Below are 288358 nucleotides of genomic sequence, written 5' to 3'. Positions count from 1 at the left end.
GAAGTCGTAGTTATGTTGTTTACCTATCCAACGAATTGTCACACGCTAAGATTCAATGCAAATCGGCCACATTATGGCCTTCCTACTAAAAAAGGGTCCAAAACGAGTAATGTCCCAAATTAACGAGGAAATTTTCTTAACCTCCATTTTGGCTGAATTTTTAAAAAATGCAAAAATATCCCATGGAAGTCGTAGCTATGTTGTTTACCTATCCAACGAATTGTCTCATGCTAAGATTCAATACAAACCGGCCACTTTATGGCCTTCCTAGTAAAAATGGGTCGAAAACGAGTAATGTCCTAAATTAACGAGGATATTTTCTTAACCCCCATTTTGGCTGAATTTTTAGAGAATGCAAAAATGTCCCATGGAAGTCGTAGTTATGTTGTTTACCTATCCAACGAATTGTCACACGCTAAGATTCAATGCAAATCGGCCACATTATGGCCTTCCTACTAAAAAAGGGTCCAAAACGAGTAATGTCCCAAATTAACAAGGAGATTTTCTTAACCTCCATTTTGGCTGAATTTTTAAAAAATGCAAAAATATCCCATGGAAGTCGTAGCTATGTTGTTTACCTATCCAACGAATTGTCCCATGCTAAGATTCAATACAAACCGGCTACTTTATGGCCTTCCTTATAAAAAAGGGTCGAGAACGAGTAATGTCCTAAATTAACGAGGGGATTTTCTTAACCTCCATTTTGGCTAAATTTTTAGAGAATGCAAAAATATCCCATGGAAGTCGTAGTTATGTTGTTTACCTATCGAACGAATTATCACACGCTAAGATTCAATGCAAATCGGCCACATTATGGCCTTCCTAGTAAAAAGTGTCGAAAACGAGTAATGTCCCAAATTAACGAGGAGATTTTCTTAACCTCCATTTTGGCTGAATTTTTAAAAAATGCAAAAATATCCCATGGAAGTCGTAGCTATGTTGTTTACCTATCCAACGAATTGTCCCATGCTAAGATTCAATACAAACCGGCCACTTTATGGCCTTCCTTATAAAAAAGGGTTGAAAACGAGTAATGTCCTAAATTAACGAGGGGATTTTCTTAGCCTCCATTTTGGCTAAATTTTTAGAGAATGCAAAAATATCCCATGGAAGTCGTGGTTATGTTGTTTACCTATCCAACGAATTATCACACGCTAAGATTCAATGCAAATCGGCCACATTATGGCCTTCCTACTAAAAAAGGGTCCAAAACGAGTAATGTCCCAAATTAACGAGGAGATTTTCTTAACCTCCATTTTGGCTGAATTTTTAGAAAATGCAAAAATGTCCCATGGAAGTCGTAGTAATGCTGTTTACCTATCCAACGAATTGTCACACGCTAAGATTCAATGCAAATCGGCCACATTATGGCCTTCCTAGTAAAAAAGGGTCGAAAACGAGTAATGTCCCAAATTAACGAGGAGATTTTCTTAACCTCCATTTTGGCTGAATTTTTAAAAAATGCAAAAATATCCCATGGAAGTCGTAGCTATGTTGTTTACCTATCCAACGAATTGTCCCATGCTAAGATTCAATACAAATCGGCCACTTTATGGCCTTCCTTATAAAAAAGGGTCGAAAACGAGTAATGTCCTAAATTAACAAGGGGATTTTCTTAACCTCCATTTTGGCTAAATTTTTAGAGAATGCAAAAATATCCCATGGAAGTCGTAGTTATGTTGTTTACCTATCCAACGAATTGTCACACGCTAAGATTCAATGCAAATCGGCCACATTATGGCCTTCCTACTAAAAAAGGGTCCAAAACGAGTAATGTCCCAAATTAACGAGGAAATTTTCTTAACCTCCATTTTGGCTGAATTTTTAAAAAATGCAAAAATATCCCATGGAAGTCGTAGCTATGTTGTTTACTTATCCAACGAATTGTCTCATGCTAAGATTCAATACAAACCGGCCACTTTATGGCCTTCCTAGTAAAAATGGGTCGAAAACGAGTAATGTCCTAAATTAACGAGGATATTTTCTTAACCCCCATTTTGTCTGAATTTTTAGAGAATGCAAAAATGTCCCATGGAAGTCGTAGTTATGTTGTTTACCTATCCAACGAATTGTCACACGCTAAGATTCAATGCAAATCGGCCACATTATGGCCTTCCTACTAAAAAAGGGTCCAAAACGAGTAATGTCCCAAATTAACAAGGAGATTTTCTTAACCTCCATTTTGGCTGAATTTTTAAAAAATGCAAAAATATCCCATGGAAGTCGTAGCTATGTTGTTTACCTATCCAACGAATTGTCCCATGCTAAGATTCAATACAAACCGGCCACTTTATGGCCTTCCTAGTAAAAATGGGTCGAAAACGAGTAATGTCCTAAATTAACGACGATATTTTCTTAACCCCCATTTTGGCTGAATTTTTAGAGAATGCAAAAATGTCCCATGGAAGTCGTAGTTATGTTGTTTACCTATCCAACGAATTGTCACACGCTAAGATTCAATGCAAATCGGCCACATTATGGCCTTCCTAGTAAAAAGTGTCGAAAACGAGTAATGTCCCAAATTAACGAGGAGATTTTCTTAACCTCCATTTTGGCTGAATTTTTAAAAAATGCAAAAATATCCCATGGAAGTCGTAGCTATGTTGTTTACCTATCCAACGAATTGTCCCATGCTAAGATTCAATACAAACCGGCTACTTTATGGCCTTCCTTATAAAAAAGGGTCGAAAACGAGTAATGTCCTAAATTAACGAGGGGATTTTCTTAACCTCCATTTTGGTTAAATTTTTAGAGAATGCAAAAATATCCCATGGAAGTCGTAGTTATGTTGTTTACCTATCCAACGAATTGTCACACGCTAAGATTCAATGCAAATCGGCCACATTATGGCCTTCCTAGTAAAAAAGGGTCGAAAACGAGTAATGTCCCAAGTTAACGAGGAGATTTTCTTAACCTCCATTTTGGCTGAATTTTTAAAAAATGCAAAAATATCCAATGGAAGTCGTAGCTATGTTGTTTACCTATCCAACGAATTGTCCCATGCTAAGATTCAATACAAATCGGCCACTTTATGGCCTTCCTTATAAAAAAGGGTCGAAAACGAGTAATGTCCTAAATTAACGAGGGGATTTTCTTAACCTCCATTTTGGCTAAATTTTTAGAGAATGCAAAAATATCCCATGGAAGTCGTAGTTATGTTGTTTACCTATCCAACGAATTGTCACACGCTAAGATTCAATGCAAATCGGCCACATTATGGCCTTCCTAGTAAAAAAGGGTCGAAAACGAGTAATGTCCCAAATTAACGAGGAGATTTTCTTAACCTCCATTTTGGCTGAATTTTTAAAAAATGCAAAAATATCCCATGGAAGTCGTAGCTATGTTGTTTACCTATCCAACGAATTGTCCCATGCTAAGATTCAATACAAATCGGCCACTTTATGGCCTTCCTTATAAAAAAGGGTCGAAAACGAGTAATGTCCTAAATTAACGAGGGGATTTTCTTAACCTCCATTTTGGCTAAATTTTTAGAGAATGCAAAAATATCCCATGGAAGTCGTAGTTATGTTGTTTACCTATCCAACGAATTTTCACACGCTAAGATTCAATGCAAATCGGCCACATTATGGCCTTCCTACTAAAAAAGGGTCCAAAACGAGTAATGTCCCAAATTAACGAGGAAATTTCTTAACCTCCATTTTGGCTGAATTTTTAAAAAATGCAAAAATATCCCATGAAAGTCGTAGCTATGTTGTTTACCTATCCAACGAATTGTCTCATGCTAAGATTCAATACAAACCGGCCACTTTATGGCCTTCCTAGTAAAAATGGGTCGAAAACGAGTAATGTCCTAAATTAACGAGGATATTTTCTTAACCCCCATTTTGGCTGAATTTTTAGAGAATGCAAAAATGTCCCATGGAAGTCGTAGTTATGTTGTTTACCTATCCAACGAATTGTCACACGCTAAGATTCAATACAAATCGGCCACATTATGGCCTTCCTACTAAAAAAGGGTCCAAAACGAGTAATGTCCCAAATTAACAAGGAGATTTTCTTAACCTCCATTTTGGCTGAATTTTTAAAAAATGCAAAAATATCCCATGGAAGTCGTAGCTATGTTGTTTACCTATCCAACGAATTGTCCCATGCTAAGATTCAATACAAACCGGCTACTTTATGGCCTTCCTTATAAAAAAGGGTCGAGAACGAGTAATGTCCTAAATTAACGAGGGGATTTTCTTAACCTCCATTTTGGCTAAATTTTTAGAGAATGCAAAAATATCCCATGGAAGTCGTAGTTATGTTGTTTACCTATCCAACGGATTGTCACACGCTAAGATTCAATGCAAATCGGCCACATTATGGCCTTCCTAGTAAAAAAGGGTCGAAAACGAGTAATGTCCCAAATTAACGAGGAGATTTTCTTAACCTCCATTTTGGCTGAATTTTTAAAAAATGCAAAAATATCCCATGGAAGTCGTAGCTATGTTGTTTACCTATCCAACGAATTGTCCCATGCTAAGATTCAATACAAACCGGCCACTTTATGGCCTTCCTTATAAAAAAGGGTTGAAAACGAGTAATGTCCTAAATTAACGAGGGGATTTTCTTAGCCTCCATTTTGGCTAAATTTTTAGAGAATGCAAAAATATCCCATGGAAGTCGTAGTTATGTTGTTTACCTATCCAACGAATTATCACACGCTAAGATTCAATGCAAATCGGCCACATTATGGCCTCTTCCTAGTAAAAAAGGGTCGAAAACGAGTAATGTCCCAAATTAACGAGGAGATTTTCTTAACCTCCATTTTGGCTGAATTTTTAAAAAATGCAAAAATATCCCATGGAAGTCGTAGCTATGTTGTTTACCTATCCAACGAATTGTCCCATGCTAAGATTCAATACAAATCGGCCACTTTATGGCCTTCCTTATAAAAAAGGGTCGAAAACGAGTAATGTCCTAAATTAACGAGGGGATTTTCTTAACCTCCATTTTGGCTAAATTTTTAGAGAATGCAAAAATATCCCATGGAAGTCGTAGTTATGTTGTTTACCTAGCCAACGAATTGTCACACGCTAAGATTCAATGCAAATCGGCCACATTATGGCCTTCCTACTAAAAAAGGGTCCAAAACGAGTAATGTCCCAAATTAACGAGGAGATTTTCTTAACCTCCATTTTGGCTGAATTTTTAGAGAATGCAAAAATATCCCATGGAAGTCGTAGTTATGTTGTTTACCTATCCAACGAATTATCACACGCTAAGATACAATGCAAATCGGCCACATTATGGCCTTCCTACTAAAAAAGGGTCCAAAACGAGTAATGTCCCAAATTAACGAGGAGATTTTCTTAACCTCCATTTTGGCTGAATTTTTAGAAAATGCAAAAATGTCCCATGGAAGTCGTAGTAATGCTGTTTACCTATCCAACGAATTGTCACACGCTAAGATTCAATGCAAATCGGCCACATTATGGCCTTCCTAGTAAAAAAGGGTCGAAAACGAGTAATGTCCCAAATTAACGAGGAGATTTTCTTAACCTCCATTTTGGCTGAATTTTTAAAAAATGCAAAAATATCCCATGGAAGTCGTAGCTATGTTGTTTACCTATCCAACGAATTGTCCCATGCTAAGATTCAATACAAACCGGCTACTTTATGGCCTTCCTTATAAAAAAGGGTCGAAAACGAGTAATGTCCTAAATTAACGAGGGGATTTTCTTAACCTCCATTTTGGCTAAATTTTTAGAGAATGCAAAAATATCCCATGGAAGTCGTAGTTATGTTGTTTACCTATCCAACGAATTGTCACACGCTAAGATTCAATGCAAATCGGCCACATTATGGCCTTCCTAGTAAAAAAGGGTCGAAAACGAGTAATGTCCCAAATTAACGAGGAGATTTTCTTAACCTCCATTTTGGCTGAATTTTTAAAAAATGCAAAAATATCCCATGGAAGTCGTAGCTATGTTGTTTACCTATCCAACGAATTGTCCCATGCTAAGATTCAATACAAACCGGCCACTTTATGGCCTTCCTTATAAAAAAGGGTTGAAAACGAGTAATGTCCTAAATTAACGAGGGGATTTTCTTAACCTCCATTTTGGCTAAATTTTTAGAGAATGCAAAAATATCCCATGGAAGTCGTAGTTATGTTGTTTACCTAGCCAACGAATTGTCACACGCTAAGATTCAATGCAAATCGGCCACATTATGGCCTTCCTACTAAAAAAGGGTCCAAAACGAGTAATGTCCCAAATTAACGAGGAGATTTTCTTAACCTCCATTTTGGCTGAATTTTTAGAGAATGCAAAAATATCCCATGGAAGTCGTAGTTATGTTGTTTACCTATCCAACGAATTATCACACGCTAAGATACAATGCAAATCGGCCACATTATGGCCTTCCTACTAAAAAAGGGTCCAAAACGAGTAATGTCCCAAATTAACGAGGAGATTTTCTTAACCTCCATTTTGGCTGAATTTTTAGAAAATGCAAAAATGTCCCATGGAAGTCGTAGTAATGCTGTTTACCTATCCAACGAATTGTCACACGCTAAGATTCAATGCAAATCGGCCACATTATGGCCTTCCTAGTAAAAAAGGGTCGAAAACGAGTAATGTCCCAAATTAACGAGGAGATTTTCTTAACCTCCATTTTGGCTGAATTTTTAAAAAATGCAAAAATATCCCATGGAAGTCGTAGCTATGTTGTTTACCTATCCAACGAATTGTCCCATGCTAAGATTCAATACAAATCGGCCACTTTATGGCCTTCCTTATAAAAAAGGGTCGAAAACGAGTAATGTCCTAAATTAACGAGGGGATTTTCTTAACCTCCATTTTGGCTAAATTTTTAGAGAATGCAAAAATATCCCATGGAAGTCGTAGTTATGTTGTTTACCTACCCAACGAATTGTCACACGCTAAGATTCAATGCAAATCGGCCACATTATGGCCTTCCTACTAAAAAAGGGTCCAAAACGAGTAATGTCCCAAATTAACGAGGAAATTTTCTTAACCTCCATTTTGGCTGAATTTTTAAAAAATGCAAAAATATCCCATCGAAGTCGTAGCTATGTTGTTTACCTATCCAACGAATTGTCTCATGCTAAGATTCAATACAAACCGGCCACTTTATGGCCTTCCTAGTAAAAATGGGTCGAAAACGAGTAATGTCCTAAATTAACGAGGATATTTTCTTAACCCCCATTTTGGCTGAATTTTTAGAGAATGCAAAAATGTCCCATGGAAGTCGTAGTTATGTTGTTTACCTATCCAACGAATTGTCACACGCTAAGATTCAATGCAAATCGGCCACATTATGGCCTTCCTACTAAAAAAGGGTCCAAAACGAGTAATGTCCCAAATTAACAAGGAGATTTTCTTAACCTCCATTTTGGCTGAATTTTTAAAAAATGCAAAAATATCCCATGGAAGTCGTAGCTATGTTGTTTACCTATCCAACGAATTGTCCCATGCTAAGATTCAATACAAACCGGCCACTTTATGGCCTTCCTTATAAAAAAGGGTTGAAAACGAGTAATGTCCTAAATTAACGAGGGGATTTTCTTAACCTCCATTTTGGCTAAATTTTTAGAGAATGCAAAAATATCCCATGGAAGTCGTAGTTATGTTGTTTACCTAGCCAACGAATTGTCACATGCTAAGATTCAATGCAAATCGGCCACATTATGGCCTTCCTACTAAAAAAGGGTCCAAAACGAGTAATGTCCCAAATTAACGAGGAGATTTTCTTAACCTCCATTTTGGCTGAATTTTTAGAGAATGCAAAAATATCCCATGGAAGTCGTAGTTATGTTGTTTACCTATCCAACGAATTATCACACGCTAAGATTCAATGCAAATCGGCCACATTATGGCCTTCCTACTAAAAAAGGGTCCAAAACGAGTAATGTCCCAAATTAATGAGGAGATTTTCTTAACCTCCATTTTGGCTGAATTTTTAGAAAATGCAAAAATGTCCCATGGAAGTCGTAGTAATGCTGTTTACCTATCCAACGAATTGTCACACGCTAAGATTCAATGCAAATCGGCTACATTATGGCCTTCCTAGTAAAAAAGGGTCGAAAACGAGTAATGTCCCAAATTAACGAGGAGATTTTCTTAACCTCCATTTTGGCTGAATTTTTAAAAAATGCAAAAATATCCCATGGAAGTCGTAGCTATGTTGTTTACCTATCCAACGAATTGTCCCATGCTAAGATTCAATACAAATCGGCCACTTTATGGCCTTCCTTATAAAAAAGGGTCGAAAACGAGTAATGTCCTAAATTAACGAGGGGATTTTCTTAACCTCCATTTTGGCTAAATTTTTAGAGAATGCAAAAATATCCCATGGAAGTCGTAGTTATGTTGTTTACCTACCCAACGAATTGTCACACGCTAAGATTCAATGCAAATCGGCCACATTATGGCCTTCCTACTAAAAAAGGGTCCAAAACGAGTAATGTCCCAAATTAACGAGGAAATTTTCTTAACCTCCATTTTGGCTGAATTTTTAAAAAATGCAAAAATATCCCATCGAAGTCGTAGCTATGTTGTTTACCTATCCAACGAATTGTCTCATGCTAAGATTCAATACAAACCGGCCACTTTATGGCCTTCCTAGTAAAAATGGGTCGAAAACGAGTAATGTCCTAAATTAACGAGGATATTTTCTTAACCCCCATTTTGGCTGAATTTTTAGAGAATGCAAAAATGTCCCATGGAAGTCGTAGTTATGTTGTTTACCTATCCAACGAATTGTCACACGCTAAGATTCAATGCAAATCGGCCACATTATGGCCTTCCTACTAAAAAAGGGTCCAAAACGAGTAATGTCCCAAATTAACAAGGAGATTTTCTTAACCTCCATTTTGGCTGAATTTTTAAAAAATGCAAAAATATCCCATGGAAGTCGTAGCTATGTTGTTTACCTATCCAACGAATTGTCCCATGCTAAGATTCAATACAAACCGGCCACTTTATGGCCTTCCTAGTAAAAATGGGTCGAAAACGGGTAATGTCCTAAATTAACGACGATATTTTCTTAACCCCCATTTTGGCTGAATTTTTAGAGAATGCAAAAATGTCCCATGGAAGTCGTAGTTATGTTGTTTACCTATCCAACGAATTGTCACACGCTAAGATTCAATGCAAATCGGCCACATTATGGCCTTCCTAGTAAAAAGTGTCGAAAACGAGTAATGTCCCAAATTAACGAGGAGATTTTCTTAACCTCCATTTTGGCTGAATTTTTAAAAAATGCAAAAATATCCCATGGAAGTCGTAGCTATGTTGTTTACCTATCCAACGAATTGTCCCATGCTAAGATTCAATACAAACCGGCTACTTTATGGCCTTCCTTATAAAAAAGGGTCGAAAACGAGTAATGTCCTAAATTAACGAGGGGATTTTCTTAACCTCCATTTTGGCTAAATTTTTAGAGAATGCAAAAATATCCCATGGAAGTCGTAGTTATGTTGTTTACCTATCCAACGAATTGTCACACGCTAAGATTCAATGCAAATCGGCCACATTATGGCCTTCCTAGTAAAAAAGGGTCGAAAACGAGTAATGTCCCAAATTAAGGAGGAGATTTTCTTAACCTCCATTTTGGCTGAATTTTTAAAAAATGCAAAAATATCCCATGGAAGTCGTAGCTATGTTGTTTACCTATCCAACGAATTGTCCCATGCTAAGATTCAATACAAACCGGCCACTTTATGGCCTTCCTTATAAAAAAGGGTTGAAAACGAGTAATGTCCTAAATTAACGAGGGGATTTTCTTAACCTCCATTTTGGCTAAATTTTTAGAGAATGCAAAAATATCCCATGGAAGTCGTAGTTATGTTGTTTACCTAGCCAACGAATTGTCACACGCTAAGATTCAATGCAAATCAGCCACATTATGGCCTTCCTACTAAAAAAGGGTCCAAAACGAGTAATGTCCCAAATTAACGAGGAGATTTTCTTAACCTCCATTTTGGCTGAATTTTTAGAGAATGCAAAAATGTCCCATGGAAGTCGTAGTTATGCTGTTTACCTATCCAACGAATTGTCACACGCTAAGATTCAATGCAAATCGGCCACATTATTGCCTTCCTAGTAAAAAAGGGTCGAAAACGAGTAATGTCCCAAATTAACGAGGAGATTTTCTTAACCTCCATTTTGGCTGAATTTTTAAAAAATGCAAAAATATCCCATGGAAGTCGTAGCTATGTTGTTTACCTATCCAACGAATTGTCCCATGCTAAGATTCAATACAAACCGGCCACTTTATGGCCTTCCTAGTAAAAATGGGTCGAAAACGGGTAATGTCCTAAATTAACGACGATATTTTCTTAACCCCCATTTTGGCTGAATTTTTAGAGAATGCAAAAATGTCCCATGGAAGTCGTAGTTATGTTGTTTACCTATCCAACGAATTGTCACACGCTAAGATTCAATGCAAATCGGCCACATTATGGCCTTCCTAGTAAAAAGTGTCGAAAACGAGTAATGTCCCAAATTAACGAGGAGATTTTCTTAACCTCCATTTTGGCTGAATTTTTAAAAAATGCAAAAATATCCCATGGAAGTCGTAGCTATGTTGTTTACCTATCCAACGAATTGTCCCATGCTAAGATTCAATACAAACCGGCTACTTTATGGCCTTCCTTATAAAAAAGGGTCGAAAACGAGTAATGTCCTAAATTAACGAGGGGATTTTCTTAACCTCCATTTTGGCTAAATTTTTAGAGAATGCAAAAATATCCCATGGAAGTCGTAGTTATGTTGTTTACCTATCCAACGAATTGTCACACGCTAAGATTCAATGCAAATCGGCCACATTATGGCCTTCCTAGTAAAAAAGGGTCGAAAACGAGTAATGTCCCAAATTAAGGAGGAGATTTTCTTAACCTCCATTTTGGCTGAATTTTTAAAAAATGCAAAAATATCCCATGGAAGTCGTAGCTATGTTGTTTACCTATCCAACGAATTGTCCCATGCTAAGATTCAATACAAACCGGCCACTTTTTGGCCTTCCTTATAAAAAAGGGTTGAAAACGAGTAATGTCCTAAATTAACGAGGGGATTTTCTTAACCTCCATTTTGGCTAAATTTTTAGAGAATGCAAAAATATCCCATGGAAGTCGTAGTTATGTTGTTTACCTAGCCAACGAATTGTCACACGCTAAGATTCAATGCAAATCAGCCACATTATGGCCTTCCTACTAAAAAAGGGTCCAAAACGAGTAATGTCCCAAATTAACGAGGAGATTTTCTTAACCTCCATTTTGGCTGAATTTTTAGAGAATGCAAAAATGTCCCATGGAAGTCGTAGTTATGCTGTTTACCTATCCAACGAATTGTCACACGCTAAGATTCAATGCAAATCGGCCACATTATTGCCTTCCTAGTAAAAAAGGGTCGAAAACGAGTAATGTCCCAAATTAACGAGGAGATTTTCTTAACCTCCATTTTGGCTGAATTTTTAAAAAATGCAAAAATATCCCATGGAAGTCGTAGCTATGTTGTTTACCTATCCAACGAATTGTCCCATGCTAAGATTCAATACAAACCGGCTACTTTATGGCCTTCCTTATAAAAAAGGGTCGAAAACGAGTAATGTCCTAAATTAACGAGGGGATTTTCTTAACCTCCATTTTGGCTAAATTTTTAGAGAATGCAAAAATATCCCATGGAAGTCGTAGTTATGTTGTTTACCTATCCAACGAATTGTCACACGCTAAGATTCAATGCAAATCGGCCACATTATGGCCTTCCTAGTAAAAAAGGGTCGAAAACGAGTAATGTCCCAAATTAACGAGGAGATTTTCTTAACCTCCATTTTGGCTGAATTTTTAAAAAATGCAAAAATATCCCATGGAAGTCGTAGCTATGTTGTTTACCTATCCAACGAATTGTCCCATGCTAAGATTCAATACAAACCGGCCACTTTATGGCCTTCCTTATAAAAAAGGGTTGAAAACGAGTAATTTCCTAAATTAACGAGGGGATTTTCTTAACCTCCATTTTGGCTAAATTTTTAGAGAATGCAAAAATATCCCATGGAAGTCGTAGTTATGTTGTTTACCTATCCAACAAATTGTCACACGCTAAGATTCAATGCAAATCGGCCACATTATGGCCTTCCTACTAAAAAAGGGTCCAAAACGAGTAATGTCCCAAATTAACGAGGAGATTTTCTTAACCTCCATGTTGGCTGAATTTTTAGAGAATGCAAAAATGTCCCATGGAAGTCGTAGTTATGCTGTTTACCTATCCAACGAATTGTCACACGCTAAGATTCAATGCAAATCGGCCACATTATGGCCTTCCTAGTAAAAAAGGGTCGAAAACGAGTAATGTCCCAAATTAACGAGGAGATTTTCTTAACCTCCATTTTGGCTGAATTTTTAAAAAATGCAAAAATAACCCATGGAAGTCGTAGCTATGTTGTTTACCTATCCAACGAATTGTCCCATGCTAAGATTCAATACAAACCGGCCACTTTATGGCCTTCCTTATAAAAAAGGGTCGAAAAAGAGTAATGTCCTAAATTAACGAGGGGATTTTCTTAACCTCCATTTTGGCTAAATTTTTAGAGAATGCAAAAATATCCCTTGGAAGTCGTAGTTATGTTGTTTACCTATCCAACGAATTGTCACACGCTAAGATTCAATGCAAATCGGCCACATTATGGCCTTCCTACTAAAAAAGGGTCCAAAACGAGTAATGTCCCAAATTAACGAGGAGATTTTCTAAACCTCCATTTTGGCTGAATTTTTAGAGAATGCAAAAATGTCCCATGGAAGTCGTAGTAATGTTGTTTACCTATCCAACGAATTGTCACACGCTAAGATTCAATGCAAATCGGCCACATTATGGCCTTCCTAGTAAAAAAGGGTCGAAAACGAGTAATGTCCCAAATTAACGAGGAGATTTTCTTAACCTCCATTTTGGCTGAATTTTTAAAAAATGCAAAAATATCCCATGGAAGTCGTAGCTATGTTGTTTACCTATCCAACGAATTGTCCCATGCTAAGATTCAATACAAACCGGCCACTTTATGGCCTTCCTTATAAAAAAGGGTCGAAAAAGAGTAATGTCCTAAATTAACGAGGGGATTTTCTTAACCTCCATTTTGGCTAAATTTTTAGAGAATGCAAAAATATCCCTTGGAAGTCGTAGTTATGTTGTTTACCTATCCAACGAATTGTCACACGCTAAGATTCAATGCAAATCGGCCACATTATGGCCTTCCTACTAAAAAAGGGTCCAAAACGAGTAATGTCCCAAATTAACGAGGAGATTTTCTAAACCTCCATTTTGGCTGAATTTTTAGAGAATGCAAAAATGTCCCATGGAAGTCGTAGTAATGTTGTTTACCTATCCAACGAATTGTCACACGCTAAGATTCAATGCAAATCGGCCACATTATGGCCTTCCTAGTAAAAAAGGGTCGAAAACGAGTAATGTCCCAAATTAACGAGGAGATTTTCTTAACCTCCATGTTGGCTGAATTTTTAGAGAATGCAAAAATGTCCCATGGAAGTCGTAGTTATGCTGTTTACCTATCCAACGAATTGTCACACGCTAAGATTCAATGCAAATCGGCCACATTATGGCCTTCCTAGTAAAAAAGGGTCGAAAACGAGTAATGTCCCAAATTAACGAGGAGATTTTCTTAACCTCCATTTTGGCTGAATTTTTAAAAAATGCAAAAATAACCCATGGAAGTCGTAGCTATGTTGTTTACCTATCCAACGAATTGTCCCATGCTAAGATTCAATACAAACCGGCCACTTTATGGCCTTCCTTATAAAAAAGGGTCGAAAAAGAGTAATGTCCTAAATTAACGAGGGGATTTTCTTAACCTCCATTTTGGCTAAATTTTTAGAGAATGCAAAAATATCCCTTGGAAGTCGTAGTTATGTTGTTTACCTATCCAACGAATTGTCACACGCTAAGATTCAATGCAAATCGGCCACATTATGGCCTTCCTACTAAAAAAGGGTCCAAAACGAGTAATGTCCCAAATTAACGAGGAGATTTTCTAAACCTCCATTTTGGCTGAATTTTTAGAGAATGCAAAAATGTCCCATGGAAGTCGTAGTAATGTTGTTTACCTATCCAACGAATTGTCACACGCTAAGATTCAATGCAAATCGGCCACATTATGGCCTTCCTAGTAAAAAAGGGTCGAAAACGAGTAATGTCCCAAATTAACGAGGAGATTTTCTTAACCTCCATTTTGGCTGAATTTTTAAAAAATGCAAAAATATCCCATGGAAGTCGTAGCTATGTTGTTTACCTATCCAACGAATTGTCCCATGCTAAGATTCAATACAAACCGGCCACTTTATGGCCTTCCTTATAAAAAAGGGTCGAAAAAGAGTAATGTCCTAAATTAACGAGGGGATTTTCTTAACCTCCATTTTGGCTAAATTTTTAGAGAATGCAAAAATATCCCTTGGAAGTCGTAGTTATGTTGTTTACCTATCCAACGAATTGTCACACGCTAAGATTCAATGCAAATCGGCCACATTATGGCCTTCCTACTAAAAAAGGGTCCAAAACGAGTAATGTCCCAAATTAACGAGGAGATTTTCTAAACCTCCATTTTGGCTGAATTTTTAGAGAATGCAAAAATGTCCCATGGAAGTCGTAGTAATGTTGTTTACCTATCCAACGAATTGTCACACGCTAAGATTCAATGCAAATCGGCCACATTATGGCCTTCCTAGTAAAAAAGGGTCGAAAACGAGTAATGTCCCAAATTAACGAGGAGATTTTCTTAACCTCCATTTTGGCTGAATTTTAAAAAAATGCAAAAATATCCCATGGAAGTCGTAGCTATGTTGTTTACCTATCCAACGAATTGTCCCATGCTAAGATTCAATACAAACCGGCCACTTTATGGCCTTCCTTATAAAAAAGGGTCGAAAACGAGTAATGTCCTAAATTAACGAGGGGATTTTCTTAACCTCCATTTTGGCTAAATTTTTAGAGAATGCAAAAATATCCCATGGAAGTCGTAGTTATGTTGTTTACCTATCCAACGAATTGTCACACGCTAAGATTCAATGCAAATCGGCCACATTATGGCCTTCCTACTAAAAAAGGGTCCAAAACGGGTAATGTCCCAAATTAACGAGGAAATTTTCTTAACCTCCATTTTGGCTGAATTTTTAGAGAATGCAAAAATATCCCATGGAAGTCGTAGTTATGTTGTTTACCTATCCAACGAATTGTCACATGCTAAGATTCAATGCAAATCGGCCACATTATGGCCTTCCTACTAAAAAAGGGTCCAAAACGAGTAATGTCCCAAATTAACGAGGAGATTTTCTTAACCTCCATTTTGGCTGAATTTTTAGAGAATGCAAAAATATCCCATGGAAGTCGTAGTTATGTTGTTTACCTATCCAACGAATTGTCACATGCTAAGATTCAATACAAATCGGCCACTTTAAGGCCTTCCTAGTAAAAATGGGTCGAAAACGAGTAATGTCCTAAATTAACGAGGAGATTTTCTTAACCTCCATTTTGGCCAAATTTTTAGAGAATGCAAAAATATCCCATGGAAGTCGTAGTTATGTTGTTTACCTATCCAACGAATTGTCACACGCTAAGATTCAATGCAAATCGGCCACATTATGGCTTTCCTAGTAAAAAAGGGTCGAAAACGAGTAATGTCCCAAATTAACAAGGAGATTTTCTTAACCTCCATTTTGGATGAATTTTTAAAAAATGCAAAAATATCCCATGGAAGTCGTAGCTATGTTGTTTACCTATCCAACGAATTGTCCCATGCTAAGATTCAATACAAACCGGCCACTTTTTGGCCTTCCTAGTAAAAATGGGTCGAAAACGAGTAATGCCCTAAATTAACGAGGATATTTTCTTAACCCCCATTTTGGCTGAATTTTTAGAGAATGCAAAAATGTCCCATGGAAGTCGTAGTTATGTTGTTTACCTATCCAACGAATTGTCACACGCTAAGATTCAATGCAAATCGGTAATTTTGCATTCTCTAAAAATTCAGCCAAAATGGGGGTTAAGAAAATATCCTCGTTAATTTAGGACATTACTCGTTTTCGACCCATTTTTACTAGGAAGGCCATAAAGTGGCCGGTTTGTATTGAATCTTAGCATGAGACAATTCGTTGGATAGGTAAACAACATAGCTACGACTTCCATGGGATATTTTTGCATTTTTTTAAAAATTCAGCCAAAATGGAGGTTAAGAAAATCTCCTCGTTAATTTGGGACATTACTCGTTTTCGACCCTTTTTTACTAGGAAGGCCATAATGTGGCTGATTTGCATTGAATCTTAGCGTGTGACAATTCGTTGGATAGGTAAACAACATAACTACAACTTCCATGGGATATTTTTGCATTCTCTAAAAATTCGGCCAAAATGGAGGTTAAGAAAATCTCCTCGTTAATTTAGGACATTACTCGTTTTCGACCCATTTTTACTAGGAAGGCCATAAAGTGACCGATTTGTATTGAATCTTAGCATGTGACAATTAGTTGGATAGGTAAACAACATAACTACGACTTCCATGGGATATTTTTGCATTCTCTAAAAATTTAGCCAAAATGGAGGTTAAGAAAATCCCCTCGTTAATTTAGGACATTACTCGTTTTCGACCCTTTTTTATAAGGAAGGCCATAAAGTGGCCGGTTTGTATTGAATCTTAGCATGGGACAATTCGTTGGATAGGTAAACAACATAGCTACGACTTCCATGGGATATTTTTGCATTTTTTAAAAATTCAGCCAAAATGGAGGTTAAGAAAATCTCCTCGTTAATTTGGGACATTACTCGTTTTCGACCCTTTTTTACTAGGAAGGCCAAAATGTGGCGGATTTGCATTGAATCTTAGCGTGTGACAATTCGTTGGATAGGTAAACAACATAACTACGACTTCCATGGGATATTTTTGCATTCTCTAAAAATTCGGCCAAAATGGAGGTTAAGAAAATCTCCTCGTTAATTTAGGACATTACTCGTTTTCGACCCATTTTTAGTAGGAAGGGCATAAAGTGGCCGATTTTTATTGAATCTTAGCATGTGACAATTCGTTGGATAGGTAAACAACATAACTACGACTTCCATGGGATATTTTTGCATTCTCTAAAAATTTAGCCAATATGGAGGTTAAGAAAATCCCCTCGTTAATTTAGGACATTACTCGTTTTCGACCCTTTTTTATAAGGAAGGCCATAAAGTGGCCGGTTTGTATTGAATCTTAGCATGGGACAATTCGTTGGATAGGTAAACAACATAGCTACGACTTCCATGGGATATTTTTGCATTTTTTAAAAATTCAGCCAAAATGGAGGTTAAGAAAATCTCCTTGTTAATTTGGGACATTACTCGTTTTCGACCCTTTTTTACTAGGAAGGCCATAATGTGGCCGATTTGCATTGAATCTTAGCGTGTGACAATTCGTTGGATAGGCAAACAACATAACTATGACTTCCAAGGGATATTTTTGCATTCTCTAAAAATTTGGCCAAAATGGAGGTTAAGAAAATCTCCTCATTAATTTAGGACATTACTCGTTTTCGACCCATTTTTACTAGGACGGCCTTAAAGTGGCCGATTTGTATTGAATCTTAGCATGTGACAATTCGTTGGATAGGTAAACAACATAACTACGACTTCCATGGGATATTTTTGCATTCTCTAAAAATACGGCCAAAATGGAGTTTAAGAAAATCTCCTCGTTAATTTAGGACATTACTCGTTTTCGACCCATTTTTACTAGGAAGGCCATAAAGTGGCCGGTTTGTATTGAATCTTAGCATGGGACAATTCGTTGGATAGGTAAACAACATAGCTACGACTTCCATGGGATATTTTTGCATTTTTTAAAAATTCAGCCAAAATGGAGGTTAAGAAAATCTCCTCGTTAATTTGGGACATTACTCGTTTTCGACCCTTTTTTACTAGGAAGGCCAAAATGTGGCGGATTTGCATTGAATCTTAGCGTGTGACAATTCGTTGGATAGGTAAACAACATAACTACGACTTCCATGGGATATTTTTGCATTCTCTAAAAATTCGGCCAAAATGGAGGTTAAGAAAATCTCCTCGTTAATTTAGGACATTACTCGTTTTCGACCCATTTTTAGTAGGAAGGGCATAAAGTGGCCGATTTTTATTGAATCTTAGCATGTGACAATTCGTTGGATAGGTAAACAACATAACTACGACTTCCATGGGATATTTTTGCATTCTCTAAAAATTTAGCCAATATGGAGGTTAAGAAAATCCCCTCGTTAATTTAGGACATTACTCGTTTTCGACCCTTTTTTATAAGGAAGGCCATAAAGTGGCCGGTTTGTATTGAATCTTAGCATGGGACAATTCGTTGGATAGGTAAACAACATAGCTACGACTTCCATGGGATATTTTTGCATTTTTTAAAAATTCAGCCAAAATGGAGGTTAAGAAAATCTCCTTGTTAATTTGGGACATTACTCGTTTTCGACCCTTTTTTACTAGGAAGGCCATAATGTGGCCGATTTGCATTGAATCTTAGCGTGTGACAATTCGTTGGATAGGCAAACAACATAACTATGACTTCCAAGGGATATTTTTGCATTCTCTAAAAATTTGGCCAAAATGGAGGTTAAGAAAATCTCCTCATTAATTTAGGACATTACTCGTTTTCGACCCATTTTTACTAGGACGGCCTTAAAGTGGCCGATTTGTATTGAATCTTAGCATGTGACAATTCGTTGGATAGGTAAACAACATAACTACGACTTCCATGGGATATTTTTGCATTCTCTAAAAATACGGCCAAAATGGAGTTTAAGAAAATCTCCTCGTTAATTTAGGACATTACTCGTTTTCGACCCATTTTTACTAGGAAGGCCATAAAGTGGCCGGTTTGTATTGAATCTTAGCATGGGACAATTCGTTGGATAGGTAAACAACATAGCTACGACTTCCATGGGATATTTTTGCATTTTTTAAAAATTCAGCCAAAATGGAGGTTAAGAAAATCTCCTCGTTAATTTGGGACATTACTCGTTTTCGACCCTTTTTTACTAGGAAGGCCGTAATGTGGCTGATTTGCACTGAATCTTAGCGTGTGACAATTCGTTGGATAGGTAAACAACATAACTACAACTTCCATGGGATATTTTTGCATTCTCTAAAAATTCGGCCAAAATGGAGGTTAAGAAAATCTCCTCGTTAATTTAGGACATTACTCGTTTTCGACCCATTTTTACTAGGAAGGCCATAAAGTGACCGATTTGTATTGAATCTTAGCATGTGACAATTAGTCGCATAGGTAAACAACATAACTACGACTTGCATGGGATATTTTTGCATTCTCTAAAAATTTAGCCAATATGGAGGTTAAGAAAATCCCCTCGTTAATTTAGGACATTACTCGTTTTCGACCCTTTTTTATAAGGAAGGCCATAAAGTGGCCGGTTTGTATTGAATCTTAGCATGGGACAATTCGTTGGATAGGTAAACAACATAGCTACGACTTCCATGGGATATTTTTGCATTTTTTAAAAATTCAGCCAAAATGGAGGTTAAGAAAATCTCCTCGTTAATTTGGGACATTACTCGTTTTCGACCCTTTTTTACTAGGAAGGCCAAAATGTGGCGGATTTGCATTGAATCTTAGCGTGTGACAATTCGTTGGATAGGTAAACAACATAACTACGACTTCCATGGGATATTTTTGCATTCTCTAAAAATTCGGCCAAAATGGAGGTTAAGAAAATCTCCTCGTTAATTTAGGACATTACTCGTTTTCGACCCATTTTTAGTAGGAAGGGCATAAAGTGGCCGATTTTTATTGAATCTTAGCATGTGACAATTCGTTGGATAGGTAAACAACATAACTACGACTTCCATGGGATATTTTTGCATTCTCTAAAAATTTAGCCAATATGGAGGTTAAGAAAATCCCCTCGTTAATTTAGGACATTACTCGTTTTCAACCCTTTTTTATAAGGAAGGCCATAAAGTGGCCGGTTTGTATTGAATCTTAGCATGGGACAATTCGTTGGATAGGTAAACAACATAGCTACGACTTCCATGGGATATTTTTGCATTTTTTAAAAATTCAGCCAAAATGGAGGTTAAGAAAATCTCCTCGTTAATTTGGGACATTACTCGTTTTCGACCCTTTTTTACTAGGAAGGCCGTAATGTGGCTGATTTGCATTGAATCTTAGCGTGTGACAATTCGTTGGATAGGTAAACAACATAACTACAACTTCCATGGGATATTTTTGCATTCTCTAAAAATTCGGCCAAAATGGAGGTTAAGAAAATCTCCTCGTTAATTTAGGACATTACTCGTTTTCGACCCATTTTTACTAGGAAGGCCATAAAGTGACCGATTTGTATTGAATCTTAGCATGTGACAATTAGTCGCATAGGTAAACAACATAACTACGACTTCCATGGGATATTTTTGCATTCTCTAAAAATTTAGCCAATATGGAGGTTAAGAAAATCCCCTCGTTAATTTAGGACATTACTCGTTTTCGACCCTTTTTTATAAGGAAGGCCATAAAGTGGCCGGTTTGTATTGAATCTTAGCATGGGACAATTCGTTGGATAGGTAAACAACATAGCTACGACTTCCATGGGATATTTTTGCATTTTTTAAAAATTCAGCCAAAATGGAGGTTAAGAAAATCTCCTCGTTAATTTGGGACATTACTCGTTTTCGACCCTTTTTTACTAGGAAGGCCAAAATGTGGCGGATTTGCATTGAATCTTAGCGTGTGACAATTCGTTGGATAGGTAAACAACATAACTACGACTTCCATGGGATAATTTTGCATTCTCTAAAAATTCGGCCAAAATGGAGGTTAAGAAAATCTCCTCGTTAATTTAGGACATTACTCGTTTTCGACCCATTTTTAGTAGGAAGGGCATAAAGTGGCCGATTTTTATTGAATCTTAGCATGTGACAATTCGTTGGATAGGTAAACAACATAACTACGACTTCCATGGGATATTTTTGCATTCTCTAAAAATTTAGCCAATATGGAGGTTAAGAAAATCCCCTCGTTAATTTAGGACATTACTCGTTTTCAACCCTTTTTTATAAGGAAGGCCATAAAGTGGCCGGTTTGTATTGAATCTTAGCATGGGACAATTCGTTGGATAGGTAAACAACATAGCTACGACTTCCATGGGATATTTTTGCATTTTTTAAAAATTCAGCCAAAATGGAGGTTAAGAAAATCTCCTTGTTAATTTGGGACATTACTCGTTTTCGACCCTTTTTTACTAGGAAGGCCATAATGTGGCCGATTTGCATTGAATCTTAGCGTGTGACAATTCGTTGGATAGGCAAACAACATAACTATGACTTCCAAGGGATATTTTTGCATTCTCTAAAAATTTGGCCAAAATGGAGGTTAAGAAAATCTCCTCATTAATTTAGGACATTACTCGTTTTCGACCCATTTTTACTAGGAAGGCCTTAAAGTGGCCGATTTTTATTGAATCTTAGCATGTGACAATTCGTTGGATAGGTAAACAACATAACTACGACTTCCATGGGATATTTTTGCATTCTCTAAAAATACGGCCAAAATGGAGTTTAAGAAAATCTCCTCGTTAATTTAGGACATTACTCGTTTTCGACCCATTTTTACTAGGAAGGCCATAAAGTGGCCGATTTGTATTGAATCTTAGCATGTGACAATTCGTTGGATAGGTAAACAACATAACTACGACTTCCATGGGATATTTTTGCATTCTCTAAAAATTTAGCCAATATGGAGGTTAAGAAAATCCCCTCGTTAATTTAGGACATTACTCGTTTTCGACCCTTTTTTATAAGGAAGGCCATAAAGTGGCCGGTTTGTATTGAATCTTAGCATGGGACAATTCGTTGGATAGGTAAACAACATAGCTAGGACTTCCATGGGATATTTTTGCATTTTTTAAAAATTCAGCCAAAATGGAGGTTAAGAAAATCTCCTCGTTAATTTCGGACATTACTCGTTTTCGACCCTTTTTTACTAGGAAGGCCATAATGTGGCTGATTTGCATTGAATCTTAGCGTGTGACAATTCGTTGGATAGGTAAACAACATAACTACAACTTCCATGGGATATTTTTGCATTCTCTAAAAATTCGGCCAAAATGGAGGTTAAGAAAATCTCCTCGTTAATTTAGGACATTACTCGTTTTCGACCCATTTTTACTAGGAAGGCCATAAAGTGACCGATTTGTATTGAATCTTAGCATGTGACAATTAGTCGCATAGGTAAACAACATAACTACGACTTCCATGGGATATTTTTGCATTCTCTAAAAATTTAGCCAATATGGAGGTTAAGAAAATCCCCTCGTTAATTTAGGACATTACTCGTTTTCGACCCTTTTTTATAAGGAAGGCCATAAAGTGGCCGGTTTGTATTGAATCTTAGCATGGGACAATTCGTTGGATAGGTAAACAACATAGCTACGACTTCCATGGGATATTTTTGCATTTTTTAAAAATTCAGCCAAAATGGAGGTTAAGAAAATCTCCTCGTTAATTTGGGACATTACTCGTTTTCGACCCTTTTTTACTAGGAAGGCCAAAATGTGGCGGATTTGCATTGAATCTTAGCGTGTGACAATTCGTTGGATAGGTAAACAACATAACTACGACTTCCATGGGATAATTTTGCATTCTCTAAAAATTCGGCCAAAATGGAGGTTAAGAAAATCTCCTCGTTAATTTAGGACATTACTCGTTTTCGACCCATTTTTAGTAGGAAGGGCATAAAGTGGCCGATTTTTATTGAATCTTAGCATGTGACAATTCGTTGGATAGGTAAACAACATAACTACGACTTCCATGGGATATTTTTGCATTCTCTAAAAATTTAGCCAATATGGAGGTTAAGAAAATCCCCTCGTTAATTTAGGACATTACTCGTTTTCAACCCTTTTTTATAAGGAAGGCCATAAAGTGGCCGGTTTGTATTGAATCTTAGCATGGGACAATTCGTTGGATAGGTAAACAACATAGCTACGACTTCCATGGGATATTTTTGCATTTTTTAAAAATTCAGCCAAAATGGAGGTTAAGAAAATCTCCTTGTTAATTTGGGACATTACTCGTTTTCGACCCTTTTTTACTAGGAAGGCCATAATGTGGCCGATTTGCATTGAATCTTAGCGTGTGACAATTCGTTGGATAGGCAAACAACATAACTATGACTTCCAAGGGATATTTTTGCATTCTCTAAAAATTTGGCCAAAATGGAGGTTAAGAAAATCTCCTCATTAATTTAGGACATTACTCGTTTTCGACCCATTTTTACTAGGAAGGCCTTAAAGTGGCCGATTTGTATTGAATCTTAGCATGTGACAATTCGTTGGATAGGTAAACAACATAACTACGACTTCCATGGGATATTTTTGCATTCTCTAAAAATACGGCCAAAATGGAGTTTAAGAAAATCTCCTCGTTAATTTAGGACATTACTCGTTTTCGACCCATTTTTACTAGGAAGGCCATAAAGTGGCCGATTTGTATTGAATCTTAGCATGTGACAATTCGTTGGATAGGTAAACAACATAACTACGACTTCCATGGGATATTTTTGCATTCTCTAAAAATTTAGCCAAAATGGAGGTTAAGAAAATCCCCTCGTTAATTTAGGACATTACTCGTTTTCGACCCTTTTTTATAAGGAAGGCCATAAAGTGGCCAGTTTGTATTGAATCTTAGCATGGGACAATTCGTTGGATAGGTAAACAACATAGCTAGGACTTCCATGGGATATTTTTGCATTTTTTAAAAATTCAGCCAAAATGGAGGTTAAGAAAATCTCCTCGTTAATTTCGGACATTACTCGTTTTCGACCCTTTTTTACTAGGAAGGCCATAATGTGGCTGATTTGCATTGAATCTTAGCGTGTGACAATTCGTTGGATAGGTAAACAACATAACTACAACTTCCATGGGATATTTTTGCATTCTCTAAAAATTCGGCCAAAATGGAGGTTAAGAAAATCTCCTCGTTAATTTAGGACATTACTCGTTTTCGACCCATTTTTACTAGGAAGGCCATAAAGTGACCGATTTGTATTGAATCTTAGCATGTGACAATTAGTTGGATAGGTAAACAACATAACTACGACTTCCATGGGATATTTTTGCATTCTCTAAAAATTTAGCCAATATGGAGGTTAAGAAAATCCCCTCGTTAATTTAGGACATTACTCGTTTTCGACCCTTTTTTATAAGGAAGGCCATAAAGTGGCCGGTTTGTATTGAATCTTAGCATGGGACAATTCGTTGGATAGGTAAACAACATAGCTACGACTTCCATGGGATATTTTTGCATTTTTTAAAAATTCAGCCAAAATGGAGGTTAAGAAAATCTCCTCGTTAATTTGGGACATTACTCGTTTTCGACCCTTTTTTACTAGGAAGGCCAAAATGTGGCTGATTTGCATTGAATCTTAGCGTGTGACAATTCGTTGGATAGGTAAACAACATAACTACGACTTCCATGGGATATTTTTGCATTCTCTAAAAATTCGGCCAAAATGGAGGTTAAGAAAATCTCCTCGTTAATTTAGGACATTACTCGTTTTCGACCCATTTTTACTAGGAAGGGCATAAAGTGGCCGATTTGTATTGAATCTTAGCATGTGACAATTCGTTGGATAGGTAAACAACATAACTACGACTTCCATGGGATATTTTTGCATTCTCTAAAAATTTAGCCAATATGGAGGTTAAGAAAATCCCCTCGTTAATTTAGGACATTACTCGTTTTCGACCCTTTTTTACTAGGAAGGCCAAAATGTGGCTGATTTGCATTGAATCTTAGCGTGTGACAATTCGTTGGATAGGTAAACAACATAACTACGACTTCCATGGGATATTTTTGCATTCTCTAAAAATTCGGCCAAAATGGAGGTTAAGAAAATCTCCTCGTTAATTTAGGATATTACTCGTTTTCGACCCATTTTTACTAGGAAGGCCATAAAGTGGCCGGTTTGTTTTGAATCTTAGCATGGGACAATTCGTTGGATAGGTAAACAACATAGCTACGACTTCCATGGGATATTTTTGCATTTTTTAAAAATTCAGCCAAAATGGAGGTTAAGAAAATCTCGTCATTAATTTAGGACATTACTCGTTTTCGACCCATTTTTACTAGGAAGGCCTTAAAGTGGCCGATTTGTATTGAATCTTAGCATGTGACAATTCGTTGGATAGGTAAACAACATAACTACGACTTCCATGGGATATTTTTGCATTCTCTAAAAATACGGCCAAAATGGAGTTTAAGAAAATCTCCTCGTTAATTTAGGACATTACTCGTTTTCGACCCATTTTTACTAGGAAGGCCATAAAGTGGCCGATTTGTATTGAATCTTAGCATGTGACAATTCGTTGGATAGGTAAACAACATAACTACGACTTCCATGGGATATTTTTGTATTCTCTAAAAATTTAGCCAATATGGAGGTTAAGAAAATCCCCTCGTTAATTTAGGACATTACTCGTTTTCGACCCTTTTTTATAAGGAAGGCCATAAAGTGGCCGGTTTCTATTGAATCTTAGCATGGGACAATTCGTTGGATAGGTGAACAACATAGCTACGACTTCCATGGGATATTTTTGCATTTTTTAAAAATTCAGCCAAAATGGAGGTTAAGAAAATCTCCTCGTTAATTTGGGACATTACTCGTTTTCGACCCTTTTTTACTAGGAAGGCCATAATGTGGCTGATTTGCATTGAATCTTAGCGTGTGACAATTCGTTGGATAGGTAAACAACATAACTACGACTTCCATGGGATATTTTTGCATTCTCTAAAAATTCGGCCAAAATGGAGGTTAAGAAAATCTCCTCGTTAATTTAGGACATTACTCATTTTCGACCCATTTTTACTAGGAAGGCCATAAAGTGGCCGATTTGTATTGAATCTTAGCATGTGACAATTCGTTGGATAGGTAAACAACATATCTACGACTTCCAGGAGATATTTTTGCATTCTCAAAAAATACGGCCAAAATAGAGGTTAAGAAAATCTCCTCGTTAATTTGGGACATTACTCGTTTTCGACCTTTTTTACTAGGAAGGCCATAATGTGGCCGATTTGCATTGAATCTTAGCGTGTGACAATTCGTTGGATAGGTAAACAACATAACTACGACTTCCATGGGATATTTTTGCATTCTCTAAAAATTCGGCCAAAATGGAGGTTAAGAAAATCTCCTCGTTAATTTAGGACATTACTCGTTTTCGACCCATTTTTACTAGGAAGGCCATAAAGTGGCCGATTTGTATTGAATCTTAGCATGTGACAATTCGTTGGATAGGTAAACAACATAACTACGACTTCCATGGGATATTTTTGCATTCTCTAAAAATTTAGCCAAAATGGAGGTTAAGAAAATCCTCTCGTTAATTTAGGACATTACTCGTTTTCGACCCTTTTTTATAAGGAAGGCCATAAAGTGGCCGGTTTGTATTGAATCTTAGCGTGGGACAATTCGTTGGATAGGTAAACAACATAGCTACGACTTCCATGGGATATTTTTGTATTCTCTAAAAATTTAGCCAACATGGAGGTTAAGAAAATCCCCTCGTTAATTTAGGACATTACTCGTTTTCGACCCTTTTTTATAAGGAAGGCCATAAAGTGGCCGGTTTCTATTGAATCTTAGCATGGGACAATTCGTTGGATAGGTGAACAACATAGCTACGACTTCCATGGGATATTTTTGCATTTTTTAAAAATTCAGCCAAAATGGAGGTTAAGAAAATCTCCTCGTTAATTTGGGACATTACTCGTTTTCGACCCTTTTTTACTAGGAAGGCCATAATGTGGCTGATTTGCATTGAATCTTAGCGTGTGACAATTCGTTGGATAGGTAAACAACATAACTACGACTTCCATGGGATATTTTTGCATTTTTTAAAAATTCAGCCAAAATGGAGGTTAAGAAAATCTCCTCGTTAATTTGGGACATTACTCGTTTTCGACCCTTTTTTACTAGGAAGGCCATAATGTGGCTGATTTGCATTGAATCTTAGCGTGTGACAATTCGTTGGATAGGTAAACAACATAACTACGACTTCCATGGGATATTTTTGCATTCTCTAAAAATACGGCCAAAATGGAGTTTAAGAAAATCTCCTCGTTAATTTAGGACATTACTCGTTTTCGACCCATTTTTACTTGGAAGGCCATAAAGTGGCCGATTTGTAATGAATCTTAGCATGTGACAATTCGTTGGATAGGTAAACAACATAACTACGACTTCCATGGGATATTTTTGTATTCTCTAAAAATTTAGCCAATATGGAGGTTAAGAAAATCCCCTCGTTAATTTAGGACATTACTCGTTTTCGACCCTTTTTTATAAGGAAGGCCATTAAGTGGCCGGTTTCTATTGAATCTTAGCATGGGACAATTCGTTGGATAGGTGAACAACATAGCTACGACTTCCATGGGATATTTTTGCATTTTTTAAAAATTCAGCCAAAATGGAGGTTAAGAAAATCTCCTCGTTAATTTGGGACATTACTCGTTTTCGACCCTTTTTTACTAGGAAGGCCATAATGTGGCTGATTTGCATTGAATCTTAGCGTGTGACAATTCGTTGGATAGGTAAACAACATAACTACGTCTTCCATGGGATATTTTTGCATTCTCTAAAAATTCGGCCAAAATGGAGGTTAAGAAAATCTCCTCGTTAATTTAGGACATTACTCATTTTCGACCCATTTTTACTAGGAAGGGCATAAAGTGGCCGATTTGTATTGAATCTTAGCATGTGACAATTCGTTGGATAGGTAAACAACATATCTACGACTTCCATGAGATATTTTTGCATTCTCAAAAAATACGGCCAAAATAGAGGTTAAGAAAATCTCCTCGTTAATTTGGGACATTACTCGTTTTCGACCTTTTTTACTAGGAAGGCCATAATGTGGCCGATTTGCATTGAATCTTAGCGTGTGACAATTCGTTGGATAGGTAAACAACATAACTACGACTTCCATGGGATATTTTTGCATTCTCTAAAAATTCGGCCAAAATGGAGGTTAAGAAAATCTCCTCGTTAATTTAGGACATTACTCGTTTTCGACCCATTTTTACTAGGAAGGCCATAAAGTGGCCGATTTGTATTGAATCTTAGCATGTGACAATTCGTTGGATAGGTAAACAACATAACTACGACTTCCATGGGATATTTTTGCATTCTCTAAAAATTTAGCCAAAATGGAGGTTAAGAAAATCCTCTCGTTAATTTAGGACATTACTCGTTTTCGACCCTTTTTTATAAGGAAGGCCATAAAGTGGCCGGTTTGTATTGAATCTTAGCGTGGGACAATTCGTTGGATAGGTAAACAACATAGCTACGACTTCCATGGGATATTTTTGTATTCTCTAAAAATTTAGCCAACATGGAGGTTAAGAAAATCCCCTCGTTAATTTAGGACATTACTCGTTTTCGACCCTTTTTTATAAGGAAGGCCATAAAGTGGCCGGTTTCTATTGAATCTTAGCATGGGACAATTCGTTGGATAGGTGAACAACATAGCTACGACTTCCATGGGATATTTTTGCATTTTTTAAAAATTCAGCCAAAATGGAGGTTAAGAAAATCTCCTCGTTAATTTGGGACATTACTCGTTTTCGACCCTTTTTTACTAGGAAGGCCATAATGTGGCTGATTTGCATTGAATCTTAGCGTGTGACAATTCGTTGGATAGGTAAACAACATAACTACGACTTCCATGGGATATTTTTGCATTTTTTAAAAATTCAGCCAAAATGGAGGTTAAGAAAATCTCCTCGTTAATTTGGGACATTACTCGTTTTCGACCCTTTTTTACTAGGAAGGCCATAATGTGGCTGATTTGCATTGAATCTTAGCGTGTGACAATTCGTTGGATAGGTAAACAACATAACTACGACTTCCATGGGATATTTTTGCATTCTCTAAAAATACGGCCAAAATGGAGTTTAAGAAAATCTCCTCGTTAATTTAGGACATTACTCGTTTTCGACCCATTTTTACTTGGAAGGCCATAAAGTGGCCGATTTGTAATGAATCTTAGCATGTGACAATTCGTTGGATAGGTAAACAACATAACTACGACTTCCATGGGATATTTTTGTATTCTCTAAAAATTTAGCCAATATGGAGGTTAAGAAAATCCCCTCGTTAATTTAGGACATTACTCGTTTTCGACCCTTTTTTATAAGGAAGGCCATTAAGTGGCCGGTTTCTATTGAATCTTAGCATGGGACAATTCGTTGGATAGGTGAACAACATAGCTACGACTTCCATGGGATATTTTTGCATTTTTTAAAAATTCAGCCAAAATGGAGGTTAAGAAAATCTCCTCGTTAATTTGGGACATTACTCGTTTTCGACCCTTTTTTACTAGGAAGGCCATAATGTGGCTGATTTGCATTGAATCTTAGCGTGTGACAATTCGTTGGATAGGTAAACAACATAACTACGTCTTCCATGGGATATTTTTGCATTCTCTAAAAATTCGGCCAAAATGGAGGTTAAGAAAATCTCCTCGTTAATTTAGGACATTACTCATTTTCGACCCATTTTTACTAGGAAGGGCATAAAGTGGCCGATTTGTATTGAATCTTAGCATGTGACAATTCGTTGGATAGGTAAACAACATATCTACGACTTCCATGAGATATTTTTGCATTCTCAAAAAATACGGCCAAAATAGAGGTTAAGAAAATCTCCTCGTTAATTTGGGACATTACTCGTTTTCGACCTTTTTTACTAGGAAGGCCATAATGTGGCCGATTTGCATTGAATCTTAGCGTGTGACAATTCGTTGGATAGGTAAACAACATAACTACGACTTCCATGGGATATTTTTGCATTCTCTAAAAATTCGGCCAAAATGGAGGTTAAGAAAATCTCCTCGTTAATTTAGGACATTACTCGTTTTCGACCCATTTTTACTAGGAAGGCCATAAAGTGGCCGATTTGTATTGAATCTTAGCATGTGACAATTCGTTGGATAGGTAAACAACATAACTACGACTTCCATGGGATATTTTTGCATTCTCTAAAAATTTAGCCAAAATTGAGGTTAAGAAAATCCTCTCGTTAATTTAGGACATTACTCGTTTTCGACCCTTTTTTATAAGGAAGGCCATAAAGTGGCCGATTTGTATTGAATCTTAGCATGGGACAATTCGTTGGATAGGTAAACAACATAGCTACGACTTCCATGGGGTATTTTTGTATTCTCTAAAAATTTAGCCAATATGGAGGTTAAGAAAATCCCCTCGTTAATTTAGGACATTACTCGTTTTCTACCCTTTTTTATAAGGAAGGCCATAAAGTGGCCGGTTTCTATTGAATCTTAGCATGGGACAATTCGTTGGATAGGTGAACAACATAGCTACGACTTCCATGGGATATTTTTGCATTTTTTAAAAATTCAGCCAAAATGGAGGTTAAGAAAATCTCCTCGTTAATTTGGGACATTACTCGTTTTCGACCCTTTTTTACTAGGAAGGCCATAATGTGGCTGATTTGCATTGAATCTTAGCGTGTAACAATTCGTTGGATAGGTAAACAACATAACTACGACTTCCATGGGATATTTTTGCATTTTTTAAAAAATTCAGCCAAAATGGAGGTTAAGAAAATCTCCTCGTTAATTTGGGACATTACTCGTTTTCGACCCTTTTTTACTAGGAAGGCCATAATGTGGCTGATTTGCATTGAATCTTAGAGTGTGACAATTCGTTGGATAGGTAAACAACATAACTACGACTTCCATGGGATATTTTTGCATTCTCTAAAAATACGGCCAAAATGGAGTTTAAGAAAATCTCCTCGTTAATTTAGGACATTACTCGTTTTCGACCCATTTTTACTAGGAAGGCCATAAAGTGGCCGATTTGTATTGAATCTTAGCATGTGACAATTCGTTGGATAGGTAAACAACATAACTACGACTTCCATGGGATATTTTTGTATTCTCTAAAAATTTAGCCAATATGGAGGTTAAGAAAATCCCCTCGTTAATTTAGGACATTACTCGTTTTCGACCCTTTTTTATAAGGAAGGCCATAAAGTGGCCGGTTTCTATTGAATCTTAGCATGGGACAATTCGTTGGATAGGTGAACAACATAGCTACGACTTCCATGAGATATTTTTGCATTTTTTAAAAATTCAGCCAAAATGGAGGTTAAGAAAATCTCCTCGTTAATTTGGGACATTACTCGTTTTCGACCCTTTTTTACTAGGAAGGCCATAATGTGGCCGATTTGCATTGAATCTTAGCGTGTGACAATTCGTTGGATAGGTAAACAACATAACTACGACTTCCATGGGATATTTTTGCATTCTCTAAAAATTCGGCCAAAATGGAGGTTAAGAAAATCTCCTCGTTAATTTAGGACATTACTCATTTTCGACCCATTTTTACTAGGAAGGCCATAAAGTGGCCGATTTGTATTGAATCTTAGCATGTGACAATTCGTTGGATAGGTAAACAACATATCTACGACTTCCATGGGATATTTTTGCATTCTCAAAAAATACGGCCAAAATAGAGGTTAAGAAAATCTCCTCGTTAATTTGGGACATTACTCGTTTTCGACCTTTTTTACTAGGAAGGCCATAATGTGGCCGATTTGCATTGAATCTTAGCGTGTGACAATTCGTTGGATAGGTAAACAACATAACTACGACTTCCATGGGATATTTTTGCATTCTCTAAAAATTCGGCCAAAATGGAGGTTAAGAAAATCTCCTCATTAATTTAGGACATTACTCGTTTTCGACCCATTTTTACTAGGAAGGCCATAAAGTGGCCGATTTGTATTGAATCTTAGCATGTGACAATTCGTTGGATAGGTAAACAACATAACTACGACTTCCATGGGATATTTTTGCATTCTCTAAAAATTTAGCCAAAATGGAGGTTAAGAAAATCCTCTCGTTAATTTAGGACATTACTCGTTTTCGACCCTTTTTTATAAGGAAGGCCATAAAGTGGCCGGTTTGTATTGAATCTTAGCATGGGACAATTCGTTGGATAGGTAAACAACATAGCTACGACTTCCATGGGATATTTTTGCATTTTTTAAAAATTCAGCCAAAATGGAGGTTAAGAAAATCCCCTCGTTAATTTAGGACATTACTCGTTTTCGACCCTTTTTTATAAGGAAGGCCATAAAGTGGCCGGTTTGTATTGAATCTTAGCATGGGACAATTCGTTGGATAGGTAAACAACATAGCTACGACTTCCATGGGATATTTTTGCATTTTTTAAAAATTCAGCCAAAATGGAGGTTAAGAAAATCTCCTTGTTAATTTGGGACATTACTCGTTTTCGACCCTTTTTTACTAGGAAGGCCATAATGTGGCCGATTTGCATTGAATCTTAGCGTGTGACAATTCGTTAGATAGGTAAACAACATAACTACGACTTCCATGGGATATTTTTGCATTCTCTAAAAATTTGGCCAAAATGGAGGTTAAGAAAATCTCCTCGTTAATTTAGGACATTACTCGTTTTCGACCCATTTTTACTAGGAAGGCCATAAAGTGGCCGATTTGTATTGAATCTTAGCATGTGACAATTCGTTGGATAGGTAAACAACATAACTACGACTTCCATGGGATATTTTTGCATTCTCTAAAAATTTAGCCAAAATGGAGGTTAAGAAAATCCTCTCGTTAATTTAGGACATTACTCGTTTTCGACCCTTTTTTATAAGGAAGGCCATAAAGTGGCCGGTTTGTATTGAATCTTAGCGTGGGACAATTCGTTGGATAGGTAAACAACATAGCTACGACTTCCATGGGATATTTTTGTATTCTCTAAAAATTTAGCCAACATGGAGGTTAAGAAAATCCCCTCGTTAATTTAGGACATTACTCGTTTTCGACCCTTTTTTATAAGGAAGGCCATAAAGTGGCCGGTTTCTATTGAATCTTAGCATGGGACAATTCGTTGGATAGGTGAACAACATAGCTACGACTTCCATGGGATATTTTTGCATTTTTTAAAAATTCAGCCAAAATGGAGGTTAAGAAAATCTCCTCGTTAATTTGGGACATTACTCGTTTTCGACCCTTTTTTACTAGGAAGGCCATAATGTGGCTGATTTGCATTGAATCTTAGCGTGTGACAATTCGTTGGATAGGTAAACAACATAACTACGACTTCCATGGGATATTTTTGCATTTTTTAAAAATTCAGCCAAAATGGAGGTTAAGAAAATCCTCTCGTTAATTTAGGACATTACTCGTTTTCGACCCTTTTTTATAAGGAAGGCCATAAAGTGGCCGGTTTGTATTGAATCTTAGCATGGGACAATTCGTTGGATAGGTAAACAACATAGCTACGACTTCCATGGGATATTTTTGCATTTTTTAAAAATTCAGCCAAAATGGAGGTTAAGAAAATCCCCTCGTTAATTTAGGACATTACTCGTTTTCGACCCTTTTTTATAAGGAAGGCCATAAAGTGGCCGGTTTGTATTGAATCTTAGCATGGGACAATTCGTTGGATAGGTAAACAACATAGCTACGACTTCCATGGGATATTTTTGCATTTTTTAAAAATTCAGCCAAAATGGAGGTTAAGAAAATCTCCTTGTTAATTTGGGACATTACTCGTTTTCGACCCTTTTTTACTAGGAAGGCCATAATGTGGCCGATTTGCATTGAATCTTAGCGTGTGACAATTCGTTAGATAGGTAAACAACATAACTACGACTTCCATGGGATATTTTTGCATTCTCTAAAAATTTGGCCAAAATGGAGGTTAAGAAAATCTCCTCGTTAATTTAGGACATTACTCGTTTTCGACCCATTTTTACTAGGAAGGCCATAAAGTGGCCGATTTGTATTGAATCTTAGCATGTGACAATTCGTTGGATAGGTAAACAACATAACTACGACTTCCATGGGATATTTTTGCATTCTCTAAAAATTTAGCCAAAATGGAGGTTAAGAAAATCCTCTCGTTAATTTAGGACATTACTCGTTTTCGACCCTTTTTTATAAGGAAGGCCATAAAGTGGCCGGTTTGTATTGAATCTTAGCGTGGGACAATTCGTTGGATAGGTAAACAACATAGCTACGACTTCCATGGGATATTTTTGTATTCTCTAAAAATTTAGCCAACATGGAGGTTAAGAAAATCCCCTCGTTAATTTAGGACATTACTCGTTTTCGACCCTTTTTTATAAGGAAGGCCATAAAGTGGCCGGTTTCTATTGAATCTTAGCATGGGACAATTCGTTGGATAGGTGAACAACATAGCTACGACTTCCATGGGATATTTTTGCATTTTTTAAAAATTCAGCCAAAATGGAGGTTAAGAAAATCTCCTCGTTAATTTGGGACATTACTCGTTTTCGACCCTTTTTTACTAGGAAGTCCATAATGTGGCTGATTTGCATTGAATCTTAGCGTGTGACAATTCGTTGGATAGGTAAACAACATAACTACGACTTCCATGGGATATTTTTGCATTTTTTAAAAATTCAGCCAAAATGGAGGTTAAGAAAATCCTCTCGTTAATTTAGGACATTACTCGTTTTCGACCCTTTTTTATAAGGAAGGCCATAAAGTGGCCGGTTTGTATTGAATCTTAGCATGGGACAATTCGTTGGATAGGTAAACAACATAGCTACGACTTCCATGGGATATTTTTGCATTTTTTAAAAATTCAGCCAAAATGGAGGTTAAGAAAATCCCCTCGTTAATTTAGGACATTACTCGTTTTCGACCCTTTTTTATAAGGAAGGCCATAAAGTGGCCGGTTTGTATTGAATCTTAGCATGGGACAATTCGTTGGATAGGTAAACAACATAGCTACGACTTCCATGGGATATTTTTGCATTTTTTAAAAATTCAGCCAAAATGGAGGTTAAGAAAATCTCCTTGTTAATTTGGGACATTACTCGTTTTCGACCCTTTTTTACTAGGAAGGCCATAATGTGGCCGATTTGCATTGAATCTTAGCGTGTGACAATTCGTTAGATAGGTAAACAACATAACTACGACTTCCATGGGATATTTTTGCATTCTCTAAAAATTTGGCCAAAATGGAGGTTAAGAAAATCTCCTCGTTAATTTAGGACATTACTCGTTTTCGACCCATTTTTACTAGGAAGGCCATAAAGTGGCCGATTTGTATTGAATCTTAGCATGTGACAATTCGTTGGATAGGTAAACAACATAACTACGACTTCCATGGGATATTTTTGCATTCTCTAAAAATTTAGCCAAAATGGAGGTTAAGAAAATCCTCTCGTTAATTTAGGACATTACTCGTTTTCGACCCTTTTTTATAAGGAAGGCCATAAAGTGGCCGGTTTGTATTGAATCTTAGCGTGGGACAATTCGTTGGATAGGTAAACAACATAGCTACGACTTCCATGGGATATTTTTGTATTCTCTAAAAATTTAGCCAACATGGAGGTTAAGAAAATCCCCTCGTTAATTTAGGACATTACTCGTTTTCGACCCTTTTTTATAAGGAAGGCCATAAAGTGGCCGGTTTCTATTGAATCTTAGCATGGGACAATTCGTTGGATAGGTGAACAACATAGCTACGACTTCCATGGGATATTTTTGCATTTTTTAAAAATTCAGCCAAAATGGAGGTTAAGAAAATCTCCTCGTTAATTTGGGACATTACTCGTTTTCGACCCTTTTTTACTAGGAAGGCCATAATGTGGCTGATTTGCATTGAATCTTAGCGTGTGACAATTCGTTGGATAGGTAAACAACATAACTACGACTTCCATGGGATATTTTTGCATTTTTTAAAAATTCAGCCAAAATGGAGGTTAAGAAAATCTCCTCGTTAATTTGGGACATTACTCGTTTTCGACCCTTTTTTACTAGGAAGGCCATAATGTGGCTGATTTGCATTGAATCTTAGCGTGTGACAATTCGTTGGATAGGTAAACAACATAACTACGACTTCCATGGGATATTTTTGCATTCTCTAAAAATACGGCCAAAATGGAGTTTAAGAAAATCTCCTCGTTAATTTAGGAGATTACTCGTTTTCGACCCATTTTTACTAGGAAGGCCATAAAGTGGCCGATTTGTAATGAATCTTAGCATGTGACAATTCGTTGGATAGGTAAACAACATAACTACGACTTCCATGGGATATTTTTGTATTCTCTAAAAATTTAGCCAATATGGAGGTTAAGAAAATCCCCTCGTTAATTTAGGACATTACTCGTTTTCGACCCTTTTTTATAAGGAAGGCCATTAAGTGGCCGGTTTCTATTGAATCTTAGCATGGGACAATTCGTTGGATAGGTGAACAACATAGCTACGACTTCCATGGGATATTTTTGCATTTTTTAAAAATTCAGCCAAAATGGAGGTTAAGAAAATCTCCTCGTTAATTTGGGACATTACTCGTTTTCGACCCTTTTTTACTAGGAAGGCCATAATGTGGCTGATTTGCATTGAATCTTAGCGTGTGACAATTCGTTGGATAGGTAAACAACATAACTACGTCTTCCATGGGATATTTTTGCATTCTCTAAAAATTCGGCCAAAATGGAGGTTAAGAAAATCTCCTCGTTAATTTAGGACATTACTCATTTTCGACCCATTTTTACTAGGAAGGGCATAAAGTGGCCGATTTGTATTGAATCTTAGCATGTGACAATTCGTTGGATAGGTAAACAACATATCTACGACTTCCATGAGATATTTTTGCATTCTCAAAAAATACGGCCAAAATAGAGGTTAAGAAAATCTCCTCGTTAATTTGGGACATTACTCGTTTTCGACCTTTTTTACTAGGAAGGCCATAATGTGGCCGATTTGCATTGAATCTTAGCGTGTGACAATTCGTTGGATAGGTAAACAACATAACTACGACTTCCATGGGATATTTTTGCATTCTCTAAAAATTCGGCCAAAATGGAGGTTAAGAAAATCTCCTCGTTAATTTAGGACATTACTCGTTTTCGACCCATTTTTACTAGGAAGGCCATAAAGTGGCCGATTTGTATTGAATCTTAGCATGTGACAATTCGTTGGATAGGTAAACAACATAACTACGACTTCCATGGGATATTTTTGCATTCTCTAAAAATTTAGCCAAAATGGAGGTTAAGAAAATCCTCTCGTTAATTTAGGACATTACTCGTTTTCGACCCTTTTTTATAAGGAAGGCCATAAAGTGGCCGGTTTGTATTGAATCTTAGCATGGGACAATTCGTTGGATAGGTAAACAACATAGCTACGACTTCCATGGGGTATTTTTGTATTCTCTAAAAATTTAGCCAATATGGAGGTTAAGAAAATCCCCTCGTTAATTTAGGACATTACTCGTTTTCGACCCTTTTTTATAAGGAAGGCCATAAAGTGGCCGGTTTCTATTGAATCTTAGCATGGGACAATTCGTTGGATAGGTGAACAACATAGCTACGACTTCCATGGGATATTTTTGCATTTTTTAAAAATTCAGCCAAAATGGAGGTTAAGAAAATCTCCTCGTTAATTTGGGACATTACTCGTTTTCGACCCTTTTTTACTAGGAAGGCCATAATGTGGCTGATTTGCATTGAATCTTAGCGTGTGACAATTCGTTGGATAGGTAAACAACATAACTACGACTTCCATGGGATATTTTTGCATTTTTTAAAAATTCAGCCAAAATGGAGGTTAAGAAAATCTCCTCGTTAATTTGGGACATTACTCGTTTTCGACCCTTTTTTACTAGGAAGGCCATAATGTGGCTGATTTGCATTGAATCTTAGAGTGTGACAATTCGTTGGATAGGTAAACAACATAACCACGACTTCCATGGGATATTTTTGCATTCTCTAAAAATACGGCCAAAATGGAGTTTAAGAAAATCTCCTCGTTAATTTAGGACATTACTCGTTTTCGACCCATTTTTACTAGGAAGGCCATAAAGTGGCCGATTTGTATTGAATCTTAGCATGTGACAATTCGTTGGATAGGTAAACAACATAACTACGACTTCCATGGGATATTTTTGTATTCTCTAAAAATTTAGCCAATATGGAGGTTAAGAAAATCCCCTCGTTAATTTAGGACATTACTCGTTTTCGACCCTTTTTTACTAGGAAGGCCATAATGTGGCTGATTTGCATTGAATCTTAGAGTGTGACAATTCGTTGGATAGGTAAACAACATAACTACGACTTCCATGGGATATTTTTGCATTCTCTAAAAATACGGCCAAAATGGAGTTTAAGAAAATCTCCTCGTTAATTTAGGACATTACTCGTTTTCGACCCATTTTTACTAGGAAGGCCATAAAGTGGCCGATTTGTATTGAATCTTAGCATGTGACAATTCGTTGGATAGGTAAACAACATAACTACGACTTCCATGGGATATTTTTGTATTCTCTAAAAATTTAGCCAATATGGAGGTTAAGAAAATCCCCTCGTTAATTTAGGACATTACTCGTTTTCGACCCTTTTTTATAAGGAAGGCCATAAAGTGGCCGGTTTCTATTGAATCTTAGCATGGGACAATTCGTTGGATAGGTGAACAACATAGCTACGACTTCCATGGGATATTTTTGCATTTTTTAAAAATTCAGCCAAAATGGAGGTTAAGAAAATCTCCTCGTTAATTTGGGACATTACTCGTTTTCGACCCTTTTTTACTAGGAAGGCCATAATGTGGCCGATTTAAATTGAATCTTAGCGTGTGACAATTCGTTGGATAGGTAAACAACATAACTACGACTTCCATGGGATATTTTTGCATTCTCTAAAAATTCGGCCAAAATGGAGGTTAAGAAAATCTCCTCGTTAATTTAGGACATTACTCATTTTCGACCCATTTTTACTAGGAAGGCCATAAAGTGGCCGATTTGTATTGAATCTTAGCATGTGACAATTCGTTGGATAGGTAAACAACATATCTACGACTTCCATGGGATATTTTTGCATTCTCAAAAAATACGGCCAAAATAGAGGTTAAGAAAATCTCCTCGTTAATTTGGGACATTACTCGTTTTCGACCTTTTTTACTAGGAAGGCCATAATGTGGCCGATTTGCATTGAATCTTAGCGTGTGACAATTCGTTGGATAGGTAAACAACATAACTACGACTTCCATGGGATATTTTTGCATTCTCTAAAAATTCGGCCAAAATGGAGGTTAAGAAAATCTCCTCATTAATTTAGGACATTACTCGTTTTCGACCAATTTTTACTAGGAAGGCCATAAAGTGGCCGATTTGTATTGAATCTTAGCATGTGACAATTCGTTGGATAGGTAAACAACATAACTACGACTTCCATGGGATATTTTTGCATTCTCTAAAAATTTAGCCAAAATGGAGGTTAAGAAAATCCTCTCGTTAATTTAGGACATTACTCGTTTTCGACCCTTTTTTATAAGGAAGGCCATAAAGTGGCCGGTTTGTATTGAATCTTAGCATGGGACAATTCGTTGGATAGGTAAACAACATAGCTACGACTTCCATGGGATATTTTTGCATTTTTTAAAAATTCAGCCAAAATGGAGGTTAAGAAAATCCCCTCGTTAATTTAGGACATTACTCGTTTTCGACCCTTTTTTATAAGGAAGGCCATAAAGTGGCCGGTTTGTATTGATTCTTAGCATGGGACAATTCGTTGGATAGGTAAACAACATAGCTACGACTTCCATGGGATATTTTTGCATTTTTTAAAAATTCAGCCAAAATGGAGGTTAAGAAAATCTCCTTGTTAATTTGGGACATTACTCGTTTTCGACCCTTTTTTACTAGGAAGGCCATAATGTGGCCGATTTGCATTGAATCTTAGCGTGTGACAATTCGTTAGATAGGTAAACAACATAACTACGACTTCCATGGGATATTTTTGCATTCTCTAAAAATTTGGCCAAAATGGAGGTTAAGAAAATCTCCTCGTTAATTTAGGACATTACTCGTTTTCGACCCATTTTTACTAGGAAGGCCATAAAGTGGCCGATTTGTATTGAATCTTAGCATGTGACAATTCGTTGGATAGGTAAACAACATAACTACGACTTCCATGGGATATTTTTGCATTCTCTAAAAATTTAGCCAAAATGGAGGTTAAGAAAATCCTCTCGTTAATTTAGGACATTACTCGTTTTCGACCCTTTTTTATAAGGAAGGCCATAAAGTGGCCGGTTTGTATTGAATCTTAGCATGGGACAATTTGTTGGATAGGTAAACAACATAGCTACGACTTCCATGGGATATTTTTGTATTCTCTAAAAATTTAGCCAATATGGAGGTTAAGAAAATCCCCTCGTTAATTTAGGACATTACTCGTTTTCGACCCTTTTTTATAAGGAAGGCCATAAAGTGGCCGGTTTCTATTGAATCTTAGCATGGGACAATTCGTTGGATAGGTGAACAACATAGCTACGACTTCCATGGGATATTTTTGCATTTTTTAAAAATTCAGCCAAAATGGAGGTTAAGAAAATCTCCTCGTTAATTTGGGACATTACTCGTTTTCGACCCTTTTTTACTAGGAAGGCCATAATGTGGCTGATTTGCATTGAATCTTAGCGTGTGACAATTCGTTGGATAGGTAAACAACATAACTACGACTTCCATGGGATATTTTTGCATTTTTTAAAAATTCAGCCAAAATGGAGGTTAAGAAAATCCCCTCGTTAATTTAGGACATTACTCGTTTTCGACCCTTTTTTATAAGGAAGGCCATAAAGTGGCCGGTTTGTATTGAATCTTAGCATGGGACAATTTGTTGGATAGGTAAACAACATAGCTACGACTTCCATGGGATATTTTTGTATTCTCTAAAAATTTAGCCAATATGGAGGTTAAGAAAATCCCCTCGTTAATTTAGGACATTACTCGTTTTCGACCCTTTTTTATAAGGAAGGCCATAAAGTGGCCGGTTTCTATTGAATCTTAGCATGGGACAATTCGTTGGATAGGTGAACAACATAGCTACGACTTCCATGGGATATTTTTGCATTTTTTAAAAATTCAGCCAAAATGGAGGTTAAGAAAATCTCCTCGTTAATTTGGGACATTACTCGTTTTCGACCCTTTTTTATAAGGAAGGCCATAAAGTGGCCGGTTTCTATTGAATCTTAGCATGGGACAATTCGTTGGATAGGTGAACAACATAGCTACGACTTCCATGGGATATTTTTGCATTTTTTAAAAATTCAGCCAAAATGGAGGTTAAGAAAATCTCCTCGTTAATTTGGGACATTACTCGTTTTCGACCCTTTTTTACTAGGAAGGCCATAATGTGGCCGATTTAAATTGAATCTTAGCGTGTGACAATTCGTTGGATAGGTAAACAACATAACTACGACTTCCATGGGATATTTTTGCATTCTCTAAAAATTCGGCCAAAATGGAGGTTAAGAAAATCTCCTCGTTAATTTAGGACATTACTCATTTTCGACCCATTTTTACTAGGAAGGCCATAAAGTGGCCGATTTGTATTGAATCTTAGCATGTGACAATTCGTTGGATAGGTAAACAACATATCTACGACTTCCATGGGATATTTTTGCATTCTCAAAAAATACGGCCAAAATAGAGGTTAAGAAAATCTCCTCGTTAATTTGGGACATTACTCGTTTTCGACCTTTTTTACTAGGAAGGCCATAATGTGGCCGATTTGCATTGAATCTTAGCGTGTGACAATTCGTTGGATAGGTAAACAACATAACTACGACTTCCATGGGATATTTTTGCATTCTCTAAAAATTCGGCCAAAATGGAGGTTAAGAAAATCTCCTCATTAATTTAGGACATTACTCGTTTTCGACCCATTTTTACTAGGAAGGCCATAAAGTGGCCGATTTGTATTGAATCTTAGCATGTGACAATTCGTTGGATAGGTAAACAACATAACTACGACTTCCATGGGATATTTTTGCATTCTCTAAAAATTTAGCCAAAATGGAGGTTAAGAAAATCCTCTCGTTAATTTAGGACATTACTCGTTTTCGACCCTTTTTTATAAGGAAGGCCATAAAGTGGCCGGTTTGTATTGAATCTTAGCATGGGACAATTCGTTGGATAGGTAAACAACATAGCTACGACTTCCATGGGATATTTTTGCATTTTTTAAAAATTCAGCCAAAATGGAGGTTAAGAAAATCCCCTCGTTAATTTAGGACATTACTCGTTTTCGACCCTTTTTTATAAGGAAGGCCATAAAGTGGCCGGTTTGTATTGATTCTTAGCATGGGACAATTCGTTGGATAGGTAAACAACATAGCTACGACTTCCATGGGATATTTTTGCATTTTTTAAAAATTCAGCCAAAATGGAGGTTAAGAAAATCTCCTTGTTAATTTGGGACATTACTCGTTTTCGACCCTTTTTTACTAGGAAGGCCATAATGTGGCCGATTTGCATTGAATCTTAGCGTGTGACAATTCGTTAGATAGGTAAACAACATAACTACGACTTCCATGGGATATTTTTGCATTCTCTAAAAATTTGGCCAAAATGGAGGTTAAGAAAATCTCCTCGTTAATTTAGGACATTACTCGTTTTCGACCCATTTTTACTAGGAAGGCCATAAAGTGGCCGATTTGTATTGAATCTTAGCATGTGACAATTCGTTGGATAGGTAAACAACATAACTACGACTTCCATGGGATATTTTTGCATTCTCTAAAAATTTAGCCAAAATGGAGGTTAAGAAAATCCTCTCGTTAATTTAGGACATTACTCGTTTTCGACCCTTTTTTATAAGGAAGGCCATAAAGTGGCCGGTTTGTATTGAATCTTAGCATGGGACAATTTGTTGGATAGGTAAACAACATAGCTACGACTTCCATGGGATATTTTTGTATTCTCTAAAAATTTAGCCAATATGGAGGTTAAGAAAATCCCCTCGTTAATTTAGGACATTACTCGTTTTCGACCCTTTTTTATAAGGAAGGCCATAAAGTGGCCGGTTTCTATTGAATCTTAGCATGGGACAATTCGTTGGATAGGTGAACAACATAGCTACGACTTCCATGGGATATTTTTGCATTTTTTAAAAATTCAGCCAAAATGGAGGTTAAGAAAATCTCCTCGTTAATTTGGGACATTACTCGTTTTCGACCCTTTTTTACTAGGAAGGCCATAATGTGGCTGATTTGCATTGAATCTTAGCGTGTGACAATTCGTTGGATAGGTAAACAACATAACTACGACTTCCATGGGATATTTTTGCATTTTTTAAAAATTCAGCCAAAATGGAGGTTAAGAAAATCCCCTCGTTAATTTAGGACATTACTCGTTTTCGACCCTTTTTTATAAGGAAGGCCATAAAGTGGCCGGTTTGTATTGAATCTTAGCATGGGACAATTTGTTGGATAGGTAAACAACATAGCTACGACTTCCATGGGATATTTTTGTATTCTCTAAAAATTTAGCCAATATGGAGGTTAAGAAAATCCCCTCGTTAATTTAGGACATTACTCGTTTTCGACCCTTTTTTATAAGGAAGGCCATAAAGTGGCCGGTTTCTATTGAATCTTAGCATGGGACAATTCGTTGGATAGGTGAACAACATAGCTACGACTTCCATGGGATATTTTTGCATTTTTTAAAAATTCAGCCAAAATGGAGGTTAAGAAAATCTCCTCGTTAATTTGGGACATTACTCGTTTTCGACCCTTTTTTACTAGGAAGGCCATAATGTGGCTGATTTGCATTGAATCTTAGCGTGTGACAATTCGTTGGATAGGTAAACAACATAACTACGACTTCCATGGGATATTTTTGCATTTTTTAAAAATACGGCCAAAATGGAGTTTAAGAAAATCTCCTCGTTAATTTAGAACATTACTCGTTTTCGACCCATTTTTACTAGGAAGGCCATAAAGTGGCCGATTTGTATTGAATCTTAGCATGTGACAATTCGTTGGATAGGTAAACAACATAACTACGACTTCCATGGGATATTTTTGTATTCTCTAAAAATTTAGCCAATATGGAGGTTAAGAAAATCCCCTCGTTAATTTAGGACATTACTCGTTTTCGACCCTTTTTTATAAGGAAGGCCATAAAGTGGCCGGTTTCTATTGAATCTTAGCATGGGACAATTCGTTGGATAGGTGAACAACATAGCTACGACTTCCATGGGATATTTTTGCATTTTTTAAAAATTCAGCCAAAATGGAGGTTAAGAAAATCTCCTCGTTAATTTGGGACATTACTCGTTTTCGACCCTTTTTTACTAGGAAGGCCATAATGTGGCTGATTTGCATTGAATCTTAGCGTGTGACAATTCGTTGGATAGGTAAACAACATAACTACGACTTCCATGGGATATTTTTGCATTCTCTAAAAATTCGGCCAAAATGGAGGTTAAGAAAATCTCCTCGTTAATTTAGGACATTACTCATTTTCGACCCATTTTTACTAGGAAGGCCATAAAGTGGCCGATTTGTATTGAATCTTAGCATGTGACAATTCGTTGGATAGGTAAACAACATATCTACGACTTCCATGGGATATTTTTGCATTCTCAAAAAATACGGCCAAAATAGAGGTTAAGAAAATCTCCTCGTTAATTTGGGACATTACTCGTTTTCGACCTTTTTTACTAGGAAGGCCATAATGTGGCCGGTTTGCATTGAATCTTAGCGTGTGACAATTCGTTGGATAGGTAAACAACATAACTACGACTTCCATGGGATATTTTTGCATTCTCTAAAAATTCGGCCAAAATGGAGGTTAAGAAAATCTCCTCATTAATTTAGGACATTACTCGTTTTCGACCCATTTTTACTAGGAAGGCCATAAAGTGGCCGATTTGTATTGAATCTTAGCATGTGACAATTCGTTGGATAGGTAAACAACATAACTACGACTTCCATGGGATATTTTTGCATTTTTTAAAAATTCAGCCAAAATGGAGGTTAAGAAAATCTCCTCGTTAATTTGGGACATTACTCGTTTTCGACCCTTTTTTACTAGGAAGGCCATAATGTGGCTGATTTGCATTGAATCTTAGCGTGTGACAATTCGTTGGATAGGTAAACAACATAACTACGACTTCCATGGGATATTTTTGCATTTTTTAAAAATTCAGCCAAAATGGAGGTTAAGAAAATCTCCTCGTTAATTTGGGACATTACTCGTTTTCGACCCTTTTTTACTAGGAAGGCCATAATGTGGCTGATTTGCATTGAATCTTAGCGTGTGACAATTCGTTGGATAGGTAAACAACATAACTACGACTTCCATGGGATATTTTTGCATTCTCCAAAAATACGGCCAAAATGGAGTTTAAGAAAATCTCCTCGTTAATTTAGAACATTACTCGTTTTCGACCCATTTTTACTAGGAAGGCCATAAAGTGGCCGATTTGTATTGAATCTTAGCATGTGACAATTCGTTGGATAGGTAAACAACATAACTACGACTTCCATGGGATATTTTTGTATTCTCTAAAAATTTAGCCAATATGGAGGTTAAGAAAATCCCCTCGTTAATTTAGGACATTACTCGTTTTCGACCCTTTTTTATAAGGAAGGCCATAAATTGGCCGGTTTCTATTGAATCTTAGCATGGGACAATTCGTTGGATAGGTGAACAACATAGCTACGACTTCCATGGGATATTTTTGCATTTTTTAAAAATTCAGCCAAAATGGAGGTTAAGAAAATCTCCTCGTTAATTTGGGACATTACTCGTTTTCGACCCTTTTTTACTAGGAAGGCCATAATGTGGCTGATTTGCATTGAATCTTAGCGTGTGACAATTCGTTGGATAGGTAAACAACATAACTACGACTTCCATGGGATATTTTTGCATTCTCTAAAAATTCGGCCAAAATGGAGGTTAAGAAAATCTCCTCGTTAATTTAGGACATTACTCATTTTCGACCCATTTTTACTAGGAAGGCCATAAAGTGGCCGATTTGTATTGAATCTTAGCATGTGACAATTCGTTGGATAGGTAAACAACATATCTACGACTTCCATGGGATATTTTTGCATTCTCAAAAAATACGGCCAAAATAGAGGTTAAGAAAATCTCCTCGTTAATTTGGGACATTACTCGTTTTCGACCTTTTTTACTAGGAAGGCCATAATGTGGCCGGTTTGCATTGAATCTTAGCGTGTGACAATTCGTTGGATAGGTAAACAACATAACTACGACTTCCATGGGATATTTTTGCATTCTCTAAAAATTCGGCCAAAATGGAGGTTAAGAAAATCTCCTCATTAATTTAGGACATTACTCGTTTTCGACCCATTTTTACTAGGAAGGCCATAAAGTGGCCGATTTGTATTGAATCTTAGCATGTGACAATTCGTTGGATAGGTAAACAACATAACTACGACTTCCATGGGATATTTTTGCATTCTCTAAAAATTTAGCCAAAATGGAGGTTAAGAAAATCCTCTCGTTAATTTAGGACATTACTCGTTTTCGACCCTTTTTTATAAGGAAGGCCATAAAGTGGCCGGTTTGTATTGAATCTTAGCATGGGACAATTCGTTGGATAGGTAAACAACATAGCTACGACTTCCATGGGATATTTTTGCATTTTTTAAAAATTCAGCCAAAATGGAGGTTAAGAAAATCCCCTCGTTAATTTAGGACATTACTCGTTTTCGACCCTTTTTTATAAGGAAGGCCATAAAGTGGCCGGTTTGTATTGAATCTTAGCATGGGACAATTTGTTGGATAGGTAAACAACATAGCTACGACTTCCATGGGATATTTTTGCATTTTTTAAAAATTCAGCCAAAATGGAGGTTAAGAAAATCTCCTTGTTAATTTGGGACATTACTCGTTTTCGACCCTTTTTTACTAGGAAGGCCATAATGTGGCCGATTTGCATTGAATCTTAGCGTGTGACAATTCGTTAGATAGGTAAACAACATAACTACGACTTCCATGGGATATTTTTGCATTCTCTAAAAATTTGGCCAAAATGGAGGTTAAGAAAATCTCCTCGTTAATTTAGGACATTACTCGTTTTCGACCCATTTTTACTAGGAAGGCCATAAAGTGGCCGATTTGTATTGAATCTTAGCATGTGACAATTCGTTGGATAGGTAAACAACATAACTACGACTTCCATGGGATATTTTTGCATTCTCTAAAAATTTAGCCAAAATGGAGGTTAAGAAAATCCTCTCGTTAATTTAGGACATTACTCGTTTTCGACCCTTTTTTATAAGGAAGGCCATAAAGTGGCCGGTTTGTATTGAATCTTAGCATGGGACAATTTGTTGGATAGGTAAACAACATAGCTACGACTTCCATGGGATATTTTTGTATTCTCTAAAAATTTAGCCAATATGGAGGTTAAGAAAATCCCCTCGTTAATTTAGGACATTACTCGTTTTCGACCCTTTTTTATAAGGAAGGCCATAAAGTGGCCGGTTTCTATTGAATCTTAGCATGGGACAATTCGTTGGATAGGTGAACAACATAGCTACGACTTCCATGGGATATTTTTGCATTTTTTAAAAATTCAGCCAAAATGGAGGTTAAGAAAATCTCCTCGTTAATTTGGGACATTACTCGTTTTCGACCCTTTTTTACTAGGAAGGCCATAATGTGGCTGATTTGCATTGAATCTTAGCGTGTGACAATTCGTTGGATAGGTAAACAACATAACTACGACTTCCATGGGATATTTTTGCATTCTCTAAAAATTCGGCCAAAATGGAGGTTAAGAAAATCTCCTCGTTAATTTAGGACATTACTCATTTTCGACCCATTTTTACTAGGAAGGCCATAAAGTGGCCGATTTGTATTGAATCTTAGCATGTGACAATTCGTTGGATAGGTAAACAACATATCTACGACTTCCATGGGATATTTTTGCATTCTCAAAAAATACGGCCAAAATAGAGGTTAAGAAAATCTCCTCGTTAATTTGGGACATTACTCGTTTTCGACCTTTTTTACTAGGAAGGCCATAATGTGGCCGGTTTGCATTGAATCTTAGCGTGTGACAATTCGTTGGATAGGTAAACAACATAACTACGACTTCCATGGGATATTTTTGCATTCTCTAAAAATTCGGCCAAAATGGAGGTTAAGAAAATCTCCTCATTAATTTAGGACATTACTCGTTTTCGACCCATTTTTACTAGGAAGGCCATAAAGTGGCCGATTTGTATTGAATCTTAGCATGTGACAATTCGTTGGATAGGTAAACAACATAACTACGACTTCCATGGGATATTTTTGCATTCTCTAAAAATTTAGCCAAAATGGAGGTTAAGAAAATCCTCTCGTTAATTTAGGACATTACTCGTTTTCGACCCTTTTTTATAAGGAAGGCCATAAAGTGGCCGGTTTGTATTGAATCTTAGCATGGGACAATTCGTTGGATAGGTAAACAACATAGCTACGACTTCCATGGGATATTTTTGCATTTTTTAAAAATTCAGCCAAAATGGAGGTTAAGAAAATCCCCTCGTTAATTTAGGACATTACTCGTTTTCGACCCTTTTTTATAAGGAAGGCCATAAAGTGGCCGGTTTGTATTGAATCTTAGCATGGGACAATTTGTTGGATAGGTAAACAACATAGCTACGACTTCCATGGGATATTTTTGCATTTTTTAAAAATTCAGCCAAAATGGAGGTTAAGAAAATCTCCTTGTTAATTTGGGACATTACTCGTTTTCGACCCTTTTTTACTAGGAAGGCCATAATGTGGCCGATTTGCATTGAATCTTAGCGTGTGACAATTCGTTAGATAGGTAAACAACATAACTACGACTTCCATGGGATATTTTTGCATTCTCTAAAAATTTGGCCAAAATGGAGGTTAAGAAAATCTCCTCGTTAATTTAGGACATTACTCGTTTTCGACCCATTTTTACTAGGAAGGCCATAAAGTGGCCGATTTGTATTGAATCTTAGCATGTGACAATTCGTTGGATAGGTAAACAACATAACTACGACTTCCATGGGATATTTTTGCATTCTCTAAAAATTTAGCCAAAATGGAGGTTAAGAAAATCCTCTCGTTAATTTAGGACATTACTCGTTTTCGACCCTTTTTTATAAGGAAGGCCATAAAGTGGCCGGTTTGTATTGAATCTTAGCATGGGACAATTTGTTGGATAGGTAAACAACATAGCTACGACTTCCATGGGATATTTTTGTATTCTCTAAAAATTTAGCCAATATGGAGGTTAAGAAAATCCCCTCGTTAATTTAGGACATTACTCGTTTTCGACCCTTTTTTATAAGGAAGGCCATAAAGTGGCCGGTTTCTATTGAATCTTAGCATGGGACAATTCGTTGGATAGGTGAACAACATAGCTACGACTTCCATGGGATATTTTTGCATTTTTTAAAAATTCAGCCAAAATGGAGGTTAAGAAAATCTCCTCGTTAATTTGGGACATTACTCGTTTTCGACCCTTTTTTACTAGGAAGGCCATAATGTGGCTGATTTGCATTGAATCTTAGCGTGTGACAATTCGTTGGATAGGTAAACAACATAACTACGACTTCCATGGGATATTTTTGCATTTTTTAAAAATTCAGCCAAAATGGAGGTTAAGAAAATCTCCTCGTTAATTTGGGACATTACTCGTTTTCGACCCTTTTTTACTAGGAAGGCCATAATGTGGCTGATTTGCATTGAATCTTAGAGTGTGACAATTCGTTGGATAGGTAAACAACATAACTACGACTTCCATGGGATATTTTTGCATTCTCTAAAAATACGGCCAAAATGGAGTTTAAGAAAATCTCCTCGTTAATTTAGGACATTACTCGTTTTCGACCCATTTTTACTAGGAAGGCCATAAAATGGCCGATTTGTATTGAATCTTAGCATGTGACAATTCGTTGGATAGGTAAACAACATAACTACGACTTCCATGGGATATTTTTGCATTCTCTAAAAATTTAGCCAAAATGGAGGTTAAGAAAATCCCCTCGTTAATTTAGGACATTACTCGTTTTCGACCCTTTTTTATAAGGAAGGCCATAAAGTGGCCGGTTTGTATTGAATCTTAGCATGGGACAATTTGTTGGATAGGTAAACAACATAGCTACGACTTCCATGGGATATTTTTGTATTCTCTAAAAATTTAGCCAATATGGAGGTTAAGAAAATCCCCTCGTTAATTTAGGACATTACTCGTTTTCGACCCTTTTTTATAAGGAAGGCCATAAAGTGGCCGGTTTCTATTGAATCTTAGCATGGGACAATTCGTTGGATAGGTGAACAACATAGCTACGACTTCCATGGGATATTTTTGCATTTTTTAAAAATTCAGCCAAAATGGAGGTTAAGAAAATCTCCTCGTTAATTTGGGACATTACTCGTTTTCGACCCTTTTTTACTAGGAAGGCCATAATGTGGCTGATTTGCATTGAATCTTAGCGTGTGACAATTCGTTGGATAGGTAAACAACATAACTACGACTTCCATGGGATATTTTTGCATTTTTTAAAAATTCAGCCAAAATGGAGGTTAAGAAAATCTCCTCGTTAATTTGGGACATTACTCGTTTTCGACCCTTTTTTACTAGGAAGGCCATAATGTGGCTGATTTGCATTGAATCTTAGAGTGTGACAATTCGTTGGATAGGTAAACAACATAACTACGACTTCCATGGGATATTTTTGCATTCTCTAAAAATACGGCCAAAATGGAGTTTAAGAAAATCTCCTCGTTAATTTAGGACATTACTCGTTTTCGACCCATTTTTACTAGGAAGGCCATAAAGTGGCCGATTTGTATTGAATCTTAGCATGTGACAATTCGTTGGATAGGTAAACAACATAACTACGACTTCCATGGGATATTTTTGTATTCTCTAAAAATTTAGCCAATATGGAGGTTAAGAAAATCCCCTCGTTAATTTAGGACATTACTCGTTTTCGACCCTTTTTTATAAGGAAGGCCATAAAGTGGCCGGTTTCTATTGAATCTTAGCATGGGACAATTCGTTGGATAGGTGAACAACATAGCTACGACTTCCATGGGATATTTTTGCATTTTTTAAAAATTCAGCCAAAATGGAGGTTAAGAAAATCTCCTCGTTAATTTGGGACATTACTCGTTTTCGACCCTTTTTTACTAGGAAGGCCATAATGTGGCCGATTTGCATTGAATCTTAGCGTGTGACAATTCGTTGGATAGGTAAACAACATAACTACGACTTCCATGGGATATTTTTGCATTCTCTAAAAATTCGGCCAAAATGGAGGTTAAGAAAATCTCCTCGTTAATTTGGGACATTACTCGTTTTCGACCCATTTTTACTAGGAAGGCCATAAAGTGGCCGATTTGTATTGAATCTTGGCATGTGACAATTCGTTGGATAGGTAAACAACATATCTACGACTTCCATGGGATATTTTTGCATTCTCAAAAAATACGGCCAAAATAGAGGTTAAGAAAATCTCCTCGTTAATTTGGGACATTACTCGTTTTCGACCTTTTTTACTAGGAAGGCCATAATGTGGCCGATTTGCATTGAATCTTAGCGTGTGACAATTCGTTGGATAGGTAAACAACATAACTACGACTTCCATGGGATATTTTTGCATTCTCTAAAAATTCGGCCAAAATGGAGGTTAAGAAAATCTCCTCATTAATTTAGGACATTACTCGTTTTCGACCCATTTTTACTAGGAAGGCCATAAAGTGGCCGATTTGTATTGAATCTTAGCATGTGACAATTCGTTGGATAGGTAAACAACATAACTACAACTTCCATGGGATATTTTTGCATTCTCTAAAAATTTAGCCAAAATGGAGGTTAAGAAAATCCTCTCGTTAATTTAGGACTTTACTCGTTTTCGACCCTTTTTTATAAGGAAGGCCATAAAGTGGCCGGTTTGTATTGAATCTTAGCATGGGACAATTCGTTGGATAGGTAAACAACATAGCTACGACTTCCATGGGATATTTTTGCATTTTTTAAAAATTCAGCCAAAATGGAGGTTAAGAAAATCCCCTCGTTAATTTAGGACATTACTCGTTTTCGACCCTTTTTTATAAGGAAGGCCATAAAGTGGCCGGTTTGTATTGAATCTTAGCATGGGACAATTCGTTGGATAGGTAAACAACATAGCTACGACTTCCATGGGATATTTTTGCATTTTTTAAAAATTCAGCCAAAATGGAGGTTAAGAAAATCTCCTTGTTAATTTGGGACATTACTCGTTTTCGACCCTTTTTTACTAGGAAGGCCATAATGTGGCCGATTTGCATTGAATCTTAGCGTGTGACAATTCGTTAGATAGGTAAACAACATAACTACGACTTCCATGGGATATTTTTGCATTCTCTAAAAATTTGGCCAAAATGGAGGTTAAGAAAATCTCCTCGTTAATTTAGGACATTACTCGTTTTCGACCCATTTTTACTAGGAAGGCCATAAAGTGGCCGATTTGTATTGAATCTTAGCATGTGACAATTCGTTGGATAGGTAAACAACATAACTACGACTTCCATGGGATATTTTTGCATTCTCTAAAAATTTAGCCAAAATGGAGGTTAAGAAAATCCTCTCGTTAATTTAGGACATTACTCGTTTTCGACCCTTTTTTATAAGGAAGGCCATAAAGTGGCCGGTTTGTATTGAATCTTAGCATGGGACAATTTGTTGGATAGGTAAACAACATAGCTACGACTTCCATGGGATATTTTTGTATTCTCTAAAAATTTAGCCAATTTGGAGGTTAAGAAAATCCCCTCGTTAATTTAGGACATTACTCGTTTTCGACCCTTTTTTATAAGGAAGGCCATAAAGTGGCCGGTTTCTATTGAATCTTAGCATGGGACAATTCGTTGGATAGGTGAACAACATAGCTACGACTTCCATGGGATATTTTTGCATTTTTTAAAAATTCAGCCAAAATGGAGGTTAAGAAAATCTCCTCGTTAATTTGGGACATTACTCGTTTTCGACCCTTTTTTACTAGGAAGGCCATAATGTGGCTGATTTGCATTGAATCTTAGCGTGTGACAATTCGTTGGATAGGTAAACAACATAACTACGACTTCCATGGGATATTTTTGCATTTTTTAAAAATTCAGCCAAAATGGAGGTTAAGAAAATCTCCTCGTTAATTTGGGACATTACTCGTTTTCGACCCTTTTTTACTAGGAAGGCCATAATGTGGCTGATTTGCATTGAATCTTAGCGTGTGACAATTCGTTGGATAGGTAAACAACATAACTACGACTTCCATGGGATATTTTTGCATTCTCCAAAAATACGGCCAAAATGGAGTTTAAGAAAATCTCCTCGTTAATTTAGAACATTACTCGTTTTCGACCCATTTTTACTAGGAAGGCCATAAAGTGGCCGATTTGTATTGAATCTTAGCATGTGACAATTCGTTGGATAGGTAAACAACATAACTACGACTTCCATGGGATATTTTTGTATTCTCTAAAAATTTAGCCAATATGGAGGTTAAGAAAATCCCCTCGTTAATTTAGGACATTACTCGTTTTCGACCCTTTTTTATAAGGAAGGCCATAAAGTGGCCGGTTTCTATTGAATCTTAGCATGGGACAATTCGTTGGATAGGTGAACAACATAGCTACGACTTCCATGGGATATTTTTGCATTTTTTAAAAATTCAGCCAAAATGGAGGTTAAGAAAATCTCCTCGTTAATTTGGGACATTACTCGTTTTCGACCCTTTTTTACTAGGAAGGCCATAATGTGGCTGATTTGCATTGAATCTTAGCGTGTGACAATTCGTTGGATAGGTAAACAACATAACTACGACTTCCATGGGATATTTTTGCATTTTTTAAAAATTCAGCCAAAATGGAGGTTAAGAAAATCCTCTCGTTAATTTAGGACATTACTCGTTTTCGACCCTTTTTTATAAGGAAGGCCATAAAGTGGCCGGTTTGTATTGAATCTTAGCATGGGACAACTCGTTGGATAGGTAAACAACATAGCTACGACTTCCATGGGATATTTTTGCATTTTTTAAAAATTCAGCCAAAATGGAGGTTAAGAAAATCCCCTCGTTAATTTAGGACATTACTCGTTTTCGACCCTTTTTTATAAGGAAGGCCATAAAGTGGCCGGTTTGTATTGAATCTTAGCATGGGACAATTTGTTGGATAGGTAAACAACATAGCTACGACTTCCATGGGATATTTTTGCATTTTTTAAAAATTCAGCCAAAATGGAGGTTAAGAAAATCTCCTTGTTAATTTGGGACATTACTCGTTTTCGACCCTTTTTTACTAGGAAGGCCATAATGTGGCCGATTTGCATTGAATCTTAGCGTGTGACAATTCGTTAGATAGGTAAACAACATAACTACGACTTCCATGGGATATTTTTGCATTCTCTAAAAATTTGGCCAAAATGGAGGTTAAGAAAATCTCCTCGTTAATTTAGGACATTACTCGTTTTCGACCCATTTTTACTAGGAAGGCCATAAAGTGGCCGATTTGTATTGAATCTTAGCATGTGACAATTCGTTGGATAGGTAAACAACATAACTACGACTTCCATGGGATATTTTTGCATTCTCTAAAAATTTAGCCAAAATGGAGGTTAAGAAAATCCTCTCGTTAATTTAGGACATTACTCGTTTTCGACCCTTTTTTATAAGGAAGGCCATAAAGTGGCCGGTTTGTATTGAATCTTAGCATGGGACAATTTGTTGGATAGGTAAACAACATAGCTACGACTTCCATGGGATATTTTTGTATTCTCTAAAAATTTAGCCAATATGGAGGTTAAGAAAATCCCCTCGTTAATTTAGGACATTACTCGTTTTCGACCCTTTTTTATAAGGAAAGCCATAAAGTGGCCGGTTTCTATTGAATCTTAGCATGGGACAATTCGTTGGATAGGTGAACAACATGGCTACGACTTCCATGGGATATTTTTGCATTTTTTAAAAATTCAGCCAAAATGGAGGTTAAGAAAATCTCCTCGTTAATTTGGGACATTACTCGTTTTCGACCCTTTTTTACTAGGAAGGCCATAATGTGGCTAATTTGCATTGAATCTTAGCGTGTGACAATTCGTTGGATAGGTAAACAACATAACTACGACTTCCATGGGATATTTTTGCATTTTTTAAAAATTCAGCCAAAATGGAGGTTAAGAAAATCTCCTCGTTAATTTGGGACATTACTCGTTTTCGACCCTTTTTTACTAGGAAGGCCATAATGTGGCTGATTTGCATTGAATCTTAGCGTGTGACAATTCGTTGGATAGGTAAACAACATAACTACGACTTCCATGGGATATTTTTGCATTCTCCAAAAATACGGCCAAAATGGAGTTTAAGAAAATCTCCTCGTTAATTTAGAACATTACTCGTTTTCGACCCATTTTTACTAGGAAGGCCATAAAGTGGCCGATTTGTATTGAATCTTAGCATGTGACAATTCGTTGGATAGGTAAACAACATAACTACGACTTCCATGGGATATTTTTGTATTCTCTAAAAATTTAGCCAATATGGAGGTTAAGAAAATCCCCTCGTTAATTTAGGACATTACTCGTTTTCGACCCTTTTTTATAAGGAAGGCCATAAAGTAGCCGGTTTCTATTGAATCTTAGCATGGGACAATTCGTTGGATAGGTGAACAACATAGCTACGACTTCCATGGGATATTTTTTCATTTTTTAAAAATTCAGCCAAAATGGAGGTTAAGAAAATCTCCTCGTTAATTTGGGACATTACTCGTTTTCGACCCTTTTTTACTAGGAAGGCCATAATGTGGCTGATTTGCATTGAATCTTAGCGTGTGACAATTCGTTGGATAGGTAAACAACATAACTACGACTTCCATGGGATATTTTTGCATTCTCTAAAAATTCGGCCAAAATGGAGGTTAAGAAAATCTCCTCGTTAATTTAGGACATTACTCATTTTCGACCCATTTTTACTAGGAAGGCCATAAAGTGGCCGATTTGTATTGAATCTTAGCATGTGACAATTCGTTGGATAGGTAAACAACATATCTACGACTTCCATGGGATATTTTTGCATTCTCAAAAAATACGGCCAAAATAGAGGTTAAGAAAATCTCCTCGTTAATTTGGGACATTACTCGTTTTCGACCTTTTTTACTAGGAAGGCCATAATGTGGCCGGTTTGCATTGAATCTTAGCGTGTGACAATTCGTTGGATAGGTAAACAACATAACTACGACTTCCATGGGATATTTTTGCATTCTCTAAAAATTCGGCCAAAATGGAGGTTAAGAAAATCTCCTCATTAATTTAGGACATTACTCGTTTTCGACCCATTTTTACTAGGAAGGCCATAAAGTGGCCGATTTGTATTGAATCTTAGCATGTGACAATTCGTTGGATAGGTAAACAACATAACTACGACTTCCATGGGATATTTTTGCATTCTCTAAAAATTTAGCCAAAATGGAGGTTAAGAAAATCCTCTCGTTAATTTAGGACATTACTCGTTTTCGACCCTTTTTTATAAGGAAGGCCATAAAGTGGCCGGTTTGTATTGAATCTTAGCATGGGACAATTCGTTGGATAGGTAAACAACATAGCTACGACTTCCATGGGATATTTTTGCATTTTTTAAAAATTCAGCCAAAATGGAGGTTAAGAAAATCCCCTCGTTAATTTAGGACATTACTCGTTTTCGACCCTTTTTTATAAGGAAGGCCATAAAGTGGCCGGTTTGTATTGAATCTTAGCATGGGACAATTTGTTGGATAGGTAAACAACATAGCTACGACTTCCATGGGATATTTTTGCATTTTTTAAAAATTCAGCCAAAATGGAGGTTAAGAAAATCTCCTTGTTAATTTGGGACATTACTCGTTTTCGACCCTTTTTTACTAGGAAGGCCATAATGTGGCCGATTTGCATTGAATCTTAGCGTGTGACAATTCGTTAGATAGGTAAACAACATAACTACGACTTCCATGGGATATTTTTGCATTCTCTAAAAATTTGGCCAAAATGGAGGTTAAGAAAATCTCCTCGTTAATTTAGGACATTACTCGTTTTCGACCCATTTTTACTAGGAAGGCCATAAAGTGGCCGATTTGTATTGAATCTTAGCATGTGACAATTCGTTGGATAGGTAAACAACATAACTACGACTTCCATGGGATATTTTTGCATTCTCTAAAAATTTAGCCAAAATGGAGGTTAAGAAAATCCTCTCGTTAATTTAGGACATTACTCGTTTTCGACCCTTTTTTATAAGGAAGGCCATAAAGTGGCCGGTTTGTATTGAATCTTAGCATGGGACAATTCGTTGGATAGGTAAACAACATAGCTACGACTTCCATGGGATATTTTTGCATTTTTTAAAAATTCAGCCAAAATGGAGGTTAAGAAAATCCCCTCGTTAATTTAGGACATTACTCGTTTTCGACCCTTTTTTATAAGGAAGGCCATAAAGTGGCCGGTTTGTATTGAATCTTAGCATGGGACAATTCGTTGGATAGGTAAACAACATAGCTACGACTTCCATGGGATATTTTTGCATTTTTTAAAAATTCAGCCAAAATGGAGGTTAAGAAAATCTCCTTGTTAATTTGGGACATTACTCGTTTTCGACCCTTTTTTACTAGGAAGGCCATAATGTGGCCGATTTGCATTGAATCTTAGCGTGTGACAATTCGTTAGATAGGTAAACAACATAACTACGACTTCCATGGGATATTTTTGCATTCTCTAAAAATTTGGCCAAAATGGAGGTTAAGAAAATCTCCTCGTTAATTTAGGACATTACTCGTTTTCGACCCATTTTTACTAGGAAGGCCTTAAAGTGGCCGATTTGTATTGAATCTTAGCATGTGACAATTCGTTGGATAGGTAAACAACATAACTACGACTTCCATGGGATATTTTTGCATTCTCTAAAAATACGGCCAAAATGGAGTTTAAGAAAATCTCCTCGTTAATTTGGGACATTACTCGTTTTCGACCTTTTTTACTAGGAAGGCCATAATGTGGCCGATTTGCATTGAATCTTAGCGTGTGACAATTCGTTGGATAGGTAAACAACATAACTACGACTTCCATGGGATATTTTTGCATTCTTTAAAAATTCGGCCAAAATGGAGGTTAAGAAAATCTCCTCGTTAATTTAGGACATTACTCGTTTTCGACCCATTTTTACTAGGAAGGCCATAAAATGGCCGATTTGTATTGAATCTTAGCATGTGACAATTCGTTGGATAGGTAAACAACATAACTACGACTTCCATGGGATATTTTTGCATTCTCTAAAAATTTAGCCAAAATGGAGGTTAAGAAAATCCCCTCGTTAATTTAGGACATTACTCGTTCTCGACCCTTTCTTATAAGGAAGGCCATAAAGTGGCCGATTTGTATTGAATCTTAGCATGTGACAATTCGTTGGATAGGTAAACAACATAACTACGACTTCCATGGGATATTTTTGCTTTCTCTAAAAATTCAGCCAAAATGGAGGTTAAGAAAATCTCCTCGTTAATTTGGGACATTACTCGTTTTCGACCTTTTTTACTAGGAAGGCAATAATGTGGCCGATTTGCATTGAATCTTAGCGTGTGACAATTCGTTGGATAGGTAAACAACATAACTACGACTTCCATGGGATATTTTTGCATTCTTTAAAAATTCAGCCAAAATGGAGGTTAAGAAAATCTCCTCGTTAATTTGGGACATTACTCGTTTTCGACCTTTTTTACTAGGAAGGCCATAATGTGGCCGATTTGCATTGAATCTTAGCGTGTGACAATTCGTTAGATAGGTAAACAACATAACTACGACTTCCATGGGATATTTTTGCATTCTCTAAAAATTTGGCCAAAATGGAGGTTAAGAAAATCTCCTCGTTAATTTAGGACATTACTCGTTTTCGACCCATTTTTACTAGGAAGGCCATAAAGTGGCCGATTTGTATTGAATCTTAGCATGTGTCAATTCGTTGGATAGGTAAACAACATAACTACGACTTCCATGGGATATTTTTGCATTTTCTAAAAATTTAGCCAAAATGGAGGTTAAGAAAATCCTCTCGTTAATTTAGGACATTACTCGTTTTCGACCCTTTTTTATAAGGAAGGCCATAAAGTGGACGGTTTGTATTGAATCTTAGCATGGGACAATTTGTTGGATAGGTAAACAACATAGCTACGACTTCCATGGGATATTTTTGTATTCTCTAAAAATTTAGCCAATATGGAGGTTAAGAAAATCCCCTCGTTAATTTAGGACATTACTCGTTTTCGACCCTTTTTTATAAGGAAGGCCATAAAGTGGCCGGTTTCTATTGAATCTTAGCATGGGACAATTCGTTGGATAGGTGAACAACATAGCTACGACTTCCATGGGATATTTTTGCATTTTTTAAAAATTCAGCCAAAATGGAGGTTAAGAAAATCTCCTCGTTAATTTGGGACATTACTCGTTTTCGACCCTTTTTTACTAGGAAGGCAATAATGTGGCCGATTTGCATTGAATCTTAGCGTGTGACAATTCGTTGGATAGGTAAACAACATAACTACGACTTCCATGGGATATTTTTGCATTCTTTAAAAATTCAGCCAAAATGGAGGTTAAGAAAATCTCCTCGTTAATTTGGGACATTACTCGTTTTCGACCTTTTTTACTAGGAAGGCCATAATGTGGCCGATTTGCATTGAATCTTAGCGTGTGACAATTCGTTAGATAGGTAAACAACATAACTACGACTTCCATGGGATATTTTTGCATTCTCTAAAAATTTGGCCAAAATGGAGGTTAAGAAAATCTCCTCGTTAATTTAGGACATTACTCGTTTTCGACCCATTTTTACTAGGAAGGCCATAAAGTGGCCGATTTGTATTGAATCTTAGCATGTGTCAATTCGTTGGATAGGTAAACAACATAACTACGACTTCCATGGGATATTTTTGCATTTTCTAAAAATTTAGCCAAAATGGAGGTTAAGAAAATCCTCTCGTTAATTTAGGACATTACTCGTTTTCGACCCTTTTTTATAAGGAAGGCCATAAAGTGGACGGTTTGTATTGAATCTTAGCATGGGACAATTTGTTGGATAGGTAAACAACATAGCTACGACTTCCATGGGATATTTTTGTATTCTCTAAAAATTTAGCCAATATGGAGGTTAAGAAAATCCCCTCGTTAATTTAGGACATTACTCGTTTTCGACCCTTTTTTATAAGGAAGGCCATAAAGTGGCCGGTTTCTATTGAATCTTAGCATGGGACAATTCGTTGGATAGGTGAACAACATAGCTACGACTTCCATGGGATATTTTTGCATTTTTTAAAAATTCAGCCAAAATGGAGGTTAAGAAAATCTCCTCGTTAATTTGGGACATTACTCGTTTTCGACCCTTTTTTACTAGGAAGGCCATAATGTGGCTGATTTGCATTGAATCTTAGCGTGTGACAATTCGTTGGATAGGTAAACAACATAACTACGACTTCCATGGGATATTTTTGCATTTTTTAAAAATTCAGCCAAAATGGAGGTTAAGAAAATCTCCTCGTTAATTTGGGACATTACTCGTTTTCGACCCTTTTTTACTAGGAAGGCCATAATGTGGCTGATTTGCATTGAATCTTAGCGTGTGACAATTCGTTGGATAGGTAAACAACATAACTACGACTTCCATGGGATATTTTTGCATTCTCCAAAAATACGGCCAAAATGGAGTTTAAGAAAATCTCCTCGTTAATTTAGAACATTACTCGTTTTCGACCCATTTTTACTAGGAAGGCCATAAAGTGGCCGATTTGTATTGAATCTTAGCATGTGACAATTCGTTGGATAGGTAAACAACATAACTACGACTTCCATGGGATATTTTTGTATTCTCTAAAAATTTAGCCAATATGGAGGTTAAGAAAATCCCCTCGTTAATTTAGGACATTACTCGTTTTCGACCCTTTTTTATAAGGAAGGCCATAAAGTGGCCGGTTTCTATTGAATCTTAGCATGGGACAATTCGTTGGATAGGTGAACAACATAGCTACGACTTCCATGGGATATTTTTGCATTCTCAAAAAATACGGCCAAAATAGAGGTTAAGAAAATCTCCTCGTTAATTTGGGACATTACTCGTTTTCGACCTTTTTTACTAGGAAGGCCATAATGTGGCCGGTTTGCATTGAATCTTAGCGTGTGACAATTCGTTGGATAGGTAAACAACATAACTACGACTTCCATGGGATATTTTTGCATTCTCTAAAAATTCGGCCAAAATGGAGGTTAAGAAAATCTCCTCATTAATTTAGGACATTACTCGTTTTCGACCCATTTTTACTAGGAAGGCCATAAAGTGGCCGATTTGTATTGAATCTTAGCATGTGACAATTCGTTGGATAGGTAAACAACATAACTACGACTTCCATGGGATATTTTTGCATTCTCTAAAAATTTAGCCGAAATGGAGGTTAAGAAAATCCTCTCGTTAATTTAGGACATTACTCGTTTTCGACCCTTTTTTATAAGGAAGGCCATAAAGTGGCCGGTTTGTATTGAATCTTAGCATGGGACAATTCGTTGGATAGGTAAACAACATAGCTACGACTTCCATGGGATATTTTTGCATTTTTTTAAAATTCAGCCAAAATGGAGGTTAAGAAAATCCCCTCGTTAATTTAGGACATTACTCGTTTTCGACCCTTTTTTATAAGGAAGGCCATAAAGTGGCCGGTTTGTATTGAATCTTAGCATGGGACAATTCGTTGGATAGGTAAACAACATAGCTACGACTTCCATGGGATATTTTTGCATTTTTTAAAAATTCAGCCAAAATGGAGGTTAAGAAAATCTCCTTGTTAATTTGGGACATTACTCGTTTTCGACCCTTTTTTACTAGGAAGGCCATAATGTGGCCGATTTGCATTGAATCTTAGCGTGTGACAATTCGTTAGATAGGTAAACAACATAACTACGACTTCCATGGGATATTTTTGCATTCTCTAAAAATTTGGCCAAAATGGAGGTTAAGAAAATCTCCTCGTTAATTTAGGACATTACTCGTTTTCGACCCATTTTTACTAGGAAGGCAATAAAGTGGCCGATTTGTATTGAATCTTAGCATGTGACAATTCGTTGGATAGGTAAACAACATAACTACGACTTCCATGGGATATTTTTGCATTCTCTAAAAATTTAGCCAAAATGGAGGTTAAGAAAATCCTCTCGTTAATTTAGGACATTACTCGTTTTCGACCCTTTTTTATAAGGAAGGCCATAAAGTGGCCGGTTTGTATTGAATCTTAGCATGGGACAATTCGTTGGATAGGTAAACAACATAGCTACGACTTCCATGGGATATTTTTGCATTTTTTAAAAATTCAGCCAAAATGGAGGTTAAGAAAATCCCCTCGTTAATTTAGGACATTACTCGTTTTCGACCCTTTTTTATAAGGAAGGCCATAAAGTGGCCGGTTTGTATTGAATCTTAGCATGGGACAATTCGTTGGATAGGTAAACAACATAGCTACGACTTCCATGGGATATTTTTGCATTTTTTAAAAATTCAGCCAAAATGGAGGTTAAGAAAATCTCCTTGTTAATTTGGGACATTACTCGTTTTCGACCCTTTTTTACTAGAAAGGCCATAATGTGGCCGATTTGCATTGAATCTTAGCGTGTGACAATTCGTTAGATAGGTAAACAACATAACTACGACTTCCATGGGATATTTTTGCATTCTCTAAAAATTTGGCCAAAATGGAGGTTAAGAAAATCTCCTCGTTAATTTAGGACATTACTCGTTTTCGACCCATTTTTACTAGGAAGGCCTTAAAGTGGCCGATTTGTATTGAATCTTAGCATGTGACAATTCGTTGGATAGGTAAACAACATAACTACGACTTCCATGGGATATTTTTGCATTCTCTAAAAATACGGCCAAAATGGAGTTTAAGAAAATCTCCTCGTTAATTTGGGACATTACTCGTTTTCGACCTTTTTTACTAGGAAGGCCATAATGTGGCCGATTTGCATTGAATCTTAGCGTGTGACAATTCGTTGGATAGGTAAACAACATAACTACGACTTCCATGGGATATTTTTGCATTCTTTAAAAATTCGGCCAAAATGGAGGTTAAGAAAATCTCCTCGTTAATTTAGGACATTACTCGTTTTCGACCCATTTTTACTAGGAAGGCCATAAAATGGCCGATTTGTATTGAATCTTAGCATGTGACAATTCGTTGGATAGGTAAACAACATAACTACGACTTCCATGCGATATTTTTGCATTCTCTAAAAATTTAGCCAAAATGGAGGTTAAGAAAATCCCCTCGTTAATTTAGGACATTACTCGTTCTCGACCCTTTTTTATAAGGAAGGCCATAAAGTGGCCGATTTGTATTGAATCTTAGCATGTGACAATTCGTTGGATAGGTAAACAACATAACTACGACTTCCATGGGATATTTTTGCATTCTCTAAAAATTAAGCCAAAATGGAGGTTAAGAAAATATCCTCGATAATTTGGGACATTACTCGTTTTCGACCTTTTTTACTAGGAAGGCCATAATGTGGCCGATTTGCATTGAATCTTAGCGTGTGACAATTCGTTGGATAGGTAAACAACATAACTACGACTTCCATGGGATATTTTTGCATTCTTTAAAAATTCAGCCAAAATGGAGGTTAAGAAAATCTCCTCGTTAATTTGGGACATTACTCGTTTTCGACCTTTTTTACTAGGAAGGCCATAATGTGGCCGATTTGCATTGAATCTTAGCGTGTGACAATTCGTTGGATAGGTAAACAACATAACTACGACTTCCATGGGATATTTTTGCATTCTCTAAAAATTCGGCCAAAATGGAGGTTAAGAAAATCTCCTCGTTAATTTAGGACATTACTCGTTTTCGACCCATTTTTACTAGGAAGGCCATGAAGTGGCCGATTTTTATTGAATCTTAGCATGTGACAATTCGTTGGATAGGTAAACAACATAACTACGACTTCCATGGGATATTTTTGCATTCTCTAAAAATTTCGCCAAAATGGAGGTTAAGAAAATCCCCTCGTTAATTTAGGACATTACTCGTTTTCGACCCTTTTTTATAAGGAAGGCCATAAAGTGGCCGGTTTGTATTGAATCTTAGCGTGGGACAATTCGTTGGATAGGTAAACAACATAGCTACGACTTCCATGGGATATTTTTGCATTTTTTAAAAATTCAGCCAAAATGGAGATTAAGAAAATCTCCTTGTTAATTTGGGACATTACTCGTTTTCGACCCTTTTTTACTAGGAAGGCCATAATGTGGCCGATTTGCATTGAATCTTAGCGTGTGACAATTCGTTGGATAGGTAAACAACATAACTATGACTTCCATGGGATATTTTTGCATTCTCTAAAAATTTGGCCAAAATGGAGGTTAAGAAAATCTCCTCGTTAATTTAGGACATTACTCGTTTTCGACCCATTTTTACTAGGAAGGCGATAATGTGGCCGATTTGTATTGAATCTTAGCATGTGACAATTCGTTGGATAGGTAAACAACATAACTACGACTTCCATGGGATATTTTTGCATTCTCTAAAAATTTAGCCAAAATGGAGGTTAAGAAAATCCCCTCGTTAATTTAGGACATTACTCGTTTTCGACCCTTTTTTATGAGGAAGGCCATAAAGTGGCCGGTTTGTATTGAATCTTAGCATGGGACAATTCGTTGGATAGGTAAACAACATACCTACGACTTCCATGGGATATTTTTGCATTTTTTAAAAATTCAGCCAAAATGGAGGTTAAGAAAATCTCCTCGTTAATTTGGGACATTACTCGTTTTCGACCCTTTTTTACTAGGAAGGCCATAATGTGGCTGATTTTTGCATTGAATCTTAGCGTGTGACAATTCGTTGGATAGGTAAACAACATAACTACGACTTCCAAGGGATATTTTTGCATTCTCTAAAAATTCGGCCAAAATGGAGGTTAAGAAAATCTCCTCGTTAATTTAGGACATTACTCGTTTTCGACCCATTTTTACTAGGAAGGCCATAAAGTAGCCGATTTGTATTGAATCTTAGCATGTGACAATTCGTTGGATAGGTAAACAACATAACTACGACTTCCATGGGATATTTTTGCATTCTCAAAAAATACCGCCAAAATAGAGGTTAAGAAAATCTCCTCGTTAATTTGGGACATTACTCGTTTTCGACCTTTTTTACTAGGTAGGCCATAATGTGGCCGATTTGCATTGAATCTTAGCGTGTGACAATTCGTTGGATAGGTAAACAACATAACTACGACTTCCATGGGATATTTTTGCATTCTCTAAAAATTTAGCCAAAATGGAGGTTAAGAAAATCCCCTCGTTAATTTAGGACATTACTCGTTTTCGACCCTTTTTTATAAGGAAGGCCATAAAGTGGCCGGTTTGTATTGAATCTTAGCATGGGACAATTCGTTGGATAGGTAAACAACATAGCTACGACTTCCATGGGATATTTTTGCATTTTTTAAAAATTCAGCCAAAATGGAGGTTAAGAAAATCTCCTTGTTAATTTGGGACATTACTCGTTTTCGACCCTTTTTTACTAGGAAGGCCATAATGTGGCCGATTTGCATTGAATCTTAGCGTGCGACAATTCGTTGGATAGGTAAACAACATAACTACGACTTCCATGGGATATTTTTGCATTCTCTAAAAATTTTGCCAAAATGGAGGTTAAGAAAATCTCCTCGTTAATTTAGGACATTACTCGTTTTCGACCCATTTTTACTAGGAAGGCCTTAAAGTGGCCGATTTGTATTGAATCTTAGCATGTGACAATTCGTTGGATAGGTAAACAACATAGCTACAACTTCCATGGGATATTTTTGCATTTTTTAAAAATTCAGCCAAAATGGAGGTTAAGAAAATCTCCTTGTTAATTTGGGACATTACTCGTTTTCGACCCTTTTTTACTAGGAAGGCCATAATGTGGCCGATTTGCATTGAATCTTAGCGTGTGACAATTCGTTGGATAGGTAAACAACATAACTACGACTTCCATGGGATATTTTTGCATTCTTTAAAAATTCAGCCAAAATGGAGGTTAAGAAAATCTCCTCGTTAATTTGGGACATTACTCGTTTTCGACCCATTTTTACTAGGAAGGCCATAAAATGGCCGATTTGTATTGAATCTTAGCATGTGACAATTCGTTGGATAGGTAAACAACATAACTACGACTTCCATGGGATATTTTTGCATTCTCTAAAAATTTAGCCAAAATGGAGGTTAAGAAAATCCCCTCGTTAATTTAGGACATTACTCGTTCTCGACCCTTTTTTATAAGGAAGGCCATAAAGTGGCCGATTTGTATTGAATCTTAGCATGTGACAATTCGTTGGATAGGTAAACAACATAACTACGACTTCCATGGGATATTTTTGCATTCTCTAAAAATTCAGCCAAAATGGAGGTTAAGAAAATCTCCTCGTTAATTTGGGACATTACTCGTTTTCGACCTTTTTTACTAGGAAGGCCATAATGTGGCCGATTTGCATTGAATCTTAGCGTGCGACAATTCGTTGGATAGGTAAACAACATAACTACGACTTCCATGGGATATTTTTGCATTCTCTAAAAATTTTGCCAAAATGGAGGTTAAGAAAATCTCCTCGTTAATTTAGGACATTACTCGTTTTCGACCCATTTTTACTAGGAAGGCCTTAAAGTGGCCGATTTGTATTGAATCTTAGCATGTGACAATTCGTTGGATAGGTAAACAACATAACTACGACTTCCATGGGATATTTTTGCATTCTCTAAAAATTTAGCCAAAATGGAGGTTAAGAAAATCCCCTCGTTAATTTAGGACATTACTCGTTTTCGACCCTTTTTTATGAGGAAGGCCATAAAGTGGCCGGTTTGTATTGAATCTTAGCATGGGACAATTCGTTGGATAGGTAAACAACATACCTACGACTTCCATGGGATATTTTTGCATTTTTTAAAAATTCAGCCAAAATGGAGGTTAAGAAAATCTCCTCGTTAATTTGGGACATTACTCGTTTTCGACCCTTTTTTACTAGGAAGGCCATAATGTGGCTGATTTTTGCATTGAATCTTAGCGTGTGACAATTCGTTGGATAGGTAAACAACATAACTACGACTTCCAAGGGATATTTTTGCATTCTCTAAAAATTCGGCCAAAATGGAGGTTAAGAAAATCTCCTCGTTAATTTAGGACATTACTCGTTTTCGACCCATTTTTACTAGGAAGGCCATAAAGTAGCCGATTTGTATTGAATCTTAGCATGTGACAATTCGTTGGATAGGTAAACAACATAACTACGACTTCCATGGGATATTTTTGCATTCTCAAAAAATACCGCCAAAATAGAGGTTAAGAAAATCTCCTCGTTAATTTGGGACATTACTCGTTTTCGACCTTTTTTACTAGGTAGGCCATAATGTGGCCGATTTGCATTGAATCTTAGCGTGTGACAATTCGTTGGATAGGTAAACAACATAACTACGACTTCCATGGGATATTTTTGCATTCTCTAAAAATTTAGCCAAAATGGAGGTTAAGAAAATCCCCTCGTTAATTTAGGACATTACTCGTTTTCGACCCTTTTTTATAAGGAAGGCCATAAAGTGGCCGGTTTGTATTGAATCTTAGCATGGGACAATTCGTTGGATAGGTAAACAACATAGCTACGACTTCCATGGGATATTTTTGCATTTTTTAAAAATTCAGCCAAAATGGAGGTTAAGAAAATCTCCTTGTTAATTTGGGACATTACTCGTTTTCGACCCTTTTTTACTAGGAAGGCCATAATGTGGCCGATTTGCATTGAATCTTAGCGTGCGACAATTCGTTGGATAGGTAAACAACATAACTACGACTTCCATGGGATATTTTTGCATTCTCTAAAAATTTTGCCAAAATGGAGGTTAAGAAAATCTCCTCGTTAATTTAGGACATTACTCGTTTTCGACCCATTTTTACTAGGAAGGCCTTAAAGTGGCCGATTTGTATTGAATCTTAGCATGTGACAATTCGTTGGATAGGTAAACAACATAGCTACAACTTCCATGGGATATTTTTGCATTTTTTAAAAATTCAGCCAAAATGGAGGTTAAGAAAATCTCCTTGTTAATTTGGGACATTACTCGTTTTCGACCCTTTTTTACTAGGAAGGCCATAATGTGGCCGATTTGCATTGAATCTTAGCGTGTGACAATTCGTTGGATAGGTAAACAACATAACTACGACTTCCATGGGATATTTTTGCATTCTTTAAAAATTCAGCCAAAATGGAGGTTAAGAAAATCTCCTCGTTAATTTGGGACATTACTCGTTTTCGACCCATTTTTACTAGGAAGGCCATAAAATGGCCGATTTGTATTGAATCTTAGCATGTGACAATTCGTTGGATAGGTAAACAACATAACTACGACTTCCATGGGATATTTTTGCATTCTCTAAAAATTTAGCCAAAATGGAGGTTAAGAAAATCCCCTCGTTAATTTAGGACATTACTCGTTCTCGACCCTTTTTTATAAGGAAGGCCATAAAGTGGCCGATTTGTATTGAATCTTAGCATGTGACAATTCGTTGGATAGGTAAACAACATAACTACGACTTCCATGGGATATTTTTGCATTCTCTAAAAATTCAGCCAAAATGGAGGTTAAGAAAATCTCCTCGTTAATTTGGGACATTACTCGTTTTCGACCTTTTTTACTAGGAAGGCCATAATGTGGCCGATTTGCATTGAATCTTAGCGTGTGACAATTCGTTGGATAGGTAAACAACATAACTACGACTTCCATGGGATATTTTTGCATTCTTTAAAAATTCAGCCAAAATGGAGGTTAAGAAAATCTCCTCGTTAATTTGGGACATTACTCGTTTTCGACCTTTTTTACTAGGAAGGCCATAATGTGGCCGATTTGCATTGAATCTTAGCGTGCGACAATTCGTTGGATAGGTAAACAACATAACTACGACTTCCATGGGATATTTTTGCATTCTCTAAAAATTTTGCCAAAATGGAGGTTAAGAAAATCTCCTCGTTAATTTAGGACATTACTCGTTTTCGACCCATTTTTACTAGGAAGGCCTTAAAGTGGCCGATTTGTATTGAATCTTAGCATGTGACAATTCGTTGGATAGGTAAACAACATAGCTACAACTTCCATGGGATATTTTTGCATTTTTTAAAAATTCAGCCAAAATGGAGGTTAAGAAAATCTCCTTGTTAATTTGGGACATTACTCGTTTTCGACCCTTTTTTACTAGGAAGGCCATAATGTGGCCGATTTGCATTGAATCTTAGCGTGTGACAATTCGTTGGATAGGTAAAAAACATAACTATGACTTCCATGGGATATTTTTGCATTCTCTAAAAATTTGGCCAAAATGGAGGTTAAGAAAATCTCCTCGTTAATTTAGGACATTACTCGTTTTCGACCCATTTTTACTAGGAAGGCCATAATGTGGCCGATTTGTATTGAATCTTAGCATGTGACAATTCGTTGGATAGGTAAACAACATAACTACGACTTCCATGGGATATTTTTGCATTCTCTAAAAATTTAGCCAAAATGGAGGTTAAGAAAATCCCCTCGTTAATTTAGGACATTACTCGTTTTCGACCGTTTTTTATAAGGAAGGCCATAAAGTGGCCGGTTTGTATTGAATCTTAGCATGGGACAATTCGTTGGATAGGTAAAATACATACCTACGACTTCCATGGGATATTTTTGCATTTTTTAAAAATTCAGCCAAAATGGAGGTTAAGAAAATCTCCTCGTTAATTTGGGACATTACTCGTTTTCGACCCTTTTTTACTAGGAAGGCCATAATGTGGCTGATTTTTGCATTGAATCTTAGTGTGTGACAATTCGTTGGATAGGTAAACAACATAACTACGACTTCCATGGGATATTTTTGCATTCTCAAAAAATACGGCCAAAATAGAGGTTAAGAAAATCTCCTCGTTAATTTGGGACATTACTCGTTTTCGACCTTTTTTACTAGGTAGGCCATAATGTGGCCGATTTGCATTGAATCTTAGCGTGTGACAATTCGTTGGATAGGTAAACAACATAACTACGACTTCCATGGGATATTTTTGCATTCTCTAAAAATTTAGCCAAAATGGAGGTTAAGAAAATCCCCTCGTTAATTTAGGACATTACTCGTTTTCGACCCTTTTTTATAAGGAAGGCCATAAAGTGGCCGGTTTGTATTGAATCTTAGCATGGGACAATTCGTTGGATAGGTAAACAACATAGCTACGACTTCCATGGGATATTTTTGCATTTTTTAAAAATTCAGCCAAAATGGAGGTTAAGAAAATCTCCTTGTTAATTTGGGACATTACTCGTTTTCGACCCTTTTTTACTAGGAAGGCCATAATGTGGCCGATTTGCATTGAATCTTAGCGTGTGACAATTCGTTAGATAGGTAAACAACATAACTACGACTTCCATGGGATATTTTTGCATTCTCTAAAAATTTGGCCAAAATGGAGGTTAAGAAAATCTCCTCGTTAATTTAGGACATTACTCGTTTTCGACCCATTTTTACTAGGAAGGCCTTAAAGTGGCCGATTTGTATTGAATCTTAGCATGTGACAATTCGTTGGATAGGTAAACAACATAACTACGACTTCCATGGGATATTTTTGCATTCTCTAAAAATACGGCCAAAATGGAGTTTAAAAAAATCTCCTCGTTAATTTGGGACATTACTCGTTTTCGACCTTTTTTACTAGGAAGGCCATAATGTGGCCGATTTGCATTGAATCTTAGCGTGTGACAATTCGTTGGATAGGTAAACAACATAACTACGACTTCCATGGGATATTTTTGCATTCTTTAAAAATTCGGCCAAAATGGAGGTTAAGAAAATCTCCTCGTTAATTTAGGACATTACTCGTTTTCGACCCATTTTTACTAGGAAGGCCATAAAATGGCCGATTTGTATTGAATCTTAGCATGTGACAATTCGTTGGATAGGTAAACAACATAACTACGACTTCCATGGGATATTTTTGCATTCTCTAAAAATTTAGCCAAAATGGAGGTTAGGAAAATCCCCTCGTTAATTTAGGACATTACTCGTTCTCGACCCTTTTTTATAAGGAAGGCCATAAAGTGGCCGATTTGTATTGAATCTTAGCATGTGACAATTCGTTGGATAGGTAAACAACATAACTACGACTTCCATGGGATATTTTTGCATTCTCTAAAAATTCAGCCAAAATGGAGGTTAAGAAAATCTCCTCGTTAATTTGGGACATTACTCGTTTTCGACCTTTTTTACTAGGAAGGCCATAATGTGGCCGATTTGCATTGAATCTTAGCGTGTGACAATTCGTTGGATAGGTAAACAACATAACTACGACTTCCATGGGATATTTTTGCATTCTTTAAAAATTCAGCCAAAATGGAGGTTAAGAAAATCTCCTTGTTAATTTGGGACATTACTCGTTTTCGACCCTTTTTTACTAGGAAGGCCATAATGTGGCCGATTTGCATTGAATCTTAGCGTGTGACAATTCGTTAGATAGGTAAACAACATAACTACGACTTCCATGGGATATTTTTGCATTCTCTAAAAATTTGGCCAAAATGGAGGTTAAGAAAATCTCCTCGTTAATTTAGGACATTACTCGTTTTCGACCCATTTTTACTAGGAAGGCCTTAAAGTGGCCGATTTGTATTGAATCTTAGCATGTGACAATTCGTTGGATAGGTAAACAACATAACTACGACTTCCATGGGATATTTTTGCATTCTCTAAAAATTTAGCCAAAATGGAGGTTAAGAAAATCCCCTCGTTAATTTAGGACATTACTCGTTTTCGACCGTTTTTTATAAGGAAGGCCATAAAGTGGCCGGTTTGTATTGAATCTTAGCATGGGACAATTCGTTGGATAGGTAAAATACATACCTACGACTTCCATGGGATATTTTTGCATTTTTTAAAAATTCAGCCAAAATGGAGGTTAAGAAAATCTCCTCGTTAATTTGGGACATTACTCGTTTTCGACCCTTTTTTACTAGGAAGGCCATAATGTGGCTGATTTTTGCATTGAATCTTAGTGTGTGACAATTCGTTGGATAGGTAAACAACATAACTACGACTTCCATGGGATATTTTTGCATTCTCAAAAAATACGGCCAAAATAGAGGTTAAGAAAATCTCCTCGTTAATTTGGGACATTACTCGTTTTCGACCTTTTTTACTAGGTAGGCCATAATGTGGCCGATTTGCATTGAATCTTAGCGTGTGACAATTCGTTGGATAGGTAAACAACATAACTACGACTTCCATGGGATATTTTTGCATTCTTTAAAAATTCAGCCAAAATGGAGGTTAAGAAAATCTCCTCGTTAATTTGGGACATTACTCGTTTTCGACCTTTTTTACTAGGAAGGCCATAATGTGGCCGATTTGCATTGAATCTTAGCGTGCGACAATTCGTTGGATAGGTAAACAACATAACTACGACTTCCATGGGATATTTTTGCATTCTCTAAAAATTTTGCCAAAATGGAGGTTAAGAAAATCTCCTCGTTAATTTAGGACATTACTCGTTTTCGACCCATTTTTACTAGGAAGGCCTTAAAGTGGCCGATTTGTATTGAATCTTAGCATGTGACAATTCGTTGGATAGGTAAACAACATAGCTACAACTTCCATGGGATATTTTTGCATTTTTTAAAAATTCAGCCAAAATGGAGGTTAAGAAAATCTCCTTGTTAATTTGGGACATTACTCGTTTTCGACCCTTTTTTACTAGGAAGGCCATAATGTGGCCGATTTGCATTGAATCTTAGCGTGTGACAATTCGTTGGATAGGTAAAAAACATAACTATGACTTCCATGGGATATTTTTGCATTCTCTAAAAATTTGGCCAAAATGGAGGTTAAGAAAATCTCCTCGTTAATTTAGGACATTACTCGTTTTCGACCCATTTTTACTAGGAAGGCCATAATGTGGCCGATTTGTATTGAATCTTAGCATGTGACAATTCGTTGGATAGGTAAACAACATAACTACGACTTCCATGGGATATTTTTGCATTCTCTAAAAATTTAGCCAAAATGGAGGTTAAGAAAATCCCCTCGTTAATTTAGGACATTACTCGTTTTCGACCGTTTTTTATAAGGAAGGCCATAAAGTGGCCGGTTTGTATTGAATCTTAGCATGGGACAATTCGTTGGATAGGTAAAATACATACCTACGACTTCCATGGGATATTTTTGCATTTTTTAAAAATTCAGCCAAAATGGAGGTTAAGAAAATCTCCTCGTTAATTTGGGACATTACTCGTTTTCGACCCTTTTTTACTAGGAAGGCCATAATGTGGCTGATTTTTGCATTGAATCTTAGTGTGTGACAATTCGTTGGATAGGTAAACAACATAACTACGACTTCCATGGGATATTTTTGCATTCTCAAAAAATACGGCCAAAATAGAGGTTAAGAAAATCTCCTCGTTAATTTGGGACATTACTCGTTTTCGACCTTTTTTACTAGGTAGGCCATAATGTGGCCGATTTGCATTGAATCTTAGCGTGTGACAATTCGTTGGATAGGTAAACAACATAACTACGACTTCCATGGGATATTTTTGCATTCTCTAAAAATTTAGCCAAAATGGAGGTTAAGAAAATCCCCTCGTTAATTTAGGACATTACTCGTTTTCGACCCTTTTTTATAAGGAAGGCCATAAAGTGGCCGGTTTGTATTGAATCTTAGCATGGGACAATTCGTTGGATAGGTAAACAACATAGCTACGACTTCCATGGGATATTTTTGCATTTTTTAAAAATTCAGCCAAAATGGAGGTTAAGAAAATCTCCTTGTTAATTTGGGACATTACTCGTTTTCGACCCTTTTTTACTAGGAAGGCCATAATGTGGCCGATTTGCATTGAATCTTAGCGTGTGACAATTCGTTAGATAGGTAAACAACATAACTACGACTTCCATGGGATATTTTTGCATTCTCTAAAAATTTGGCCAAAATGGAGGTTAAGAAAATCTCCTCGTTAATTTAGGACATTACTCGTTTTCGACCCATTTTTACTAGGAAGGCCTTAAAGTGGCCGATTTGTATTGAATCTTAGCATGTGACAATTCGTTGGATAGGTAAACAACATAACTACGACTTCCATGGGATATTTTTGCATTCTCTAAAAATACGGCCAAAATGGAGTTTAAAAAAATCTCCTCGTTAATTTGGGACATTACTCGTTTTCGACCTTTTTTACTAGGAAGGCCATAATGTGGCCGATTTGCATTGAATCTTAGCGTGTGACAATTCGTTGGATAGGTAAACAACATAACTACGACTTCCATGGGATATTTTTGCATTCTTTAAAAATTCGGCCAAAATGGAGGTTAAGAAAATCTCCTCGTTAATTTAGGACATTACTCGTTTTCGACCCATTTTTACTAGGAAGGCCATAAAATGGCCGATTTGTATTGAATCTTAGCATGTGACAATTCGTTGGATAGGTAAACAACATAACTACGACTTCCATGGGATATTTTTGCATTCTCTAAAAATTTAGCCAAAATGGAGGTTAGGAAAATCCCCTCGTTAATTTAGGACATTACTCGTTCTCGACCCTTTTTTATAAGGAAGGCCATAAAGTGGCCGATTTGTATTGAATCTTAGCATGTGACAATTCGTTGGATAGGTAAACAACATAACTACGACTTCCATGGGATATTTTTGCATTCTCTAAAAATTCAGCCAAAATGGAGGTTAAGAAAATCTCCTCGTTAATTTGGGACATTACTCGTTTTCGACCTTTTTTACTAGGAAGGCCATAATGTGGCCGATTTGCATTGAATCTTAGCGTGTGACAATTCGTTGGATAGGTAAACAACATAACTACGACTTCCATGGGATATTTTTGCATTCTTTAAAAATTCAGCCAAAATGGAGGTTAAGAAAATCTCCTTGTTAATTTGGGACATTACTCGTTTTCGACCCTTTTTTACTAGGAAGGCCATAATGTGGCCGATTTGCATTGAATCTTAGCGTGTGACAATTCGTTAGATAGGTAAACAACATAACTACGACTTCCATGGGATATTTTTGCATTCTCTAAAAATTTGGCCAAAATGGAGGTTAAGAAAATCTCCTCGTTAATTTAGGACATTACTCGTTTTCGACCCATTTTTACTAGGAAGGCCTTAAAGTGGCCGATTTGTATTGAATCTTAGCATGTGACAATTCGTTGGATAGGTAAACAACATAACTACGACTTCCATGGGATATTTTTGCATTCTCTAAAAATTTAGCCAAAATGGAGGTTAAGAAAATCCCCTCGTTAATTTAGGACATTACTCGTTTTCGACCGTTTTTTATAAGGAAGGCCATAAAGTGGCCGGTTTGTATTGAATCTTAGCATGGGACAATTCGTTGGATAGGTAAAATACATACCTACGACTTCCATGGGATATTTTTGCATTTTTTAAAAATTCAGCCAAAATGGAGGTTAAGAAAATCTCCTCGTTAATTTGGGACATTACTCGTTTTCGACCCTTTTTTACTAGGAAGGCCATAATGTGGCTGATTTTTGCATTGAATCTTAGTGTGTGACAATTCGTTGGATAGGTAAACAACATAACTACGACTTCCATGGGATATTTTTGCATTCTCAAAAAATACGGCCAAAATAGAGGTTAAGAAAATCTCCTCGTTAATTTGGGACATTACTCGTTTTCGACCTTTTTTACTAGGTAGGCCATAATGTGGCCGATTTGCATTGAATCTTAGCGTGTGACAATTCGTTGGATAGGTAAACAACATAACTACGACTTCCATGGGATATTTTTGCATTCTCTAAAAATTTAGCCAAAATGGAGGTTAAGAAAATCCCCTCGTTAATTTAGGACATTACTCGTTTTCGACCCTTTTTTATAAGGAAGGCCATAAAGTGGCCGGTTTGTATTGAATCTTAGCATGGGACAATTCGTTGGATAGGTAAACAACATAGCTACGACTTCCATGGGATATTTTTGCATTTTTTAAAAATTCAGCCAAAATGGAGGTTAAGAAAATCTCCTTGTTAATTTGGGACATTACTCGTTTTCGACCCTTTTTTACTAGGAAGGCCATAATGTGGCCGATTTGCATTGAATCTTAGCGTGTGACAATTCGTTAGATAGGTAAACAACATAACTACGACTTCCATGGGATATTTTTGCATTCTCTAAAAATTTGGCCAAAATGGAGGTTAAGAAAATCTCCTCGTTAATTTAGGACATTACTCGTTTTCGACCCATTTTTACTAGGAAGGCCTTAAAGTGGCCGATTTGTATTGAATCTTAGCATGTGACAATTCGTTGGATAGGTAAACAACATAACTACGACTTCCATGGGATATTTTTGCATTCTCTAAAAATACGGCCAAAATGGAGTTTAAAAAAATCTCCTCGTTAATTTGGGACATTACTCGTTTTCGACCTTTTTTACTAGGAAGGCCATAATGTGGCCGATTTGCATTGAATCTTAGCGTGTGACAATTCGTTGGATAGGTAAACAACATAACTACGACTTCCATGGGATATTTTTGCATTCTTTAAAAATTCGGCCAAAATGGAGGTTAAGAAAATCTCCTCGTTAATTTAGGACATTACTCGTTTTCGACCCATTTTTACTAGGAAGGCCATAAAATGGCCGATTTGTATTGAATCTTAGCATGTGACAATTCGTTGGATAGGTAAACAACATAACTACGACTTCCATGGGATATTTTTGCATTCTCTAAAAATTTAGCCAAAATGGAGGTTAAGAAAATCCCCTCGTTAATTTAGGACATTACTCGTTCTCGACCCTTTTTTATAAGGAAGGCCATAAAGTGGCCGATTTGTATTGAATCTTAGCATGTGACAATTCGTTGGATAGGTAAACAACATAACTACGACTTCCATGGGATATTTTTGCATTCTCTAAAAATTCAGCCAAAATGGAGGTTAAGAAAATCTCCTCGTTAATTTGGGACATTACTCGTTTTCGACCTTTTTTACTAGGAAGGCCATAATGTGGCCGATTTGCATTGAATCTTAGCGTGTGACAATTCGTTGGATAGGTAAACAACATAACTACGACTTCCATGGGATATTTTTGCATTCTTTAAAAATTCAGCCAAAATGGAGGTTAAGAAAATCTCCTCGTTAATTTGGGACATTACTCGTTTTCGACCTTTTTTACTAGGAAGGCCATAATGTGGCCGATTTGCATTGAATGTTAGCGTGTGACAATTCGTTGGATAGGTAAACAACATAACTACGACTTCCATGGGATATTTTTGCATTCTCTAAAAATTCGGCCAAAATGGAGGTTAAGAAAATCTCCTCGTTAATTTAGGACATTACTCGTTTTCGACCCATTTTTACTAGGAAGGCCATAAAGTAGCCGATTTGTATTGAATCTTAGCATGTGACAATTCGTTGGATAGGTAAACAACATAACTACGACTTCCATGGGATATTTTTGCATTCTCAAAAAATACGGCCAAAATAGAGGTTAAGAAAATCTCCTCGTTAATTTGGGACATTACTCGTTTTCGACCTTTTTTACTAGGTAGGTCATAATGTGGCCGATTTGCATTGAATCTTAGCGTGTGACAATTCGTTGGATAGGTAAACAACATAACTACGACTTCCATGGGATATTCTTGCATTCTCTAAAAATTTTGCCAAAATGGAGGTTAAGAAAATCTCCTCGTTAATTTAGGACATTACTCGTTTTCGACCCTTTTTTATAAGGAAGGCCATAAAGTGGCCGGTTTGTATTGAATCTTAGCGTGGGACAATTCGTTGGATAGGTAAACAACATAGCTACGACTTCCATGGGATATTTTTGCATTTTTTAAAAATTCAGCCAAAATGGAGATTAAGAAAATCTCCTTGTTAATTTGGGACATTACTCGTTTTCGACCCTTTTTTACTAGGAAGGCCATAATGTGGCCGATTTGCATTGAATCTTAGCGTGTGACAATTCGTTGGATAGGTAAACAACATAACTATGACTTCCATGGGATATTTTTGCATTCTCTAAAAATTTGGCCAAAATGGAGGTTAAGAAAATCTCCTCGTTAATTTAGGACATTACTCGTTTTCGACCCATTTTTACTAGGAAGGCGATAATGTGGCCGATTTGTATTGAATCTTAGCATGTGACAATTCGTTGGATAGGTAAACAACATAACTACGACTTCCATGGGATATTTTTGCATTCTCTAAAAATTTAGCCAAAATGGAGGTTAAGAAAATCCCCTCGTTAATTTAGGACATTACTCGTTTTCGACCCTTTTTTATAAGGAAGGCCATAAAGTGGCCGGTTTGTATTGAATCTTAGCATGGGACAATTCGTTGGATAGGTAAACAACATACCTACGACTTCCATGGGATATTTTTGCATTTTTTAAAAATTCAGCCAAAATGGAGGTTAAGAAAATCTCCTCGTTAATTTGGGACATTACTCGTTTTCGACCCTTTTTTACTAGGAAGGCCATAATGTGGCTGATTTTTGCATTGAATCTTAGCGTGTGACAATTCGTTGGATAGGTAAACAACATAACTACGACTTCCAAGGGATATTTTTGCATTCTCTAAAAATTCGGCCAAAATGGAGGTTAAGAAAATCTCCTCGTTAATTTAGGACATTACTCGTTTTCGACCCATTTTTACTAGGAAGGCCATAAAGTAGCCGATTTGTATTGAATCTTAGCATGTGACAATTCGTTGGATAGGTAAACAACATAACTACGACTTCCATGGGATATTTTTGCATTCTCAAAAAATACGGCCAAAATAGAGGTTAAGAAAATCTCCTCGTTAATTTGGGACATTACTCGTTTTCGACCTTTTTTACTAGGTAGGTCATAATGTGGCCGATTTGCATTGAATCTTAGCGTGTGACAATTCGTTGGATAGGTAAACAACATAACTACGACTTCCATGGGATATTCTTGCATTCTCTAAAAATTTTGCCAAAATGGAGGTTAAGAAAATCTCCTCGTTAATTTAGGACATTACTCGTTTTCGACCCTTTTTTATAAGGAAGGCCATAAAGTGGCCGGATTGTATTGAATCTTAGCATGGGACAATTCGTTGGATAGGTAAACAACATAGCTACGACTTCCATGGGATATTTTTGCATTTTTTAAAAATTCAGCCAAAATGGAGGTTAAGAAAATCTCCTCGTTAATTTAGGACATTACTCGTTTTCGACCCATTTTTACTAGGAAGGCGATAATGTGCCCGATTTGTATTGAATCTTAGCATGTGACAATTCGTTGGATAGGTAAACAACATAACTACGACTTCCATGGGATATTTTTGCATTCTCTAAAAATTTAGCCAAAATGGAGGTTAAGAAAATCCCCTCGTTAATTTAGGACATTACTCGTTTTCGACCCTTTTTTATAAGGAAGGCCATAAAGTGGCCGGTTTGTATTGAATCTTAGCATGGGACAATTCGTTGGATAGGTAAACAACATACCTACGACTTCCATGGGATATTTTTGCATTTTTTAAAAATTCAGCCAAAATGGAGGTTAAGAAAATCTCCTCGTTAATTTGGGACATTACTCGTTTTCGACCCTTTTTTACTAGGAAGGCCATAATGTGGCTGATTTTTGCATTGAATCTTAGCGTGTGACAATTCGTTGGATAGGTAAACAACATAACTACGACTTCCAAGGGATATTTTTGCATTCTCTAAAAATTCGGCCAAAATGGAGGTTAAGAAAATCTCCTCGTTAATTTAGGACATTACTCGTTTTCGACCCATTTTTACTAGGAAGGCCATAAAGTAGCCGATTTGTATTGAATCTTAGCATGTGACAATTCGTTGGATAGGTAAACAACATAACTACGACTTCCATGGGATATTTTTGCATTCTCAAAAAATACGGCCAAAATAGAGGTTAAGAAAATCTCCTCGTTAATTTGGGACATTACTCGTTTTCGACCTTTTTTACTAGGTAGGTCATAATGTGGCCGATTTGCATTGAATCTTAGCGTGTGACAATTCGTTGGATAGGTAAACAACATAACTACGACTTCCATGGGATATTCTTGCATTCTCTAAAAATTTTGCCAAAATGGAGGTTAAGAAAATCTCCTCGTTAATTTAGGACATTACTCGTTTTCGACCCTTTTTTATAAGGAAGGCCATAAAGTGGCCGGATTGTATTGAATCTTAGCATGGGACAATTCGTTGGATAGGTAAACAACATAGCTACGACTTCCATGGGATATTTTTGCATTTTTTAAAAATTCAGCCAAAATGGAGGTTAAGAAAATCTCCTTGTTAATTTGGGACATTACTCGTTTTCGACCCTTTTTTACTAGGAAGGCCATAATGTGGCCGATTTGCATTGAATCTTAGCGTGTGACAATTCGTTGGATAGGTAAACAACATAACTATGACTTCCATGGGATATTTTTGCATTCTCTAAAAATTTGGCCAAAATGGAGGTTAAGAAAATCTCCTCGTTAATTTAGGACATTACTCGTTTTCGACCCATTTTTACTAGGAAGGCCATAATGTGGCCGATTTGTATTGAATCTTAGCATGTGACAATTCGTTGGATAGGTAAACAACATAACTACGACTTCCATGGGATATTCTTGCATTCTCTAAAAATTTTGCCAAAATGGAGGTTAAGAAAATCTCCTCGTTAATTTAGGACATTACTCGTTTTCGACCCTTTTTTATAAGGAAGGCCATAAAGTGGCCGGATTGTATTGAATCTTAGCATGGGACAATTCGTTGGATAGGTAAACAACATAGCTACGACTTCCATGGGATATTTTTGCATTTTTTAAAAATTCAGCCATAATGGAGGTTAAGAAAATCTCCTCGTTAATTTAGGACATTACTCGTTTTCGACCCATTTTTACTAGGAAGGCGATAATGTGGCCGATTTGTATTGAATCTTAGCATGTGACAATTCGTTGGATAGGTAAACAACATAACTACGACTTCCATGGGATATTTTTGCATTCTCTAAAAATTTAGCCAAAATGGAGGTTAAGAAAATCCCCTCGTTAATTTAGGACATTACTCGTTTTCGACCCTTTTTTATAAGGAAGGCCATAAAGTGGCCGGTTTGTATTGAATCTTAGCATGGGACAATTCGTTGGATAGGTAAACAACATACCTACGACTTCCATGGGATATTTTTGCATTTTTTAAAAATTCAGCCAAAATGGAGGTTAAGAAAATCTCCTCGTTAATTTGGGACATTACTCGTTTTCGACCTTTTTTACTAGGTAGGTCATAATGTGGCCGATTTGCATTGAATCTTAGCGTGTGACAATTCGTTGGATAGGTAAACAACATAACTACGACTTCCATGGGATATTCTTGCATTCTCTAAAAATTTTGCCAAAATGGAGGTTAAGAAAATCTCCTCGTTAATTTAGGACATTACTCGTTTTCGACCCTTTTTTATAAGGAAGGCCATAAAGTGGCCGGATTGTATTGAATCTTAGCATGGGACAATTCGTTGGATAGGTAAACAACATAGCTACGACTTCCATGGGATATTTTTGCATTTTTTAAAAATTCAGCCAAAATGGAGGTTAAGAAAATCTCCTTGTTAATTTGGGACATTACTCGTTTTCGACCCTTTTTTACTAGGAAGGCCATAATGTGGCCGATTTGCATTGAATCTTAGCGTGTGACAATTCGTTGGATAGGTAAACAACATAACTATGACTTCCATGGGATATTTTTGAATTCTCAAAAAATACGGCCAAAATAGAGGTTAAGAAAATCTCCTCGTTAATTTGGGACATTACTCGTTTTCGACCTTTTTTACTAGGTAGGTCATAATGTGGCCGATTTGCATTGAATCTTAGCGTGTGACAATTCGTTGGATAGGTAAACAACATAACTACGACTTCCATGGGATATTCTTGCATTCTCTAAAAATTTTGCCAAAATGGAGGTTAAGAAAATCTCCTCGTTAATTTAGGACATTACTCGTTTTCGACCCTTTTTTATAAGGAAGGCCATAAAGTGGCCGGATTGTATTGAATCTTAGCATGGGACAATTCGTTGGATAGGTAAACAACATAGCTACGACTTCCATGGGATATTTTTGCATTTTTTAAAAATTCAGCCAAAATGGAGGTTAAGAAAATCTCCTTGTTAATTTGGGACATTACTCGTTTTCGACCCTTTTTTACTAGGAAGGCCATAATGTGGCCGATTTGCATTGAATCTTAGTGTGTGACAATTCGTTGGATAGGTAAACAACATAACTATGACTTCCATGGGATATTTTTGCATTCTCTAAAAATTTGGCCAAAATGGAGGTTAAGAAAATCTCCTCGTTAATTTAGGACATTACTCGTTTTCGACCCATTTTTACTAGGAAGGCCATAATGTGGCCGATTTGTATTGAATCTTAGCATGTGACAATTCGTTGGATAGGTAAACAACATAACTACGACTTCCATGGGATATTCTTGCATTCTCTAAAAATTTTGCCAAAATGGAGGTTAAGAAAATCTCCTCGTTAATTTAGGACATTACTCGTTTTCGACCCTTTTTTATAAGGAAGGCCATAAAGTGGCCGGATTGTATTGAATCTTAGCATGGGACAATTCGTTGGATAGGTAAACAACATAGCTACGACTTCCATGGGATATTTTTGCATTTTTTAAAAATTCAGCCAAAATGGAGGTTAAGAAAATCTCCTCGTTAATTTAGGACATTACTCGTTTTCGACCCATTTTTACTAGGAAGGCGATAATGTGGCCGATTTGTATTGAATCTTAGCATGTGACAATTCGTTGGATAGGTAAACAACATAACTACGACTTCCATGGGATATTTTTGCATTCTCTAAAAATTTAGCCAAAATGGAGGTTAAGAAAATCCCCTCGTTAATTTAGGACATTACTCGTTTTCGACCCTTTTTTATAAGGAAGGCCATAAAGTGGCCGGTTTGTATTGAATCTTAGCATGGGACAATTCGTTGGATAGGTAAACAACATACCTACGACTTCCATGGGATATTTTTGCATTTTTTAAAAATTCAGCCAAAATGGAGGTTAAGAAAATCTCCTCGTTAATTTGGGACATTACTCGTTTTCGACCCTTTTTTACTAGGAAGGCCATAATGTGGCTGATTTTTGCATTGAATCTTAGCGTGTGACAATTCGTTGGATAGGTAAACAACATAACTATGACTTCCATGGGATATTTTTGCATTCTCTAAAAATTTGGCCAAAATGGAGGTTAAGAAAATCTCCTCGTTAATTTAGGACATTACTCGTTTTCGACCCATTTTTACTAGGAAGGCCATAATGTGGCCGATTTGTATTGAATCTTAGCATGTGACAATTCGTTGGATAGGTAAACAACATAACTACGACTTCCATGGGATATTCTTGCATTCTCTAAAAATTTTGCCAAAATGGAGGTTAAGAAAATCTCCTCGTTAATTTAGGACATTACTCGTTTTCGACCCTTTTTTATAAGGAAGGCCATAAAGTGGCCGGATTGTATTGAATCTTAGCATGGGACAATTCGTTGGATAGGTAAACAACATAGCTACGACTTCCATGGGATATTTTTGCATTTTTTAAAAATTCAGCCAAAATGGAGGTTAAGAAAATCTCCTCGTTAATTTAGGACATTACTCGTTTTCGACCCATTTTTACTAGGAAGGCGATAATGTGGCCGATTTGTATTGAATCTTAGCATGTGACAATTCGTTGGATAGGTAAACAACATAACTACGACTTCCATGGGATATTTTTGCATTCTCTAAAAATTTAGCCAAAATGGAGGTTAAGAAAATCCCCTCGTTAATTTAGGACATTACTCGTTTTCGACCCTTTTTTATAAGGAAGGCCATAAAGTGGCCGGTTTGTATTGAATCTTAGCATGGGACAATTCGTTGGATAGGTAAACAACATACCTACGACTTCCATGGGATATTTTTGCATTTTTTAAAAATTCAGCCAAAATGGAGGTTAAGAAAATCTCCTCGTTAATTTGGGACATTACTCGTTTTCGACCCTTTTTTACTAGGAAGGCCATAATGTGGCTGATTTTTGCATTGAATCTTAGCGTGTGACAATTCGTTGGATAGGTAAACAACATAACTACGACTTCCAAGGGATATTTTTGCATTCTCTAAAAATTCGGCCAAAATGGAGGTTAAGAAAATCTCCTCGTTAATTTAGGACATTACTCGTTTTCGACCCATTTTTACTAGGAAGGCCATAAAGTAGCCGATTTGTATTGAATCTTAGCATGTGACAATTCGTTGGATAGGTAAACAACATAACTACGACTTCCATGGGATATTTTTGCATTCTCAAAAAATACGGCCAAAATAGAGGTTAAGAAAATCTCCTCGTTAATTTGGGACATTACTCGTTTTCGACCTTTTTTACTAGGTAGGTCATAATGTGGCCGATTTGCATTGAATCTTAGCGTGTGACAATTCGTTGGATAGGTAAACAACATAACTACGACTTCCATGGGATATTCTTGCATTCTCTAAAAATTTTGCCAAAATGGAGGTTAAGAAAATCTCCTCGTTAATTTAGGACATTACTCGTTTTCGACCCTTTTTTATAAGGAAGGCCATAAAGTGGCCGGATTGTATTGAATCTTAGCATGGGACAATTCGTTGGATAGGTAAACAACATAGCTACGACTTCCATGGGATATTTTTGCATTTTTTAAAAATTCAGCCAAAATGGAGGTTAAGAAAATCTCCTTGTTAATTTGGGACATTACTCGTTTTCGACCCTTTTTTACTAGGAAGGCCATAATGTGGCCGATTTGCATTGAATCTTAGCGTGTGACAATTCGTTGGATAGGTAAACAACATAACTATGACTTCCATGGGATATTTTTGCATTCTCAAAAAATACGGCCAAAATAGAGGTTAAGAAAATCTCCTCGTTAATTTGGGACATTACTCGTTTTCGACCTTTTTTACTAGGTAGGTCATAATGTGGCCGATTTGCATTGAATCTTAGCGTGTGACAATTCGTTGGATAGGTAAACAACATAACTACGACTTCCATGGGATATTCTTGCATTCTCTAAAAATTTTGCCAAAATGGAGGTTAAGAAAATCTCCTCGTTAATTTAGGACATTACTCGTTTTCGACCCTTTTTTATAAGGAAGGCCATAAAGTGGCCGGATTGTATTGAATCTTAGCATGGGACAATTCGTTGGATAGGTAAACAACATAGCTACGACTTCCATGGGATATTTTTGCATTTTTTAAAAATTCAGCCAAAATGGAGGTTAAGAAAATCTCCTTGTTAATTTGGGACAATACTCGTTTTCGACCCTTTTTTACTAGGAAGGCCATAATGTGGCCGATTTGCATTGAATCTTAGCGTGTGACAATTCGTTGGATAGGTAAACAACATAACTATGACTTCCATGGGATATTTTTGCATTCTCTAAAAATTTGGCCAAAATGGAGGTTAAGAAAATCTCCTCGTTAATTTAGGACATTACTCGTTTTCGACCCATTTTTACTAGGAAGGCCATAATGTGGCCGATTTGTATTGAATCTTAGCATGTGACAATTCGTTGGATAGGTAAACAACATAACTACGACTTCCATGGGATATTCTTGCATTCTCTAAAAATTTTGCCAAAATGGAGGTTAAGAAAATCTCCTCGTTAATTTAGGACATTACTCGTTTTCGACCCTTTTTTATAAGGAAGGCCATAAAGTGGCCGGATTGTATTGAATCTTAGCATGGGACAATTCGTTGGATAGGTAAACAACATAGCTACGACTTCCATGGGATATTTTTGCATTTTTTAAAAATTCAGCCAAAATGGAGGTTAAGAAAATCTCCTCGTTAATTTAGGACATTACTCGTTTTCGACCCATTTTTACTAGGAAGGCGATAATGTGGCCGATTTGTATTGAATCTTAGCATGTGACAATTCGTTGGATAGGTAAACAACATAACTACGACTTCCATGGGATATTTTTGCATTCTCTAAAAATTTAGCCAAAATGGAGGTTAAGAAAATCCCCTCGTTAATTTAGGACATTACTCGTTTTCGACCCTTTTTTATAAGGAAGGCCATAAAGTGGCCGGTTTGTATTGAATCTTAGCATGGGACAATTCGTTGGCTAGGTAAACAACATACCTACGACTTCCATGGGATATTTTTGCATTTTTTAAAAATTCAGCCAAAATGGAGGTTAAGAAAATCTCCTCGTTAATTTGGGACATTACTCGTTTTCGACCCTTTTTTACTAGGAAGGCCATAATGTGGCTGATTTTTGCATTGAATCTTAGCGTGTGACAATTCGTTGGATAGGTAAACAACATAACTACGACTTCCAAGGGATATTTTTGCATTCTCTAAAAATTCGGCCAAAATGGAGGTTAAGAAAATCTCCTCGTTAATTTAGGACATTACTCGTTTTCGACCCATTTTTACTAGGAAGGCCATAAAGTAGCCGATTTGTATTGAATCTTAGCATGTGACAATTCGTTGGATAGGTAAACAACATAACTACGACTTCCATGGGATATTTTTGCATTCTCAAAAAATACGGCCAAAATAGAGGTTAAGAAAATCTCCTCGTTAATTTGGGACATTACTCGTTTTCGACCTTTTTTACTAGGTAGGTCATAATGTGGCCGATTTGCATTGAATCTTAGCGTGTGACAATTCGTTGGATAGGTAAACAACATAACTACGACTTCCATGGGATATTCTTGCATTCTCTAAAAATTTTGCCAAAATGGAGGTTAAGAAAATCTCCTCGTTAATTTAGGACATTACTCGTTTTCGACCCTTTTTTATAAGGAAGGCCATAAAGTGGCCGGATTGTATTGAATCTTAGCATGGGACAATTCGTTGGATAGGTAAACAACATAGCTACGACTTCCATGGGATATTTTTGCATTTTTTAAAAATTCAGCCAAAATGGAGGTTAAGAAAATCTCCTTGTTAATTTGGGACATTACTCGTTTTCGACCCTTTTTTACTAGGAAGGCCATAATGTGGCCGATTTGCATTGAATCTTAGCGTGTGACAATTCGTTGGATAGGTAAACAACATAACTATGACTTCCATGGGATATTTTTGCATTCTCTAAAAATTTGGCCAAAATGGAGGTTAAGAAAATCTCCTCGTTAATTTAGGACATTACTCGTTTTCGACCCATTTTTACTAGGAAGGCCATAATGTGGCCGATTTGTATTGAATCTTAGCATGTGACAATTCGTTGGATAGGTAAACAACATAACTACGACTTCCATGGGATATTTTTGCATTCTCTAAAAATTTAGCCAAAATGGAGGTTAAGAAAATCCCCTCGTTAATTTAGGACATTACTCGTTTTCGACCCTTTTTTATAAGGAAGGCCATAAAGTGGCCGGTTTGTATTGAATCTTAGCATGGGACAATTCGTTGGATAGGTAAAATACATACCTACGACTTCCATGGGATATTTTTGCATTTTTTAAAAATTCAGCCAAAATGGAGGTTAAGAAAATCTCCTCGTTAATTTGGGACATTACTCGTTTTCGACCCTTTTTTACTAGGAAGGCCATAATGTGGCTGATTTTTGCATTGAATCTTAGCGTGTGACAATTCGTTGGATAGGTAAACAACATAACTACGACTTCCATGGGATATTTTTGCATTCTCAAAAAATACGGCCAAAATAGAGGTTAAGAAAATCTCCTCGTTAATTTGGGACATTACTCGTTTTCGACCTTTTTTACTAGGTAGGCCATAATGTGGCCGATTTGCATTGAATCTTAGCGTGTGACAATTCGTTGGATAGGTAAACAACATAACTACGACTTCCATGGGATATTTTTGCATTCTCTAAAAATTTAGCCAAAATGGAGGTTAAGAAAATCCCCTCGTTAATTTAGGACATTACTCGTTTTCGACCCTTTTTTATAAGGAAGGCCATAAAGTGGCCGGTTTGTATTGAATCTTAGCATGGGACAATTCGTTGGATAGGTAAACAACATAGCTACGACTTCCATGGGATATTTTTGCATTTTTTAAAAATTCAGCCAAAATGGAGGTTAAGAAAATCTCCTTGTTAATTTGGGACATTACTCGTTTTCGACCCTTTTTTACTAGGAAGGCCATAATGTGGCCGATTTGCATTGAATCTTAGCGTGTGACAATTCGTTGGATAGGTAAACAACATAACTACGACTTCCATAGGATATTTTTGCATTCTTTAAAAATTCGGCCAAAATGGAGGTTAAGAAAATCTCCTCGTTAATTTAGGACATTACTCGTTTTCGACCCATTTTTACTAGGAAGGCCATAAAGTGGCCGATTTGTATTGAATCTTAGCATGTGACAATTCGTTGGATAGGTAAACAACATAACTACGACTTCCATGGGATATTTTTGCATTCTCTAAAAATTTAGCCAAAATGGAGGTTAAGAAAATCCCCTCGTTAATTTAGGACATTACTCGTTCTCGACCCTTTTTTATAAGGAAGGCCATAAAGTGGCCGGTTTGTATTGAATCTTAGCATTGGACAATTCGTTGGATAGGTAAACAACATAGCTACGACTTCCATGGGATATTTTTGCATTTTTTAAAAATTCAGCCAAAATGGAGGTTAAGAAAATCTCCTTGTTAATTTGGGACATTACTCGTTTTCGACCCTTTTTTACTAGTAAGGCCATAATGTGGCCGATTTGCATTGAATCTTAGCGTGTGACAATTCGTTGGATAGGTAAACAACATAACTACGACTTCCATGGGATATTTTTGCATTCTCTAAAAATTTAGCCAAAATGGAGGTTAAGAAAATCCCCTCGTTAATTTAGGACATTACTCGTTTTCGACCCTTTTTTATAAGGAAGGCCATAAAGTGGCCGGTTTGTATTGAATCTTAGCATGGGACAATTCGTTGGATAGGTAAACAACATAGCTACGACTTCCATGGGATATTTTTGCATTTTTTAAAAATTCAGCCAAAATGGAGGTTAAGAAAATCTCCTTGTTAATTTGGGACATTACTCGTTTTCGACCCTTTTTTACTAGGAAGGCCATAATGTGGCCGATTTGCATTGAATCTTAGCGTGTGACAATTCGTTGGATAGGTAAACAACATAACTACGACTTCCATGGGATATTTTTGCATTCTCTAAAAATTTGGCCAAAATGGAGGTTAAGAAAATCTCCTCGTTAATTTAGGACATTACTCGTTTTCGACCCATTTTTACTAGGAAGGCCATAATGTGGCCGATTTGTATTGAATCTTAGCATGTGACAATTCGTTGGATAGGTAAACAACATAACTACGACTTCCATGGGATATTTTTGCATTCTCTAAAAATTTAGCCAAAATGGAGGTTAAGAAAATCCCCTCGTTAATTTAGGACATTACTCGTTTTCGACCCTTTTTTATAAGGAAGGCCATAAAGTGGCCGGTTTGTATTGAATCTTAGCATGGGACAATTCGTTGGATAGGTAAAATACATACCTACGACTTCCATGGGATATTTTTGCATTTTTTAAAAATTCAGCCAAAATGGAGGTTAAGAAAATCTCCTCGTTAATTTGGGACATTACTCGTTTTCGACCCTTTTTTACTAGGAAGGCCATAATGTGGCTGATTTTTGCATTGAATCTTAGCGTGTGACAATTCGTTGGATAGGTAAACAACATAACTACGACTTCCATGGGATATTTTTGCATTCTCAAAAAATACGGCCAAAATAGAGGTTAAGAAAATCTCCTCGTTAATTTGGGACATTACTCGTTTTCGACCTTTTTTACTAGGTAGGCCATAATGTGGCCGATTTGCATTGAATCTTAGCGTGTGACAATTCGTTGGATAGGTAAACAACATAACTACGACTTCCATGGGATATTTTTGCATTCTCTAAAAATTTAGCCAAAATGGAGGTTAAGAAAATCCCCTCGTTAATTTAGGACATTACTCGTTTTCGACCCTTTTTTATAAGGAAGGCCATAAAGTGGCCGGTTTGTATTGAATCTTAGCATGGGACAATTCGTTGGATAGGTAAAATACATACCTACGACTTCCATGGGATATTTTTGCATTTTTTAAAAATTCAGCCAAAATGGAGGTTAAGAAAATCTCCTCGTTAATTTGGGACATTACTCGTTTTCGACCCTTTTTTACTAGGAAGGCCATAATGTGGCTGATTTTTGCATTGAATCTTAGCGTGTGACAATTCGTTGGATAGGTAAACAACATAACTACGACTTCCATGGGATATTTTTGCATTCTCAAAAAATACGGCCAAAATAGAGGTTAAGAAAATCTCCTCGTTAATTTGGGACATTACTCGTTTTCGACCTTTTTTACTAGGTAGGCCATAATGTGGCCGATTTGCATTGAATCTTAGCGTGTGACAATTCGTTGGATAGGTAAACAACATAACTACGACTTCCATGGGATATTTTTGCATTCTCTAAAAATTTAGCCAAAATGGAGGTTAAGAAAATCCCCTCGTTAATTTAGGACATTACTCGTTTTCGACCCTTTTTTATAAGGAAGGCCATAAAGTGGCCGGTTTGTATTGAATCTTAGCATGGGACAATTCGTTGGATAGGTAAACAACATAGCTACGACTTCCATGGGATATTTTTGCATTTTTTAAAAATTCAGCCAAAATGGAGGTTAAGAAAATCTCCTTGTTAATTTGGGACATTACTCGTTTTCGACCCTTTTTTACTAGGAAGGCCATAATGTGGCCGATTTGCATTGAATCTTAGCGTGTGACAATTCGTTGGATAGGTAAACAACATAACTACGACTTCCATGGGATATTTTTGCATTCTCTAAAAATTTGGCCAAAATGGAGGTTAAGAAAATCTCCTCGTTAATTTAGGACATTACTCGTTTTCGACCCATTTTTACTAGGAAGGCCATAATGTGGCCGATTTGTATTGAATCTTAGCATGTGACAATTCGTTGGATAGGTAAACAACATAACTACGACTTCCATGGGATATTTTTGCATTCTCTAAAAATTTAGCCAAAATGGAGGTTAAGAAAATCCCCTCGTTAATTTAGGACATTACTCGTTTTCGACCCTTTTTTATAAGGAAGGCCATAAAGTGGCCGGTTTGTATTGAATCTTAGCATGGGACAATTCGTTGGATAGGTAAAATACATACCTACGACTTCCATGGGATATTTTTGCATTTTTTAAAAATTCAGCCAAAATGGAGGTTAAGAAAATCTCCTCGTTAATTTGGGACATTACTCGTTTTCGACCCTTTTTTACTAGGAAGGCCATAATGTGGCTGATTTTTGCATTGAATCTTAGCGTGTGACAATTCGTTGGATAGGTAAACAACATAACTACGACTTCCATGGGATATTTTTGCATTCTCAAAAAATACGGCCAAAATAGAGGTTAAGAAAATCTCCTCGTTAATTTGGGACATTACTCGTTTTCGACCTTTTTTACTAGGTAGGCCATAATGTGGCCGATTTGCATTGAATCTTAGCATGGGACAATTCGTTGGATAGGTAAACAACATAACTACGACTTCCATAGGATATTTTTGCATTCTTTAAAAATTCGGCCAAAATGGAGGTTAAGAAAATCTCCTCGTTAATTTAGGACATTACTCGTTTTCGACCCATTTTTACTAGGAAGGCCATAAAGTGGCCGATTTGTATTGAATCTTAGCATGTGACAATTCGTTGGATAGGTAAACAACATAACTACGACTTCCATGGGATATTTTTGCATTCTCTAAAAATTTAGCCAAAATGGAGGTTAAGAAAATCCCCTCGTTAATTTAGGACATTACTCGTTCTCGACCCTTTTTTATAAGGAAGGCCATAAAGTGGCCGGTTTGTATTGAATCTTAGCATTGGACAATTCGTTGGATAGGTAAACAACATAGCTACGACTTCCATGGGATATTTTTGCATTTTTTAAAAATTCAGCCAAAATGGAGGTTAAGAAAATCTCCTTGTTAATTTGGGACATTACTCGTTTTCGACCCTTTTTTACTAGTAAGGCCATAATGTGGCCGATTTGCATTGAATCTTAGCGTGTGACAATTCGTTGGATAGGTAAACAACATAACTACGACTTCCATGGGATATTTTTGCATTCTCTAAAAATTTAGCCAAAATGGAGGTTAAGAAAATCCCCTCGTTAATTTAGGACATTACTCGTTTTCGACCCTTTTTTATAAGGAAGGCCATAAAGTGGCCGGTTTGTATTGAATCTTAGCATGGGACAATTCGTTGGATAGGTAAACAACATAGCTACGACTTCCATGGGATATTTTTGCATTTTTTAAAAATTCAGCCAAAATGGAGGTTAAGAAAATCTCCTTGTTAATTTGGGACATTACTCGTTTTCGACCCTTTTTTACTAGGAAGGCCATAATGTGGCCGATTTGCATTGAATCTTAGCGTGTGACAATTCGTTGGATAGGTAAACAACATAACTACGACTTCCATAGGATATTTTTGCATTCTTTAAAAATTCGGCCAAAATGGAGGTTAAGAAAATCTCCTCGTTAATTTAGGACATTACTCGTTTTCGACCCATTTTTACTAGGAAGGCCATAAAGTGGCCGATTTGTATTGAATCTTAGCATGTGACAATTCGTTGGATAGGTAAACAACATAACTACGACTTCCATGGGATATTTTTGCATTCTCTAAAAATTTAGCCAAAATGGAGGTTAAGAAAATCCCCTCGTTAATTTAGGACATTACTCGTTCTCGACCCTTTTTTATAAGGAAGGCCATAAAGTGGCCGGTTTGTATTGAATCTTAGCATTGGACAATTCGTTGGATAGGTAAACAACATAGCTACGACTTCCATGGGATATTTTTGCATTTTTTAAAAATTCAGCCAAAATGGAGGTTAAGAAAATCTCCTTGTTAATTTGGGACATTACTCGTTTTCGACCCTTTTTTACTAGGAAGGCCATAATGTGGCCGATTTGCATTGAATCTTAGCGTGTGACAATTCGTTGGATAGGTAAACAACATAACTACGACTTCCATGGGATATTTTTGCATTCTCAAAAAATACGGCCAAAATAGAGGTTAAGAAAATCTCCTCGTTAATTTGGGACATTACTCGTTTTCGACCTTTTTTACTAGGTAGGCCATAATGTGGCCGATTTGCATTGAATCTTAGCGTGTGACAATTCGTTGGATAGGTAAACAACATAACTACGACTTCCATGGGATATTTTTGCATTCTCTAAAAATTTAGCCAAAATGGAGGTTAAGAAAATCTCCTCGTTAATTTGGGACATTACTCGTTTTCGACCCTTTTTTACTAGGAAGGCCATAATGTGGCTGATTTTTGCATTGAATCTTAGCGTGTGACAATTCGTTGGATAGGTAAACAACATAACTACGACTTCCATGGGATATTTTTGCATTCTCAAAAAATACGGCCAAAATAGAGGTTAAGAAAATCTCCTCGTTAATTTGGGACATTACTCGTTTTCGACCTTTTTTACTAGGTAGGCCATAATGTGGCCGATTTGCATTGAATCTTAGCGTGTGACAATTCGTTGGATAGGTAAACAACATAACTACGACTTCCATGGGATATTTTTGCATTCTCTAAAAATTTAGCCAAAATGGAGGTTAAGAAAATCCCCTCGTTAATTTAGGACATTACTCGTTTTCGACCCTTTTTTATAAGGAAGGCCATAAAGTGGCCGGTTTGTATTGAATCTTAGCATGGGACAATTCGTTGGATAGGTAAAATACATACCTACGACTTCCATGGGATATTTTTGCATTTTTTAAAAATTCAGCCAAAATGGAGGTTAAGAAAATCTCCTCGTTAATTTGGGACATTACTCGTTTTCGACCCTTTTTTACTAGGAAGGCCATAATGTGGCTGATTTTTGCATTGAATCTTAGCGTGTGACAATTCGTTGGATAGGTAAACAACATAACTACGACTTCCATGGGATATTTTTGCATTCTCAAAAAATACGGCCAAAATAGAGGTTAAGAAAATCTCCTCGTTAATTTGGGACATTACTCGTTTTCGACCTTTTTTACTAGGTAGGCCATAATGTGGCCGATTTGCATTGAATCTTAGCGTGTGACAATTCGTTGGATAGGTAAACAACATAACTACGACTTCCATGGGATATTTTTGCATTCTCTAAAAATTTAGCCAAAATGGAGGTTAAGAAAATCCCCTCGTTAATTTAGGACATTACTCGTTTTCGACCCTTTTTTATAAGGAAGGCCATAAAGTGGCCGGTTTGTATTGAATCTTAGCATGGGACAATTCGTTGGATAGGTAAACAACATAGCTACGACTTCCATGGGATATTTTTGCATTTTTTAAAAATTCAGCCAAAATGGAGGTTAAGAAAATCTCCTTGTTAATTTGGGACATTACTCGTTTTCGACCCTTTTTTACTAGGAAGGCCATAATGTGGCCGATTTGCATTGAATCTTAGCGTGTGACAATTCGTTGGATAGGTAAACAACATAACTACGACTTCCATGGGATATTTTTGCATTCTCTAAAAATTTGGCCAAAATGGAGGTTAAGAAAATCTCCTCGTTAATTTAGGACATTACTCGTTTTCGACCCATTTTTACTAGGAAGGCCATAATGTGGCCGATTTGTATTGAATCTTAGCATGTGACAATTCGTTGGATAGGTAAACAACATAACTACGACTTCCATGGGATATTTTTGCATTCTCTAAAAATTTAGCCAAAATGGAGGTTAAGAAAATCCCCTCGTTAATTTAGGACATTACTCGTTTTCGACCCTTTTTTATAAGGAAGGCCATAAAGTGGCCGGTTTGTATTGAATCTTAGCATGGGACAATTCGTTGGATAGGTAAAATACATACCTACGACTTCCATGGGATATTTTTGCATTTTTTAAAAATTCAGCCAAAATGGAGGTTAAGAAAATCTCCTCGTTAATTTGGGACATTACTCGTTTTCGACCCTTTTTTACTAGGAAGGCCATAATGTGGCTGATTTTTGCATTGAATCTTAGCGTGTGACAATTCGTTGGATAGGTAAACAACATAACTACGACTTCCATGGGATATTTTTGCATTCTCAAAAAATACGGCCAAAATAGAGGTTAAGAAAATCTCCTCGTTAATTTGGGACATTACTCGTTTTCGACCTTTTTTACTAGGTAGGCCATAATGTGGCCGATTTGCATTGAATCTTAGCGTGTGACAATTCGTTGGATAGGTAAACAACATAACTACGACTTCCATGGGATATTTTTGCATTCTCTAAAAATTTAGCCAAAATGGAGGTTAAGAAAATCCCCTCGTTAATTTAGGACATTACTCGTTTTCGACCCTTTTTTATAAGGAAGGCCATAAAGTGGCCGGTTTGTATTGAATCTTAGCATGGGACAATTCGTTGGATAGGTAAAATACATACCTACGACTTCCATGGGATATTTTTGCATTTTTTAAAAATTCAGCCAAAATGGAGGTTAAGAAAATCTCCTCGTTAATTTGGGACATTACTCGTTTTCGACCCTTTTTTACTAGGAAGGCCATAATGTGGCTGATTTTTGCATTGAATCTTAGCGTGTGACAATTCGTTGGATAGGTAAACAACATAACTACGACTTCCATGGGATATTTTTGCATTCTCAAAAAATACGGCCAAAATAGAGGTTAAGAAAATCTCCTCGTTAATTTGGGACATTACTCGTTTTCGACCTTTTTTACTAGGTAGGCCATAATGTGGCCGATTTGCATTGAATCTTAGCGTGTGACAATTCGTTGGATAGGTAAACAACATAACTACGACTTCCATGGGATATTTTTGCATTCTCTAAAAATTTAGCCAAAATGGAGGTTAAGAAAATCCCCTCGTTAATTTAGGACATTACTCGTTTTCGACCCTTTTTTATAAGGAAGGCCATAAAGTGGCCGGTTTGTATTGAATCTTAGCATGGGACAATTCGTTGGATAGGTAAACAACATAGCTACGACTTCCATGGGATATTTTTGCATTTTTTAAAAATTCAGCCAAAATGGAGGTTAAGAAAATCTCCTTGTTAATTTGGGACATTACTCGTTTTCGACCCTTTTTTACTAGGAAGGCCATAATGTGGCCGATTTGCATTGAATCTTAGCGTGTGACAATTCGTTGGATAGGTAAACAACATAACTACGACTTCCATAGGATATTTTTGCATTCTTTAAAAATTCGGCCAAAATGGAGGTTAAGAAAATCTCCTCGTTAATTTAGGACATTACTCGTTTTCGACCCATTTTTACTAGGAAGGCCATAAAGTGGCCGATTTGTATTGAATCTTAGCATGTGACAATTCGTTGGATAGGTAAACAACATAACTACGACTTCCATGGGATATTTTTGCATTCTCTAAAAATTTAGCCAAAATGGAGGTTAAGAAAATCCCCTCGTTAATTTAGGACATTACTCGTTCTCGACCCTTTTTTATAAGGAAGGCCATAAAGTGGCCGGTTTGTATTGAATCTTAGCATTGGACAATTCGTTGGATAGGTAAACAACATAGCTACGACTTCCATGGGATATTTTTGCATTTTTTAAAAATTCAGCCAAAATGGAGGTTAAGAAAATCTCCTTGTTAATTTGGGACATTACTCGTTTTCGACCCTTTTTTACTAGTAAGGCCATAATGTGGCCGATTTGCATTGAATCTTAGCGTGTGACAATTCGTTGGATAGGTAAACAACATAACTACGACTTCCATGGGATATTTTTGCATTCTCTAAAAATTTAGCCAAAATGGAGGTTAAGAAAATCCCCTCGTTAATTTAGGACATTACTCGTTTTCGACCCTTTTTTATAAGGAAGGCCATAAAGTGGCCGGTTTGTATTGAATCTTAGCATGGGACAATTCGTTGGATAGGTAAACAACATAGCTACGACTTCCATGGGATATTTTTGCATTTTTTAAAAATTCAGCCAAAATGGAGGTTAAGAAAATCTCCTTGTTAATTTGGGACATTACTCGTTTTCGACCCTTTTTTACTAGGAAGGCCATAATGTGGCCGATTTGCATTGAATCTTAGCGTGTGACAATTCGTTGGATAGGTAAACAACATAACTACGACTTCCATGGGATATTTTTGCATTCTCTAAAAATTTGGCCAAAATGGAGGTTAAGAAAATCTCCTCGTTAATTTAGGACATTACTCGTTTTCGACCCATTTTTACTAGGAAGGCCATAATGTGGCCGATTTGTATTGAATCTTAGCATGTGACAATTCGTTGGATAGGTAAACAACATAACTACGACTTCCATGGGATATTTTTGCATTCTCTAAAAATTTAGCCAAAATGGAGGTTAAGAAAATCCCCTCGTTAATTTAGGACATTACTCGTTTTCGACCCTTTTTTATAAGGAAGGCCATAAAGTGGCCGGTTTGTATTGAATCTTAGCATGGGACAATTCGTTGGATAGGTAAAATACATACCTACGACTTCCATGGGATATTTTTGCATTTTTTAAAAATTCAGCCAAAATGGAGGTTAAGAAAATCTCCTCGTTAATTTGGGACATTACTCGTTTTCGACCCTTTTTTACTAGGAAGGCCATAATGTGGCTGATTTTTGCATTGAATCTTAGCGTGTGACAATTCGTTGGATAGGTAAACAACATAACTACGACTTCCATGGGATATTTTTGCATTCTCAAAAAATACGGCCAAAATAGAGGTTAAGAAAATCTCCTCGTTAATTTGGGACATTACTCGTTTTCGACCTTTTTTACTAGGTAGGCCATAATGTGGCCGATTTGCATTGAATCTTAGCGTGTGACAATTCGTTGGATAGGTAAACAACATAACTACGACTTCCATGGGATATTTTTGCATTCTCTAAAAATTTAGCCAAAATGGAGGTTAAGAAAATCCCCTCGTTAATTTAGGACATTACTCGTTTTCGACCCTTTTTTATAAGGAAGGCCATAAAGTGGCCGGTTTGTATTGAATCTTAGCATGGGACAATTCGTTGGATAGGTAAACAACATAGCTACGACTTCCATGGGATATTTTTGCATTTTTTAAAAATTCAGCCAAAATGGAGGTTAAGAAAATCTCCTTGTTAATTTGGGACATTACTCGTTTTCGACCCTTTTTTACTAGGAAGGCCATAATGTGGCCGATTTGCATTGAATCTTAGCGTGTGACAATTCGTTGGATAGGTAAACAACATAACTACGACTTCCATAGGATATTTTTGCATTCTTTAAAAATTCGGCCAAAATGGAGGTTAAGAAAATCTCCTCGTTAATTTAGGACATTACTCGTTTTCGACCCATTTTTACTAGGAAGGCCATAAAGTGGCCGATTTGTATTGAATCTTAGCATGTGACAATTCGTTGGATAGGTAAACAACATAACTACGACTTCCATGGGATATTTTTGCATTCTCTAAAAATTTAGCCAAAATGGAGGTTAAGAAAATCCCCTCGTTAATTTAGGACATTACTCGTTCTCGACCCTTTTTTATAAGGAAGGCCATAAAGTGGCCGGTTTGTATTGAATCTTAGCATTGGACAATTCGTTGGATAGGTAAACAACATAGCTACGACTTCCATGGGATATTTTTGCATTTTTTAAAAATTCAGCCAAAATGGAGGTTAAGAAAATCTCCTTGTTAATTTGGGACATTACTCGTTTTCGACCCTTTTTTACTAGTAAGGCCATAATGTGGCCGATTTGCATTGAATCTTAGCGTGTGACAATTCGTTGGATAGGTAAACAACATAACTACGACTTCCATGGGATATTTTTGCATTCTCTAAAAATTTAGCCAAAATGGAGGTTAAGAAAATCCCCTCGTTAATTTAGGACATTACTCGTTTTCGACCCTTTTTTATAAGGAAGGCCATAAAGTGGCCGGTTTGTATTGAATCTTAGCATGGGACAATTCGTTGGATAGGTAAACAACATAGCTACGACTTCCATGGGATATTTTTGCATTTTTTAAAAATTCAGCCAAAATGGAGGTTAAGAAAATCTCCTTGTTAATTTGGGACATTACTCGTTTTCGACCCTTTTTTACTAGGAAGGCCATAATGTGGCCGATTTGCATTGAATCTTAGCGTGTGACAATTCGTTGGATAGGTAAACAACATAACTACGACTTCCATGGGATATTTTTGCATTCTCTAAAAATTTGGCCAAAATGGAGGTTAAGAAAATCTCCTCGTTAATTTAGGACATTACTCGTTTTCGACCCATTTTTACTAGGAAGGCCATAATGTGGCCGATTTGTATTGAATCTTAGCATGTGACAATTCGTTGGATAGGTAAACAACATAACTACGACTTCCATGGGATATTTTTGCATTCTCTAAAAATTTAGCCAAAATGGAGGTTAAGAAAATCCCCTCGTTAATTTAGGACATTACTCGTTTTCGACCCTTTTTTATAAGGAAGGCCATAAAGTGGCCGGTTTGTATTGAATCTTAGCATGGGACAATTCGTTGGATAGGTAAAATACATACCTACGACTTCCATGGGATATTTTTGCATTTTTTAAAAATTCAGCCAAAATGGAGGTTAAGAAAATCTCCTCGTTAATTTGGGACATTACTCGTTTTCGACCCTTTTTTACTAGGAAGGCCATAATGTGGCTGATTTTTGCATTGAATCTTAGCGTGTGACAATTCGTTGGATAGGTAAACAACATAACTACGACTTCCATGGGATATTTTTGCATTCTCAAAAAATACGGCCAAAATAGAGGTTAAGAAAATCTCCTCGTTAATTTGGGACATTACTCGTTTTCGACCTTTTTTACTAGGTAGGCCATAATGTGGCCGATTTGCATTGAATCTTAGCGTGTGACAATTCGTTGGATAGGTAAACAACATAACTACGACTTCCATGGGATATTTTTGCATTCTCTAAAAATTTAGCCAAAATGGAGGTTAAGAAAATCCCCTCGTTAATTTAGGACATTACTCGTTTTCGACCCTTTTTTATAAGGAAGGCCATAAAGTGGCCGGTTTGTATTGAATCTTAGCATGGGACAATTCGTTGGATAGGTAAACAACATAGCTACGACTTCCATGGGATATTTTTGCATTTTTTAAAAATTCAGCCAAAATGGAGGTTAAGAAAATCTCCTTGTTAATTTGGGACATTACTCGTTTTCGACCCTTTTTTACTAGGAAGGCCATAATGTGGCCGATTTGCATTGAATCTTAGCGTGTGACAATTCGTTGGATAGGTAAACAACATAACTACGACTTCCATAGGATATTTTTGCATTCTTTAAAAATTCGGCCAAAATGGAGGTTAAGAAAATCTCCTCGTTAATTTAGGACATTACTCGTTTTCGACCCATTTTTACTAGGAAGGCCATAAAGTGGCCGATTTGTATTGAATCTTAGCATGTGACAATTCGTTGGATAGGTAAACAACATAACTACGACTTCCATGGGATATTTTTGCATTCTCTAAAAATTTAGCCAAAATGGAGGTTAAGAAAATCCCCTCGTTAATTTAGGACATTACTCGTTCTCGACCCTTTTTTATAAGGAAGGCCATAAAGTGGCCGGTTTGTATTGAATCTTAGCATTGGACAATTCGTTGGATAGGTAAACAACATAGCTACGACTTCCATGGGATATTTTTGCATTTTTTAAAAATTCAGCCAAAATGGAGGTTAAGAAAATCTCCTTGTTAATTTGGGACATTACTCGTTTTCGACCCTTTTTTACTAGTAAGGCCATAATGTGGCCGATTTGCATTGAATCTTAGCGTGTGACAATTCGTTGGATAGGTAAACAACATAACTACGACTTCCATGGGATATTTTTGCATTCTCTAAAAATTTAGCCAAAATGGAGGTTAAGAAAATCCCCTCGTTAATTTAGGACATTACTCGTTTTCGACCCTTTTTTATAAGGAAGGCCATAAAGTGGCCGGTTTGTATTGAATCTTAGCATGGGACAATTCGTTGGATAGGTAAACAACATAGCTACGACTTCCATGGGATATTTTTGCATTTTTTAAAAATTCAGCCAAAATGGAGGTTAAGAAAATCTCCTTGTTAATTTGGGACATTACTCGTTTTCGACCCTTTTTTACTAGGAAGGCCATAATGTGGCCGATTTGCATTGAATCTTAGCGTGTGACAATTCGTTGGATAGGTAAACAACATAACTACGACTTCCATGTAATATTTTTGCATTCTCTAAAAATTCAGCCAAAATGGAGGTTAAGAAAATCTCCTCGTTAATTTGGGATATTACTCGTTTTCGACCTTTTTTACTAGAAAGGCCATAATGTGGCCGATTTGCATTGAATCTTAGCGTGTGACAATTCGTTGGATAGGTAAACAACATAACTACGACTTCCATGGGATATTTTTGCATTCTCTAAAAATTTGGCCGAAATGGAGGTTAAGAAAATCTCCTCGTTAATTTAGGACATTACTCGTTTTCGACCCATTTTTACTAGGAAGGCCATAAAGTGGCCGATTTGTATTGAATCTTAGCATGTGACAATTCGTTGGATAGGTAAACAACATAGCTACGACTTCCATGGGATATTTTTGCATTTTTTAAAAATTCAGCCAAAATGGAGGTTAAGAAAATCTCCTTGTTAATTTGGGACATTACTCGTTTTCGACCCTTTTTTACTAGGAAGGCCATAATGTGGCCGATTTGCATTGAATCTTAGCGTGTGACAATTCGTTGGATAGGTAAACAACATAACTAGGACTTCCATGGGATATTTTTGCATTCTCTAAAAATTTGGCCAAAATGGAGGTTAAGAAAATCCCCTCGTTAATTTAGGACATTACTCGTTTTCGACCCTTTTTTATAAGGAAGGCCATAAAGTGGCCGGTTTGTATTGAATCTTAGCATTGGACAATTCGTTGGATAGGTAAACAACATACCTACGACTTCCATGGGATATTTTTGCATTTTTTAAAAATTCAGCCAAAATGGAGGTTAAGAAAATCTCCTCGTTAATTTGGGACATTACTCGTTTTCGACCTTTTTTACTAGGTAGGCCATAATGTGGCCGATTTGCATTGAATCTTAGCGTGTGACAATTCGTTGGATAGGTAAACAACATAACTACGACTTCCATGGGATATTTTTGCATTCTCTAAAAATTTAGCCAAAATGGAGGTTAAGAAAATCCCCTCGTTAATTTAGGACATTACTCGTTTTCGACCCTTTTTTATAAGGAAGGCCATAAAGTGGCCGGTTTGTATTGAATCTTAGCATGGGACAATTCGTTGGATAGGTAAACAACATAGCTACGACTTCCATGGGATATTTTTGCATTTTTTAAAAATTCAGCCAAAATGGAGGTTAAGAAAATCTCCTTGTTAATTTGGGACATTACTCGTTTTCGACCCTTTTTTACTAGGAAGGCCATAATGTGGCCGATTTGCATTGAATCTTAGCGTGTGACAATTCGTTGGATAGGTAAACAACATAACTACGACTTCCATGGGATATTTTTGCATTCTTTAAAAATTCGGCCAAAATGGAGGTTAAGAAAATCTCCTCGTTAATTTAGGACATTACTCGTTTTCGACCCATTTTTACTAGGAAGGCCATAAAGTGGCCGATTTGTATTGAATCTTAGCATGTGACAATTCGTTGGACAGTTAAACAACATAACTACGACTTCCATGGGATATTTTTGCATTCTCTAAAAATTTAGCCAATATGGAGGTTAAGAAAATCCCCTCGTTAATTTAGGACATTACTCGTTCTCGACCCTTTTTTATAAGGAAGGCCATAAAGTGGCCGATTTGTATTGAATCTTAGCATGTGACAATTCGTTGGATAGGTAAACAACATAACTACGACTTCCACAGGATATTTTTGCATTCTCTAAAAATTCAGCCAAAATGGAGGTTAAGAAAATCTCCTCGTTAATTTGGGACATTACTCGTTTTCGACCTTTTTTACTAGGAAGGCCATAATGTGGCCGATTTGCATTGAATCTTAGCGTGTGACAATTCGTTGGATAGGTAAACAACATAACTACGACTTCCATGTAATATTTTTGCATTCTCTAAAAATTCAGCCAAAATGGAGGTTAAGAAAATCTCCTCGTTAATTTGGGATATTACTCGTTTTCGACCTTTTTTACTAGAAAGGCCATAATGTGGCCGATTTGCATTGAATCTTAGCGTGTGACAATTCGTTGGATAGGTAAACAACATAACTACGACTTCCATGGGATATTTTTGCATTCTCTAAAAATTTGGCCGAAATGGAGGTTAAGAAAATCTCCTCGTTAATTTAGGACATTACTCGTTTTCGACCCATTTTTACTAGGAAGGCCATAAAGTGGCCGATTTGTATTGAATCTTAGCATGTGACAATTCGTTGGATAGGTAAACAACATAGCTACGACTTCCATGGGATATTTTTGCATTTTTTAAAAATTCAGCCAAAATGGAGGTTAAGAAAATCTCCTTGTTAATTTGGGACATTACTCGTTTTCGACCCTTTTTTACTAGGAAGGCCATAATGTGGCCGATTTGCATTGAATCTTAGCGTGTGACAATTCGTTGGATAGGTAAACAACATAACTAGGACTTCCATGGGATATTTTTGCATTCTCTAAAAATTTGGCCAAAATGGAGGTTAAGAAAATCCCCTCGTTAATTTAGGACATTACTCGTTTTCGACCCTTTTTTATAAGGAAGGCCATAAAGTGGCCGGTTTGTATTGAATCTTAGCATTGGACAATTCGTTGGATAGGTAAACAACATACCTACGACTTCCATGGGATATTTTTGCATTTTTTAAAAATTCAGCCAAAATGGAGGTTAAGAAAATCTCCTCGTTAATTTGGGACATTACTCGTTTTCGACCCTTTTTTACTAGGAAGGCCATAATGTGGCTGATTTGCATTGAATCTTAGCGTGTGACAATTCGTTGGATAGGTAAACAACATAACTACGACTTCCATGGGATATTTTTGCATTTTTTAAAAATTCAGCCAAAATGGAGGTTAAGAAAATCTCCTTGTTAATTTGGGACATTACTCGTTTTCGACCCTTTTTTACTAGAAAGGCCATAATGTGGCCGATTTGCATTGAATCTTAGCGTGTGACAATTCGTTGGATAGGTAAACAACATAACTATGACTTCCATGGGATATTTTTGCATTCTCTAAAAATTTGGCCAAAATGGAGGTTAAGAAAATCTCCTCGTTAATTTAGGACATTACTCGTTTCGACCCATTTTTACTAGGAAGGCCATAATGTGGCCGATTTGTATTGAATCTTAGCATGTGACAATTCGTTGGATAGGTAAACAACATAACTACGACTTCCATGGGATATTTTTGCATTTTTTAAAAATTCAGCCAAAATGGAGGTTAAGAAAATCTCCTCGTTAATTAGGGACATTACTCGTTTTCGACCCTTTTTTACTAGGAAGGCCATAATGTGGCTGATTTTTGCATTGAATCTTAGCGTGTGACAATTCGTTGGATAGGTAAACAACATAACTACGACTTCCATGGGATATTTTTGCATTCTCTAAAAATTCGGCCAAAATGGAGGTTAAGAAAATCTCCTCGTTAATTTAGGACATTACTCGTTTTTGACCCATTTTTACTAGGAAGGCCATAAAGTGGCCGATTTGTATTGAATCTTAGCATGTGACAATTCGTTGGATAGGTAAACAACATAACTACGACTTCCATGGGATATTTTTGCATTCTCAAAAAATACGGCCAAAATAGAGGTTAAGAAAATCTCCTTGTTAATTTGGGACATTACTCGTTTTCGACCTTTTTTACTAGGTAGGCCATAATGTGGCCGATTTGCATTGAATCTTAGCGTGTGACAATTCGTTGGATAGGTAAACAACATAACTACGACTTCCATGGGATATTTTTGCATTCTCTAAAAATTTAGCCAAAATGAAGAAAATCCCCTCGTTAATTTAGGACATTACTCGTTTTCGACCCTTTTTTATAAGGAAGGCCATAAAGTGGCCGGTTTGTATTGAATCTTAGCATGGGACAATTCGTTGGATAGGTAAACAACATAGCTACGACTTCCATGGGATATTTTTGCATTTTTTTAAAAATTCAGCCAAAATGGAGGTTAAGAAAATCTCCTTGTTAATTTGGGACATTACTCGTTTTCGACCCTTTTTTACTAGGAAGGCCATAATGTGGCCGATTTGCATTGAATCTTAGCGTGTGACAATTCGTTGGATAGGTAAACAACATAACTACGACTTCCATGAGATATTTTTGCATTCTTTAAAAATTCGGCCAAAATGGAGGTTAAGAAAATCTCCTCGTTAATTTAGGACATTACTCGTTTTCGACCCATTTTTACTAGGAAGGCCATAAAGTGGCCGATTTGTATTGAATCTTAGCATGTGACAATTCGTTGGATAGGTAAACAACATAACTACGACTTCCATGGGATATTTTTGCATTCTCTAAAAATTTAGCCAAAATGGAGGTTAAGAAAATCCCCTCGTTAATTTAGGACATTACTCGTTCTCGACCCTTTTTTATAAGGAAGGCCATAAAGTGGCCGATTTGTATTGAATCTTAGCATGTGACAATTCGTTGGATAGGTAAACAACATAACTACGACTTCCACGGGATATTTTTGCATTCTCTAAAAATTCAGCCAAAATGGAGGTTAAGAAAATCTCCTCGTTAATTTGGGACATTACTCGTTTTCGACCTTTTTTACTAGGAAGGCCATAATGTGGCCGATTTGCATTGAATCTTAGCGTGTGACAATTCGTTGGATAGGTAAACAACATAACTACGACTTCCATGTAATATTTTTGCATTCTCTAAAAATTCAGCCAAAATGGAGGTTAAGAAAATCTCCTCGTTAATTTGGGATATTACTCGTTTTCGACCTTTTTTACTAGGAAGGCCATAATGTGGCCGATTTGCATTGAATCTTAGCGTGTGACAATTCGTTGGATAGATAAACAACATAACTACGACTTCAATGGGATATTTTTGCATTCTCTAAAAATTCGGCCAAAATGGAGGTTAAGAAATTCTCCTCGTTAATTTAGGACATTACTCGTTTTCGACCCATTTTTACTAGGAAGGCCATAAAGTGGCCGATTTGTATTGAATCTTAGCATGTGACAATTCGTTGGATAGGTAAACAACATAGCTACGACTTCCATGGGATATTTTTGCATTTTTTAAAAATTCAGCCAAAATGGAGGTTAAGAAAATCTCCTTGTTAATTTGGGACATTACTCGTTTTCGACCCTTTTTTACTAGGAAGGCCATAATGTGGCTGATTTGCATTGAATCTTAGCGTGTGACAATTCGTTGGATAGGTAAACAACATAACTACGACTTCCATGTAATATTTTTGCATTCTCTAAAAATTCAGCCAAAATGGAGGTTAAGAAAATCTCCTCGTTAATTTGGGACATTACTCGTTTTCGACCCTTTTTTACTAGGAAGGCCATAATGTGGCTGATTTGCATTGAATCTTAGCGTGTGACAATTCGTTGGATAGGTAAACAACATAACTACGACTTCCATGGGATATTTTTGCATTTTTTAAAAATTCAGCCAAAATGGAGGTTAAGAAAATCTCCTTGTTAATTTGGGACATTACTCGTTTTCGACCCTTTTTTACTAGAAAGGCCATAATGTGGCCGATTTGCATTGAATCTTAGCGTGTGACAATTCGTTGGATAGGTAAACAACATAACTATGATTTCCATGGGATATTTTTGCATTCTCTAAAAATTTGGCCAAAATGGAGGTTAAGAAAATCTCCTCGTTAATTTAGGACATTACTCGTTTTCGACCCATTTTTACTAGGAAGGCCATAATGTGGCCGATTTGTATTGAATCTTAGCATGTGACAATTCGTTGGATAGGTAAACAACATAACTACGACTTCCACGGGATATTTTTGCATTCTCTAAAAATTCAGCCAAAATGGAGGTTAAGAAAATCTCCTCGTTAATTTGGGACATTACTCGTTTTCGACCTTTTTTACTAGGAAGGCCATAATGTGGCCGATTTGCATTGAATCTTAGCGTGTGACAATTCGTTGGATAGGTAAACAACATAACTACGACTTCCATGTAATATTTTTGCATTCTCTAAAAATTCAGCCAAAATGAAGGTTAAGAAAATCTCCTCGTTAATTTGGGATATTACTCGTTTTCGACCTTTTTTACTAGGAAGGCCATAATGTGGCCGATTTGCATTGAATCTTAGCGTGTGACAATTCGTTGGATAGATAAACAACATAACTACGACTTCAATGGGATATTTTTGCATTCTCTTAAAATTCGGCCAAAATGGAGGTTAAGAAAATCTCCTCGTTAATTTAGGACATTACTCGTTTTCGACCCATTTTTACTAGGAAGGCCATAATGTGGCCGATTTGTATTGAATCTTAGCATGTGACAATTCGTTGGATAGGTAAACAACATAACTACGACTTCCATGGGATATTTTTGCATTTTTTAAAAATTCAGCCAAAATGGAGGTTAAGAAAATCTCCTCGTTAATTTGGGACATTACTCGTTTTCGACCCTTTTTTACTAGGAAGGCCATAATGTGGCTGATTTTTGCATTGAATCTTAGCGTGTGACAATTCGTTGGATAGGTAAACAACATAACTACGACTTCCATGGGATATTTTTGCATTCTCTAAAAATTCGGCCAAAATGGAGGTTAAGAAAATCTCCTCGTTAATTTAGGACATTACTCGTTTTCGACCCATTTTTACTAGGAAGGCCATAAAGTGGCCGATTTGTATTGAATCTTAGCATGTGACAATTCGTTGGATAGGTAAACAACATAACTACGACTTCCATTGGATATTTTTGCATTCTCAAAAAATACGGCCAAAATAGAGGTTATGAAAATCTCCTCGTTAATTTGGGACATTACTCGTTTTCGACCTTTTTTACTAGGTAGGCCATAATGTGGCCGATTTGCATTGAATCTTAGCGTGTGACAATTCGTTGGATAGGTAAACAACATAACTACGACTTCCATGGGATATTTTTGCATTCTCTAAAAATTTAGCCAAAATGAAGAAAATCCCCTCGTTAATTTAGGACATTACTCGTTTTCGACCCTTTTTTATAAGGAAGGCCATAAAGTGGCCGGTTTGTATTGAATCTTAGCATGGGACAATTCGTTGGATAGGTAAACAACATAGCTACGACTTCCATGGGATATTTTTGCATTTTTTAAAAATTCAGCCAAAATGGAGGTTAAGAAAATCTCCTTGTTAATTTGGGACATTACTCGTTTTCGACCCTTTTTTACTAGGAAGGCCATAATGTGGCCGATTTGCATTGAATCTTAGCGTGTGACAATTCGTTGGATAGGTAAACAACATAACTACGACTTCCATGGGATATTTTTGCATTCTTTAAAAATTCGGCCAAAATGGAGGTTAAGAAAATCTCCTCGTTAATTTAGGACATTACTCGTTTTCGACCCATTTTTACTAGGAAGGCCATAAAGTGGCCGATTTGTATTGAATCTTAGCATGTGACAATTCGTTGGATAGGTAAACAACATAACTACGACTTCCATGGGATATTTTTGCATTCTCTAAAAATTTAGCCAAAATGGAGGTTAAGAAAATCCCCTCGTTAATTTAGGACATTACTCGTTCTCGACCCTTTTTTATAAGGAAGGCCATAAAGTGGCCGATTTGTATTGAATCTTAGCATGTGACAATTCGCTGGATAGGTAAACAACATAACTACGACTTCCACGGGATATTTTTGCATTCTCTTAAAATTCAGCCAAAATGGAGGTTAAGAAAATCTCCTCGTTAATTTGGGACATTACTCGTTATCGACCGTTTTTACTAGGAAGGCCATAATGTGGCCGATTTGCATTGAATCTTAGCGTGTGACAATTCGTTGGATAGGTAAACAACATAGCTACGACTTCCATGTAATATTTTTGCATTCTCTAAAAATTCAGCCAAAATGGAGGTTAAGAAAATCTCCTCGTTAATTTGGGATATTACTCGTTTTCGACCTTTTTTACTAGGAAGGCCATAATGTGGCCGATTTGCATTGAATCTTAGCGTGTGACAATTCGTTGGATAGGTAAACAACATAACTACGACTTCAATGGGATATTTTTGCATTCTCTAAAAATTCGGCCAAAATGGAGGTTAAGAAAATCTCCTCGTTAATTTAGGACATTACTCGTTTTCGACCCATTTTTACTAGGAAGGCCATAAAGTGGCCGATTTGTATTGAATCTTAGCATATGACAATTCGTTGGATAGGTAAACAACATAGCTACGACTTCCATGGGATATTTTTGCATTTTTTAAAAATTCAGCCAAAATGGAGGTTAAGAAAATCTCCTTGTTAATTTGGGACATTACTCGTTTTCGACCCTTTTTTACTAGGAAGGCCATAATGTGGCTGATTTGCATTGAATCTTAGCGTGTGACAATTCGTTGGATAGGTAAACAACATAACTACGACTTCCATGTAATATTTTTGCATTCTCTAAAAATTCAGCCAAAATGGAGGTTAAGAAAATCTCCTCGTTAATTTGGGACATTACTCGTTTTCGACCCTTTTTTACTAGGAAGGCCATAATGTGGCTGATTTGCATTGAATCTTAGCGTGTGACAATTCGAGGGATAGGTAAACAACATAACTACGACTTCCATGGGATATTTTTGCATTTTTTAAAAATTCAGCCAAAATGGAGGTTAAGAAAATCTCCTCGTTAATTTGGGACATTACTCGTTTTCGACCCTTTTTTACTAGGAAGACATAATGTGGCTGATTTGCATTGAATCTTAGCGTGTGACAATTCGTTGGATAGGTAAACAACATAACTATGACTTCCATGGGATATTTTTGCATTCTCTAAAAATTTGGCCAAAATGGAGGTTAAGAAAATCTCCTCGTTAATTTAGGACATTACTCGTTTTCGACCCATTTTTACTAGGAAGGCCATAAAGTGGCCGATTTGTATTGAATCTTAGCATGTGACAATTCGTTGGATAGGTAAACAACATAGCTACGACTTCCATGGGATATTTTTGCATTTTTTAAAAATTCAGCCAAAATGGAGGTTAAGAAAATCTCCTTGTTAATTTGGGACATTACTCGTTTTCGACCCTTTTTTACTAGGAAGGCCATAATGTGGCTGATTTGCATTGAATCTTAGCGTGTGACAATTCGTTGGATAGGTAAACAACATAACTACGACTTCCATGTAATATTTTTGCATTCTCTAAAAATTCAGCCAAAATGGAGGTTAAGAAAATCTCCTCGTTAATTTGGGACATTACTCGTTTTCGACCCTTTTTTACTAGGAAGGCCATAATGTGGCTGATTTGCATTGAATCTTAGCGTGTGACAATTCGTTGGATAGGTAAACAACATAACTACGACTTCCATGGGATATTTTTGCATTTTTTAAAAATTCAGCCAAAATGGAGGTTAAGAAAATCTCCTCGTTAATTTGGGACATTACTCGTTTTTGACCCTTTTTTACTAGGAAGGCCATAATGTGGCTGATTTGCATTGAATCTTAGCGTGTGACAATTCGTTGGATAGGTAAACAACATAACTACGACTTCCATGGGATATTTTTGCATTTTTTAAAAATTCAGCCAAAATGGAGGTTAAGAAAATCTCCTTGTTAATTTGGGACATTACTCGTTTTCGACCCTTTTTTACTAGGAAGGCCATAATGTGGCCGATTTGCATTGAATCTTAGCGTGTGACAATTCGTTGGATAGGTAAACAACATAACTATGACTTCCATGGGATATTTTTGCATTCTCTAAAAATTTGGCCAAAATGGAGGTTAAGAAAATCTCCTCGTTAATTTAGGACATTACTCGTTTTCGACCCATTTTTACTAGGAAGGCCATAATGTGGCCGATTTGTATTGAATCTTAGCATGTGACAATTCGTTGGATAGGTAAACAACATAACTACGACTTCCATGGGATATTTTTGCATTCTCTAAAAATTTAGCCAAAATGGAGGTTAAGAAAATCCCCTCGTTAATTTAGGACATTACTCGTTTTCGACGCTTTTTTATAAGGAAGGCCATAAAGTGGCCGGTTTGTATTGAATCTTAGCATGGGACAATTCGTTGGATAGGTAAACAACATACCTACGACTTCCATGGGATATTTTTGCATTTTTTAAAAATTCAGCCAAAATGGAGGTTAAGAAAATCTCCTCGTTAATTTGGGACATTACTCGTTTTCGACCCTTTTTTACTAGGAAGGCCATAATGTGGCTGATTTTTGCATTGAATCTTAGCGTGTGACAATTCGTTGGATAGGTAAACAACATAACTACGACTTCCATAGGATATTTTTGCATTCTCTAAAAATTCGGCCAAAATGGAGGTTAAGAAAATCTCCTCGTTAATTTAGGACATTACTCGTTTTCGACCCATTTTTACTAGGAAGGCCATAAAGTGGCCGATTTGTATTGAATCTTAGCATGTGACAATTCGTTGGATAGGTAAACAACATAACTACGACTTCCATGGGATATTTTTGCATTCTCTAAAAATTTAGCCAAAATGGAGGTTAAGAAAATCCCCTCGTTAATTTAGGACATTACTCGTTTTCGACGCTTTTTTATAAGGAAGGCCATAAAGTGGCCGGTTTGTATTGAATCTTAGCATGGGACAATTCGTTGGATAGGTAAACAACATACCTACGACTTCCATGGGATATTTTTGCATTTTTTAAAAATTCAGCCAAAATGGAGGTTAAGAAAATCTCCTCGTTAATTTGGGACATTACTCGTTTTCGACCCTTTTTTACTAGGAAGGCCATAATGTGGCTGATTTTTGCATTGAATCTTAGCGTGTGACAATTCGTTGGATAGGTAAACAACATAACTACGACTTCCATGGGATATTTTTGCATTCTCTAAAAATTCGGCCAAAATGGAGGTTAAGAAAATCTCCTCGTTAATTTAGGACATTACTCGTTTTCGACCCATTTTTACTAGGAAGGCCATAAAGTGGCCGGTTTGTATTGAATCTTAGCGTGGGACAATTCGTTGTATAGGTAAACAACATAACTACGACTTCCATGGGATATTTTTGCATTTTTTAAAAATTCAGCCAAAATGGAGGTTAAGAAAATCTCCTTGTTAATTTGGGACATTACTCGTTTTCGACCCTTTTTTACTAGGAAGGCCATAATGTGGCCGATTTGCATTGAATCTTAGCGTGTGACAATTCGTTGGATAGGTAAACAACATAACTATGACTTCCATGGGATATTTTTGCATTCTCTAAAAATTCAGCCAAAATGGAGGTTAAGAAAATCTCCTCGTTAATTTGGGACATTACTCGTTTTCGACCTTTTTTACTAGGAAGGCCATAATGTGGCCGATTTGCATTGAATCTTAGCGTGTGACAATTCGTTGGATAGGTAAACAACATAACTACGACTTCCATGTAATATTTTTGCATTTTTTAAAAATTCAGCCAAAATGGAGGTTAAGAAAATCTCCTTGTTAATTTGGGACATTACTCGTTTTCGACCCTTTTTTACTAGGAAGGCCATAATGTGGCCGATTTGCATTGAATCTTAGCGTGTGACAATTCGTTGGATAGGTAAACAACATAACTATGACTTCCATGGGATATTTTTGCATTCTCTAAAAATTTGGCCAAAATGGAGGTTAAGAAAATCTCCTCGTTAATTTAGGACATTACTCGTTTTCGACCCATTTTTACTAGGAAGGCCATAATGTGGCCGATTTGTATTGAATCTTAGCATGTGACAATTCGTTGGATAGGTAAACAACATAACTACGACTTCCATGGGATATTTTTGCATTCTCTAAAAATTTAGCCAAAATGGAGGTTAAGAAAATCCCCTCGTTAATTTAGGACATTACTCGTTTTCGACGCTTTTTTATAAGGAAGGCCATAAAGTGGCCGGTTTGTATTGAATCTTAGCATGGGACAATTCGTTGGATAGGTAAACAACATACCTACGACTTCCATGGGATATTTTTGCATTTTTTAAAAATTCAGCCAAAATGGAGGTTAAGAAAATCTCCTCGTTAATTTGGGACATTACTCGTTTTCGACCCTTTTTTACTAGGAAGGCCATAATGTGGCTGATTTTTGCATTGAATCTTAGCGTGTGACAATTCGTTGGATAGGTAAACAACATAACTACGACTTCCATAGGATATTTTTGCATTCTCTAAAAATTCGGCCAAAATGGAGGTTAAGAAAATCTCCTCGTTAATTTAGGACATTACTCGTTTTCGACCCATTTTTACTAGGAAGGCCATAAAGTGGCCGATTTGTATTGAATCTTAGCATGTGACAATTCGTTGGATAGGTAAACAACATAACTACGACTTCCATGGGATATTTTTGCATTCTCTAAAAATTTAGCCAAAATGGAGGTTAAGAAAATCCCCTCGTTAATTTAGGACATTACTCGTTTTCGACGCTTTTTTATAAGGAAGGCCATAAAGTGGCCGGTTTGTATTGAATCTTAGCATGGGACAATTCGTTGGATAGGTAAACAACATACCTACGACTTCCATGGGATATTTTTGCATTTTTTAAAAATTCAGCCAAAATGGAGGTTAAGAAAATCTCCTCGTTAATTTGGGACATTACTCGTTTTCGACCCTTTTTTACTAGGAAGGCCATAATGTGGCTGATTTTTGCATTGAATCTTAGCGTGTGACAATTCGTTGGATAGGTAAACAACATAACTACGACTTCCATGGGATATTTTTGCATTCTCTAAAAATTCGGCCAAAATGGAGGTTAAGAAAATCTCCTCGTTAATTTAGGACATTACTCGTTTTCGACCCATTTTTACTAGGAAGGCCATAAAGTGGCCGGTTTGTATTGAATCTTAGCGTGGGACAATTCGTTGTATAGGTAAACAACATAACTACGACTTCCATGGGATATTTTTGCATTTTTTAAAAATTCAGCCAAAATGGAGGTTAAGAAAATCTCCTTGTTAATTTGGGACATTACTCGTTTTCGACCCTTTTTTACTAGGAAGGCCATAATGTGGCCGATTTGCATTGAATCTTAGCGTGTGACAATTCGTTGGATAGGTAAACAACATAACTATGACTTCCATGGGATATTTTTGCATTCTCTAAAAATTCAGCCAAAATGGAGGTTAAGAAAATCTCCTCGTTAATTTGGGACATTACTCGTTTTCGACCTTTTTTACTAGGAAGGCCATAATGTGGCCGATTTGCATTGAATCTTAGCGTGTGACAATTCGTTGGATAGGTAAACAACATAACTACGACTTCCATGTAATATTTTTGCATTCTCTAAAAATTCAGCCAAAATGGAGGTTAAGAAAATCTCCTCGTTAATTTGGGATATTACTCGTTTTCGACCTTTTTTACTAGGAAGGCCATAAAGTGGCCGATTTGTATTGAATCTTAGCATGTGACAATTCGTTGGATAGGTAAACAACATAGCTACGACTTCCATGGGATATTTTTGCATTTTTTAAAAATTCAGCCAAAATGGAGGTTAAGAAAATCTCCTTGTTAATTTGGGACATTACTCGTTTTCGACCCTTTTTTACTAGGAAGGCCATAATGTGGCTGATTTGCATTGAATCTTAGCGTGTGACAATTCGTTGGATAGGTAAACAACATAACTACGACTTCCATGTAATATTTTTGCATTCACTAAAAATTCAGCCAAAATGGAGGTTAAGAAAATCTCCTCGTTAATTTGGGACATTACTCGTTTTCGACCCTTTTTTACTAGGAAGGCCATAATGTGGCTGATTTGCATTGAATCTTAGCGTGTGACAATTCGTTGGATAGGTAAACAACATAACTACGACTTCCATGGGATATTTTTGCATTTTTTAAAAATTCAGCCAAAATGGAGGTTAAGAAAATCTCCTTGTTAATTTGGGACATTACTCGTTTTCGACCCTTTTTTACTAGGAAGGCCATAATGTGGCCGATTTGCATTGAATCTTAGCGTGTGACAATTCGTTGGATAGGTAAACAACATAACTATGACTTCCATGGGATATTTTTGCATTCTCTAAAAATTCAGCCAAAATGGAGGTTAAGAAAATCTCCTCGTTAATTTGGGACATTACTCGTTTTCGACCTTTTTTACTAGGAAGGCCATAATGTGGCCGATTTGCATTGAATCTTAGCGTGTGACAATTCGTTGGATAGGTAAACAACATAGCTACGACTTCCATGGGATATTTTTGCATTTTTTAAAAATTCAGCCAAAATGGAGGTTAAGAAAATCTCCTTGTTAATTTGGGACATTACTCGTTTTCGACCCTTTTTTACTAGGAAGGCCATAATGTGGCTGATTTGCATTGAATCTTAGCGTGTGACAATTCGTTGGATAGGTAAACAACATAACTACGACTTCCATGTAATATTTTTGCATTCTCTAAAAATTCAGCCAAAATGGAGGTTAAGAAAATCTCCTCGTTAATTTGGGACATTACTCGTTTTCGACCCTTTTTTACTAGGAAGGCCATAATGTGGCTGATTTGTATTGAATCTTAGCGTGTGACAATTCGTTGGATAGGTAAACAACATAGCTACGACTTCCATGGGATATTTTTGCATTTTTTAAAAATTCAGCCAAAATGGAGGTTAAGAAAATCTCCTTGTTAATTTGGGACATTACTCGTTTTCGACCCTTTTTTACTAGGAAGGCCATAATGTGGCTGATTTGCATTGAATCTTAGCGTGTGACAATTCGTTGGATAGGTAAACAACATAACTACGACTTCCATGTAATATTTTTGCATTCTCTAAAAATTCAGCCAAAATGGAGGTTAAGAAAATCTCCTCGTTAATTTGGGATATTACTCGTTTTCGACCTTTTTTACTAGGAAGGCCATAAAGTGGCCGATTTGTATTGAATCTTAGCATGTGACAATTCGTTGGATAGGTAAACAACATAGCTACGACTTCCATGGGATATTTTTGCATTTTTTAAAAATTCAGCCAAAATGGAGGTTAAGAAAATCTCCTTGTTAATTTGGGACATTACTCGTTTTCGACCCTTTTTTACTAGGAAGGCCATAATGTGGCTGATTTGCATTGAATCTTAGCGTGTGACAATTCGTTGGATAGGTAAACAACATAACTACGACTTCCATGTCATATTTTTGCATTCTCTAAAAATTCAGCCAAAATGGAGGTTAAGAAAATCTCCTCGTTAATTTGGGACATTACTCGTTTTCGACCCTTTTTTACTAGGAAGGCCATAATGTGGCTGATTTGCATTGAATCTTAGCGTGTGACAATTCGTTGGATAGGTAAACAACATAACTACGACTTCCATGGGATATTTTTGCATTTTTTAAAAATTCAGCCAAAATGGAGGTTAAGAAAATCTCCTTGTTAATTTGGGACATTACTCGTTTTCGACCCTTTTTTACTAGGAAGGCCATAATGTGGCCGATTTGCATTGAATCTTAGCGTGTGACAATTCGTTGGATAGGTAAACAACATAACTATGACTTCCATGGGATATTTTTGCATTCTCTAAAAATTCAGCCAAAATGGAGGTTAAGAAAATCTCCTCGTTAATTTGGGACATTACTCGTTTTCGACCTTTTTTACTAGGAAGGCCATAATGTGGCCGATTTGCATTGAATCTTAGCGTGTGACAATTCGTTGGATAGGTAAACAACATAACTACGACTTCCATGTAATATTTTTGCATTCTCTAAAAATTCAGCCAAAATGGAGGTTAAGAAAATCTCCTCGTTAATTTGGGATATTACTCGTTTTCGACCTTTTTTACTAGGAAGGCCATAATGTGGCCGATTTGCATTGAATCTTAGCGTGTGACAATTCGTTGGATAGGTAAACAACATAACTACGACTTCAATGGGAGATTTTTGCATTCTCTAAAAATTCGGCCAAAATGGAGGTTAAGAAAATCTCCTCGTTAATTTAGGACATTACTCGTTTTCGACCCATTTTTACTAGGAAGGCCATAAAGTGGCTGATTTGCATTGAATCTTAGCGTGTGACAATTCGTTGGATAGGTAAACAACATAACTACGACTTCCATGGGATATTTTTGCATTTTTTAAAAATTCAGCCAAAATGGAGGTTAAGAAAATCTCCTTGTTAATTTGGGACATTACTCGTTTTCGACCCTTTTTTACTAGGAAGGCCATAATGTGGCCGATTTGCATTGAATCTTAGCGTGTGACAATTCGTTGGATAGGTAAACAACATAACTATGACTTCCATGGGATATTTTTGCATTCTCTAAAAATTCAGCCAAAATGGAGGTTAAGAAAATCTCCTCGTTAATTTGGGACATTACTCGTTTTCGACCTTTTTTACTAGGAAGGCCATAATGTGGCCGATTTGCATTGAATCTTAGCGTGTGACAATTCGTTGGATAGGTAAACAACATAACTACGACTTCCATGGGATATTTTTGCATTCTTTAAAAATTCAGCCAAAATGGAGGTTAAGAAAATCTCCTCGTTAATTTGGGACATTACTCGTTTTCGACCCTTTTTTACTAGGAAGGCCATAATGTGGCTGATTTGCATTGAATCTTAGCGTGTGACAATTCGTTGGATAGGTAAACAACATAACTACGACTTCCATGGGAGATTTTTGCATTCTCTAAAAATTCGGCCAAAATGGAGGTTAAGAAAATCTCCTCGTTAATTTAGGACATTACTCGTTTTCGACCCATTTTTACTAGGAAGGCCATAATGTGGCCGATTTGCATTGAATCTTAGCGTGTGACAATTCGTTGGATAGGTAAACAACATAACTACGACTTCCATGGGATATTTTTGCATTCTTTAAAAATTCAGCCAAAATGGAGGTTAAGAAAATCTCCTCGTTAATTTGGGATATTACTCGTTTTCGACCTTTTTTACTAGGAAGGCCATAATGTGGCCGATTTGCATTGAATCTTAGCGTGTGACAATTCGTTGGATAGGTAAACAACATAACTACGACTTCAATGGGAGATTTTTGCATTCTCTAAAAATTCGGCCAAAATGGAGGTTAAGAAAATCTCCTCGTTAATTTAGGACATTACTCGTTTTCGACCCATTTTTACTAGGAAGGCCATAAAGTGGCTGATTTGCATTGAATCTTAGCGTGTGACAATTCGTTGGATAGGTAAACAACATAACTACGACTTCCATGGGATATTTTTGCATTTTTTAAAAATTCAGCCAAAATGGAGGTTAAGAAAATCTCCTTGTTAATTTGGGACATTACTCGTTTTCGACCCTTTTTTACTAGGAAGGCCATAATGTGGCCGATTTGCGTTGAATCTTAGCGTGTGACAATTCGTTGGATAGGTAAACAACATAACTATGACTTCCATGGGATATTTTTGCATTCTCTAAAAATTCAGCCAAAATGGAGGTTAAGAAAATCTCCTCGTTAATTTGGGACATTACTCGTTTTCGACCTTTTTTACTAGGAAGGCCATAATGTGGCCGATTTGCATTGAATCTTAGCGTGTGACAATTCGTTGGATAGGTAAACAACATAACTACGACTTCCATGGGATATTTTTGCATTCTTTAAAAATTCGGCCAAAATGGAGGTTAAGAAAATCTCCTTGTTAATTTGGGACATTACTCGTTTTCGACCCTTTTTTACTAGGAAGGCCATAATGTGGCCGATTTGCATTGAATCTTAGCGTGTGACAATTCGTTGGATAGGTAAACAACATAACTATGACTTCCATGGGATATTTTTGCATTCTCTAAAAATTCAGCCAAAATGGAGGTTAAGAAAATCTCCTCGTTAATTTGGGACATTACTCGTGTTCGACCTTTTTTACTAGGAAGGCCATAATGTGGCCGATTTGCATTGAATCTTAGCGTGTGACAATTCGTTGGATAGGTAAACAACATAACTACGACTTCCATGGGATATTTTTGCATTCTCTAAAAATTTAGCCAAAATGGAGGTTAAGAAAATCCCCTCGTTAATTTAGGACATTACTCGTTTTCGACGCTTTTTTATAAGGAAGGCCATAAAGTGGCCGGTTTGTATTGAATCTTAGCATGGGACAATTCGTTGGATAGGTAAACAACATACCTACGACTTCCATGGGATATTTTTGCATTTTTTAAAAATTCAGCCAAAATGGAGGTTAAGAAAATCTCCTCGTTAATTTGGGACATTACTCGTTTTCGACCCTTTTTTACTAGGAAGGCCATAATGTGGCTGATTTTTGCATTGAATCTTAGCGTGTGACAATTCGTTGGATAGGTAAACAACATAACTACGACTTCCATGGGATATTTTTGCATTCTCTAAAAATTCGGCCAAAATGGAGGTTAAGAAAATCTCCTCGTTAATTTAGGACATTACTCGTTTTCGACCCATTTTTACTAGGAAGGCCATAAAGTGGCCGATTTGTATTGAATCTTAGCATGTGACAATTCGTTGGATAGGTAAACAACATAACTACGACTTCCATGGGATATTTTTGCATTCTCAAAAAATACGGCCAAAATAGAGGTTAAGAAAATCCCCTCGTTAATTTGGGACATTACTCGTTTTCGACCCTTTTTTATAAGGAAGGCCATAAAGTGGCCGGTTTGTATTGAATCTTAGCGTGGGACAATTCGTTGTATAGGTAAACAACATAGCTACGACTTCCATGGGATATTTTTGCATTTTTTAAAAATTCAGCCAAAATGGAGGTTAAGAAAATCTCCTTGTTAATTTGGGACATTACTCGTTTTCGACCCTTTTTTACTAGGAAGGCCATAATGTGGCTGATTTGCATTGAATCTTAGCGTGTGACAATTCGTTGGATAGGTAAACAACATAACTACGACTTCCATGTAATATTTTTGCATTCTCTAAAAATTCAGCCAAAATGGAGGTTAAGAAAATCTCCTCGTTAATTTGGGACATTACTCGTTTTCGACCCTTTTTTACTAGGAAGGCCATAATGTGGCTGATTTGCATTGAATCTTAGCGTGTGACAATTCGTTGGATAGGTAAACAACATAACTACGACTTCCATGGGATATTTTTGCATTTTTTAAAAATTCAGCCAAAATGGAGGTTAAGAAAATCTCCTCGTTAATTTGGGACATTACTCGTTTTCGACCCTTTTTTACTAGGAAGGCCATAATGTGGCTGATTTGCATTGAATCTTAGCGTGTGACAATTCGTTGGATAGGTAAACAACATAACTACGACTTCCATGGGATATTTTTGCATTTTTTAAAAATTCAGCCAAAATGGAGGTTAAGAAAATCTCCTTGTTAATTTGGGACATTACTCGTTTTCGACCCTTTTTTACTAGGAAGGCCATAATGTGGCCGATTTGCATTGAATCTTAGCGTGTGACAATTCGTTGGATAGGTAAACAACATAACTATGACTTCCATGGGATATTTTTGCATTCTCTAAAAATTCAGCCAAAATGGAGGTTAAGAAAATCTCCTCGTTAATTTGGGACATTACTCGTTTTCGACCTTTTTTACTAGGAAGGCCATAATGTGGCCGATTTGCATTGAATCTTAGCGTGTGACAATTCGTTGGATAGGTAAACAACATAACTACGACTTCCATGTAATATTTTTGCATTCTCTAAAAATTCAGCCAAAATGGAGGTTAAGAAAATCTCCTCGTTAATTTGGGATATTACTCGTTTTCGACCTTTTTTACTAGGAAGGCCATAATGTGGCCGATTTGCATTGAATCTTAGCGTGTGACAATTCGTTGGATAGGTAAACAACATAACTACGACTTCAATGGGAGATTTTTGCATTCTCTAAAAATTCGGCCAAAATGGAGGTTAAGAAAATCTCCTCGTTAATTTAGGACATTACTCGTTTTCGACCCATTTTTACTAGGAAGGCCATAAAGTGGCTGATTTGCATTGAATCTTAGCGTGTGACAATTCGTTGGATAGGTAAACAACATAACTACGACTTCCATGGGATATTTTTGCATTTTTTAAAAATTCAGCCAAAATGGAGGTTAAGAAAATCTCCTTGTTAATTTGGGACATTACTCGTTTTCGACCCTTTTTTACTAGGAAGGCCATAATGTGGCCGATTTGCATTGAATCTTAGCGTGTGACAATTCGTTGGATAGGTAAACAACATAACTATGACTTCCATGGGATATTTTTGCATTCTCTAAAAATTCAGCCAAAATGGAGGTTAAGAAAATCTCCTCGTTAATTTGGGACATTACTCGTTTTCGACCTTTTTTACTAGGAAGGCCATAATGTGGCCGATTTGCATTGAATCTTAGCGTGTGACAATTCGTTGGATAGGTAAACAACATAACTACGACTTCCATGTAATATTTTTGCATTCTCTAAAAATTCAGCCAAAATGGAGGTTAAGAAAATCTCCTCGTTAATTTGGGATATTACTCGTTTTCGACCTTTTTTACTAGGAAGGCCATAATGTGGCCGATTTGCATTGAATCTTAGCGTGTGACAATTCGTTGGATAGGTAAACAACATAACTACGACTTCAATGGGAGATTTTTGCATTCTCTAAAAATTCGGCCAAAATGGAGGTTAAGAAAATCTCCTCGTTAATTTAGGACATTACTCGTTTTCGACCCATTTTTACTAGGAAGGCCATAAAGTGGCTGATTTGCATTGAATCTTAGCGTGTGACAATTCGTTGGATAGGTAAACAACATAACTACGACTTCCATGGGATATTTTTGCATTTTTTAAAAATTCAGCCAAAATGGAGGTTAAGAAAATCTCCTTGTTAATTTGGGACATTACTCGTTTTCGACCCTTTTTTACTAGGAAGGCCATAATGTGGCCGATTTGCATTGAATCTTAGCGTGTGACAATTCGTTGGATAGGTAAACAACATAACTATGACTTCCATGGGATATTTTTGCATTCTCTAAAAATTCAGCCAAAATGGAGGTTAAGAAAATCTCCTCGTTAATTTGGGACATTACTCGTTTTCGACCTTTTTTACTAGGAAGGCCATAATGTGGCCGATTTGCATTGAATCTTAGCGTGTGACAATTCGTTGGATAGGTAAACAACATAACTACGACTTCCATGTAATATTTTTGCATTCTCTAAAAATTCAGCCAAAATGGAGGTTAAGAAAATCTCCTCGTTAATTTGGGATATTACTCGTTTTCGACCTTTTTTACTAGGAAGGCCATAATGTGGCCGATTTGCATTGAATCTTAGCGTGTGACAATTCGTTGGATAGGTAAACAACATAACTACGACTTCAATGGGAGATTTTTGCATTCTCTAAAAATTCGGCCAAAATGGAGGTTAAGAAAATCTCCTCGTTAATTTAGGACATTACTCGTTTTCGAACCATTTTTACTAGGAAGGCCATAAAGTGGCCGATTTGTATTGAATCTTAGCATGTGACAATTCGTTGGATAGGTAAACAACATAGCTACGACTTCCATGGGATATTTTTGCATTTTTTAAAAATTCAGCCAAAATGGAGGTTAAGAAAATCTCCTTGTTAATTTGGGACATTACTCGTTTTCGACCCTTTTTTACTAGGAAGGCCATAATGTGGCTGATTTGCATTGAATCTTAGCGTGTGACAATTCGTTGGATAGGTAAACAACATAACTACGACTTCCATGTAATATTTTTGCATTCTCTAAAAATTCAGCCAAAATGGAGGTTAAGAAAATCTCCTCGTTAATTTGGGACATTACTCGTTTTCGACCCTTTTTTACTAGGAAGGCCATAATGTGGCTGATTTGCATTGAATCTTAGCGTGTGACAATTCGTTGGATAGGTAAACAACATAACTACGACTTCCATGGGATATTTTTGCATTTTTTAAAAATTCAGCCAAAATGGAGGTTAAGAAAATCTCCTCGTTAATTTGGGACATTACTCGTTTTCGACCCTTTTTTACTAGGAAGGCCATAATGTGGCTGATTTGCATTGAATCTTAGCGTGTGACAATTCGTTGGATAGGTAAACAACATAACTACGACTTCCATGGGATATTTTTGCATTTTTTAAAAATTCAGCCAAAATGGAGGTTAAGAAAATCTCCTTGTTAATTTGGGACATTACTCGTTTTCGACCCTTTTTTACTAGGAAGGCCATAATGTGCCCGATTTGCATTGAATCTTAGCGTGTGACAATTCGTTGGATAGGTAAACAACATAACTATGACTTCCATGGGATATTTTTGCATTCTCTAAAAATTCAGCCAAAATGGAGGTTAAGAAAATCTCCTCGTTAATTTGGGACATTACTCGTTTTCGACCTTTTTTACTAGGAAGGCCATAATGTGGCCGATTTGCATTGAATCTTAGCGTGTGACAATTCGTTGGATAGGTAAACAACATAACTACGACTTCCATGTAATATTTTTGCATTCTCTAAAAATTCAGCCAAAATGGAGGTTAAGAAAATCTCCTCGTTAATTTGGGATATTACTCGTTTTCGACCTTTTTTACTAGGAAGGCCATAATGTGGCCGATTTGCATTGAATCTTAGCGTGTGACAATTCGTTGGATAGGTAAACAACATAACTACGACTTCAATGGGAGATTTTTGCATTCTCTAAAAATTCGGCCAAAATGGAGGTTAAGAAAATCTCCTCGTTAATTTAGGACATTACTCGTTTTCGACCCATTTTTACTAGGAAGGCCATAAAGTGGCCGATTTGTATTGAATCTTAGCATGTGACAATTCGTTGGATAGGTAAACAACATAGCTACGACTTCCATGGGATATTTTTGCATTTTTTAAAAATTCAGCCAAAATGGAGGTTAAGAAAATCTCCTTGTTAATTTGGGACATTACTCGTTTTCGACCCTTTTTTACTAGGAAGGCCATAATGTGGCTGATTTGCATTGAATCTTAGCGTGTGACAATTCGTTGGATAGGTAAACAACATAACTACGACTTCCATGTAATATTTTTGCATTCTCTAAAAATTCAGCCAAAATGGAGGTTAAGAAAATCTCCTCGTTAATTTGGGACATTACTCGTTTTCGACCCTTTTTTACTAGGAAGGCCATAATGTGGCTGATTTGCATTGAATCTTAGCGTGTGACAATTCGTTGGATAGGTAAACAACATAACTACGACTTCCATGGGATATTTTTGCATTTTTTAAAAATTCAGCCAAAATGGAGGTTAAGAAAATCTCCTTGTTAATTTGGGACATTACTCGTTTTCGACCCTTTTTTACTAGGAAGGCCATAATGTGGCCGATTTGCATTGAATCTTAGCGTGTGACAATTCGTTGGATAGGTAAACAACATAACTATGACTTCCATGGGATATTTTTGCATTCTCTAAAAATTCAGCCAAAATGGAGGTTAAGAAAATCTCCTCGTTAATTTGGGACATTACTCGTTTTCGACCTTTTTTACTAGGAAGGCCATAATGTGGCCGATTTGCATTGAATCTTAGCGTGTGACAATTCGTTGGATAGGTAAACAACATAACTACGACTTCCATGTAATATTTTTGCATTCTCTAAAAATTCAGCCAAAATGGAGGTTAAGAAAATCTCCTCGTTAATTTGGGATATTACTCGTTTTCGACCTTTTTTACTAGGAAGGCCATAATGTGGCCGATTTGCATTGAATCTTAGCGTGTGACAATTCGTTGGATAGGTAAACAACATAACTACGACTTCAATGGGAGATTTTTGCATTCTCTAAAAATTCGGCCAAAATGGAGGTTAAGAAAATCTCCTCGTTAATTTAGGACATTACTCGTTTTCGACCCATTTTTACTAGGAAGGCCATAAAGTGGCCGATTTGTATTGAATCTTAGCATGTGACAATTCGTTGGATAGGTAAACAACATAGCTACGACTTCCATGGGATATTTTTGCATTTTTTAAAAATTCAGCCAAAATGGAGGTTAAGAAAATCTCCTTGTTAATTTGGGACATTACTCGTTTTCGACCCTTTTTTACTAGGAAGGCCATAATGTGGCTGATTTGCATTGAATCTTAGCGTGTGACAATTCGTTGGATAGGTAAACAACATAACTACGACTTCCATGTAATATTTTTGCATTCTCTAAAAATTCAGCCAAAATGGAGGTTAAGAAAATCTCCTCGTTAATTTGGGACATTACTCGTTTTCGACCCTTTTTTACTAGGAAGGCCATAATGTGGCTGATTTGCATTGAATCTTAGCGTGTGACAATTCGTTGGATAGGTAAACAACATAACTACGACTTCCATGGGATATTTTTGCATTTTTTAAAAATTCAGCCAAAATGTAGGTTAAGAAAATCTCCTTGTTAATTTGGGACATTACTCGTTTTCGACCCTTTTTTACTAGGAAGGCCATAATGTGGCCGATTTGCATTGAATCTTAGCGTGTGACAATTCGTTGGATAGGTAAACAACATAACTATGACTTCCATGGGATATTTTTGCATTCTCTAAAAATTCAGCCAAAATGGAGGTTAAGAAAATCTCCTCGTTAATTTGGGACATTACTCGTTTTCGACCTTTTTTACTAGGAAGGCCATAATGTGGCCGATTTGCATTGAATCTTAGCGTGTGACAATTCGTTGGATAGGTAAACAACATAACTACGACTTCCATGTAATATTTTTGCATTCTCTAAAAATTCAGCCAAAATGGAGGTTAAGAAAATCTCCTCGTTAATTTGGGATATTACTCGTTTTCGACCTTTTTTACTAGGAAGGCCATAATGTGGCCGATTTGCATTGAATCTTAGCGTGTGACAATTCGTTGGATAGGTAAACAACATAACTACGACTTCCATGTAATATTTTTGCATTCTCTAAAAATTCAGCCAAAATGGAGGTTAAGAAAATCTCCTCGTTAATTTGGGATATTACTCGTTTTCGACCTTTTTTACTAGGAAGGCCATAATGTGGCCGATTTGCATTGAATCTTAGCGTGTGACAATTCGTTGGATAGGTAAACAACATAACTACGACTTCAATGGGAGATTTTTGCATTCTCTAAAAATTCGGCCAAAATGGAGGTTAAGAAAATCTCCTCGTTAATTTAGGACATTACTCGTTTTCGACCCATTTTTACTAGGAAGGCCATAAAGTGGCCGATTTGTATTGAATCTTAGCATGTGACAATTCGTTGGATAGGTAAACAACATAGCTACGACTTCCATGGGATATTTTTGCATTTTTTAAAAATTCAGCCAAAATGGAGGTTAAGAAAATCTCCTTGTTAATTTGGGACATTACTCGTTTTCGACCCTTTTTTACTAGGAAGGCCATAATGTGGCTGATTTGCATTGAATCTTAGCGTGTGACAATTCGTTGGATAGGTAAACAACATAACTACGACTTCCATGTAATATTTTTGCATTCTCTAAAAATTCAGCCAAAATGGAGGTTAAGAAAATCTCCTCGTTAATTTGGGACATTACTCGTTTTCGACCCTTTTTTACTAGGAAGGCCATAATGTGGCTGATTTGCATTGAATCTTAGCGTGTGACAATTCGTTGGATAGGTAAACAACATAACTACGACTTCCATGGGATATTTTTGCATTTTTTAAAAATTCAGCCAAAATGGAGGTTAAGAAAATCTCCTTGTTAATTTGGGACATTACTCGTTTTCGACCCTTTTTTACTAGGAAGGCCATAATGTGGCCGATTTGCATTGAATCTTAGCGTGTGACAATTCGTTGGATAGGTAAACAACATAACTATGACTTCCATGGGATATTTTTGCATTCTCTAAAAATTTGGCCAAAATGGAGGTTAAGAAAATCTCCTCGTTAATTTAGGACATTACTCGTTTTCGACCCATTTTTACTAGGAAGGCCATAATGTGGCCGATTTGTATTGAATCTTAGCATGTGACAATTCGTTGGATAGGTAAACAACATAACTACGACTTCCATGGGATATTTTTGCATTCTCAAAAAATACGGCCAAAATAGAGGTTAAGAAAATCCCCTCGTTAATTTGGGACATTACTCGTTTTCGACCCTTTTTTATAAGGAAGGCCATAAAGTGGCCGGTTTGTATTGAATCTTAGCGTGGGACAATTCGTTGTATAGGTAAACAACATAACTACGACTTCCATGGGATATTTTTGCATTTTTTAAAAATTCAGCCAAAATGGAGGTTAAGAAAATCTCCTTGTTAATTTGGGACATTACTCGTTTTCGACCCTTTTTTACTAGGAAGGCCATAATGTGGCCGATTTGCATTGAATCTTAGCGTGTGACAATTCGTTGGATAGGTAAACAACATAACTACGACTTCCATGGGATATTTTTGCATTCTTTAAAAATTCGGCCAAAATGGAGGTTAAGAAAATCTCCTCGTTAATTTAGGACATTACTCGTTTTCGACCCATTTTTACTAGGAAGGCCATAAAGTGGCCGATTTGTATTGAATCTTAGCATGTGACAATTCGTTGGATAGGTAAACAACATAACTACGACTTCCATGGGATATTTTTGCATTCTCCAAAAATTTAGCCAAAATGGAGGTTAAGAAAATCCCCTCGTTAATTTAGGACATTACTCGTTCTCGACCCTTTTTTATAAGGAAGGCCATAAAGTGGCCGATTTGTATTGAATCTTAGCATGTGACAATTCGTTGGATAGGTAAACAACATAACTACGACTTCCACGGGATATTTTTGCATTCTCTAAAAATTCAGCCAAAATGGAGGTTAAGAAAATCTCCTTGTTAATTTGGGACATTACTCGTTTTCGACCCTTTTTTACTAGGAAGGCCATAATGTGGCTGATTTGCATTGAATCTTAGCGTGTGACAATTCGTTGGATAGGTAAACAACATAACTACGACTTCCATGGGATATTTTTGCATTTTTTAAAAATTCAGCCAAAATGGAGGTTAAGAAAATCTCCTCGTTAATTTGGGACATTACTCGTTTTCGACCCTTTTTTACTAGGAAGGCCATAATGTGGCTGATTTGCATTGAATCTTAGCGTGTGACAATTCGTTGGATAGGTAAACAACATAACTACGACTTCCATGGGATATTTTTGCATTTTTTAAAAATTCAGCCAAAATGGAGGTTAAGAAAATCTCCTTGTTAATTTGGGACATTACTCGTTTTCGACCCTTTTTTACTAGGAAGGCCATAATGTGGCCGATTTGCATTGAATCTTAGCGTGTGACAATTCGTTGGATAGGTAAACAACATAACTATGACTTCCATGGGATATTTTTGCATTCTCTAAAAATTTGGCCAAAATGGAGGTTAAGAAAATCTCCTCGTTAATTTAGGACATTACTCGTTTTCGACCCATTTTTACTAGGAAGGCCATAAAGTGGCCGATTTGTATTGAATCTTAGCATGTGACAATTCGTTGGATAGGTAAACAACATAACTACGACTTCCATGGGATATTTTTGCATTCTCCAAAAATTTAGCCAAAATGGAGGTTAAGAAAATCCCCTCGTTAATTTAGGACATTACTCGTTCTCGACCCTTTTTTATAAGGAAGGCCATAAAGTGGCCGATTTGTATTGAATCTTAGCATGTGACAATTCGTTGGATAGGTAAACAACATAACTACGACTTCCACGGGATATTTTTGCATTCTCTAAAAATTCAGCCAAAATGGAGGTTAAGAAAATCTCCTCGTTAATTTGGGACATTACTCGTTTTCGACCTATTTTACTAGGAAGGCCATAATGTGGCCGATTTGCATTGAATCTTAGCGTGTGACAATTCGTTGGATAGGTAAACAACATAACTACGACTTCCATGTAATATTTTTGCATTCTCTAAAAATTCAGCCAAAATGGAGGTTAAGAAAATCTCCTCGTTAATTTGGGATATTACTCGTTTTCGACCTTTTTTACTAGGAAGGCCATAATGTGGCCGATTTGCATTGAATCTTAGCGTGTGACAATTCGTTGGATAGGTAAACAACATAACTACGACTTCCATGTAATATTTTTGCATTCTCTAAAAATTCAGCCAAAATGGAGGTTAAGAAAATCTCCTCGTTAATTTGGGACATTACTCGTTTTCGACCCTTTTTTACTAGGAAGGCCATAATGTGGCTGATTTGCATTGAATCTTAGCGTGTGACAATTCGTTGGATAGGTAAACAACATAACTACGACTTCCATGTAATATTTTTGCATTCTCTAAAAATTCAGCCAAAATGGAGGTTAAGAAAATCTCCTCGTTAATTTGGGACATTACTCGTTTTCGACCCTTTTTTACTAGGAAGGCCATAATGTGGCTGATTTGCATTGAATCTTAGCGTGTGACAATTCGTTGGATAGGTAAACAACATAACTACGACTTCCATGGGATATTTTTGCATTTTTTAAAAATTCAGCCAAAATGGAGGTTAAGAAAATCTCCTCGTTAATTTGGGACATTACTCGTTTTCGACCCTTTTTTACTAGGAAGGCCATAATGTGGCTGATTTGCATTGAATCTTAGCGTGTGACAATTCGTTGGATAGGTAAACAACATAACTACGACTTCCATGGGATATTTTTGCATTTTTTAAAAATTCAGCCAAAATGGAGGTTAAGAAAATCTCCTTGTTAATTTGGGACATTACTCGTTTTCGACCCTTTTTTACTAGGAAGGCCATAATGTGGCCGATTTGCATTGAATCTTAGCGTGTGACAATTCGTTGGATAGGTAAACAACATAACTATGACTTCCATGGGATATTTTTGCATTCTCTAAAAATTTGGCCAAAATGGAGGTTAAGAAAATCTCCTCGTTAATTTAGGACATTACTCGTTTTCGACCCATTTTTACTAGGAAGGCCATAATGTGGCCGATTTGTATTGAATCTTAGCATGTGACAATTCGTTGGATAGGTAAACAACATAACTACGACTTCCATGGGATATTTTTGCATTCTCTAAAAATTTAGCCAAAATGGAGGTTAAGAAAATCTCCTCGTTAATTTAGGACATTACTCGTTTTCGACCCATTTTTACTAGGAAGGCCTTAAAGTGGCCGATTTGTATTGAATCTTAGCATGTGACAATTCGTTGGATAGGTAAACAACATAACTACGACTTCCATGGGATATTTTTGTATTCTCTAAAAATTCAGCCTAAATGGAGGTTAAGAAAATCTCCTCGTTAATTTGGGACATTACTCGTTTTGGACCCTTTTTTAGTAGGAAGGCCATAATGTGGCCGATTTGCATTGAATCTTAGCGTGTGACAATTCGTTGGATAGGTTAGCAACATAACTACGACTTCCATGGGATATTTTTGCATTCTCTAAAAATTCGGCCAAAATGGAGGTTAAGAAAATCTCCTCGTTAATTTAGGACATTACTCGTTTTCGACCCATTTTTACTAGGAAGGCCTTAAAGTGGCCGATTTGTATTGAATCTTAGCATGTGACAATTCGTTGGATAGGTAAACAACATAACTACGACTTCCATGTAATATTTTTGCATTCTCTAAAAATTCAGCCAAAATGGAGGTTAAGAAAATCTCCTCGTTAATTTGGGACATTACTCGTTTTCGACCCTTTTTTACTAGGAAGGCCATAATGTGGCTGATTTGCATTGAATCTTAGCGTGTGACAATTCGTTGGATAGGTAAACAACATAACTACGACTTCCATGGGATATTTTTGCATTTTTTAAAAATTCAGCCAAAATGGAGGTTAAGAAAATCTCCTCGTTAATTTGGGACATTACTCGTTTTCGACCCTTTTTTACTAGGAAGGCCATAATGTGGCTGATTTGCATTGAATCTTAGCGTGTGACAATTCGTTGGATAGGTAAACAACATAACTACGACTTCCATGGGATATTTTTGCATTTTTTAAAAATTCAGCCAAAATGGAGGTTAAGAAAATCTCCTTGTTAATTTGGGACATTACTCGTTTTCGACCCTTTTTTACTAGGAAGGCCATAATGTGGCTGATTTGCATTGAATCTTAGCGTGTGACAATTCGTTGGATAGGTAAACAACATAACTATGACTTCCATGGGATATTTTTGCATTCTCTAAAAATTTGGCCAAAATGGAGGTTAAGAAAATCTCCTCGTTAATTTAGGACATTACTCGTTTTCGACCCATTTTTACTAGGAAGGCCATAATGTGGCCGATTTGTATTGAATCTTAGCATGTGACAATTCGTTGGATAGGTAAACAACATAACTACGACTTCCATGGTATATTTTTGCATTCTCTAAAAATTTAGCCAAAATGGAGGTTAAGAAAATCTCCTCGTTAATTTAGGACATTACTCGTTTTCGACCCATTTTTACTAGGAAGGCCTTAAAGTGGCCGATTTGTATTGAATCTTAGCATGTGACAATTCGTTGGATAGGTAAACAACATAACTACGACTTCCATGGGATATTTTTGTATTCTCTAAAAATTCAGCCTAAATGGAGGTTAAGAAAATCTCCTCGTTAATTTGGGACATTACTCGTTTTGGACCCTTTTTTAGTAGGAAGGCCATAATGTGGCCGATTTGCATTGAATCTTAGCGTGTGACAATTCGTTGGATAGGTTAGCAACATAACTACGACTTCCATGGGATATTTTTGCATTCTCTAAAAATTCGGCCAAAATGGAGGTTAAGAAAATCTCATCGTTAATTTAGGACATTACTCGTTTTCGACCCTTTTTTATAAGGAAGGCCATAAAGTGGCCGGTTTGTATTGAATCTTAGCATGGGACAATTCGTTGGATAGGTAAACAACATAGCTACGACTTCCATGGGATATTTTTGCATTTTTTAAAAATTCAGCCAAAATGGAGGTTAAGAAAATCTCCTTGTTAATTTGGGACATTACTCGTTTTCGACCCTTATTTACTAGGAAGGCCATAATGTGGCCGATTTGCATTGAATCTTAGCGTGTGACAATTCGTTGGATAGGTAAACAACATAACTACGACTTCCATGGGATATTTTTGCATTCTCTAAAAATTTGGCCAAAATGGAGGTTAAGAAAATCTCCTCGTTAATTTAGGACATTACTCGTTTTCGACCCATTTTTACTAGGAAGGCCTTAAAGTGGCCGATTTGTATTGAATCTTAGCATGTGACAATTCGTTGGATAGGTAAACAACATAACTACGACTTCCATGGGATATTTTTGTATTCTCTAAAAATTCAGCCTAAATGGAGGTTAAGAAAATCTCCTCGTTAATTTGGGACATTACTCGTTTTGGACCCTTTTTTAGTAGGAAGGCCATAATGTGGCCGATTTGCATTGAATCTTAGCGTGTGACAATTCGTTGGATAGGTTAGCAACATAACTACGACTTCCATGGGATATTTTTGCATTCTCTAAAAATTCGGCCAAAATGGAGGTTAAGAAAATCTCATCGTTAATTTAGGACATTACTCGTTTTCGACCCTTTTTTATAAGGAAGGCCATAAAGTGGCCGGTTTGTATTGAATCTTAGCATGGGACAATTCGTTGGATAGGTAAACAACATAGCTACGACTTCCATGGGATATTTTTGCATTTTTTAAAAATTCAGCCAAAATGGAGGTTAAGAAAATCTCCTTGTTAATTTGGGACATTACTCGTTTTCGACCCTTTTTTACTAGGAAGGCCATAATGTGGCTGATTTGCATTGAATCTTAGCGTGTGACAATTCGTTGGATAGGTAAACAACATAACTACGACTTCCATATAATATTTTTGCATTCTCTAAAAATTCAGCCAAAATGGAGGTTAAGAAAATCTCCTCGTTAATTTGGGACATTACTCGTTTTCGACCCTTTTTTACTAGGAAGGCCATAATGTGGCTGATTTGCATTGAATCTTAGCGTGTGACAATTCGTTGGATAGGTAAACAACATAACTACGACTTCCATGGGATATTTTTGCATTTTTTAAAAATTCAGCCAAAATGGAGGTTAAGAAAATCTCCTCGTTAATTTGGGACATTACTCGTTTTCGACCCTTTTTTACTAGGAAGGCCATAATGTGGCTGATTTGCATTGAATCTTAGCGTGTGACAATTCGTTGGATAGGTAAACAACATAACTACGACTTCCATGGGATATTTTTGCATTTTTTAAAAATTCAGCCAAAATGGAGGTTAAGAAAATCTCCTTGTTAATTTGGGACATTACTCGTTTTCGACCCTTTTTTACTAGGAAGGCCATAATGTGGCCGATTTGCATTGAATCTTAGCGTGTGACAATTCGTTGGATAGGTAAACAACATAACTATGACTTCCATGGGATATTTTTGCATTCTCTAAAAATTTAGCCAAAATGGAGGTTAAGAAAATCTCCTCGTTAATTTAGGACATTACTCGTTTTCGACCCATTTTTACTAGGAAGGCCATAAAGTGGCCGATTTGTATTGAATCTTAGCATGTGACAATTCGTTGGATAGGTAAACAACATAACTACGACTTCCATGGGATATTTTTGCATTCTCCAAAAATTTAGCCAAAATGGAGGTTAAGAAAATCCCCTCGTTAATTTAGGACATTACTCGTTCTCGACCCTTTTTTATAAGGAAGGCCATAAAGTGGCCGATTTGTATTGAATCTTAGCATGTGACAATTCGTTGGATAGGTAAACAACATAACTACGACTTCCACGAGATATTTTTGCATTCTCTAAAAATTCAGCCAAAATGGAGGTTAAGAAAATCTCCTCGTTAATTTGGGACATTACTCGTTTTCGACCTATTTTACTAGGAAGGCCATAATGTGGCCGATTTGCATTGAATCTTAGCGTGTGACAATTCGTTGGATAGGTAAACAACATAACTACGACTTCCATGTAATATTTTTGCATTCTCTAAAAATTCAGCCAAAATGGAGGTTAAGAAAATCTCCTCGTTAATTTGGGATATTACTCGTTTTCGACCTTTTTTACTAGGAAGGCCATAATGTGGCCGATTTGCATTGAATCTTAGCGTGTGACAATTCGTTGGATAGGTAAACAACATAACTACGACTTCAATGGGATATTTTTGCATTCTCTAAAAATTCGGCCAAAATGGAGGTTAAGAAAATCTCCTCGTTAATTTAGGACATTACTCGTTTTCGACCCATTTTTACTAGGAAGGCCATAAAGTGGCCGATTTGTATTGAATCTTAGCATGTGACAATTCGTTGGATAGGTAAACAACATAGCTACGACTTCCATGGGATATTTTTGCATTTTTTAAAAATTCAGCCAAAATGGAGGTTAAGAAAATCTCCTTGTTAATTTGGGACATTACTCGTTTTCGACCCTTTTTTACTAGGAAGGCCATAATGTGGCTGATTTGCATTGAATCTTAGCGTGTGACAATTCGTTGGATAGGTAAACAACATAACTACGACTTCCATGTAATATTTTTGCATTCTCTAAAAATTCAGCCAAAATGGAGGTTAAGAAAATCTCCTCGTTAATTTGGGACATTACTCGTTTTCGACCCTTTTTTACTAGGAAGGCCATAATGTGGCTGATTTGCATTGAATCTTAGCGTGTGACAATTCGTTGGATAGGTAAACAACATAACTACGACTTCCATGGGATATTTTTGCATTTTTTAAAAATTCAGCCAAAATGGAGGTTAAGAAAATCTCCTCGTTAATTTGGGACATTACTCGTTTTCGACCCTTTTTTACTAGGAAGGCCATAATGTGGCTGATTTGCATTGAATCTTAGCGTGTGACAATTCGTTGGATAGGTAAACAACATAACTACGACTTCCATGGGATATTTTTGCATTTTTTAAAAATTCAGCCAAAATGGAGGTTAAGAAAATCTCCTTGTTAATTTGGGACATTACTCGTTTTCGACCCTTTTTTACTAGGAAGGCCATAATGTGGCCGATTTGCATTGAATCTTAGCGTGTGACAATTCGTTGGATAGGTAAACAACATAACTATGACTTCCATGGGATATTTTTGCATTCTCTAAAAATTTGGCCAAAATGGAGGTTAAGAAAATCTCCTCGTTAATTTAGGACATTACTCGTTTTCGACCCATTTTTACTAGGAAGGCCATAATGTGGCCGATTTGTATTGAATCTTAGCATGTGACAATTCGTTGGATAGGTAAACAACATAACTACGACTTCCATGGGATATTTTTGCATTCTCTAAAAATTTAGCCAAAATGGAGGTTAAGAAAATCTCCTCGTTAATTTAGGACATTACTCGTTTTCGACCCATTTTTACTAGGAAGGCCTTAAAGTGGCCGATTTGTATTGAATCTTAGCATGTGACAATTCGTTGGATAGGTAAACAACATAACTACGACTTCCATGGGATATTTTTGTATTCTCTAAAAATTCAGCCTAAATGGAGGTTAAGAAAATCTCCTCGTTAATTTGGGACATTACTCGTTTTGGACCCTTTTTTAGTAGGAAGGCCATAATGTGGCCGATTTGCATTGAATCTTAGCGTGTGACAATTCGTTGGATAGGTTAGCAACATAACTACGACTTCCATGGGATATTTTTGCATTCTCTAAAAATTCGGCCAAAATGGAGGTTAAGAAAATCTCATCGTTAATTTAGGACATTACTCGTTTTCGACCCTTTTTTATAAGGAAGGCCATAAAGTGGCCGGTTTGTATTGAATCTTAGCATGGGACAATTCGTTGGATAGGTAAACAACATAGCTACGACTTCCATGGGATATTTTTGCATTTTTTAAAAATTCAGCCAAAATGGAGGTTAAGAAAATCTCCTTGTTAATTTGGGACATTACTCGTTTTCGACCCTTATTTACTAGGAAGGCCATAATGTGGCCGATTTGCATTGAATCTTAGCGTGTGACAATTCGTTGGATAGGTAAACAACATAACTACGACTTCCATGGGATATTTTTGCATTCTCTAAAAATTTGGCCAAAATGGAGGTTAAGAAAATCTCCTCGTTAATTTAGGACATTACTCGTTTTCGACCCATTTTTACTAGGAAGGCCTTAAAGTGGCCGATTTGTATTGAATCTTAGCATGTGACAATTCGTTGGATAGGTAAACAACATAACTACGACTTCCATGGGATATTTTTGTATTCTCTAAAAATTCAGCCTAAATGGAGGTTAAGAAAATCTCCTCGTTAATTTGGGACATTACTCGTTTTGGACCCTTTTTTAGTAGGAAGGCCATAATGTGGCCGATTTGCATTGAATCTTAGCGTGTGACAATTCGTTGGATAGGTTAGCAACATAACTACGACTTCCATGGGATATTTTTGCATTCTCTAAAAATTCGGCCAAAATGGAGGTTAAGAAAATCTCATCGTTAATTTAGGACATTACTCGTTTTCGACCCTTTTTTATAAGGAAGGCCATAAAGTGGCCGGTTTGTATTGAATCTTAGCATGGGACAATTCGTTGGATAGGTAAACAACATAGCTACGACTTCCATGGGATATTTTTGCATTTTTTAAAAATTCAGCCAAAATGGAGGTTAAGAAAATCTCCTTGTTAATTTGGGACATTACTCGTTTTCGACCCTTTTTTACTAGGAAGGCCATAATGTGGCTGATTTGCATTGAATCTTAGCGTGTGACAATTCGTTGGATAGGTAAACAACATAACTACGACTTCCATGTAATATTTTTGCATTCTCTAAAAATTCAGCCAAAATGGAGGTTAAGAAAATCTCCTCGTTAATTTGGGACATTACTCGTTTTGGACCCTTTTTTACTAGGAAGGCCATAATGTGGCTGATTTGCATTGAATCTTAGCGTGTGACAATTCGTTGGATAGGTAAACAACATAACTACGACTTCCATGTAATATTTTTGCATTCTCTAAAAATTCAGCCAAAATGGAGGTTAAGAAAATCTCCTCGTTAATTTGGGACATTACTCGTTTTCGACCCTTTTTTACTAGGAAGGCCATAATGTGGCTGATTTGCATTGAATCTTAGCGTGTGACAATTCGTTGGATAGGTAAACAACATAACTACGACTTCCATAGGATATTTTTGCATTTTTTAAAAATTCAGCCAAAATGGAGGTTAAGAAAATCTCCTCGTTAATTTGGGACATTACTCGTTTTCGACCCTTTTTTACTAGGAAGGCCTTAAAGTGGCCGATTTGTATTGAATCTTAGCATGTGACAATTCGTTGGATAGGTAAACAACATAACTACGACTTCCATGGGATATTTTTGTATTCTCTAAAAATTCAGCCTAAATGGAGGTTAAGAAAATCTCCTCGTTAATTTGGGACATTACTCGTTTTCGACCCTTTTTTAGTAGGAAGGCCATAATGTGGCCGATTTGCATTGAATCTTAGCGTGTGACAATTCGTTGGATAGGTTAGCAACATAACTACGACTTCCATGGGATATTTTTGCATTCTCTAAAAATTCGGCCAAAATGGAGGTTAAGAAAATCTCATCGTTAATTTAGGACATTACTCGTTTTCGACCCTTTTTTATAAGGAAGGCCATAAAGTGGCCGGTTTGTATTGAATCTTAGCATGGGACAATTCGTTGGATAGGTAAACAACATAGCTACGACTTCCATGGGATATTTTTGCATTTTTTAAAAATTCAGCCAAAATGGAGGTTAAGAAAATCTCCTTGTTAATTTGGGACATTACTCGTTTTCGACCCTTATTTACTAGGAAGGCCATAATGTGGCCGATTTGCATTGAATCTTAGCGTGTGACAATTCGTTGGATAGGTAAACAACATAACTACGACTTCCATGGGATATTTTTGCATTCTCTAAAAATTTGGCCAAAATGGAGGTTAAGAAAATCTCCTCGTTAATTTAGGACATTACTCGTTTTCGACCCATTTTTACTAGGAAGGCCTTAAAGTGGCCGATTTGTATTGAATCTTAGCATGTGACAATTCGTTGGATAGGTAAACAACATAACTACGACTTCCATGGGATATTTTTGTATTCTCTAAAAATTCAGCCTAAATGGAGGTTAAGAAAATCTCCTCGTTAATTTGGGACATTACTCGTTTTGGACCCTTTTTTAGTAGGAAGGCCATAATGTGGCCGATTTGCATTGAATCTTAGCGTGTGACAATTCGTTGGATAGGTAAACAACATAACTATGACTTCCATGGGATATTTTTGCATTCTCTAAAAATTTGGCCAAAATGGAGGTTAAGAAAATCTCCTCGTTAATTTAGGACATTACTCGTTTTCGACCCATTTTTACTAGGAAGGCCATAATGTGGCCGATTTGTATTGAATCTTAGCATGTGACAATTCGTTGGATAGGTAAACAACATAACTACGACTTCCATGGGATATTTTTGCATTCTCTAAAAATTTAGCCAAAATGGAGGTTAAGAAAATCTCCTCGTTAATTTAGGACATTACTCGTTTTCGACCCATTTTTACTAGGAAGGCCTTAAAGTGGCCGATTTGTATTGAATCTTAGCATGTGACAATTCGTTGGATAGGTAAACAACATAACTACGACTTCCATGGGATATTTTTGTATTCTCTAAAAATTCAGCCTAAATGGAGGTTAAGAAAATCTCCTCGTTAATTTGGGACATTACTCGTTTTGGACCCTTTTTTAGTAGGAAGTGTTATACCCTAATTTTGGACCTAAAAATACTAATCAATCTCTCCTTTCTTGCATTTCAAGTCATTTGAACTGTCTTTGATCAATTGCATCTTTCTCTGCATTTTTATTTCAATTTTATTTGCAAAATTTACATACAAGGGCATTTTAGTCATTTCCTATGTCAAATGTCTCTCAATCTTTCAAAATTTTGTTTGAGTCCTTTCAAGTAGTTTGAATAAGTCCTTGTTTCATTCCATGTCAAAACCCTTTCCAAAAATTGCATTTGAAGTCATTTTAAGTCAGTTTTGCCCCTAGGGGCATTTTAGTCTTTTCATGTGTTAAAGTTCTGTTTAAACCCTTAAATTTGTCTCTGAGTCTGTTAATTTTGCTTGTATAAGTCTTTGCTTTAAAACCCCTGTTAAAAAATCCATTTTAAAATTCGCATCTGAGTCATTTTCAGTCGTTTTAGCCCTAGGGGCATTTTGGTCATTTCACACGAAATTTCGGCAGAGAGGTACTTTAAAGTACCTCATTTAGGCCATTGGTTCGTTTTAGTCCGTTTTGTCAATTTTAATTGTTTCACTTTACGTTATTTTCCAATTACCAATTTTAATTCATTTTATTTTTATTTTTAGTCCTAAAATTCCTAAAAATTGTATTTTAGTCCTTTTGTCCAAGTCATCAGGTCTGTACACGTGTCAGTTTCTCATTTGTCCATCTGTCCAAAAGTTTGTTACAAGGTCCAGCGCCACATGGCAGTTTGTTATTGGTCCAGGCAGTTACACAGTCAGCTATAAAAGCCAACTCACTGGTCAAAGGTCAAATGCACCAATCACTTTCTGCACAGTCATCACAAACAGATTCCTCTCTCTCTCTCTCCACATTTTCAGATCAAAGTACCAAATTCTTGATGAACTTGATGAATGTTCATCAAGAACACCAAGAACAAACCCTAACAAACTTTTCCAGAATCAAAATCATCAACACATAATCATCATCACCAAAATCATCAACACGTGATCATCATCACAAAGACCGAACCAAAATTCCAATATCCAGTCCACAAAAACACCGAAATCGAATCAAGATTCTAGCGTCGAATTCACCAGAACACGCATTCGAATCAACTCAGCACGAAATCAAGCAAGAATTCACAACCGCATTCAACAGTAACAGAAAGAAAGGGAACGAAGAAAGGATAGGATTATCGCAAGCTAAAAAGCCAAGTCCAAGTGCGTGAATCAACAACGTCAACAACAGAGGTAATTGTTCGTATCCTTTCGTCTTCTCCTTCCCTTTAATGTTCAGATGCAAAAAGGTCCGAATCTAAACTCTTAGATCTACTCCGATCCAAAGGTTTTCTTTAAAAACTAAGCTCAAATTCGAATTAAGAAGAAGAAAATACATTTAAATCCGTTTTCATTCATTGGATCGGAGCAAGATCGAGCTCCGACGCGGTGGTGCCGCCACCGGCCACCGCGTCGGAAGAAGGTTGAAGATGATCGGAATCTTCGTGTTCAGGTCGGAGAAGAAGGTCTAGTGCAGAGCTTCTCTCTCTAAACTCAGTTTAGAGAGAGAAAGTGGTGTGTGTTGTGATTTTTTCCCTTTGTTTTTCGCTTATATATGCCATGCCTGATTGCACGCGCGCGCGTGCACTGCTTTACCATGCTCCCCTGCGCCCTTAACACTTGGATCTAGGGTTTGAGAGGGACTGGATCAATCTGACGGCCGTAAAGCAGTTGGATCGTCCAGATCCAACTCAGACTTTGGATTTGGGCCTAAGTTTGTTGTGATGTTCGTTTTTTCTCCCTTTTTGCTATATGCACACTGAATCTTGCTGTTTACACCACAGTCTTTCTAAAAATCCTTCAAAAAATTCCCAAAATTTTTGTTCAATATTTTCTTGACTATTTTCATTAAATTTTGATATGTCTTACATGTTAATCTTGATGAAAATACATGAAAATAATTCTTTGTTAATTCATTTCTTTTTTTTTATTTTCTTTGAAAAACTTTGTTAAAAACTTGTAAAAACCTCGTGATTTCTTTTACACTTGTTTTGGGTGATTAAGACTTGTTTCTTGTGACCTTTTGCATGTTGAAAATTGTTAGGAAAAGTACATGTGAAGTTGTGAGTGATTTGTGTTGTTTTATATCATATTTTGTGAAGTTTTTTGCACATTTTAATTCCAATATCTTGGCCCGTGCTAATTGGTACTTGAAGAGTATTTTTGAGGCATGATTTGTTGTTGATCCGGAATATTTGGTGCTGTTTATAGTGTATGATGTTACTTTCTTGTGTTGTGAATGGTTTGGATATTACTATGTGCAAAATTAGTGCAAAATAGGTCTAAAGTATGCCAAAATTTTGGAAGCTTGATGTGGCCTTGTAATTTTCATGTCATATGCTGAAATAAAACCCTTTGGAAACTTGCAAAAGACATGAAAATTATAGGTCATGATCTTGCTTTCATATCATGGTAAATTTTAGGCATGTCTTTGCCACCCTTTAATGCTAATTCTCATTGTGTTGCCTAATATTTTCTTGCCTATCTCTTCTATCATTTTGTGCCTTATATTACTAATCATTTTATTCATTGTTTCATAAGCATTTCATCCACCATCTTATCTCCTTAGTCTTTATTTCCTTACACTTTAAGTTTCACCAAAATTAGAATGTAAAGTTTAGGAATTTTTGTAATATTTTACTTCATGCAATTTTTAGTTTCTTGGCAAAGAGGCCATAGAATGTATCTAGGGTATGATGTAAAGGACAATGGACTCTAATAATGTACACCGACACAAGCACCGACACATGCACACACATCACTATAATATAGCTAGAATATGCATGTTTAGATGTATGGTTAGGATTGTATGTTTAGATGAATGCCTAGGGCTTTAAACTTAGAAAAAACCAATTTTCCAAACAAATGTGAACAACTTCACTCAAAGCTTTTCCAAATAAACCTTGGGATCCAACATCCCATTGTATTTTCTTTTCCATTTTCTTAATCAAATTTCAATGAACTCTAATCCTACTTTGACCATATTTTGCAATTCACTAATTCAACCTCACTATTTTCCAATCTCATGCCCTTTGAGGCCTCTTTCTATTCTTTCAAAATCCATTTTCAAACTTAAAATCAATCAACAAAAACAAAAACATTTTGAGAGAGAACTACGGTGGATTTGATCCCTTAATCGGGTACGTAGGCAAGGAACAAAATTCCTTCAATTCAACTAAAATAAAAAATTCAAACACTTTCTTCTCCCTCCAATTCTTCACTTAGCAAATTTTAGGTGTAAATAATATTTTCAAATAGCATTTAAAAATAAAAGCGCGCGCGTAGAAATTAAAGACGGTTCCTATAGGTTACTATAGTCGTTATGGGTGCCTAACACCTTCCCGTAGAGAAAACAACTCCCGGACCTCGATTCTCAAGGGTTTTGCTTACTTTTTCCCTTCCCAAGAAAAAATAAGATATCACCGGTTAAAAGGTTCAAACGTAATCAATGTTTGACACCCGAAAACCAAGATAAACAGCTGGCGACTTCACTGGGGAGATTCGAGAGTTACGCCTAGTCTTTATTTCCACGCTTGCGCTTGTATTTTTACTTGCTTCTTTTACTTGCTTTCCTATGTGAATAAATGTTTAATTTCTTGCAAACGTGTGGGGTGAGAATATCAAAAGTCCTGCACCCGGGCTGAGTGAACTTAGGATTTAGGAGGGATATAATCGACAATTCATTCCGGGGGTTGCCTCGTGTTTTGGATTATGCGATCAATCCCACATAGCTGAGGCATTTTGGGGGTGATGTTGTCGGCGCGAGTTGTCGCGTTTAGGCACTTTGCTTCTAATTGTTCTATGACGCTATGAACCGTAGATAACCAAACCCATCCATGGCCATTTTCTAGGATGTAGTGCGGAGGCTAAACCGGGTGTTGTCTCGAGTTTTAGTCGTCACGCGATACTACACTCAAGTTAGACCTTCCACGTATAATCATGGAGCGAGTGTTTGTCTCGTGACACCGTGAGATACGTCGGAGAGGTTGCAACTTGGGAACCTTTTTAGAACCCGGTTACTATTACCCTAAAACCCTAGTTTTCACCGGACACCGTGTCCACCCATGACTCCTCGACTTTGAACTTCAAACCCACCATGTTTTCTCCGAACTTGAACATAATCATGCATTCATGCATACATGCATACATGCATAAACTTTTTGTCATGCATTGTTATCGAAGGGCTTAGACAAATTGAATTTGTAAACATTGTAGGAATGAAGATGACTAAATCCTACAAGTTCAAGGAAGTGGATTTGGCTAGTTTGAGGGATTTGGCACTCAAGATTGAGGATCCGACTGGTTTCCGACGCCGTTACGGGGCTTTACTTCCTATTCTCCATACTAATGTGGATGAGAAGCTTGTGCACACTCTAGTGCAATTCTATGATCCGGGGTATCGGTGCTTTACTTTCCCAGACTTTCAGTTGGTGCCTACTCTAGAGGCTTATTCTTCCTTGATGGGTTTATCTATTGCTAAGGGGATACCTTTCTCAGGACCTGAAAATCCTCCTCCTCCATTGGTTATTGCTAAAGATCTCTATCTCAAGACCACCGATGTCTCCAAGAATCTTGTCACTAAGGCACACATCCGAGGGTTCACTTCAGAGTATCTTCTTGGGAAGGCCAACCTCAATACCACTTGTCAGGACACTCTTGAGGCTATTCTTGCACTTCTCATCTATGGGCTTATTCTCTTTCCGAATCTTGATGGCTTCGTGGACATGAATGCTATTATGATCTTCCACTCCAAGAATCCGGTTCCTACTTTGCTAGCCGACACATACCATGCTATTCACGACCGTTCCAGCAAAGGTCGTGGATACATTCTTTGTTGTGTGCCTCTCCTCTATAGGTGGTTTATTTCGCACCTTCCGCAGTCTTTCCACGACAATCCGAGGAATTGGTCTATTTCACAAAGGATTATGGCTCTCACTCCTAATGAAGTGGTTTGGCTCACTCCCGCTTCTAGAGTCAAGGAAATCATCTTTGGTGGTGGAAAGTTTCTTAATGTACCTCTTCTTGGTACCCGGGGTGGAATCAACTACAACCCGGAGCTTGCTTTGTGACAATTTGGTTTTCCGATGAAAGATAAGCCCATCAATCTTGCTACAGCTCCCTACTTCTTTCACTACTCCAATGCCCCCACGGGAATTAGAGAAGATTTCATGCAAGCTTGGACCAAGCTTCGGAAGAAAGAGGTGAAGCATATGGGTGTGAGGTCCGGTATCGCTCATGAGGCCTATACACAGTGGGTGATAAACCGCGCTGAGGAGGCTGGTACGCCTTACCCCTCTATGAGATATGTGTCTGCAACTATTCCTACCATGCCTTTGCCTCTACTCCCACCTACCCAGGAGATGTATCAGGAGCACCTAGCTATGGAGAGTCGGGAGAAGCATCAGTGGAGGGCTAGATACTATGAGGCTGAGAACTTGATCATGACTTTGGATGGAAAGGGTGAGCAGCAGACTCATGAGGTCTTGACACTGAAGAAAGAGTTAGCTAAGGCTAAAAGAGAGATTGAAGAGAAAGATAGGATGCTTATGAGGGACTCCAAGAGGGCTAGGGGCGCCCGTGACTTCTATGCACGATACTGCAGCTACGAGTCTGAGTCTGAGGATGATGCTTCCACTTCCTATGCTTGAGGATTTCCATTTCCTGTTGTTATTTCCTTTTGTTTATGTTAAAATTGTCTTGTAAAACTACATGTTGTTGTTTGTTTCCCGTTTATGTTAATTGTTGTTTAGTAATGTTTACGAGTTCATAATTTGTCTAGAACCCTTCGATAACCTAAAAAGAGTCTTTTTTTGCATATACATCAGCACATTTCATGCATCATATGCATTCATTGACCACAAAAAACTTCTCTCGTGCTCATTGCCTCCTGGTTTTGTCCGCCGCAGTCTGAAAAGTGGCTCGTGTTCGCAAAGTCTACCAACCAGATAGAATTCATCAGACAAGATTTCACAAGAGAAGGATAATGGCTAACTTTGAAGAAGAAAATGCTCAGCTCCGTGCCGAATTGGCTGCTATGAAAGAAGACTTGGCTAAGGCTCATGACGCTATGTCCGCTATGATGGCTGCACAGGAACAACCAGCCACTTCTGTTCCAGTTACTGCTGAGGTGATTCCCTCTATCCCACTGTCTACTGTGGCTACTGATGCTCGTTTTGTTATGCCCAACGGCCGTCCTTATGGCCTCTCAGCTTACTACTCTCCTAATACTGCCGCTGGTGTCTCTGGTTTTGCTGGTCAAGGACAGATTCCTGTGTCTACTGCTATGCCTCAGGTGACTACCGTTGTTACCGACCCTATTGTACACACTGTGCAACAGGTAATTGATGTTGATACTCCGCATGGACAAGATCCCGCAATAGAAGCTATGAGGAAACAGTTGAGGGAGTTGGCTGGAGAACTCCGTGAGGTCAAGGCTAGCCGGGGAAACAATGGTGCTCCTACTAAAGCTCGCGATCTATGCTTGGTATCCCGATTTGAGGTTCCTAAGAAATTCAAAGAGCCAGAATTTGACAAGTACAATGGGACTTCTTGCCCACATAACCATGTTATCCGGTATGTCCGAAAGATGGCTAACTACGCCGACAATGATGCACTGATGATCCACTGCTTCCAGAGTAGCTTGACAGATGATGCAGCAGATTGGTACACTAGTCTGAGCAAAGATAACATCCATACCTTTGAGGAACTCGCTGCTGCTTTCGAAGGTCAATATGAGTTCAACACCCGTCTGAGGCCAAACAGGGACTCTCTCAAAGCCCTGTCTCAGAAATCAGAAGAAACCTTCCGTGAATACGCTCAAAGGTAGAGAGGGGCAGCTGCCCGTGTCTCTCCTCGACTTGATGAGGAAGAGTTAACACAGACATTCCTGAAGACTCTGAAGAAGGAATATAAGGAGAGAATGATAGTCTCTGCTCCTAACAACTTCTCTGATATGGTTACAATGGGAACCCATCTAGAAGAGGCTGTCCGAGATGGTATTATTGTCCTTGAGAAGGGCGAATCTTCAAACAGTGCACCAAAGAAGTACGGTAACGGACATCACAAGAGGAAAGAATCTGACGTAGGGATGGTGTCTGGTAACCCATCTGTAGCTGCTACACAATTACCCCTGCCTTATCACTACATGCAATACTCTCAACATCCTTTCTTCCCACCATTCTATCAGCAATATCCTCTACCACCGGGTCAACCACCAATGCCCGTCAATGCTATCCCCCAGCAAGTACAACAACAGCCTCCTGCTCAACAGCAACGACAGCAACAACAGGGTCCCCGACCCAAACCTTCTTTTCCAACAATACCAATGCTTTATGGTGAGCTGCTCCCAACTCTACTTGCTAAGGGACACTGCGTCACTAGACCAGGCAGGCCTCCGCCTAATCCATTGCCTCCCAGGTTCCGTCAGGACCTAACATGTGAATTCCATCAGGGTGCTCAAGGCCATGATGTCGAAGGTTGCTTTGCTCTGAAATATATTGTGAAAGATCTGATAGAAAAGGGACGGTTGACTTTTGAGAACAGTGTTCCTCATGTCCTTGACAATCCGCTTCCGAACCATGCTGCTGTCAATATGATTGAGGCTTTTGAAAGGATTCCCGTTCCTCAAGAGGATCCCATGTTGGATGTCCGCAATGTCGTTACTCCCTTGGTGCCATTACATGTCAAGCTTTGCCAGGCTTCTCTGTTCAAACATGATCATGATTCTTGTTCAGAATGTCTGCAGAATCCTATGGGCTGTTGTGTTGTGCAAAATGATATCCAGAGCCTGATGGATGACAAGTACTTGATTGCCAGTGATGTATGTGTGATTGTGCCAGTATTCCATGACTCTCCTGTTGAAAGTGCATCTCAGGTAAAGAATGTTGAGCCTTTGGTGATCAGGCTACCTGGTCCGGTATCTTATACCTCTACCAAAGCAATTCCCTACAAATACAATGCAACCACGATTGAGAACGGAGTGGAGGTGCCTCTCGTATCCCCAGCTACAGTTGATAATGTTGCTAGTGAAGTTACAACTCTGAGAAGTGGAAAAGTCCGTCCACCCTTGTTTCAACAGAAGGTGGTGACACCTATTGCCACGGTAACTCCACCAGTTGCTCCCCCTGTTGACAAGAACACCGGCCCAGCAGGCCAATCTATTGAAGAGTCCAATCTGGACGAAATCCTGAGGCTTATCAAGAAAAGTGACTATAAGATTGTTGACCAGCTGCTACAAACCCCATCAAAGATATCCATTTTGTCTCTGCTCATGAGCTCTGAGGCTCATAGGAAAGTGTTAATGAAGATACTCGAGCAAGCTTATGTTGACCACGAGGTCTCTGTGGATCAGTTTGATGGGATAGTGAGTAATATTACTGCCTGCAACAACTTGGGGTTCGGTGACGATGAGCTCCCCGAAGCAGGGAAACGCCACAACTTGGCTCTACATATTTCAGTACATTGTGGATCTGACCTGATATCCAACGTATTGGTAGACACTGGATCGTCTCTGAATGTAATGCCCGAATCCACGCTAAGGCAATTAAGCCATCATGGAATTTCTCTGAGGGGTAGCAGTTATCTGGTTAAAGCTTTTGATGGATCCCGCAAGGATGTTCTCGGGGAAGTGGACTTGCCAATTACCGTTGGACCTGAGACATTCCAAATAACCTTCCAAGTCATGGATATCAATGCCTCTTACAGCTGTCTCCTCGGAAGACCATGGATCCACGACGCTGGGGCAGTCACATCCACTTTGCATCAGAAGCTCAAGTTCATGAGAAACGGTAAGGTTGTCACCGTATATGGTGAGGAGGCATTTCTGGTTAGCCAAATATCATCGTTCTCTTGTGTTGAAGCAGGGTCCGCAGAAGGGACGTCATTCCAAGGCTTGACTGTTGAGGGTGCAGAGCCCCGGAGGGCTGGCGCTAGCATGGCTTCACTGAAAGACGCCCAGAAGGCTGTTCGAGCAGGGCAAGCTGCTGGCTGGGGCAAAGTGATTCAGATCTTGGAAAACAAGCGTAAAGAGGGCCTTGGATTCTCTCCAACATCTGCTGTTTCAAAGGGAACTTTCTACAGTGCTGGGTTCATCAATGCTATTACCGAAGATGCTGCTGAAAGAAACCATGTGCCTACATTTGTTGTACCAGGAGGCACTGTGAGAAATTGGGAAGCCATTGATGTTCCTTTAGTCATGCATGCTTCCATGTAATGTGTCTTGTTGCTCATGTTTTCTTTGTTTTCAAAATAACAATCCTTTCGCTCTGCCCAAGGCGAAAGTGATATCATTGTAAGGGCATGTTTGTTTCGGCATTGCCGTCATCAATAAAAATTGTCGTCTTTCTCACGACTCTTTGTTTTTTACTTTTTAGTGCCTTTTTCTTGGAAATAATGGTAATGCCAGAAAAAACCAAAACATTTGTTATTTTCTTATTAATTTCAAAAATCTGCATGAAAAACTTTTTCTAAAATCATCCCAATCATATTATGCAGATTGAACCATAATAAACCCGTTGAACACAGTGACCCTATGGTTCCTCCAAATTTTGAATTCCCTGTATATGAAGCTGAAGATGAGGATGATGATAAGGAAGAGATACCGTATGAGATCACTCGACTGCTTGAGCAAGAAAGAAGAGCCATTCAGCCTCACCAGGAAGAGATTGAGCTTATCAACCTGGGTACTGAAGAAAACAAGCGAGAGATCAAGATTGGTGCTGCACTTGAGCCAGAAGTGAAAAGGAAGATCATTCAGCTTCTCCATGATTATCCAGATGTCTTTGCATGGTCCTATGAAGATATGCCGGGTCTAGATCCCAAGATTGTGGAACATCGGATACCGACAAGACCTGAATGTCCTCCTGTCAAACAGAAATTGAGAAGGTCTCGTCCAGACATGGCTCTTAAGATCAAGGCTGAGGTACAGAAGCAAATTGATGCGGGTTTCCTCATGACAGCTGAATATCCTGAGTGGATTGCCAACATCGTACCAGTACCTAAGAAAGATGGGAAAGTTCGAATGTGTGTTGATTACAGAGATCTGAATAAAGCTAGTCCAAAAGATAACTTCCCATTGCCTCATATTGATGTGCTTGTTGACAGTACTGCTCAATCTAAAGTGTTCTCTTTCATGGATGGTTTCTCTGGCTATAATCAGATACGAATGTCTCCTGAAGATAGAGAAAAGACGTCCTTCATCACTCCGTGGGGAACGTTCTGTTATAAAGTAATGCCGTTTGGCTTGATAAATGCTGGTGCTACCTATCAAAGAGGTATGACAACTCTGTTTCATGATATGATTCACAAAGAAATTGAAGTATATGTTGATGATATGATTGTGAAGTCAAGTGATGAAGAGCAGCATGTTGTGTATTTGAAAAAGATGTTTGAAAGACTGAGAAAGTACAAGCTGCGGTTGAATCCTAATAAGTGCACATTTGGTGTAAGATCTGGAAAGTTGCTAGGCTTCATTGTCAGTCAAAGAGGCATTGAAGTCGATCCTGACAAAGTCCGAGCCATCAGGGAAATGCCGGCCCCTCAAACTGAGAAGCAAGTCAGAGGTTTCCTCGGACGCCTGAACTATATTTCAAGATTCATATCTCACATGACTACTACCTGTGGACCAATTTTCAAATTGCTCAGAAAGAATCAGCCTGTTGTATGGAATGATGAATGTCAGGAAGCTTTTGATAGCATTAAAGAATACCTGTTGGAGCCACCTATCCTTGTCCCGCCAGTGGAAGGAAGGCCTTTGATTATGTATCTGTCAGTGTTAGACGATTCAGTGGGCTGTGTTCTCGGTCAACAAGATGAGACTGGTAAGAAAGAGCATGCTATCTACTATCTGAGCAAGAAGTTCACCGACTGTGAGACTCGGTATACGATGCTTGAAAAGACTTGTTGTGCTTTAGCCTGGGCTGCCAAACGCCTGCGTCATTATATGGTGAATCATACAACTTGGTTGATATCCCGAATGGATCCAATCAAGTACATCTTTGAAAAGCCCGCTGTTACTGGAAAGATTGCACGTTGGCAAATGTTGTTGTCTGAATATGATATTGTATACAAAGCTCAGAAAGCAATCAAAGGAAGCGTCCTTGCTGAGCATCTTGCTTGCCAACCTCTTGATGATTACCAGCCAATTAAGTTTGATTTCCCTGATGAAGAGATTATGTATCTGAAAGCAAAAGACTGTGAAGAACCACTGATCAATGAAGGGCCGGATCCCAATAGCAAGTGGGGATTGGTGTTTGATAGTGCTGTTAATGCTTATGGTAAAGGAATTGGAGCCATCATTGTGACTCCGCAGGGGCACCACATTCCTTTCACCGCTCGAATAACTTTTGAATGCACGAATAACATAGCTGAGTATGAAGCATGCATCTTGGGCATTGAAGAAGCCCTTGACCTGAGAATCAAACACCTTGACATCTATGGAGATTCCGCACTTGTTATTAATCAGATAAAGGGTGAATGGGAGACTCATCATGAGAAGCTGATCCCGTACCGTGACTATGCAAGACGTCTGTTGACATACTTTACCAAGGTTGAGCTGCACCACATCCCTCGGGATGAAAATCAAATGGCTGACGCTCTTGCTACTCTGTCTTCCATGTTTCGGGTGAACCATTGGAATGATGTGCCTGTAATCAAAGTGCAGCGTCTTGATAGACCCGCTCATGTGTTTACCATTGAGAATATGCCAGATCAAGATAATGAAGATGTGAATGATAAAAAGCCTTGGTACTACAACATCAAGCAATTCTTGCAGAATCGTGAATATCCACCTGGTGCTTCCAACAGGGATAAAAAGACTTTGAGACGATGGGCTAGTAGATTCTTTCTGGACGGAGAAATCCTATACAAGAGGAACTATGATATGGTCTTGTTGAGATGTGTTGACAAACAAGAAGCTGAGAAGTTGATGCATGATGTACATGATGGTACCTTTGGGACCCATGCTTCGGGTCACACCATGTCAAGAAAGCTGTTAAGAGCCGGCTATTACTGGATCACTATGGAACGTGACTGCAACAGACATGCCAAAAGATGCCACAAATGTCAAGTTTATGCTGACAAGATTCATGTGCCTCCACATGCTCTCAATGTTATCTCTTCCCCATGGCCTTTCTCTATGTGGGGCATTGACATGATCGGAAGAATCGAACCAAAAGCTTCCAATGGACATCGTTTCATTCTAGTGGCAATTGACTATTTCACCAAGTGGGTTGAAGCTGCTTCCTATGCAAATGTGACCAAACAAGTGGTTGTCAAGTTTATCAAGAATAACATCATCTGTCGATATGGTGTCCCCAACAAAATTATCACTGACAATGGTTCCAATCTGAACAATAGCATGATGCAGGCTTTATGTGAAGAATTCAAAATTGAACATCACAACTCTTCTCCTTATAGACCTCAGATGAATGGTGCAGTTGAGGCCGCTAACAAGAACATCAAGAAGATTGTTCAGAAGATGGTCACTACTTACAAAGACTGGCATGAAATGCTACCTTTTGCCCTGCATGGTTACCGTACTACAGTGCGTAGTTCAACCGGGGCAACTCCTTTCTCTCTTGTGTATGGCATGGAAGCAGTTCTCCCTCTGGAAGTGGAGATTCCATCTCTTCGAGTGATCATGGAAGCGAAATTAACTGAGGCTGAATGGTGTCAAAGTCGTTACGATCAATTGAATCTGATTGAAGAGAAACGTATGGATGCTATGACTCATGGACAGTTGTATCAAGTGCGAATGAAGAATGCTTTTGACAAGAAAGTCCGACCTCGAGAATTCAAGGAAGGCGAACTTGTATTGAAAAGAGGAATAAGTCAGCAACCCGACCCAAGGGGCAAGTGGACACCTAACTATGAAGGTCCTTATGTCGTCAAGAAGGCTTTCTCTGGTGGTGCTTTGATTCTTACACACATGGATGGTGTTGAGCTTCCAAATCCTGTTAATGCCGATATAGTCAAGAAATACTTTGTCTAAAAAGAAAAGAACAGCGTGGTAGGTCGAAAACCCGAAAGGGCGGCCTAGGCAAAAATGCGCTTCCCGGTGGATCGAAAACCCGAAAGGGCGATCCAGGCAAAAGTTAGGGACAAAAAAAATGAATATGAAAAAGCTCGCTGAGATTGTACGCAACTCAGGCAAGAATGAGCGCCTCGATGAGCCGAAAACCCGAAAGGGCGGTTCATGCAAAAATGAGGTTGATAAAAGACAAGTAACTATATCTGGCAAATCACCATCACCCCTTGGGGCATCTGCAACTGTCAACGATCGTCTTCATCAGAGGCTTCTGTACTTGCGAATTCAAAATTTCTATGAAATGTAGTGGTCATCGTGTTCAATGTATCACCAACCAATAAAATTACCATTTTCCAAGCTTTGTAAATCCGTGAAGTCATGCCTTTGGCTGACTCTCACTCTTCTACATCAATTTGAACCTGTGCTATTGTTTGAAACTCTGTTTTTCTTGCTACTTTCAATGCTATATACAAATGTTTTCTTTCTATTTTGATAATGTTAATGTCTGAAACAAACATTTTTGAAAATTAAAAAATCTTTTTCTGCCTATTTTGAAAGCAAACCTGAGCAACAGGGTACATTTCAATGAAATATGCATGAATGAATGAGTGTCAATGTCCATTTCAATACATGTTACAAGCAGGTTACTCCCCAAGATGATCTGTGGTCAGTGGCAAGAATGAAAAAACAGAATGAAAGTGAAAAAAAAGTGAAAAATGAAAATAAAGAGCTCGCTAAGTTGAAAACCCGAAAGGGCGGCTTAGACAAAATGAGCACCCCGCTGATTGACAACCTATGAAGGCAAATCAGGCAAAAATGGGGCAATGAAAAGAATTTATTCCCCGGTGAATCGAAAACCCGAAAGGGCGGTTCAGGCAAAAGTGGGGTTTGAAAATGAAAGAATGAAATATTGAAAAGCATTGACCACAGATGCGAACATCCAATGTTTACCCAGCACTGACACGCCTAGCAACGGCGACCTGTATCCAAGGACTTTCCAAGGGTCCTCCTTTACAAGTTTTATCGCCCTCAGCCCTGGTTTCGATACGTCTCCCAACGACGGTCTCTCCAAAGAGGTTTTTCCCCTGTGAATATGTTGCAGCACGAGCCACTACGTGCCCAATCTTCCAATGTCTTGTCTGTCTCTGTGAAACTTTCCCTGTCAAACTACAAACCAATCATGCATTTCAAGCATTCATACATGCATAATCATGCATTTTATGTGCTCATACATCCAATAACCTTGTTATACCATACATACATGTAGCATATCCAACTTTCAACTGTCAAATCCAATCCAAATTTCAACTGTCAAGCTCAATTTTCAATTTCAATTTCAATCTCAATTTCAACTGTCAACTGTCAAAATTCAATTTCAATTTCAATTCCAATTCCAATGACAAGTTCAATTCAATTCCAACTGTCAAATTCGATGCAATCTCAACCTTCCAATCTCAATTCCAAACCATGTCAAATGTCGAATTCGAAGCAATCTCAACTCCAATAACAATGTCAATGTTGACAGCCAATGACAATGTCAATGTCAATCTCCAATTTCAATGTTGACATCCAATGACAATGTCAATGTCAATCTCCAATTCCAATGTTGACATCCAATGACAATGTCAATGTCAATCTCCAATTCCAATGTTGACATCCAGTGACAGTGTCAATGTCAATCTCCAATTCCAATTCCAATGCTAATCTCTAATTCCAATTCCAATGCCAATTTCCAATTCCAATGTCAATTTCCAATTTCAATCCAATCCCAATGTCAAAATTCCAATTTCAATCCAATTCCAATGTCAAATTCCAATGACAATGCCAAATTTCCAATCTCCAATTCCAATTCCAATTCCAATGACAATATCCAATGTCAAATGTCAATGTCAAATGTCAATGTCAAATGTCAATTGCAACTTTCCAATATCCAATGTCAAATGTCAAATGTCAATGTCAATGTCAATGTCAAATGTCAATGTCAAATATCCAATGCCAATGTCAATGTCAATGTCAATGTCAATTTCAATTGCCAAGCCAATGTCAATGTCAATGTCAATGTCAATACCGATGTCAATTTTCAACTCAAATCAATGTCAATTTACTCTTGGGCCAACAAAAATGGTCATGTCTACTTTCAAATCAAGTCAATGACAATTTACCCTCAATTGGTATCTTGTTAAACCAGACTTTCAATTTGTACCTTGTTACTGGTCAAGCGCCAGGTTCGATCCAAAAAAAGAACCACTTGTACCTGCTTATATACCTATGCTTCCGGACAAACGGCAAGTTCGATAGAACAGTTTGTACCCAGCTTATGCTTTGTTATTGGTCAAACGGCAAGTTCGATAGAACAGTTTGTACCCAGCTCATGCTTTGTTATTAGTCAGACGGCAAGTTCAATCTGAAGAACAGTTTGTACCCGGCTTATGCTTTGTTATCGGTCAAACGACAAGTTCGATCTAAGAGAACAGTCTGCACCTTCCCACATGACGTGGTGATAATCCAACAAGCAAGTTCGATCCAAAGAAACAGCTTGTATCAACCCTTTTGTCTATAGTTCCAACCAAACAGCCAGTTCAATCCAAAGAACAGTTTGTGTCTGCCTATCTGTTTGTATCTTTAACCAAGTATCAAGTTCGATCCAAAGAACCACTTGTATCTGCCTATATGTCTATGTCTCCGGTCAAGTGCCAAGTTCAATCCCAAGAACAGCTTGCACCTATCTCTTGTTTTGTATTTCTTGGTCAAGTGACTAGTTCGACCCAAAGAACAGCTTGTACCTCACTTTCTATCCCTGGTTTGTCTACCCTGCCAGTGTCTATCTGAATCCCCAGTAACATGACAGGTTCCATAGACTCCAGTTGTTCGTCTTGCATTCATAATCAAATATTGCATAGCATTCATAACTTTGAAAATCTGAAAACGTATTTTTATGTCCAAAGGCAGTGCAAATGTTAATATTTAAGTATCTTCGTCCCGTCAACTCTAAGACTTCGTCTCTTGACTCTCCGGACAAAGAAACTTAAATAGGGGCAGCTGTTATACCCTAATTTTGGACCTAAAAATACTAATCAATCTCTCCTTTCTTGCATTTCAAGTCATTTGAACTGTCTTTGATCAATTGCATCTTTCTCTGCATTTTTATTTCAATTTTATTTGCAAAATTTACATACAAGGGCATTTTAGTCATTTCCTATGTCAAATGTCTCTCAATCTTTCAAAATTTTGTTTGAGTCCTTTCAAGTAGTTTGAATAAGTCCTTGTTTCATTCCATGTCAAAACCCTTTCCAAAAATTGCATTTGAAGTCATTTTAAGTCAGTTTTGCCCCTAGGGGCATTTTAGTCTTTTCATGTGTTAAAGTTCTGTTTAAACCCTTAAATTTGTCTCTGAGTCTGTTAATTTTGCTTGTATAAGTCTTTGCTTTAAAACCCCTGTTAAAAAATCCATTTTAAAATTCGCATCTGAGTCATTTTCAGTCGTTTTAGCCCTAGGGGCATTTTGGTCATTTCACACGAAATTTCGGCAGAGAGGTACTTTAAAGTACCTCATTTAGGCCATTGGTTCGTTTTAGTCCGTTTTGTCAATTTTAATTGTTTCACTTTACGTTATTTTCCAATTACCAATTTTAATTCATTTTATTTTTATTTTTAGTCCTAAAAATTGTATTTTAGTCCTTTTGTCCAAGTCATCAGGTCTGTACACGTGTCAGTTTCTCATTTGTCCATCTGTCCAAAAGTTTGTTACAAGGTCCAGCGCCACATGGCAGTTTGTTATTGGTCCAGGCAGTTACACAGTCAGCTATAAAAGCCAACTCACTGGTCAAAGGTCAAATGCACCAATCACTTTCTGCACAGTCATCACAAACAGATTCCTCTCTCTCTCTCTCCACATTTTCAGATCAAAGTACCAAATTCTTGATGAACTTGATGAATGTTCATCAAGAACACCAAGAACAAACCCTAACAAACTTTTCCAGAATCAAAATCATCAACACATAATCATCATCACCAAAATCATCAACACGTGATCATCATCACAAAGACCGAACCAAAATTCCAATATCCAGTCCACAAAAACACCGAAATCGAATCAAGATTCTAGCGTCGAATTCACCAGAACACGCATTCGAATCAACTCAGCACGAAATCAAGCAAGAATTCACAACCGCATTCAACAGTAACAGAAAGAAAGGGAACGAAGAAAGGATAGGATTATCGCAAGCTAAAAAGCCAAGTCCAAGTGCGTGAATCAACAACGTCAACAACAGAGGTAATTGTTCGTATCCTTTCGTCTTCTCCTTCCCTTTAATGTTCAGATGCAAAAAGGTCCGAATCTAAACTCTTAGATCTACTCCGATCCAAAGGTTTTCTTTAAAAACTAAGCTCAAATTCGAATTAAGAAGAAGAAAATACATTTAAATCCGTTTTCATTCTTTGGATCGGAGCAAGATCGAGCTCCGACGCGGTGGTGCCACCACCGGCCACCGCGTCGGAAGAAGGTTGAAGATGATCGGAATCTTCGTGTTCAGGTCGGAGAAGAAGGTCTAGTGCAGAGCTTCTCTCTCTAAACTCAGTTTAGAGAGAGAAAGTGGTGTGTGTTGTGATTTTTTCCCTTTGTTTTTCGCTTATATATGCCATGCCTGATTGCACGCGCGCGCGTGCACTGCTTTACCATGCTCCCCTGCGCCCTTAACACTTGGATCTAGGGTTTGAGAGAGACTGGATCAATCTGACGGCCGTAAAGCAGTTGGATCGTCCAGATCCAACTCAGACTTTGGATTTGGGCCTAAGTTTGTTGTGATGTTCGTTTTTTCTCCCTTTTTGCTATATGCACACTGAATCTTGCTGTTTACACCACAATCTTTCTAAAAATCCTTCAAAAAATTCCCAAAATTTTTGTTCAATATTTTCTTGACTATTTTCATTAAATTTTGATATGTCTTACATGTTAATCTTGATGAAAATACATGAAAATAATTCTTTGTTAATTCATTTCTTTTTTTTTATTTTCTTTGAAAAACTTTGTTAAAAACTTGTAAAAACCTCGTGATTTCTTTTACACTTGTTTTGGGTGATTAAGACTTGTTTCTTGTGACCTTTTGCATGTTGAAAATTGTTAGGAAAAGTACATGTGAAGTTGTGAGTGATTTGTGTTGTTTTATATCATATTTTGTGAAGTTTTTTGCACATTTTAATTCCAATATCTTGGCCCGTGCTAATTGGTACTTGAAGAGTATTTTTGAGGCATGCTTTGTTGTTGATCCGGAATATTTGGTGCTGTTTATAGTGTATGATGTTACTTTCTTGTGTTGTGAATGGTTTGGATATTACTATGTGCAAAATTAGTGCAAAATAGGTCTAAAGTATGCCAAAATTTTGGAAGCTTGATGTGGCCTTGTAATTTTCATGTCATATGCTGAAATAAAACCCTTTGGAAACTTGCAAAAGACATGAAAATTATAGGTCATGATCTTGCTTTCATATCATGGTAAATTTTAGGCATGTCTTTGCCACCCTTTAATGCTAATTCTCATTGTGTTGCCTAATATTTTCTTGCCTATCTCTTCTATCATTTTGTGCCTTATATTACTAATCATTTTATTCATTGTTTCATAAGCATTTCATCCACCATCTTATCTCCTTAGTCTTTATTTCCTTACACTTTAAGTTTCACCAAAATTAGAATGTAAAGTTTAGGAATTTTTGTAATATTTTACTTCATGCAATTTTTAGTTTCTTGGCAAAGAGGCCATAGAATGTATCTAGGGTATGATGTAAAGGACAATGGACTCTAATAATGTACACCGACACAAGCACCGACACATGCACACACATCACTATAATATAGCTAGAATATGCATGTTTAGATGTATGGTTAGGATTGTATGTTTAGATGAATGCCTAGGGCTTTAAACTTAGAAAAAACCAATTTTCCAAACAAATGTGAACAACTTCACTCAAAGCTTTTCCAAATAAACCTTGGGATCCAACATCCCATTGTATTTTCTTTTCCATTTTCTTAATCAAATTTCAATGAACTCTAATCCTACTTTGACCATATTTTGCAATTCACTAATTCAACCTCACTATTTTCCAATCTCATGCCCTTTGAGGCCTCTTTCTATTCTTTCAAAATCCATTTTCAAACTTAAAATCAATCAACAAAAACAAAAACATTTTGAGAGAGAACTACGGTGGATTTGATCCCTTAATCGGGTACGTAGGCAAGGAACAAAATTCCTTCAATTCAACTAAAATAAAAAATTCAAACACTTTCTTCTCCCTCCAATTCTTCACTTAGCAAATTTTAGGTGTAAATAATATTTTCAAATAGCATTTAAAAATAAAAGCGCGCGCGTAGAAATTAAAGACGGTTCCTATAGGTTACTATAGTCGTTATGGGTGCCTAACACCTTCCCGTAGCGAAAACAACTCCCGGACCTCGATTCTCAAGGGTTTTGCTTACTTTTTCCCTTCCCAAGAAAAAATAAGATATCACCGGTTAAAAGGTTCAAACGTAATCAATGTTTGACACCCGAAAACCAAGATAAAACAGGAAGGCCATAATGTGGCCGATTTGCATTGAATCTTAGCGTGTGACAATTCGTTGGATAGGTTAGCAACATAACTACGACTTCCATGGGATATTTTTGCATTCTCTAAAAATTCGGCCAAAATGGAGGTTAAGAAAATCTCATCGTTAATTTAGGACATTACTCGTTTTCGACCCTTTTTTATAAGGAAGGCCATAAAGTGGCCGGTTTGTATTGAATCTTAGCATGGGACAATTCGTTGGATAGGTAAAAAACATAGCTACGACTTCCATGGGATATTTTTGCATTTTTTAAAAATTCAGCCAAAATGGAGGTTAAGAAAATCTCCTTGTTAATTTGGGACATTACTCGTTTTCGACCCTTATTTACTAGGAAGGCCATAATGTGGCCGATTTGCATTGAATCTTAGCGTGTGACCATTCGTTGGATAGGTAAACAACATAACTACGACTTCCATGGGATATTTTTGCATTCTCTAAAAATTTGGCCAAAATGGAGGTTAAGAAAATCTCCTCGTTAATTTAGGACATTACTCGTTTTCGACCCATTTTTACTAGGAAGGCCATAAAGTGGCCGATTTGTATTGAATCTTAGCATGTGACAATTCGTTGGATAGGTAAACAACATAACTACGACTTCCATGGGATATTTTTGTATTCTCTAAAAATTCAGCCTAAATGGAGGTTAAGAAAATCTCCTCGTTAATTTGGGACATTACTCGTTTTGGACCCTTTTTTAGTAGGAAGGCCATAATGTGGCCAATTTGCATTGAATCTTAGCGTGTGACAATTCGTTGGATAGGTTAGCAACATAACTACGACTTCCATGGGATATTTTTGCATTCTCTAAAAATTCGGCCAAAATGGAGGTTAAGAAAATCTCATCGTTAATTTAGGACATTACTCGTTTTCGACCCTTTTTTATAAGGAAGGCCATAAAGTGGCCGGTTTGTATTGAATCTTAGCATGGGACAATTCGTTGTATAGGTAAACAACATAGCTACGACTTCCATGGGATATTTTTGCATTTTTTAAAAATTCAGCCAAAATGGAGGTTAAGAAAATCTCCTTGTTAATTTGGGACATTACTCGTTTTCGACCCTTATTTACTAGGAAGGCCATAATGTGGCCGATTTGCATTGAATCTTAGCGTGTGACAATTCGTTGGATAGGTAAACAACATAACTACGACTTCCATGGGATATTTTTGCATTCTCTAAAAATTTGGCCAAAATGGAGGTTAAGAAAATCTCCTCGTTAATTTAGGACATTACTCGTTTTCGACCCATTTTTACTAGGAAGGCCATAAAGTGGCCGATTTGTATTGAATCTTAGCATGTGACAATTCGTTGGATAGGTAAACAACATAACTACGACTTCCATGGGATATTTTTGTATTCTCTAAAAATTCAGCCTAAATGGAGGTTAAGAAAATCTCCTCGTTAATTTGGGACATTACTCGTTTTGGACCCTTTTTTAGTAGGAAGGCCATAATGTGGCCGATTTGCATTGAATCTTAGCGTGTGACAATTCGTTGGATAGGTTAGCAACATATCTACGACTTCCATGGGATATTTTTGCATTCTCTAAAAATTCGGCCAAAATGGAGGTTAAGAAAATCTCATCGTTAATTTAGGACATTACTCGTTTTCGACCCTTTTTTATAAGGAAGGCCATAAAGTGGCCGGTTTGTATTGAATCTTAGCATGGGACAATTCGTTGGATAGGTAAACAACATAGCTACGACTTCCATGGGATATTTTTGCATTTTTTAAAAATTCAGCCAAAATGGAGGTTAAGAAAATCTCCTTGTTAATTTGGGACATTACTCGTTTTCGACCCTTATTTACTAGGAAGGCCATAATGTGGCCGATTTGCATTGAATCTTAGCGTGTGACAATTCGTTGGATAGGTAAACAACATAACTACGACTTCCATGGGATATTTTTGCATTCTCTAAAAATTTAGCCAAAATGGAGGTTAAGAAAATCCCCTCGTTAATTTAGGACATTACTCGTTTTCGACCCTTTTTTATAAGGAAGGCCATAAAGTGGCCGGTTTGTATTGAATCTTAGCATGGGACAATTCGTTGGATAGGTAAACAACATAGCTACGACTTCCATGGGATATTTTTGCATTTTTTAAAAATTCAGCCAAAATGGAGGTTAAGAAAATCTCCTCGTTAATTTGGGACATTACTCGTTTTTGACCCTTTTTTACTAGGAAGGCCATAATGTGGCCGATTTGCATTGAATCTTAGTGTGTGACAATTCGTTGGATAGGTAAACAACATAACTACGACTTCCATGGGACATTTTTGCATTCTCTAAAAATTCAGCCAAAATGGGGGTTAAGAAAATATCCTCGTTAATTTGGGACATTACTCGTTTTCGACCCTTTTTTAGTAGGAAGGCCATAATGTGGCCGATTTGTATTGAATCTTAGCGTGTGACAATTTGTTGGATAGGTAAACAACATAACTACGACTTCCATGGGATATTTTTGCATTCTCTAAAAATTCGGCCAAAATGGAGGTTAAGAAAATCTCCTCGTTAATTTAGGACATTACTCGTTTTCGACCCATTTTTACTATGAAGGCCTTAAAGTGGCCGATTTGTATTGAATCTTAGCATGTGACAATTCGTTGGATAGGTAAACAACATAACTACGACTTCCATGGGATATTTTTGTATTCTCTAAAAATTCAGCCAAAATGGAGGTTAAAAAAATCTCCTTGTTAATTTGGGACATTACTCGTTTTCGACCCTTATTTACTAGGAAGGCCATAATGTGGCCGATTTGCATTGAACCTTAGCGTGTGACAATTCGTTGGATAGGTAAACAACATAACTACGACTTCCATGGGATATTTTTGCATTCTCTAAAAATTTGGCCAAAATGGAGGTTAAGAAAATCTCCTTGTTAATTTGGGACATTACTCGTTTTCGACCCTTATTTACTAGGAAGGCCATAATGTGGCCGATTTGCATTGAACCTTAGCGTGTGACAATTCGTTGGATAGGTAAACAACATAACTACGACTTCCATGGGATATTTTTGCATTCTCTAAAAATTTGGCCAAAATGGAGGTTAAGAAAATCTCCTCGTTAATTTAGGACATTACTCGTTTTCGACCCATTTTTACTAGGAAGGCCTTAAAGTGGCCGATTTGTATTGAATCTTAGCATGTGACAATTCGTTGGATAGGTAAACAACATAACTACGACTTCCATGGGATATTTTTGTATTCTCTAAAAATTCAGCCAAAATGGAGGTTAAGAAAATCTCCTCGTTAATTTGGGACATTACTCGTTTTGGACCCTTTTTTAGTAGGAAGGCCATAATGTGGCCGATTTGCATTGAATCTTAGCGTGTGACAATTCGTTGGATATGTAAACAACATAACTACGACTTCCATGGGATATTTTTGCATTCTCCAAAAATTCGACCAAAATGGAGGTTAAGAAAATCTCATCGTTAATTTAGGACATTACTCGTTTTCGACCCATTTTTACTAGGAAGGCCATAAAGTGGCCGATTTGTATTGAATCTTAGCATGTGACAATTCGTTGGATAGGTAAACAACATCACTACGACTTCCATGGGATATTTTTGCATTCTCTAAAAATTTGGCCAAAATGGAGGTTAAGAAAATCTCCTTGTTAATTTAGGACATAACTCGTTTTCGACCCTTATTTACTAGGAAGGCCATAACGTGGCCGATTTCCATTGAACCTTAGCGTGTGACAATTCATTGGATAGGTAAACAACATAACTACGACTTCCATGGGATATTTTTGCATTCTCTAAAAATTTGGCCAAAATGGAGGTTAAGAAAATCTCCTCGTTAATTTAGGACATTACTCGTTTTCGACCCATTTTTACTAGGAACGCCTTAAAGTGGCCGATTTGTATTGAATCTTAGCATGTGACAATTCGTTGGATAGGTAAACAACATAACTACGACTTCCATGGGATATTTTTGTATTCTCTAAAAATTCAGCCAAAATGGAGGTTAAGAAAATCTCCTCGTTAATTTGGGACATTACTCGTTTTGGACCCTTATTTACTAGGAAGGCCATAATGTGGCCGATTTGCATTGAACCTTAGCGTGTGACAATTCGTTGGATAGGTAAACAACATAACTACGACTTCCATGGGATATTTTTGCATTCTCTAAAAATTTAGCCAAAATGGAGGTTAAGAAAATCCCCTCGTTAATTTAGGACATTACTCGTTTTCGACCCTTTTTTATAAGGAAGGCCATAAAGTGGCCGGTTTGTATTGAATCTTAGCATGGGACAATTCGTTGGATAGGTAAACAACATAGCTACGACTTCCATGGGATATTTTTGCATTTTTTAAAAATTCAGCCAAAATGGAGGTTAAGAAAATCTCCTCGTTAATTTGGGACATTACTCGTTTTTGACCCTTTTTTACTAGGAAGGCCATAATGTGGCCGATTTGCATTGAATCTTAGTGTGTGACATTTCGTTGGATAGGTAAACAACATAACTACGACTTCCATGGGACATTTTTTGCATTCTCTAAAAATTCAGCCAAAATGGGGGTTAAGAAAATATCCTCGTTAATTTGGGACATTACTCGTTTTCGACCCTTTTTTAGTAGGAAGGCCATAATGTGGCCGATTTGTATTGAATCTTAGCGTGTGACAATTTGTTGGATAGGTAAACAACATAACTACGACTTCCATGGGATATTTTTGCATTCTCTAAAAATTCGGCAAAAATGGAGGTTAAGAAAATCTCCTCGTTAATTTAGGACATTACTCGTTTTCGACCCATTTTTACTATGAAGGCCTTAAAGTGGCCGATTTGTATTGAATCTTAGCATGTGACAATTCGTTGGATAGGTAAACAACATAACTACGACTTCCATGGGATATTTTTGCATTCTCTAAAAATTCAGCCAAAATGGAGGTTAAGAAAATCCCCTCGTTAATTTAGGACATTACTCGTTTTCGACCCTTTTTTATAAGGAAGGCCATAAAGTGGCCGGTTTGTATTGAATCTTAGCATGGGACAATTCGTTGGATAGGTAAACAACATAGCTACGACTTCCATGGGATATTTTTGCATTTTTTAAAAATTCAGCCAAAATGGAGGTTAAGAAAATCTCCTTGTTAATTTGGGACATTACTCGTTTTCGACCCTTATTTACTAGGAAGGCCATAATGTGGCCGATTTGCATTGAATCTTAGCGTGTGACAATTCGTTGGATAGGTAAACAACATAACTACGACTTCCATGGGATATTTTTGCATTCTCTTAAAATTTGGCCAAAATGGAGGTTAAGAAAATCTCCTCGTTAATTTAGGACATTACTCGTTTTCGACCCATTTTTACTAGGAAGGCCTTAAAGTGGCCGATTTGTATTGAATCTTAGCATGTGACAATTCGTTGGATAGGTAAACAACATAACTACGACTTCCATGGGATATTTTTGTATTCTCTAAAAATTCAGCCAAAATGGAGGTTAAGAAAATCTCCTCGTTAATTTGGGACATTACTCGTTTTGGACCCTTATTTACTAGGAAGGCCATAATGTGGCCGATTTGCATTGAACCTTAGCGTGTGACAATTCGTTGGATAGGTAAACAACATAACTACGACTTCCATGGGATATTTTTGCATTCTCTAAAAATTTAGCCAAAATGGAGGTTAAGAAAATCCCCTCGTTAATTTAGGACATTACTCGTTTTCGACCCTTTTTTATAAGGAAGGCCATAAAGTGGCCGGTTTGTATTGAATCTTAGCATGGGACAATTCGTTGGATAGGTAAACAACATAGCTACGACTTCCATGGGATATTTTTGCATTTTTTAAAAATTCAGCCAAAATGGAGGTTAAGAAAATCTCCTCGTTAATTTGGGACATTACTCGTTTTTGACCCTTTTTTACTAGGAAGGCCATAATGTGGCCGATTTGCATTGAATCTTAGTGTGTGACAATTCGTTGGATAGGTAAACAACATAACTACGACTTCCATGGGACATTTTTGCATTCTCTAAAAATTCAGCCAAAATGGGGGTTAAGAAAATATCCTCGTTAATTTGGGACATTACTCGTTTTCGACCCTTTTTTAGTAGGAAGGCCATAATGTGGCCGATTTGTATTGAATCTTAGCGTGTGACAATTTGTTGGATAGGTAAACAACATAACTACGACTTCCATGGGATATTTTTGCATTCTCTAAAAATTCGGCCAAAATGGAGGTTAAGAAAATCTCCTCGTTAATTTAGGACATTACTCGTTTTCGACCCATTTTTACTATGAAGGCCTTAAAGTGGCCGATTTGTATTGAATCTTAGCATGTGACAATTCGTTGGATAGGTAAACAACATAACTACGACTTCCATGGGATATTTTTGCATTCTCTAAAAATTCAGCCAAAATGGAGGTTAAGAAAATCCCCTCGTTAATTTAGGACATTACTCGTTTTCGACCCTTTTTTATAAGGAAGGCCATAAAGTGGCCGGTTTGTATTGAATCTTAGCATGGGACAATTCGTTGGATAGGTAAACAACATAGCTACGATTTCCATGGGATATTTTTGCATTTTTTAAAAATTCAGCCAAAATGGAGGTTAAGAAAATCTCCTTGTTAATTTGGGACATTACTCGTTTTCGACCCTTATTTACTAGGAAGGCCATAATGTGGCCGATTTGCATTGAATCTTAGCGTGTGACAATTCGTTGGATAGGTAAACAACATAACTACGACTTCCATGGGATATTTTTGCATTCTCTAAAAATTTGGCCAAAATGGAGGTTAAGAAAATCTCCTCGTTAATTTAGGACATCACTCGTTTTCGACCCATTTTTACTAGGAAGGCCTTAAAGTGGCCGATTTGCATTGAATCTTAGCGTGTGACAATTCGTTGGATAGGTAAACAACATAACTACGACTTCCATGGGATATTTTTGCATTCTCTAAAAATTCGGCCAAAATGGAGGTTAAGAAAATCTCATCGTTAATTTAGGACATTACTCGTTTTCGACCCATTTTTACTAGGAAGGCCATAAAGTGGCCGATTTGTATTGAATCTTAGCATGTGACAATTCGTTGGATAGGTAAACAACATAACTACGACTTCCATGGGATATTTTTGCATTCTCTAAAAATTTAGCCAAAATGGAGGTTAAGAAAATCCCCTCGTTAATTTAGGACATTACTCGTTTTCGACCCTTTTTTATAAGGAAGGCCATAAAGTGGCCGGTTTGTATTGAATCTTAGCATGGGACAATTCGTTGGATAGGTAAACAACATAGCTACGACTTCCATGGGATATTTTTGCATTTTTTAAAAATTCAGCCAAAATGGAGGTTAAGAAAATCTCCTCGTTAATTTGGGACATTACTCGTTTTTGACCCTTTTTTACTAGGAAGGCCATAATGTGGCCGATTTGCATTGAATCTTAGTGTGTGACATTTCGTTGGATAGGTAAACAACATAACTACGACTTCCATGGGACATTTTTTGCATTCTCTAAAAATTCAGCCAAAATGGGGGTTAAGAAAATATCCTCGTTAATTTGGGACATTACTCGTTTTCGACCCTTTTTTAGTAGGAAGGCCATAATGTGGCCGATTTGTATTGAATCTTAGCGTGTGACAATTTGTTGGATAGGTAAACAACATAACTACGACTTCCATGGGATATTTTTGCATTCTCTAAAAATTCGGCAAAAATGGAGGTTAAGAAAATCTCCTCGTTAATTTAGGACATTACTCGTTTTCGACCCATTTTTACTATGAAGGCCTTAAAGTGGCCGATTTGTATTGAATCTTAGCATGTGACAATTCGTTGGATAGGTAAACAACATAACTACGACTTCCATGGGATATTTTTGCATTCTCTAAAAATTCAGCCAAAATGGAGGTTAAGAAAATCCCCTCGTTAATTTAGGACATTACTCGTTTTCGACCCTTTTTTATAAGGAAGGCCATAAAGTGGCCGGTTTGTATTGAATCTTAGCATGGGACAATTCGTTGGATAGGTAAACAACATAGCTACGACTTCCATGGGATATTTTTGCATTTTTTAAAAATTCAGCCAAAATGGAGGTTAAGAAAATCTCCTTGTTAATTTGGGACATTACTCGTTTTCGACCCTTATTTACTAGGAAGGCCATAATGTGGCCGATTTGCATTGAATCTTAGCGTGTGACAATTCGTTGGATAGGTAAACAACATAACTACGACTTCCATGGGATATTTTTGCATTCTCTTAAAATTTGGCCAAAATGGAGGTTAAGAAAATCTCCTCGTTAATTTAGGACATTACTCGTTTTCGACCCATTTTTACTAGGAAGGCCTTAAAGTGGCCGATTTGTATTGAATCTTAGCATGTGACAATTCGTTGGATAGGTAAACAACATAACTACGACTTCCATGGGATATTTTTGTATTCTCTAAAAATTCAGCCAAAATGGAGGTTAAGAAAATCTCCTCGTTAATTTGGGACATTACTCGTTTTGGACCCTTATTTACTAGGAAGGCCATAATGTGGCCGATTTGCATTGAACCTTAGCGTGTGACAATTCGTTGGATAGGTAAACAACATAACTACGACTTCCATGGGATATTTTTGCATTCTCTAAAAATTTAGCCAAAATGGAGGTTAAGAAAATCCCCTCGTTAATTTAGGACATTACTCGTTTTCGACCCTTTTTTATAAGGAAGGCCATAAAGTGGCCGGTTTGTATTGAATCTTAGCATGGGACAATTCGTTGGATAGGTAAACAACATAGCTACGACTTCCATGGGATATTTTTGCATTTTTTAAAAATTCAGCCAAAATGGAGGTTAAGAAAATCTCCTCGTTAATTTGGGACATTACTCGTTTTTGACCCTTTTTTACTAGGAAGGCCATAATGTGGCCGATTTGCATTGAATCTTAGTGTGTGACAATTCGTTGGATAGGTAAACAACATAACTACGACTTCCATGGGACATTTTTGCATTCTCTAAAAATTCAGCCAAAATGGGGGTTAAGAAAATATCCTCGTTAATTTGGGACATTACTCGTTTTCGACCCTTTTTTAGTAGGAAGGCCATAATGTGGCCGATTTGTATTGAATCTTAGCGTGTGACAATTTGTTGGATAGGTAAACAACATAACTACGACTTCCATGGGATATTTTTGCATTCTCTAAAAATTCGGCCAAAATGGAGGTTAAGAAAATCTCCTCGTTAATTTAGGACATTACTCGTTTTCGACCCATTTTTACTATGAAGGCCTTAAAGTGGCCGATTTGTATTGAATCTTAGCATGTGACAATTCGTTGGATAGGTAAACAACATAACTACGACTTCCATGGGATATTTTTGCATTCTCTAAAAATTCAGCCAAAATGGAGGTTAAGAAAATCCCCTCGTTAATTTAGGACATTACTCGTTTTCGACCCTTTTTTATAAGGAAGGCCATAAAGTGGCCGGTTTGTATTGAATCTTAGCATGGGACAATTCGTTGGATAGGTAAACAACATAGCTACGATTTCCATGGGATATTTTTGCATTTTTTAAAAATTCAGCCAAAATGGAGGTTAAGAAAATCTCCTTGTTAATTTGGGACATTACTCGTTTTCGACCCTTATTTACTAGGAAGGCCATAATGTGGCCGATTTGCATTGAATCTTAGCGTGTGACAATTCGTTGGATAGGTAAACAACATAACTACGACTTCCATGGGATATTTTTGCATTCTCTAAAAATTTGGCCAAAATGGAGGTTAAGAAAATCTCCTCGTTAATTTAGGACATCACTCGTTTTCGACCCATTTTTACTAGGAAGGCCTTAAAGTGGCCGATTTGCATTGAATCTTAGCGTGTGACAATTCGTTGGATAGGTAAACAACATAACTACGACTTCCATGGGATATTTTTGCATTCTCTAAAAATTCGGCCAAAATGGAGGTTAAGAAAATCTCATCGTTAATTTAGGACATTACTCGTTTTCGACCCATTTTTACTAGGAAGGCCATAAAGTGGCCGATTTGTATTGAATCTTAGCATGTGACAATTCGTTGGATAGGTAAACAACATAACTACGACTTCCATGGGATATTTTTGCATTCTCTAAAAATTTAGCCAAAATGGAGGTTAAGAAAATCCCCTCGTTAATTTAGGACATTACTCGTTTTCGACCCTTTTTTATAAGGAAGGCCATAAAGTGGCCGGTTTGTATTGAATCTTAGCATGGGACAATTCGTTGGATAGGTAAACAACATAGCTACGACTTCCATGGGATATTTTTGCATTTTTTAAAAATTCAGCCAAAATGGAGGTTAAGAAAATCTCCTCGTTAATTTGGGACATTACTCGTTTTTGACCCTTTTTTACTAGGAAGGCCATAATGTGGCCGATTTGCATTGAATCTTAGTGTGTGACAATTCGTTGGATAGGTAAACAACATAACTACGACTTCCATGGGACATTTTTGCATTCTCTAAAAATTCAGCCAAAATGGGGGTTAAGAAAATATCCTCGTTAATTTGGGACATTACTCGTTTTCGACCCTTTTTTAGTAGGAAGGCCATAATGTGGCCGATTTGTATTGAATCTTAGCGTGTGACAATTTGTTGGATAGGTAAACAACATAACTACGACTTCCATGGGATATTTTTGCATTCTCTAAACATTCGGCCAAAATGGAGGTTAAGAAAATCTCCTCGTTAATTTAGGACATTACTCGTTTTCGACCCATTTTTACTATGAAGGCCTTAAAGTGGCCGATTTGTATTGAATCTTAGCATGTGACAATTTGTTGGATAGGTAAACAACATAACTACGACTTCCACGGGATATTTTTGCATTCTCTAAAAATTCAGCCAAAATGGAGGTTAAGAAAATCCCCTCGTTAATTTAGGACATTACTCGTTTTCGACCCTTTTTTATAAGGAAGGCCATAAAGTGGCCGGTTTGTATTGAATCTTAGCGTGTGACAATTCGTTGGATAGGTAAACAACATAACTACGACTTCCATGGGATATTTTTGCATTCTCTAAAAATTCGGCCAAAATGGAGGTTAAGAAAATCTCATCGTTAATTTAGGACATTACTCGTTTTCGACCCATTTTTACTAGGAAGGCCATAAAGTGGCCGATTTGTATTGAATCTTAGCATGTGACAATTCGTTGGATAGGTAAACAACATAACTACGACTTCCATGGGATATTTTTGCATTCTCTAAAAATTTAGCCAAAATGGAGGTTAAGAAAATCCCCTCGTTAATTTAGGACATTACTCGTTTTCGACCCTTTTTTATAAGGAAGGCCATAAAGTGGCCGGTTTGTATTGAATCTTAGCATGGGACAATTCGTTGGATAGGTAAACAACATAGCTACGACTTCCATGGGATATTTTTGCATTTTTTAAAAATTCAGCCAAAATGGAGGTTAAGAAAATCTCCTCGTTAATTTGGGACATTACTCGTTTTTGACCCTTTTTTACTAGGAAGGCCATAATGTGGCCGATTTGCATTGAATCTTAGTGTGTGACATTTCGTTGGATAGGTAAACAACATAACTACGACTTCCATGGGACATTTTTTGCATTCTCTAAAAATTCAGCCAAAATGGGGGTTAAGAAAATATCCTCGTTAATTTGGGACATTACTCGTTTTCGACCCTTTTTTAGTAGGAAGGCCATAATGTGGCCGATTTGTATTGAATCTTAGCGTGTGACAATTTGTTGGATAGGTAAACAACATAACTACGACTTCCATGGGATATTTTTGCATTCTCTAAAAATTCGGCAAAAATGGAGGTTAAGAAAATCTCCTCGTTAATTTAGGACATTACTCGTTTTCGACCCATTTTTACTATGAAGGCCTTAAAGTGGCCGATTTGTATTGAATCTTAGCATGTGACAATTCGTTGGATAGGTAAACAACATAACTACGACTTCCATGGGATATTTTTGCATTCTCTAAAAATTCAGCCAAAATGGAGGTTAAGAAAATCCCCTCGTTAATTTAGGACATTACTCGTTTTCGACCCTTTTTTATAAGGAAGGCCATAAAGTGGCCGGTTTGTATTGAATCTTAGCATGGGACAATTCGTTGGATAGGTAAACAACATAGCTACGACTTCCATGGGATATTTTTGCATTTTTTAAAAATTCAGCCAAAATGGAGGTTAAGAAAATCTCCTTGTTAATTTGGGACATTACTCGTTTTCGACCCTTATTTACTAGGAAGGCCATAATGTGGCCGATTTGCATTGAATCTTAGCGTGTGACAATTCGTTGGATAGGTAAACAACATAACTACGACTTCCATGGGATATTTTTGCATTCTCTTAAAATTTGGCCAAAATGGAGGTTAAGAAAATCTCCTCGTTAATTTAGGACATTACTCGTTTTCGACCCATTTTTACTAGGAAGGCCTTAAAGTGGCCGATTTGTATTGAATCTTAGCATGTGACAATTCGTTGGATAGGTAAACAACATAACTACGACTTCCATGGGATATTTTTGTATTCTCTAAAAATTCAGCCAAAATGGAGGTTAAGAAAATCTCCTCGTTAATTTGGGACATTACTCGTTTTGGACCCTTATTTACTAGGAAGGCCATAATGTGGCCGATTTGCATTGAACCTTAGCGTGTGACAATTCGTTGGATAGGTAAACAACATAACTACGACTTCCATGGGATATTTTTGCATTCTCTAAAAATTTAGCCAAAATGGAGGTTAAGAAAATCCCCTCGTTAATTTAGGACATTACTCGTTTTCGACCCTTTTTTATAAGGAAGGCCATAAAGTGGCCGGTTTGTATTGAATCTTAGCATGGGACAATTCGTTGGATAGGTAAACAACATAGCTACGACTTCCATGGGATATTTTTGCATTTTTTAAAAATTCAGCCAAAATGGAGGTTAAGAAAATCTCCTCGTTAATTTGGGACATTACTCGTTTTTGACCCTTTTTTACTAGGAAGGCCATAATGTGGCCGATTTGCATTGAATCTTAGTGTGTGACAATTCGTTGGATAGGTAAACAACATAACTACGACTTCCATGGGACATTTTTGCATTCTCTAAAAATTCAGCCAAAATGGGGGTTAAGAAAATATCCTCGTTAATTTGGGACATTACTCGTTTTCGACCCTTTTTTAGTAGGAAGGCCATAATGTGGCCGATTTGTATTGAATCTTAGCGTGTGACAATTTGTTGGATAGGTAAACAACATAACTACGACTTCCATGGGATATTTTTGCATTCTCTAAAAATTCGGCCAAAATGGAGGTTAAGAAAATCTCCTCGTTAATTTAGGACATTACTCGTTTTCGACCCATTTTTACTATGAAGGCCTTAAAGTGGCCGATTTGTATTGAATCTTAGCATGTGACAATTCGTTGGATAGGTAAACAACATAACTACGACTTCCATGGGATATTTTTGCATTCTCTAAAAATTCAGCCAAAATGGAGGTTAAGAAAATCCCCTCGTTAATTTAGGACATTACTCGTTTTCGACCCTTTTTTATAAGGAAGGCCATAAAGTGGCCGGTTTGTATTGAATCTTAGCATGGGACAATTCGTTGGATAGGTAAACAACATAGCTACGATTTCCATGGGATATTTTTGCATTTTTTAAAAATTCAGCCAAAATGGAGGTTAAGAAAATCTCCTTGTTAATTTGGGACATTACTCGTTTTCGACCCTTATTTACTAGGAAGGCCATAATGTGGCCGATTTGCATTGAATCTTAGCGTGTGACAATTCGTTGGATAGGTAAACAACATAACTACGACTTCCATGGGATATTTTTGCATTCTCTAAAAATTTGGCCAAAATGGAGGTTAAGAAAATCTCCTCGTTAATTTAGGACATCACTCGTTTTCGACCCATTTTTACTAGGAAGGCCTTAAAGTGGCCGATTTGAATTGAATCTTAGCGTGTGACAATTCGTTGGATAGGTAAACAACATAACTACGACTTCCATGGGATATTTTTGCATTCTCTAAAAATTCGGCCAAAATGGAGGTTAAGAAAATCTCATCGTTAATTTAGGACATTACTCGTTTTCGACCCATTTTTACTAGGAAGGCCATAAAGTGGCCGATTTGTATTGAATCTTAGCATGTGACAATTCGTTGGATAGGTAAACAACATAACTACGACTTCCATGGGATATTTTTGCATTCTCTAAAAATTTAGCCAAAATGGAGGTTAAGAAAATCCCCTCGTTAATTTAGGACATTACTCGTTTTCGACCCTTTTTTATAAGGAAGGCCATAAAGTGGCCGGTTTGTATTGAATCTTAGCATGGGACAATTCGTTGGATAGGTAAACAACATAGCTACGACTTCCATGGGATATTTTTGCATTTTTTAAAAATTCAGCCAAAATGGAGGTTAAGAAAATCTCCTCGTTAATTTGGGACATTACTCGTTTTTGACCCTTTTTTACTAGGAAGGCCATAATGTGGCCGATTTGCATTGAATCTTAGTGTGTGACAATTCGTTGGATAGGTAAACAACATAACTACGACTTCCATGGGACATTTTTGCATTCTCTAAAAATTCAGCCAAAATGGGGGTTAAGAAAATATCCTCGTTAATTTGGGACATTACTCGTTTTCGACCCTTTTTTAGTAGGAAGGCCATAATGTGGCCGATTTGTATTGAATCTTAGCGTGTGACAATTTGTTGGATAGGTAAACAACATAACTACGACTTCCATGGGATATTTTTGCATTCTCTAAACATTCGGCCAAAATGGAGGTTAAGAAAATCTCCTCGTTAATTTAGGACATTACTCGTTTTCGACCCATTTTTACTATGAAGGCCTTAAAGTGGCCGATTTGTATTGAATCTTAGCATGTGACAATTTGTTGGATAGGTAAACAACATAACTACGACTTCCATGGGATATTTTTGCATTCTCTAAAAATTCAGCCAAAATGGAGGTTAAGAAAATCCCCTCGTTAATTTAGGACATTACTCGTTTTCGACCCTTTTTTATAAGGAAGGCCATAAAGTGGCCGGTTTGTATTGAATCTTAGCGTGTGACAATTCGTTGGATAGGTAAACAACATAACTACGACTTCCATGGGATATTTTTGCATTCTCTAAAAATTCGGCCAAAATGGAGGTTAAGAAAATCTCATCGTTAATTTAGGACATTACTCGTTTTCGACCCATTTTTACTAGGAAGGCCATAAAGTGGCCGATTTGTATTGAATCTTAGCATGTGACAATTCGTTGGATAGGTAAACAACATAACTACGACTTCCATGGGATATTTTTGCATTCTCTAAAAATTTAGCCAAAATGGAGGTTAAGAAAATCCCCTCGTTAATTTAGGACATTACTCGTTTTCGACCCTTTTTTATAAGGAAGGCCATAAAGTGGCCGGTTTGTATTGAATCTTAGCATGGGACAATTCGTTGGATAGGTAAACAACATAGCTACGACTTCCATGGGATATTTTTGCATTTTTTAAAAATTCAGCCAAAATGGAGGTTAAGAAAATCTCCTCGTTAATTTGGGACATTACTCGTTTTTGACCCTTTTTTACTAGGAAGGCCATAATGTGGCCGATTTGCATTGAATCTTAGTGTGTGACAATTCGTTGGATAGGTAAACAACATAACTACGACTTCCATGGGACATTTTTGCATTCTCTAAAAATTCAGCCAAAATGGGGGTTAAGAAAATATCCTCGTTAATTTGGGACATTACTCGTTTTCGACCCTTTTTTAGTAGGAAGGCCATAATGTGGCCGATTTGTATTGAATCTTAGCGTGTGACAATTTGTTGGATAGGTAAACAACATAACTACGACTTCCATGGGATATTTTTGCATTCTCTAAACATTCGGCGAAAATGGAGGTTAAGAAAATCTCCTCGTTAATTTAGGACATTACTCGTTTTCGACCCATTTTTACTATGAAGGCCTTAAAGTGGCCGATTTGTATTGAATCTTAGCATGTGACAATTTGTTGGATAGGTAAACAACATAACTACGACTTCCATGGGATATTTTTGCATTCTCTAAAAATTCAGCCAAAATGGAGGTTAAGAAAATCTCCTCGTTAATTTAGGACATTACTCGTTTTCGACCCTTTTTTATAAGGAAGGCCATAAAGTGGCCGGTTTGTATTGAATCTTAGCGTGTTACAATTCGTTGGATAGGTAAACAACATAACTACGACTTCCATGGGATATTTTTGCATTCTCTAAAAATTCGGCCAAAATGGAGGTTAAGAAAATCTCATCGTTAATTTAGGACATTACTCGTTTTCGACCCATTTTTACTAGGAAGGCCATAAAGTGGCCGATTTGTATTGAATCTTAGCATGTGACAATTCGTTGGATAGGTAAACAACATAACTACGACTTCCATGGGATATTTTTGCATTCTCTAAAAATTTAGCCAAAATGGAGGTTAAGAAAATCCCCTCGTTAATTTAGGACATTACTCGTTTTCGACCCTTTTTTATAAGGAAGGCCATAAAGTGGCCGGTTTGTATTGAATCTTAGCATGGGACAATTCGTTGGATAGGTAAACAACATAGCTACGACTTCCATGGGATATTTTTGCATTTTTTAAAAATTCAGCCAAAATGGAGGTTAAGAAAATCTCCTCGTTAATTTGGGACATTACTCGTTTTTGACCCTTTTTTACTAGGAAGGCCATAATGTGGCCGATTTGCATTGAATCTTAGTGTGTGACAATTCGTTGGATAGGTAAACAACATAACTACGACTTCCATGGGACATTTTTGCATTCTCTAAAAATTCAGCCAAAATGGGGGTTAAGAAAATATCCTCGTTAATTTGGGACATTACTCGTTTTCGACCCTTTTTTAGTAGGAAGGCCATAATGTGGCCGATTTATATTGAATCTTAGCGTGTGACAATTTGTTGGATAGGTAAACAACATAACTACGACTTCCATGGGATATTTTTGCATTCTCTAAACATTCGGCCAAAATGGAGGTTAAGAAAATCTCCTCGTTAATTTAGGACATTACTCGTTTTCGACCCATTTTTACTATGAAGGCCTTAAAGTGGCCGATTTGTATTGAATCTTAGCATGTGACAATTTGTTGGATAGGTAAACAACATAACTACGACTTCCATGGGATATTTTTGCATTCTCTAAAAATTCAGCCAAAATGGAGGTTAAGAAAATCCCCTCGTTAATTTAGGACATTACTCGTTTTCGACCCTTTTTTATAAGGAAGGCCATAAAGTGGCCGGTTTGTATTGAATCTTAGCATGGGACAATTCGTTGGATAGGTAAACAACATAGCTATGACTTCCATGGGATATTTTTGCATTTTTTAAAAATTCAGCCAAAATGGAGGTTAAGAAAATCTCCTTGTTAATTTGGGACATTACTCGTTTTCGACCCTTATTTACTAGGAAGGCCATAATGTGGCCGATTTGCATTGACTCTTAGCGTGTGACAATTCGTTGGATAGGTAAACAACATAACTACGACTTCCATGGGATATTTTTGCATTCTCTAAAAATTTGGCCAAAATGGAGGTTAAGAAAATCTCCTCGTTAATTTAGGACATTACTCGTTTTCGACCCATTTTTACTAGGAAGGCCTTAAAGTGGCCGATTTGTATTGAATCTTAGCATGTGACAATTCGTTGGATAGGTAAACAACATAACTACGACTTCCATGGGATATTTTTGCATTCTCTTAAAATTTGGCCAAAATGGAGGTTAAGAAAATCTCCTCGTTAATTTAGGACATTACTCGTTTTCGACCCTTATTTACTAGGAAGGCCATAATGTGGCCGATTTGCATTGACTTTTAGCGTGTGACAATTCGTTGGATAGGTAAACAACATAACTACGACTTCCATGGGATATTTTTGCATTCTCTAAAAATTTGGCCAAAATGGAGGTTAAGAAAATCTCCTCGTTAATTTAGGACATTACTCGTTTTCGACCCATTTTTACTAGGAAGGCCATAATGTGGCCGATTTGCATTGAATCTTAGCGTGTGACAATTCGTTGAATAGGTAAACAACATAACTACGACTTCCATGGGATATTTTTGCATTCTCTTAAAATTTGGCCAAAATGGAGGTTAAGAAAATCTCCTCGTTAATTTAGGACATTACTCGTTTTCGACCCATTTTTACTAGGAAGGCCTTAAAGTGGCCGATTTGTATTGAATCTTAGCATGTGACAATTCGTTGGATAGGTAAACAACATAACTACGACTTCCATGGGATATTTTTGTATTCTCTAAAAATTCAGCCAAAATGGAGGTTAAGAAAATCTCCTCGTTAGTTTGGGACATTACTCGTTTTGGACCCTTATTTACTAGGAAGGCCATAATGTGGCCGATTTGCATTGAACCTTAGCGTGTGACAATTCGTTGGATAGGTAAACAACATAACTACGACTTCCATGGGATATTTTTGCATTCTCTAAAAATTTAGCCAAAATGGAGGTTAAGAAAATCCCCTCGTTAATTTAGGACATTACTCGTTTTCGACCCTTTTTTATAAGGAAGGCCATAAAGTGGCCGGTTTGTATTGAATCTTAGCATGGGACAATTCGTTGGATAGGTAAACAACATAGCTACGACTTCCATGGGATATTTTTGCATTTTTTAAAAATTCAGCCAAAATGGAGGTTAAGAAAATCTCCTCGTTAATTTGGGACATTACTCGTTTTTGACCCTTTTTTACTAGGAAGGCCATAATGTGGCCGATTTGCATTGAATCTTAGTGTGTGACAATTCGTTGGATAGGTAAACAACATAACTACGACTTCCATGGGACATTTTTGCATTCTCTAAAAATTCAGCCAAAATGGGGGTTAAGAAAATATCCTCGTTAATTTGGGACATTACTCGTTTTCGACCCTTTTTTAGTAGGAAGGCCATAATGTGGCCGATTTGTATTGAATCTTAGCGTGTGACAATTTGTTGGATAGGTAAACAACATAACTACGACTTCCATGGGATATTTTTGCATTCTCTAAAAATTCGGCCAAAATGGAGGTTAAGAAAATCTCCTCGTTAATTTAGGACATTACTCGTTTTCGACCCATTTTTACTATGAAGGCCTTAAAGTGGCCGATTTGTATTGAATCTTAGCATGTGACAATTCGTTGGATAGGTAAACAACATAACTACGACTTCCATGGGATATTTTTGCATTCTCTAAAAATTCAGCCAAAATGGAGGTTAAGAAAATCCCCTCGTTAATTTAGGACATTACTCGTTTTCGACCCTTTTTTATAAGGAAGGCCATAAAGTGGCCGGTTTGTATTGAATCTTAGCATGGGACAATTCGTTGGATAGGTAAACAACATAGCTACGATTTCCATGGGATATTTTTGCATTTTTTAAAAATTCAGCCAAAATGGAGGTTAAGAAAATCTCCTTGTTAATTTGGGACATTACTCGTTTTCGACCCTTATTTACTAGGAAGGCCATAATGTGGCCGATTTGCATTGAATCTTAGCGTGTGACAATTCGTTGGATAGGTAAACAACATAACTACGACTTCCATGGGATATTTTTGCATTCTCTAAAAATTTGGCCAAAATGGAGGTTAAGAAAATCTCCTCGTTAATTTAGGACATCACTCGTTTTCGACCCATTTTTACTAGGAAGGCCTTAAAGTGGCCGATTTGCATTGAATCTTAGCGTGTGACAATTCGTTGGATAGGTAAACAACATAACTACGACTTCCATGGGATATTTTTGCATTCTCTAAAAATTCGGCCAAAATGGAGGTTAAGAAAATCTCATCGTTAATTTAGGACATTACTCGTTTTCGACCCATTTTTACTAGGAAGGCCATAAAGTGGCCGATTTGTATTGAATCTTAGCATGTGACAATTCGTTGGATAGGTAAACAACATAACTACGACTTCCATGGGATATTTTTGCATTCTCTAAAAATTTAGCCAAAATGGAGGTTAAGAAAATCCCCTCGTTAATTTAGGACATTACTCGTTTTCGACCCTTTTTTATAAGGAAGGCCATAAAGTGGCCGGTTTGTATTGAATCTTAGCATGGGACAATTCGTTGGATAGGTAAACAACATAGCTACGACTTCCATGGGATATTTTTGCATTTTTTAAAAATTCAGCCAAAATGGAGGTTAAGAAAATCTCCTCGTTAATTTGGGACATTACTCGTTTTTGACCCTTTTTTACTAGGAAGGCCATAATGTGGCCGATTTGCATTGAATCTTAGTGTGTGACAATTCGTTGGATAGGTAAACAACATAACTACGACTTCCATGGGACATTTTTGCATTCTCTAAAAATTCAGCCAAAATGGGGGTTAAGAAAATATCCTCGTTAATTTGGGACATTACTCGTTTTCGACCCTTTTTTAGTAGGAAGGCCATAATGTGGCCGATTTGTATTGAATCTTAGCGTGTGACAATTTGTTGGATAGGTAAACAACATAACTACGACTTCCATGGGATATTTTTGCATTCTCTAAACATTCGGCCAAAATGGAGGTTAAGAAAATCTCCTCGTTAATTTAGGACATTACTCGTTTTCGACCCATTTTTACTATTAAGGCCTTAAAGTGGCCGATTTGTATTGAATCTTAGCATGTGACAATTTGTTGGATAGGTAAACAACATAACTACGACTTCCATGGGATATTTTTGCATTCTCTAAAAATTCAGCCAAAATGGAGGTTAAGAAAATCCCCTCGTTAATTTAGGACATTACTCGTTTTCGACCCTTTTTTATAAGGAAGGCCATAAAGTGGCCGGTTTGTATTGAATCTTAGCGTGTGACAATTCGTTGGATAGGTAAACAACATAACTACGACTTCCATGGGATATTTTTGCATTCTCTAAAAATTCGGCCAAAATGGAGGTTAAGAAAATCTCATCGTTAATTTAGGACATTACTCGTTTTCGACCCATTTTTACTAGGAAGGCCATAAAGTGGCCGATTTGTATTGAATCTTAGCATGTGACAATTCGTTGGATAGGTAAACAACATAACTACGACTTCCATGGGATATTTTTGCATTCTCTAAAAATTTAGCCAAAATGGAGGTTAAGAAAATCCCCTCGTTAATTTAGGACATTACTCGTTTTCGACCCTTTTTTATAAGGAAGGCCATAAAGTGGCCGGTTTGTATTGAATCTTAGCATGGGACAATTCGTTGGATAGGTAAACAACATAGCTACGACTTCCATGGGATATTTTTGCATTTTTTAAAAATTCAGCCAAAATGGAGGTTAAGAAAATCTCCTCGTTAATTTGGGACATTACTCGTTTTTGACCCTTTTTTACTAGGAAGGCCATAATGTGGCCGATTTGCATTGAATCTTAGTGTGTGACAATTCGTTGGATAGGTAAACAACATAACTACGACTTCCATGGGACATTTTTGCATTCTCTAAAAATTCAGCCAAAATGGGGGTTAAGAAAATATCCTCGTTAATTTGGGACATTACTCGTTTTCGACCCTTTTTTAGTAGGAAGGCCATAATGTGGCCGATTTATATTGAATCTTAGCGTGTGACAATTTGTTGGATAGGTAAACAACATAACTACGACTTCCATGGGATATTTTTGCATTCTCTAAACATTCGGCCAAAATGGAGGTTAAGAAAATCTCCTCGTTAATTTAGGACATTACTCGTTTTCGACCCATTTTTACTATGAAGGCCTTAAAGTGGCCGATTTGTATTGAATCTTAGCATGTGACAATTTGTTGGATAGGTAAACAACATAACTACGACTTCCATGGGATATTTTTGCATTCTCTAAAAATTCAGCCAAAATGGAGGTTAAGAAAATCCCCTCGTTAATTTAGGACATTACTCGTTTTCGACCCTTTTTTATAAGGAAGGCCATAAAGTGGCCGGTTTGTATTGAATCTTAGCATGGGACAATTCGTTGGATAGGTAAACAACATAGCTATGACTTCCATGGGATATTTTTGCATTTTTTAAAAATTCAGCCAAAATGGAGGTTAAGAAAATCTCCTTGTTAATTTGGGACATTACTCGTTTTCGACCCTTATTTACTAGGAAGGCCATAATGTGGCCGATTTGCATTGACTCTTAGCGTGTGACAATTCGTTGGATAGGTAAACAACATAACTACGACTTCCATGGGATATTTTTGCATTCTCTAAAAATTTGGCCAAAATGGAGGTTAAGAAAATCTCCTCGTTAATTTAGGACATTACTCGTTTTCGACCCATTTTTACTAGGAAGGCCTTAAAGTGGCCGATTTGTATTGAATCTTAGCATGTGACAATTCGTTGGATAGGTAAACAACATAACTACGACTTCCGTGGGATATTTTTGTATTCTCTAAAAATTCACCCAAAATGGAGGTTAAGAAAATCTCCTCGTTAATTTGGGACATTACTCGTTTTGGACCCTTTTTTAGTAGGAAGGCCATAATGTGGCCGATTTGCATTGAATCTTAGCGTGTGACAATTCGTTGGATAGGTAAACAACATAACTACGACTTCCATGGGATATTTTTGCATTCTCTAAAAATTCGGCCAAAATGGAGGTTAAGAAAATCTCATCGTTAATTTAGGACATTACTCGTTTTCGACCCATTTTTACTAGGAAGGCCATAAAGTGGCCGATTTGTATTGAATCTTAGCATGTGACAATTCGTTGGATAGGTAAACAACATAACTACGACTTCCATGGGATATTTTTGCATTCTCTAAAAATTTAGCCAAAATGGAGGTTAAGAAAATCCCCTCGTTAATTTAGGACATTACTCGTTTTCGACCCTTTTTTATAAGGAAGGCCATAAAGTGGCCGGTTTGTATTGAATCTTAGCATGGGACAATTCGTTGGATAGGTAAACAACATAGCTACGACTTCCATGGGATATTTTTGCATTTTTTAAAAATTCAGCCAAAATGGAGGTTAAGAGAATCTCCTCGTTAATTTGGGCATTACTCGTTTTGGACCCTTTTTTAGTAGGAAGGCCATAATGTGGCCGATTTGCATTGAATCTTAGCGTGTGAAAATTCGTTGGATAGGTAAACAACATAACTACGACTTCCATGGGATATTTTTGCATTCTCTAAAAATTCGGCCAAAATGGAGGTTAAGAAAATCTCATCGTTAATTTAGGACATTACTCGTTTTCGACCCATTTTTACTAGGAAGGCCATAAAGTGGCCGATTTGTATTGAATCTTAGCTTGTGACAATTCGTTGGATAGGTAAACAACATAACTACGACTTCCATGGGATATTTTTGTATTCTCTAAAAATTCAGCCTAAATGGAGGTTAAGAAAATCTCCTCGTTAATTTGGGACATTACTCGTTTTGGACCCTTTTTTAGTAGGAAGGCCATAATGTGGCCGATTTGCATTGAATCTTAGCGTGTGACAATTCGTTGGATAGGTTAGCAACATAACTACGACTTCCATGGGATATTTTTGCATTCTCTAAAAATTCGGCCAAAATGGAGGTTATGAAAATCTCATCGTTAATTTAGGACATTACTCGTTTTCGACCCTTTTTTATAAGGAAGGCCATAAAGTGGCCGGTTTGTATTGAATCTTAGCATGGGACAATTCGTTGGATAGGTAAACAACATAGCTACGACTTCCATGGGATATTTTTGCATTTTTTAAAAATTCAGCCAAAATGGAGGTTAAGAAAATCTCCTTGTTAATTTGGGACATTACTCGTTTTCGACCCTTTTTTACTAGGAAGGCCATAATGTGGCTGATTTGCATTGAATCTTAGCGTGTGACAATTCGTTGGATAGGTAAACAACATAACTACGACTTCCATGTAATATTTTTGCATTCTCTAAAAATTCAGCCAAAATGGAGGTTAAGAAAATCTCCTCGTTAATTTGGGACATTACTCGTTTTGGACCCTTTTTTACTAGGAAGGCCATAATGTGGCTGATTTGCATTGAATCTTAGCGTGTGACAATTCGTTGGATAGGTAAACAACATAACTACGACTTCCATGTAATATTTTTGCATTCTCTAAAAATTCAGCCAAAATGGAGGTTAAGAAAATCTCCTCGTTAATTTGGGACATTACTCGTTTTCGACCCTTTTTTACTAGGAAGGCCATAATGTGGCTGATTTGCATTGAATCTTAGCGTGTGACAATTCGTTGGATAGGTAAACAACATAACTACGACTTCCATAGGATATTTTTGCATTTTTTAAAAATTCAGCCAAAATGGAGGTTAAGAAAATCTCCTCGTTAATTTGGGACATTACTCGTTTTCGACCCTTTTTTACTAGGAAGGCCTTAAAGTGGCCGATTTGTATTGAATCTTAGCATGTGACAATTCGTTGGATAGGTAAACAACATAACTACGACTTCCATGGGATATTTTTGTATTCTCTAAAAATTCAGCCTAAATGGAGGTTAAGAAAATCTCCTCGTTAATTTGGGACATTACTCGTTTTCGACCCTTTTTTAGTAGGAAGGCCATAATGTGGCCGATTTGCATTGAATCTTAGCGTGTGACAATTCGTTGGATAGGTTAGCAACATAACTACGACTTCCATGGGATATTTTTGCATTCTCTAAAAATTCGGCCAAAATGGAGGTTAAGAAAATCTCATCGTTAATTTAGGACATTACTCGTTTTCGACCCTTTTTTATAAGGAAGGCCATAAAGTGGCCGGTTTGTATTGAATCTTAGCATGGGACAATTCGTTGGATAGGTAAACAACATAGCTACGACTTCCATGGGATATTTTTGCATTTTTTAAAAATTCAGCCAAAATGGAGGTTAAGAAAATCTCCTTGTTAATTTGGGACATTACTCGTTTTCGACCCTTATTTACTAGGAAGGCCATAATGTGGCCGATTTGCATTGAATCTTAGCGTGTGACAATTCGTTGGATAGGTAAACAACATAACTACGACTTCCATGGGATATTTTTGCATTCTCTAAAAATTTGGCCAAAATGGAGGTTAAGAAAATCTCCTCGTTAATTTAGGACATTACTCGTTTTCGACCCATTTTTACTAGGAAGGCCTTAAAGTGGCCGATTTGTATTGAATCTTAGCATGTGACAATTCGTTGGATAGGTAAACAACATAACTACGACTTCCATGGGATATTTTTGTATTCTCTAAAAATTCAGCCTAAATGGAGGTTAAGAAAATCTCCTCGTTAATTTGGGACATTACTCGTTTTGGACCCTTTTTTAGTAGGAAGGCCATAATGTGGCCGATTTGCATTGAATCTTAGCGTGTGACAATTCGTTGGATAGGTAAACAACATAACTATGACTTCCATGGGATATTTTTGCATTCTCTAAAAATTTGGCCAAAATGGAGGTTAAGAAAATCTCCTCGTTAATTTAGGACATTACTCGTTTTCGACCCATTTTTACTAGGAAGGCCATAATGTGGCCGATTTGTATTGAATCTTAGCATGTGACAATTCGTTGGATAGGTAAACAACATAACTACGACTTCCATGGGATATTTTTGCATTCTCTAAAAATTTAGCCAAAATGGAGGTTAAGAAAATCTCCTCGTTAATTTAGGACATTACTCGTTTTCGACCCATTTTTACTAGGAAGGCCTTAAAGTGGCCGATTTGTATTGAATCTTAGCATGTGACAATTCGTTGGATAGGTAAACAACATAACTACGACTTCCATGGGATATTTTTGTATTCTCTAAAAATTCAGCCTAAATGGAGGTTAAGAAAATCTCCTCGTTAATTTGGGACATTACTCGTTTTGGACCCTTTTTTAGTAGGAAGTGTTATACCCTAATTTTGGACCTAAAAATACTAATCAATCTCTCCTTTCTTGCATTTCAAGTCATTTGAACTGTCTTTGATCAATTGCATCTTTCTCTGCATTTTTATTTCAATTTTATTTGCAAAATTTACATACAAGGGCATTTTAGTCATTTCCTATGTCAAATGTCTCTCAATCTTTCAAAATTTTGTTTGAGTCCTTTCAAGTAGTTTGAATAAGTCCTTGTTTCATTCCATGTCAAAACCCTTTCCAAAAATTGCATTTGAAGTCATTTTAAGTCAGTTTTGCCCCTAGGGGCATTTTAGTCTTTTCATGTGTTAAAGTTCTGTTTAAACCCTTAAATTTGTCTCTGAGTCTGTTAATTTTGCTTGTATAAGTCTTTGCTTTAAAACCCCTGTTAAAAAATCCATTTTAAAATTCGCATCTGAGTCATTTTCAGTCGTTTTAGCCCTAGGGGCATTTTGGTCATTTCACACGAAATTTCGGCAGAGAGGTACTTTAAAGTACCTCATTTAGGCCATTGGTTCGTTTTAGTCCGTTTTGTCAATTTTAATTGTTTCACTTTACGTTATTTTCCAATTACCAATTTTAATTCATTTTATTTTTATTTTTAGTCCTAAAATTCCTAAAAATTGTATTTTAGTCCTTTTGTCCAAGTCATCAGGTCTGTACACGTGTCAGTTTCTCATTTGTCCATCTGTCCAAAAGTTTGTTACAAGGTCCAGCGCCACATGGCAGTTTGTTATTGGTCCAGGCAGTTACACAGTCAGCTATAAAAGCCAACTCACTGGTCAAAGGTCAAATGCACCAATCACTTTCTGCACAGTCATCACAAACAGATTCCTCTCTCTCTCTCTCCACATTTTCAGATCAAAGTACCAAATTCTTGATGAACTTGATGAATGTTCATCAAGAACACCAAGAACAAACCCTAACAAACTTTTCCAGAATCAAAATCATCAACACATAATCATCATCACCAAAATCATCAACACGTGATCATCATCACAAAGACCGAACCAAAATTCCAATATCCAGTCCACAAAAACACCGAAATCGAATCAAGATTCTAGCGTCGAATTCACCAGAACACGCATTCGAATCAACTCAGCACGAAATCAAGCAAGAATTCACAACCGCATTCAACAGTAACAGAAAGAAAGGGAACGAAGAAAGGATAGGATTATCGCAAGCTAAAAAGCCAAGTCCAAGTGCGTGAATCAACAACGTCAACAACAGAGGTAATTGTTCGTATCCTTTCGTCTTCTCCTTCCCTTTAATGTTCAGATGCAAAAAGGTCCGAATCTAAACTCTTAGATCTACTCCGATCCAAAGGTTTTCTTTAAAAACTAAGCTCAAATTCGAATTAAGAAGAAGAAAATACATTTAAATCCGTTTTCATTCATTGGATCGGAGCAAGATCGAGCTCCGACGCGGTGGTGCCGCCACCGGCCACCGCGTCGGAAGAAGGTTGAAGATGATCGGAATCTTCGTGTTCAGGTCGGAGAAGAAGGTCTAGTGCAGAGCTTCTCTCTCTAAACTCAGTTTAGAGAGAGAAAGTGGTGTGTGTTGTGATTTTTTCCCTTTGTTTTTCGCTTATATATGCCATGCCTGATTGCACGCGCGCGCGTGCACTGCTTTACCATGCTCCCCTGCGCCCTTAACACTTGGATCTAGGGTTTGAGAGGGACTGGATCAATCTGACGGCCGTAAAGCAGTTGGATCGTCCAGATCCAACTCAGACTTTGGATTTGGGCCTAAGTTTGTTGTGATGTTCGTTTTTTCTCCCTTTTTGCTATATGCACACTGAATCTTGCTGTTTACACCACAGTCTTTCTAAAAATCCTTCAAAAAATTCCCAAAATTTTTGTTCAATATTTTCTTGACTATTTTCATTAAATTTTGATATGTCTTACATGTTAATCTTGATGAAAATACATGAAAATAATTCTTTGTTAATTCATTTCTTTTTTTTTATTTTCTTTGAAAAACTTTGTTAAAAACTTGTAAAAACCTCGTGATTTCTTTTACACTTGTTTTGGGTGATTAAGACTTGTTTCTTGTGACCTTTTGCATGTTGAAAATTGTTAGGAAAAGTACATGTGAAGTTGTGAGTGATTTGTGTTGTTTTATATCATATTTTGTGAAGTTTTTTGCACATTTTAATTCCAATATCTTGGCCCGTGCTAATTGGTACTTGAAGAGTATTTTTGAGGCATGATTTGTTGTTGATCCGGAATATTTGGTGCTGTTTATAGTGTATGATGTTACTTTCTTGTGTTGTGAATGGTTTGGATATTACTATGTGCAAAATTAGTGCAAAATAGGTCTAAAGTATGCCAAAATTTTGGAAGCTTGATGTGGCCTTGTAATTTTCATGTCATATGCTGAAATAAAACCCTTTGGAAACTTGCAAAAGACATGAAAATTATAGGTCATGATCTTGCTTTCATATCATGGTAAATTTTAGGCATGTCTTTGCCACCCTTTAATGCTAATTCTCATTGTGTTGCCTAATATTTTCTTGCCTATCTCTTCTATCATTTTGTGCCTTATATTACTAATCATTTTATTCATTGTTTCATAAGCATTTCATCCACCATCTTATCTCCTTAGTCTTTATTTCCTTACACTTTAAGTTTCACCAAAATTAGAATGTAAAGTTTAGGAATTTTTGTAATATTTTACTTCATGCAATTTTTAGTTTCTTGGCAAAGAGGCCATAGAATGTATCTAGGGTATGATGTAAAGGACAATGGACTCTAATAATGTACACCGACACAAGCACCGACACATGCACACACATCACTATAATATAGCTAGAATATGCATGTTTAGATGTATGGTTAGGATTGTATGTTTAGATGAATGCCTAGGGCTTTAAACTTAGAAAAAACCAATTTTCCAAACAAATGTGAACAACTTCACTCAAAGCTTTTCCAAATAAACCTTGGGATCCAACATCCCATTGTATTTTCTTTTCCATTTTCTTAATCAAATTTCAATGAACTCTAATCCTACTTTGACCATATTTTGCAATTCACTAATTCAACCTCACTATTTTCCAATCTCATGCCCTTTGAGGCCTCTTTCTATTCTTTCAAAATCCATTTTCAAACTTAAAATCAATCAACAAAAACAAAAACATTTTGAGAGAGAACTACGGTGGATTTGATCCCTTAATCGGGTACGTAGGCAAGGAACAAAATTCCTTCAATTCAACTAAAATAAAAAATTCAAACACTTTCTTCTCCCTCCAATTCTTCACTTAGCAAATTTTAGGTGTAAATAATATTTTCAAATAGCATTTAAAAATAAAAGCGCGCGCGTAGAAATTAAAGACGGTTCCTATAGGTTACTATAGTCGTTATGGGTGCCTAACACCTTCCCGTAGAGAAAACAACTCCCGGACCTCGATTCTCAAGGGTTTTGCTTACTTTTTCCCTTCCCAAGAAAAAATAAGATATCACCGGTTAAAAGGTTCAAACGTAATCAATGTTTGACACCCGAAAACCAAGATAAACAGCTGGCGACTTCACTGGGGAGATTCGAGAGTTACGCCTAGTCTTTATTTCCACGCTTGCGCTTGTATTTTTACTTGCTTCTTTTACTTGCTTTCCTATGTGAATAAATGTTTAATTTCTTGCAAACGTGTGGGGTGAGAATATCAAAAGTCCTGCACCCGGGCTGAGTGAACTTAGGATTTAGGAGGGATATAATCGACAATTCATTCCGGGGGTTGCCTCGTGTTTTGGATTATGCGATCAATCCCACATAGCTGAGGCATTTTGGGGGTGATGTTGTCGGCGCGAGTTGTCGCGTTTAGGCACTTTGCTTCTAATTGTTCTATGACGCTATGAACCGTAGATAACCAAACCCATCCATGGCCATTTTCTAGGATGTAGTGCGGAGGCTAAACCGGGTGTTGTCTCGAGTTTTAGTCGTCACGCGATACTACACTCAAGTTAGACCTTCCACGTATAATCATGGAGCGAGTGTTTGTCTCGTGACACCGTGAGATACGTCGGAGAGGTTGCAACTTGGGAACCTTTTTAGAACCCGGTTACTATTACCCTAAAACCCTAGTTTTCACCGGACACCGTGTCCACCCATGACTCCTCGACTTTGAACTTCAAACCCACCATGTTTTCTCCGAACTTGAACATAATCATGCATTCATGCATACATGCATACATGCATAAACTTTTTGTCATGCATTGTTATCGAAGGGCTTAGACAAATTGAATTTGTAAACATTGTAGGAATGAAGATGACTAAATCCTACAAGTTCAAGGAAGTGGATTTGGCTAGTTTGAGGGATTTGGCACTCAAGATTGAGGATCCGACTGGTTTCCGACGCCGTTACGGGGCTTTACTTCCTATTCTCCATACTAATGTGGATGAGAAGCTTGTGCACACTCTAGTGCAATTCTATGATCCGGGGTATCGGTGCTTTACTTTCCCAGACTTTCAGTTGGTGCCTACTCTAGAGGCTTATTCTTCCTTGATGGGTTTATCTATTGCTAAGGGGATACCTTTCTCAGGACCTGAAAATCCTCCTCCTCCATTGGTTATTGCTAAAGATCTCTATCTCAAGACCACCGATGTCTCCAAGAATCTTGTCACTAAGGCACACATCCGAGGGTTCACTTCAGAGTATCTTCTTGGGAAGGCCAACCTCAATACCACTTGTCAGGACACTCTTGAGGCTATTCTTGCACTTCTCATCTATGGGCTTATTCTCTTTCCGAATCTTGATGGCTTCGTGGACATGAATGCTATTATGATCTTCCACTCCAAGAATCCGGTTCCTACTTTGCTAGCCGACACATACCATGCTATTCACGACCGTTCCAGCAAAGGTCGTGGATACATTCTTTGTTGTGTGCCTCTCCTCTATAGGTGGTTTATTTCGCACCTTCCGCAGTCTTTCCACGACAATCCGAGGAATTGGTCTATTTCACAAAGGATTATGGCTCTCACTCCTAATGAAGTGGTTTGGCTCACTCCCGCTTCTAGAGTCAAGGAAATCATCTTTGGTGGTGGAAAGTTTCTTAATGTACCTCTTCTTGGTACCCGGGGTGGAATCAACTACAACCCGGAGCTTGCTTTGTGACAATTTGGTTTTCCGATGAAAGATAAGCCCATCAATCTTGCTACAGCTCCCTACTTCTTTCACTACTCCAATGCCCCCACGGGAATTAGAGAAGATTTCATGCAAGCTTGGACCAAGCTTCGGAAGAAAGAGGTGAAGCATATGGGTGTGAGGTCCGGTATCGCTCATGAGGCCTATACACAGTGGGTGATAAACCGCGCTGAGGAGGCTGGTACGCCTTACCCCTCTATGAGATATGTGTCTGCAACTATTCCTACCATGCCTTTGCCTCTACTCCCACCTACCCAGGAGATGTATCAGGAGCACCTAGCTATGGAGAGTCGGGAGAAGCATCAGTGGAGGGCTAGATACTATGAGGCTGAGAACTTGATCATGACTTTGGATGGAAAGGGTGAGCAGCAGACTCATGAGGTCTTGACACTGAAGAAAGAGTTAGCTAAGGCTAAAAGAGAGATTGAAGAGAAAGATAGGATGCTTATGAGGGACTCCAAGAGGGCTAGGGGCGCCCGTGACTTCTATGCACGATACTGCAGCTACGAGTCTGAGTCTGAGGATGATGCTTCCACTTCCTATGCTTGAGGATTTCCATTTCCTGTTGTTATTTCCTTTTGTTTATGTTAAAATTGTCTTGTAAAACTACATGTTGTTGTTTGTTTCCCGTTTATGTTAATTGTTGTTTAGTAATGTTTACGAGTTCATAATTTGTCTAGAACCCTTCGATAACCTAAAAAGAGTCTTTTTTTGCATATACATCAGCACATTTCATGCATCATATGCATTCATTGACCACAAAAAACTTCTCTCGTGCTCATTGCCTCCTGGTTTTGTCCGCCGCAGTCTGAAAAGTGGCTCGTGTTCGCAAAGTCTACCAACCAGATAGAATTCATCAGACAAGATTTCACAAGAGAAGGATAATGGCTAACTTTGAAGAAGAAAATGCTCAGCTCCGTGCCGAATTGGCTGCTATGAAAGAAGACTTGGCTAAGGCTCATGACGCTATGTCCGCTATGATGGCTGCACAGGAACAACCAGCCACTTCTGTTCCAGTTACTGCTGAGGTGATTCCCTCTATCCCACTGTCTACTGTGGCTACTGATGCTCGTTTTGTTATGCCCAACGGCCGTCCTTATGGCCTCTCAGCTTACTACTCTCCTAATACTGCCGCTGGTGTCTCTGGTTTTGCTGGTCAAGGACAGATTCCTGTGTCTACTGCTATGCCTCAGGTGACTACCGTTGTTACCGACCCTATTGTACACACTGTGCAACAGGTAATTGATGTTGATACTCCGCATGGACAAGATCCCGCAATAGAAGCTATGAGGAAACAGTTGAGGGAGTTGGCTGGAGAACTCCGTGAGGTCAAGGCTAGCCGGGGAAACAATGGTGCTCCTACTAAAGCTCGCGATCTATGCTTGGTATCCCGATTTGAGGTTCCTAAGAAATTCAAAGAGCCAGAATTTGACAAGTACAATGGGACTTCTTGCCCACATAACCATGTTATCCGGTATGTCCGAAAGATGGCTAACTACGCCGACAATGATGCACTGATGATCCACTGCTTCCAGAGTAGCTTGACAGATGATGCAGCAGATTGGTACACTAGTCTGAGCAAAGATAACATCCATACCTTTGAGGAACTCGCTGCTGCTTTCGAAGGTCAATATGAGTTCAACACCCGTCTGAGGCCAAACAGGGACTCTCTCAAAGCCCTGTCTCAGAAATCAGAAGAAACCTTCCGTGAATACGCTCAAAGGTAGAGAGGGGCAGCTGCCCGTGTCTCTCCTCGACTTGATGAGGAAGAGTTAACACAGACATTCCTGAAGACTCTGAAGAAGGAATATAAGGAGAGAATGATAGTCTCTGCTCCTAACAACTTCTCTGATATGGTTACAATGGGAACCCATCTAGAAGAGGCTGTCCGAGATGGTATTATTGTCCTTGAGAAGGGCGAATCTTCAAACAGTGCACCAAAGAAGTACGGTAACGGACATCACAAGAGGAAAGAATCTGACGTAGGGATGGTGTCTGGTAACCCATCTGCAGCTGCTACACAATTACCCCTGCCTTATCACTACATGCAATACTCTCAACATCCTTTCTTCCCACCATTCTATCAGCAATATCCTCTACCACCGGGTCAACCACCAATGCCCGTCAATGCTATCCCCCAGCAAGTACAACAACAGCCTCCTGCTCAACAGCAACGACAGCAACAACAGGGTCCCCGACCCAAACCTTCTTTTCCAACAATACCAATGCTTTATGGTGAGCTGCTCCCAACTCTACTTGCTAAGGGACACTGCGTCACTAGACCAGGCAGGCCTCCGCCTAATCCATTGCCTCCCAGGTTCCGTCAGGACCTAACATGTGAATTCCATCAGGGTGCTCAAGGCCATGATGTCGAAGGTTGCTTTGCTCTGAAATATATTGTGAAAGATCTGATAGAAAAGGGACGGTTGACTTTTGAGAACAGTGTTCCTCATGTCCTTGACAATCCGCTTCCGAACCATGCTGCTGTCAATATGATTGAGGCTTTTGAAAGGATTCCCGTTCCTCAAGAGGATCCCATGTTGGATGTCCGCAATGTCGTTACTCCCTTGGTGCCATTACATGTCAAGCTTTGCCAGGCTTCTCTGTTCAAACATGATCATGATTCTTGTTCAGAATGTCTGCAGAATCCTATGGGCTGTTGTGTTGTGCAAAATGATATCCAGAGCCTGATGGATGACAAGTACTTGATTGCCAGTGATGTATGTGTGATTGTGCCAGTATTCCATGACTCTCCTGTTGAAAGTGCATCTCAGGTAAAGAATGTTGAGCCTTTGGTGATCAGGCTACCTGGTCCGGTATCTTATACCTCTACCAAAGCAATTCCCTACAAATACAATGCAACCACGATTGAGAACGGAGTGGAGGTGCCTCTCGTATCCCCAGCTACAGTTGATAATGTTGCTAGTGAAGTTACAACTCTGAGAAGTGGAAAAGTCCGTCCACCCTTGTTTCAACAGAAGGTGGTGACACCTATTGCCACGGTAACTCCACCAGTTGCTCCCCCTGTTGACAAGAACACCGGCCCAGCAGGCCAATCTATTGAAGAGTCCAATCTGGACGAAATCCTGAGGCTTATCAAGAAAAGTGACTATAAGATTGTTGACCAGCTGCTACAAACCCCATCAAAGATATCCATTTTGTCTCTGCTCATGAGCTCTGAGGCTCATAGGAAAGTGTTAATGAAGATACTCGAGCAAGCTTATGTTGACCACGAGGTCTCTGTGGATCAGTTTGATGGGATAGTGAGTAATATTACTGCCTGCAACAACTTGGGGTTCGGTGACGATGAGCTCCCCGAAGCAGGGAAACGCCACAACTTGGCTCTACATATTTCAGTACATTGTGGATCTGACCTGATATCCAACGTATTGGTAGACACTGGATCGTCTCTGAATGTAATGCCCGAATCCACGCTAAGGCAATTAAGCCATCATGGAATTTCTCTGAGGGGTAGCAGTTATCTGGTTAAAGCTTTTGATGGATCCCGCAAGGATGTTCTCGGGGAAGTGGACTTGCCAATTACCGTTGGACCCGAGACATTCCAAATAACCTTCCAAGTCATGGATATCAATGCCTCTTACAGCTGTCTCCTCGGAAGACCATGGATCCACGACGCTGGGGCAGTCACATCCACTTTGCATCAGAAGCTCAAGTTCATGAGAAACGGTAAGGTTGTCACCGTATATGGTGAGGAGGCATTTCTGGTTAGCCAAATATCATCGTTCTCTTGTGTTGAAGCAGGGTCCGCAGAAGGGACGTCATTCCAAGGCTTGACTGTTGAGGGTGCAGAGCCCCGGAGGGCTGGCGCTAGCATGGCTTCACTGAAAGACGCCCAGAAGGCTGTTCGAGCAGGGCAAGCTGCTGGCTGGGGCAAAGTGATTCAGATCTTGGAAAACAAGCGTAAAGAGGGCCTTGGATTCTCTCCAACATCTGCTGTTTCAAAGGGAACTTTCTACAGTGCTGGGTTCATCAATGCTATTACCGAAGATGCTGCTGAAAGAAACCATGTGCCTACATTTGTTGTACCAGGAGGCACTGTGAGAAATTGGGAAGCCATTGATGTTCCTTTAGTCATGCATGCTTCCATGTAATGTGTCTTGTTGCTCATGTTTTCTTTGTTTTCAAAATAACAATCCTTTCGCTCTGCCCAAGGCGAAAGTGATATCATTGTAAGGGCATGTTTGTTTCGGCATTGCCGTCATCAATAAAAATTGTCGTCTTTCTCACGACTCTTTGTTTTTTACTTTTTAGTGCCTTTTTCTTGGAAATAATGGTAATGCCAGAAAAAACCAAAACATTTGTTATTTTCTTATTAATTTCAAAAATCTGCATGAAAAACTTTTTCTAAAATCATCCCAATCATATTATGCAGATTGAACCATAATAAACCCGTTGAACACAGTGACCCTATGGTTCCTCCAAATTTTGAATTCCCTGTATATGAAGCTGAAGATGAGGATGATGATAAGGAAGAGATACCGTATGAGATCACTCGACTGCTTGAGCAAGAAAGAAGAGCCATTCAGCCTCACCAGGAAGAGATTGAGCTTATCAACCTGGGTACTGAAGAAAACAAGCGAGAGATCAAGATTGGTGCTGCACTTGAGCCAGAAGTGAAAAGGAAGATCATTCAGCTTCTCCATGATTATCCAGATGTCTTTGCATGGTCCTATGAAGATATGCCGGGTCTAGATCCCAAGATTGTGGAACATCGGATACCGACAAGACCTGAATGTCCTCCTGTCAAACAGAAATTGAGAAGGTCTCGTCCAGACATGGCTCTTAAGATCAAGGCTGAGGTACAGAAGCAAATTGATGCGGGTTTCCTCATGACAGCTGAATATCCTGAGTGGATTGCCAACATCGTACCAGTACCTAAGAAAGATGGGAAAGTTCGAATGTGTGTTGATTACAGAGATCTGAATAAAGCTAGTCCAAAAGATAACTTCCCATTGCCTCATATTGATGTGCTTGTTGACAGTACTGCTCAATCTAAAGTGTTCTCTTTCATGGATGGTTTCTCTGGCTATAATCAGATACGAATGTCTCCTGAAGATAGAGAAAAGACGTCCTTCATCACTCCGTGGGGAACGTTCTGTTATAAAGTAATGCCGTTTGGCTTGATAAATGCTGGTGCTACCTATCAAAGAGGTATGACAACTCTGTTTCATGATATGATTCACAAAGAAATTGAAGTATATGTTGATGATATGATTGTGAAGTCAAGTGATGAAGAGCAGCATGTTGTGTATTTGAAAAAGATGTTTGAAAGACTGAGAAAGTACAAGCTGCGGTTGAATCCTAATAAGTGCACATTTGGTGTAAGATCTGGAAAGTTGCTAGGCTTCATTGTCAGTCAAAGAGGCATTGAAGTCGATCCTGACAAAGTCCGAGCCATCAGGGAAATGCCGGCCCCTCAAACTGAGAAGCAAGTCAGAGGTTTCCTCGGACGCCTGAACTATATTTCAAGATTCATATCTCACATGACTACTACCTGTGGACCAATTTTCAAATTGCTCAGAAAGAATCAGCCTGTTGTATGGAATGATGAATGTCAGGAAGCTTTTGATAGCATTAAAGAATACCTGTTGGAGCCACCTATCCTTGTCCCGCCAGTGGAAGGAAGGCCTTTGATTATGTATCTGTCAGTGTTAGACGATTCAGTGGGCTGTGTTCTCGGTCAACAAGATGAGACTGGTAAGAAAGAGCATGCTATCTACTATCTGAGCAAGAAGTTCACCGACTGTGAGACTCGGTATACGATGCTTGAAAAGACTTGTTGTGCTTTAGCCTGGGCTGCCAAACGCCTGCGTCATTATATGGTGAATCATACAACTTGGTTGATATCCCGAATGGATCCAATCAAGTACATCTTTGAAAAGCCCGCTGTTACTGGAAAGATTGCACGTTGGCAAATGTTGTTGTCTGAATATGATATTGTATACAAAGCTCAGAAAGCAATCAAAGGAAGCGTCCTTGCTGAGCATCTTGCTTGCCAACCTCTTGATGATTACCAGCCAATTAAGTTTGATTTCCCTGATGAAGAGATTATGTATCTGAAAGCAAAAGACTGTGAAGAACCACTGATCAATGAAGGGCCGGATCCCAATAGCAAGTGGGGATTGGTGTTTGATAGTGCTGTTAATGCTTATGGTAAAGGAATTGGAGCCATCATTGTGACTCCGCAGGGGCACCACATTCCTTTCACCGCTCGAATAACTTTTGAATGCACGAATAACATAGCTGAGTATGAAGCATGCATCTTGGGCATTGAAGAAGCCCTTGACCTGAGAATCAAACACCTTGACATCTATGGAGATTCCGCACTTGTTATTAATCAGATAAAGGGTGAATGGGAGACTCATCATGAGAAGCTGATCCCGTACCGTGACTATGCAAGACGTCTGTTGACATACTTTACCAAGGTTGAGCTGCACCACATCCCTCGGGATGAAAATCAAATGGCTGACGCTCTTGCTACTCTGTCTTCCATGTTTCGGGTGAACCATTGGAATGATGTGCCTGTAATCAAAGTGCAGCGTCTTGATAGACCCGCTCATGTGTTTACCATTGAGAATATGCCAGATCAAGATAATGAAGATGTGAATGATAAAAAGCCTTGGTACTACAACATCAAGCAATTCTTGCAGAATCGTGAATATCCACCTGGTGCTTCCAACAGGGATAAAAAGACTTTGAGACGATGGGCTAGTAGATTCTTTCTGGACGGAGAAATCCTATACAAGAGGAACTATGATATGGTCTTGTTGAGATGTGTTGACAAACAAGAAGCTGAGAAGTTGATGCATGATGTACATGATGGTACCTTTGGGACCCATGCTTCGGGTCACACCATGTCAAGAAAGCTGTTAAGAGCCGGCTATTACTGGATCACTATGGAACGTGACTGCAACAGACATGCCAAAAGATGCCACAAATGTCAAGTTTATGCTGACAAGATTCATGTGCCTCCACATGCTCTCAATGTTATCTCTTCCCCATGGCCTTTCTCTATGTGGGGCATTGACATGATCGGAAGAATCGAACCAAAAGCTTCCAATGGACATCGTTTCATTCTAGTGGCAATTGACTATTTCACCAAGTGGGTTGAAGCTGCTTCCTATGCAAATGTGACCAAACAAGTGGTTGTCAAGTTTATCAAGAATAACATCATCTGTCGATATGGTGTCCCCAACAAAATTATCACTGACAATGGTTCCAATCTGAACAATAGCATGATGCAGGCTTTATGTGAAGAATTCAAAATTGAACATCACAACTCTTCTCCTTATAGACCTCAGATGAATGGTGCAGTTGAGGCCGCTAACAAGAACATCAAGAAGATTGTTCAGAAGATGGTCACTACTTACAAAGACTGGCATGAAATGCTACCTTTTGCCTTGCATGGTTACCGTACTACAGTGCGTAGTTCAACCGGGGCAACTCCTTTCTCTCTTGTGTATGGCATGGAAGCAGTTCTCCCTCTGGAAGTGGAGATTCCATCTCTTCGAGTGATCATGGAAGCGAAATTAACTGAGGCTGAATGGTGTCAAAGTCGTTACGATCAATTGAATCTGATTGAAGAGAAACGTATGGATGCTATGACTCATGGACAGTTGTATCAAGTGCGAATGAAGAATGCTTTTGACAAGAAAGTCCGACCTCGAGAATTCAAGGAAGGCGAACTTGTATTGAAAAGAGGAATAAGTCAGCAACCCGACCCAAGGGGCAAGTGGACACCTAACTATGAAGGTCCTTATGTCGTCAAGAAGGCTTTCTCTGGTGGTGCTTTGATTCTTACACACATGGATGGTGTTGAGCTTCCAAATCCTGTTAATGCCGATATAGTCAAGAAATACTTTGTCTAAAAAGAAAAGAACAGCGTGGTAGGTCGAAAACCCGAAAGGGCGGCCTAGGCAAAAATGCGCTTCCCGGTGGATCGAAAACCCGAAAGGGCGATCCAGGCAAAAGTTAGGGACAAAAAAAATGAATATGAAAAAGCTCGCTGAGATTGTACGCAACTCAGGCAAGAATGAGCGCCTCGATGAGCCGAAAACCCGAAAGGGCGGTTCATGCAAAAATGAGGTTGATAAAAGACAAGTAACTATATCTGGCAAATCACCATCACCCCTTGGGGCATCTGCAACTGTCAACGATCGTCTTCATCAGAGGCTTCTGTACTTGCGAATTCAAAATTTCTATGAAATGTAGTGGTCATCGTGTTCAATGTATCACCAACCAATAAAATTACCATTTTCCAAGCTTTGTAAATCCGTGAAGTCATGCCTTTGGCTGACTCTCACTCTTCTACATCAATTTGAACCTGTGCTATTGTTTGAAACTCTGTTTTTCTTGCTACTTTCAATGCTATATACAAATGTTTTCTTTCTATTTTGATAATGTTAATGTCTGAAACAAACATTTTTGAAAATTAAAAAATCTTTTTCTGCCTATTTTGAAAGCAAACCTGAGCAACAGGGTACATTTCAATGAAATATGCATGAATGAATGAGTGTCAATGTCCATTTCAATACATGTTACAAGCAGGTTACTCCCCAAGATGATCTGTGGTCAATGGCAAGAATGAAAAAACAGAATGAAAGTGAAAAAAAAGTGAAAAATGAAAATAAAGAGCTCGCTAAGTTGAAAACCCGAAAGGGCGGCTTAGACAAAATGAGCACCCCGCTGATTGACAACCTATGAAGGCAAATCAGGCAAAAATGGGGCAATGAAAAGAATTTATTCCCCGGTGAATCGAAAACCCGAAAGGGCGGTTCAGGCAAAAGTGGGGTTTGAAAATGAAAGAATGAAATATTGAAAAGCATTGACCACAGATGCGAACATCCAATGTTTACCCAGCACTGACACGCCTAGCAACGGCGACCTGTATCCAAGGACTTTCCAAGGGTCCTCCTTTACAAGTTTTATCGCCCTCAGCCCTGGTTTCGATACGTCTCCCAACGACGGTCTCTCCAAAGAGGTTTTTCCCCTGTGAATATGTTGCAGCACGAGCCACTACGTGCCCAATCTTCCAATGTCTTGTCTGTCTCTGTGAAACTTTCCCTGTCAAACTACAAACCAATCATGCATTTCAAGCATTCATACATGCATAATCATGCATTTTATGTGCTCATACATCCAATAACCTTGTTATACCATACATACATGTAGCATATCCAACTTTCAACTGTCAAATCCAATCCAAATTTCAACTGTCAAGCTCAATTTTCAATTTCAATTTCAATCTCAATTTCAACTGTCAACTGTCAAAATTCAATTTCAATTTCAATTCCAATTCCAATGACAAGTTCAATTCAATTCCAACTGTCAAATTCGATGCAATCTCAACCTTCCAATCTCAATTCCAAACCATGTCAAATGTCGAATTCGAAGCAATCTCAACTCCAATAACAATGTCAATGTTGACAGCCAATGACAATGTCAATGTCAATCTCCAATTTCAATGTTGACATCCAATGACAATGTCAATGTCAATCTCCAATTCCAATGTTGACATCCAATGACAATGTCAATGTCAATCTCCAATTCCAATGTTGACATCCAGTGACAGTGTCAATGTCAATCTCCAATTCCAATTCCAATGCTAATCTCTAATTCCAATTCCAATGCCAATTTCCAATTCCAATGTCAATTTCCAATTTCAATCCAATCCCAATGTCAAAATTCCAATTTCAATCCAATTCCAATGTCAAATTCCAATGACAATGCCAAATTTCCAATCTCCAATTCCAATTCCAATTCCAATGACAATATCCAATGTCAAATGTCAATGTCAAATGTCAATGTCAAATGTCAATTGCAACTTTCCAATATCCAATGTCAAATGTCAAATGTCAATGTCAATGTCAATGTCAAATGTCAATGTCAAATATCCAATGCCAATGTCAATGTCAATGTCAATGTCAATTTCAATTGCCAAGCCAATGTCAATGTCAATGTCAATGTCAATACCGATGTCAATTTTCAACTCAAATCAATGTCAATTTACTCTTGGGCCAACAAAAATGGTCATGTCTACTTTCAAATCAAGTCAATGACAATTTACCCTCAATTGGTATCTTGTTAAACCAGACTTTCAATTTGTACCTTGTTACTGGTCAAGCGCCAGGTTCGATCCAAAAAAAGAACCACTTGTACCTGCTTATATACCTATGCTTCCGGACAAACGGCAAGTTCGATAGAACAGTTTGTACCCAGCTTATGCTTTGTTATTGGTCAAACGGCAAGTTCGATAGAACAGTTTGTACCCAGCTCATGCTTTGTTATTAGTCAGACGGCAAGTTCAATCTGAAGAACAGTTTGTACCCGGCTTATGCTTTGTTATCGGTCAAACGACAAGTTCGATCTAAGAGAACAGTCTGCACCTTCCCACATGACGTGGTGATAATCCAACAAGCAAGTTCGATCCAAAGAAACAGCTTGTATCAACCCTTTTGTCTATAGTTCCAACCAAACAGCCAGTTCAATCCAAAGAACAGTTTGTGTCTGCCTATCTGTTTGTATCTTTAACCAAGTATCAAGTTCGATCCAAAGAACCACTTGTATCTGCCTATATGTCTATGTCTCCGGTCAAGTGCCAAGTTCAATCCCAAGAACAGCTTGCACCTATCTCTTGTTTTGTATTTCTTGGTCAAGTGACTAGTTCGACCCAAAGAACAGCTTGTACCTCACTTTCTATCCCTGGTTTGTCTACCCTGCCAGTGTCTATCTGAATCCCCAGTAACATGACAGGTTCCATAGACTCCAGTTGTTCGTCTTGCATTCATAATCAAATATTGCATAGCATTCATAACTTTGAAAATCTGAAAACGTATTTTTATGTCCAAAGGCAGTGCAAATGTTAATATTTAAGTATCTTCGTCCCGTCAACTCTAAGACTTCGTCTCTTGACTCTCCGGACAAAGAAACTTAAATAGGGGCAGCTGTTATACCCTAATTTTGGACCTAAAAATACTAATCAATCTCTCCTTTCTTGCATTTCAAGTCATTTGAACTGTCTTTGATCAATTGCATCTTTCTCTGCATTTTTATTTCAATTTTATTTGCAAAATTTACATACAAGGGCATTTTAGTCATTTCCTATGTCAAATGTCTCTCAATCTTTCAAAATTTTGTTTGAGTCCTTTCAAGTAGTTTGAATAAGTCCTTGTTTCATTCCATGTCAAAACCCTTTCCAAAAATTGCATTTGAAGTCATTTTAAGTCAGTTTTGCCCCTAGGGGCATTTTAGTCTTTTCATGTGTTAAAGTTCTGTTTAAACCCTTAAATTTGTCTCTGAGTCTGTTAATTTTGCTTGTATAAGTCTTTGCTTTAAAACCCCTGTTAAAAAATCCATTTTAAAATTCGCATCTGAGTCATTTTCAGTCGTTTTAGCCCTAGGGGCATTTTGGTCATTTCACACGAAATTTCGGCAGAGAGGTACTTTAAAGTACCTCATTTAGGCCATTGGTTCGTTTTAGTCCGTTTTGTCAATTTTAATTGTTTCACTTTACGTTATTTTCCAATTACCAATTTTAATTCATTTTATTTTTATTTTTAGTCCTAAAATTCCTAAAAATTGTATTTTAGTCCTTTTGTCCAAGTCATCAGGTCTGTACACGTGTCAGTTTCTCATTTGTCCATCTGTCCAAAAGTTTGTTACAAGGTCCAGCGCCACATGGCAGTTTGTTATTGGTCCAGGCAGTTACACAGTCAGCTATAAAAGCCAACTCACTGGTCAAAGGTCAAATGCACCAATCACTTTCTGCACAGTCATCACAAACAGATTCCTCTCTCTCTCTCTCCACATTTTCAGATCAAAGTACCAAATTCTTGATGAACTTGATGAATGTTCATCAAGAACACCAAGAACAAACCCTAACAAACTTTTCCAGAATCAAAATCATCAACACATAATCATCATCACCAAAATCATCAACACGTGATCATCATCACAAAGACCGAACCAAAATTCCAATATCCAGTCCACAAAAACACCGAAATCGAATCAAGATTCTAGCGTCGAATTCACCAGAACACGCATTCGAATCAACTCAGCACGAAATCAAGCAAGAATTCACAACCGCATTCAACAGTAACAGAAAGAAAGGGAACGAAGAAAGGATAGGATTATCGCAAGCTAAAAAGCCAAGTCCAAGTGCGTGAATCAACAACGTCAACAACAGAGGTAATTGTTCGTATCCTTTCGTCTTCTCCTTCCCTTTAATGTTCAGATGCAAAAAGGTCCGAATCTAAACTCTTAGATCTACTCCGATCCAAAGGTTTTCTTTAAAAACTAAGCTCAAATTCGAATTAAGAAGAAGAAAATACATTTAAATCCGTTTTCATTCTTTGGATCGGAGCAAGATCGAGCTCCGACGCGGTGGTGCCACCACCGGCCACCGCGTCGGAAGAAGGTTGAAGATGATCGGAATCTTCGTGTTCAGGTCGGAGAAGAAGGTCTAGTGCAGAGCTTCTCTCTCTAAACTCAGTTTAGAGAGAGAAAGTGGTGTGTGTTGTGATTTTTTCCCTTTGTTTTTCGCTTATATATGCCATGCCTGATTGCACGCGCGCGCGTGCACTGCTTTACCATGCTCCCCTGCGCCCTTAACACTTGGATCTAGGGTTTGAGAGAGACTGGATCAATCTGACGGCCGTAAAGCAGTTGGATCGTCCAGATCCAACTCAGACTTTGGATTTGGGCCTAAGTTTGTTGTGATGTTCGTTTTTTCTCCCTTTTTGCTATATGCACACTGAATCTTGCTGTTTACACCACAGTCTTTCTAAAAATCCTTCAAAAAATTCCCAAAATTTTTGTTCAATATTTTCTTGACTATTTTCATTAAATTTTGATATGTCTTACATGTTAATCTTGATGAAAATACATGAAAATAATTCTTTGTTAATTCATTTCTTTTTTTTTATTTTCTTTGAAAAACTTTGTTAAAAACTTGTAAAAACCTCGTGATTTCTTTTACACTTGTTTTGGGTGATTAAGACTTGTTTCTTGTGACCTTTTGCATGTTGAAAATTGTTAGGAAAAGTACATGTGAAGTTGTGAGTGATTTGTGTTGTTTTATATCATATTTTGTGAAGTTTTTTGCACATTTTAATTCCAATATCTTGGCCCGTGCTAATTGGTACTTGAAGAGTATTTTTGAGGCATGCTTTGTTGTTGATCCGGAATATTTGGTGCTGTTTATAGTGTATGATGTTACTTTCTTGTGTTGTGAATGGTTTGGATATTACTATGTGCAAAATTAGTGCAAAATAGGTCTAAAGTATGCCAAAATTTTGGAAGCTTGATGTGGCCTTGTAATTTTCATGTCATATGCTGAAATAAAACCCTTTGGAAACTTGCAAAAGACATGAAAATTATAGGTCATGATCTTGCTTTCATATCATGGTAAATTTTAGGCATGTCTTTGCCACCCTTTAATGCTAATTCTCATTGTGTTGCCTAATATTTTCTTGCCTATCTCTTCTATCATTTTGTGCCTTATATTACTAATCATTTTATTCATTGTTTCATAAGCATTTCATCCACCATCTTATCTCCTTAGTCTTTATTTCCTTACACTTTAAGTTTCACCAAAATTAGAATGTAAAGTTTAGGAATTTTTGTAATATTTTACTTCATGCAATTTTTAGTTTCTTGGCAAAGAGGCCATAGAATGTATCTAGGGTATGATGTAAAGGACAATGGACTCTAATAATGTACACCGACACAAGCACCGACACATGCACACACATCACTATAATATAGCTAGAATATGCATGTTTAGATGTATGGTTAGGATTGTATGTTTAGATGAATGCCTAGGGCTTTAAACTTAGAAAAAACCAATTTTCCAAACAAATGTGAACAACTTCACTCAAAGCTTTTCCAAATAAACCTTGGGATCCAACATCCCATTGTATTTTCTTTTCCATTTTCTTAATCAAATTTCAATGAACTCTAATCCTACTTTGACCATATTTTGCAATTCACTAATTCAACCTCACTATTTTCCAATCTCATGCCCTTTGAGGCCTCTTTCTATTCTTTCAAAATCCATTTTCAAACTTAAAATCAATCAACAAAAACAAAAACATTTTGAGAGAGAACTACGGTGGATTTGATCCCTTAATCGGGTACGTAGGCAAGGAACAAAATTCCTTCAATTCAACTAAAATAAAAAATTCAAACACTTTCTTCTCCCTCCAATTCTTCACTTAGCAAATTTTAGGTGTAAATAATATTTTCAAATAGCATTTAAAAATAAAAGCGCGCGCGTAGAAATTAAAGACGGTTCCTATAGGTTACTATAGTCGTTATGGGTGCCTAACACCTTCCCGTAGCGAAAACAACTCCCGGACCTCGATTCTCAAGGGTTTTGCTTACTTTTTCCCTTCCCAAGAAAAAATAAGATATCACCGGTTAAAAGGTTCAAACGTAATCAATGTTTGACACCCGAAAACCAAGATAAAACAGGAAGGCCATAATGTGGCCGATTTGCATTGAATCTTAGCGTGTGACAATTCGTTGGATAGGTTAGCAACATAACTACGACTTCCATGGGATATTTTTGCATTCTCTAAAAATTCGGCCAAAATGGAGGTTAAGAAAATCTCATCGTTAATTTAGGACATTACTCGTTTTCGACCCTTTTTTATAAGGAAGGCCATAAAGTGGCCGGTTTGTATTGAATCTTAGCATGGGACAATTCGTTGGATAGGTAAACAACATAGCTACGACTTCCATGGGATATTTTTGCATTTTTTAAAAATTCAGCCAAAATGGAGGTTAAGAAAATCTCCTTGTTAATTTGGGACATTACTCGTTTTCGACCCTTATTTACTAGGAAGGCCATAATGTGGCCGATTTGCATTGAATCTTAGCGTGTGACAATTCGTTGGATAGGTAAACAACATAACTACGACTTCCATGGGATATTTTTGCATTCTCTAAAAATTTGGCCAAAATGGAGGTTAAGAAAATCTCCTCGTTAATTTAGGACATTACTCGTTTTCGACCCATTTTTACTAGGAAGGCCATAAAGTGGCCGATTTGTATTGAATCTTAGCATGTGACAATTCGTTGGATAGGTAAACAACATAACTACGACTTCCATGGGATATTTTTGTATTCTCTAAAAATTCAGCCTAAATGGAGGTTAAGAAAATCTCCTCGTTAATTTGGGACATTACTCGTTTTGGACCCTTTTTTAGTAGGAAGGCCATAATGTGGCCGATTTGCATTGAATCTTAGCGTGTGACAATTCGTTGGATAGGTTAGCAACATAACTACGACTTCCATGGGATATTTTTGCATTCTCTAAAAATTCGGCCAAAATGGAGGTTAAGAAAATCTCATCGTTAATTTAGGACATTACTCGTTTTCGACCCTTTTTTATAAGGAAGGCCATAAAGTGGCCGGTTTGTATTGAATCTTAGCATGGGACAATTCGTTGTATAGGTAAACAACATAGCTACGACTTCCATGGGATATTTTTGCATTTTTTAAAAATTCAGCCAAAATGGAGGTTAAGAAAATCTCCTTGTTAATTTGGGACATTACTCGTTTTCGACCCTTATTTACTAGGAAGGCCATAATGTGGCCGATTTGCATTGAATCTTAGCGTGTGACAATTCGTTGGATAGGTAAACAACATAACTACGACTTCCATGGGATATTTTTGCATTCTCTAAAAATTTGGCCAAAATGGAGGTTAAGAAAATCTCCTCGTTAATTTAGGACATTACTCGTTTTCGACCCATTTTTACTAGGAAGGCCATAAAGTGGCCGATTTGTATTGAATCTTAGCATGTGACAATTCGTTGGATAGGTAAACAACATAACTACGACTTCCATGGGATATTTTTGTATTCTCTAAAAATTCAGCCTAAATGGAGGTTAAGAAAATCTCCTCGTTAATTTGGGACATTACTCGTTTTGGACCCTTTTTTAGTAGGAAGGCCATAATGTGGCCGATTTGCATTGAATCTTAGCGTGTGACAATTCGTTGGATAGGTTAGCAACATATCTACGACTTCCATGGGATATTTTTGCATTCTCTAAAAATTCGGCCAAAATGGAGGTTAAGAAAATCTCATCGTTAATTTAGGACATTACTCGTTTTCGACCCTTTTTTATAAGGAAGGCCATAAAGTGGCCGGTTTGTATTGAATCTTAGCATGGGACAATTCGTTGGATAGGTAAACAACATAGCTACGACTTCCATGGGATATTTTTGCATTTTTTAAAAATTCAGCCAAAATGGAGGTTAAGAAAATCTCCTTGTTAATTTGGGACATTACTCGTTTTCGACCCTTATTTACTAGGAAGGCCATAATGTGGCCGATTTGCATTGAATCTTAGCGTGTGACAATTCGTTGGATAGGTAAACAACATAACTACGACTTCCATGGGATATTTTTGCATTCTCTAAAAATTTAGCCAAAATGGAGGTTAAGAAAATCCCCTCGTTAATTTAGGACATTACTCGTTTTCGACCCTTTTTTATAAGGAAGGCCATAAAGTGGCCGGTTTGTATTGAATCTTAGCATGGGACAATTCGTTGGATAGGTAAACAACATAGCTACGACTTCCATGGGATATTTTTGCATTTTTTAAAAATTCAGCCAAAATGGAGGTTAAGAAAATCTCCTCGTTAATTTGGGACATTACTCGTTTTTGACCCTTTTTTACTAGGAAGGCCATAATGTGGCCGATTTGCATTGAATCTTAGTGTGTGACAATTCGTTGGATAGGTAAACAACATAACTACGACTTCCATGGGACATTTTTGCATTCTCTAAAAATTCAGCCAAAATGGGGGTTAAGAAAATATCCTCGTTAATTTGGGACATTACTCGTTTTCGACCCTTTTTTAGTAGGAAGGCCATAATGTGGCCGATTTGTATTGAATCTTAGCGTGTGACAATTTGTTGGATAGGTAAACAACATAACTACGACTTCCATGGGATATTTTTGCATTCTCTAAAAATTCGGCCAAAATGGAGGTTAAGAAAATCTCCTCGTTAATTTAGGACATTACTCGTTTTCGACCCATTTTTACTATGAAGGCCTTAAAGTGGCCGATTTGTATTGAATCTTAGCATGTGACAATTCGTTGGATAGGTAAACAACATAACTACGACTTCCATGGGATATTTTTGTATTCTCTAAAAATTCAGCCAAAATGGAGGTTAAAAAAATCTCCTTGTTAATTTGGGACATTACTCGTTTTCGACCCTTATTTACTAGGAAGGCCATAATGTGGCCGATTTGCATTGAACCTTAGCGTGTGACAATTCGTTGGATAGGTAAACAACATAACTACGACTTCCATGGGATATTTTTGCATTCTCTAAAAATTTGGCCAAAATGGAGGTTAAGAAAATCTCCTTGTTAATTTGGGACATTACTCGTTTTCGACCCTTATTTACTAGGAAGGCCATAATGTGGCCGATTTGCATTGAACCTTAGCGTGTGACAATTCGTTGGATAGGTAAACAACATAACTACGACTTCCATGGGATATTTTTGCATTCTCTAAAAATTTGGCCAAAATGGAGGTTAAGAAAATCTCCTCGTTAATTTAGGACATTACTCGTTTTCGACCCATTTTTACTAGGAAGGCCTTAAAGTGGCCGATTTGTATTGAATCTTAGGATGTGACAATTCGTTGGATAGGTAAACAACATAACTACGACTTCCATGGGATATTTTTGTATTCTCTAAAAATTCAGCCAAAATGGAGGTTAAGAAAATCTCCTCGTTAATTTGGGACATTACTCGTTTTGGACCCTTTTTTAGTAGGAAGGCCATAATGTGGCCGATTTGCATTGAATCTTAGCGTGTGACAATTCGTTGGATATGTAAACAACATAACTACGACTTCCATGGGATATTTTTGCATTCTCCAAAAATTCGACCAAAATGGAGGTTAAGAAAATCTCATCGTTAATTTAGGACATTACTCGTTTTCGACCCATTTTTACTAGGAAGGCCATAAAGTGGCCGATTTGTATTGAATCTTAGCATGTGACAATTCGTTGGATAGGTAAACAACATCACTACGACTTCCATGGGATATTTTTGCATTCTCTAAAAATTTGGCCAAAATGGAGGTTAAGAAAATCTCCTTGTTAATTTAGGACATAACTCGTTTTCGACCCTTATTTACTAGGAAGGCCATAACGTGGCCGATTTCCATTGAACCTTAGCGTGTGACAATTCATTGGATAGGTAAACAACATAACTACGACTTCCATGGGATATTTTTGCATTCTCTAAAAATTTGGCCAAAATGGAGGTTAAGAAAATCTCCTCGTTAATTTAGGACATTACTCGTTTTCGACCCATTTTTACTAGGAACGCCTTAAAGTGGCCGATTTGTATTGAATCTTAGCATGTGACAATTCGTTGGATAGGTAAACAACATAACTACGACTTCCATGGGATATTTTTGTATTCTCTAAAAATTCAGCCAAAATGGAGGTTAAGAAAATCTCCTTGTTAATTTAGGACATAACTCGTTTTCGACCCTTATTTACTAGGAAGGCCATAACGTGGCCGATTTCCATTGAACCTTAGCGTGTGACAATTCATTGGATAGGTAAACAACATAACTACGACTTCCATGGGATATTTTTGCATTCTCTAAAAATTTGGCCAAAATGGAGGTTAAGAAAATCTCCTCGTTAATTTAGGACATTACTCGTTTTCGACCCATTTTTACTAGGAACGCCTTAAAGTGGCCGATTTGTATTGAATCTTAGCATGTGACAATTCGTTGGATAGGTAAACAACATAACTACGACTTCCATGGGATATTTTTGTATTCTCTAAAAATTCAGCCAAAATGGAGGTTAAGAAAATCTCCTCGTTAATTTAGGACATTACTCGTTTTCGACCCATTTTTACTAGGAACGCCTTAAAGTGGCCGATTTGTATTGAATCTTAGCATGTGACAATTCGTTGGATAGGTAAACAACATAGCTACGACTTCCATGGGATATTTTTGCATTTTTTAAAAATTCAGCCAAAATGGAGGTTAAGAAAATCTCCTCGTTAATTTGGGACATTACTCGTTTTCGACCCTTTTTTACTAGGAAGGCCATAATGTGGCCGATTTGCATTGAATCTTAGCGTGTGACAATTCGTTGGATAGGTTAGCAACATATCTACGACTTCCATGGGATATTTTTGCATTCTCTAAAAATTCGGCCAAAATGGAGGTTAAGAAAATCTCATCGTTAATTTAGGACATTACTCGTTTTCGACCCTTTTTTATAAGGAAGGCCATAAAGTGGCCGGTTTGTATTGAATCTTAGCATGGGACAATTCGTTGGATAGGTAAACAACATAGCTACGACTTCCATGGGATATTTTTGCATTTTTTAAAAATTCAGCCAAAATGGAGGTTAAGAAAATCTCCTTGTTAATTTGGGACATTACTCGTTTTCGACCCTTATTTACTAGGAAGGCCATAATGTGGCCGATTTGCATTGAATCTTAGCGTGTGACAATTCGTTGGATAGGTAAACAACATAACTACGACTTCCATGGGATATTTTTGCATTCTCTAAAAATTTAGCCAAAATGGAGGTTAAGAAAATCCCCTCGTTAATTTAGGACATTACTCGTTTTCGACCCTTTTTTATAAGGAAGGCCATAAAGTGGCCGGTTTGTATTGAATCTTAGCATGGGACAATTCGTTGGATAGGTAAACAACATAGCTACGACTTCCATGGGATATTTTTGCATTTTTTAAAAATTCAGCCAAAATGGAGGTTAAGAAAATCTCCTCGTTAATTTGGGACATTACTCGTTTTTGACCCTTTTTTACTAGGAAGGCCATAATGTGGCCGATTTGCATTGAATCTTAGTGTGTGACAATTCGTTGGATAGGTAAACAACATAACTACGACTTCCATGGGACATTTTTGCATTCTCTAAAAATTCAGCCAAAATGGGGGTTAAGAAAATATCCTCGTTAATTTGGGACATTACTCGTTTTCGACCCTTTTTTAGTAGGAAGGCCATAATGTGGCCGATTTGTATTGAATCTTAGCGTGTGACAATTTGTTGGATAGGTAAACAACATAACTACGACTTCCATGGGATATTTTTGCATTCTCTAAAAATTCGGCCAAAATGGAGGTTAAGAAAATCTCCTCGTTAATTTAGGACATTACTCGTTTTCGACCCATTTTTACTATGAAGGCCTTAAAGTGGCCGATTTGTATTGAATCTTAGCATGTGACAATTCGTTGGATAGGTAAACAACATAACTACGACTTCCATGGGATATTTTTGTATTCTCTAAAAATTCAGCCAAAATGGAGGTTAAAAAAATCTCCTTGTTAATTTGGGACATTACTCGTTTTCGACCCTTATTTACTAGGAAGGCCATAATGTGGCCGATTTGCATTGAACCTTAGCGTGTGACAATTCGTTGGATAGGTAAACAACATAACTACGACTTCCATGGGATATTTTTGCATTCTCTAAAAATTTGGCCAAAATGGAGGTTAAGAAAATCTCCTTGTTAATTTGGGACATTACTCGTTTTCGACCCTTATTTACTAGGAAGGCCATAATGTGGCCGATTTGCATTGAACCTTAGCGTGTGACAATTCGTTGGATAGGTAAACAACATAACTACGACTTCCATGGGATATTTTTGCATTCTCTAAAAATTTGGCCAAAATGGAGGTTAAGAAAATCTCCTCGTTAATTTAGGACATTACTCGTTTTCGACCCATTTTTACTAGGAAGGCCTTAAAGTGGCCGATTTGTATTGAATCTTAGCATGTGACAATTCGTTGGATAGGTAAACAACATAACTACGACTTCCATGGGATATTTTTGTATTCTCTAAAAATTCAGCCAAAATGGAGGTTAAGAAAATCTCCTCGTTAATTTGGGACATTACTCGTTTTGGACCCTTTTTTAGTAGGAAGGCCATAATGTGGCCGATTTGCATTGAATCTTAGCGTGTGACAATTCGTTGGATATGTAAACAACATAACTACGACTTCCATGGGATATTTTTGCATTCTCCAAAAATTCGACCAAAATGGAGGTTAAGAAAATCTCATCGTTAATTTAGGACATTACTCGTTTTCGACCCATTTTTACTAGGAAGGCCATAAAGTGGCCGATTTGTATTGAATCTTAGCATGTGACAATTCGTTGGATAGGTAAACAACATCACTACGACTTCCATGGGATATTTTTGCATTCTCTAAAAATTTGGCCAAAATGGAGGTTAAGAAAATCTCCTTGTTAATTTAGGACATAACTCGTTTTCGACCCTTATTTACTAGGAAGGCCATAACGTGGCCGATTTCCATTGAACCTTAGCGTGTGACAATTCATTGGATAGGTAAACAACATAACTACGACTTCCATGGGATATTTTTGCATTCTCTAAAAATTTGGCCAAAATGGAGGTTAAGAAAATCTCCTCGTTAATTTAGGACATTACTCGTTTTCGACCCATTTTTACTAGGAACGCCTTAAAGTGGCCGATTTGTATTGAATCTTAGCATGTGACAATTCGTTGGATAGGTAAACAACATAACTACGACTTCCATGGGATATTTTTGTATTCTCTAAAAATTCAGCCAAAATGGAGGTTAAGAAAATCTCCTCGTTAATTTGGGACATTACTCGTTTTGGACCCTTATTTACTAGGAAGGCCATAATGTGGCCGATTTGCATTGAACCTTAGCGTGTGACAATTCGTTGGATAGGTAAACAACATAACTACGACTTCCATGGGATATTTTTGCATTCTCTAAAAATTTAGCCAAAATGGAGGTTAAGAAAATCCCCTCGTTAATTTAGGACATTACTCGTTTTCGACCCTTTTTTATAAGGAAGGCCATAAAGTGGCCGGTTTGTATTGAATCTTAGCATGGGACAATTCGTTGGATAGGTAAACAACATAGCTACGACTTCCATGGGATATTTTTGCATTTTTTAAAAATTCAGCCAAAATGGAGGTTAAGAAAATCTCCTCGTTAATTTGGGACATTACTCGTTTTTGACCCTTTTTTACTAGGAAGGCCATAATGTGGCCGATTTGCATTGAATCTTAGTGTGTGACATTTCGTTGGATAGGTAAACAACATAACTACGACTTCCATGGGACATTTTTGCATTCTCTAAAAATTCAGCCAAAATGGGGGTTAAGAAAATATCCTCGTTAATTTGGGACATTACTCGTTTTCGACCCTTTTTTAGTAGGAAGGCCATAATGTGGCCGATTTGTATTGAATCTTAGCGTGTGACAATTTGTTGGATAGGTAAACAACATAACTACGACTTCCATGGGATATTTTTGCATTCTCTAAAAATTCGGCCAAAATGGAGGTTAAGAAAATCTCCTCGTTAATTTAGGACATTACTCGTTTTCGACCCATTTTTACTATGAAGGCCTTAAAGTGGCCGATTTGTATTGAATCTTAGCATGTGACAATTCGTTGGATAGGTAAACAACATAACTACGACTTCCATGGGATATTTTTGTATTCTCTAAAAATTCAGCCAAAATGGAGGTTAAAAAAATCTCCTTGTTAATTTGGGACATTACTCGTTTTCGACCCTTATTTACTAGGAAGGCCATAATGTGGCCGATTTGCATTGAACCTTAGCGTGTGACAATTCGTTGGATAGGTAAACAACATAACTACGACTTCCATGGGATATTTTTGCATTCTCTAAAAATTTGGCCAAAATGGAGGTTAAGAAAATCTCCTTGTTAATTTGGGACATTACTCGTTTTCGACCCTTATTTACTAGGAAGGCCATAATGTGGCCGATTTGCATTGAACCTTAGCGTGTGACAATTCGTTGGATAGGTAAACAACATAACTACGACTTCCATGGGATATTTTTGCATTCTCTAAAAATTTGGCCAAAATGGAGGTTAAGAAAATCTCCTCGTTAATTTAGGACATTACTCGTTTTCGACCCATTTTTACTAGGAAGGCCTTAAAGTGGCCGATTTGTATTGAATCTTAGCATGTGACAATTCGTTGGATAGGTAAACAACATAACTACGACTTCCATGGGATATTTTTGTATTCTCTAAAAATTCAGCCAAAATGGAGGTTAAGAAAATCTCCTCGTTAATTTGGGACATTACTCGTTTTGGACCCTTTTTTAGTAGGAAGGCCATAATGTGGCCGATTTGCATTGAATCTTAGCGTGTGACAATTCGTTGGATATGTAAACAACATAACTACGACTTCCATGGGATATTTTTGCATTCTCCAAAAATTCGACCAAAATGGAGGTTAAGAAAATCTCATCGTTAATTTAGGACATTACTCGTTTTCGACCCATTTTTACTAGGAAGGCCATAAAGTGGCCGATTTGTATTGAATCTTAGCATGTGACAATTCGTTGGATAGGTAAACAACATCACTACGACTTCCATGGGATATTTTTGCATTCTCTAAAAATTTGGCCAAAATGGAGGTTAAGAAAATCTCCTTGTTAATTTAGGACATAACTCGTTTTCGACCCTTATTTACTAGGAAGGCCATAACGTGGCCGATTTCCATTGAACCTTAGCGTGTGACAATTCATTGGATAGGTAAACAACATAACTACGACTTCCATGGGATATTTTTGCATTCTCTAAAAATTTGGCCAAAATGGAGGTTAAGAAAATCTCCTCGTTAATTTAGGACATTACTCGTTTTCGACCCATTTTTACTAGGAACGCCTTAAAGTGGCCGATTTGTATTGAATCTTAGCATGTGACAATTCGTTGGATAGGTAAACAACATAACTACGACTTCCATGGGATATTTTTGTATTCTCTAAAAATTCAGCCAAAATGGAGGTTAAGAAAATCTCCTTGTTAATTTAGGACATAACTCGTTTTCGACCCTTATTTACTAGGAAGGCCATAACGTGGCCGATTTCCATTGAACCTTAGCGTGTGACAATTCATTGGATAGGTAAACAACATAACTACGACTTCCATGGGATATTTTTGCATTCTCTAAAAATTTGGTCAAAATGGAGGTTAAGAAAATCTCCTCGTTAATTTAGGACATTACTCGTTTTCGACCCATTTTTACTAGGAACGCCTTAAAGTGGCCGATTTGTATTGAATCTTAGCATGTGACAATTCGTTGGATAGGTAAACAACATAACTACGACTTCCATGGGATATTTTTGTATTCTCTAAAAATTCAGCCAAAATGGAGGTTAAGAAAATCTCCTCGTTAATTTAGGACATTACTCGTTTTCGACCCATTTTTACTAGGAACGCCTTAAAGTGGCCGATTTGTATTGAATCTTAGCATGTGACAATTCGTTGGATAGGTAAACAACATAGCTACGACTTCCATGGGATATTTTTGCATTTTTTAAAAATTCAGCCAAAATGGAGGTTAAGAAAATCTCCTCGTTAATTTGGGACATTACTCGTTTTCGACCCTTTTTTACTAGGAAGGCCATAATGTGGCCGATTTGCATTGAATCTTAGCGTGTGACAATTCGTTGGATAGGTTAGCAACATATCTACGACTTCCATGGGATATTTTTGCATTCTCTAAAAATTCGGCCAAAATGGAGGTTAAGAAAATCTCATCGTTAATTTAGGACATTACTCGTTTTCGACCCTTTTTTATAAGGAAGGCCATAAAGTGGCCGGTTTGTATTGAATCTTAGCATGGGACAATTCGTTGGATAGGTAAACAACATAGCTACGACTTCCATGGGATATTTTTGCATTTTTTAAAAATTCAGCCAAAATGGAGGTTAAGAAAATCTCCTTGTTAATTTGGGACATTACTCGTTTTCGACCCTTATTTACTAGGAAGGCCATAATGTGGCCGATTTGCATTGAATCTTAGCGTGTGACAATTCGTTGGATAGGTAAACAACATAACTACGACTTCCATGGGATATTTTTGCATTCTCTAAAAATTTAGCCAAAATGGAGGTTAAGAAAATCCCCTCGTTAATTTAGGACATTACTCGTTTTCGACCCTTTTTTATAAGGAAGGCCATAAAGTGGCCGGTTTGTATTGAATCTTAGCATGGGACAATTCGTTGGATAGGTAAACAACATAGCTACGACTTCCATGGGATATTTTTGCATTTTTTAAAAATTCAGCCAAAATGGAGGTTAAGAAAATCTCCTCGTTAATTTGGGACATTACTCGTTTTTGACCCTTTTTTACTAGGAAGGCCATAATGTGGCCGATTTGCATTGAATCTTAGTGTGTGACAATTCGTTGGATAGGTAAACAACATAACTACGACTTCCATGGGACATTTTTGCATTCTCTAAAAATTCAGCCAAAATGGGGGTTAAGAAAATATCCTCGTTAATTTGGGACATTACTCGTTTTCGACCCTTTTTTAGTAGGAAGGCCATAATGTGGCCGATTTGTATTGAATCTTAGCGTGTGACAATTTGTTGGATAGGTAAACAACATAACTACGACTTCCATGGGATATTTTTGCATTCTCTAAAAATTCGGCCAAAATGGAGGTTAAGAAAATCTCCTCGTTAATTTAGGACATTACTCGTTTTCGACCCATTTTTACTATGAAGGCCTTAAAGTGGCCGATTTGTATTGAATCTTAGCATGTGACAATTCGTTGGATAGGTAAACAACATAACTACGACTTCCATGGGATATTTTTGTATTCTCTAAAAATTCAGCCAAAATGGAGGTTAAAAAAATCTCCTTGTTAATTTGGGACATTACTCGTTTTCGACCCTTATTTACTAGGAAGGCCATAATGTGGCCGATTTGCATTGAACCTTAGCGTGTGACAATTCGTTGGATAGGTAAACAACATAACTACGACTTCCATGGGATATTTTTGCATTCTCTAAAAATTTGGCCAAAATGGAGGTTAAGAAAATCTCCTTGTTAATTTGGGACATTACTCGTTTTCGACCCTTATTTACTAGGAAGGCCATAATGTGGCCGATTTGCATTGAACCTTAGCGTGTGACAATTCGTTGGATAGGTAAACAACATAACTACGACTTCCATGGGATATTTTTGCATTCTCTAAAAATTTGGCCAAAATGGAGGTTAAGAAAATCTCCTCGTTAATTTAGGACATTACTCGTTTTCGACCCATTTTTACTAGGAAGGCCTTAAAGTGGCCGATTTGTATTGAATCTTAGCATGTGACAATTCGTTGGATAGGTAAACAACATAACTACGACTTCCATGGGATATTTTTGTATTCTCTAAAAATTCAGCCAAAATGGAGGTTAAGAAAATCTCCTCGTTAATTTGGGACATTACTCGTTTTGGACCCTTTTTTAGTAGGAAGGCCATAATGTGGCCGATTTGCATTGAATCTTAGCGTGTGACAATTCGTTGGATATGTAAACAACATAACTACGACTTCCATGGGATATTTTTGCATTCTCCAAAAATTCGACCAAAATGGAGGTTAAGAAAATCTCATCGTTAATTTAGGACATTACTCGTTTTCGACCCATTTTTACTAGGAAGGCCATAAAGTGGCCGATTTGTATTGAATCTTAGCATGTGACAATTCGTTGGATAGGTAAACAACATCACTACGACTTCCATGGGATATTTTTGCATTCTCTAAAAATTTGGCCAAAATGGAGGTTAAGAAAATCTCCTTGTTAATTTAGGACATAACTCGTTTTCGACCCTTATTTACTAGGAAGGCCATAACGTGGCCGATTTCCATTGAACCTTAGCGTGTGACAATTCATTGGATAGGTAAACAACATAACTACGACTTCCATGGGATATTTTTGCATTCTCTAAAAATTTGGCCAAAATGGAGGTTAAGAAAATCTCCTCGTTAATTTAGGACATTACTCGTTTTCGACCCATTTTTACTAGGAACGCCTTAAAGTGGCCGATTTGTATTGAATCTTAGCATGTGACAATTCGTTGGATAGGTAAACAACATAACTACGACTTCCATGGGATATTTTTGTATTCTCTAAAAATTCAGCCAAAATGGAGGTTAAGAAAATCTCCTCGTTAATTTGGGACATTACTCGTTTTGGACCCTTATTTACTAGGAAGGCCATAATGTGGCCGATTTGCATTGAACCTTAGCGTGTGACAATTCGTTGGATAGGTAAACAACATAACTACGACTTCCATGGGATATTTTTGCATTCTCTAAAAATTTAGCCAAAATGGAGGTTAAGAAAATCCCCTCGTTAATTTAGGACATTACTCGTTTTCGACCCTTTTTTATAAGGAAGGCCATAAAGTGGCCGGTTTGTATTGAATCTTAGCATGGGACAATTCGTTGGATAGGTAAACAACATAGCTACGACTTCCATGGGATATTTTTGCATTTTTTAAAAATTCAGCCAAAATGGAGGTTAAGAAAATCTCCTCGTTAATTTGGGACATTACTCGTTTTTGACCCTTTTTTACTAGGAAGGCCATAATGTGGCCGATTTGCATTGAATCTTAGTGTGTGACATTTCGTTGGATAGGTAAACAACATAACTACGACTTCCATGGGACATTTTTGCATTCTCTAAAAATTCAGCCAAAATGGGGGTTAAGAAAATATCCTCGTTAATTTGGGACATTACTCGTTTTCGACCCTTTTTTAGTAGGAAGGCCATAATGTGGCCGATTTGTATTGAATCTTAGCGTGTGACAATTTGTTGGATAGGTAAACAACATAACTACGACTTCCATGGGATATTTTTGCATTCTCTAAAAATTCGGCCAAAATGGAGGTTAAGAAAATCTCCTCGTTAATTTAGGACATTACTCGTTTTCGACCCATTTTTACTATGAAGGCCTTAAAGTGGCCGATTTGTATTGAATCTTAGCATGTGACAATTCGTTGGATAGGTAAACAACATAACTACGACTTCCATGGGATATTTTTGTATTCTCTAAAAATTCAGCCAAAATGGAGGTTAAAAAAATCTCCTTGTTAATTTGGGACATTACTCGTTTTCGACCCTTATTTACTAGGAAGGCCATAATGTGGCCGATTTGCATTGAACCTTAGCGTGTGACAATTCGTTGGATAGGTAAACAACATAACTACGACTTCCATGGGATATTTTTGCATTCTCTAAAAATTTGGCCAAAATGGAGGTTAAGAAAATCTCCTTGTTAATTTGGGACATTACTCGTTTTCGACCCTTATTTACTAGGAAGGCCATAATGTGGCCGATTTGCATTGAACCTTAGCGTGTGACAATTCGTTGGATAGGTAAACAACATAACTACGACTTCCATGGGATATTTTTGCATTCTCTAAAAATTTGGCCAAAATGGAGGTTAAGAAAATCTCCTCGTTAATTTAGGACATTACTCGTTTTCGACCCATTTTTACTAGGAAGGCCTTAAAGTGGCCGATTTGTATTGAATCTTAGCATGTGACAATTCGTTGGATAGGTAAACAACATAACTACGACTTCCATGGGATATTTTTGTATTCTCTAAAAATTCAGCCAAAATGGAGGTTAAGAAAATCTCCTCGTTAATTTGGGACATTACTCGTTTTGGACCCTTTTTTAGTAGGAAGGCCATAATGTGGCCGATTTGCATTGAATCTTAGCGTGTGACAATTCGTTGGATATGTAAACAACATAACTACGACTTCCATGGGATATTTTTGCATTCTCCAAAAATTCGACCAAAATGGAGGTTAAGAAAATCTCATCGTTAATTTAGGACATTACTCGTTTTCGACCCATTTTTACTAGGAAGGCCATAAAGTGGCCGATTTGTATTGAATCTTAGCATGTGACAATTCGTTGGATAGGTAAACAACATCACTACGACTTCCATGGGATATTTTTGCATTCTCTAAAAATTTGGCCAAAATGGAGGTTAAGAAAATCTCCTTGTTAATTTAGGACATAACTCGTTTTCGACCCTTATTTACTAGGAAGGCCATAACGTGGCCGATTTCCATTGAACCTTAGCGTGTGACAATTCATTGGATAGGTAAACAACATAACTACGACTTCCATGGGATATTTTTGCATTCTCTAAAAATTTGGCCAAAATGGAGGTTAAGAAAATCTCCTCGTTAATTTAGGACATTACTCGTTTTCGACCCATTTTTACTAGGAACGCCTTAAAGTGGCCGATTTGTATTGAATCTTAGCATGTGACAATTCGTTGGATAGGTAAACAACATAACTACGACTTCCATGGGATATTTTTGTATTCTCTAAAAATTCAGCCAAAATGGAGGTTAAGAAAATCTCCTCGTTAATTTGGGACATTACTCGTTTTGGACCCTTATTTACTAGGAAGGCCATAATGTGGCCGATTTGCATTGAACCTTAGCGTGTGACAATTCGTTGGATAGGTAAACAACATAACTACGACTTCCATGGGATATTTTTGCATTCTCTAAAAATTTAGCCAAAATGGAGGTTAAGAAAATCCCCTCGTTAATTTAGGACATTACTCGTTTTCGACCCTTTTTTATAAGGAAGGCCATAAAGTGGCCGGTTTGTATTGAATCTTAGCATGGGACAATTCGTTGGATAGGTAAACAACATAGCTACGACTTCCATGGGATATTTTTGCATTTTTTAAAAATTCAGCCAAAATGGAGGTTAAGAAAATCTCCTCGTTAATTTGGGACATTACTCGTTTTTGACCCTTTTTTACTAGGAAGGCCATAATGTGGCCGATTTGCATTGAATCTTAGTGTGTGACATTTCGTTGGATAGGTAAACAACATAACTACGACTTCCATGGGACATTTTTTGCATTCTCTAAAAATTCAGCCAAAATGGGGGTTAAGAAAATATCCTCGTTAATTTGGGACATTACTCGTTTTCGACCCTTTTTTAGTAGGAAGGCCATAATGTGGCCGATTTGTATTGAATCTTAGCGTGTGACAATTTGTTGGATAGGTAAACAACATAACTACGACTTCCATGGGATATTTTTGCATTCTCTAAAAATTCGGCAAAAATGGAGGTTAAGAAAATCTCCTCGTTAATTTAGGACATTACTCGTTTTCGACCGATTTTTACTATGAAGGCCTTAAAGTGGCCGATTTGTATTGAATCTTAGCATGTGACAATTCGTTGGATAGGTAAACAACATAACTACGACTTCCATGGGATATTTTTGCATTCTCTAAAAATTCAGCCAAAATGGAGGTTAAGAAAATCCCCTCGTTAATTTAGGACATTACTCGTTTTCGACCCTTTTTTATAAGGAAGGCCATAAAGTGGCCGGTTTGTATTGAATCTTAGCATGGGACAATTCGTTGGATAGGTAAACAACATAGCTACGACTTCCATGGGATATTTTTGCATTTTTTAAAAATTCAGCCAAAATGGAGGTTAAGAAAATCTCCTTGTTAATTTGGGACATTACTCGTTTTCGACCCTTATTTACTAGGAAGGCCATAATGTGGCCGATTTGCATTGAATCTTAGCGTGTGACAATTCGTTGGATAGGTAAACAACATAACTACGACTTCCATGGGATATTTTTGCATTCTCTTAAAATTTGGCCAAAATGGAGGTTAAGAAAATCTCCTCGTTAATTTAGGACATTACTCGTTTTCGACCCATTTTTACTAGGAAGGCCTTAAAGTGGCCGATTTGTATTGAATCTTAGCATGTGACAATTCGTTGGATAGGTAAACAACATAACTACGACTTCCATGGGATATTTTTGTATTCTCTAAAAATTCAGCCAAAATGGAGGTTAAGAAAATCTCCTCGTTAATTTGGGACATTACTCGTTTTGGACCCTTATTTACTAGGAAGGCCATAATGTGGCCGATTTGCATTGAACCTTAGCGTGTGACAATTCGTTGGATAGGTAAACAACATAACTACGACTTCCATGGGATATTTTTGCATTCTCTAAAAATTTAGCCAAAATGGAGGTTAAGAAAATCCCCTCGTTAATTTAGGACATTACTCGTTTTCGACCCTTTTTTATAAGGAAGGCCATAAAGTGGCCGGTTTGTATTGAATCTTAGCATGGGACAATTCGTTGGATAGGTAAACAACATAGCTACGACTTCCATGGGATATTTTTGCATTTTTTAAAAATTCAGCCAAAATGGAGGTTAAGAAAATCTCCTCGTTAATTTGGGACATTACTCGTTTTTGACCCTTTTTTACTAGGAAGGCCATAATGTGGCCGATTTGCATTGAATCTTAGTGTGTGACAATTCGTTGGATAGGTAAACAACATAACTACGACTTCCATGGGACATTTTTGCATTCTCTAAAAATTCAGCCAAAATGGGGGTTAAGAAAATATCCTCGTTAATTTGGGACATTACTCGTTTTCGACCCTTTTTTAGTAGGAAGGCCATAATGTGGCCGATTTGTATTGAATCTTAGCGTGTGACAATTTGTTGGATAGGTAAACAACATAACTACGACTTCCATGGGATATTTTTGCATTCTCTAAAAATTCGGCCAAAATGGAGGTTAAGAAAATCTCCTCGTTAATTTAGGACATTACTCGTTTTCGACCCATTTTTACTATGAAGGCCTTAAAGTGGCCGATTTGTATTGAATCTTAGCATGTGACAATTCGTTGGATAGGTAAACAACATAACTACGACTTCCATGGGATATTTTTGCATTCTCTAAAAATTCAGCCAAAATGGAGGTTAAGAAAATCCCCTCGTTAATTTAGGACATTACTCGTTTTCGACCCTTTTTTATAAGGAAGGCCATAAAGTGGCCGGTTTGTATTGAATCTTAGCATGGGACAATTCGTTGGATAGGTAAACAACATAGCTACGATTTCCATGGGATATTTTTGCATTTTTTAAAAATTCAGCCAAAATGGAGGTTAAGAAAATCTCCTTGTTAATTTGGGACATTACTCGTTTTCGACCCTTATTTACTAGGAAGGCCATAATGTGGCCGATTTGCATTGAATCTTAGCGTGTGACAATTCGTTGGATAGGTAAACAACATAACTACGACTTCCATGGGATATTTTTGCATTCTCTAAAAATTTGGCCAAAATGGAGGTTAAGAAAATCTCCTCGTTAATTTAGGACATCACTCGTTTTCGACCCATTTTTACTAGGAAGGCCTTAAAGTGGCCGATTTGCATTGAATCTTAGCGTGTGACAATTCGTTGGATAGGTAAACAACATAACTACGACTTCCATGGGATATTTTTGCATTCTCTAAAAATTCGGCCAAAATGGAGGTTAAGAAAATCTCATCGTTAATTTAGGACATTACTCGTTTTCGACCCATTTTTACTAGGAAGGCCATAAAGTGGCCGATTTGTATTGAATCTTAGCATGTGACAATTCGTTGGATAGGTAAACAACATAACTACGACTTCCATGGGATATTTTTGCATTCTCTAAAAATTTAGCCAAAATGGAGGTTAAGAAAATCCCCTCGTTAATTTAGGACATTACTCGTTTTCGACCCTTTTTTATAAGGAAGGCCATAAAGTGGCCGGTTTGTATTGAATCTTAGCATGGGACAATTCGTTGGATAGGTAAACAACATAGCTACGACTTCCATGGGATATTTTTGCATTTTTTAAAAATTCAGCCAAAATGGAGGTTAAGAAAATCTCCTCGTTAATTTGGGACATTACTCGTTTTTGACCCTTTTTTACTAGGAAGGCCATAATGTGGCCGATTTGCATTGAATCTTAGTGTGTGACAATTCGTTGGATAGGTAAACAACATAACTACGACTTCCATGGGACATTTTTGCATTCTCTAAAAATTCAGCCAAAATGGGGGTTAAGAAAATATCCTCGTTAATTTGGGACATTACTCGTTTTCGACCCTTTTTTAGTAGGAAGGCCATAATGTGGCCGATTTGTATTGAATCTTAGCGTGTGACAATTTGTTGGATAGGTAAACAACATAACTACGACTTCCATGGGATATTTTTGCATTCTCTAAACATTCGGCCAAAATGGAGGTTAAGAAAATCTCCTCGTTAATTTAGGACATTACTCGTTTTCGACCCATTTTTACTATGAAGGCCTTAAAGTGGCCGATTTGTATTGAATCTTAGCATGTGACAATTTGTTGGATAGGTAAACAACATAACTACGACTTCCATGGGATATTTTTGCATTCTCTAAAAATTCAGCCAAAATGGAGGTTAAGAAAATCCCCTCGTTAATTTAGGACATTACTCGTTTTCGACCCTTTTTTATAAGGAAGGCCATAAAGTGGCCGGTTTGTATTGAATCTTAGCGTGTGACAATTCGTTGGATAGGTAAACAACATAACTACGACTTCCATGGGATATTTTTGCATTCTCTAAAAATTCGGCCAAAATGGAGGTTAAGAAAATCTCATCGTTAATTTAGGACATTACTCGTTTTCGACCCATTTTTACTAGGAAGGCCATAAAGTGGCCGATTTGTATTGAATCTTAGCATGTGACAATTCGTTGGATAGGTAAACAACATAACTACGACTTCCATGGGATATTTTTGCATTCTCTAAAAATTTAGCCAAAATGGAGGTTAAGAAAATCCCCTCGTTAATTTAGGACATTACTCGTTTTCGACCCTTTTTTATAAGGAAGGCCATAAAGTGGCCGGTTTGTATTGAATCTTAGCATGGGACAATTCGTTGGATAGGTAAACAACATAGCTACGACTTCCATGGGATATTTTTGCATTTTTTAAAAATTCAGCCAAAATGGAGGTTAAGAAAATCTCCTCGTTAATTTGGGACATTACTCGTTTTTGACCCTTTTTTACTAGGAAGGCCATAATGTGGCCGATTTGCATTGAATCTTAGTGTGTGACAATTCGTTGGATAGGTAAACAACATAACTACGACTTCCATGGGACATTTTTGCATTCTCTAAAAATTCAGCCAAAATGGGGGTTAAGAAAATATCCTCGTTAATTTGGGACATTACTCGTTTTCGACCCTTTTTTAGTAGGAAGGCCATAATGTGGCCGATTTGTATTGAATCTTAGCGTGTGACAATTTGTTGGATAGGTAAACAACATAACTACGACTTCCATGGGATATTTTTGCATTCTCTAAACATTCGGCGAAAATGGAGGTTAAGAAAATCTCCTCGTTAATTTAGGACATTACTCGTTTTCGACCCATTTTTACTATGAAGGCCTTAAAGTGGCCGATTTGTATTGAATCTTAGCATGTGACAATTTGTTGGATAGGTAAACAACATAACTACGACTTCCATGGGATATTTTTGCATTCTCTAAAAATTCAGCCAAAATGGAGGTTAAGAAAATCTCCTCGTTAATTTAGGACATTACTCGTTTTCGACCCTTTTTTATAAGGAAGGCCATAAAGTGGCCGGTTTGTATTGAATCTTAGCGTGTTACAATTCGTTGGATAGGTAAACAACATAACTACGACTTCCATGGGATATTTTTGCATTCTCTAAAAATTCGGCCAAAATGGAGGTTAAGAAAATCTCATCGTTAATTTAGGACATTACTCGTTTTCGACCCATTTTTACTAGGAAGGCCATAAAGTGGCCGATTTGTATTGAATCTTAGCATGTGACAATTCGTTGGATAGGTAAACAACATAACTACGACTTCCATGGGATATTTTTGCATTCTCTAAAAATTTAGCCAAAATGGAGGTTAAGAAAATCCCCTCGTTAATTTAGGACATTACTCGTTTTCGACCCTTTTTTATAAGGAAGGCCATAAAGTGGCCGGTTTGTATTGAATCTTAGCATGGGACAATTCGTTGGATAGGTAAACAACATAGCTACGACTTCCATGGGATATTTTTGCATTTTTTAAAAATTCAGCCAAAATGGAGGTTAAGAAAATCTCCTCGTTAATTTGGGACATTACTCGTTTTTGACCCTTTTTTACTAGGAAGGCCATAATGTGGCCGATTTGCATTGAATCTTAGTGTGTGACAATTCGTTGGATAGGTAAACAACATAACTACGACTTCCATGGGACATTTTTGCATTCTCTAAAAATTCAGCCAAAATGGGGGTTAAGAAAATATCCTCGTTAATTTGGGGCATTACTCGTTTTCGACCCTTTTTTAGTAGGAAGGCCATAATGTGGCCGATTTATATTGAATCTTAGCGTGTGACAATTTGTTGGATAGGTAAACAACATAACTACGACTTCCATGGGATATTTTTGCATTCTCTAAACATTCGGCCAAAATGGAGGTTAAGAAAATCTCCTCGTTAATTTAGGACATTACTCGTTTTCGACCCATTTTTACTATGAAGGCCTTAAAGTGGCCGATTTGTATTGAATCTTAGCATGTGACAATTTGTTGGATAGGTAAACAACATAACTACGACTTCCATGGGATATTTTTGCATTCTCTAAAAATTCAGCCAAAATGGAGGTTAAGAAAATCCCCTCGTTAATTTAGGACATTACTCGTTTTCGACCCTTTTTTATAAGGAAGGCCATAAAGTGGCCGGTTTGTATTGAATCTTAGCATGGGACAATTCGTTAGATAGGTAAACAACATAGCTATGACTTCCATGGGATATTTTTGCATTTTTTAAAAATTCAGCCAAAATGGAGGTTAAGAAAATCTCCTTGTTAATTTGGGACATTACTCGTTTTCGACCCTTATTTACTAGGAAGGCCATAATGTGGCCGATTTGCATTGACTCTTAGCGTGTGACAATTCGTTGGATAGGTAAACAACATAACTACGACTTCCATGGGATATTTTTGCATTCTCTAAAAATTTGGCCAAAATGGAGGTTAAGAAAATCTCCTCGTTAATTTAGGACATTACTCGTTTTCGACCCATTTTTACTAGGAAGGCCTTAAAGTGGCCGATTTGTATTGAATCTTAGCATGTGACAATTCGTTGGATAGGTAAACAACATAACTACGACTTCCATGGGATATTTTTGCATTCTCTTAAAATTTGGCCAAAATGGAGGTTAAGAAAATCTCCTCGTTAATTTAGGACATTACTCGTTTTCGACCCTTATTTACTAGGAAGGCCATAATGTGGCCGATTTGCATTGACTTTTAGCGTGTGACAATTCGTTGGATAGGTAAACAACATAACTACGACTTCCATGGGATATTTTTGCATTCTCTAAAAATTTGGCCAAAATGGAGGTTAAGAAAATCTCCTCGTTAATTTAGGACATTACTCGTTTTCGACCCATTTTTACTAGGAAGGCCATAATGTGGCCGATTTGCATTGAATCTTAGCGTGTGACAATTCGTTGAATAGGTAAACAACATAACTACGACTTCCATGGGATATTTTTGCATTCTCTTAAAATTTGGCCAAAATGGAGGTTAAGAAAATCTCCTCGTTAATTTAGGACATTACTCGTTTTCGACCCATTTTTACTAGGAAGGCCTTAAAGTGGCCGATTTGTATTGAATCTTAGCATGTGACAATTCGTTGGATAGGTAAACAACATAACTACGACTTCCATGGGATATTTTTGTATTCTCTAAAAATTCAGCCAAAATGGAGGTTAAGAAAATCTCCTCGTTAATTTGGGACATTACTCGTTTTGGACCCTTATTTACTAGGAAGGCCATAATGTGGCCGATTTGCATTGAACCTTAGCGTGTGACAATTCGTTGGATAGGTAAACAACATAACTACGACTTCCATGGGATATTTTTGCATTCTCTAAAAATTTAGCCAAAATGGAGGTTAAGAAAATCCCCTCGTTAATTTAGGACATTACTCGTTTTCGACCCTTTTTTATAAGGAAGGCCATAAAGTGGCCGGTTTGTATTGAATCTTAGCATGGGACAATTCGTTGGATAGGTAAACAACATAGCTACGACTTCCATGGGATATTTTTGCATTTTTTAAAAATTCAGCCAAAATGGAGGTTAAGAAAATCTCCTCGTTAATTTGGGACATTACTCGTTTTTGACCCTTTTTTACTAGGAAGGCCATAATGTGGCCGATTTGCATTGAATCTTAGTGTGTGACAATTCGTTGGATAGGTAAACAACATAACTACGACTTCCATGGGACATTTTTGCATTCTCTAAAAATTCAGCCAAAATGGGGGTTAAGAAAATATCCTCGTTAATTTGGGACATTACTCGTTTTCGACCCTTTTTTAGTAGGAAGGCCATAATGTGGCCGATTTGTATTGAATCTTAGCGTGTGACAATTTGTTGGATAGGTAAACAACATAACTACGACTTCCATGGGATATTTTTGCATTCTCTAAAAATTCGGCCAAAATGGAGGTTAAGAAAATCTCCTCGTTAATTTAGGACATTACTCGTTTTCGACCCATTTTTACTATGAAGGCCTTAAAGTGGCCGATTTGTATTGAATCTTAGCATGTGACAATTCGTTGGATAGGTAAACAACATAACTACGACTTCCATGGGATATTTTTGCATTCTCTAAAAATTCAGCCAAAATGGAGGTTAAGAAAATCCCCTCGTTAATTTAGGACATTACTCGTTTTCGACCCTTTTTTATAAGGAAGGCCATAAAGTGGCCGGTTTGTATTGAATCTTAGCATGGGACAATTCGTTGGATAGGTAAACAACATAGCTACGATTTCCATGGGATATTTTTGCATTTTTTAAAAATTCAGCCAAAATGGAGGTTAAGAAAATCTCCTTGTTAATTTGGGACATTACTCGTTTTCGACCCTTATTTACTAGGAAGGCCATAATGTGGCCGATTTGCATTGAATCTTAGCGTGTGACAATTCGTTGGATAGGTAAACAACATAACTACGACTTCCATGGGATATTTTTGCATTCTCTAAAAATTTGGCCAAAATGGAGGTTAAGAAAATCTCCTCGTTAATTTAGGACATCACTCGTTTTCGACCCATTTTTACTAGGAAGGCCTTAAAGTGGCCGATTTGCATTGAATCTTAGCGTGTGACAATTCGTTGGATAGGTAAACAACATAACTACGACTTCCATGGGATATTTTTGCATTCTCTAAAAATTCGGCCAAAATGGAGGTTAAGAAAATCTCATCGTTAATTTAGGACATTACTCGTTTTCGACCCATTTTTACTAGGAAGGCCATAAAGTGGCCGATTTGTATTGAATCTTAGCATGTGACAATTCGTTGGATAGGTAAACAACATAACTACGACTTCCATGGGATATTTTTGCATTCTCTAAAAATTTAGCCAAAATGGAGGTTAAGAAAATCCCCTCGTTAATTTAGGACATTACTCGTTTTCGACCCTTTTTTATAAGGAAGGCCATAAAGTGGCCGGTTTGTATTGAATCTTAGCATGGGACAATTCGTTGGATAGGTAAACAACATAGCTACGACTTCCATGGGATATTTTTGCATTTTTTAAAAATTCAGCCAAAATGGAGGTTAAGAAAATCTCCTCGTTAATTTGGGACATTACTCGTTTTTGACCCTTTTTTACTAGGAAGGCCATAATGTGGCCGATTTGCATTGAATCTTAGTGTGTGACAATTCGTTGGATAGGTAAACAACATAACTACGACTTCCATGGGACATTTTTGCATTCTCTAAAAATTCAGCCAAAATGGGGGTTAAGAAAATATCCTCGTTAATTTGGGACATTACTCGTTTTCGACCCTTTTTTAGTAGGAAGGCCATAATGTGGCCGATTTGTATTGAATCTTAGCGTGTGACAATTTGTTGGATAGGTAAACAACATAACTACGACTTCCATGGGATATTTTTGCATTCTCTAAACATTCGGCCAAAATGGAGGTTAAGAAAATCTCCTCGTTAATTTAGGACATTACTCGTTTTCGACCCATTTTTACTATTAAGGCCTTAAAGTGGCCGATTTGTATTGAATCTTAGCATGTGACAATTTGTTGGATAGGTAAACAACATAACTACGACTTCCATGGGATATTTTTGCATTCTCTAAAAATTCAGCCAAAATGGAGGTTAAGAAAATCCCCTCGTTAATTTAGGACATTACTCGTTTTCGACCCTTTTTTATAAGGAAGGCCATAAAGTGGCCGGTTTGTATTGAATCTTAGCGTGTGACAATTCGTTGGATAGGTAAACAACATAACTACGACTTCCATGGGATATTTTTGCATTCTCTAAAAATTCGGCCAAAATGGAGGTTAAGAAAATCTCATCGTTAATTTAGGACATTACTCGTTTTCGACCCATTTTTACTAGGAAGGCCATAAAGTGGCCGATTTGTATTGAATCTTAGCATGTGACAATTCGTTGGATAGGTAAACAACATAACTACGACTTCCATGGGATATTTTTGCATTCTCTAAAAATTCAGCCAAAATGGAGGTTAAGAAAATCCCCTCGTTAATTTAGGACATTACTCGTTTTCGACCCTTTTTTATAAGGAAGGCCATAAAGTGGCCGGTTTGTATTGAATCTTAGCATGGGACAATTCGTTGGATAGGTAAACAACATAGCTACGACTTCCATGGGATATTTTTGCATTTTTTAAAAATTCAGCCAAAATGGAGGTTAAGAAAATCTCCTCGTTAATTTGGGACATTACTCGTTTTTGACCCTTTTTTACTAGGAAGGCCATAATGTGGCCGATTTGCATTGAATCTTAGTGTGTGACAATTCGTTGGATAGGTAAACAACATAACTACGACTTCCATGGGACATTTTTGCATTCTCTAAAAATTCAGCCAAAATGGGGGTTAAGAAAATATCCTCGTTAATTTGGGACATTACTCGTTTTCGACCCTTTTTTAGTAGGAAGGCCATAATGTGGCCGATTTATATTGAATCTTAGCGTGTGACAATTTGTTGGATAGGTAAACAACATAACTACGACTTCCATGGGATATTTTTGCATTCTCTAAACATTCGGCCAAAATGGAGGTTAAGAAAATCTCCTCGTTAATTTAGGACATTACTCGTTTTCGACCCATTTTTACTATGAAGGCCTTAAAGTGGCCGATTTGTATTGAATCTTAGCATGTGACAATTTGTTGGATAGGTAAACAACATAACTACGACTTCCATGGGATATTTTTGCATTCTCTAAAAATTCAGCCAAAATGGAGGTTAAGAAAATCCCCTCGTTAATTTAGGACATTACTCGTTTTCGACCCTTTTTTATAAGGAAGGCCATAAAGTGGCCGGTTTGTATTGAATCTTAGCATGGGACAATTCGTTGGATAGGTAAACAACATAGCTATGACTTCCATGGGATATTTTTGCATTTTTTAAAAATTCAGCCAAAATGGAGGTTAAGAAAATCTCCTTGTTAATTTGGGACATTACTCGTTTTCGACCCTTATTTACTAGGAAGGCCATAATGTGGCCGATTTGCATTGACTCTTAGCGTGTGACAATTCGTTGGATAGGTAAACAACATAACTACGACTTCCATGGGATATTTTTGCATTCTCTAAAAATTTGGCCAAAATGGAGGTTAAGAAAATCTCCTCGTTAATTTAGGACATTACTCGTTTTCGACCCATTTTTACTAGGAAGGCCTTAAAGTGGCCGATTTGTATTGAATCTTAGCATGTGACAATTCGTTGGATAGGTAAACAACATAACTACGACTTCCGTGGGATATTTTTGTATTCTCTAAAAATTCACCCAAAATGGAGGTTAAGAAAATCTCCTCGTTAATTTGGGACATTACTCGTTTTGGACCCTTTTTTAGTAGGAAGGCCATAATGTGGCCGATTTGCATTGAATCTTAGCGTGTGACAATTCGTTGGATAGGTAAACAACATAACTACGACTTCCATGGGATATTTTTGCATTCTCTAAAAATTCGGCCAAAATGGAGGTTAAGAAAATCCCCTCGTTAATTTAGGACATTACTCGTTTTCGACCCTTTTTTATAAGGAAGGCCATAAAGTGGCCGGTTTGTATTGAATCTTAGCGTGTGACAATTCGTTGGATAGGTAAACAACATAACTACGACTTCCATGGGATATTTTTGCATTCTCTAAAAATTCGGCCAAAATGGAGGTTAAGAAAATCTCATCGTTAATTTAGGACATTACTCGTTTTCGACCCATTTTTACTAGGAAGGCCATAAAGTGGCCGATTTGTATTGAATCTTAGCATGTGACAATTCGTTGGATAGGTAAACAACATAACTACGACTTCCATGGGATATTTTTGCATTCTCTAAAAATTTAGCCAAAATGGAGGTTAAGAAAATCCCCTCGTTAATTTAGGACATTACTCGTTTTCAACCCTTTTTTATAAGGAAGGCCATAAAGTGGCCGGTTTGTATTGAATCTTAGCATGGGACAATTCGTTGGATAGGTAAACAACATAGCTACGACTTCCATGGGATATTTTTGCATTTTTTAAAAATTCAGCCAAAATGGAGGTTAAGAAAATCTCCTCGTTAATTTGGGACATTACTCGTTTTTGACCCTTTTTTACTAGGAAGGCCATAATGTGGCCGATTTGCATTGAATCTTAGTGTGTGACAATTCGTTGGATAGGTAAACAACATAACTACGACTTCCATGGGACATTTTTGCATTCTCTAAAAATTCAGCCAAAATGGGGGTTAAGAAAATATCCTCGTTAATTTGGGACATTACTCGTTTTCGACCCTTATTTACTAGGAAGGCCATAATGTGGCCGATTTGCATTGACTCTTAGCGTGTGACAATTCGTTGGATAGGTAAACAACATAACTACGACTTCCATGGGATATTTTTGCATTCTCTAAAAATTTGGCCAAAATGGAGGTTAAGAAAATCTCCTCGTTAATTTAGGACATTACTCGTTTTCGACCCATTTTTACTAGGAAGGCCTTAAAGTGGCCGATTTGTATTGAATCTTAGCATGTGACAATTCGTTGGATAGGTAAACAACATAACTACGACTTCCGTGGGATATTTTTGTATTCTCTAAAAATTCACCCAAAATGGAGGTTAAGAAAATCTCCTCGTTAATTTGGGACATTACTCGTTTTGGACCCTTTTTTAGTAGGAAGGCCATAATGTGGCCGATTTGCATTGAATCTTAGCGTGTGACAATTCGTTGGATAGGTAAACAACATAACTACGACTTCCATGGGATATTTTTGCATTCTCTAAAAATTCGGCCAAAATGGAGGTTAAGAAAATCTCATCGTTAATTTAGGACATTACTCGTTTTCGACCCATTTTTACTAGGAAGGCCATAAAGTGGCCGATTTGTATTGAATCTTAGCATGTGACAATTCGTTGGATAGGTAAACAACATAACTACGACTTCCATGGGATATTTTTGCATTCTCTAAAAATTTAGCCAAAATGGAGGTTAAGAAAATCCCCTCGTTAATTTAGGACATTACTCGTTTTCGACCCTTTTTTATAAGGAAGGCCATAAAGTGGCCGGTTTGTATTGAATCTTAGCATGGGACAATTCGTTGGATAGGTAAACAACATAGCTACGACTTCCATGGGATATTTTTGCATTTTTTAAAAATTCAGCCAAAATGGAGGTTAAGAGAATCTCCTCGTTAATTTGGGCATTACTCGTTTTGGACCCTTTTTTAGTAGGAAGGCCATAATGTGGCCGATTTGCATTGAATCTTAGCGTGTGAAAATTCGTTGGATAGGTAAACAACATAACTACGACTTCCATGGGATATTTTTGCATTCTCTAAAAATTCGGCCAAAATGGAGGTTAAGAAAATCTCATCGTTAATTTAGGACATTACTCGTTTTCGACCCATTTTTACTAGGAAGGCCATAAAGTGGCCGATTTGTATTGAATCTTAGCTTGTGACAATTCGTTGGATAGGTAAACAACATAACTACGACTTCCATGGGATATTTTTGCATTCTCCAAAAATTTGGCCAAAATGGAGGTTAAGAAAATCTCCTTGTTAATTTAGGACATAACTCGTTTTCGACCCTTATTTACTAGGAAGGCCATAATGTGGCCGATTTGCATTGAACCTTAGCGTGTGACAATTCGTTGGATAGGTAAACAACATAACTACGACTTCCATGGGATATTTTTGCATTCTCTAAAAATTTGGCCAAAATGGAGGTTAAGAAAATCTCCTCGTTAATTTAGGACATTACTCGTTTTCGACCCATTTTTACTAGGAAGGCCTTAAAGTGGCCGATTTGTATTGAATCTTAGCATGTGACAATTCGTTGGATAGGTAAACAACATAACTACGACTTCCATGGGATATTTTTGTATTCTCTAAAAATTCAGCCAAAATGGAGGATAAGAAAATCTCCTCATTAATTTGGGACATTACTCGTTTTGGACCCTTTTTTAGTAGGAAGGCCATAATGTGGCCGATTTGCATTGAATCTTAGCGTGTGACAATTCGTTGGATAGGTAAACAACATAACTACGACTTCCATGGGATATTTTTGCATTCTCTAAAAATTCGGCCAAAATGGAGGTTAAGAAAATGTCATCGTTAATTTAGGACATTACTCGTTTTCGACCCATTTTTACTAGGAAGGCCATAAAGTGGCCGATTTGTATTGAATCTTAGCATGTGACAATTCGTTGGATAGGTATACAACATAACTACGACTTCCATGGGATATTTTTGCATTCTCTAAAAATTTAGCCAAAATGGAGGTTAAGAAAATCCCCTCGTTAATTTAGGACATTACTCGTTTTCGACCCTTTTTTATAAGGAAGGCCATAAAGTGGCCGGTTTGTATTGAATCTTAGCATGGGACAATTCGTTGGATAGGTAAACAACATAGCTACGACTTCCATGGGATATTTTTGCATTTTTTAAAAATTCAGCCAAAATGGAGGTTAAGAAAATCTCCTCGTTAATTTGGGACATTACTCGTTTTTGACCCTTTTTTACTAGGAAGGCCATAATGTGGCCGATTTGCATTGAATCTTAGTGTGTGACAATTCGTTGGATAGGTAAACAACATAACTACGACTTCCATGGGACATTTTTGCATTCTCTAAAAATTCAGCCAAAATGGGGGTTAAGAAAATATCCTCGTTAATTTGGGACATTACTCGTTTTCGACCCTTTTCTAGTAGGAAGCAATAATGTGGCCGATTTGTATTGAATCTTAGCGTGTGACAATTTGTTGGATAGGTAAACAACATAACTACGACTTCCATGGGATATTTTTGCATTCTCTAAAAATTTTGCCAAAATGGAGGTTAAGAAAATCTCCTCGTTAATTTAGGACATTACTCGTTTTCGACCCATTTTTACTATGAAGGCCTTAAAGTGGCCGATTTGTATTGAATCTTAGCATGTGACAATTCGTTGGATAGGTAAACAACATAACTACGACTTCCATGGGATATTTTTGCATTCTCTAAAAATTCAGCCAAAATGGAGGTTAAGAAAATCCCCTCGTTAATTTAGGACATTACTCGTTTTCGACCCTTTTTTATAAGGAAGGCCATAAAGTGGCCGGTTTGTATTGAATCTTAGCATGGGACAATTCGTTGGATAGGTAAACAACATAGCTACGACTTCCATGGGATATTTTTGCATTTTTTAAAAATTCAGCCAAAATGGAGGTTAAGAAAATCTCCTTGTTAATTTGGGACATTACTCGTTTTCGACCCTTATTTACTAGGAAGGCCATAATGTGGCCGATTTGCATTGAATATTAGCGTGTGACAATTCGTTGGATTGGTAAACAACATAACTACAACTTCCATGGGATATTTTTGCATTCTCTAAAAATTTGGCCAAAATGGAGGTTAAGAAAATCTCCTCGTTAATTTAGGACATTACTCGTTTTCGACCCATTTTTACTAGGAAGGCCTTAAAGTGGCCGATTTGTATTGAATCTTAGCATGTGACAATTCGTTGGATAGGTAAACAACATAACTACGACTTCCGTGGGATATTTTTGTATTCTCTAAAAATTCACCCAAAATGGAGGTTAAGAAAATCTCCTCGTTAATTTGGGACATTACTCGTTTTGGACCCTTTTTTAGTAGGAAGGCCATAATGTGGCCGATTTGCATTGAATCTTAGCGTGTGACAATTCGTTGGATAGGTAAACAACATAACTACGACTTCCATGGGATATTTTTGCATTCTCTAAAAATTCGGCCAAAATGGAGGTTAAGAAAATCTCATCGTTAATTTAGGACATTACTCGTTTTCGACCCATTTTTACTAGGAAGGCCATAAAGTGGCCGATTTGTATTGAATCTTAGCATGTGACAATTCGTTGGATAGGTAAACAACATAACTACGACTTCCATGGGATATTTTTGCATTCTCTAAAAATTTAGCCAAAATGGAGGTTAAGAAAATCCCCTCGTTAATTTAGGACATTACTCGTTTTCGACCCTTTTTTATAAGGAAGGCCATAAAGTGGCCGGTTTGTATTGAATCTTAGCATGGGACAATTCGTTGGATAGGTAAACAACATAGCTACGACTTCCATGGGATATTTTTGCATTTTTTAAAAATTCAGCCAAAATGGAGGTTAAGAAAATCTCCTCGTTAATTTGGGACATTACTCGTTTTTGACCCTTTTTTACTAGGAAGGCCATAATGTGGCCGATTTGCATTGAATCTTAGCGTGTGACAATTCGTTGGATAGGTAAACAACATAACTACGACTTCCATGGGACATTTTTGCATTCTCTAAAAATTCAGCCAAAATGGGTGTTAAGAAAATATCCTCGTTAATTTGGGACATTACTCGTTTTCGACCCTTTTTTAGTGGGAAGGCCATAATGTGGCCGATTTGTATTGAATCTTAGCGTGTGACAATTTGTTGGATAGGTAAACAACATAACTACGACTTCCATGGGATATTTTTGCATTCTCTAAAAATTCGGCCAAAATGGAGGTTAAGAAAATCTCCTCGTTAATTTAGGACATTACTCGTTTTCGACCCATTTTTACTATGAAGGCCTTAAAGTGGCCGATTTGTATTGAATCTTAGCATGTGACAATTCGTTGGATAGGTAAACAACATAACTACGACTTCCATGGGATATTTTTGCATTCTCTAAAAATTCAGCCAAAATGGAGGTTAAGAAAATCCCCTCGTTAATTTAGGACATTACTCGTTTTGGACCCTTTTTTAGTAGGAAGGCCATAATGTGGCCGATTTGCTTTGAATCTTAGCGTGTGACAATTCGTTGGATAGGTAAACAACATAACTACGACTTCCATGGGATATTTTTGCATTCTCTAAAAATTCGGCCAAAATGGAGGTTAAGAAAATCTCCTCGTTAATTTAGGACATTACTCGTTTTCAACCCATTTTTACTAGGAAGGCCATAAAGTGGCCGATTTGTATTGAATCTTAGCGTGTGACAATTCGTTGGATAGGTAAACAACATAACTACGACTTCCGTGGGATATTTTTGCATTCTCTAAAAATTTAGCCAAAATGCAGGTTATGAAAATCCCCTCGTTAATTTAGGACATTACTCGTTTTCGACCCTTTTTTATAAGGAAGGCCATAAAGTGGCCGGTTTGTATTGAATCTTAGCATGGGACAATTCGTTGGATAGGTAAACAACATAGCTACGACTTCCATGGGATATTTTTGCATTTTTTAAAAATTCAGCCAAAATGGAGGTTAAGAAAATCTCCTCGTTAATTTGGGACATTACTCGTTTTTGACCCTTTTTTACTAGGAAGGCCATAATGTGGCCGATTTGCATTGAATCTTAGCGTGTGACAATTCGTTGGATAGGTAAACAACATAACTACGACATCCATGGGACATTTTTGCATTCTCTAAAAATTCAGCCAAAATGGGGGTTAAGAAAATATCCTCGTTAATTTGGGACATTACTCGTTTTCGACCCTTTTTTAGTAGGAAGGCCATAATGTGGCCGATTTGTATTGAATCTTAGCGTGTGACAATTTGTTGGATAGGTAAACAATATAACTACGACTTCCATGGGATATTTTTGCATTCTCTAAAAATTCGGCCAAAATGGAGGTTAAGAAAATCTCCTCGTTAATTTGGGACATTACTCGTTTTGGACCCTTTTTTAGTAGGAAGGCCATAATGTGGCCGATTTGCATTGAATCTTAGCGTGTGACAATTCGTTGGATAGGTAATCAACATAACTACGACTTCCATGGGATATTTTTGCATTCTCTAAAAATTCGGCCAAAATGGAGGTTAAGAAAATCTCATCGTTAATTTAGGACATTACTCGTTTTCGACCCATTTTTACTAGGAAGGCCATAAAGTGGCCGATTTGTATTGAATCTTAGCATGTGACAATTCGTTGGATAGGTAAACAACATAACTACGACTTCCATGGGATATTTTTGCATTCTCTAAAAATTTAGCCAAAATGGAGGTTAAGAAAATCCCCTCGTTAATTTAGGACATTACTCGTTTTCGACCCTTTTTTATAAGGAAGGCCATAAAGTGGCCGGTTTGTATTGAATCTTAGCATGGGACAATTCGTTGGATAGGTAAACAACATAGCTACGACTTCCATGGGATATTTTTGCATTTTTTAAAAATTCAGCCAAAATGGAGGTTAAGAAAATCTCCTCGTTAATTTGGGACATTACTCGTTTTTGACCCTTTTTTACTAGGAAGGCCATAATGTGGCCGATTTGCATTGAATCTTAGCGTGTGACAATTCGTTGGATAGGTAAACAACATAACTACGACTTCCATGGGACATTTTTGCATTCTCTAAAAATTCAGCCAAAATGGGTGTTAAGAAAATATCCTCGTTAATTTGGGACATGACTCGTTTTCGACCCTTTTTTAGTGGGAAGGCCATAATGTGGCCGATTTGTATTGAATCTTAGCGTGTGACAATTTGTTGGATAGGTAAACAACATAACTACGACTTCCATGGGATATTTTTGCATTCTCTAAAAATTCGGCCAAAATGGAGGTTAAGAAAATCTCCTCGTTAATTTAGGACATTACTCGTTTTCGACCCATTTTTACTATGAAGGCCTTAAAGTGGCCGATTTGTATTGAATCTTAGCATGTGACAATTCGTTGGATAGGTAAACAACATAACTACGACTTCCATGGGATATTTTTGCATTCTCTAAAAATTCAGCCAAAATGGAGGTTAAGAAAATCCCCTCGTTAATTTAGGACATTACTCGTTTTGGACCCTTTTTTAGTAGGAAGGCCATAATGTGGCCGATTTGCTTTGAATCTTAGCGTGTGACAATTCGTTGGATAGGTAAACAACATAACTACGACTTCCATGGGATATTTTTGCATTCTCTAAAAATTCGGCCAAAATGGAGGTTAAGAAAATCTCCTCGTTAATTTAGGACATTACTCGTTTTCAACCCATTTTTACTAGGAAGGCCATAAAGTGGCCGATTTGTATTGAATCTTAGCGTGTGACAATTCGTTGGATAGGTAAACAACATAACTACGACTTCCGTGGGATATTTTTGCATTCTCTAAAAATTTAGCCAAAATGCAGGTTATGAAAATCCCCTCGTTAATTTAGGACATTACTCGTTTTCGACCCTTTTTTATAAGGAAGGCCATAAAGTGGCCGGTTTGTATTGAATCTTAGCATGGGACAATTCGTTGGATAGGTAAACAACATAGCTACGACTTCCATGGGATATTTTTGCATTTTTTAAAAATTCAGCCAAAATGGAGGTTAAGAAAATCTCCTCGTTAATTTGGGACATTACTCGTTTTTGACCCTTTTTTACTAGGAAGGCCATAATGTGGCCGATTTGCATTGAATCTTAGCGTGTGACAATTCGTTGGATAGGTAAACAACATAACTACGACATCCATGGGACATTTTTGCATTCTCTAAAAATTCAGCCAAAATGGGGGTTAAGAAAATATCCTCGTTAATTTGGGACATTACTCGTTTTCGACCCTTTTTTAGTAGGAAGGCCATAATGTGGCCGATTTGTATTGAATCTTAGCGTGTGACAATTTGTTGGATAGGTAAACAATATAACTACGACTTCCATGGGATATTTTTGCATTCTCTAAAAATTCGGCCAAAATGGAGGTTAAGAAAATCTCCTCGTTAATTTAGGACATTACTCGTTTTTGACCCATTTTTACTAGGAAGGCCATAAAGTGGCCGATTTGTATTGAATCTTAGCATGTGACAATTCGTTGGATAGGTAAACAACATAACTACGACTTCCATGGGATATTTTTGCATTCTCTAAAAATTTGGCCAAAATGGAGGTTAAGAAAATCTCCTTGTTAATTTGGGACATTACTCGTTTTCGACCCTTATTTACTAGGAAGGCCATAATGTGGCCGATTTGCATTGAATCTTAGCGTGTGACAATTCGTTCGATAGGTAAACAACATAGCTACGACTTCCATGGGATATTTTTGCATTTTTGAAAAATTCAGCCAAAATGGAGGTTAAGAAAATCTCCTCGTTAATTTGGGACATTACTCGTTTTCGACCCTTTTTTACTAGGAAGGCCATAATGTGGCCGATTTGCATTGAATCTTAGCATGTGACAATTTGTTGGATAGGTAAACAACATAACTACGACTTCCATGGGATATTTTTGCATTCTCTAAAAGTTTGGCCAAAATGGAGGTTAAGAAAATCTCCTCGTTAATTTAGGACATTACTCGTTTTCGACCCATTTTTACTATGAAGGCCTTAAAGTGGCCGATTTGTATTGAATCTTAGCATGTGACAATTCGTTGGATAGGTAAACAACATAACTACGACTTCCATGGGATATTTTTGCATTCTCTAAAAATTCAGCCAAAATGGAGGTTAAGAAAATCCCCTCGTTAATTTAGGACATTACTCGTTTTCGACCCTTTTTTATAAGGAAGGCCATAAAGTGGCCGGTTTGTATTGAATCTTAGCATGGGACAATTCGTTGGATAGGTAAACAACATAGCTACGACTTCCATGGGATATTTTTGCATTTTTTAAAAATTCAGCCAAAATGGAGGTTAAGAAAATCTCCTTGTTAATTTGGGACATTACTCGTTTTCGACCCTTATTTACTAGGAAGGCCATAATGTGGCCGATTTGCATTGAATCTTAGCGTGTGACAATTCGTTCGATAGGTAAACAACATAACTACGACTTCCATGGGATATTTTTGCATTCTCTAAAAATTTGGCCAAAATGGAGGTTAAGAAAATCTCCTCGTTAATTTAGGACATTACTCGTTTTCGACCCATTTTTACTAGGAAGGCCTTAAAGTGGCCGATTTGTATTGAATTTTAGCATGTGACAATTCGTTGGATAGGTAAACAACATAACTACGACTTCCATGGGATATTTTTGCATTCTCTAAAAATTCAGCCAAAATGGGTGTTAAGAAAATATCCTCGTTAATTTGGGACATGACTCGTTTTCGACCCTTTTTTAGTGGGAAGGCCATAATGTGGCCGATTTGTATTGAATCTTAGCGTGTGACAATTTGTTGGATAGGTAAACAACATAACTACGACTTCCATGGGATATTTTTGCATTCTCTAAAAATTCGGCCAAAATGGAGGTTAAGAAAATCTCCTCGTTAATTTAGGACATTACTCGTTTTCGACCCATTTTTACTATGAAGGCCTTAAAGTGGCCGATTTGTATTGAATCTTAGCATGTGACAATTCGTTGGATAGGTAAACAACATAACTACGACTTCCATGGGATATTTTTGCATTCTCTAAAAATTCAGCCAAAATGGAGGTTAAGAAAATCCCCTCGTTAATTTAGGACATTACTCGTTTTGGACCCTTTTTTAGTAGGAAGGCCATAATGTGGCCGATTTGCTTTGAATCTTAGCGTGTGACAATTCGTTGGATAGGTAAACAACATAACTACGACTTCCATGGGATATTTTTGCATTCTCTAAAAATTCGGCCAAAATGGAGGTTAAGAAAATCTCCTCGTTAATTTAGGACATTACTCGTTTTCAACCCATTTTTACTAGGAAGGCCATAAAGTGGCCGATTTGTATTGAATCTTAGCGTGTGACAATTCGTTGGATAGGTAAACAACATAACTACGACTTCCGTGGGATATTTTTGCATTCTCTAAAAATTTAGCCAAAATGCAGGTTATGAAAATCCCCTCGTTAATTTAGGACATTACTCGTTTTCGACCCTTTTTTATAAGGAAGGCCATAAAGTGGCCGGTTTGTATTGAATCTTAGCATGGGACAATTCGTTGGATAGGTAAACAACATAGCTACGACTTCCATGGGATATTTTTGCATTTTTTAAAAATTCAGCCAAAATGGAGGTTAAGAAAATCTCCTCGTTAATTTGGGACATTACTCGTTTTTGACCCTTTTTTACTAGGAAGGCCATAATGTGGCCGATTTGCATTGAATCTTAGCGTGTGACAATTCGTTGGATAGGTAAACAACATAACTACGACATCCATGGGACATTTTTGCATTCTCTAAAAATTCAGCCAAAATGGGGGTTAAGAAAATATCCTCGTTAATTTGGGACATTACTCATTTTCGACCCTTTTTTAGTAGGAAGGCCATAATGTGGCCGATTTGTATTGAATCTTAGCGTGTGACAATTTGTTGGATAGGTAAACAATATAACTACGACTTCCATGGGATATTTTTGCATTCTCTAAAAATTCGGCCAAAATGGAGGTTAAGAAAATCTCCTCGTTAATTTAGGACATTACTCGTTTTTGACCCATTTTTACTAGGAAGGCCATAAAGTGGCCGATTTGTATTGAATCTTAGCATGTGACAATTCGTTGGATAGGTAAACAACATAACTACGACTTCCATGGGATATTTTTGCATTCTCTAAAAATTTGGCCAAAATGGAGGTTAAGAAAATCTCCTTGTTAATTTGGGACATTACTCGTTTTCGACCCTTATTTACTAGGAAGGCCATAATGTGGCCGATTTGCATTGAATCTTAGCGTGTGACAATTCGTTCGATAGGTAAACAACATAGCTACGACTTCCATGGGATATTTTTGCATTTTTGAAAAATTCAGCCAAAATGGAGGTTAAGAAAATCTCCTCGTTAATTTGGGACATTACTCGTTTTCGACCCTTTTTTACTAGGAAGGCCATAATGTGGCCGATTTGCATTGAATCTTAGCATGTGACAATTTGTTGGATAGGTAAACAACATAACTACGACTTCCATGGGATATTTTTGCATTCTCTAAAAATTTGGCCAAAATGGAGGTTAAGAAAATCTCCTCGTTAATTTAGGACATTACTCGTTTTCGACCCATTTTTACTATGAAGGCCTTAAAGTGGCCGATTTGTATTGAATCTTAGCATGTGACAATTCGTTGGATAGGTAAACAACATAACTACGACTTCCATGGGATATTTTTGCATTCTCTAAAAATTCAGCCAAAATGGAGGTTAAGAAAATCCCCTCGTTAATTTAGGACATTACTCGTTTTCGACCCTTTTTTATAAGGAAGGCCATAAAGTGGCCGGTTTGTATTGAATCTTAGCATGGGACAATTCGTTGGATAGGTAAACAACATAGCTACGACTTCCATGGGATATTTTTGCATTTTTTAAAAATTCAGCCAAAATGGAGGTTAAGAAAATCTCCTCGTTAATTTGGGACATTACTCGTTTTTGACCCTTTTTTACTAGGAAGGCCATAATGTGGCCGATTTGCATTGAATCTTAGCGTGTGACAATTCGTTGGATAGGTAAACAACATAACTACGACATCCATGGGACATTTTTGCATTCTCTAAAAATTCAGCCAAAATGGGGGTTAAGAAAATATCCTCGTTAATTTGGGACATTACTCGTTTTCGACCCTTTTTTAGTAGGAAGGCCATAATGTGGCCGATTTGTATTGAATCTTAGCGTGTGACAATTTGTTGGATAGGTAAACAATATAACTACGACTTCCATGGGATATTTTTGCATTCTCTAAAAATTCGGCCAAAATGGAGGTTAAGAAAATCTCCTCGTTAATTTAGGACATTACTCGTTTTTGACCCATTTTTACTAGGAAGGCCATAAAGTGGCCGATTTGTATTGAATCTTAGCATGTGACAATTCGTTGGATAGGTAAACAACATAACTACGACTTCCATGGGATATTTTTGCATTCTCTAAAAATTTGGCCAAAATGGAGGTTAAGAAAATCTCCTTGTTAATTTGGGACATTACTCGTTTTCGACCCTTATTTACTAGGAAGGCCATAATGTGGCCGATTTGCATTGAATCTTAGCGTGTGACAATTCGTTCGATAGGTAAACAACATAGCTACGACTTCCATGGGATATTTTTGCATTTTTGAAAAATTCAGCCAAAATGGAGGTTAAGAAAATCTCCTCGTTAATTTGGGACATTACTCGTTTTCGACCCTTTTTTACTAGGAAGGCCATAATGTGGCCGATTTGCATTGAATCTTAGCATGTGACAATTTGTTGGATAGGTAAACAACATAACTACGACTTCCATGGGATATTTTTGCATTCTCTAAAAATTTGGCCAAAATGGAGGTTAAGAAAATCTCCTCGTTAATTTAGGACATTACTCGTTTTCGACCCATTTTTACTATGAAGGCCTTAAAGTGGCCGATTTGTATTGAATCTTAGCATGTGACAATTCGTTGGATAGGTAAACAACATAACTACGACTTCCATGGGATATTTTTGCATTCTCTAAAAATTCAGCCAAAATGGAGGTTAAGAAAATCCCCTCGTTAATTTAGGACATTACTCGTTTTCGACCCTTTTTTATAAGGAAGGCCATAAAGTGGCCGGTTTGTATTGAATCTTAGCATGGGACAATTCGTTGGATAGGTAAACAACATAGCTACGACTTCCATGGGATATTTTTGCATTTTTTAAAAATTCAGCCAAAATGGAGGTTAAGAAAATCTCCTTGTTAATTTGGGACATTACTCGTTTTCGACCCTTATTTACTAGGAAGGCCATAATGTGGCCGATTTGCATTGAATCTTAGCGTGTGACAATTCGTTCGATAGGTAAACAACATAACTACGACTTCCATGGGATATTTTTGCATTCTCTAAAAATTTGGCCAAAATGGAGGTTAAGAAAATCTCCTCGTTAATTTAGGACATTACTCGTTTTCGACCCATTTTTACTAGGAAGGCCTTAAAGTGGCCGATTTGTATTGAATTTTAGCATGTGACAATTCGTTGGATAGGTAAACAACATAACTACGACTTCCATGGGATATTTTTGCATTCTCTAAAAATTCAGCCAAAATGGAGGTTAAGAAAATCTCCTCGTTAATTTGGGACATTACTCGTTTTGGACCCTTTTTTAGTAGGAAGGCCATAATGTGGCCGATTTGCATTGAATCTTAGCGTGTGACAATTCGTTGGATAGGTAAACAACATAACTACGACTTCCAGGGGATATTTTTGCATTCTCTAAAAATTCGGCCAAAATGGAGGTTAAGAAAATCTCCTCGTTAATTTAGGACATTACTCGTTTTTGACCCATTTTTACTAGGAAGGCCATAAAGTGGCCGATTTGTATTGAATCTTAGCATGTGACAATTCGTTGGATAGGTAAACAACATAACTACGACTTCCATGGGATATTTTTGCATTCTCTAAAAATTTAGCCAAAATGGAGGTTAAGAAAATCTCCTCGTTAATTTAGGACATTACTCGTTTTCGACCCTTTTTTATAAGGAAGGCCATAAAGTGGCCGATTTGTATTGAATCTTAGCATGGGACAATTTGTTGGATAGGTAAACAACATAGCTACGACTTCCATGGGATATTTTTGCATTTTTTAAAAATTCAGCCAAAATGGAGGTTAAGAAAATCTCCTCGTTAATTTGGGACATTACTCGTTTTCGACCCTTTTTTACTAGGAAGGCCATAATGTGGCCGATTTGCATTGAATCTTAGCGTGTGACAATTCGTTCGATAGGTAAACAACATAACTACGACTTCCATGGGATATTTTTGCATTCTCTAAAAATTTGGCCAAAATGGAGGTTAAGAAAATCTCCTCGTTAATTTAGGACATTACTCGTTTTCGACCCATTTTTACTAGGAAGGCCTTAAAGTGGCCGATTTGTATTGAATCTTAGCATGTGACAATTCGTTGGATAGGTAAACAACATAACTACGACTTCCATGGGATATTTTTGCATTCTCTAAAAATTCAGCCAAAATGGAGGTTAAGAAAATCTCCTCGTTAATTTGGGACATTACTCGTTTTGGACCCTTTTTTAGTAGGAAGGCCATAATGTGGCCGATTTGCATTGAATCTTAGCGTGTGACAATTCGTTGGATAGGTAAACAACATAACTACGACTTCCATGGGATATTTTTGCATTCTCTAAAAATTCGGCCAAAATGGAGGTTAAGAAAATCTCCTCGTTAATTTAGGACATTACTCGTTTTCGACCCATTTTTACTAGGAAGGCCATAAAGTGGCCGATTTGTATTGAATCTTAGCATGTGACAATTCGTTGGATAGGTAAACAACATAGCTACGACTTCCATGGGATATTTTTGCATTTTTTAAAAATTCAGCCAAAATGGAGGTTAAGAAAATCTCCTTGTTAATTTGGGACATTACTCGTTTTCGACCCTTATTTACTAGGAAGGCCATAATGTGGCCGATTTGCATTGAATCTTAGCGTGTGACAATTCGTTCGATAGGTAAACAACATAACTACGACTTCCATGGGATATTTTTGCATTCTCTAAAAATTTGGCCAAAATGGAGGTTAAGAAAATCTCCTCGTTAATTTAGGACATTACTCGTTTTCGACCCATTTTTACTAGGAAGGCCTTAAAGTGGCCGATTTGTATTGAATTTTAGCATGTGACAATTCGTTGGATAGGTAAACAACATAACTACGACTTCCATGGGATATTTTTGCATTCTCTAAAAATTCAGCCAAAATGGAGGTTAAGAAAATCTCCTCGTTAATTTGGGACATTACTCGTTTTGGACCCTTTTTTAGTAGGAAGGCCATAATGTGGCCGATTTGCATTGAATCTTAGCGTGTGACAATTCGTTGGATAGGTAAACAACATAACTACGACTTCCAGGGGATATTTTTGCATTCTCTAAAAATTCGGCCAAAATGGAGGTTAAGAAAATCTCCTCGTTAATTTAGGACATTACTCGTTTTTGACCCATTTTTACTAGGAAGGCCATAAAGTGGCCGATTTGTATTGAATCTTAGCATGTGACAATTCGTTGGATAGGTAAACAACATAACTACGACTTCCATGGGATATTTTTGCATTCTCTAAAAATTTAGCCAAAATGGAGGTTAAGAAAATCCCCTCGTTAATTTAGGACATTACTCGTTTTCGACCCTTTTTTATAAGGAAGGCCATAAAGTGGCCGATTTGTATTGAATCTTAGCATGGGACAATTTGTTGGATAGGTAAACAACATAGCTACGACTTCCATGGGATATTTTTGCATTTTTTAAAAATTCAGCCAAAATGGAGGTTAAGAAAATCTCCTCGTTAATTTGGGACATTACTCGTTTTCGACCCATTTTTACTAGGAAGGCCATAAAGTGGCCGATTTGTATTGAATCTTAGCATGTGACAATTCGTTGAATAGGTAAACAACATAACTACGACTTCCATGGGATATTTTTGCATTCTCTAAAAATATAGCCAAAATGGAGGTTAAGAAAATCTCCTCGTTAATTTAGGACATTACTCGTTTTCGACCCTTTTTTATAAGGAAGGCCATAAAGTAGCCGGTTTGTATTGAATCTTAGCATGGGACAATTCGTTGGATAGGTAAACAACATAGCTACGACTTCCATGGGATATTTTTGCATTTTTTAAAAATTCAGCCAAAATGGAGGTTAAGAAAATCTCCTCGTTAATTTGGGACATTACTCGTTTTCGACCCTTTTTTACTAGGAAGGCCATAATGTGGCCGATTTGCATTGAATCTTAGCGTGTGACAATTCGTTCGATAGGTAAACAACATAACTACGACTTCCATGGGATATTTTTGCATTCTCTAAAAATTTGGCCAAAATGGAGGTTAAGAAAATCTCCTCGTTAATTTAGGACATTACTCGTTTTCGACCCATTTTTACTAGGAAGGCCTTAAAGTGGCCGATTTGTATTGAATCTTAGCATGTGACAATTCGTTGGATAGGTAAACAACATAACTACGACTTCCATGGGATATTTTTGCATTCTCTAAAAATTCAGCCAAAATGGAGGTTAAGAAAATCTCCTCGTTAATTTGGGACATTACTCGTTTTGGACCCTTTTTTAGTAGGAAGGCCATAATGTGGCCGATTTGCATTGAATCTTAGCGTGTGACAATTCGTTGGATAGGTAAACAACATAACTACGACTTCCATGGGATATTTTTGCATTCTCTAAAAATTCGGCCAAAATGGAGGTTAAGAAAATCTCCTCGTTAATTTAGGACATTACTCGTTTTCGACCCATTTTTACTAGGAAGGCCATAAAGTGGCCGATTTGTATTGAATCTTAGCATGTGACAATTCGTTGGATAGGTAAACAACATAGCTACGACTTCCATGGGATATTTTTGCATTTTTTAAAAATTCAGCCAAAATGGAGGTTAAGAAAATCTCCTTGTTAATTTGGGACATTACTCGTTTTCGACCCTTATTTACTAGGAAGGCCATAATGTGGCCGATTTGCATTGAATCTTAGCGTGTGACAATTCGTTCGATAGGTAAACAACATAACTACGACTTCCATGGGATATTTTTGCATTCTCTAAAAATTTGGCCAAAATGGAGGTTAAGAAAATCTCCTCGTTAATTTAGGACATTACTCGTTTTCGACCCATTTTTACTAGGAAGGCCTTAAAGTGGCCGATTTGTATTGAATTTTAGCATGTGACAATTCGTTGGATAGGTAAACAACATAACTACGACTTCCATGGGATATTTTTGCATTCTCTAAAAATTCAGCCAAAATGGAGGTTAAGAAAATCTCCTCGTTAATTTGGGACATTACTCGTTTTGGACCCTTTTTTAGTAGGAAGGCCATAATGTGGCCGATTTGCATTGAATCTTAGCGTGTGACAATTCGTTGGATAGGTAAACAACATAACTACGACTTCCAGGGGATATTTTTGCATTCTCTAAAAATTCGGCCAAAATGGAGGTTAAGAAAATCTCCTCGTTAATTTAGGACATTACTCGTTTTTGACCCATTTTTACTAGGAAGGCCATAAAGTGGCCGATTTGTATTGAATCTTAGCATGTGACAATTCGTTGGATAGGTAAACAACATAACTACGACTTCCATGGGATATTTTTGCATTCTCTAAAAATTTAGCCAAAATGGAGGTTAAGAAAATCCCCTCGTTAATTTAGGACATTACTCGTTTTCGACCCTTTTTTATAAGGAAGGCCATAAAGTGGCCGATTTGTATTGAATCTTAGCATGGGACAATTTGTTGGATAGGTAAACAATATAGCTACGACTTCCATGGGATATTTTTGCATTTTTTAAAAATTCAGCCAAAATGGAGGTTAAGAAAATCTCCTCGTTAATTTGGGACATTACTTGTTTTCGACCCATTTTTACTAGGAAGGCCATAAAGTGGCCGATTTGTATTGAATCTTAGCATGTGACAATTCGTTGAATAGGTAAACAACATAACTACGACTTCCATGGGATATTTTTGCATTCTCTAAAAATATAGCCAAAATGGAGGTTAAGAAAATCTCCTCGTTAATTTAGGACATTACTCGTTTTCGACCCTTTTTTATAAGGAAGGCCATAAAGTAGCCGGTTTGTATTGAATCTTAGCATGGGACAATTCGTTGGATAGGTAAACAACATAGCTACGACTTCCATGGGATATTTTTGCATTTTTTAAAAATTCAGCCAAAATGGAGGTTAAGAAAATCTCCTCGTTAATTTGGGACATTACTCGTTTTCGACCCTTTTTTACTAGGAAGGCCATAATGTGGCCGATTTGCATTGAATCTTAGCGTGTGACAATTCGTTCGATAGGTAAACAACATAACTACGACTTCCATGGGATATTTTTGCATTCTCTAAAAATTTGGCCAAAATGGAGGTTAAGAAAATCTCCTCGTTAATTTAGGACATTACTCGTTTTCGACCCATTTTTACTAGGAAGGCCTTAAAGTGGCCGATTTGTATTGAATCTTAGCATGTGAAAATTCGTTGGATAGGTAAACAACATAACTACGACTTCCATGGGATATTTTTGCATTCTCTAAAAATTCAGCCAAAATGGAGGTTAAGAAAATCTCCTCGTTAATTTGGGACATTACTCGTTTTGGACCCTTTTTTAGTAGGAAGGCCATAATGTGGCCGATTTGCATTGAATCTTAGCGTGTGACAATTCGTTGGATAGGTAAACAACATAACTACGACTTCCATGGGATATTTTTGCATTCTCTAAAAATTCGGCCAAAATGGAGGTTAAGAAAATCTCCTCGTTAATTTAGGACATTACTCGTTTTCGACCCATTTTTACTAGGAAGGCCATAAAGTGGCCGATTTGTATTGAATCTTAGCATGTGACAATTCGTTGGATAGGTAAACAACATAACTACGACTTCCGTGGGATATTTTTGCATTCTCTAAAAATTTAGCCAAAATGCAGGTTATGAAAATCCCCTCGTTAATTTAGGACATTACTCGTTTTCGACCCTTTTTTATAAGGAAGGCCATAAAGTGGCCGGTTTGTATTGAATCTTAGCATGGGACAATTCGTTGGATAGGTAAACAACATAGCTACGACTTCCATGGGATATTTTTGCATTTTTTAAAAATTCAGCCAAAATGGAGGTTAAGAAAATCTCCTCGTTAATTTGGGACATTACTCGTTTTTGACCCTTTTTTACTAGGAAGGCCATAATGTGGCCGATTTGCATTGAATCTTAGCGTGTGACTATTCGTTGGATAGGTAAACAACATAACTACGACATCCATGGGACATTTTTGCATTCTCTAAAAATTCAGCCAAAATGGGGGTTAAGAAAATATCCTCGTTAATTTGGGACATTGCTCGTTTTCGACCCTTTTTTAGTAGGAAGGCCATAATGTGGCCGATTTGTATTGAATCTTAGCGTGTGACAATTTGTTGGATAGGTAAACAATATAACTACGACTTCCATGGGATATTTTTGCATTCTCTAAAAATTCGGCCAAAATGGAGGTTAAGAAAATCTCCTCGTTAATTTAGGACATTACTCGTTTTGGACCCTTTTTTATAAGGAAGGCCATAAACTGGCCGGTTTGTATTGAATCTTAGCGTGGGACAATTCGTTGGATAGGTAAACAACATAGCTACGACTTCCATGGGATATTTTTGCATTTTTTAAAAATTCAGCCAAAATGGAGGTTAAGAAAATCTCCTCGTTAATTTGGGACATTACTCGTTTTCGACCCTTTTTTACTAGGAAGGCCATAATGTGGCCGATTTGCATTGAATCTTAGCATGTGACAATTTGTTGGATAGGTAAACAACATAACTACGACTTCCATGGGATATTTTTGCATTCTCTAAAAATTTGGCCAAAATGGAGGTTAAGAAAATCTCCTCGTTAATTTAGGACATTACTCGTTTTCGACCCATTTTTACTATGAAGGCCTTAAAGTGGCCGATTTGTATTGAATCTTAGCATGTGACAATTCGTTGGATAGGTAAACAACATAACTACGACTTCCATGGGATATTTTTGCATTCTCTAAAAATTCAGCCAAAATGGAGGTTAAGAAAATCCTCTCGTTAATTTAGGACATTACTCGTTTTCGACCCTTTTTTATAAGGAAGGCCATAAAGTGGCCGGTTTGTATTGAATCTTAGCATGGGACAATTCGTTGGATAGGTAAACAACATAGCTACGACTTCCATGGGATATTTTTGCATTTTTTAAAAATTCAGCCAAAATGGAGGTTAAGAAAATCTCCTTGTTAATTTGGGACATTACTCGTTTTCGACCCTTATTTACTAGGAAGGCCATAATGTGGCCGATTTGCATTGAATCTTAGCGTGTGACAATTCGTTCGATAGGTAAACAACATAACTACGACTTCCATGGGATATTTTTGCATTCTCTAAAAATTTGGCCAAAATGGAGGTTAAGAAAATCTCCTCGTTAATTTAGGACATTACTCGTTTTCGACCCATTTTTACTAGGAAGGCCTTAAAGTGGCCGATTTGTATTGAATTTTAGCTTGTGACAATTCGTTGGATAGGTAAACAACATAACTACGACTTCCATGGGATATTTTTGCATTCTCTAAAAATTTAGCCAAAATGGAGGTTAAGAAAATCCCCTCGTTAATTTAGGACATTACTCGTTTTCGACCCTTTTTTATAAGGAAGGCCATAAAGTGGCCGATTTGTATTGAATCTTAGCATGGGACAATTTGTTGGATAGGTAAACAACATAGCTACGACTTCCATGGGATATTTTTGCATTTTTTAAAAATTCAGCCAAAATGGAGGTTAAGAAAATGTCCTCGTTAATTTGGGACATTACTCGTTTTCGACCCATTTTTACTAGGAAGGCCATAAAGTGGCCGATTTGTATTGAATCTTAGCATGTGACAATTCGTTGAATAGGTAAACAACATAACTACGACTTCCATGGGATATTTTTGCATTCTCTAAAAATTTAGCCAAAATGGAGGTTAAGAAAATCTCCTCGTTAATTTAGGACATTACTCGTTTTCGACCCTTTTTTATAAGGAAGGCCATAAAGTAGCCGGTTTGTATTGAATCTTAGCATGGGACAATTCGTTGGATAGGTAAACAACATAGCTACGACTTCCATGGGATATTTTTGCATTTTTTAAAAATTCAGCCAAAATGGAGGTTAAGAAAATCTCCTCGTTAATTTGGGACATTACTCGTTTTCGACCCTTTTTTACTAGGAAGGCCATAATGTGGCCGATTTGCATTGAATCTTAGCGTGTGACAATTCGTTCGATAGGTAAACAACATAACTACGACTTCCATGGGATATTTTTGCATTCTCTAAAAATTTGGCCAAAATGGAGGTTAAGAAAATCTCCTCGTTAATTTAGGACATTACTCGTTTTCGACCCATTTTTACTAGGAAGGCCTTAAAGTGGCCGATTTGTATTGAATCTTAGCATGTGACAATTCGTTGGATAGGTAAACAACATAACTACGACTTCCATGGGATATTTTTGCATTCTCTAAAAATTCAGCCAAAATGGAGGTTAAGAAAATCTCCTCGTTAATTTGGGACATTACTCGTTTTGGACCCTTTTTTAGTAGGAAGGCCATAATGTGGCCGATTTGCATTGAATCTTAGCGTGTGACAATTCGTTGGATAGGTAAACAACATAGCTACGACTTCCATGGGATATTTTTGCATTTTTTAAAAATTCAGCCAAAATGGAGGTTAAGAAAATCTCCTTGTTAATTTGGGACATTACTCGTTTTCGACCCTTATTTACTAGGAAGGCCATAATGTGGCCGATTTGCATTGAATCTTAGCGTGTGACAATTCGTTCGATAGGTAAACAACATAACTACGACTTCCATGGGATATTTTTGCATTCTCTAAAAATTTGGCCAAAATGGAGGTTAAGAAAATCTCCTCGTTAATTTAGGACATTACTCGTTTTCGACCCATTTTTACTAGGAAGGCCTTAAAGTGGCCGATTTGTATTGAATTTTAGCTTGTGACAATTCGTTGGATAGGTAAACAACATAACTACGACTTCCATGGGATATTTTTGCATTCTCTAAAAATTTAGCCAAAATGGAGGTTAAGAAAATCCCCTCGTTAATTTAGGACATTACTCGTTTTCGACCCTTTTTTATAAGGAAGGCCATAAAGTGGCCGATTTGTATTGAATCTTAGCATGGGACAATTTGTTGGATAGGTAAACAACATAGCTACGACTTCCATGGGATATTTTTGCATTTTTTAAAAATTCAGCCAAAATGGAGGTTAAGAAAATGTCCTCGTTAATTTGGGACATTACTCGTTTTCGACCCATTTTTACTAGGAAGGCCATAAAGTGGCCGATTTGTATTGAATCTTAGCATGTGACAATTCGTTGAATAGGTAAACAACATAACTACGACTTCCATGGGATATTTTTGCATTCTCTAAAAATTTAGCCAAAATGGAGGTTAAGAAAATCTCCTCGTTAATTTAGGACATTACTCGTTTTCGACCCTTTTTTATAAGGAAGGCCATAAAGTAGCCGGTTTGTATTGAATCTTAGCATGGGACAATTCGTTGGATAGGTAAACAACATAGCTACGACTTCCATGGGATATTTTTGCATTTTTTAAAAATTCAGCCAAAATGGAGGTTAAGAAAATCTCCTTGTTAATTTGGGACATTACTCGTTTTCGACCCTTATTTACTAGGAAGGCCATAATGTGGCCGATTTGCATTGAATCTTAGCGTGTGACAATTCGTTCGATAGGTAAACAACATAACTACGACTTCCATGGGATATTTTTGCATTCTCTAAAAATTTGGCCAAAATGGAGGTTAAGAAAATCTCCTCGTTAATTTAGGACATTACTCGTTTTCGACCCATTTTTACTAGGAAGGCCTTAAAGTGGCCGATTTGTATTGAATTTTAGCTTGTGACAATTCGTTGGATAGGTAAACAACATAACTACGACTTCCATGGGATATTTTTGCATTCTCTAAAAATTTAGCCAAAATGGAGGTTAAGAAAATCCCCTCGTTAATTTAGGACATTACTCGTTTTCGACCCTTTTTTATAAGGAAGGCCATAAAGTGGCCGATTTGTATTGAATCTTAGCATGGGACAATTTGTTGGATAGGTAAACAACATAGCTACGACTTCCATGGGATATTTTTGCATTTTTTAAAAATTCAGCCAAAATGGAGGTTAAGAAAATGTCCTCGTTAATTTGGGACATTACTCGTTTTCGACCCATTTTTACTAGCAAGGCCATAAAGTGGCCGATTTGTATTGAATCTTAGCATGTGACAATTCGTTGAATAGGTAAACAACATAACTACGACTTCCATGGGATATTTTTGCATTCTCTAAAAATTTAGCCAAAATGGAGGTTAAGAAAATCTCCTCGTTAATTTAGGACATTACTCGTTTTCGACCCTTTTTTATAAGGAAGGCCATAAAGTAGCCGGTTTGTATTGAATCTTAGCATGGGACAATTCGTTGGATAGGTAAACAACATAGCTACGACTTCCATGGGATATTTTTGCATTTTTTAAAAATTCAGCCAAAATGGAGGTTAAGAAAATCTCCTCGTTAATTTGGGACATTACTCGTTTTCGACCCTTTTTTACTAGGAAGGCCATAATGTGGCCGATTTGCATTGAATCTTAGCGTGTGACAATTCGTTCGATAGGTAAACAACATAACTACGACTTCCATGGGATATTTTTGCATTCTCTAAAAATTTGGCCAAAATGGAGGTTTAGAAAATCTCCTCGTTAATTTAGGACATTACTCGTTTTCGACCCATTTTTACTAGGAAGGCCTTAAAGTGGCCGATTTGTATTGAATCTTAGCATGTGACAATTCGTTGGATAGGTAAACAACATAACTACGACTTCCATGGGATATTTTTGCATTCTCTAAAAATTCGGCCAAAATGGAGGTTAAGAAAATCTCCTCGTTAATTTAGGACATTACTCGTTTTTGACCCATTTTTACTAGGAAGGCCATAAAGTGGCCGATTTGTATTGAATCTTAGCATGTGACAATTCGTTGGATAGGTAAACAACATAACTACGACTTCCATGGGATATTTTTGCATTCTCTAAAAATTTAGCCAAAATGGAGGTTAAGAAAATCCCCTCGTTAATTTAGGACATTACTCGTTTTCGACCCTTTTTTATAAGGAAGGCCATAAAGTGGCCGATTTGTATTGAATCTTAGCATGGGACAATTTGTTGGATAGGTAAACAACATAGCTACGACTTCCATGGGATATTTTTGCATTTTTTAAAAATTCAGCCAAAATGGAGGTTAAGAAAATCTCCTCGTTAATTTGGGACATTACTCGTTTTCGACCCATTTTTACTAGGAAGGCCATAAAGTGGCCGATTTGTATTGAATCTTAGCATGTGACAATTCGTTGAATAGGTAAACAACATAACTACGACTTCCATGGGATATTTTTGCATTCTCTAAAAATTTAGCCAAAATGGAGGTTAAGAAAATCTCCTCGTTAATTTAGGACATTACTCGTTTTCGACCCTTTTTTATAAGGAAGGCCATAAAGTGGCCGGTTTGTATTGAATCTTAGCATGGGACAATTCGTTGGATAGGTAAACAACATAGCTACGACTTCCATGGGATATTTTTGCATTTTTTAAAAATTCAGCCAAAATGGAGGTTAAGAAAATCTCCTTGTTAATTTGGGACATTACTCGTTTTCGACCCTTATTTACTAGGAAGGCCATAATGTGGCCGATTTGCATTGAATCTTAGCGTGTGACAATTCGTTCGATAGGTAAACAACATAACTACGACTTCCATGGGATATTTTTGCATTCTCTAAAAATTTGGCCAAAATGGAGGTTAAGAAAATCTCCTCGTTAATTTAGGACATTACTCGTTTTCGACCCATTTTTACTAGGAAGGCCTTAAAGTGGCCGATTTGTATTGAATTTTAGCATGTGACAATTCGTTGGATAGGTAAACAACATAACTACGACTTCCATGGGATATTTTTGCATTCTCTAAAAATTCAGCCAAAATGGAGGTTAAGAAAATCTCATCGTTAATTTGGGACATTACTCGTTTTGGACCCTTTTTTAGTAGGAAGGCCATAATGTGGCCGATTTGCATTGAATCTTAGCGTGTGACAATTCGTTGGATAGGTAAACAACATAACTACGACTTCCAGGGGATATTTTTGCATTCTCTAAAAATTCGGCCAAAATGGAGGTTAAGAAAATCTCCTCGTTAATTTAGGACATTACTCGTTTTTGACCCATTTTTACTAGGAAGGCCATAAAGTGGCCGATTTGTATTGAATCTTAGCATGTGACAATTTGTTGGATAGGTAAACAACATAGCTACGACTTCCATGGGATATTTTTGCATTTTTTAAAAATTCAGCCAAAATGGAGGTTAAGAAAATCTCCTCGTTAATTTGGGACATTACTCGTTTTCGACCCATTTTTACTAGGAAGGCCATAAAGTGGCCGATTTGTATTGAATCTTAGCATGTGACAATTCGTTGAATAGGTAAACAACATAACTACGACTTCCATGGGATATTTTTGCATTCTCTAAAAATTTAGCCAAAATGGAGGTTAAGAAAATCTCCTCGTTAATTTAGGACATTACTCGTTTTCGACCCTTTTTTATAAGGAAGGCCATAAAGTAGCCGGTTTGTATTGAATCTTAGCATGGGACAATTCGTTGGATAGGTAAACAACATAGCTACGACTTCCATGGGATATTTTTGCATTTTTTAAAAATTCAGCCAAAATGGAGGTTAAGAAAATCTCCTCGTTAAATTGGGACATTACTCGTTTTCGACCCTTTTTTACTAGGAAGGCCATAATGTGGCCGATTTGCATTGAATCTTAGCGTGTGACAATTCGTTCGATAGGTAAACAACATAACTACGACTTCCATGGGATATTTTTGCATTCTCTAAAAATTTGGCCAAAATGGAGGTTAAGAAAATCTCCTCGTTAATTTAGGACATTACTCGTTTTCGACCCATTTTTACTAGGAAGGCCTTAAAGTGGCCGATTTGTATTGAATCTTAGCATGTGACAATTCGTTGGATAGGTAAACAACATAACTACGACTTCCATGGGATATTTTTGCATTCTCTAAAAATTCAGCCAAAATGGAGGTTAAGAAAATCTCCTCGTTAATTTGGGACATTACTCGTTTTGGACCCTTTTTTAGTAGGAAGGCCATAATGTGGCCGATTTGCATTGAATCTTAGCGTGTGACAATTCGTTGGATAGGTAAACAACATAACTACGACTTCCAGGGGATATTTTTGCATTCTCTAAAAATTCGGCCAAAATGGAGGTTAAGAAAATCTCCTCGTTAATTTAGGACATTACTCGTTTTTGACCCATTTTTACTAGGAAGGCCATAAAGTGGCCGATTTGTATTGAATCTTAGCATGTGACAATTCGTTGGATAGGTAAACAACATAACTACGACTTCCATGGGATATTTTTGCATTCTCTAAAAATTTAGCCAAAATGGAGGTTAAGAAAATCCCCTCGTTAATTTAGGACATTACTCGTTTTCGACCCTTTTTTATAAGGAAGGCCATAAAGTGGCCGATTTGTATTGAATCTTAGCATGGGACAATTTGTTGGATAGGTAAACAACATAGCTACGACTTCCATGGGATATTTTTGCATTTTTTAAAAATTCAGCCAAAATGGAGGTTAAGAAAATCTCCTCGTTAATTTGGGACATTACTCGTTTTAGACCCATTTTTACTAGGAAGGCCATAAAGTGGCCGATTTGTATTGAATCTTAGCATGTGACAATTCGTTGAATAGGTAAACAACATAACTACGACTTCCATGGGATATTTTTGCATTCTCTAAAAATTTAGCCAAAATGGAGGTTAAGAAAATCTCCTCGTTAATTTAGGACATTACTCGTTTTCGACCCTTTTTTATAAGGAAGGCCATAAAGTTGCCGGTTTGTATTGAATCTTAGCATGGGACAATTCGTTGGATAGGTAAACAACATAGCTACGACTTCCATGGGATATTTTTGCATTTTTTAAAAATTCAGCCAAAATGGAGGTTAAGAAAATCTCCTCGTTAAATTGGGACATTACTCGTTTTCGACCCTTTTTTACTAGGAAGGCCATAATGTGGCCGATTTGCATTGAATCTTAGCGTGTGACAATTCGTTCGATAGGTAAACAACATAACTACGACTTCCATGGGATATTTTTGCATTCTCTAAAAATTTGGCCAAAATGGAGGTTAAGAAAATCTCCTCGTTAATTTAGGACATTACTCGTTTTCGACCCATTTTTACTAGGAAGGCCTTAAAGTGGCCGATTTGTATTGAATCTTAGCATGTGACAATTCGTTGGATAGGTAAACAACATAACTACGACTTCCATGGGATATTTTTGCATTCTCTAAAAATTCAGCCAAAATGGAGGTTAAGAAAATCTCCTCGTTAATTTGGGACATTACTCGTTTTGGACCCTTTTTTAGTAGGAAGGCCATAATGTGGCCGATTTGCATTGAATCTTAGCGTGTGACAATTCGTTGGATAGGTAAACAACATAACTACGACTTCCAGGGGATATTTTTGCATTCTCTAAAAATTCGGCCAAAATGGAGGTTAAGAAAATCTCCTCGTTAATTTAGGACATTACTCGTTTTTGACCCATTTTTACTAGGAAGGCCATAAAGTGGCCGATTTGTATTGAATCTTAGCATGTGACAATTCGTTGGATAGGTAAACAACATAACTACGACTTCCATGGGATATTTTTGCATTCTCTAAAAATTTAGCCAAAATGGAGGTTAAGAAAATCCCCTCGTTAATTTAGGACATTACTCGTTTTCGACCCTTTTTTATAAGGAAGGCCATAAAGTGGCCGATTTGTATTGAATCTTAGCATGGGACAATTTGTTGGATAGGTAAACAACATAGCTACGACTTCCATGGGATATTTTTGCATTTTTTAAAAATTCAGCCAAAATGGAGGTTAAGAAAATCTCCTCGTTAATTTGGGACATTACTCGTTTTCGACCCATTTTTACTAGGAAGGCCATAAAGTGGCCGATTTGTATTGAATCTTAGCATGTGACAATTCGTTGAATAGGTAAACAACATAACTACGACTTCCATGGGATATTTTTGCATTCTCTAAAAATTTAGCCAAAATGGAGGTTAAGAAAATCTCCTCGTTAATTTAGGACATTACTCGTTTTCGACCCTTTTTTATAAGGAAGGCCATAAAGTAGCCGGTTTGTATTGAATCTTAGCATGGGACAATTCGTTGGATAGGTAAACAACATAGCTACGACTTCCATGGGATATTTTTGCATTTTTTAAAAATTCAGCCAAAATGGAGGTTAAGAAAATCTCCTCGTTAATTTGGGACATTACTCGTTTTCGACCCTTTTTTACTAGGAAGGCCATAATGTGGCCGATTTGCATTGAATCTTAGCGTGTGACAATTCGTTGGATAGGTAAACAACATAACTACGACTTCCATGGGACATTTTTGCATTCTCTAAAAATTCAGCCAAAATGGGGGTTAAGAAAATATCCTCGTTAATTTGGGACATTACTCGTTTTCGACCCTTTTTTAGTAGGAAGGCCATAATGTTGGAGTAAGCCCTAATAGCCAATCTATATTGATTGAGTTTGGCTTTGTATCATGATATTAATATAAATATATATATTGTGAAAATATAAATTATAAGGCGTTTCTTTATTGATTTTGTTTTGTTTCAAAATAATAAAGTCCCTAGAATAGTTAGTCCGTTTAATGGAACATTAAATATAACTTAACTGTGAGACCCCGTTAAACATAAGGAAACTATTTTAAAAGTATCCGTAGTCAAGCTTTATTGAGAAGTGGGATATCATTAAAGCATAGAGACTATTATGTGGGTAGACTGATGATCACATCTCACAGATCATGGATAAAGAGATATCAAGTCTTCACATAGATATAAATATTAGGAGTAATATTTATATTGGATTGACCCGCCGTGAGAATACTACATAGTAAGTTATGCAATTGTCATAAGATATTCTCACAATGATAATAGTGGATATCGCTCTTGGACCTGAAACCACTATGATCCCTAGATGTGGACTCAAGTGCTTTGTTGCCATTCTAACGTTGTCTGTAAAAGGATAACCATAACGTTGGTTGATGGGTACTTGATGAAGCATGCTGAGGGACATGAGTGTCCTAGATGGGATTTGTCCCTCCTCATAAACAGGAGATATATCTTTAGGCCTCTTGATGAAATATGACTGTAAAACTGCATGGCCATGCCGAACTAAGTCAATATAAGATATTGGACTTATTCGTTATTCAGTATATTTCGGAATCAAGAAATATAAACATTGATCTATACAAGGGTGACAATATCTATGCCTTGGGATCAATAGAGATATCGAGACAAAGGAGTAATTGTACACATAAGTATTATCATGGAAAGGTTTCGTCAGATCACTTGACATTCTTGTCACTTGGGTAGCAATGATGTGTTGCTAGATACCGCTCATTGTTTATAATATTAAATAGATTTAATATTATTGCCAACGTGACTAGAACCTATAGGGTCACACACAAAGAACAGTCAAAAGAGAAATATATAAGTATGACTTATATAAGGGGTGCGTTTAGTAAATAACGCTAATTAGTTAGCAAAATTACTAAACTCGTTGTTGGGCTTACTGAAGCCCAATAGTGACTTATGACTTGCAGAGCACACTAGAAGTTCTATAAATAGAACTCTGGTGCTGAAGTTTTTGGTTACACGTTTTGAAGCAACCCCTTTCTTCTCTGCACTTCCAATTCATTGGCTAGCACTGAGTTTTAGAGGAGCACTGTTCGTGTGGACTTGCTAGAGGCTTTGCTGCTTGCTGCTTGCTTGGCTGTGATCGAGATTCCAATTTCCAGTTCTAGCTTTCAGATTCCACAGTTCAAGGTAACAATCGAATCACTGATTCATGTTTGAATTTCGTAATGATCCAAGGAATGAAAATCGAAATTTTTCCGCTGCTTCTACTCCATTCTTCTATTCGATTTTCCTTCAGTGGTATCAGAGCCAATTACGAAACCATGAATCGGATTGCTTTGTTACTGCTTTATGTTTTAATATGATTAAACATTTTGAATCGAAATTAAATAATAAAGAGAATTAAAATTGGCATCGTATCATGTTTTCTGTGCATGACTTTTCGATTTGTTTGATGTTTCAGAAACCGTTTCTGGTGAAGTATCGATATATCGATTGTACATATCGACGGGAACATGATTGGAAACAAATCAAATTAGATTATCTTTTAAAATTGTTTTAAGAGATAATAATATTTTCGCAAATATTTGATTTGCTAATATTTTGATATTCTATAAGGAATTAATTTGGAATGCAAATCCGTTAATAAAATAGAATATTAAGTGTTAATATTTTATTATTTAAATTTAAATATTAATTAAAATTGATTGATCAATATCATATATGTGATATATGATTTTAATACAACATCATTTTATGTGATATATTGATGATATCATTCGTTCAATAGGTTTTATATAATTGATTGTGAATTTGTAGTCAACTCGTGAGATTGAGCTTCGAATACCGATTCTGGTGAAGCATCAAAGATCCGGTTGTCCATACTGAACAAACAATTGTTAAAACTATTGATGTTTGATTGTTGTATTAGGATACCTAACTATACAAGCGTTGTATTATTATGGTTGTATCATTTGATCAATTGTTTTCAAAGAGATTGTTGTAAATTTGAACAATTCGTGAGAGTGAGCTTCAATATCCTAATCTGGTGAAGCATCATAGATCCGGTTGTTCATGCTAAACAAACAATCCTTGAAAATATTTATGTTTAATTAATTTATTTAATTGGAGAAAGGTAGTAAATTTAAAAGATCATGATTTTGAAAGAGTTTCAATATCAGATATGATTTTTGAATTTGGTAATAAAATATTTGCTTAATTTTAGCCCTGTAATTTGTTTTGGAAACAAATTGATTGCCTAAATAAAGCAGATTTAATTATAATAATTATTGAGTGTCAATATTAATATAATTAAGTAAATAAAAAATTCTACCTTTTGGATTGTTTTTCAAAAGTTGTTTGAAAGGTAGTAAACGATCCTAAATTGATAGTTAATTTAAAAGATCATGATTTGAAATAGTTTCAATGTCATATATGATCTTTTGAAATTATTTAATCGATTTGCATGACTTTAACTTGATTTGTTTATAATTTAAAAGAATCATGATTTGAAAGAGTTTCAATATCATATATGATCTTTTGGATTTGATCATAATATTTGCCGAAACGATTTGGGTGTTCATAAACGTGTCAAGTGTTGATGCGAAATACGCAATCTAGAATATTTTGGAACACAATCTGAGATAATTTGGTATGCAATCTAATATATTTTAGTACTTGATCTGAAATATATTTTGGTACATAATATAATATATTTTGGTACTCAATAAAATATATTTTGGTACATAATATGAGATATTTTTGTACTTAATATAATATATTTTTGTACTCAATATAATATATTTTGGTACTCAATTAAACCCCCAGCTAATCTGCGTAGTGTGATCATATGTCAAGTTTTAATTTAATTTATTTTAATTATAAGACCTTAATAATAATAAAAGTGTGTTTGTTATTATTATCATGTGAATGATTATGGCCTTAGTCCTTTTATTTTATTTTGTTTGGATTTTGAAATACGGCCTGCGTGTCGTGCCTCTCTCTCATATTCTATTTGTTCATTCTCTTCTCATCCACTCCCTCGTATGTAAAACGAGTTTCTTATTATGTAATGTAAATAGAATACAAGTAGGTAATAGGGCTGAAGGCGTTAGGATAGTCCTGGAGGTCCAGCTTGGAGAAGCAAGGTCGTTTCTAGGATTAGTTTAGATTCTCTCATTGGCTTGAGAGAGTCATAACGTTAGGAGGCCATAATCATGTCACTTTTATTTTGTATAATTGTTATGCATGCTTGAATGATTGGAGTGCGAATATATATGATATATAAGCCGTGGTGAGGTGAGATCAAACTTAATAAAAATCCTTCAATTCAAAATATTAAGTTTAATGCTTTCCAAAAGTTTAACACCCTTCAAGACTAATATCGAAATGTGTAGGTTTCGCCTCCGCGAGGTGCACTTTCTATACTAGTAAGTTGCGGTGCGGTAATCCAATTTACCCAAGTGTTATTCTTTTGGGTTTAACTTAACTAAATTAATTTTAATAAGATTAAAATAAATTTAGAAGCAATGTTTGGGAACATCTATATGATAGATTAGAGTAAGGAGTTATTCACTCAAATGATTTGAAAGTTGTATGAGATACAATTGGAAGGAGTTCCTACCTAAATAACTGAGTTTTGAGTACAGCCCCCGTTGACTTAAAGCAAGGTGAAATATGGATTTCAACCATCTAGAAAATCTTCCAACGGGATTTTCCGAATCAAGTGTTTTGAAGGTCATTTGATTTGAGTAAAATAGTGGGAGCGTATTTAATTAAAGACCTATTTAAATATGTTTTAAATCATGATACATTTATTTTATTTATTTTCTGTATTTAGAATTTCTTTAGCATATAAATTTTATTATACTGTTAAAAGTTCTTATGAAGAACAAAATTTTCAGAAAAGAGTTTCTGAATTGGTACAAAATTTAAGAATTGTTCTTAAAAATGAGAAAAATTGTATATTCTCGAGCAGTTATTTCCTAGCAACTTTCTATGTCTATATTTGAAAAACAACGCTTATCAGAAGCATTGGGTCAAATGAGTAGATATAGGATATCTCATAGTGGTAACGACGATGGAGAATGATATGATCATTCAACCTCAATATTATAAGATGAATAGTTTAAGCCTATCAAGTAGATGTACATGGATAAGAATAAAATTCAAATTCTGTTTTTCTACCTTTGAAAGGTTAAACACGGTTGCAAAAAGGGGAAGCAATTATTTCAAAAGTTGAAAAAAAAAATTGCTCGTAGTTTTGAAAGGGTCAAAATATAAGAAAGAAGTAAGACTTCTTATTTACCCATATAGTTATAGAAAGTTAAATTTCTACTTCTTCATCATAAGTATATGATACTTGATGATTAATCTCATATTTGTTGAAATATAGAGAGTTTTAAAGAAGCAGAACATTAACTATAAGTGAAGTTCACTTACGTCTAGAATGAAACAAATTGTTTCATTGACATAGGAGCTAATGCTTGGACTTAAATTTAACTTGATATGGAACCAAATAATTGTTATTAAATTCCATATAAAATAGAAGCATCAAATCATATATCTTGCATTGACAAGAGAATGATTGTGTAGTTGAATAAAAAGACAAATGTTGTCCTATTATCCAAATAATGTTTTCTATACAAGTGTGTTAATCAAGTAATGGAATTGAGTTCCATGATCTTGATAAGCTGGTCTATGACTTATGTGAAAAGAGGATCAAATGAGATTTGAACCTTTTGTAGATTATTGGCATCAACGTTTAGTACAAACAATTGTGATTCACATTTCCAAAAATCCATGGATATGGACTATTGGACTCATTTGATTTTATATCATTTGAAGGATGTGAGCCCCACTTTTCAAAATAGATTAGTACACCGGTCACCAACAATGGTGAAAGGACACATAATTTATTTGAATTGATATACATATGAGATGTATATGGAGAACTAAACATATTTGCTAGATATTGTTTCTATTACTTCATCTAACATTACTAAATCATTTAGTAGATAAGCAAAGTGTATTTGACATGATTCAAGGAAACTTTGAAATTGTTCAAAGATTTTAACAATGAAGTAAAAGGAATAAGTTTGAAAAGTATAAAGACTATACGAGTAAGTCGTGATGGTAAATGCTTTATTAATGAGTATAATGATTATTTATATCGTTTCATGTTTGACATGACTTGATAGTTTGATTATAACTCAATGACTCTTGAAATTAATTAAATTACAGTTATTCTTCACCCACAACAAAGTTCCAATTAAGTAATCATAAAGACACCATATTAGATATGGAGGTAAGAGTACCTAGTTTTGACTTTATGATAATTTCAAGTTATATGGTTTATTAGATAAACTAAACTTCGAATTTAATGAATGTATAATTGTGTAACTATCCTTAGGAAACTAAAGGATATTATTTCACATCTTCTTCTTTGACAAAAGTTGTTTGTCGCTAGAACTGAAGTATTCCTTTTCAAGGAATATAGCTTTGCAAGAGCCAGTGGGAGTGATGTAGAACTTGAATTAAGTCAAGAAACACAAAATACACATCTCTCTAAGAATGGAACACGAGTTGATTCAATAAAGGGTTGTTGTTAAATCATCAGTTTGAGTAGCACAAGATCTAAATGGCTTGAACTTTGAGAAGTGGCTATATGCCATGGGATCTTATAAAGAATCTATGTACACAGACCATATATGGATATTGGAATGTGAGTTTTCTTTTAGAAAACTGACATGGATGGTATTATGAATACCTTTAAGATGTGATTGATTGTAGAAGGTTTCTTGCAACTCGTGATGCAAATCATGACGAAACTATTACATCATTGTAATGCTTAAATCTAACGATCCCACTTGTCATTATTGTATAATGCAAATTCTAAGAGATGGACAACGATGTTGCATTCTTTAATTAGAATGACCTTGTATATGTATTTGACATATATGTAGGGTTTCGTTAATCCAAAGAATGCTAGAAAGGTATATATATTACAAAATTCATGTATGAACTGGAGCAAGCTTCTTGAAGTTGAATTATTTGTTTTATTAGTGAAGTTTTATGAAAACTTTTATTAATAAAGAAATCTTGTGCTCATAAGGAGATTAGTGGGAGCATTGATATTAGTTTGGTGGAGTATGTGGATGACATACTAGTCACCAAAACAATTTATCTATACATGTGAGACATGGTTAGAAAATTATTTCTAATATGTACCAAAATTGATTATAGTGTTCGACACTAGAATACCTTCAAGAATATCCTTGATGTCTTAAAGGATATTGGATTGTTTCTTGAACACGGATGAAAGAAACGTTGTAAATGAGTTACAATGCTGTTGACTTTCATATCAGTCTACAGTATATGCTAGGATATAACCTATGAAATTTGTAAAAGTACAAGCTTCAGATAGTTGTTGTTCTATTACAGATGTCAAATATATATGATTTGGATTGTTTCGCTCATAATTGAGTGAAAGCATGTGTTTCATGCATTGTGGATTCCATTGATCTCGTCTGAGGTAAAATTGGTTTAAATCTTGCGAGCAATGAAAACTTGATCTCACCAATGATCCAAATGTATATTTTGACACTTCAATTTCTTTTCGATAGAAGATCGAAAGTGGAAATTGAAAGAGGTATGACCTACCAACATAGGAAAGAGTTCCTTATCTGCTAGTAGAGTATCTTGTCCATAGTGTGCTTGATGCTAACACTTGACCAATAGATATTGAGTTAATATTTGATTGGCTTTTAGTGCTAGTGGGAGATTGTTGGAGTAAGCCCTAATAGCCAATCTATATTGATTGAGTTTGGCTTTGTATCATGATATTAATATAAATATATATATTGTGAAAATATAAATTATAAGGCGTTTCTTTATTGATTTTGTTTTGTTTCAAAATAATAAAGTCCCTAGAATAGTTAGTCCGTTTAATGGAACATTAAATATAACTTAATTGTGAGACCCCGTTAAACATTAGGAAACTATTCTAAAAGTATCCGTAGTCAAGCTTTATTGAGAAGTGGGATATCATTAAAGCATAGAGACTATTATGTGGGTAGACTGATGATCACATCTCACAGATCATGGATAAAGAGTTATCAAGTCTTCACATAGATATAAATATTAGGAGTAATATTTATATTGGATTGACCCGCCGTGAGAATACTACATAGTAAGTTATGCAATTGTCATAAGATATTCTCACAATGATAATAGTGTATATCGCTCTTGGACCTGAAACCACTATGATCCCTAGATGTGGACTCAAGTGCTTTGTTGCCATTCTAACGTTGTCTGTAAAAGGATAACCATAACGTTGGTTGATGGGTACTTGATGAAGCATGCTGAGGGACATGAGTGTCCTAGATGGGATTTGTCCCTACTCATAAACAGGAGATATATCTTTAGGCCTCTTGATGAAATATGACTGTAAAACTGCATGGCCATGCCGAACTAAGTCAATATAAGATATTGGACTTATTCGTTATTCAGTATATTTCGGAATCAAGAAATATAAACATTGATCTATACAAGGGTGACAATATCTATGCCTTGGGATCAATAGAGATATCGAGACAAAGGAGTAATTGTACACATAAGTATTATCATGGAAAGGTTTCGTCAGATCACTTGACATTCTTGTCACTTGGGTAGCAATGATGTGTTGCTAGATACCGCTCATTGTTTATAATATTAAATATTAGATTTAATATTATTGCCAACGTGACTAGAACCTATAGGGTCACACACAAAGAACAGTCAAAAGAGAAATATATAAGTATGACTTATATAAGGGGTGCGTTTAGTAAATAACGCTAATTAGTTAGCAAAATTACTAAACTCGTTGTTGGGCTTACTGAAGCCCAATAGTGACTTATGACTTGCAGAGCACACTAGAAGTTCTATAAATAGAACTCTGGTGCTGAAGTTTTTGGTTACACGTTTTGAAGCAACCCCTTTCTTCTCTGCACTTCCAATTCATTGGCTAGCACCGAGTTTTGGAGGAGCACTGTTCGTGTGAACTTGCTAGAGGCTTTGCTGCTTGCTGCTTGCTTGGCTGTGATCGAGATTCCAGTTTCCAGTTCTAGCTTTCAGATTCCACAGTTCAAGGTAACAATCGAATCACTGATTCATGTTTGAATTTCGTAATGATCCAAGGAATGAAAATCGAAATTTTTCCGCTGCTTCTACTCCATTCTTCTATTCGATTTTCCTTCACATAATGTGCCCGATTTGTATTGAATCTTAGCGTGTGACAATTTGTTGGATAGGTAAACAACATAACTACGACTTCCATGGGATATTTTTGCATTCTCTAAAAATTCGGCCAAAATGGAGGTTAAGAAAATCTCCTCGTTAATTTAGGACATTACTCGTTTTCGACCCATTTTTACTAGGAAGGCCATAAAGTGGCCGATTTGTATTGAATCTTAGCATGTGACAATTCGTTGGATAAGTAAACAACATAACTACGACTTCCATGGGATATTTTTGCATTCTCTAAAAATTTAGCCAAAATGGAGGTTAAGAAAATCCCCTCGTTAATTTAGGACATTACTCGTTTTGGACCCTTTTTTATAAGGAAGGCCATAAACTGGCCGGTTTGTATTGAATCTTAGCATGGGACAATTCGTTGGATAGGTAAACAACATAGCTACGACTTCCATGGGATATTTTTGCATTTTTTAAAAATTCAGCCAAAATGGAGGTTAAGAAAATCTCCTCGTTAATTTGGGACATTACTCGTTTTCGACCCTTTTTTACTAGGAAGGCCATAATGTGGCCGATTTGCGTTGAATCTTAGCGTGTGACAATTCGTTGGATAGGTAAACAACATAACTACGACTTCCATGGGACATTTTTGCATTCTCTAAAAATTCAGCCAAAATGGGGGTTAAGAAAATATCCTCGTTAATTTGGGACATTACTCGTTTTCGACCCTTTTTTAGTAGGAAGGCCATAATGTGGCCGATTTGCATTGAATCTTAGCGTGTGACAATTTGTTGGATAGGTAAACAACATAACTACGACTTCCATGGGATATTTTTGCATTCTCTAAAAATTCAGCCAAAATGGAGGTTAAGAAAATCCCCTCGTTAATTTAGGACATTACTCGTTTTCGACCCTTTTTTATAAGGAAGGCCATAAAGTGGCCGGTTTGTATTGAATCTTAGCATGGGACAATTCGTTGGATAGGTAAACAACATAGCTACGACTTCCATGGGATATTTTTGCATTTTTTAAAAATTCAGCCAAAATGGAAGTTAAGAAAATCTCCTTGTTAATTTAGGACATTACTCGTTTTCGACCCTTTTTTACTAGGAAGGCCATAATGTGGCCGATTTGCATTGAATCTTAGTATGTGACAATTCGTTTTATAGGTAAACAACATAACTACGACTTCCATGGGATATTTTTGCATTCTCTAAAAATTTAGCCAAAATGGAGGTTAAGAAAATCCCCTCGTTAATTTAGGACATTACTCGTTTTCGACCCATTTTTACTAGGAAGACCTTAAAGTGGCCGATTTGTATTGAATCTTAGCATGGGACAATTCATTGGATAGGTAAACAACATAGCTACGACTTCCATGGGATATTTTTGCATTTTTTAAAAATTCAGCCAAAATGGAGGTTAAGAAAATCTCCTCGTTAATTTGGGACATTACTCGTTTTCGACCCTTTTTTACTAGGAAGGCCATAATGTGGCCGATTTGCGTTGAATCTTAGCGTGTGACAATTCGTTGGATAGGTAAACAACATAACTACGACTTCCATGGGACATTTTTGCATTCTCTAAAAATTCAGCCAAAATGGGGGTTAAGAAAATATCCTCGTTAATTTGGGACATTACTCGTTTTCGACCCTTTTTTAGTAGGAAGGCCATAATGTGGCCGATTTGCATTGAATCTTAGCGTGTGACAATTTGTTGGATAGGTAAACAACATAACTACGACTTCCATGGGATATTTTTGCATTCTCTAAAAATTCAGCCAAAATGGAGGTTAAGAAAATCCCCTCGTTAATTTAGGACATTACTCGTTTTCGACGCTTTTTTATAAGGAAGGCCATAAAGTGGCCGGTTTGTATTGAATCTTAGCATGGGACAATTTGTTGGATAGGTAAACAACATAGCTACGACTTCCATGGGATATTTTTGCATTTTTTAAAAATTCAGCCAAAATGGAAGTTAAGAAAATCTCCTTGTTAATTTAGGACATTACTCGTTTTCGACCCTTTTTTACTAGGAAGGCCATAATGTGGCCGATTTGCATTGAATCTTAGCGTGTGACAATTCGTTTTATAGGTAAACAACATAACTACGACTTCCATGGGATATTTTTGCATTCTCTAAAAATTTGGCCAAAATGGAGGTTAAGAAAATCTCCTCGTTAATTTGGGACATTACTCGTTTTCGACCCTTTTTTACTAGGAAGGCCATAATGTGGCCGATTTGCGTTGAATCTTAGCGTGTGACAATTCGTTTTATAGGTAAACAACATAACTACGACTTCCATGGGACATCTTTGCATTCTCTAAAAATTCAGCCAAAATGGGGGTTAAGAAAATATCCTCGTTAATTTGGGACATTACTCGTTTTCGACCCTTTTTTAGTAGGAAGGCCATAATGTGGCCGATTTGCATTGAATCTTAGCGTGTTACAATTTGTTGGATAGGTAAACAACATAACGACGACTTCCATGGGATATTTTTGCATTCTCTAAAAATTCAGCCAAAATGGAGGTTAAGAAAATCCCCTCGTTAATTTAGGACATTACTCGTTTTCGACCCTTTTTTATAAGGAAGGCCATAAAGTGGCCGATTTGTATTGAATCTTAGCGTGTGACAATTTGTTGGATAGGTAAACAACATAACTACGACTTCCATGGGATATTTTTGCATTCTCTAAAAATTCGGCCAAAATGGAGGTTAAGAAAATCTCCTCGTTAATTTAGGACATTACTCGTTTTCGACCCATTTTTACTAGGAAGGCCATAAAGTGGCCGATTTGTATTGAATCTTAGCATGTGACAATTCGTTGGATAAGTAAACAACATAACTACGACTTCCATGGGATATTTTTGCATTCTCTAAAAATTTAGCCAAAATGGAGGTTAAGAAAATCCCCTCGTTAATTTAGGACATTACTCGTTTTGGACCCTTTTTTATAAGGAAGGCCATAAACTGGCCGGTTTGTATTGAATCTTAGCATGGGACAATTCGTTGGATAGGTAAACAACATAGCTACGACTTCCATGGGATATTGTTGCATTTTTTAAAAATTCAGCCAAAATGGAGGTTAAGAAAATCTCCTCGTTAATTTGGGACATTACTCGTTTTCGACCCTTTTTTACTAGGAAGGCCATAATGTGGCCGATTTGCGTTGAATCTTAGCGTGTGACAATTCGTTTTATAGGTAAACAACATAACTACGACTTCCATGGGACATCTTTGCATTCTCTAAAAATTCAGCCAAAATGGGGGTTAAGAAAATATCCTCGTTAATTTGGGACATTACTCGTTTTCGACCCTTTTTTAGTAGGAAGGCCATAATGTGGCCGATTTGCATTGAATCTTAGCGTGTTACAATTTGTTGGATAGGTAAACAACATAACGACGACTTCCATGGGATATTTTTGCATTCTCTAAAAATTCAGCCAAAATGGAGGTTAAGAAAATCCCCTCGTTAATTTAGGACATTACTCGTTTTCGACCCTTTTTTATAAGGAAGGCCATAAAGTGGCCGATTTGTATTGAATCTTAGCGTGTGACAATTTGTTGGATAGGTAAACAACATAACTACGACTTCCATGGGATATTTTTGCATTCTCTAAAAATTCGGCCAAAATGGAGGTTAAGAAAATCTCCTCGTTAATTTAGGACATTACTCGTTTTCGACCCATTTTTACTAGGAAGGCCATAAAGTGGCCGATTTGTATTGAATCTTAGCATGTGACAATTCGTTGGATAAGTAAACAACATAACTACGACTTCCATGGGATATTTTTGCATTCTCTAAAAATTTAGCCAAAATGGAGGTTAAGAAAATCCCCTCGTTAATTTAGGACATTACTCGTTTTGGACCCTTTTTTATAAGGAAGGCCATAAACTGGCCGGTTTGTATTGAATCTTAGCATGGGACAATTCGTTGGATAGGTAAACAACATAGCTACGACTTCCATGGGATATTGTTGCATTTTTTAAAAATTCAGCCAAAATGGAGGTTAAGAAAATCTCCTCGTTAATTTGGGACATTACTCGTTTTCGACCCTTTTTTACTAGGAAGGCCATAATGTGGCCGATTTGCGTTGAATCTTAGCGTGTGACAATTCGTTGGATAGGTAAACAACATAACTACGACTTCCATGGGACATTTTTGCATTCTCTAAAAATTCAGCCAAAATGGGGCTTAAGAAAATATCCTCGTTAATTTGGGACATTACTCGTTTTCGACCCTTTTTTAGTAGGAAGGCCATAATGTGGCCGATTTGCATTGAATCTTAGCGTGTTACAATTTGTTGGATAGGTAAACAACATAACGACGACTTCCATGGGATATTTTTGCATTCTCTAAAAATTCAGCCAAAATGGAGGTTAAGAAAATCCCCTCGTTAATTTAGGACATTACTCGTTTTCGACCCTTTTTTATAAGGAAGGCCATAAAGTGGCCGATTTGTATTGAATCTTAGCGTGTGACAATTTGTTGGATAGGTAAACAACATAACTACGACTTCCATGGGATATTTTTGCATTCTCTAAAAATTCGGCCAAAATGGAGGTTAAGAAAATCTCCTCGTTAATTTAGGACATTACTCGTTTTCGACCCATTTTTACTAGGAAGGCCATAAAGTGGCCGATTTGTATTGAATCTTAGCATGTGACAATTCGTTGGATAAGTAAACAACATAACTACGACTTCCATGGGATATTTTTGCATTCTCTAAAAATTTAGCCAAAATGGAGGTTAAGAAAATCCCCTCGTTAATTTAGGACATTACTCGTTTTGGACCCTTTTTTATAAGGAAGGCCATAAACTGTCCGGTTTGTATTGAATCTTAGCATGGGACAATTCGTTGGATAGGTAAACAACATAGCTACGACTTCCATGGGATATTTTTGCATTTTTTAAAAATTCAGCCAAAATGGAGGTTAAGAAAATCTCCTCGTTAATTTGGGACATTACTCGTTTTCGACCCTTTTTTACTAGGAAGGCCATAATGTGGCCGATTTGCGTTGAATCTTAGCGTGTGACAATTCGTTGGATAGGTAAACAACATAACTACGACTTCCATGGGACATTTTTGCATTCTCTAAAAATTCAGCCAAAATGGGGGTTAAGAAAATATCCTCGTTAATTTGGGACATTACTCGTTTTCGACCCTTTTTTAGTAGGAAGGCCATAATGTGGCCGATTTGCATTGAATCTTAGCGTGTGACAATTTGTTGGATAGGTAAACAACATAACTACGACTTCCATGGGATATTTTTGCATTCTCTAAAAATTCAGCCAAAATGGAGGTTAAGAAAATAGCCTCGTTAATTTAGGACATTACTCGTTTTCGACCCTTTTTTATAAGGAAGGCCATAAAGTGGCCGGTTTGTATTGAATCTTAGCATGGGACAATTCGTTGGATAGGTAAACAACATAGCTACGACTTCCATGGGATATTTTTGCATTTTTTAAAAATTCAGCCAAAATGGAGGTTAAGAAAATCTCCTTGTTAATTTGGGACATTACTCGTTTTCGACCCTTATTTACTAGGAAGGCCATAATGTGGCCGATTTGCATTGAATCTTAGCGTGTGACAATTCGTTCGATAGGTAAACAACATAACTACGACTTCCATGGGATATTTTTGCATTCTCTAAAAATTTGGCCAAAATGGAGGTTAAGAAAATCCCCTCGTTAATTTAGGACATTACTCGTTTTCGACCCATTTTTACTAGGAAGGCCTTAAAGTGGCCGATTTGTATTGAATTTTAGCATGTGACAATTCGTTGGATAGGTAAACAACATAACTACGACTTCCATGGGATATTTTTGCATTTTTTAAAAATTCAGCCAAAATGGAGGTTAAGAAAATCTCCTCGTTAATTTGGGACATTACTCGTTTTCGACCCTTTTTTACTAGGAAGGCCATAATGTGGCCGATTTGCGTTGAATCTTAGCGTGTGACAATTCGTTGGATAGGTAAACAACATAACTACGACTTCCATGGGATATTTTTGCATTCTCTAAAAATTCAGCCAAAATGGGGGTTAAGAAAATCCCCTCGTTAATTTGGGACATTACTCGTTTTCGACCCTTTTTTATAAGGAAGGCCATAAAGTGGCCGGTTTGTATTGAATCTTAGCATGGGACAATTCGTTGGATAGGTAAACAACATAGCTACGACTTCCATGGGATATTTTTGCATTTTTTAAAAATTCAGCCAAAATGGAAGTTAAGAAAATCTCCTTGTTAATTTAGGACATTACTCGTTTTCGACCCTTTTTTACTAGGAAGGCCATAATGTGGCCGATTTGCATTGAATCTTAGCGTGTGACAATTCGTTTTATAGGTAAACAACATAACTACGACTTCCATGGGATATTTTTGCATTCTCTAAAAATTTGGCCAAAATGGAGGTTAAGAAAATCTCCTCGTTAATTTGGGACATTACTCGTTTTCGACCCTTTTTTACTAGGAAGGCCATAATGTGGCCGATTTGCGTTGAATCTTAGCGTGTGACAATCCGTTTTATAGGTAAACAACATAACTACGACTTCCATGGGACATTTTTGCATTCTCTAAAAATTCAGCCAAAATGGGGGTTAAGAAAATATCCTCGTTAATTTGGGACATTACTCGTTTTCGACCCTTTTTTAGTAGGAAGGCCATAATGTGGCCGATTTGCATTGAATCTTAGCGTGTTACAATTTGTTGGATAGGTAAACAACATAACGACGACTTCCATGGGATATTTTTGCATTCTCTAAAAATTCAGCCAAAATGGAGGTTAAGAAAATCCCCTCGTTAATTTAGGACATTACTCGTTTTCGACCTTTTTTTATAAGGAAGGCCATAAAGTGGCCGGTTTGTATTGAATCTTAGCATGGGACAATTCGTTGGATAGGTAAACAACATAGCTACGACTTCCATGGGATATTTTTGCATTTTTTGAAAATTCAGCCAAAACGGAAGTTAAGAAAATCTCCTTGTTAATTTAGGACATTACTCGTTTTCGACCCTTTTTTACTAGGAAGGCCATAATGTGGCCGATTTGCATTGAATCTTAGCGTGTGACAATTCGTTGGATAGGTAAACAACATAACTACGACTTCCATGGGATATTTTTGCATTCTCTAAAAATTCGGCCAAAATGGAGGTTAAGAAAATCTCCTCGTTAATATAGGACATTACTCGTTTTCGACCCATTTTTACTAGGAAGACCTTAAAGTGGCCGATTTGTATTGAATCTTAGCATGGGACAATTCATTGGATAGGTAAACAACATAGCTACGACTTCCATGGGATATTTTTGCATTTTTTAAAAATTCAGCCAAAATGGAGGTTAAGAAAATCTCCTCGTTAATTTGGGACATTACTCGTTTTCGACCCTTTTTTACTAGGAAGGCCATAATGTGGCCGATTTGCGTTGAATCTTAGCGTGTGACAATTCGTTGGATAGGTAAACAACATAACTACGACTTCCATGGGACATTTTTGCATTCTCTAAAAATTCAGCCAAAATGGGGGTTAAGAAAATATCCTCGTTAATTTGGGACATTACTCGTTTTCGACCCTTTTTTAGTAGGAAGGCCATAATGTGGCCGATTTGCATTGAATCTTAGCGTGTGACAATTTGTTGGATAGGTAAACAACATAACTACGACTTCCATGGGATATTTTTGCATTCTCTAAAAATTCAGCCAAAATGGAGGTTAAGAAAATCCCCTCGTTAATTTAGGACATTACTCGTTTTCGACCCTTTTTTATAAGGAAGGCCATAAAGTGGCCGGTTTGTATGGAATCTTAGCATGGGACAATTCGTTGGATAGGTAAACAACATAGCTACGACTTCCATGGGATATTTTTGCATTTTTTAAAAATTCAGCCAAAATGGAAGTTAAGAAAATCTCCTTGTTAATTTAGGACATTACTCGTTTTCGACCCTTTTTTACTAGGAAGGCCATAATGTGGCCGATTTGCATTGAATCTTAGCGTGTGACAATTCGTTTTATAGGTAAACAACATAACTACGACTTCCATGGGATATTTTTGCATTCTCTAAAAATTTGGCCAAAATGGAGGTTAAGAAAATCTCCTCGTTAATTTGGGACATTACTCGTTTTCGACCCTTTTTTACTAGGAAGGCCATAATGTGGCCGATTTGCGTTGAATCTTAGCGTGTGACAATCCGTTTTATAGGTAAACAACATAACTACGACTTCCATGGGACATTTTTGCATTCTCTAAAAATTCAGCCAAAATGGGGGTTAAGAAAATCCCCTCGTTAATTTAGGACATTACTCGTTTTCGACCTTTTTTTATAAGGAAGGCCATAAAGTGGCCGGTTTGTATTGAATCTTAGCATGGGACAATTCGTTGGATAGGTAAACAACATAGCTACGACTTCCATGGGATATTTTTGCATTTTTTGAAAATTCAGCCAAAACGGAAGTTAAGAAAATCTCCTTGTTAATTTAGGACATTACTCGTTTTCGACCCTTTTTTACTAGGAAGGCCATAATGTGGCCGATTTGCATTGAATCTTAGCGTGTGACAATTCGTTGGATAGGTAAACAACATAACTACGACTTCCATGGGATATTTTTGCATTCTCTAAAAATTCGGCCAAAATGGAGGTTAAGAAAATCTCCTCGTTAATATAGGACATTACTCGTTTTCGACCCATTTTTACTAGGAAGACCTTAAAGTGGCCGATTTGTATTGAATCTTAGCATGGGACAATTCATTGGATAGGTAAACAACATAGCTACGACTTCCATGGGATATTTTTGCATTTTTTAAAAATTCAGCCAAAATGGAGGTTAAGAAAATCTCCTCGTTAATTTGGGACATTACTCGTTTTCGACCCTTTTTTACTAGGAAGGCCATAATGTGGCCGATTTGCGTTGAATCTTAGCGTGTGACAATTCGTTGGATAGGTAAACAACATAACTACGACTTCCATGGGACATTTTTGCATTCTCTAAAAATTCAGCCAAAATGGGGGTTAAGAAAATATCCTCGTTAATTTGGGACATTACTCGTTTTCGACCCTTTTTTAGTAGGAAGGCCATAATGTGGCCGATTTGCATTGAATCTTAGCGTGTGACAATTTGTTGGATAGGTAAACAACATAACTACGACTTCCATGGGATATTTTTGCATTCTCTAAAAATTCAGCCAAAATGGAGGTTAAGAAAATCCCCTCGTTAATTTAGGACATTACTCGTTTTCGACCCTTTTTTATAAGGAAGGCCATAAAGTGGCCGGTTTGTATGGAATCTTAGCATGGGACAATTCGTTGGATAGGTAAACAACATAGCTACGACTTCCATGGGATATTTTTGCATTTTTTAAAAATTCAGCCAAAATGGAAGTTAAGAAAATCTCCTTGTTAATTTAGGACATTACTCGTTTTCGACCCTTTTTTACTAGGAAGGCCATAATGTGGCCGATTTGCATTGAATCTTAGCGTGTGACAATTCGTTTTATAGGTAAACAACATAACTACGACTTCCATGGGATATTTTTGCATTCTCTAAAAATTTGGCCAAAATGGAGGTTAAGAAAATCTCCTCGTTAATTTGGGACATTACTCGTTTTCGACCCTTTTTTACTAGGAAGGCCATAATGTGGCCGATTTGCGTTGAATCTTAGCGTGTGACAATCCGTTTTATAGGTAAACAACATAACTACGACTTCCATGGGACATTTTTGCATTCTCTAAAAATTCAGCCAAAATGGGGGTTAAGAAAATATCCTCGTTAATTTAGGACATTACTCGTTTTCGACCCTTTTTTAGTAGGAAGGCCATAATGTGGCCGATTTGCATTGAATCTTAGCGTGTTACAATTTTTTGGATAGGTAAACAACATAACGACGACTTCCATGGGATATTTTTGCATTCTCTAAAAATTCAGCCAAAATGAAGGTTAAGAAAATCCCCTCGTTAATTTAGGACATTACTCGTTTTCGACCTTTTTTTATAAGGAAGGCCATAAAGTGGCCGGTTTGTATTGAATCTTAGCATGGGACAATTCGTTGGATAGGTAAACAACATAGCTACGACTTCCATGGGATATTTTTGCATTTTTTGAAAATTCAGCCAAAACGGAAGTTAAGAAAATCTCCTTGTTAATTTAGGACATTACTCGTTTTCGACCCTTTTTTACTAGGAAGGCCATAATGTGGCCGATTTGCATTGAATCTTAGCGTGTGACAATTCGTTGGATAGGTAAACAACATAACTACGACTTCCATGGGATATTTTTGCATTCTCTAAAAATTCGGCCAAAATGGAGGTTAAGAAAATCTCCTCGTTAATATAGGACATTACTCGTTTTCGACCCATTTTTACTAGGAAGGCCATAAAGTGGCCGATTTGTATTGAATCTTAGCATGTGACAATTCGTTGGATAGGTAAACAACATAACTACGACTTCCATGGGATATTTTTGCATTCTCTAAAAATTTAGCCAAAATGGAGGTTAAGAAAATCCCCTCGTTAATTTAGGACATTACTCGTTTTGGACCCTTTTTTATAAGGAAGGCCATAAACTGGCCGGTTTGTATTGAATCTTAGCATGGGACAATTCGTTGGATAGGTAAACAACATAGCTACGACTTCCATGGGATATTTTTGCATTTTTTAAAAATTCAGCCAAAATGGAGGTTAAGAAAATCTCCTCGTTAATTTGGGACATTACTCGTTTTCGACCCTTTTTTACTAGGAAGGCCATAATGTGGCCGATTTGCGTTGAATCTTAGCGTGTGACAATTCGTTTTATAGGTAAACAACATAGCTACGACTTCCATGGGACATTTTTGCATTTTTTAAAAATTCAGCCAAAATGGGGGTTAAGAAAATATCCTCGTTAATTTGGGACATTACTCGTTTTCGACCCTTTTTTACTAGGAAGGCCATAATGTGGCCGATTTGCGTTGAATCTTAGCGTGTGACAATTCGTTGGATAGGTAAACAACATAACTACGACTTCCATGGGACATTTTTGCATTCTCTAAAAATTCAGCCAAAATGGGGGTTAAGAAAATATCCTCGTTAATTTGGGACATTACTCGTTTTCGACCCTTTTTTAGTAGGAAGGCCATAATGTGGCCGATTTGCATTGAATCTTAGCGTGTGACAATTTGTTGGATAGGTAAACAACATAACTACGACTTCCATGGGATATTTTTGCATTCTCTAAAAATTCAGCCAAAATGGAGGTTAAGAAAATCCCCTCGTTAATTTAGGACATTACTCGTTTTCGACCCTTTTTTATAAGGAAGGCCATAAAGTGGCCGGTTTGTATTGAATCTTAGAATGGGACAATTCGTTGGATAGGTAAACAACATAGCTACGACTTCCATGGGATATTTTTGCATTTTTTAAAAATTCAGCCAAAATGGAAGTTAAGAAAATCTCCTTGTTAATTTAGGACATTACTCGTTTTCGACCCTTTTTTACTAGGAAGGCCATAATGTGGCCGATTTGCATTGAATCTTAGCGTGTGACAATTCGTTTTATAGGTAAACAACATAACTACGACTTCCATGGGATATTTTTGCATTCTCTAAAAATTTAGCCAAAATGGAGGTTAAGAAAATCCCCTCGTTAATTTAGGACATTACTCGTTTTCGACCCATTTTTACTAGGAAGACCTTAAAGTGGCCGATTTGTATTGAATCTTAGCATGGGACAATTCGTTGGATAGGTAAACAACATAGCTACGACTTCCATGGGATATTTTTGCATTTTTTAAAAATTCAGCCAAAATGGAGGTTAAGAAAATCTCCTCGTTAATTTGGGACATTACTCGTTTTCGACCCTTTTTTACTAGGAAGGCCATAATGTGGCCGATTTGCGTTGAATCTTAGCGTGTGACAATTCGTTGGATAGGTAAACAACATAACTACGACTTCCATGGGACATTTTTGCATTCTCTAAAAATTCAGCCAAAATGGGGGTTAAGAAAATATCCTCGTTAATTTGGGACATTACTCGTTTTCGACCCTTTTTTAGTAGGAAGGCCATAATGTGGCCGATTTGCATTGAATCTTAGCGTGTGACAATTTGTTGGATAGGTAAACAACATAACTACGACTTCCATGGGATATTTTTGCATTCTCTAAAAATTCAGCCAAAATGGAGGTTAAGAAAATCCCCTCGTTAATTTAGGACATTACTCGTTTTCGACCCTTTTTTATAAGGAAGGCCATAAAGTGGCCGGTTTGTATTGAATCTTAGCATGGGACAATTCGTTGGATAGGTAAACAACATAGCTACGACTTCCATGGGATATTTTTGCATTTTTTGAAAATTCAGCCAAAACGGAAGTTAAGAAAATCTCCTTGTTAATTTAGGACATTACTCGTTTTCGACCCTTTTTTACTAGGAAGGCCATAATGTGGCCGATTTGCATTGAATCTTAGCGTGTGACAATTCGTTGGATAGGTAAACAACATAACTACGACTTCCATGGGATATTTTTGCATTCTCTAAAAATTCGGCCAAAATGGAGGTTAAGAAAATCTCCTCGTTAATATAGGACATTACTCGTTTTCGACCCATTTTTACTAGGAAGGCCATAAAGTGGCCGATTTGTATTGAATCTTAGCATGTGACAATTCGTTGGATAGGTAAACAACATAACTACGACTTCCATGGGATATTTTTGCATTCTCTAAAAATTTAGCCAAAATGGAGGTTAAGAAAATCCCCTCGTTAATTTAGGACATTACTCGTTTTGGACCCTTTTTTATAAGGAAGGCCATAAACTGGCCGGTTTGTATTGAATCTTAGCATGGGACAATTCGTTGGATAGGTAAACAACATAGCTACGACTTCCATGGGATATTTTTGCATTTTTTAAAAATTCAGCCAAAATGGAGGTTAAGAAAATCTCCTCGTTAATTTGGGACATTACTCGTTTTCGACCCTTTTTTACTAGGAAGGCCATAATGTGGCCGATTTGCGTTGAATCTTAGCGTGTGACAATTCGTTGGATAGGTAAACAACAAAACTACGACTTCCATGGGACATTTTTGCATTCTCTAAAAATTCAGCCAAAATGGGGGTTAAGAAAATATCCTCGTTAATTTGGGACATTACTTGTTTTCGACCCTTTTTTAGTAGGAAGGCCATAATGTGGCCGATTTGCATTGAATCTTAGCGTGTGAGAATTTGTTGGATAGGTAAACAACATAACTACGACTTCCATGGGATATTTTTGCATTCTCTAAAAATTCAGCCAAAATGGAGGTTAAGAAAATCCCCTCGTTAATTTAGGACATTACTCGTTTTCGACCCTTTTTTATAAGGAAGGCCATAAAGTGGCCGGTTTGTATTGAATCTTAGAATGGGACAATTCGTTGGATAGGTAAACAACATAGCTACGACTTCCATGGGATATTTTTGCATTTTTTAAAAATTCAGCCAAAATGGAAGTTAAGAAAATATCCTTGTTAATTTAGGACATTACTCGTTTTCGACCCTTTTTTACTAGGAAGGCCATAATGTGGCCGATTTGCATTGAATCTTAGCGTGTGACAATTCGTTTTATAGGTAAACAACATAACTACGACTTCCATGGGATATTTTTGCATTCTCTAAAAATTTAGCCAAAATGGAGGTTAAGAAAATCCCCTCGTTAATTTAGGACATTACTCGTTTTCGACCCATTTTTACTAGGAAGACCTTAAAGTGGCCGATTTGTATTGAATCTTAGCATGGGACAATTCGTTGGATAGGTAAACAACATAGCTACGACTTCCATGGGATATTTTTGCATTTTTTAAAAATTCAGCCAAAATGGAGGTTAAGAAAATCTCCTCGTTAATTTGGGACATTACTCGTTTTCGACCCTTTTTTACTAGGAAGGCCATAATGTGGCCGATTTGCGTTGAATCTTAGCGTGTGACAATTCGTTGGATAGGTAAACAACATAACTACGACTTCCATGGGACATTTTTGCATTCTCTAAAAATTCAGCCAAAATGGGGGTTAAGAAAATATCCTCGTTAATTTGGGACATTACTCGTTTTCGACCCTTTTTTAGTAGGAAGGCCATAATGTGGCCGATTTGCATTGAATCTTAGCGTGTGACAATTTGTTGGATAGGTAAACAACATAACTACGACTTCCATGGGATATTTTTGCATTCTCTAAAAATTCAGCCAAAATGGAGGTTAAGAAAATCCCCTCGTTAATTTAGGACATTACTCGTTTTCGACCCTTTTTTATAAGGAAGGCCATAAAGTGGCCGGTTTGTATTGAATCTTAGCATGGGACAATTCGTTGGATAGGTAAACAACATAGCTACGACTTCCATGGGATATTTTTGCATTTTTTAAAAATTCAGCCAAAATGGAAGTTAAGAAAATCTCCTTGTTAATTTAGGACATTACTCGTTTTTGACCCTTTTTTACTAGGAAGGCCATAATGTGGCCGATTTGCATTGAATCTTAGCGTGTGACAATTCGTTTTATAGGTAAACAACATAACTACGACTTCCATGGGATATTTTTGCATTCTCTAAAAATTTGGCCAAAATGGAGGTTAAGAAAATCTCCTCGTTAATTTAGGACATTACTCGTTTTCGACCCATTTTTACTAGGAAGGCCATAATGTGGCCGATTTGCATTGAATCTCAGCGTGTGACAATTCGTTTTATAGGTAAACAACATAACTACGACTTCCATGGGATATTTTTGCATTCTCTAAAAATTTAGCCAAAATGGAGGTTAAGAAAATCCCCTCGTTAATTTAGGACATTACTCGTTTTCGACCCATTTTTACTAGGAAGACCTTAAAGTGGCCGATTTGTATTGAATCTTAGCATGGGACAATTCGTTGGATAGGTAAACAACATAGCTACGACTTCCATGGGATATTTTTGCATTTTTTAAAAATTCAGCCAAAATGGAGGTTAAGAAAATCTCCTCGTTAATTTGGGACATTACTCGTTTTCGACCCTTTTTTACTAGGAAGGCCATAATGTGGCCGATTTGCGTTGAATCTTAGCGTGTGACAATTCGTTGGATAGGTAAACAACATAACTACGACTTCCATGGGACATTTTTGCATTCTCTAAAAATTCAGCCAAAATGGGGGTTAAGAAAATATCCTCGTTAATTTGGGACATTACTCGTTTTCGACCCTTTTTTAGTAGGAAGGCCATAATGTGGCCGATTTGCATTGAATCTTAGCGTGTGACAATTTGTTGGATAGGTAAACAACATAACTACGACTTCCATGGGATATTTTTGCATTCTCTAAAAATTCAGCCAAAATGGAGGTTAAGAAAATCCCCTCGTTAATTTAGGACATTACTCGTTTTCGACCCTTTTTTATAAGGAAGGCCATAAAGTGGCCGGTTTGTATTGAATCTTAGCATGGGACAATTCGTTGGATAGGTAAACAACATAGCTACGACTTCCATGGGATATTTTTGCATTTTTTAAAAATTCAGCCAAAATGGAAGTTAAGAAAATCTCCTTGTTAATTTAGGACATTACTCGTTTTCGACCCTTTTTTACTAGGAAGGCCATAATGTGGCCGATTTGCATTGAATCTTAGCGTGTGACAATTCGTTTTATAGGTAAACAACATAACTACGACTTCCATGGGATATTTTTGCATTCTCTAAAAATTTGGCCAAAATGGAGGTTAAGAAAATCTCCTCGTTAATTTGGGACATTACTCGTTTTCGACCCTTTTTTACTAGGAAGGCCATAATGTGGCCGATTTGCGTTGAATCTTAGCGTGTGACAATTCGTTTTATAGGTAAACAACATAGCTACGACTTCCATGGGACATTTTTGCATTTTTTAAAAATTCAGCCAAAATGGGGGTTAAGAAAATATCCTCGTTAATTTGGGACATTACTCGTTTTCGACCCTTTTTTAGTAGGAAGGCCATAATGTGGCCGATTTGCATTGAATCTTAGCGTGTGACAATTTGTTGGATAGGTAAACAACATAACTACGACTTCCATGGGACATTTTTGCATTCTCTAAAAATTCAGCCAAAATGGGGGTTAAGAAAATATCCTCGTTAATTTGGGACATTACTCGTTTTCGACCCTTTTTTAGTAGGAAGGCCATAATGTGGCCAATTTGCATTGAATCTTAGCGTGTGACAATTTGTTGGATAGGTAAACAACATAGCTACGACTTCCATGGGATATTTTTGCATTTTTTAAAAATTCAGCCAAAATGGAAGTTAAGAAAATCTCCTCGTTAATTTAGGACATTACTCGTTTTCGACCCTTTTTTACTAGGAAGGCCATAATGTGGCCGATTTGTATTGAATCTTAGCGTGTGACAATTCGTTGGATAGGTAAACAACATAACTACGACTTCCATGGGACATTTTTGCATTCTCTAAAAATTCAGCCAAAATGGGGGTTAAGAAAATATCCTCGTTAATTTGGGACATTACTCGTTTTCGACCCTTTTTTACTAGGAAGGCCATAATGTGGCCGATTTGTATTGAATCTTAGCGTGTGACAATTTGTTGGATAGGTAAACAACATAACTACGACTTCCATGGGATATTTTTGCATTCTCTAAATATTCGGTCAAAATGGAGGTTAAGAAAATCTCCTCGTTAATTTAGGACATTACTCGTTTTCGACCCATTTTTACTAGGAAGGCCATAAAGTGGCCGATTTGTATTGAATCTTAGCATGTGACAATTCGTTGGATAGGTAAACAACATAACTACGACTTCCATGGGATATTTTTGCATTTTTTAAAAATTCAGCCAAAATGGAGGTTAAGAAAATCTCCTCGTTAATTTGGGACATTACTCGTTTTCGACCCTTTTTTACTAGGAAGGCCATAATGTGGCCGATTTGCGTTGAATCTTAGCGTGTGACAATTCGTTGGATAGGTAAACAACATAACTACGACTTCCATGGGACATTTTTGCATTCTCTAAAAATTCAGCCAAAATGGGGGTTAAGAAAATATCCTCGTTAATTTGGGACATTACTCGTTTTCGACCCTTTTTTAGTAGGAAGGCCATAATGTGGCCGATTTGCATTGAATCTTAGCGTGTGACAATTTGTTGGATAGGTAAACAACATAGCTACGACTTCCATGGGATATTTTTGCATTTTTTAAAAATTCAGCCAAAATGGAAGTTAAGAAAATCTCCTCGTTAATTTAGGACATTACTCGTTTTCGACCCTTTTTTACTAGGAAGGCCATAATGTGGCCGATTTGTATTGAATCTTAGCGTGTGACAATTCGTTGGATAGGTAAACAACATAACTACGACTTCCATGGGACATTTTTGCATTCTCTAAAAATTCAGCCAAAATGGGGGTTAAGAAAATATCCTCGTTAATTTGGGACATTACTCGTTTTCGACCCTTTTTTACTAGGAAGGCCATAATGTGGCCGATTTGTATTGAATCTTAGCGTGTGACAATTTGTTGGATAGGTAAACAACATAACTACGACTTCCATGGGATATTTTTGCATTCTCTAAATATTCGGTCAAAATGGAGGTTAAGAAAATCTCCTCGTTAATTTAGGACATTACTCGTTTTCGACCCATTTTTACTAGGAAGGCCATAAAGTGGCCGATTTGTATTGAATCTTAGCATGTGACAATTCGTTGGATAGGTAAACAACATAACTACGACTTCCATGGGATATTTTTGCATTTTTTAAAAATTCAGCCAAAATGGAGGTTAAGAAAATCTCCTCGTTAATTTGGGACATTACTCGTTTTCGACCCTTTTTTACTAGGAAGGCCATAATGTGGCCGATTTGCATTGAATCTTAGCGTGTGACAATTTGTTGGATAGGTAAACAACATAGCTACGACTTCCATGGGATATTTTTGCATTTTTTAAAAATTCAGCCAAAATGGAAGTTAAGAAAATCTCCTCGTTAATTTAGGACATTACTCGTTTTCGACCCTTTTTTACTAGGAAGGCCATAATGTGGCCGATTTGTATTGAATCTTAGCGTGTGACAATTCGTTGGATAGGTAAACAACATAACTACGACTTCCATGGGACATTTTTGCATTCTCTAAAAATTCAGCCAAAATGGGGGTTAAGAAAATATCCTCGTTAATTTGGGACATTACTCGTTTTCGACCCTTTTTTACTAGGAAGGCCATAATGTGGCCGATTTGTATTGAATCTTAGCGTGTGACAATTTGTTGGATAGGTAAACAACATAACTACGACTTCCATGGGATATTTTTGCATTCTCTAAATATTCGGTCAAAATGGAGGTTAAGAAAATCTCCTCGTTAATTTAGGACATTACTCGTTTTCGACCCATTTTTACTAGGAAGGCCATAAAGTGGCCGATTTGTATTGAATCTTAGCATGTGACAATTCGTTGGATAGGTAAACAACATAACTACGACTTCCATGGGATATTTTTGCATTTTTTAAAAATTCAGCCAAAATGGAGGTTAAGAAAATCTCCTCGTTAATTTGGGACATTACTCGTTTTCGACCCTTTTTTACTAGGAAGGCCATAATGTGGCCGATTTGCGTTGAATCTTAGCGTGTGACAATTCGTTGGATAGGTAAACAACATAACTACGACTTCCATGGGACATTTTTGCATTCTCTAAAAATTCAGCCAAAATGGGGGTTAAGAAAATATCCTCGTTAATTTGGGACATTACTCGTTTTCGACCCTTTTTTAGTAGGAAGGCCATAATGTGGCCGATTTGCATTGAATCTTAGCGTGTGACAATTTGTTGGATAGGTAAACAACATAACTACGACTTCCATTGGGATATTTTTGCATTCTCTAAAAATTCAGCCAAAATGGAGGTTAAGAAAATCCCCTCGTTAATTTAGGACATTACTCGTTTTCGACCCTTTTTTATAAGGAAGGCCATAAAGTGGCCGGTTTGTATTGAATCTTAGCATGGGACAATTCGTTGGATAGGTAAACAACATAGCTACGACTTCCATGGGATATTTTTGCATTTTTTAAAAATTCAGCCAAAATGGAAGTTAAGAAAATCTCCTTGTTAATTTAGGACATTACTCGTTTTCGACCCTTTTTTACTAGGAAGGCCATAATGTGGCCGATTTGCATTGAATCTTAGCGTGTGACAATTCGTTTTATAGGTAAACAACATAACTACGACTTCCATGGGATATTTTTGCATTCTCTAAAAATTTGGCCAAAATGGAGGTTAAGAAAATCTCCTCGTTAATTTGGGACATTACTCGTTTTCGACCCTTTTTTACTAGGAAGGCCATAATGTGGCCGATTTGCGTTGAATCTTAGCGTGTGACAATTCGTTTTATAGGTAAACAACATAACTACGACTTCCATGGGACATTTTTGCATTCTCTAAAAATTCAGCCAAAATGGGGGTTAAGAAAATATCCTCGTTAATTTGGGACATTACTCGTTTTCGACCCTTTTTTACTAGGAAGGCCATAATGTGGCCGATTTGCATTGAATCTTAGCGTGTGACAATTCGTTTTATAGGTAAACAACATAACTACGACTTCCATGGGATATTTTTGCATTCTCTAAAAATTTGGCCAAAATGGAGGTTAAGAAAATCTCCTCGTTAATTTGGGACATTACTCGTTTTCGACCCTTTTTTACTAGGAAGGCCATAATGTGGCCGATTTGCGTTGAATCTTAGCGTGTGACAATTCGTTTTATAGGTAAACAACATAACTACGACTTCCATGGGATATTTTTGCATTTTTTAAAAATTCAGCCAAAATGGAGGTTAAGAAAATCTCCTCGTTAATTTGGGACATTACTCGTTTTCGACCCTTTTTTACTAGGAAGGCCATAATGTGGCCGATTTGCGTTGAATCTTAGCGTGTGACAATTCGTTGGATAGGTAAACAACATAACTACGACTTCCATGGGACATTTTTGCATTCTCTAAAAATTCAGCCAAAATGGGGGTTAAGAAAATATCCTCGTTAATTTGGGACATTACTCGTTTTCGACCCTTTTTTAGTAGGAAGGCCATAATGTGGCCGATTTGCATTGAATCTTAGCATGTGACAATTTGTTGGATAGGTAAACAACATAGCTACGACTTCCATGGGATATTTTTGCATTTTTTAAAAATTCAGCCAAAATGGAAGTTAAGAAAATCTCCTCGTTAATTTAGGACATTACTCGTTTTCGACCCTTTTTTACTAGGAAGGCCATAATGTGGCCGATTTGTATTGAATCTTAGCGTGTGACAATTCGTTGGATAGGTAAACAACATAACTACGACTTCCATGGGACATTTTTGCATTCTCTAAAAATTCAGCCAAAATGGGGGTTAAGAAAATATCCTCGTTAATTTGGGACATTACTCGTTTTCGACCCTTTTTTACTAGGAAGGCCATAATGTGGCCGATTTGTATTGAATCTTAGCGTGTGACAATTTGTTGGATAGGTAAACAACATAACTACGACTTCCATGGGATATTTTTGCATTCTCTAAATATTCGGTCAAAATGGAGGTTAAGAAAATCTCCTCGTTAATTTAGGACATTACTCGTTTTCGACCCATTTTTACTAGGAAGGCCATAAAGTGGCCGATTTGTATTGAATCTTAGCATGTGACAATTCGTTGGATAGGTAAACAACATAACTACGACTTCCATGGGATATTTTTGCATTGTTTAAAAATTCAGCCAAAATGGAGGTTAAGAAAATCTCCTCGTTAATTTGGGACATTACTCGTTTTCGACCCTTTTTTAGTAGGAAGGCCATAATGTGGCCGATTTGCATTGAATCTTAGCGTGTGACAATTTGTTGGATAGGTAAACAACATAGCTACGACTTCCATGGGATATTTTTGCATTTTTTAAAAATTCAGCCAAAATGGAAGTTAAGAAAATCTCCTCGTTAATTTAGGACATTACTCGTTTTCGACCCTTTTTTACTAGGAAGGCCATAATGTGGCCGATTTGTATTGAATCTTAGCGTGTGACAATTCGTTGGATAGGTAAACAACATAACTACGACTTCCATGGGACATTTTTGCATTCTCTAAAAATTCAGCCAAAATGGGGGTTAAGAAAATATCCTCGTTAATTTGGGACATTACTCGTTTTCGACCCTTTTTTACTAGGAAGGCCATAATGTGGCCGATTTGTATTGAATCTTAGCGTGTGACAATTTGTTGGATAGGTAAACAACATAACTACGACTTCCATGGGATATTTTTGCATTCTCTAAATATTCGGTCAAAATGGAGGTTAAGAAAATCTCCTCGTTAATTTAGGACATTACTCGTTTTCGACCCATTTTTACTAGGAAGGCCATAAAGTGGCCGATTTGTATTGAATCTTAGCGTGTGACAATTCGTTTTATAGGTAAACAACATAACTACGACTTCCATGGGATATTTTTGCATTTTTTAAAAATTCAGCCAAAATGGAGGTTAAGAAAATCTCCTCGTTAATTTGGGACATTACTCGTTTTCGACCCTTTTTTACTAGGAAGGCCATAATGTGGCCGATTTGCGTTGAATCTTAGCGTGTGACAATTCGTTGGATAGGTAAACAACATAACTACGACTTCCATGGGACATTTTTGCATTCTCTAAAAATTCAGCCAAAATGGGGGTTAAGAAAATATCCTCGTTAATTTGGGACATTACTCGTTTTCGACCCTTTTTTAGTAGGAAGGCCATAATGTGGCCGATTTGCATTGAATCTTAGCGTGTGACAATTTGTTGGATAGGTAAACAACATAGCTACGACTTCCATGGGATATTTTTGCATTTTTTAAAAATTCAGCCAAAATGGAAGTTAAGAAAATCTCCTCGTTAATTTAGGACATTACTCGTTTTCGACCCTTTTTTACTAGGAAGGCCATAATGTGGCCGATTTGTATTGAATCTTAGCGTGTGACAATTCGTTGGATAGGTAAACAACATAACTACGACTTCCATGGGACATTTTTGCATTCTCTAAAAATTCAGCCAAAATGGGGGTTAAGAAAATATCCTCGTTAATTTGGGACATTACTCGTTTTCGACCCTTTTTTACTAGGAAGGCCATAATGTGGCCGATTTGTATTGAATCTTAGCGTGTGACAATTTGTTGGATAGGTAAACAACATAACTA

Source organism: Medicago sativa, chromosome 8 (genome assembly GCF_051527215.1).
Source record: "Medicago sativa cultivar Bolivia chromosome 8, Bolivia_mono, whole genome shotgun sequence".
Lineage (NCBI taxonomy): Eukaryota > Viridiplantae > Streptophyta > Magnoliopsida > Fabales > Fabaceae > Medicago > Medicago sativa.
The sequence above is the reverse complement of the archived record's forward strand: the minus strand, read 5'-3'. Positions refer to the sequence as shown.